This window comes from Pongo pygmaeus, chromosome 11 (genome assembly GCF_028885625.2).
Source record: "Pongo pygmaeus isolate AG05252 chromosome 11, NHGRI_mPonPyg2-v2.0_pri, whole genome shotgun sequence".
Classification (NCBI taxonomy): domain Eukaryota; kingdom Metazoa; phylum Chordata; class Mammalia; order Primates; family Hominidae; genus Pongo; species Pongo pygmaeus.
In genome coordinates, this window is record NC_072384.2 from 110343949 (window position 1) to 110632306 (window position 288358).

A 288358-nucleotide genomic window follows, 5' to 3' on the forward strand; every position below is an offset into this window, starting at 1 on the left:
GAGGCGCCGAGAACGAGCAAGGGCTGCGAGGGCTGCCAGCACGCTGTCACCTCTCAGTCCAAGTCACCACTTCGGTCTTTTATACAGAGTACAAAGTGCTGTATTCTGACCCCTTAAGGATTGCTCTTGCTAAGTCCATTTTTCCCCGCCATGTGGTTTTACTTCTGTCTCTTTTCCTGACCCTAGGCACATTTAGCATCAGGATACTCTTATACATTTCTGAACTGTGTGTGAACAGCACACAATCCTGTCACAACTTGTGAATGAGCATTGGAGAGGTGTAGGGGCCAAGGGAAAACTTTCCCTTCACCCTCCAAAGGTTTGCTGAAAATCACTGACAAAAAGAAGATTAACAGGAGAAAAGGCATAAAAACTTATTTGATTATAGTTTGACCTGACACAGGAGCCTTCAGAATGAAGACCCAAAGGTACAGGGGTGATTACCCATTTTTTTACTTAGGTTCAACAAAGTATAGACAGCCATGTAGAAATATGATTGGACAAAATAGGCGATCTAATGCTAATAGACTGACCTGGCCTTGGCCAGTCTAGTTTAGATTTCTGGCCTTTCTGTGCAGCATTCCCTCCTCCTGGATATGGGATAAAACCTTCTCTAGAAGAGGAGTTTTATAACCTACAGTTGAGGTGGATCAAATAATTTATGGCCAGTTTTTACACAGAAAGGTGGAGGAAAGTTAGAGTAATGCTTTTGGGTTTTATGTCTGGCTTCAGGGAAAGGGGGTTCTGGTTTCAATTACTCTTCTTAGGGAAGACAGGCTCTAGTTTCTATGACCTGCCTCCTGGAATGAGACTGAGAAGAGAGCAGGGCAGGAAGTCAGAGAAACACTGTTGCGTCTGAGGCCTTCACTTTGGGCTATCATTTTCTGAGCCTCAACAGAGGGAAAAACAAAAAAGAAGGAGGAAGTGCAGAGGCAGAAAAAGAGGGTAATATAATAATAACTACCATTTTGTACTGAGCACCAGGCATCCCGCTGGACGCATTACCTGGCTTCACTCATTTAATACAACCCTAAGCTGGGCACTGTCTTTACAGATGAGAAAACCGAAGTAAGAAGTGACTTGCCAGGTCACCCAGCTAGTATCTGGCAGAGCCATGGTTCCTCCAGCTCAAAAGAGCTCTAGGAGAAATACGAGGGAGAAAGGTTTTTAATTGTTGTTTTAAAGGGCCAGCATAGGCGCTGGAGAGGAAAGAAACGCATATGCAAAGGGTGGAGAAACAAAAAGTGATGTGAAGTCAAGAGCCGAGGAGAGGGAACTGCAGGGGAAGCAAAGTGAAAAGAGGTTAAGAAACGCCTTGAGTACTGCGAGGACTTTAAGGTCCAAACAGCACAAGAAGCAAAGTCAAAATGTGGAGGAGGAGGCCCACGTGCCCCGCCCCGCCCCAGGCGGACGGCTGACAGCGCCCCACCCCAGGAGGAGGCGGGACTTCCTTACCGCGGAGTCGCTGCTTCCGGTAGAATCCGGAAGCCTGTACGGCGAAGGGGCGGGGCCAAAACTGCGCGCCCAATCGGGGTGACGCTCTAGTCTTGCCGGGGACTCGGGTAACTTGCTCTAGGGAGCCAGCGGTATGGCGTCGGGCTGCAAGATTGGCCCGTCCATCCTCAACAGCGACCTGGCCAATTTAGGGGCCGAGTGCCTCCGGATGCTAGACTCTGGGGCCGATTATCTGCACCTGGATGTAATGGACGGGTAACTCTTCCGGGCTCCAGTCGGGCTTGCCGCGCGGCGGGGCGGATCAGCGCAGCTTTATTGAGTGCTTGTTGGATGTACCGCGTCCCTGTACCACCGAGCGCCTCACTCTGAACGCGATGCTAGAAGGGGTGTGGGGTAGGAGCCCTGGAGGCTCTAGCAGGAGCAGAACCGACGCGGCATCCTGGGTTGCGGCCGGGTCCCAAACCTCAGTTCCTCCCCTCCCCCCACGTAACGTGTGGTCTTCCATCACTTAGGACCCGGAAGCGACCTAAATCTTTAGGACGTTTCTTCACTTTCAGCTAGAGAAACTGAGGCCCAAGGGGAGAAGCATGACTTGCCCAAGCTCATATAGCTAGTTAGTGGCAAAGCTGGGGAGACAGACTTCTCTAACGATTTAAGTTGGCACCTGCAGTGAGGTTCCCGAGTTCTGCCACTTGCTGGGTTACCTTGGACAAGCCACTAACCTCATTGAGCTTCAGTTTCATAATTTGAAAAATTGAACTACTAATAGAACCTACCGCTTAGGCATCTTGGAAGATGAAATGAGCGAGTACATGTGAAGTTTACAGTGCCTGGCGTATATTAAGTTCTCTATAATTGTTGGTTACATCATTATTAAAATTCTGATTTTCCTGTCTATTTTCTCTTCAGGCACCCTGCTCTTCAGGGAGGTCAGTTTTTTGTAAGTAATTTTTAAGCACTGTAGTTACAGCACATCGTATTGTTTGGAATCAGGATATTAGTTTCTGAAGTTGGTTATAGAATGAGGAAACAACCCCAGAGAAAGTAATAAGACTCCCTCAAGATTACAGAAGATTGTGACAGACTTGCAACTTGGCTCTTCCTGGGTTTGCCAAGTAGTTCTCTGAGCCCCACTGTTAACTGACTGTAAAGATCATAAATACCGTTATCTTGAGTGGGGATGGAAAAATAAATTTATTTTAAATAGGTAAAAACCCTGTGTTCCCTCATTCAATTTGCAAATTGGTGTTATTTTCAAAAGGTGATGATTTCCTTTTCTTTTTAATGTTAGTCTGACTTTGAAGAGTTTTATCTTCCATTGCTCTAGGTGGTTAAATGTATTGTTTCTCTTTTGCATTTTACGCAGTTACCTTAGGAGTCCACCCAACTGATAATGACAAAACTTTGACCATAGAGTACTAAAAATAATAGGCCAAATGTGTAAAAAGTTTAGTAAATATTACCTCTCACAAAGGTTGGCTTTTAATTGGCCATTATATGTAATTATACTTATATACTTTATTTTTGACATCTTTGCTTGAAAGCCCTAAATTGTCACAGGTAATAATACCCTGAGTGTCTACCTCAAAGATAAGTAGCTGCATTTTTGTGCCTGAGAAAATACCTAGAGGGTCACAGGATGGAACAGCTATATGTATATTTGTGAGTCTGTTTGAGCAATTTGGTTTTAATTAAACTATGTTTGAGTAAGTTAATGGTTGGGGAAAGTAATTGTTTCCGTTCACCAGTCAGGATTATTGATGATAACCATAGTAGCAATGTTTATGAGCACTTGACTGTTTCTATTCTGGCGTTTTTTTGTGAATTAACTCAAACAACCGTTTGAAATTGGTGTTGTTATTACCACCAGCATTTGACAGCGAGGAACTGGGCACAGAGAGGTTAAGTCATCTGCCAGTGGTCTCATAACTAGAAAATGGTGGAGCCAGGGTTGGAAGCAATGCAACAGCTTGTGTTGTCTCAAATGAAATGCTTTCTGTGGTTCCTAGGCTTACAGGGAATGACTAAGACATTCTTTGGCCTCAAAAAAGCAACTAATAATTTGTATATTTATTTTTGTTAACTGTATACTTATTTTTGTTAACTTATTTCGTGTCTCTCCTGCTAACCTATAAGCTTCCTGAAAGCCAAGTTTATCTTCTTTTTGCTTACCTGTATATTCTTTGCTGGAAAAACACCATAAGGAGCTTAGTTATTGTTGGCTGAATGAATGAATGGCTTAATCATAATAGGAGAAGTCTCTCAGAAGTCACTTTTGTCCCCTTGCAGCTCTATGACAGACTGAGCTCAATAAGATAAAGTATTTACCGTGGATCAGAGTTTTGGGAACAAAAAAATAAAAAGATAAAGTATTTGTTTTTTATTGATTCCTCTTCCCCTTTGCCAGGAGATACTTTGGTTTGGAAAAACTGAATTCTGCATATACAATTTTAAAATTATTTCCCTTTTAATCTTCTCTATTTTCTGAGTTAAGAGCTGTTTCTATTCCCCTTTTGCAAAGCAGGAAACCAGTGTAGGGAGATTCAGTTTCTTCCCTGATGTCTCACCAGATTCAGCAGAGGCTGGCAGAGCTGGTGCCAGTGCCCCTACGTGATGTGCTGTGGTGTCTACTAGGCTAGGGCTATGAAAGTGGGCTGTGGACTCCCTTTCGAAATGTGGCCAGCCACAGTGTCCCTTCCCTCCCAGGACTGCCTTCGTGTTTTTTTTTTTTCCTGGCCCCTTTCAAAAATCTCATCCAACATTACACTTTGGATGTGCTTGTTGTTTTCTAGTCTCCTCTCCACTAAGACCTCCAATTTCTCCCCTGATTACAACTGAATTTCTTCATTTAGAAAGTCAGAAACCAGTTTGGGGAATACTGTGGAAGGTGGAGCACTAGCATGATTGGATATGTGAAACAAAGGACAAGTGGATTCTGTGGGGAAAAAAAACCCTAGAAAACACATAAATGCATCATGACAGGACAGTGACTAGAATGTGTTCATCCTAACCATGGGAACAGAGCAAAGAATTAATTTCTAAATTAGCTACCAGGATTTAAAACTGGGACGCTTTCACATTAATACTGCATTTCTGACTTTTGGGGGGAAAAAAAAAAAAACCAATTCAAAGACTTGCTGGCACTGGGCTCTCAGTCTTACCAGGTGACATGCGCTGGAGCTGACAGGGGCAGCCTCACCTTTAGTCATTCGGGACGTACTTCATTTGGCCCCTTTCCCTAACTGCTCTGTTTTGCTCTTTGATGTTATCTAACTCTCAGCAGCATTTGAGTTCGTGATTCCTGATTCACAGGAAGATTGTGTTCTAGTTACAGTCCTGTACCTTTTATAGCGACTCTAATCCTCCTCTTACCATCTTTGCCTTGTTGGGAGATAGGGCAAATGGCTTGATCTGTCTGCAGTAGATTGTGTTAGAATTACATAAGTAAAGTTTAGGAGTGATGATGGAACATGAGAGGGAAGATTGTATCCTTGTATTACAAAAAATTATAGTGTAATTCCAGTAAGTCCCTGGGAGAAAGGGATACCTTTTTATTGTATTTTATTTCTTTCACACTTAACTCCAGAAAATAACTTAAAGGAAAAAGAGGCAAAATAAGATAATGATGAAGCAGACTTTTTAATGAAGTTTCTCTCTGTTAAAGTGAAATAATTAAGTGTTGTCCAAGCTGGTCTGTTAACTCGCTCTGGCATTTGTTCAAAATTCAGATTCCTGGTCCTCTTTGGAGTCAATAGGCTGAGGTAGAGACTGTCAATACATTAGAACTGCTCTCATGGTTACTGTTTGGCAAATTTGGGACACCCTGACTTCGTGCTTAGGATTGTAGCCCTTTTTTGTTATGGCTTAGCGTAGCCTTTGGGTTTTTTTTGAGATAACTGATGCATTTTTGTTCTTCCAATATACTTCGTGAACCTAGTGCATTGAATTGATTTTCAAAAGCACAAATTAAGCCACATAACTTTGGGGTTAGTACTTTTATACATTTTGTTTAGATTTTCCCAAAAAAGTAAAAGTGTATTTTTTTTGGTTCTCGTGTTTACTCAGGAGGTGGTTATTATACTTTTATTTTCATAATAAATGAAACCTACTGTTAAGACAACGAAACTATTTCCCAGACTACACAGCAAATTAAAAGAACAGTATGTGAAATTCAAATCTTTAATTCCAGAATTGTAAAACATTCAATAGGCTTTACTGCCTGCTTCTGTGACCCTTATTTCAAGTTTTAAGTAAACACATGCATCTTATCCACAGCCCTGACAATCATTGCTCAGGCAAATGTTAGAATTACTTTTTTAATGATAGAAATTAAACCTCCAAAGACCAGGGTGTTATTGAGTGAAAGTGTCTGTACCCATCCACCTTACGTGTCCCTCTCAGATGTGTCCTGAATCCTTACCTCTCTCTCTTGAATCTCTTCTCCACTAGACTTTTTCCCCGTTTGTTTCGTTAGTTGTCATTATAGGGACAGATGAGCATAGTAGTTAAGAGTCTGGACTTTGTAGCCATAGTGCCTATGTTTAATTCCTGCCTTCAGCACTTACTGGTTGTGTGACCTTGGGCCTCTGTTCCTCATCTGTAAAATACAGTTAATAAAAGTACCTACCTCATAGGGTTGTTGTGAGGTTTTAATGATTTAATATATAGGAAGTCTTTAGAACTGCGTGTGGCCCACATATAAGTTTGGTTTTTATTAGCACTCATTCTACCTGTCATCTAACTGTGAGACCTTAAACATAGTTTGTATTTTAACTCCCCTCCCACACACCTAAGATCCAATCAGTTTTGCCTGTCTTGTCATTCTTAGTGTTCCTTGCCACTTACCAAGTGGCAATTGCAATTACCTACCCTCTTGTAATTTATTTCCCATCCTATCTTATTTATTAATATTTCTCGCTTTAAGATCTTGCTTCATATTTACAGCAGGACAAAAGTCCAGACATTGAGCTTGGCATTTGACACCTTTAATGTGATACTGCCAACCTCCCATCTTTTTTTTTACACTAGCCAAAGTTGATCAATACCACTCTCTACGTCTTTGACTGTAACTTGCTTATTTCTGCTTTTGCTTCATTTTCAGCCTTTGTTTCTTTTCCCATCTTTATAAATCCTATTTTGTAAATCTCATGAACTTCTTTCTTAATGTTCTCTAATACTTGTTCTTATTTTATGTATGTTTTATCTATAATCACATGTTATCTGCCTGTTATTGTATAGCTTTTCTTGTAATCCTCATATAGGATAATACCTGCTGCTTTAACAAAGCCCAGATTTCAGTAGCTTAGCATTCTGGCTTCTCATTCATGTAAGAGTTCAGTGTGAGTGTTCTTCCATTCTGTAAGGGCTTTGTTGGCAGAAGGGTAAAGTGGAATAGGAAAGGAATTCTCCTTAACCTTCTGAGCTCTGCAGTGACTCACATTACTTGCACTCACAGTCTGGTGGTGAGAGTTAGTCACATGAGCCACTTGGATGTAAAGGAAACTGGGAACTGGGATGTAAAGTCACATGGGCCACTTGAATGTAAAGGGAACTGGGAATGAAAAGGTTTGACTGAGTTGACATCCCACGACAACTATATGATAGCAGTAGGGTTGTGAATTCTTGTGAGTCATTCGTTAGCTGTCAGTCTCTGTCATAGGAACTGTAGCATATTTCCTTTACAAAACAGTATTCTGAAGCACCTAGTATGGTACTTGGATATAGGAGATTTTTTTTTTTTTTTTTTTTGAGGCAGAGTCTTGCTCTGTTGCCCAGGCTGGAGTGCAGTGGCGTGATCTCGGCTCACTGCAATCTCCACCTCCTGGGTACAAGCGATTTTCCTGCCTCAGCCTCTTGAGTATCTGGGATTACAGATGCATGCCACCACGCCCAGTTAATTTTTGTATTTTTAGTAGAGATGGAGTTTCACCATGTTGGCCAGGCTGGTCTTGAACACCTGCCCTTGTGATCCGCCCACCTCGTTCTCCCAAAGTGCTGGGATTACATTTGTGAGCCACCATGCCCGGCCCCGGTTTTGTTAAAGATTTAAGTGAACTAGTGATAGAACAAAAAGATTAACTGGAGTAGGGTAAAGGATAAGTACTGTGGGTCTGGTAGACTTGATTTGTTTTTGTTTTTGTTTTTGAGATAAGTCTCGCTTTGTTGCCCAGGCTGGAATACAGTGGCACAATCTTGGCTCACTGCACCCTCCACCTCCCGGATTCAAACGATTCTCCTGCCTCAGCCTGCCTAGTAGCTGGGATTACAGGTGCATGCCACCACTCCCAGCTAATTTTTGTATTTTTAGTAGAGACAGGGTTTCACTATGTTCGCCAGGCTGGTCTTGAACTCCTGACCTCAAGTGATCTGCCCGCCTCAGCCTCCCAAAGTATTGGGGTTACAGGCGTGAGCCACTGTGCCTGGCTGGTAGACTTAATTTGAATCCACTTCCACAAATTATTAACTGAGTTACTTAAGGATTTTATTTATCTTGTGCTCTTCAAAGGGGATAATAATAGCATCTACTTTATAAGGCTGTCGTGAAGATGAAATGAAGTAAATTACAATGCTTGGCATGTAGTAAACCCTCAGTGAAAGGTGGTCATTACTAATAAACACATCACATTTCTTTATTAGTCATCTTTATGAAAGTTTAAAGAAACTGTCATTTAGTGCCCTGTGATAGAAGTGATTAGAAGTAGCCACAGGCCTCCTGAGATAGATTAGGATTCAGGAGATCAATATTAGAGTCCAGAACTTACTAACTAGTGTGTGACTTGGGCAAGTCATAAAGCCTGAGGGTTTCTGATTTTATCATCTCTCCATTTCTACTTGTCATGGGTCGTGAATTACAGAGTCAAATCATTATGAAAATATATGTGACATGATTTGTTGAAATGTCAAGGAGACATTGCCTAGTAAAACCAAAATGACCCAGTATTTTTAGTATTATTTAATACTGATGATTAAGTATTAAATTGAAAAACATTGCAGACAGTCCCCTCAACCTGTGTCAGAATTCATATTGAGAGAGAGATACAGAAACTGAATTGAAAACATTTTCAGAGTAGATTTTGTTTGTCTTGTAGGCATTTTGTTCCCAACATCACCTTTGGTCACCCTGTGGTAGAAAGCCTTCGAAAGCAGCTAGGCCAGGACCCTTTCTTTGGTAAGTGGGTGTTACGCCATCTGAAGCTGGATGTGTTGCTCAAGTAAAGGAAAACTGGATGGTTGATTTTTTTTAACTTCCAAGTTCATCTGGCACCCTTTCCCCAACTTCCGTATCCTGGGTCTTCATTGGCCTGACTCGGTAACAAGCGGTAACAAGCCAAACATCTTCCTGCCTCTGGGCCTTGGCTAATCTGCATGGAAAGGTAGTAGTTTGGCTGGCTGCCTCATCTTTGGGCCTCAAGTCGTTCGTCATTTCCTCAGAGAGGCCTTTTTGAGCGCCCTCTCCCAAATTAACCTTTATCCAATTATCTTATCACCTGTTGATTTTCCTCTGAGAACTTCCTTTGATCTGCAATTACTTTTATTAGACTATAAACTCTCTGAGGGCAGGGATTGAATCCAGTTTGTTTACTATGGTTTTCCTAAAGCTAAGCATAGACACGATCAGGGCTCAGTGTAATTGTTAAGTGAATTTATGAATCAGTTGATTTATGGTCCGGAAGCCATTTATTTTATGCAAATTGGAGCTTTTTACAAGTGGTGCCTAAATATTCACTCCAATGTCATAGTACAATGTAAATTAAGATTTTTAAGATTACTTAGTGGCCTACAAGTGATTTATATTAACAGTGTCTCACCTGCCAGATCTCTTAAACATGAGAAATTTTACATGTTTTTATAAATAGTGTTATTTATTTTTTTCTTTTTTTAAAAATAGAGACTGAGTTTCGCCATGTTGCCCAGGCTAGTCTCAAACTCCTGGGCTCAAGCAATCCACCTGCCTTGGCCTCCCAAAATGCTAGGATTACAGGCTTGAGCCACCAGCCTAGCCATAAATAGTTTTTTTTAATGTAACTTACAATTTAGTAGAACTTAGATTCTTTTTAATCAGCATATCGTTGACCAGTTTTATGAAGGACTCTGTGCTGTTTACTATGGTAGTCATAAGCCACATGTAGCTATTAAAATTAAATAAACTTAAGTTCATGACCAGAATGGCCAACATGGTGAAACCCCGTCTCTACTAAAAATTCAAAAATTAATCGGGCATGGTGGCACATGCCTATAATCCCAGCTACTCAGGAGGCTGAGGCATGAGAATCACTTGAACCTGGGAGGTGGAGATTGTAGTGCGCTGAGATCGTTCACTGCACTCCGGCCTGAGTGACAGTGTGAGACTCCATGTCAAAAAAAAAAAAAATTTTTTTAAATTAAATAACATAAACTTAAAAATTCAGTTTGTTATTCACGTTAATCACATTGCAAGTCTTCAGTAGTCACATATTGTACAGTGCAGCTATGGGACATTTCCAATATCACAGAAAATTCTGTTGGATATAGTCTCCAGCCTCTGTGTAGGATCCATCTACTTTGAGTTCACCAAAGAAAATGTACATTATTACCTCATTTATGTGGCATGAGGAAACAATGTTGCACCAATATGTTCACCATTTTGAAATTTCCATATAATGGGATATAGTCCTCTGATTATCTAAACTTTTTTTTAAGCCATGATTAGCTTATATAGCAGATACCATGACTTTTCCTATTAATTACGGTTGTTCTCATGACCATGAGAGGTGGATGAAATAAATAGCACTGTTTTCTCCCACTGTACGATCAATGGCCAGAATCCTCGCTTCTGGCTTGCTTGTGTGAATTTTTTTAATGCTTGCTTTTTTTCCCCTTTTCGCTCCCTTTTATTTAGGCTCCCATTGTCACACCATACTATTGTCTATATCCCTTCCTGTCAGTGCCTTTCCTTTTAGCAATCCTGTGTTGCTGCCACCACACACAATCTGCTTTTTCTTCTTGTTTTCATTTGTTGATAAACTTGCTAATTAATCTTTCTAGAATTTGGTCTAAAAGATAAATGAACTCCATTCACTTTAACGTTTGGTTTTTGTGACCCTTGTTTTTTGGTTTTTCGCTTTTTGTTGTTGTTGTTGCTTTAAGAGACAGACTCCGTCTATTACCCAGACAGGAGTACAGTGGTACAATCATAGCTCACTGCATCCTTGAACTCCTGGGCTCAAGCAATCCTCCCGCCACAGCTATAGCTAAGACTACAGGTGTGTGCCACCACACCCGGCTATTTTTTTTTTTTTTTTTTTTTTTACTTTTTGTAGAGATGGGATCTCTCTGTATTGCCCAGGCTAATCTTGAAGGCTTGGGCTCAAGCCATCTTCCTGCTTTGGCTTCCCAAAGTGTTGTGATTGTAGGTGTAAGTCACTGAGCCCGACTACCTTTGTTTTTTATATTAAGAAACATTTGTTTAATTCTTGGATTTTGGTTGTTGGATAATTGCTGCATGAATGTATTCTAGGACCTAGATTACATGTTGTGTTGTATATGTAACGCTAACATTCTTAACTGTTCAGTTTTCATATTGAGTAGAAATAAACGTTTAAGAAATACAGTGATGGGAAAAGTCTGTTCCTGTTATTGTCTAAATCAGTGATCCTCAAGTATGTTGTATAAGGACCCACACGAATCCTTGAGACCCTTTCAGGTCATCTATGAGAGTATGTCAAAACTATTTTCATGATCCTAGGAAATTATTTGCCATTATTTCTACTGATGGTACAAAAACATTGATGAGTTAGTTTGCTGGTGCCTTAACCAGCTCAAGGCAGGGACTGTATCAGGAGTTATTATATTCTTCATCATCATGCATTTGCAATAAATATCCTTGATGAAGCAGTACAAATTAATAAATCTTGGTCCTTTAATGCATGCCTTTTTAATATTTTGTGTGGCAAAGTAGGAAGTGCATATAAAGCGCTTGTGCTGCATTGCTGCATACTGGAACATAATGGTTTTCTCAAGGAAAACCACTTGCACCATAGAGGTATGATGTGAACTAGCTGCTTTCCTCCGGAACACTATGTTTATTTGAAAGAACAACTGACAGATCAACTGTGGTTTTTCAGACCTGGCTATTTTAATGACATTTAAAAAATATTAACTAAATGAGGCTGTCTCTTCAAGGAAAGATACCTTGTCAGTTTTTGTTCCCAAAATTAGAATTTTGAAAAACTTGTGTATCTTACCACTCTGGGTTTGATAGCGTCCCAACAGTTAACAGGCTTTTCTGATGAGATCTGTAGTTATTTTAACAAATGTGATTTTGGGGTACTATGGAATGAAATCTGTCACTGTTTCTAAGATGTGTGTAACTCAGCAAATCAGTACTTAAAAGACCCATTCAAAATACAAGACAAACACTGGGTTTTAATGTAACAAAGAATGAAAAGCTCATTGATAGGGTTTACAGAGTGCACACTGTACCTAACCTTTGTAAGATTACCACTCAGCACATTTAAGATAGGCTAGGCTAAGCTATGATGTTTGGTGTGTTAGGTATATTAAATGCAGTTAGACATAACAGTATTTTCAATTTAGGATGAGTTAATTGGGATGTAACCCCATTGTAAATTATAGAACATCTGTATTACAACAGATTGGATACAGAACAGATGTGAGAATATAGGTGTCTTCTGTTAAGCCAGACACTGAAGACTTGCAAAAATGTACAACAAACAATACCACTCTTAATTAATAGGTAATAGAGTTATCCTTTTTTTTTTTTTTTTTTTTTTTGAGACAGTCTTGCTCTGTCACCCAGGCTAGAGTGCAGTGGTGGCCTTCATACCTCACTGAAGCCTCAGTCTTCCTGGGCTCCAGCAGTCCTCCCACCTCACCCCTCCCCTCCAGTAGCTGGGACTGCAGGGGCACACTACCATGCCTAGCTAATTATTCTGTTGTTGTTGAGAAGGAGTCTTACTACGTTGCCCAGGATGGTCTCAAACTGGGCTCAAGCCATCCTCCCTCCTTAGCCTCCTAAGATTATAGGTGTGAGCCACCATACCCGCCAAAAATTACATGCTTTAAAATGTCTTAGTTTGAATTTCTCATATATTAAATATCTATAAATATAATCCATATCAACAGGAGTTTCTTGGGGTCTTTAATAATTTTTAAGAGTGTGAACTCCTGGGCTCAAGCAGTCCACTTGCCTTGGCCTCCCAAAGTGCTAGGATTACAGGCTTGAGCCACCGCATCTAGCCATATATAGTGTTTTTTTAATGTAACTTAGAATTTAATAGAACTTAGATTGTTTTTAATCAGCATATTGTTGACCAATTTGATGAATAATAGATTATGATGATAATAGAATTGCTGATCTAATGTTAACTATACACAGATTTGCTGAACCATTGACTCCCTGAACACTATAGAACTTCTCCATTGAGGGTTGCTAGTGGTTACTGGATGCTAGAGGTTGAGTAAGGATGACATAGCTAGCAGTCTGGTAACTTAAGGAATGAATAGAGTAGGTTTTTTTTGTTTTTTGTTTTTTGTGTTTTTTTTTTGAGATGGAGTCTCGCTCTGTCACCCAGGCTAGAGTGCAGTGGCGCAATCTCGGCTCACTGCAAGCTCCACCTCCTGGATTTAAGCTATTCTGCCTCAGCCTCTCGAGTAGCTGGGACTACAGGCGCCCGCCACCACGCCCAGCTAATTTTTTTGTATTTTTAGTAGAGATGGGGTTTCACCGTGTTAGCCGGGATGGTCTTGATCTTCTGACCTTGTGATCCACCCACCTTGGCCTCCCAAAGTGCTGGGGTTACAGGTGTGAGCCACCATGCCCGACCTGGAGTAGGTATTTTAAACCGGCTTGAATTTTCCTTGTTTATAATACAAAGAATAAGAAACACCAGATGTAATACATTTTTTTAAGAATAAAGTTTTACCTATTAAAATATGTTCTAATTTAGGCCGGGTGTGGTGGCCCATGCCTATAATCCCTGCACTTCGGGAAGCCAACGAGAGAGGATCACTTGTGGCCAGAAGTTCGAGACCAGCCTGGGAAACAGTGAGACCTCATCTCTATTTTAAAAAAAAAAAAAAAAAAGTTCTCATACAATTACTTTTGCTGGATTAGAAATACAAACGTTAATCTTGACTTTATTAGTCAAGCTTTTTCTTTTTCTGACTTTTTTTTCAAGGCTTTATTGTATTTCATAATTGTTTTGAAATGTTAGAATTTTTTTCTTAAATATAGCTTGGCTGTTTCAGAAATGTGCTTCCTCTAGCAAAATAAAAAACTGAAAACCTCTCCTCACTATCATCTATCAAACACATGATTCTTCACAGTGTTATTTCTTGGTTTAGCTTGTTTTAAGCTGCCCTCTCCTTCTTATGAAATGCTATTATGTTTTAAGTCAAGATCTTTAAGAAGGCCGTGCCCATTTTCACCTTACGTGTTTATATGAATCAAGCTTTAGAATTAGGATGAATATCAGGTTTCTTGCAGTCAACATGTCCTTCCCCCTAAATTTGTTCTTGCAGTCTTTTGCCTCTCAATTAATGGCAGTTCCGTTCTTCTAGTTGATAAGGCCAAAATCCTTGATGCCATCCTTATTTCCCTCTCATCTATCTACCCATGGAGGATCCTCTTATCCTCCACATCTCATCCATCCTCAGCTCTCTTTGCTCTTATTTAAGAACATATCCATCCTGAATTGCTGCCGTCATTTTTCACCTGAGTTATTGCTATCGTAGCTTCCTCAGTCGATAGTATCTTATCACTTCACTGTGGTGGTTTTCCCGGTGGCCTGCAGAATGCTGTAGGGTTTCTCCTCACCACATGCTTCCCTGACCTCTGACTGGTGTGTCTCCTTCCGCAGGCACACCAGCCATATTAACTGCCAACCTAGTGTGCATTTTACCTACTTATTTTGTTTATTGTTTGACTCTCCCATTAAGAATGTAATCCCTATGACAGGAGAGTTTCATGTTTTTGCTCTAACCCTAGGACGTAGAATAATTAATGGCGCAGCAATAGCTCAATAAATTGAAAGAATAAATGAAAAGGATCACTTAATTTTTCCTAGAGGAAACTAGTCTGCACAGATAATATGACATATTCTTTAAGTTTTTTAGAGTGGCATTTCCTGGACCTGGACCTAGATTTCCTGATTTTTAGATGTTAACTTTTTATATACAGCACTGTATGCTTTTTGTGGGAAAATAGTGTTTTTTTGTAAATGAATTTAAATAAATCCTTGTCTTCAAAATAAGAGGAAACTACCTATACTGAATTAGAACTATTTAAACAATGATTTGTGTGATGCCCAAAGAGTTCATATCAGAAGTGGCAAAAACTACATACAGGTTGGCTTCCATAACATGAGCCAGGTATCTTTCAGTAATATTTTGAAGTGTCTTTTCTTTCTAGACATGCACATGATGGTGTCCAAGCCAGAACAGTGGGTAAAGCCAATGGCTGTAGCAGGAGCCAATCAGTACACCTTTCATCTCGAGGCTACTGAGAACCCAGGGGCTTTGATTAAAGACATTCGGGAGAATGGGATGAAGGTAAGAAATCAGTGATGAGAGTGTTTTGTAACATTCACTCTGAGTTGGGAAGATTTGCTGGAAACAGGAAATTTTCTTTTTCTTTTTTTGAGACAGTCTTGCTCTGTCGCCCAGGCTGAAGTGCAGTGGCACAGTCAGGGCCTATTGCAGGTAAAGAATACCTTATTTAAGCAGCTGTTCTTCAGCTATAATGCCAGGATTTAACTTCTTTGTCAAATAGCATTTATATATTCCACTAAAGTTTTCTGAAAGCTACTGCTTGTTGGAAATACTTACATTTAATAGTCTTGTTAACTTTTAAAAAATAAGAACAGATATTTCTACTGGGCCTGCTATGCCACAATAATATAATACAGAAGTAATTGTAAATGTGATACAGCATATTTGTGTCTATTACAGGTTGGCCTTGCCATCAAACCAGGAACCTCAGTTGAGTATTTGGCACCATGGGCTAATCAAATAGATATGGCCTTGGTTATGACAGTGGAACCGGGGTTTGGAGGGCAGAAATTCATGGAAGATATGATGCCAAAGGTAAAAGAAAGTATTTGATTTTGGGGTGAGGCTTTTACTGTGTGTTCATTCAGTAAGCATTTATTGAAAGGCTTGTATATTTAGGCATAACCTGTTCTGAAGGTGAGGAGATGTCGGGATGCTTACAGATCATTCTAATACAGTATAATAAATGCTGTAATAGATTTCTGATTTGGAAATCAGAAAAGTAATTACATCTTTATCTTGAAATTTTCTCTTTTTTTGAGACAAAGTCTTGCTCTGTCACCTGGGTTGGAATGCAGTGATGCAATTAGGGTTCATTGCAGCCTCGACCTCCTGGACTCTAAGAGATCCTCCTGCCTCAGCTCCCTGAGTAGCTAGGACTACAGGTGCACACCACCATGCCCGGCTAATTCTTACACATTTTAATAGAGAGGAGGTCTCACTACGTACCCAGGCTGGTCTTGAACTCCTGGGCTTAAGCTATCCTCCCGCCTTGGTCTGCCAAAGTGCTGGGATTACAGGTGTCAGCCACCACGCCTGGCAGTCTTGAAATTTCCTTTTGAAACTATTATCTCTGTAACTTTTAGATCTCTTGGAAGTTGTCATTGACTATTGAGGATTTGTCTGTCTTGTTTCCATGACATACAGTCTCTGCAAAGACATTACAGATTGCTGTTTGCCAAATAGAACAAAGCTTGCTATTAAAAACCAAGTGTTCCCCAGTAATATGTTGTATTGGTATAGTTATTGTGTGAGACAATTGGAGTTTTAATTGCTAATATTGGCTGTTGGATTTTTTTGTTTGGTTGTCCCCCACCCCCACCAACATACCCACTTTAGGAGTTACTTATTTCCTCATGTATATATCTAGGTTCACTGGTTGAGGACCCAGTTCCCATCTTTGGATATAGAGGTCGATGGTGGAGTAGGTCCTGACACTGTCCATAAGTGTGCAGAGGTGAGATTGCTCTTCAACTATGACTAGACCAATTTCCCATCAAATATGTCTCCAGGACATTGTCTCACGGGCCAGCGATTCCCTCTGTGGTTCCTAAGTTGACTTTCTTTCTTGGAAAAGTATTTTTTGTTCACATGTACAACTAGGAAAATAAATAGCCATAAGTGGATATTCTTTTTTTTTTTTTTTTTCTTTTTCTGAGACAGTCTCTCTTTGTGGCCCAGGTTGGAGTGCAGTGGCGTGATCTCTGCTCACTGCAATCTCTGCCTCCTGGGTTCAAGCAATTCTCCTGCCTAAGCCTCCTGAGTAGCTGGGATTACAGCTACCTGCCACCATGCCTGGCTAATTTTTTTTATTTTTAGTAGAGACAGGGTTTCACTATGTTGGCTAGGCTGGTCTCAAACTCCTGACCTCAAGTGATCTGCCTGCCTCGGCCTCCCAAAGTGTTGGAATTACAGATGTGAGCCACTGTGTCCGGCCCATTAAGTGGATATTCTAAAATCACATAAATTGTTAAAATTGTAAATCCTGGTTGTCTCAGGAAGGCTGAAGAAAGTTCTTTTTTAAAAAAGAATATGTTGAATTTCAGCCCTTTGGAAGATCATTAAGTTTCATGGCCTTGGAAGTGAGAAATTTTTCCAAAATATGGAATTAAAAGATACCTCCTTACCAAGGGGGGAAAAAGTAGATAAATCTAATTGACCTAATTATTACATTATTCTTTAGAACCTATATATTACTTAATTGTTCCTTGTAAGAACTTGCTAGAACCATTTTTGATGAAAATCTAGGCCTGATACCTCTTTGGGTATCTGTATAGAAGTAAAAACTCTTTTTTACTTTTTTTTTTTTTTTTTCAGATAGCTAGTCTAGCATAGTCAGGCTCCTGAGGATGCCAGCCCTTCTGGTAGCACTGCAAGTGATTAAAGCTCACATGACCTGCTTTTCTTCCACAGTGTGGTGTATCTACTTCCAGGTTCTTGTATAACTGCCACACTTTTCTGCTTGATATATACCTATGAAAAGCTTGACGGTAGTAAATACTTATGCAGGAGGGGCTGGCCAGATGATGAGTGAGCTCATATCCTTTTGACCGCTTGTGGAATTGCTTTGTACTAAACTGTGCTTTGCCAGTATACTATTCCTGCTTTTATGCCAGAGGTAGCAAATTTTTTGTGTGAAAAATCAGACCTTGGCGTTGACCTTAAACAGCAGGATATGAAGAACTCCCACAAGCTTAGCGTTCCAATAATGGAACACTAGGCATAAATGGGTTAACTGAAGAGAATATTTGCAGTGTTAACCCTATAAAACTCACCTTTATAATTTCTGTGAGGAATACTGTTAGAAATGCTGTCATACATAAAGTGACACTATCTGTCTGGAAAAATTTTCCTCAACCTGTGGTTCTCCCACTTCTCCCTCTTTGTTCTAGCAATGAATCACAAAACAGATTGGGTTTCCATCCTTGAATCAAATCCTAGGAAGCTCAGAGTTAAATTTAGACCCAATTTTTTAGCTTTTCTGTTTCAATTTCTTTGCTTCCATATTTAAATGTATCTTAAAAACTTTTTTAAAGCCACTTCAAAACCATTCTGAAATGCAATGGAGTATAAAGAGACATTCTATTTTTTGACACAAAAACGAGAACTCACTTAATTTTGCCATAGTTTATGGAGAATTTTACATTTTTAGCAATAATTGTCCTTTCACACTCACAAATTCATATAAATATAATTCAAAGAATGAAAGTGTTTTTTTTAGTAACTATAGAGGCATTGGTGCATATTGGGAAAATCCTTAGTGGACTTGAGGAGTAAAGGCTTTTAAACCTTATATAAAGAGTCGCAAAGATACCATGTAGATTATTAAGAGTTGGTTTACCAGAAAGGTCAGTGATTTCTTAGACACAGTTAAAAATAGTCTCACATCCTCATCTGTGAACATTTTAAATTTTTCTTATTGAACTAGATTGCTTAAGTCTGCTTAATCTCAAAGTGGCTCTCATATGATTGAAATGTTGACAGATGCAAGGGTAGACACTCTAGTCCAGGAATTCTGTTTTAGGTTTTTCTACATTTTCCTTTGAGGCATAACCTAACTGTTTACTTCTTCCAGGCAGGAGCTAACATGATTGTGTCTGGCAGTGCTATTATGAGGAGTGAAGACCCCAGATCTGTGATCAACCTATTAAGAAATGTTTGCTCAGAAGCTGCTCAGAAACGTTCTCTTGATCGATGAAACCATAAGGAGCCCAGTGTTTCTGTTCATGAAATCTCCCTTTTACTGGAAAACAGGAATATTGACTACCAAATCATAATGCAATTGAAGCCGTACTGCTTTTTTGAGCAGTTATTCATTCCAGTGATTAAAACTGATTGTGCAGAATATTCTAAGAGGTCAGAAATTGGTGTGTATAACTACATTTTTAGTGATGCAATTTAATGATTAGTGAGTAAGATACTGTTTTTATTGAGAGATTTGATTTTTATAAAGAGTAAAAATACGGCTGCTTTAAGGTTACAAACAGAAAAGTGTCTTAATGTCTAAGGAGGGCATATTAGTTACACTACAAAAACAAATTTTGTCTGTACTTCTGAAAAGAATTTTGTTGTTTCTCAGCTGTTTTCCAAAAGCAAAGGAAGTCTTTATGGTTTTTTTCTGTTTCATGTTATTTGTGATTTGTCTGTAAGTTTGGGTGGGGTGGCATACCATATTCTTGGTTCTTAAAATCTATCACTTTTCACCTTACACTTGATGTGTAAAAACTACAAAAACAATGTGTGAAACCCAGGGGTTCTAAAATACAAGCATAGATTTTATCAGGGTGTTTTGTCAAAGCAGGTTATTCAGTGATTCCTCCCCACCATTCTTAAGAATGTTAAATAATGCTGTTGTATAAGCTCTGAGTAGAAAGGAAAAAGTGAAACGTCTATTTGGAAGTAATACTGGGTTGAATTCTGACTGCCCCTTTCTAGCTGGACCTTTAACAAATCACCCAATCTTTCGTGTGTTTCTCTGAAGTCATTTATACATTAAATGTAATTATAACAACTGTGGGGTTCTGTTGAGAATTAAGAGGTAACACTATATATGTAAAGTTTCCGGTACTAGTCCCAGAATTTAGAATATGCTCAATACAAAGTAGCATTGTATAAGTTTATATTTTTGTGAGTTATAAAGTACTTTGATATATTCTCATTAAATCTGTAAATCACCTCTATAAGTAAGTGGTAATAATAAAGCAGATATTTTTGTCCCCATTTAAAAAATGAAGAAATTACTGCTCGATAGGGTGGTACCTGGAAAGGATCTGGGAGGTGGTAGAATTTCTGGTCTGTACTTTTACAAATGGAGCCCTTGGGAGGTGGGTTAGGTAAAAGAAGCTTTTTACTTAACATTGTCTTATTTCCAGTCTAATTTTACACTGTAGCAGAACCAGATGGCTGAGAATATTCTGGAACTATGGATCTTGACCCCAAGGATATATTATTTTATTCCAAGAAAGATCAGGTAGGCAAAAAGATGACAGGATGCAGAGTCAATCCATAAACTAAATATTTATAACTGTTCTGAATTATACAGAGTCTAAAAATATGTGTCAGCTACTTCATTCCTGTAAATACTCTTGCTGTGTTATAAATATGGCAAGAAATAATCAGGACCAATATCAGACTTCTTGAGGCTACTATAAGTTTTGAGAAATAAGGTTCAAAAAATAAGAATGCTAACACTTAAGCACAGACTAGAGCTTGTTTGGGTTTCTTCCTGCATTACAAGGTAAAAATTTGTTAATGTTTGTTTTTATTCAGCTTGGGAAAGCTTTGTGCCATGAATAGGTCGCATTTAGTAACAAGCAACACAAGGCATATAGAAATAACTTTAATTAAAAAACTTACATAGAAGATTATAATATCAGACGTGACAAAGATTTGAGTTTATTTGCCTGGACAACTTGGGTTTGTCTGGCTTTTGTTTTCTTTTTCTTTAAAAATAAATGTACAGTAAAACTCCAAGCAAAAGTTTGTCAGTACTGAATTTGAATTTTTTACCCCTTAAAAGGACTAGTATAATTTCCAGTCTCTAACAAAAAACTTAGCGTCAAATCTCACAGATAAGGCCAAATGGCCAATATTTTCAGTTATGTGGGTAGTACAACATGAGTAACCTTTTTTACATGACAAAAAGTGATTTATATAAATTGTCCTCAACTTTCACATAGAAAAAAATGGTTTAATAGCTTCAAAAGGAATTTTCTTTCATGTATACTCTTCAGTATCCAATATTGAAGCTTTGTTCTTTGAAAAATTTTAATTTCCAATCTAGGATGCAAGCAAGAATATATGTTTATTTGAATAGAGTAAGCTATGGCAAAGAATGACCAAATTAGCTAGAAATAGAAATCAGCCAGAATTAACTAATTTCTAATTTCTTGCTAATCTAGAAATACAATCATCTTTTTTTTTTTTTTTTCAAATTTTATACTGATCGGACTCTACTGTTTGTGGCTCATTTTAAATTGGTGTCTTCTCTTCATGAGACACATTAATTGGTAAAACTCAAATTAGAAGTTTTCAAAGATGTGATAGTATTAAAGTGCACCAATACTTAACTCAAATTCGATTGCTTTATTTTGTTAGGAGTAAACAGAAAGTAGCCTGTGTTTAGTCCCAAAGATAGCAGTGATTTTGAATAAAGGAGTTTTGTGTTGCCTGGTATATGAATTTCTGTAAATAACTTCTACTGTTGGTTAAACATGTTAAAAAAACAACAACAACAACAAAAAACTTCCGTCTCTATATTCAAGACGTTCAGATGTCTTTTATTAGTGGAAACCTGTGTTTTATCTGTTCTGCAGCTTACATTTCATAGGGTAGTTCATACATGCATTTCCAAGGGGAGTGGGTCATTGCCAGTGTTTTAAAAACTACATAGGGGTGTGTGTGTGTGTATGTTTATTTTATACACACATATTTGTATATTCTAATATATTACTAAGGCAATTTTAATGAATTACCATGTATATAAAAAAAAAGCTGTCACTTGGCACACAGGTTTGTATGTATGTATACATATATGTATGTATGTATGTATGTATGTATGGTATGGTGTGGGTACATAGTCTTTAAAAAATTACCCAGTAATGTGATTTGACATAAAGTTGCAGCAATTAATATCTATACATATATGTATGTATGTATGTATGTATGTATGGTATGGTGTGGGTACATAGTCTTTAAAAAATTACCCAGTAATGTGATTTGACATAAAGTTGCAGCAATTAATATCTTGGTGTTTGTAAGTTGCATGATAAACACAAATGACTACCACTTGTCTGTAGATGAAAATCTGGTTACCCTTGTGGTTCCAGAAGAAAAAACAGACTTATCTTGCCTGTTTCATAAACAGCATAAAAGATTAATACATGCAGAACATGCTCTTATTCTGGAGGGGATGGGGGATCCAGAACAGGCTTTATTTCCTCCCATCTTTCCTACATTTACATAGTTTTCTTAACCTGTTCCCTGTCACCTATTTTTTTTAACATTAGTAAGTCCTAGACCAAAGGTTTTGTATTCTTCCATTCCATCTGACTGCTTTTTTGGATGGTGGCCATTCTCTGGTACACTGGTACCGAAGATTTCACCATGGAAAGCTGTGCTTGACCTTTCAACCTGATCCTTTTTTTCATCTTGACATAATGCTGCCATGTCTTCACCCTTCAGTGGAAAAGCCCGTCGTTCCCACCACAAAGACTGAAAGGGGAAAAATTTTCAGTTAAGTTTCAACTAACTTGTTTTGTTTAAATTTATCTAACAAGTAATCTGTACATGTCTATATTGTAATAATTGTTCTGTTCTTTAGCACATAAATGTACAATTTTTCATTTCAACTTAAATAGCAACTCAAAATGGAATATACTGAGAATTGTTGAGTGACTTTTGGGATTTATTTCTTTACTTTGCCTCTGCCAAGAAGACGAAATGCTGCCCTAGGCAGTGGTCTTCATTTCCGACCTAAGAGTACTTTGGGGAAGTGTTCTTAGGTTTGATATACTTCTACAATATCTTCATTTTCATTATTAAAGGTACCTATTAACTTTTTCTTTCCTGAGCTTTCTGCAACTTGCCTATTAATTCTATAATCTCCATTCCATTCTAGATCTGGTTCTTTTTCAGTATCTATTTAGGAAGAAAGGTGTAAGAACTTTATGGATGCAGTGTTAGAAAGCAGTCCCTTTAAGGTAGGAACTGGGTCTGTGGTGAGTCATGTAAAAATCTTAAGATAAGAGGAGAAAGAAATAGCAGCTAACTTTGGCCATGTAGCAGGTGCTGTTCTTCATTAATCAGGTTTGTTTTGTAATGAAACTTTGATAGTACTTCTACTCTCTAATAGATAAATAAGTACTTGGAAGTTCATATTGACTTGTTATACAAGGTGATTATAGTTAGTGGACACAAAATGCTGGAATACAGATCTTCTATTCCTTACTTATTGAATTTGTTATGTAATGATGTAATAAACTTAATTTTTTTCAAGTAGTTTCTACAAACAAGTAGTTAAAAAGCAAGGAATGGGAAGTTTAATCATACATACACTTACCTTGGTTTCTTGACTTTGATTTAAAGAAGGTAAGCCATATGCACACAGATCCTGGTTCTCTGAAGGAAGCTCAGGAGGACTTGCAGCAGCACATTGCTGACTGCTACTAAAGTTATTAGGGTATTCTTTCAAAAGCAAGTCCTGTCCTTCAACATTTTTACTGTAAGCTCTAGCAAGAAAATCAGGAAAGCACAATTATTTGTTATTTTTTGAGGTCTTGAAAATTTATGAACAACCCAAGGTATCACTGAGTCAAGTTAACTTGGTAACTTTAAACAGTTTTGCCCAAAGATTTTTAAAAATTCCCCTGGTGCTATTTATTATTTTCATACTCAGAGGATGAAATAGTACTTTATGAAATATTTTACCGAATTATAACAGTTGTGGGGGGAGGGTTATTCTTGTTTTTTATTTGGTTTGCTTTTGTCTTTTGTCTGACTAATTAAATGAAAGATGCTCCTTAACTAAAGTGACTACCAGACTTCACATAATCTTGCTTTTTGAGTTTTGGCTATTTTAAAAATGATCAAATGTATAATAAATATAAAATAGGGATTTTCTCATATATATAATAATTATGTCTGATTTATTTCCCCTTCCCTCAAAGCTCATTTGTGTTTCTAAAAATATTTAGACTTTTTGCATTTTAGATTAAACAGGTTTCTTGAGAAATTTTTTATTTTTTTAAAGAAAAACATATTTTAGAAGTAGTGATGTTAAAATGGATTACCTAAACTCCAGTCCCCAGTGTGAGGTCCATTATTAAAGTAGATTGAAATGACCTACTTTATATATACAGAGAATTTTCACATTATTTGTTAGTTAAATCTATTCCTGAGGCTGACAACATAAGAGAGGAAAATACAGAAACTAATTTCTTCTTGTTTTTTTTTTTAATTCTAATATTCTATCACACAAATCAAGTAATACCAAGTAAATGCCATTACTATACATATATTTTTGGAACACAATTACATGTGATTTTTTTAAAAAGCTAATGAACTATGCATTATGTGCTTTCACCCACTAACAGACATTCCCCCTGTTACTTTGCACTGTTCTCTATTATAAATTGGGGAAAAACCATTATATTATATATTAGCTTCAGAATAACTAGGTTCAAGTCATGGAAAACAATTTTGCACAAACAATTTTAGGCAACACTGCTTTGAAAACTGTAATCTGAATTAAAGCTGAAGCCACAGAAACCAAATATTTACTGAACGTTCCTTTTTAAGAAAAACAAGATGGGCCAGGCACGGTGGCTCACGCCTGCAATCCCAGCACCTTGGGAGGCCGAGGTGGGCGGATCACGAGGTCAGGAGATCGAGACCGTCCTGGCCAACACGGAGAAACCCCGTCTCTACTAATTTCATCATTATATAATTAGCTCAAATATATTTTGAATACAAGCTCATTCTATGTAGTATTTTACTTCTGGTGCACAAATAGCTGATGTTACAACAGCATGTTTTCCTTTTTAGTGGTCTCACCCAAAATTCATGCAGAGGTTTTGTTCATTTCGCGTGCATTCTATGGTTTGGGGTTTAAATTTGTAACCTGCCTGCTGTTTCTTCTGTGCCACTTGCTTTGCTCCCATAGTGACCACCTGGCTTGCTCTCTCTCTTCATATTTTTTGTGCCTTAGGGAGAAGACGTCATCAGAAAGATCTTCTATCTGGAATTAGAAATAAATATTTTTGCTTTAATCAGAAACATTTTGAAATATAAGAGCAGGCTGGGCACAGTGGCTCACGCCTGTAATCCCAACACTTTGGGAGGCTGAGGTGGGTGGATCACGAGGTCAGGAGTTCAAGACCAGCCTGGCCAAGATGGTGAAATCCCGTCTCTAATAAAAATACAAAAATTAGCTGGGCATGGTGGCAGGCGCCTGTAATCACAGCTACTTGGGAGGCTGAGGCAGAGAATTGCCTGAACATGGGAGGCGGAGGTTGCAGTGAGCCAAGATTGTGCCACTGCACTCCAGCCTGGGTGACAGGGTGAGACTCTGTCTCAAAAAAAGAAAGAAAAGATCAGGTTTCAAAGAGTTTCTCATGTAGAAAACAGTAGGAAGCAAACTAAAATAAATGCTATCTGTGTAAGTTGAGAGAACAAATGTTATGAGATGAACTCCAAATTCTTGTAAAAGGGGAGTCAAAATTTTTTAAAAATTATTTTATTATTGTTATTTTTAGACACAGGTCTCTGTTGCCCAGGCTGTAGTGAGTGCAGTGGTGCAGTCATAGCTCACTGCAGCCTTGAACTTCTGGGCTCAAGCAATCCTCCCACCTCAAAAAACTTAAAAATACTTGTTTCCTATTCGTTCATATTTGAAGACTTCGGTAGACTACAAATGAGTTCGTAATACTTTCCATTTACCATAGCTTAGTACCAGTAGTCTTAATGTTTTATTCATTCAGGAGTTTTTGTGGATTGCCCATTGTGGAGTACATACTATTCTAAGGAGATGTTAATATCAGAGAAAAGTAAAACTAATAATCTTAGACAAGTCAGCATTAATTTAATGAATGACTTATCTAGGTTTTGAACCTGGAATACTACCTTAGTTATGGTGTTTAAGAATTTGGGTTTCTTGGCTAGGATCGTTCAGAAGTAAGGAAGAATACATTAGAAGAGGAAAGGGCATTAGAAGGTAAATTTTGGTAGTTGAAAAACATGACCACTGGACATAGAAAGATTGTAACTTGACAGAAACCAAGTGTCTTCAACAGTGTGGTCTTCTGGAGACCATCACCTTGGAATTAGTTTGGTTATACAGTTTTTTTCCCTATAATCTTACCTTGATATAATTTTATCCATACCTATTCACAACCCCTTACCTGCAATTCCAAAATCCAAAAATCTGCAAAAACAAACTTTTCATAATTCATTTGGTGACATAGCCTGATTTGAAATGATGTGAGGCTATTTTTAGTGTTTATCCAACTCAACTATGAATATTTCACTACAGAAACATTAATGTCTGATTACTTTTACGCCCTAGACTCTACAGGTATTACATGACATATATACCACATTACTTTTTTAAAGTCCAAAATTTTCTAAACTGAAGAGCAAATTGGCCCTAAGATTCTGAAAATGGCATTTAAACTTAAATAATGAGTGAGACTAATCTCATGCAGAAAAATATAATACTGACAATGAATGTGGATATTCACGTAAATTCAGTATCTCAAAAACTCATAAACAAATGCTACATTTTCCTTTGGCTTTTCTTTTTTTTTTTTTTTTTTTTTGAAACGGAGTCTTGCTCTGTTTCCTAGGCTGGAGTGCAGTGGTGCGATCTCGGCTCATTGCAAGCTCCGCCTCCCAGGTTCACGCCATTCTCCTGCCTCAGCCTCCCAAGTAGCTGGGACTACAGGTGCCCACCACCACGCCCGGCTAATTCTTTTGTATTTTTAGTAGAGACGGGGTTTCACCGTGTTAGCCAGGATGGTCTCAATCTCCTGACCTCGTGATCTGCCCGTCTTGGCCTCCCAAAGTGCTGGGATTACAGGCATGAGCCACCGCGCCCGGCCTTGGCTTTTTAAATTATTGTGTATTTGTATATTATGCTGGTAGTCAAATTTGTACAAAACATTTTTCGAATATTCTTTTAAAAGAACTTCCTTTTCATAAGTGAAAAGAAAAAAATCAGTGTAAGTTAAAGGGTTTATATATTCCTTTAGTTCCCTGAATGTCAAAGTAAGCAGGTTTCATAATACATAATGTGTAATTATCCCATTAAATGAAAGGCAGCTTACCTCTTCTTTGCCTAAATTATATTCATCCAAAGGCTGAAGACCAACCATCCTCCAGCTGTTGAAGATAAAAGACCAATTTTAAACAGCTTTTATTTATCTAAATGTGGCAATTTTATACTCAGCACAGCTAAATGTATTAGTGTTTTCTTTCTTTGGCACTTCCATGGTTCAAATTGTTGTATTTTAATACTTAATTTTTTAAAAGAAAAACATTTGTATTATGAGAAAAGGACAAAAGAGAAAATGAGACTTTATTTTTGGCCTTATGGTGAATAGTCTGTTCTGTATAGCTGCATTTTATACATAATAATTATGTACTGACTGAAGTCAGTGGTATGCTGATAAACTGGCCTGGCCAAAAAGTAACAGAGAAGGAAAAAAACCCTGGTTTGTATGTTTGCCAGTTTCTTTGGTGTGAAAATACCTACCGTAGCCCCTTTTGAGCCATCAGTAGTTTAATAACTGGCTCACAGAAGTCTTCTATATTTAAGTATCTGGTCAGCCAGCTAGCTCCAGCCTACCATTGCAAGTTGAAATATATTTTTCCTATAGAACATCATAGCCACAAATGTTATTACTTATGCAACAAGTATCCACAGATTATGAGTTATCATAGAACTCTTCTAGAATATTAGAGTTCTCTTAATACCTCAAAGTAATTATGAAGTAAAAGAAATTATGAAATTAGAATAGAGATATATAGCAGTTAACTGAAATTGTCACCCACCTGTCTCCGTTTGCAGCCTTTTCTGTCTGTACTTCCTGGTGTCATTTATATTCTTAAGAAGCTGCATTCATGATTTCTAAAAAGTTTGGCTAACGTTACTGCTAGTAGGGAGCAGATCTGTGTGTGGCATTCAGGGACCTCCACAATCTGGACCTAACTTTGTTTCTAGCCTTCCATTATCAACCTGCACAAAACAGTATCTGGCTAAGCCTTACACACTTGTCCTGTGCCTTTGTTGTGGTATCCCTATGTAAATACCCTCTCCACCTTCCCGTTCCTTCATGGATGACTTCCCAGACCTTCCCACTCATCTTTTGAATGTGTTTATTGCTGACTTGGCAATACATCAAAATCTTTTTTTTTTTTGTCACAGGTATTACTGTCTTACAGTGTGAATACCCCATGAAAACGTAGAACTCTTTGCAACTTATGTCACACCTGTATCTTTAAGGGCAAGGATTATTTGTTGCTATAGTTTTTATGTCACTAAAGTACCTTTTAGTGTCATATACATAGATAACTAAATGACACTGAAGAATAATAATAATAAAAAAGACTAAGAATGCTAAAGTAGTCTAGGAATTCCCAAATCTTAATAAGAACTGAGAAATAAAGTTGTGATACTATGTAACACTTAAGGCACAAGTAATTTTTTTTTCACCGTTTCCCCTCCATGGCTATGAAGGAACTGGGAGAAGGATCCTCCTTTCATTAATTAAAATTCTAACTTCACGTTGAAAATTTAAGTTTATTAAGGAAGGAAGGAAGAAAAATATGAAGATGTAAGTATACATACCTTGGAGTAAGTATTTCCTTATATTGGAGTTTCTCTAATTTAGCTGGGGCTACTAATGACATGGGAATCACAATGTTATCTATGTCATAAGAGCTCTCACTTCTCAATCTCCGTCGTGCAGTATTCTGCAAAACAGGATTACAGTAGTTTTACAGTACTGTCTAGTTACTTGTAATGATACCCTCCTTTCATCAGTTATATAAATATGGCAGTACATGTTACATAATTTTTGTAAATACATTGTTATAAAATCTGACTAAAAAATGTTAAGAAAACCAAATAAGGAAACATTTTTCTGTCTTTTGTAAATCAGAACAATCTCTTGGTAGATGTGTAATGGGTATTTATGTGTGCAAGCATACAAGCTTATTTTTAAGACCATAAAAAATATGTCTTAAATGCAAAACTCTTTATCAGAAAAGACTAATGTACATCACCCTAAATGTCAATGAAATGATCAGTAACCACTTTTTATTAGGAAAGGCAGTGAAACATTTTTGGTCAGCCCTTTAGTATACTCGTCATTTATGCATTCCTGGTTCCTGAGTTTCAGACTGTTCATTTCTAAACCCTCCCACCTTTTGACCTCTCTATTCCCTGGCCAGATAACAAAAAAACAAACAGAAAAAAACAGGATAAGAATAAGACAAGTCCTGAATTCTCATTAGTAAGACTTTATTTAGCTTCATATGTTACGGAATAGAGATGATCATGATAATGTTTAAATTTTTAACACATAAAAAGAAGCTATAACCAAATATTAATGAACTTTTAGCTTCATAGTTACAAATAAGTTGTATGAATCAAATTTATTGTTTTCTAACAAGATAGTTATAAATGTCTGTTAATATGTGCTAGTAAATAAGGCTGTTATAGATTAGCAAAATATAAATTATTTTCAAAATCAGGTGTTTTTATTTTTAAAGCAATTTTAGAGTTCAACATACAGAAAAACCTACTCGTGATGATGAATTCTGGATTCTTGATAAAACGTTGACATTGGAAACAGCAGTAAAATTGCTATGGGATCCTGATTCTGTGTGTTGAAAATCAGATTCTTCAAGTTTAGTTCTTTCTCCTGCCATGGAAAGAACCATTGAATGTTACACATTAAACATGACTAATAGGTATCATTAGAATTACTTTCCTAATTAGATGACAGGTGATTGATTCCTTGTTTTGTGTGTGTGTGTGTATGTGTGTGTGTTTTAAATTCATGTATTAGAAAACAAAAAAGGAAATGAAAAAAGAGGAGCCTTACTCACAGTCATGCCACAAGTTATCTCCATTTTCTGGGGCTTTGGCAGTTTTTATCGAATATATTTCTTATTGTTTCCTGTGACTCCTATTCATAGTTGAACCACCAGAACTATCTTAATTTTCTTATCTAGTCTCATTTTTCATATCTGACTTTTTATCTTAATTTCTGTGAGGTGTCTGTCCTTGGTCTTCTGAACATTCTTAATTTTTTGAAAAAATTCTGCTATTATAAGTGCATATTTCCAAAAGTACTTGTTCTCTGGTACTCTTTTTTTAAAACAGCATCCTGTTCTTGTTGCATAGATGAAATTTCTCATATCTCTCAGGATATTGATTAGAAGTTTACTTCTATTAGTATTTTCTGTATTTCTTCCAAGTTCTTTTTTTTTTTTCCTGTTTTGGTTCACAGTTTGTGTGTGTGTGTGTGTGTGTGTGTGTGTGTAGTAAATATATATATGTATGCGTTTACTGCCCTTATTTTAGTACAAGTGTTTTAAAATGAGAATATTTCCTGCATAATATAAAATCTAATACCTAGTCCATATTTAAATTTCTCCATTTGTTAAAAAAAGTCCTTTATAGCTAGTTTCTTCAGATAAGGATCTATATATAAAAATTGGCCATTGTCTCCTAGGTTTCTTATAGTCTAGAATAAATCATTTTTCATTACATTGACTTTTGACAGGCTGGACCAGATGTCCTACCCTTTTGGAATTGTCTAGTTATTTATTTGTAGTATGACATTTCTTTGTTTTATTCCTGTATGTACATCAAACTTGAAGTTAGATCTAAAGTGTCAGTCAATTTAAGTGAAACATTTTATATCTTAGGTAATGTATACTTCATGTTGCATCTTATTAGATGTTTTTAAAGCTTTATATACATATAAGTTGAATCTTGTTGACTTTCTCAAAATCCTGAGGAATCTGCAGTACATCAACATCTCCACAGTAGGTACCATAAATGGTTAACAGTTTCTGTAAGGCAACTTTGCACTAGCCTATTTTGAGCATAGGACACAACTTTGAAGATTAAATCCCAACCAGGGAGTGATTGGTAGAAGACAACTAGTCAGGGAACATAGGAGGGAAATACTTAATTGCCATAATGTGGGTAGATACCAGTCCACAAATAATTCTAAATTAACTATGAATATGCTGCTTCATGTTTGTAGACTCATAGATGTTTTGTGTTATTAGTGGCTGTTCTGGATTATAAACTCCCATGAGACAGGTTAAAATCAGAATTTTTTATTTTTAATATTTATCACTACTGCTTATATCCTCACTTTAACCTACCTAATGCTGTTTCACTCAAATGTCTTTTCTTTCTTCCCTGTAACAGTTGTGCAGAAGATTCTGACCTTATTTGAGGCTTACATATAGGTGAATATCCATTTCTCCATTGATTCAGAGAAGTACTATGTACTAAAACAAATGAAAAGGAAATATTAAGTTTTAGTTCCTTAACACAGACAGTGAACATGTTAATTTGTTTTTATTTGTAACTGCAGAATTTTAAGATACCAGTTCAAAATTAGAGATAAACATAACCTTAAATACCAAGACAGACAACTCCAACTAAAAACATCCCCAGGAATTTCCAGTTTCTTATATTTTCTCCATTTTTTTGAGGGGGATGAAAAGGGTAGATGATCTGTTCTCAAAATCTTCCAAATTACAGAAACTTGATAGAGTGAGGATTGGCTCAGATATATAAATCTTGGCGATGATCAGAATCTTTTAAGTTCTTGCTTACCTTTAAATCTGGAAATAAGTTGGGACCAAGTAAGATTCAACATGGTCAGACTAGACGTGCGAGCAAGAACCAGAATCATTTAATATCTCTGATGCCTTAGTTGCATCTGTAAAATAGGGATAATAGCAGCGACCCTGGATAATGATTACATGAGTTTATTCCTGTAGTAGTAAGTAAAAGTGTCTGATGTGATAAGTGTGCAGTAAATGTTAGCGTTATCATGATTGTATATCTGAACCCCCTTATTTCCAGCCTTGGTCTAATAACCAAATTGGCTTCCTTTTTTGAAAGGTTTGGAGATGTGGAAAGGAGTGGAAAAAGACATACGTAAGCTGAAGTGCCAAACTCACACTGAAATAAAGGGCATGGCCTACCAGCTGACAAGGAGTGTCTGGTTTCAGGATGGCAAATGACCCTAAACATGATAGACAAATATTTTTTACATAGGTACATGCACAGATAGGCACATAGAAATCCACATTTGCAAGCAAAAAGTGGAACTTGTAAAGCAGAATTTCTGAGGAATCTCTAAAAGACTAATACTATATGGAATTTGAAGAGGAAACTCAGAGCAGAAGCACATAGTGAAGTACTGCCACAAAGATGTGTGATGCCACTAAAGGTGCTCTAGACCCACAAGAAAGGAAAACTGGGAGCAGGACAACTATCTGGATATTGACTGCACATGCCAATATCTCAGTCAGACTAACAGAATCAGAGCTTTAGGCAGAGAAATGAATGGTTGGAGAGAGAAGGCAATGCCCAGATGCCCCGCTTTGAAATGTCCCGCCCATCCCCAAATTAGTCTGAAAATTTCAAATGTAGTATAAATTCCCTTCCCATCAAAAGTGTCCCATAAACAGCAGTGGTAGAACAGTTTTAATTGAGTATCACAGCTTCAATGATGAGTATAGAAAACTCCAAAAATCTCAATACCAACACTAAATCAAAAAAGAGGTACAAACTGCAAGTGGAAGAACCATCTCAAGAAATAATGAAGCATTCATGGAATACAGATTAGCAACTCTTTAAAACAGTTAGTATTGCCAAGAGAAACAGGTAAGAGGCCCTCTGGAGAAATGTCAGAAATAGAAAATATAATTGTTCAAATGTTAAAATCATCACTAGGCTAAGACACAGAATGGACATAGCTGAAAATCAAAATCAGGGTCTGGAAGAGGAATTCCATAACTTGATGGAACAGAGTGATAGAAAATATGGAGGGAAAAAGACCAGAATGGGGTAACAAGATGAGACTAGAAAGAATGAAAAGGAGGGAATAGTTGAAGAAATGATAGCTGAAGGGTTTTCCAGAATCAATATTAAACCCTAAGATTTCAACGATGCACTTGAATGTCAAACAGCAAATGAAAATTAAATCATAAATGCATCACAGATGATGATATTCTGAAAATTATTAATACAAGAAAACAGCATGGCAGGAGTAATCTAAACGTGCTAAAATGGTAACTAGAATTGTGAGAGGTGGATTTTAAAATGTATGTGTGTGTGAAAACGTATGTAGGTGTTAAAAGTGTCCATTCTTTTAATAAGATTTTGCTGTATCATTTAAGCAAATCATAGACAACGTTTCTCTTATTTTCTACAAGCAATTCTCCACTCTTCTGAAAACATCAAATTTTGTGAAGGAATCTTAACTTTCACAAAAGTTGATTTTTTTTTTTTTTTTTTTTTTTTTTTTTGAGACGGAGTCTCGCTCTATCTCCCAGGCTGGAGTGCAGTGGCGCGATCTTGGCTCACTGCAAACTCCCGGGTTCACGCCATTCTCCTGCCTCAGCCTCCCAAGTAGCTGGGATTACAGGCGGCTGCCACCACGCCCGGCTATTTTTTTTGTATTTTTAGTAGAGACGGGGTTTCATCGTGTTATCCAGGATGGTCTCGATCTCCTGACCTCGTGAGGAGATCCCAAAGTGCCCGCCTCGGCCTCCCAAAGTGCTGGGATTACAGGCGTGAGCCACCGCGCCCGGCCAAAAGTTGATTTTTAAATTAAATTTTATTCAAATGTTTTCTTCACATTTATTTTCCTTCTAATTCGTTACTGTCTTGTAAGGTTTTCATGGACCCCTGAAATAGTAGGAAATGTGTGACAATTCTACACATCCTCTTCACCTGTTCTATTGATAAACCTCCCAGCCTTTCAGTTCTTGCTCTCCCAATCCTCTTCTAGAGTTCATCCTAAGATCACACTTTGATAGCATTTCTCATATATCCTGTCTTTACTTCCTTCCCTTTTATTAATCCAACAACTTTACAGAGAACCAATTACATGGCAAGCATTATTCTAAACCCTAGGTAAGCAAAACTAGGATTTGTAGCAGCCCTTGTCATTTACAGGTGTTAAGGAATGCAATTGTAATGTGATAGGAAAATATTCATTTCAGTTGTGAAACTACATGATGTTACTGAGAATGTATAAGATTGCTACTAAGAGCTCTAGGAAAGGCTTCCCCAGATGAAGTGACAAACTCCAAATATGAACAGAAATAGCTAATAGCTAGGGGAAGGAGGAGAATAGCATGTACAATGGCCCAAGGGAACAGGACAAATTTGGGAACTGAACAGCTATGTAGTGTAGAGTAAGGAAGCATGGTGAGAAAGAATCATGAGGGAGGAGCCAGCCTATGTAGATAGGGCTTTAAGGTGTTAAGAATATTCCTTCTCGAATGTTTTAAAGCGATGGGGTGGGGAGCAGGTGTGACATTAGATTTGCATTTTGAGGAGGTCACTGCCTACAGTGATTAAAGGGAAAAATGGATTAAAAGTCTATTTCAGCAGTATAGATAAGAGATCATGTTGGACTGTGAGAGTAGTCGAAGGCACAAAAGGAACTGAAACACAAGATCATACTGACAACTTGGCAATTGGTTTAGACCAAGTTGGAGGAAGTGTGGGTGACAAAGACTGAGCTCTATGTTTCTGGCTTGCTTGTGTGGGTTATGGTGCTATTGTTCCTCCTCTTCCAGCTATCTGAGACCTAATTTCAGAATTACAGAAAACTTGAAATAGAACAAAAAATTTCTGTATACCCTTTTCTGAAATCCCCCAAATGTTAACATCATATCACATTTGCTTTACCTCCTTCTTTCAGACCACAAATGAAATTTAGTTGCTGACATGATGCCCCTTTAGCCCTAAATACATCAATGTGTATTTCTCAAAACAAAGGACATTCTCTTATGTAGCCATGCAGTTCAGTACCATTAGCTAATCTATAGACCTTATTCAGATTTCACTAATATCTCTATAATGTTATTTACAGATAATTTCAACTATTCATTGCAGATAGCATTGCAGTTGTCAGATCTTATATCTGAAACAGTTCCACTGTCTTCCATAACTTTCATAACTTTGAATATTTTGGTAAGTATAAACCCTTAAATTGGTTTTGTCTGGTATTCCTCATGATTAAACGAGTCATCCATTCACTTTTCAACCCACTACAGTTTGGCTTTTCTCTGCTTGTTGCCTGAAATCAGCAATGCCATTGTAAACTGCCAAATCTAATGGACCATACAGGATAAATCCAAGCAAAGATCTGTCTACTGCCTTCACACAACTTACCCTACAAGAATGCCAAGTTATTTATAGATATTTGTTGTTGTTGTTTGTTTTGAGATGAAGTCTCGCTCTGTTACCCAGGCTGGAGTGCATTGGCGCCATTTTGGCTCACTGCACGTCCACCTCCTGGGTTCAAGTGATTCTTGTGCCTCAGCCTTCTGAGTAGCTGGGACCACAGGTGTGCACCACCCCCCTGGGTTAGTCTTTGTATTTTTAGTACAGATGGGGTTTCACCATGTTGCCGAGGCTGGTCTTAAACTCCTGACCTCAGGTGATCCACCTGCCTCAGCCTCCTAAAGTGGTAGGATTACAGGCATGAGCCACTGCGCCTGGCCTTATTTATAGATATTTGAATATATCATACTGTGTCATGTCTCCATGACAAGACATATGTTTGTTTTTGTTATTTAAAGACTTGTTACTTAGTATGGGCCAACAGCATCTGAATCACCTGGGACCTTGTTAGAAATGCAGAATTTCAGGTCCCATTCCAGACTTATTAAATCAGACTCTGCATTCTAACAATATCCCCGAAGTAACTTACTTACATTTTAAAGTTTGAGAAGCATTAATCTGGAATGCTTCACCCTTCTTTCTCTGTAAATTCCAATTAAGTAGTCGAAGCTGCACCTGGCATCACCATCTTTCTGGAGTTCCTCTCCTTGCCCATTTCTCATCTCCCTTAACCTCTCTTTTTCTGCCTTCTAAGCAGTTACATACTCCTTATTTATATCTTCTTTATATAATTTCTTTTTAAGATCGAGTCTCACTCTGTCACCCAAGCTGGAGTGCAGTGATGCAATCATTGCTCATTGCAGCCTCAAGCTCCTGGGCTCAAGCAATCCTCCTGCTTCAGCCTCCTAAGTCCCTGGGACTACAGGCATGCACCACCATGCCTGCCTAATTTTTATATTTTTTGTAGAGACAGGGTTTTACCATGTTGCCCAGGCTGGTCTTGAACTCCTGGGCTCAAGCGATCCCCTACCTCAGCCTCCCAAAGTGCTGGGATTACAAGCATGAGCCACCACACTCAGCCTTCAAATGTATTTATCATCTATGTCCATTATACTATATAATAGTTATTTGTGTCTTCTTCCATTACATTATAATTTTGACTTCCTGTAATTCACCTTTGATTCTTCAGCACTTAATAGTCTGCCTGGCACTAAGTGCTCAATAAATTCTGAACTCAAATCACTAACAGCAAAAGAAAAATTAATGACCAGCTATTTAAGACAGATATATAGGATGAAATTTCTCATTACATTATTTATGCATTCCCCTTAATTGTGTGCCTAACACGTTTAACTGCCTTATTATTTTTTTTTTTTAGAAACAGGGTCTCACTTTGTCACCCACCCTGAGGTGCAGTGCTGTAATTATGGCTCACTGCAGCCTCAACCTCCCAGGCTCGAATGATCCTCCTGCCTCAGCCTCCAAAGTAGTTAGGACCACAGGTGTACGCCACCATGCCCAGCTAATTTTTGTATTTTTTGTAGAGATGGGGTTTCACTATATTTCCCAGGCTGGTCTTGAACTCTGGGCTCAAGCGATCCTCCTGCCTCAGCCTCCCTAAATGCTGGGATTACAGGTGTGGGCCACCACGCCCGACCTGCCTTATTTTTTTAAATCAAATAGTAGAACAACATTAAAAGAAATATAATTATCTAATCTCTAATAGCATATATTTTTGTATTTGCATACTCTCTCAGTCAATAATGTTTTATATTTCATATGTATGTATTTCAAATATGAAATCGTAATTTTAATTAAATGTATACTTATATTTTTACCACATAACTCTATTACTTTTTCAGATGGTTATATAACATTCCGTGATTAGAAACAATGTTCTTTAGCTATTTCCTAGCTGTTGGCCATGATACTTATCATCATAATGATAATGCTATTAGAGACATTCTTAAAATAATCATCTTCATGGATATATTTTTTTCCCCTTTTGAAAACAATCTAGTCTCGGGACAAATTCCAACAAGTGAAATCGCATCATTTAAAGGTAACTGCACATAATATTTATATTTTTCTGTATTTCTTTAGGCTTTTCCCCCTCAGCATAGATAACTGTTCTTCATCCTTGGTGCCTTCATCTTTTTTCTCTTTAATTTTTACTGTGGAAAATTTTCAAATAAACACAAAGGAGACTAGAATAATGAACTCCCGTATACCTATCCTTCAGTCTCAGCAGTGAACAACTTATAACCAATCTTGTTTCATCTCTCCCACCAACATTTTTGCTAGAGTATTTGAAAGCAAATCCCAGACATAACTTTTCATCTACATATATGTTAGTGTGAATCTCTAACAAACTGAAAAAGTACGTCTGGGTTTATGTAACCACAATGCATTATTACAAGTAGCAAAATTAACAATAATTCTAATATCTAACAGCTAGACCGTGTTCAAATTTCTATGTTTCAAAAATTATGTGTGTGTGTATAAACAGCAGGTTTATTCAAATCAATCTCAACAAGGTCCACACATTGCATTTGGTTGATATAACAATAAATATTTCTACATGGCTATAATTGTACCAGACATAGAAGTAAAATATTTTTATCCTTTTATATCACAACATTCTTTGATAAGTATGTTTCCATCCTTATATGAACTTTTAAGATATTTTTTAAGGCTGTATATTCCACTGTAGTGTATTTAACCATATCCCTATTATGCTTTTCAAGTTGTTGCTAATTTTTCATTATCACAAAAATATGTTACGATGAATATAGTTGTGAAAAAAGGTTTTATATTTAGGATTAGACTAGATTCTTGGAAATGGAATAATTGGGTCAGAATGCAGGGTTAACAGTCCAGTAAACATTTATTGGGAATAGGTACAAAAGTAAACAAGGGAGTTTTTAAGCCACACTGAACTTATAAAAAAATACATAGTTTAAACGCCTTGTAATGCATTTTGCAGAGCTCCCCAAAAGGCTTCTATCAATTCTTAATATCCAAGATATTTGAGGGTGCTATTTTTACTATAGTTGTGCCAAAATTGATGATTATAGTGTTTAAAATCATTAACGTTACAGGCAAAAGTAGTAAATATTTGCATAGTGTCTGACTATAAGCTCAGTTAGTATTATTTTCATTATTATCATCAAGTACACTTTTTCTTGTTATTCTTTTAAGACATTCATTTTTAACATTTAACTTTTTAATCCAACTGAAATGTATTTTAATGTTCATCCACCTTAAATTTGTTTTAAAGTGCTTTATGAGTTAGTGATCTCAGTTTTTAATTCTTCCAAAGAGTCGTTATTTAATGCCTTTGATTACAACGGAAACTTAGTTATATAGAGCATGGCTCCAAGCCAGACTGCTTGGGTTTGAATTCTGGCTCTTCTGTTACTCAACTGTAATTTGGGGAAGATTAGTCAAGGAGAATACTAATACCTACCTTACAGAATTATACAGACTTAAATAATTAAGTAATATAAAGCCCTTCAACCAGTGCTGACATATAAATGATGCTTCATAAGAATTTGTTGTTGTTGTCATTATTATTTATTGACTAAGCCATTTTTTCAACATGGTAGGAAATACCACCTTCTGTCTCTAGGCTTTTTTTAAGCTCCCTTGATCTGCCTTCTATCAGAACCACCATGTTTTAGTGATTATAACTTCATAGTCCTGCTATTAATCTTCTAAAAATGTAATTGGCTATTCTTCAACATTTTCTGTTTGAGATAAACTTCCAGAATAACTTCGTTCCAATAATACCTCTGATTCTGATTAGGATTATATTCTACTTGTAAATTAATTTGGGGAAAATTGACAACTTTAGTTATGATACTGTCTTCTGACAGGAACAGGATATTTATCTCCATATAGGAATGTCCTCATGTTTCTCACTGAACTTTTGAAGTAGTCCTCATGTAGGTACTTGTTAAGTTTGATTAAAAATACTTTATATTTTCATTGTCAATATGTCTAACAATTTATTCCTTTACATAGGCTATCTAGTTACTACTGGTACTTATAAAAGCTGCTGATTTTTATAAATTTATTTTATAATAAGACCCCAGTTCTAACAGGTATTCATTTGACTCGAGTTTTTGAGGTAGATTATTTCATGTAGAAATAATTTATCTTAAATTTATATGACTTTTCTGATGTTTAGATTTTAACTTTGTAGATAATCAAAATATGTTGTTTTCTTTCTTCTTCTAATTGCTTCCAAGCATAGAACTCACCCACATTTACAGAACTCATAAACATTTCATTATAATTTCCTCAAGTTTTATTTTGTAGTTTTAATGTTTTATGTACAATTCTTGGAATTAACTAGAACTTATTCTGATTCATAGCATTAAATGAATATGTAAAAGAATTTTACTGGGAAAGACTCTCTCCATGAGAACCAATGGTTCTCCACTTTCCCACTGATATACAATTCTTCCCTGATATATAATCAACTATAGAGTTTACTTCATTGATCTATTTTCTTAAATATAAACAAAATAGAATCTACATTATTATAGATTTTTGTCATGTTTCCATATGTGCTTGGGCTAGATTTTCTCTAAACTTTTAATAATAATTCCTTTTATATTTTCCCCTGTTTAGTCTTCCCATTGTGCTGTAGAATTATTTTAAGTTAAACAAATTCTATGAGAACTTCAGGTTACATTACATTAATCATATGAACTATTAGGAAGAATTTATATTTTTATTGATCTTACCATACAGAAATGCTGTTTCTCCACATTTATTTAAATTTTTATTATATTTATCAGTAATAGTTCATAATTACAATTTAATAGGTATTGCGCATTTCATGTTAAGATTCTTCTTGTATTTTATGTGTACGTGATTTGTAAAAAGTGAGTATTAAAAATTAAGGATTTTCATTTATTCTTTTCTTAAATTTTATTTCCTTAGAATGCAAAAATAGTAACTATAAAGACATAAACAGGCATATAGAGTACAAGAACTGTAAATGTGACATACCAGGTGATGGAGATATGATATATTCATCTACAAATTTATTTTCAGCAAGACTGCCTTTTATTTCAGTCTTTTTTAACAGTGCTTCAAAGTGAAAATGAAGAGGCACATCTGGAAAAATAAAGTAAAAAAGGTATTTTCAAATACCACTCTTTGTAATACTAGGATTACAGATTGTAACATTAAAATTGCTTTCTTTCTATAAATAGCACATAAGCTTAAGAAAATAAGCAAAAGTTTGAAATGGAACAACTATCGGAAGTGACAAAATACTCTTTCCAAGCATGTTGGGTAGCAGTATTTTAGAAATTACTGGTTAGGTGCACTTAATCAACAAATTAAAAAGCTAACAGAGAAACAACTTCATGAACTTCCTAAAATAGTACATAAGATGAACAGTAATTATAAGTATTAATAAATACTATTCACAGATGAATGGAAACAAATATACCCAAGAAGTCTTTAAGAAAACCTTCACCCAAATCTGGCTGACTCTAAATGCATTCCATCCCATCCCTACAAACTTTGCATTTGAAATAATGAAGTTTCCAAAAAATTACATGCTTTTAACTTCTTGGGAGAAAACCACTGTAAGTCAGATGCAACCTTTTATGAAAACATCAAAGTTCACATTCCCTTAATTTACCATATTATGTATCACAATGAATATACTTTTATAAAGATTAAAACCTATTGACAAGCTAGTTTTGTTTTTAAATAGAGGCTTGGAGACTTTCAATTCACTATGTTTATATTCTGTACTCTTACAACCAAAGAGGAGTTAAGCAATGAAGTAGTTATGCTTCACATTTACTAAAGGTTTTTTCTTTCAGCCAAGAATGAAAAAACAAAATCATCTGAAAAAGCATTTATTAAGAGACACCTCACTTTTCCTTGAGAACATATTTTATAAAGCAGTTGATAATAATGAAAATTTGGCTATTGAAAGAAGGTACTTCAAGGAAACTCATTTGAATACATAAATGAGGATAGACCCAGGAAGTGCCTGGATTTTATTTTTTATTTGTTTTTATTCTTGAGACAGGGACTGGCTCTGTTGCCCAGGCTGGAGTGCAGTATCATGATTCTGGCCCACTGCATTCTCAATCTCCTGCGCTCAAGCAGTCCTCCCACCTCAGCCTCTCAAGTAGCTGAGACTATAGGTGCACACCTCCATGCCTGGCTAATTAGAAAATTTTTTTCTTTAGAGACAAAGTCTTATTATGTTCCCAGGCTGGTCTTGAACTCTTGAGCTCAAGCAGTCCTCCCACCTCAGCCTCCCAAAGTGTTGGGATTACAGGCATGAGCCACTGTGCCCACCCGGCTGGGTCTGGATTTTAAACAGAAAAAAAATGATCTCTTCTTCAAATGATGTATCTTAGTGGCAGATCCACACTCAAGTGTGGAAAAATACGCAAAACAAAAATTAGTGCATGAGTATCATCATGGAGTTTGTACCAAAGGACAGAGGTAAGATGAGTTTGAATGTTGGTATTATGATCATATGAAAATTAGGTGACAAAATGAAAATGGGAATAAAAATGAAATATTCTCCTTTAAAATGCTCCTTAAACTATAAATCATGCTGCTATAAAGACACATGCACACGTATGTTTATTGCGGCATTATTCACAATAGCAAAGACTTGGAACCAACCCAAATGTCCAACAATGATAGACTGGATTAAGAAAATGTGGCACATATACACCATGGAATACTATGCAGCCATAAAAAATGATGAGTTCACGTCCTTTGTAGGGACATGGATGAAATTGGAAATCATCATTCTCAGTAAACTATCGCAAGAACAAAAAACCAAACACCGCATATTCTCACTCATAGGTGGGAATTGAACAATGAGAACAGATGGACACAGGAAGGGGAACATCACACTCTGGGGACTGTTGTGGGGTGGGGGGAGGGGGGAGGGATAGCATTGGGAGATATACCTAATGCTAGATGACGAGTTGGTGGGTGCAGCGCACCAGCATGGCACATGTATACATATGTAACTTACCTGCACATTGCACACATGTACCATAAAACCTAAAGTATAATAATAATAATAATAATAATAATAAAAGAAAAAAAAAAAGAAAAAAAAAAAAAATAAAATGCTCCTTAAACATTTCAGGATTCTGATATTTTCCAATTACCTAAACATAAGTTTGTTGCATTTGTTTCTCCAAAGCAATATTATACTTATAAGGAGAGTATCACCAGTTCTACCACTGTTCTTTGCGATTTGTGGGAAAACATGATCTCACAAGAAAAGGTCCTTGTTCGGTCTATATGCCTTTCTTAATACCCGCACGTGACCTGTCAGCTTTTGTAAAAATATTTCATTGCTTTGAAACATTACCTTTCAGTTGTTTTAAACTAGAATGCAAGTACCTTGAGGGATTTATTTGTATTTATACTCCTAGCATTTATTTAGTACTTACATATAGTAGGTATTGAGATTTTTATTGAATGTAAGAAGGAATGGATATCATGAAATAGTAGATAAACAATCTAATCTCATTTATTAGAGGGGGCATAAGAGTCTTAGGATAAAGAGTATTTATACCAGCTCTCAGGGTTATGTCATCAGAGAAATATATTTGCTAATAAGAAAACAGGCAGTAAAGTAATGGTGAGTAGTTTGGTTCTGGAGAATGACTACCTCAAATCCTGGCTCATCATTTATTAGCCGAGTAATCTTGGATGAGTAGTATCACGAAGCTTAGTTTTCTCATATGTAAGATGAACAGAACAAAGATATCTATTCTCATGGAGTTGTGGGAATTAAACAAGAAAATGTAATGTGCTTAATATATACAGAGCTCAGTATATGCTAAGACTAAATGTTAGCTACATTATTATTGTTATATGGATTATTATTTTGTCATATTATTAAGGTTTCCTCAAATATAGAATAAAATAGTTCTTGTTAAAAACTTAAATCAGGGTAATGGTGTAGCTAAGAAACCACTCTACTACTGATAAAAACTAAATTGAGACTCAGGGCAGGGGGACAGGTTCAAAACATAGCGCTTTACAAATAGATCAGTCCCTTGATTTTGAGAATTTAAAAGACCATCAGAACCATAAGCAGAAAATGGAACAAAAGCTAAGTTGAGATATCCCCCAGTAAAGAGAAGAACTGGAGATAACCAATGTGAGGGATGTTTTCTTTCTCCCCTAAATATTTACTTTAAGATTCCACAAAAATCAAGAACCGAAAATTTAAAACCACCTAGAGTAATCCTAGCATTTTTGGGAGATTGAGGTGGGAGGATCACTTGAGGCTAGAAGTTCAAGACCAGCCTGGGCATAGTGAGACCCCACCTCTACAAAAAAATTTAAAAATTAGCTGGGTGTGGTGTCATGCACCCAAGTAGTTCCAGCTACTTGGGAGGCTGAGGTGGGAGGATTACTTGAGCCCAAGAGGTCAAGGCTGCAGTGAGCTATGTTCACGCCACTATACTCCAGCCTGTGCAACAGTGCAAGACCCTATCTCAAAAAAAAAAAAAAATACTTTAGAGATGTGAGGATGTATAAGCCTCATTTACTCAGTTATAGAGTACCGATACTCTTGAGGTTGACTATACTTATAGGTACGCAGTTTTCTTCCCTCTGCATTGAGAAATTCAATGCAGATTATAAATGGAGAAATATTTTATGACAGGGAAACTTCCATGTATAACAGCACATTAGAAAAAGAACACTGAATTACCGTTATTCAGTAACATTTCAACAGCACAGCCATGTTACCAATAAAATGCTCAAAATTTAACAAGATAAAAACCTAGTAATTTCCCAAAGTAAATCAAGTTGGTTTAGAAGGAATTAAAGAATCAACTTACACAGATAGAACATTAACCGTGCATGTGACTAGATTAATTCCTCTACAACAAATTTAAATCTCAAGGCATTGCTTAGTTCTAATATCTACTGGAAAAAAAAAAACAATTGATAAAATAAGATTTTATTAGAGTCTCTGTATTTAGAGGATTAGATTTCAGTATAGAAAATATCATTACTTAGAAATTGTTACAAGGAGGCTTACCTGATGGCAATGATAGAACAGGATGGAAAGAGGAATCTAACTCTGATACATGTTCTCTTAATAGGTAAGACTCCGAATTGTGTTCATAGCTACTCCAAGTTGAAGCTGATTCCAGGCAAGGCATTTGTGTAGTGTTTAAAAATGTTGTTTCTTTTGAAGGCAAAGTCTGCAAGGAAAAACCGTATTAGAATATCACAGCCAAAGCATCCATAAATGGCTATCTCTATATTTATTTAGGTTATCTTTAAATAAAATTTTCCAATTCTACAAAAGTTTTACAAATATTTTTCTAGATGTTTTCCCAATTAACTTTAGTATTTATTAATTCAATCATAAAAGGGATGTAAAAATATAATTAACTTTTATATATTGAATGTATTCTACAACTTTGCTATAAACTTTCTTTTTCTAATAATATATAGCTTCTTCTAGTCTTTGATTATCTAAACATACTAGCTGGGAATGATAACTGTAATTTTTTTCTTTCAATCCTACTGGTTTTTTTTTAGGGAGTTCCAACCATGCTGGATGGGTTCACCAATTCAATAATGAATAAAAATGATCAAAGGAGACATTTGTGTTTTGTTCCTGATTGTAATGGGAATGCTTTTAATTTATCAGAATAAGAATGATATGGATTGCAGCGTTTTTTTTTTTTGGGGGGGGGGTATGGTTCTTTATCAGAATATATTCCTAGCTTGCCAAAAGAACTTGAAAAAAATATATTAATGTTGAATTTAATCACATGCTTTTTTTGAACCTAATAAAATGATTACATGACTTTTCTTCTGTACTCTATTAAACTGACAAATTGCATTAACAGATTTTATTTTTTTGAGACAGTCTCGCTCTGTTGCTCAGACTAGAGTGCAGTGGCAGGATCTCGGCTCACTGCAACTTCTGCCTCCCGGGTTCAAGCGATTCTCCTGCCTCAGCCTCCTGAGTAGCTGGGATTACAGGCACGTGCCACTGTGCCCAGCTACTTTTTGTATTTTTAGTGGAGACAGGGCTTCACCAGTTGACCAGGCTGGTCTCGAACTCCTGACCTCAAGTGATCCAGCCTGCCTCCATCTCCCAAAGTGCTGGGATTACAGGCGTGAGTCACTGCACCTGGCTGCATTAACCGATTTTTAACATGTCAAACCAAGCTAAGGTTATTCTTGAGAATCCTGCTAGGAGTTTATCAAGTTTATTAACCTCTTCAAGGAGCCAGTAACTGGACTTGTTCACTTTCTATATTGTATGCATGTTTTATATTTCATTGATTCCCACTTTGCTTTAAGATTAATGAAATATTTTCTTAAATTTTTCCCATCTCTTAATTTTAATTTATTCATTCTTTTACTTTCTTTTAGTGGTTTCCATAGAGATTACAATGTGCATCCTTAGCCAGCTGGCTTTTACAGTATAATACAAAGTATTCCTTTTACCATTTCCCTGGAAATACTAGGACATTAGAACTCCATTTACTCTCCTGTTTTTGCATCACCATTGTTAGGCATTTTAATTCTACATATATTTATGACCCCACGATATATTGGTATTATTGTTTGTATCATCAACATTCATGAATACCACCCATATATTTATCTCGTCTCATTGCTCATAGCTCTTTCCTACAATTCCCTACTTCCATGTGGGATCATATTACTTCTCCCTTTGCTACTATCATAGTGTAGGTTTGCTTTCTCCGAATTCTCTCAGTTTTTACTTGTTTGAAACATTTGCATCTTACCATTTTTAATGATATTTTTATGAATACAGAATTCTGGGTTGGCTTTTTTTTTTTTTTTTATTACTTTAAGGATACTTTCACTCTTCTGGTTCTCATTTCTGGTGATTAGTTAGCTATAGGTTTTATTATTGCCCCCACTTGAAAGTAATGTGCCCTTTTTGCTCTGGCTGCTTTTAATATTTTCTCTGTGTCTTTACTTTTTTAGCAGGCTTACCATAAGATTCTGTCTTGGTCCATTCAGACTGCTATAACAAAATACCATAGACTAGGTAAATAATAGAAATTTACTTCTCACAGTTCTGGGGACTAAAAAGTACTAGATCAAAGTGCTGGCAGATTTAATGTTGACAAAGGTCTACTTTCTCACTGATAAGATGGCTGTAACCTCACATGATGGAAGGAAGAGCTTTCTGGGGTTCCTATTATAAGGGCACTAATTCCATTAATGACCTCATGACCTAATAACTTCCCAAAGGCCCTATCCAAATAACATCACATTGGGAATCAGGTTTCTACATATGAGTTTTGGGGGAGACTCAGTCTATAGCATTGCACCCAAGCCCCCCAAAATACATGTCCTTCTCACATGCAAAATATTTCATTCCATTCCAGCAGCCCAAAAATCTTAACTCATTCCAGCATCAACTAAAAAATTCCAAAGTCCAAAATCTCATCTAAATATCATTTAAATCAGATATGGGTGAGACTCAAGGTATACAATTCATCCTGAGGCAAATTGCTTTCCAACTGTGAACCTCTAAAACCAACATGTTATGTGCTTCCAAAATACTATGGTGGGAGAGGCATAAGATAGATATTCCTATTCCAAAATAAAGGAATAGGAAAGAAGAAAGAAATGACAGGTTCTGAGCAAACCAACCCAACAGGGCAAATTCCATTAAACCTAAAGGCTCCAGGATAACCTTCTGCTTGATGCTTTGCCTTCCAGACCCAGTAGGCTATGGTCCCATCTCCACAGCTATTGGCTGGAGTCCCAAGCTTGTGGCTCTTCCAGGTGGTTATTCTGCCTCTGCCATTCAAGGTGACTTGGGGTCAAGGGCCTGTGGCTCTCCTAGGCTAGAATCATGCACCAGTGGCTTTGTCATGCATAGCCTAAGCCATGGTTCCCTAAGTGTTGGCAGAGACTGTGTAGACACCACCAAAATCTACCACCTGTGCTGCCTACAGGGTTGGCCATCACAGCCTAAACTATATCAGGCCCACCAGAGCCACACTTTAGAGAAGCCAGTGGTGGGGAGCAGAACCCATAATGTAAGGTTCTATTGGGCAGTGCATGCTGAGAGGTCTCACAGGCTCAGGTGGCTCCATATTTGAAACTTCTTTGCCCGAAGGGACTTTGCACTCTGGGCCTATGCTGGGAGGGGCAGCCTCCATTATCTCTAAATTGCCTTCAGGGCCATTCTTCTATTGTCTTCTATTGTCTTGGAGAATATCTCCTGGCTTCTGTAGAGAGGGCTGATCCACACTAATCTCTATCAAAAGGCTCCTCGGCCATACCCTCAGTGTTTTCTCCAAAGCAGGCTTTCTCTTTCTTTACAGTATGAATAGGCTAAGACTTTTCCAAATCTTTAAGTTCTGCTTTCTTTTTGATTCACAGTTCCTCTTGTAGTCATTTCTTCTGGCATTCTATCATAAGCAGTCAGAAGGAGGAACCAGGTTGGTCCTTCAGCAATTTTCTAAGAGATTTTCTCAGCCAAATAACCAATTTCATTGCTTGCAATTTCTACCTTCCACAAGACACTAGAACATGAATACAATTTCGCCAAGCTCTTTGCCACTTTATAACAAGGATTACTTTTCCTCTAGTTTCCAATAATATGTTCCTCATTTCTATCTGAGGTTTTATCTGAATGGCCTTAACGTCCATATATCTACCAACATTCTGTTCAGGATTATGTAGGCATTCTCTAAGAAGATGGAGGCTTTCTCCAAAGTGCTCCTCTTTTCTTTCTGAGCCCTCATTAGAATCACTTTTAAAGATCCAGTCACAACAATGTAGGTGTTTTCTAGCATGCACCTCAAAACTCTTCCAGCCCCTATCCATTACCCAGTTCCAAAGCTACTTCCACATTTTCAGGCATTCATTACAGCAGCACTCCCATTTCTCAGTACCAAAATCTGTGTTAGTCATGACTTTCCAGAAAAACAGAACTAGAGAAAGAGAAAAAAATTTATTGTAGGAATTGGCTCATGCAATTATGTAGGTCAAGAAATCCCATCATCTGCTTTCTGCAGGAAAACTTACAGTGTAACTCAGAATTGAAAGGCCTGAGAATCAGGGGAGCTAATGGTGTAAATCCCAGTCTGAGTTCAGACGCCTGAAAATCAGGAGGCCAATGGTGTAAGTCCAAGTCCAAAGGCCTGAGAACCAGGAGTGCCAATGTCCAAGTGCGGGAGAATATATGCCAGCTCAAACAGAGATGGCAAATTCAGCCTTTCGCCACCTTTTTGTTCTAGTCATCCCCTCAAGAGATTGAATCATGGTCACTTGCATTGGTGAAGATAATCTTTATTTAGCCTAAAAATTCAAATGCTAATAGCCTCTGGAAACACCCTCACCCTATCTGATCATCCCTTATCCCAGTCAAATTGACACATAAAATTAACCATCACATATGCCTTGATGTAATTTCCATGTATTTGTTCTCTTGGAGGTTCACAGAATTTCTTGAGTCTATGGGTTGATGACCTTTATTAGTTTGAGGGATATTATTATTATTTTTCAAATGTTACTTCTGCCTTATTCTTTCTCCTTTTTTCTAGGCTCCAATAACATATATAGATTTTTTTTTCATCTAATCATACATTTCTCTATTTTTCTGTATTTTTTCTTTATCTCTGTGCTTCCATTTTAGTGTTTTCTATTAATTAGTCTTTCAGTACACTAATTTTATCTTCTGCTCCACCTAATTTGTAGTTAAATTTATCTGGTGAGGCATTAATTCCTCATGTTGTATTTTCAGTTTGAGAATGTTTATATAATTCTTTTTTAAAAAAGGATTCTAATTATCTGATGAAATCGTGTGTTTTCTTCTACCTGTTCTCTATTTTTTTTTTAAATATATGAATTATATGAACACAATTTAGCCAAGCTCTTTGCCACTTTATAACAAGGATCACTTTTCCTCTCGTTTCCAATAACATGTTCCTCATTTCCACCTGAGGTTTTGTCAGAATGGCTTTAATGTCCGTATTTCTACTAACACTCTATTCAGGATTATTTAGGCATTCTCTAAATAAAATGCATTTAAAGGCATTCCTTTTAAATAATTATTTAATAGTTTTTCCCATCTAAATCCAGTATCAGAATCACTTGAGTATCTGTCTCTATTGTCTGTTTTTTCTCTTGAATTTTGGTCATGTCCTTTTCACCATGCCTACTAATCTTTGATTCAATGACAGATGCTATGTTTTAAAAACCACATAGGTTCCAAAGGATGTGATCTTTCTCTAGTGGGGGTTCTCTCTCCCCACTACTAGCTAGATAAAATACTCTCCTTAATCTGAGAGTATGAGCAGTTAAATCTGGGTTGCAGCCCTAGTATGATTCATACATATGATTTGCCCCTCAAGGTTTTCAACCAAATATTTGATTTATTTTGTAGAATTATCCCCAGTCATCCAGACCTCTAATCTTAAGAGTATACTGAACAATGCCACCCTGCTTATAAGGGACTTTTGCCATTTATGTGTTAAGCATCCTGCTCTGTGCAGCCTCAGTATTCAGCAAATGTTCTGAGGAAAACATTGGTCAAAAATGCTCAGAAGTGAAAACTGGCCATGTGCTTCATGCCTCCTGAAACATCACCAAAAGCATCCCCATAACTATCATTACTGGCATTTGCATCAAATTTAAAAATTCCTGCCAGAGCTTCAGGGTAATAGTGGTTGCAGAAGCCAGCTTCTGGAGACCTAAGTTAGACTTTGTCCTCTAATCTTTATTTTTATTAATTCTTTTTTCATATTTTCCATTTATTATTTCTCTCTGTGCTGTCTTTTGTGTAATTTTATTGAGCTTGATCTTTCAACGCAATTCTGTCTTTAGCTCTGTCTATACACTTTTTAATCATATTAGCAATTTTCTGATGTATTTTCCTTAAAAAAATTAAACTTACTTATTTTTACATTTTGTATGGATAATTCTAATATTTGAAGTTATTTTGTAGGAATATGTGTGCATATATATACACACACACATACATATACACATTTTAGAGAGATTTATTTTGTATATTCATACATATGCATGCATATATTAATACATACGTGTATGGTTTTGTCTTTGTTTGTTCATTTTTACTGACTCTCATCATGTGGCCTTAGTGTTGTGTGTTCTGTAATTTTTTTTTTTCTTATTGAGAATTCATTTTTGTTGAAACTTTGTTCATGGGATATTTGGAAGCTTCTGTTGAGAGTTTATTCCCCTAGAAAGGATGTCTATTTGTCTGAGCTAGCCATCTAGAACTACTGTTCTAACCTATTTTAAAACCCAATTCTTATCTTCATAACAAAAACAAAAACACTTCAGTAGCATCATTTCAAACTTCAAAAATAAAAGAGGCCTGACTTATTATAAATTCTATGCAGGAACTCTATTTTCCCTTTTCAACCAGAGCCCAAGGCTAAGAAAGGCAAGTTCTCTGCATCTCTGTACAGTAGATCTGAGTTCTAGTTCACCCGTTCACAAAGTCTATAGCCTGCCATTGAAGACTCTTGGCTTTATGCAGGATTTCTAAAATGACTCCTCACATCTTCCAGGTTTTTGCCTCCAGTCACTCTCAGGAATATCAAATAAAAACTTCTATGGAGTTTAATTGGAAAATATTCATAAGAAAGCTTCAGAATTCAATGGGTCACTCCTTTCTCTGGATTCTTAGTATGTTTCTCTTCTGCCCCCCCGGCCCCGCACCAACCACACTTCTCTTTCCTCTCCGTTTCTCTTATTCTGAGGATTTTTTTTTTAACCAGATGATTTATGTATTGTACAAAATATTCTTTATATTTTACATTCTATTTTGTGGTACCTGGAGGTTTTTCTATGGTAACGTTCCTACCATACCACTGGAGTCAGAAGTGCAGAATTGGACCTAGCAACTGAAAGGTCACTCTGACCTTTAAAAAACTGTTTCAGGGAGGCTGAGGTGGGAGGATCACTAGAGCTCAGGAGTTTGAGTCCAAAGTGGGCAACATAGTGACACCCTATCTTTAAAAGAAAAATTTCCTTTCAATAAAGTGATTTTGTTGGCTGCCGTTCTATAGTAGGAAATTAGAAGCTAAAATAAGAAACTAGACATTATAGTGTTTCTCAAGGAATGCAATGTGTGACAGATGATCACAGACACTTTCAAACTCGTTGTGAGAAAAGATATTAAGCAATAGCTACAATTGGAGTTGCTATTAAAAAATCAGTTTTGGTAGTAGAAAAGGCATTTTCATTTCTGCCCATGAAGGAGAACAACTATAGGACTGATGTCAAACAACTGTTTTCAGAACTTGGACAATAGGCAGCACATGAGTGTTATCTCTGGGAAATGAACAACAAATGAGGTGATCCTCTAAATCTACCAGTTTGTTGCATGGTGGTATATTCCCAGACTTTGGCACAAAGAAGGTGGCTCAAGTAGGGAGTAGCAGTCTAGCTGACTGGCAGAGACAGATGTTTGAGTTGGGGAAGGACAAGGCAGCTGTCATTTGCAGAATAGAATGCCAGAAAAGTTAAGCAGAGAAAGGCTCCAGAAATCCTCACAAGGTATCTTTCAATCTTTTGCTAAATAATAATCTATGTATGCATAGAGTGAAACAACACCAGGCAAATTTAAAAACAATTAATTCCAGGGGGCAGAAAAAAGGCATAAGAAAAGAACAAAAAACTTGGGAAAAATAAAAAGCAAATGGCAAGATGGTCAATTTAAACCTAACCCTATCAAAATTACATCAAGTATAAATGGTCTAAGCACTTCTAATTAAAAGGCAGAAACTTCAGATTGGATAAAAAAGCCACACCCAAATATATAACATCCACAAGAAAACCACTTTAAATATAAAGTAATAGGTAAAAGCAAAAGTACAGAGCAGACATACCACTCAAGCGCTAGCCATTAGATTGCTGAAGCAGCTATATAAATATAGTAGTCTCCCTTATCTGCAGGGGATACAGTGGATGCCTAAAACTTTGAAGAATGGCAGGTGCAGTGGTTCACACCTATAATCCCAGCATTTTGAGAGGCCACGGCAGGAGGATAGCTTGAGCCCAAGGAGTTCAAGACCAGCCTGGGGCAACATAGTGAGACCGTCTCTACAGAAAACAAAACAAAACAAAAAAATTAGCTGGGCACAGTGGCACACACCTATAGTCCCAGGTACTTGGGAGGCAGAGGTGCAGGATCACTTGAGCCCAGGAGGTTGAGGCTGCAGAGAACTGTGATTGTACCACACTCCACTCCAGGGCTCAAGTGATCCTCCCACCTCAGCCTCCCAAGTAGCTGGGACTACAGGTGCACACCACCACACTCAGCTAATTTTTGTATTTTTTTGTAGAGACAGGGTTTCCCCATGTTTCCCAGGCTGGTCTCAAACTCCTGCGACCAGCCCAAAGTGCTGGGATTACAAGAATGAGCCACCATATCCAGCCCATACACTCTTCTCAAGTGTGCATGGAATGTACATGATGAACATGCCATGGCAGGAGGATCACTTGAGCCTTTAACATATCTTAATATTTAAATCTACATAAATACTATTGCTATGGAGAACTCATTCTGGGCCCATTTGTTTATACTTGAGCTAGTTCCCACATACTTTATTACTGTTAAGTCAGTATCTGGTAGTCCTGTTTACCCTCCTCCCCTTCTCTTCATGGACCTTTATTTGTCCATATTCACTTTTGAATGTTAAGTTTCCAAAATAGACAGCTGGTATTTTGACTAAGATTACCTTAAATTCAGGAAACTGAATGTCTCCCACTTTTAAGTCTTTATATCTTATATAAAAGCTTTAAATTTGTTTCCATAGTAGTCATATATATATAGTCAATTCTTAGAAAATTGACAGTATGCTTTTGGGAATGTACCTTGTTTTTTAATATGTTTTTAATTGGTTATTACTAATGTGGAACAATAGTATTAGTTCTAATAATTTATTGATTCTCTTGGATTTTCTATGAAATTACTTCATGTGAAAATAATGACAGTTTTATTTCACCCCTACAATCAAAAAAATTTTCCTTCAGAACTTTGGAGACATTATTCTATTTTCATCTGGAGTCACTAATGAGAATTTCAATGGCAGTTTCATTCTTACCCATTATAGGTCATAGTTTGCTTTTGTTAGCTGTTTCCCCTTCGAAGCTTTAACATCTTATCTTCTAGATATTCAGAAATTTCATGAGAATCTGTTTAGGAGTGGGCTGTTTATTTAATTCACAATGCTCAAAAGTTTGTGGGCCTTATCAAACTGAAGACATCATGTCTTCTTTTTGGCTGTGGAAATAGTCATGTATAATTTCTCTTTGTGTTCTGGGAGATTTATTTGACTCTATTTTCTAGTTCTTATACTAAAAAATTTTAATTCTAGCGATTTTATTTTAAATTTTCTTTCTTTCTTCCTTCCTTTTTTTTTTTTTTTTTTTTGAGACAAGGTATTGCTCTGTCACCCAGGGTGGAGAGTGGTGGCACGATCTATCAAGACTCACTGCAGCCTCCACTGCCTGGCTCAAGCAATCCTCCCACCTTATCCTCTAGAGTAGCTGGGACTAGAGGTGGACACCACCATACCTGGATCATTTTTAAATTTTCTGTAGAGACAGTATCTCACTATGTTGCCTAGGCTGCTTTTAACTCCTGGGCTTAAGGGATCCTCCTACTTCAGCCTCCCAAAGTGCTGGGGTTACAGGCCTGAGCCACCACACCAGGACTTATTTTTAATTTCTAAAGGCACTTTTTGTTTGTTTTTTTCATGATTGTTTCTTTAGTACAACAGGCTGCCCTGGAAGTTATTTTCTGTTCTTTGAATTATTAATTTCTACCAAGGTCAGCTATATTCTCCTTCTTGCTGATGGCTTTTCCTCAATATGTTTAATGACTCAGAAATACTGGAAATGCTTTAACTCTAAATCTCTGTGTGGTTTGTTCTCTCCTCACTTCAATCAAGTCTCTAATCAAACGTCAGTTATTCCAGAAAGGACTTCTGACTCTCTTATCTAAAATAAACTTCTTTCTCCTAGAATTCTCTGTCTCCTTACTTTAGTTCTATTTTTTTCCCCAAAGCACAGCATTAGTTAACATTTGCACTTTTTCTCTCAATTAAATATAAGCTCTATGAAGGTAGGAACCCTTTCTATCATGTTCACCATGGTATCTCCAATGCCTAGGCACTGTGTGGCACACGGTAGGTACTTAATATTTCTTTACTAGAAGATAGGAGGAGGGAAGGAAGAAAAGAAAGAAGGAAAGACATAATAAGTAGGTTATTCTAAATAGTTGTATATGCCTCTGCTATTGTACATGAGGCTCTATTTCCTCAATAGGAGTCCTTCCTAAATGGAAAGACAATAAATTTTGCATACATTGGCTTTGCACATATGAACTGGACTTGTCAACTTGGCAGGCTTAACCTGGTGGAATTCTGCATCTCTCAAGTCTCATTCATGTTAAGCAGATGCTAACTAACCTTATGCTCATGAATATGAAAGGGAAGCATGAATGACAGCATACTAAGAACGATAGCCATTTAAATGCAATGTGTATAATGCTTTTATCAGGTAACTTCAAGTTTATTTAAAGGCCTGAAGGGAAGATAATGGTCCATTTTTTTGGTCATAGGTGAAGTATCATTTGGATTACAATGGACTGTTTTGTCCTTTCAAACTTCTCCTGAACAAGTAATATTGGGCAATAAAATAATCCCTATTGAAAACAAACAGGCCAGATGTGGTGGCTCATGCCTGTAATCCCAGCACTTTAGGAGGCTGAGGTGGCCAGATCATTTGAGATCAGGAGTTCGAGACCAGCCTGGCCAACATGGTGAGACCTCGTCTCTACTGAAAATACAAAAATAAGCTAGACATTGTGGCAGGCACCTGTAATCTCAGCTACTTGAGGGGCTGAGGCAGGAGAACTGCTTGTACCTGGGAGGCGAAGGCTACAGTGAGCTGAGATCACATCACTGCACTCCAGCGTGGGAAACAAACCGAGATTCATGTCAACACAAACAGAAAAAAAATACAAGATAATTATATTGTAACTCAAAATAAGAAAAATTTTGAATTCTGACTCAAAACCCAAGAAGTATAATGAAAAGGTTGATAAATTCAATCACATTAAAAAACAAATAACTTCTGCATAGAAAGAAAACATTAAAGAGAAAAGACAAACTGTGAAAAAAAGTCATAAAAAACAAAGGGCAAATTTCCTTAATATATATGTATATAACAAAAAAATGTAATAAAATATAATTTTCCTAATATAAAGAGCTCCTACAAATCAATATGAAAAAGGCAACAAATCCTCAACAGAAAAATGGGTAAAGGATATAATCAGTCAGTTTACAGAAAGAAAATATAATGGCTTTTAGACATATGCAAAGATGGTCCAGATCTAACTCATATTAAAATAAATGTAAATTGAAACTAGACGGCCGGGCACGGTGGCTCACACCTGTAATCCCAGCACTTTGGGAGGCCGAGGCCGGTGGATCACAAGGTCAGGAGATCGAGACCATCCTGGCTAACACGGTGAAACCCCATCTCTAATAAAAAAAAAAAATACAAAAAATTAGCTGGGCGTGGTGGCGGGTGCCTGTAGTCCCAGCTACTCGGGAGGCTCAGGCAAGAGAATGGCGTGAACTCAGGAGGCGGAGCTTGCAGTGAGCCAAGATCACACCACTGTACTCCAGCCTGGGCGACAGAGCGAGACTCCGTCTCAAAAAAAAAAAAAACAAAAAAATGGTAACTAGACTATAACACCATTTTTTACCTACTGTATTGGCAAAAAATCCCCAAATTTTAATAATTTACTGTGTTATAAAGATGTTGGCAAACAGGCAACCTCATGCATTGCTGGTGGGAATGTAATTTGGTTCAATTCTATTGAGGGCAATTTGGCAAAAAAAATTAAAATTTATAAATGTACAAACGCTTTGTCCCAGCAATTCAACTTCTGGGATTCTAAGAGATATACTCACAAACATGTGGACTGAACTTCCTCAACATGATAAAGCGCATGAATAACTCACAGTTTATATCATACTCAGTGATGAAGACTAAACGCTCTCCAAGATCTGGTACTGATATTCAACATTGCACTAGAAGTTCTAGCCACAGCAATTAGGCAAGAAAAAGAAATAAAAAGAAAGGGAAGAAGGAAGGGTAGGAAAGGGAAAAAAGAGGGGAAAGGGAAAGGAAGGGAAGGGGGAAAGGAAGGGAAATGGGAAAGGGAAAGACAAAAAGGAGAAAGAAAAAGAAGAAAGAAAGAAAATACTCCCTATTTGTAGACAACATGTTCCTAGATATAGAAAACCCCGAAGAACAAAGTTACTACAACTATTAAATGAATTCAGAAAAATTGCAGAGTACAAAATCAGTAGTACATAAAAATCAGTTGTGTTTCTATGTATCAGTGATATGGTTTGGCTGTGTCCCCACCCAAATCTCATCTTGAATTGTAGTTCCCATAATCCCCATGTGTCATGGGAGGGACCCAGTGGGAGGTAACTGAATCATAGGGGTAGTTACCCCCATGCTGCTGTTCTTGTGAATTCTCATGAGATGGTTTAATAAGGGGCCTTTTCCCCTTTGCTTGGTATTTCTTCTTGCTGCCACGTGAAGAAGTACGTGTTTGCTTCCCCTTCTTCCATGATTGTAAGTTTCCTGAAGCCTCCCCAGCCATGCTGAACTGTGAGTCAAACCTCTTTCCTTTATAAAAGACCCAGTCTTGGATATGTCCTTACAGCAGTGTGAGAACGGACTAACACAGTAAATTGGTACTGCAAAGAATGAGGTGCTGCTATCAGGATACCAGAAAATGTGGAAGTGACTTTGGAACTGGGTAACAGGAAGAGACTGAAACAGTTTAGAGGTCCCAGAATAGAAGAGAAAAATATGGGTAAGTTTGGAACTTCCTAGAGGCTTGGAGGCTCACAAGACAGGTAGATGTGGGAAAGTTTGGAACTTCCCAGAGAATTGCTGAATGGCTTTCATGAAAATGCTGATAGAGATATGGACAATGAAGTCCAAGCTGAGGTGATCTCAGACGGAGATGAGGAACTTGTTGAGAACTGGAATAAAGGTGATTCTTACCCTGTGTTAGAAAAGAGACTGGCAACATTTTATCCCTGTCCTAGAGATCTGTGGAACTTTGAACTTGAGAAAGATGACTTAGAGTATCTGGTGGAAGAAATTTCTAAGTGGCAAAGCATTCAAGAGGAAGCAGAGCATAAAAGTTTGGAAAATTTGCAGCCTGACAATGCAGTAGAAAAGAAAAACCCATTTACCAGAGAGAAATTCAAGCCTGCTGCAGAAATTTGCATAAGTAACAAGGAGCAGAATGTTAATCACTAAGACAATGGGGAAAATGTTTCCACTGCATGTCAGCAACATTCACGGCAGCCCCTCCCATCACAGGCCTGGAGACCTAGGAGGAAAAATGGTTTCATGGGCTGGGCCCAGGGCCCCCCTGCTCTGTGCAGCCTTGGGGTGTGGTGCCTGCATCCCAGCTGCTTCAGTTCCAGCCATGGCTAAAACGGGCCAAGGTACAGCTCAGGCCATTACTTCAGAGGGTGCAAGCCCCAAGCCTTGGCAGCTTACATGTGGTGTTGAGCATGTGTTGTTGAGCCTGTGTAGAAGTCAAGAACTGAGGTTTGGGAACCTTCGCCTAGCCATCACGCACAGCCTCTCTTAGCTAATTTCTGTTCCTCCATTCTCTCCCCACTGCAAATTGTACTGTCCAAGGAACCAAATTAATCTTTCAAAAGTAATACTTTTATCATTTCACTCCTCCAAACCAAAACATCCCTGATGTTGTGCTAATCACTGAATCATTATCATCATCAACATCATTCATATTTGATGAGGATTTATATGCCAGGCACTGAGCTAAATATCTTTTGTTTTTTCGAGACAGAGTCTCGCTCTGTCATCCAAGCTGGAGTGCAGTGGTGCGATCTCAGTTCACTGCAGCCTCTGCCTCCCTGGTTCAAGCAATTCTTGTGCCTCAGCCTCCCAAGTAGCTGGGGTTACAGGCATGCACCACCATGTCCAGCTAATTTTTATATTTTTAGTAGAGACAGAGTTTCACCATGTTGGCCAGGCTGCTCTCAAACTCCTGACCTCAAGTGATCTGCCTGCTTTAGCCTCCCAAAGCTTGGATTACAGGCATGAGCCATCATGCCAGGCCTGAGCTAAGTATCTTTCAAATGTATTTTCTTATTTAATATCAACACATCTCTAGAAGGTAGCCTTTTTCTTCTTTTCTTCATTGCTGATTCAGCTAATGTCTTAATTTAGAGTTGTCCTTGTGTCCCAAAGCAGACGCCAAGGCAAAGATTGTTTAATATCAATGGTCACAAATTTCTTCCATCCCTGTGTGTATGCCCCTTTGCTGAAATTTCCCCTTTGCTGTAAATTCCATCCCTGTGTGTATGCCCCTATTTCTCCATCCCTTTGAATTTGGGCTGACCAAGTCACTTGCTTTGTCCAGTAGAATGCAGTGGAAATTATGTTGTTTAAGATCTGGTGTGCTGGGTGTGGTATTTCACACCTGTAATCCCAGCACTTTGTGAGGCCAAGGTGGGCAGATCCCTTGAGGCCAGGAATTCGAGACCAGCCTGGCCAACATGGTGAAATCCCGTCTCTACTAAAAATACAAAAATTAGCTGGGCATGGTGGCACCCGCCTGCAATCCCAGCTACTCAAGAGGCTGAGGCATGAGAATCACTTGAACCCTGGAGGCAGAGGTTGCAGTGAGCCGAGATCATTGACACTGCACTCCAGCCTGGGAGAGAAAGTGAGAGTCTTTCTCAAAAAAACAAACAACAGGGTCGGGTGCAGTGGCTCACGCCTGTAATCCCAGTACTTTGGGAGGCCGAGAAAGGCAGATCATGAGGTCAGGAGACTGAGACCATCCTGGGTAACACGGTGAAACCCCGTCTCTACTAAAAATACAAAAAATTAGCCGGGTGTGGTGGCAGGCACCTGTAGTCCCATCTACTCGGGAGGCTGAGGCAGGAAAATGGCATGAACCTGGGTGTTGCGGGAAGCCAGGAACCCCGAATGGAGGGACCGGCTGAAGCCATGGCAGAAGAACGTGGATTGTGAAGATTTCATGGACATTTATTAGTTCCCCAAATTAATACTTTTATAATTTATTATGCCTGTCTTTACCGCAATCTCTGAACATAAATTGTGAAGATTTCATGGACGCTTATCACTTCCCCAATCAATACCCTTGTGATTTCCTATGTCTGTCTTTACTTTAATCTCTTAATCCCATCATCTTCATAAACTGAGGAGGATGTACGTCGCCTCAGGACCCTGTGATGACTGTGTTAACTGCACAAATTGTTTGTAGAGCATGGGTGTTTGAACAATATGAAATCTGGGCACCTTGAAAAAAGAACAGGATAACAGCAATGTTCAGGGAACAAGAGAGATAACCTTAAACTCTGACTGCCGGTGAGCCAGGCGGAACAGAGCCATATTTCTCTTCTTTCAAAAGCAAATGGGAGAAATATCGCTGAATTCTTTTTCTCAGCAAGGAACATCCCTGAGAAAGAGAATGCATCCCTGAGGGTAGGCCTCTGAAATGGCCGCTTCGGGGGGCAGCTGTCTTTTGTGGTCGAAGCTGTAGGGATGAAATAAGCCCCAGTCTCCTGTAGCGCTCCCAGGCTTTTTAGGACAAGGAAATTCCCGCCTAATAAATTTTGGTCCGACTGGTTGTCTGCTCTCAAACCTTGTCTCCTGATAAGATGATATCAATGACAATGCATGCCCAAAACTTCATTAGCAATTTTAATTTCGCCCGGGTCCTGTGGTCCTGTGATCTCGCCCTGCCTCCATTTGCCTTGTGATATTCTATTACCTTGTGAAGCATGTGATCTCTGTGACCCACACCCTATTCGTACACTCCCCTCTCCTTTTGAAAATCACTAATAAAAACTTGCTGGTTTTGGCCAGGCACAGTGGCTCACGCCTGTAATCCCAGCACTTTGAGAGGCTGAAGCAGGTGGATCACAGGGTCAGGAGATCAAGACCATCCTGGCTAACACGGTGAAACCCCGTCTCTACTAAAAATATAAAAAAAAAATTAGCTGGGCATGGTGGCAGGCGCCTGTAGTCCCAGCTACTCAGGAGGTTGAGGCAGGAGAATGGCATGAACCTAGGAGGAGCAATTTGCAGTGAGCCGACATCGTGCCACTGCACTCCAGCCTGGGAGACAGAGTGAGACTCCGTCTCAAAACAAAAAAAAAAAGAAAGAAAAAACCTTGCTGGTTTTACGGCTCAGGGGGCATCACGAAACCTGCCAACATGTAGTATCTCCCCCGGACACCCAGCTTTAAAATTTCTCTCTTTTGTACTCTTTCCCTTTATTTCTCAGACCAGCCGACACTTAGGGAAAACAGAAAAGAACCTACATGAAATATCGGGGGTGAATTTCCCCCATACCCAGGAGGTGGAGCTTGCAGTGAGCTGAGACCACGCCATTGCACTCCAGCCTGGATGACAGAGCGAGACTCTGTCTCAAAAAAAAAAAAAAAAAAAAAAAAAAGATCTGGAGCCTAGGCTTCAAGAGGCATGTAACTTCCTCCTTGTCATATTGGAGCACTGTCCTGAGGTGTCATGGAAGGAAGCCATTCTAGCTAATGCAGCATGAGAGGCCACAGTGAGAACTGAGTTGCCCCAACCAACAGCCAGCACCACCTGCCAGAAGAGCAAGTGAGTCCCACTTCCGCCAGCACAGCTGGCCCTCCAGCTGAATGTAGCCATATGATGGTAGCCCTATTTCTATGGATGAGGAAAACAAAGTAGTAATTTGCACAGTACTGCACACTATTAAGAAGTAGAACAAGGATTACAATCCAGTATGAAACCACTAAAATGTGCTGCTTCCCTACAAAAAATAACTTTTAGACTCTTTAATTTGGTAGCTTCCAAATTTATCTGCAATTATATAAAGCATATTTTCTCACAGGAATATGTTATACATGCTATAAATTTATCTCTCCAAGTCAACCTATAGAAGTCCCTGGAGTACAGAATTGTTACAGCAAGGTAATGAAATCCTCAACTAAGATAATTTCCATTGTCTAAAGCAGATGCTCCAGTAGGTGTGACATGGAAGAAAGAGTTGGCTTCCCAGCAGCATAAAAATACTACTTAAGTAACTTTTTTTTTTTTTTTGAGATAGCGCAATGGCATGATCTCAGCTGACTGCAACCTCCACCTCCCGGGTTCAAGTGATTCTCCTGCTTCAGCCTCCCAAATAGCTGGGATTACAGGCATGTGTCACCACACCTGGCTAATTTTTTGTATTTTTAGTAGAAATGGGGTTTCACCAAATTAGCCAGGTTGGTCTCGAATTCCTGACCTCAGGTGATCCACCCACCTTGGCCTCCCAAAGTGCTAGGATTACAGGTGTGAGCTATCATGCCCAGCTTCCAGTAAGAATTTAAATTTCTATGAGATGATATCTTTATTTTTCTTTAAAATCTTCTAATATTTGTTCAAAAAAGTGGCCTGCATTCACATAAAGTTTACATACCTAATCATTTACATTTTAAAAAGGAAATGAAAACTTTCAAATGAAATTATTATATGTCCTTTAACTCGTACCACTGGATTATTTTATTAAACCACTCAGCATTATGATTTGAGAATCTATGAAATAACAATGATGATACAGACTACAAACACTACTTTTGCAAATCTGCCATAGGAGACAGATAAAAGATCACAGATGAACAAATTAAAATAGGAATAGTTCTGCCTTATTTCATAAAGGTTATAATATTCATTATTCATTATTAATTTTACTTCAATTTATACATGTTAGGTCACTACAGCTGTTTTCATAAATATGAAATGGCTTGTGGATTACATGCTAAAATTCATAAAAAATGAAAAAATTATTCTGCTCAAAATAGTTTCCCATCCAACATTCCATAATCTTAATAATGTGACCATTTTGAATTTAATTTACTACTCCTGCAAGACCAGCGTCTTGATATGCAAATAGCATTCTTCAGAGTAACAGTATCATTGGTAAACAGCTTACCAGAGATTAGCAGGTCAACTAGTGACAAAACAGGCCAGTTATATTTGTACAGAAATAAGAAGAGGAAAAGAAAAGAGCTGGGTAATTTGAAGAATACCATGAGCAAACAGGAAGCATACATAAATCACTGGATACCAGAGGGGTGGGAACCACCATGATGGGGATGATAAAAGATAAGTGAGTGTCCTGCAAATAAAGTTTCATTTATTTAAAACTTCTGCCCACTTCATGTTTCTGATATTTATATCACATCGATTTATTTATTATTGCTCAAGGGCTGCAACTATTAATAGAGAAGAAGTAATCACCACTGCTACTCCCCACCCCCAATATGGAGGAAGGTGATTGGGAGCATGACCAAATAAAACTCTGGGCTTTTCCCTACCTTCAACCAACCATTTCTACTTTTATTAATTTCATATAAAATAACCTCTGATCTAAGTGACTGAATACACTTCTTGACTTATTCTTGCTCAAACATTTAGGTTTATTAACTAAAATCTTATAATACAATAAGTAGACTGCCCTAACTCAAAATATAATTATTGTAACTATTAGCTTCCTATATAAACAATTTGTATGTCCAGTTACCTACAACCTGCTTCTATAGAAACTGTATTAGGAATTCTAACCTTGGATGCCAGAGGCCTCTGTTGACCTTTCCCAGTGGGAAAGAGAACTTCCTTTGCCAGGAGTTAATCAGGGTGGCTTCTGCTGTCTAAGGCTGAGACATCAATAGTATAGGGCCTAAGGATGCACAGTAACTGGGTATAAAGACTATCAAGAAGGAGCTGAAGAAGCATATTATGATCAGATAAACATTTTTAAATTATTAATTGCAAGTGAAATTTTAAAGAATGCTATTAGCTACATTTATATTTTAAGAATTATACTAGAGTATTATTCTGAAAAACATTTTCACATCTAGCTATGCCTACCAGTGTATTTTCTGGATCTAAAGATACATCTATATTCTAGGTAGATAAAGCAACATTATCAAGCACAAAGAAGCATAGATTCTCCAAGCATAAACTAAAGTGTACCAGTAATGAATAAAGTGGCTTAGACAGCAAAAGATGTGATTCTTTTGGAATAAGAGAGCCAAACATTCTTAAACAGCCTTAGAAACTATGTGAAGTTTCAACAATTGTTTATATGGGCTAGTCATAGAAAGAAACAGTCTGAAAAACTCATAAAAGATTCAAATCAGATGTAGAAATCAAGCTTATGAAAGAAGTAGTGTTAAGATTCAGCATTAACATTTAAGAGAAAACTACCAAATTTGTATTTATATTCATTTAAATAGTGCTAAATATGTGTATCTTCTCATTCCACTTTGTACTTCAGTTTCTCTAAGTAAAATGGGGTATGAATATCAAATTAAAGATATATTTAAAGCATTTAGAAGTTGATATGGTTTAGTTGTGTCCCCACCCAAATGTCATCTTGAGTTCCCATGCGTTGTGGGAGGGACTGGGGAGAGGTAATTGAATCATGGGGGTGGGTCTTTCCTGTGCTGTTCTTGTGATAGTGAATAAGTCTCATGAGATCTGATGGTTTTAAAAAGAGAAGATACCCTGTACAAGCTGTCTTCTCTTGTCTGCCGCCACGTGAGACGTGCCTTTCACCTTGTGCCGTGATTGTGAGGCATCACCAGCCACGTGGAACCGTAAGTCTATTAAATCTCTTTTTCCTCCCAGTCTCAGGTATGTCTTTATCAGCAGTGTGAAAATGGATTAATACAGTAAATTGGTATCAATAGAGTGGAGCGCTGCTGAGAAGATACCCTAAAATGTGGAAGCGACTTTGGAACTGGGAGGTTGGAACAGCTTGGAAGGCTCAGAAAACAGAAAAGTGTGGGAAAGTTTGGAACTCCCTAGACATTTGTTGAATGGCTTTGACCAAAATACTGATAATGATATGGACAATGAAATCCAGGCTAAGCTAGTCTCAGATGGAGATAAGGAACTTGTTGGGAACAGGAGCAAAGGTGACTCATTATGTTTTAGCAAAGAGACTGGTGGCATTTTGTCCCTGCCCTAGAGATCTGTAGAACCTTGAACTTGAGAGAGATGATTTAGGGTATCTGGTAGAAGAAATTTCTAAGCAGCAAAGTATTCAAGAGGTGACTTGGGTGCTGTTAAAGGCGTTCAGTTTTAAAAGGGAAACAGCATAAAATTTGGAAACTTTGCAGCCTGACAATGCAATAGAAAAATCCTGTTTTCTGAGAAGAAATACAAGCTGGCTGCAGAAAGTTGCATAAGTAATAAGGGGCCAAATGTTAATCCCCAAGACAATGGAGAAAATGTCTCCACTGCATGTCAGAGGTCTTCATAGCAGCCCCTCCCATCACAGGCCCAGAGGCCTAGGAAGAAAAAGTGATTTTGTGGGCTGGGCCCAGGGTCGCTGTACGTGTGCAGCCTAGGAACTTGGTGCCCTGTGTCCCAGCTGCTCCAGTCATGGCTGAAAGGGGTCAATGTAGAGCTCAGGCTGTGGCTTCAGAGGGTGCAAGCCCCAAACCTTGGCAGTTTCCACATGGTGTTGAGCCTGCAAGTGCACAGAAGTCAAGAGGTTTGGGACCTCTGTCTAGATTTCAGAAGATGTATGGAAACATCTGGATGTCCAGGCAGAAATTTGCTGCAGGGGTGGAGTGCTCATGGAGAACCTCTGCTAGGGGAGTGCAGAAGGGAAATGTTGGGTCAGAGCCCCCACAAACAGCCCCTACTGGGGCACCACCTAGTGGAGCTGTGAGAAGAGGGCCATTGTCCTTCAGACTCCAGAATGGTAGATCTGCAGACAGCTTGCACTATGTGCCCAGAAAAGCTGCAGACACTCAACGCCAGACTGTGAAAGCAGCCAGGAAGGGGGCTATACTCTGCAAAGCCACAGGAGCCCAAGGCCATGGGAGCCCACCTCTTGCATCAGTGTGGCCTGGGTGTGAGACATAGAGTCAAAGAGATCATTCTGGAGCTTTAATATTTGACTGCCCTGCTGGATTTTGGACTTGTATGGGGCCTGTAGCCCCCTTTTTTTTTGGCCAATTTTTCCCATTTGGAATGGCCATATTTACCCAATGACTGTACCCTCATTGTATCTATGAAGTAACCAACCTGCTTTTGATTTTACAGGCTCATAGGTGAAAGGAATTGCCTTATTTTGAATGAGACTTTGGACTGTGGACTTCTGAGTTAATGCTGAAATGAGTTAAGACTTTGAGGACTGCTGGGAAGGCATGATTGGTTTTGAAATGTGAGGACATGAGATTTGGGAGGGGTCGGGGTGGAATGATATGGTTTGGCTGTGTCCTCACTCAAATCTCATCTTGAATTCCCACATGTTGTGGGAGGGATCGGTGGGAGGTAATTGAAACGGGGGCAAGTCTTGCTGTTCTTGTGATAGTGAATAAGTCTCACAAGATCTGATGGTTTTAAAAAGAAGAGTTCCCCTGCACAAGTTCTCTCTCTCTTTGCCTACTGCCATCTACGTTAAGACATGACTTGCTCCTCCTTGCCTTCCACCATGATTGCAAGGTGTCCCCAGCCATGTAGAACTGTAAGTCCATTAAATCCTTTTTCCTGTATAAATTACCCACTTTCAGGTATGTCTTTATCAGCAGCATGAATATGGACTAATACAGAAATTAAAATGATGCCTGACACATAATTGCTTAATAAATATTAGCTATTATTATTTGACATTATCATTAGTGTTGTAAAATGAGCAAAGTCAAGTAAAAATGCATAACAATTTATGCTTTTTATTAATCCTGTCTAGCAAAGGAATCATAACCTCTGCAAATAATTATTCTAAATAATTATTCCTATCAGTTTACCTCTATCTCTTCCATCTATTGCTCTAGTAGAAAAATTAGGCGAGGGCAGTGGCTTATGCCTGTAATCCTGGCACTTTGGAAGGCTAATGCAGGAAGGTCATTTTTTGAGCCCAGGAGTTCAAGACAAGCCTAGGCAACATAGAAAGACCCTGTCTCTATAAAAAATTAAAAATTAGCTGGGTGTGGCAGTACATGCTTGTACCAGCTACTTGGGAGGCTGAGGTGGGAGGACTGCTTGAGCCTGGGAGGTCGAGGCTGCAGTGAGCTATGATCGTACCACCACACTCCAGGCTGGGTGACACAGTGTGACCTCATCCCTCCCCCACCAAAAAAAAAAAAAAAACAGAAAAATTAGTGTAACACTTCCTTACAAAAAGGTGTAATATAGAAGGAGTACATTATGAACTCATAGAGCTAGCTAAGGTTTCTAGGCAGAATGTGCAAAGGGCCAAATGGTTTCATTTAATTGCCTATGATAAAGTATGGATGGTGTAGGATGATCTTAAAAAGAAGCTGTTAGGCCAAGCATGGTGGCTTACGTCTGTAATCCCAGCACTTTGGGTAGGTGGATCACCTGAGGTTAGGAGTTCAAGACCAGCATGGCCAACATGGTGAAACCCCAACTCTACTAAAAATACAAAAATTAGCCCGGCGTGGTGGTGGTGCCTGTAATCCTAGCTACTGGGGAGGCTGAGGCAGGAAAATCACTTGACCTGGGAGGCAGAGGTTGCAGTGAGCTGAGATCGCACCACTGCACTCCAGCCTGGATGACAGAGCACGACTCTGTCTCAAAAAAAAAAAAAAAAAAAAAAAAGAATCTGTTACATTTTCAAGCAGAAGTTAGAGAAAACAGAGCCAGTACTTTCTGGTTCAAAAATAAGACTGTTTCTCATTTCCAGCTACTCCACACACCAAAAAATTCTCACAGTTAGACATGGTATCAGTAAAAGATCAAATCCAGGGAACTGCCAGTAAAACCGTGGCCTCAGTGTCAAGATCTAAGGATGAGACTGTAAGACCCTTCATTAACACCTCAGAAAGGTTTGTCTACCTCTCAGTTGAGGTGCCTGGACATGATTCTTTTTTTTTTTTTTTTTTTTTTTTGATACAGAGTTTTGCTCTGCCATCCAGGCTAGAGTGCAGTGGCGCAATCTCGGCTCACTGCAACCTCCGCCTCCCAGATTCAAGGGATTCTCCAGCCTCAGCCTCCCAAGTAGCTGGGATTATAGGCGTGCACCACCACACTGGGCTAATATTTGTATTTTTAGAAGAGTAGGGGTTTCACCATGTTGGCCAGGCTGGTCTCAAACTCCTGACCTCAGGTGATCCACCCTCCTCAGCCTCCCAAAGTGCTGGGATAACAGGCATTTGAGCCACTGCGCCCAGCCATGGACATAATTCTTGATGATGAGTTCCAAGACTTCAAGCCTGAGCCTAATGCCATAATGGGTTGAGACATCAGGGGTCTTGGAAGGAAGGTGTTAAATGGTTTTTACATATGAAAGAGGGAACCAGAGGATGGACTGTAGTAGTTTTCAATTACAGCCCCAATGAACCATGACTCCCAGTATTCTTGCCCTTGTATAGTCCCTCCTAAATTAAATCCCACACTGTGTCACTTTAATAAATTAAGCAGAAAAACACTGTGCTAGTTCTAGGATTAAGTCTTAAGAAGAACTGCTAGCTTCTATATTTGCATTTTTGAGAGGCACAGAGAGTGAAGGAAGCCTAGCTATTCCAGCCCATCCAAGCATCCAGATGGCTAACCCCAGTCACAATCTTACTACAACTGTAGGAGAGACCTTAGGCAAGGCTGAAGAATAACTACTTAGGTAATCCACAGAATCATGAAAGATAATAGAAAATGGTTTTAAATCACTACATTTGGGGATAGTTTGTTATGCAACAATAGATGGCCAAAACAACGGGGATAGGCTACTCTGAATGTGCAGCATGCGGCACATGCCCATTTCTATGGCAAAGATATACAGCATAATGAATTTTTACATAGGTATATGCCCTGGTAACCACCACCAAGGGTATGACACATTTCCAACTCAAAAACCTAGATTGTGCCCTTTCCTGGTCAACTTCTACACTCTCCCCTACGCTCCACTGAAGTAACTACAGTTCTCATTTCTATCATCACTGTAAGTTTTATTTGTATTTATCAGAGTACTTTTTTTTTTTTTTTTTTTTTTGAGACAGGGTCTGACTCTGTCACCCAGACTGGAGTGCAGTGGCACAGATACGGTTCACTGCAGCCTCAACTTCCTTTAAGCAAGCCTCCTGCCTCAGCCTCCTGTGTGGCTGGGACCACAGGTCCTCACCACCACACCTGGCTAATTTTTTTTTTTTTTTTTTGTAGAGACAGGGTGTCACTTTGTTGCCTAGGGTGGTCTTGAACTCCTGGGCTCAAGTGATCCTCCCCCATCAGCCTTCCCAAAGTGTTGGGATTAAAGGCATTGGCCACCACACCAAGCCTGTTCTCTCTTCTTTCACTCAACATATTGTCTGGGAGATACATCTTTGTTGTTTTATCAGTAGTCCATCCTTTTTATTGCTGTATAATTATACAACAATTCTGCTGGTGGGCATTTAGATTACTTTGTGTTTGGGGCTTTGATGAGTAAAGCTGTTATGAGCCCTGTGATGGTTAATTTTATGTGTCAGGTTGGCTAGGTGAATGGATGCCCAGAAAGCTGGTAAAACATTATTTCTAGGTGTGTCTGTGAGGGTGTTTTCAAAACAGATTAACATTTGAATCAGTAGAGTGAGTAGAGAAGATCACCCTCCCTAATCTGATGATAGCACAAATAAAACAAAAAGGCAGAGGAAGGGCAAATTCCCTTTCTTCTTAAGCTGGGACATTCATCTTCTGTGGCCTTCAGTCAGACATCAGTGTTCCTGGATCTCTGGCCTTTAGACTCCAGGACTTAATACCAAGGCATCCTCCTCCCCCTGGTTCTAGGGCTCCGGACTTGGACTGAATTACACCACTGGTTTTCCTAGTTCTCCAGCTGGCAGACAGCATATTATGAAACTTCTTGGTCTCCATAATGATGTGAGCCAATTCCCATAATAAATCTTCTCTTATATATCTATATATATTCTATTGCTCTCTTTCTCTGGAGAGCCTTTGTGTGTATATGTATTCATTATTCCTGGATGAGTTCTTAAGAGTGGAATTGCTGGATTATAAGAATAGATGTATGTTAGTCTGGGTGCAGTGGTACACGCCTGTAATCCCAGCACTTTGAGAGGCCAAGGTGGGCAGATACTTGAGCTCAGAAGTTCGAGACCAGCCTGGGCAATATGACGAAACCCCATCTCTGCAAAAAATATAAAGGAAAAATTGGCCAGGCGTGGTGGCATGTGCCAGTCATCTCAGCTACTCCAGAGGCTGAGGTGGGAGGATTGTTTGAGAGCTTGAGCCCTGGAGGTTGAGGCTGCAGTGAGCTGAGATCACTTCACTGCACTGCACTCCAGCCTGGGTGACAGAGTGAGACCCTGTCTCCAAAAAAAAAAAAATTGATGTAGCATTAATTGCATTTCCTTGATAAGCAATGATTTTAAACACATTTCATATGTTTATTGGCCATTTGGATATCCTCTTTTACAAAAGATCTGTTCAAGTATTATGCATATTTTTATTTTATTTTATTTTTATTTATTTATTTATTTAGAGATGGAGTCTTGCTCTGCTGCCCAGGCTGGAGTGCAGTGGTACAATCTCAGCTCACTGCAACCTCCGCCTCCCGGATTCAAGCAATTTTCCTGCCTCAGCCTCCCAAGTAGCTGGAATTACAGGCGCCCGCCACCACACCCGGCTAATTTTTGTATTTTTAGTAGAGATGGGGTTTCACCATGTTGGCCACGCTGGTCTCAAACTCCTGACCTCGTGATCCACCCGCCTCAGACTCCCAAAGTGCTGGGATTACAGGCGTGAGCCACCGCGCCCGGCTACATATTTTTTATTTAAAAAATTTTTTATTGTGGTAAAATACATATAACAAAAGTTACCACTTTACTATTTTAAAGTATGTAACTGTATTTATGCCTATTTTTAATTAGGTTATCTCTTTTTTCTTGTTTAGCCATTTAAAAATATATACATATATTCAGGATATAAAATCTTTGTTGAATATATATACACCCACACACACAGAGAATGCAAATGTCTTCACTCAGTGTATACTCTATTGTCTTAATGCTGTCTTTGATGAAAATTAGTTCATAATTAACAAAGCCCAAATTAGCAATATTTTCTGATTAGTGATATTTGTATTCTGTTTAAGAAGTCAGTCACCCCGAGGACATGAAGACATTCTCCTGTGTTTTCTTCTAGAAGTTTACTGTTTTCCTTTCACATTTAGGTCTGATTTACCTTCCTTTTTATTGGCAGGTAGTAAGTGTTTGCAGCTGAGTTGTTCTATCAGTGCATTTCCTGCCTGTAAAATTTTGGGGGTCTGACAACCTTTTTCATTTTGTCTCATCTTTGCCCCTTTTGGTTTAAGCTGGTAGTGTTGCTTCAGGTATAAAATTCTCAAAATCTTTGTGGGATTCTCACATATGTCAAGGGAATCCATGTCATTAAGACAGGAGTGTTCTCTCAAAATTCTTTCTGGATAACTCTATCTCTGTTCCTGGCTTCTGCTTAGATGATTGATTGGATCCATGAGTTATATACCTAATCTTCCCAGCAGAAGTTTGTCTCTTCTCTGGGTAATCCCCAGAGCAAGCTATATCACTTTTTGTAATAGCCTGAGAATTTTCCAAATCATCAAGCTCTGGTTGCTTTTAACCTAACAGCTCCTTACTCACTTTATCTCTTTCCTCTCATATTCTACTACAAGCAAGGAGAAACCAGATAACAAATCCCACACTTTACTTGGAAATTTCCTCAGCTAAATATCCAAGTTCATTGCTTAAAAGTTCTATTTTCCACCTCACAGTAGAATATAATTCAGCCAAGTTTTCTGCCACTTTATAACAAGGATGGCCTTCCCTCCAGTTTCTAATAACGTGTCCCCCATTTTCTTCTGAAACTTCACCAAAGGCACCTTTAACATTCATGTTTCTAGCAAATTCTGTTCATGATGATATACATATTCTCTAAGATAACAGCAGCTTTGTCTTTCATTTTCCTCATTTCCTTCTGATCTCTCACAAAACCTAGGCTTTTTCCTATCATGCACCTTAAAATTCTTCCAGCCTTTGCTCATTACCCAGTTCCAAAGCCACTTCCACCATTAAGTATTTGTTACATCAGCACCTTACTTCCTGGCATCAAACTCTGTATAAGTTTCCTAGGGCTGCCATAATAAATTACCATAAGACGAGTGATTTAAAGCAACAGAAATTAATTCTCTCATAGTTGTGAAGGACAAATCTGAAATTGATGTGTTGGCAGGGCTACACTCCCTCTGATGGCTCTAGGGGAGAATCCTTCCTTGACTCATTCAGTTTCTGTGGCTCCTGGCATTCTTTTTTTAAAATTAAATTAAATTTAAATTTTACTTTTTCTGCCAACACCTTGATTTTAATTTAATTTTATTTATTTATTGATTGCCCCTGACATTCTTTTTTTTTTTTTTTTTTTTTTTTTTTTTGAGACAGAGTCTCACTCTGTCACCCAGGCTGGAGTGCAGTGGTAGGATCCCTGCTCACGGTAACCTCTGCTTTCCGGGTTCAAGTAATTCTCCTGTCTCAGCCAGCCTCCCGAGTAGCTGGGATTACAGGCACCTGCCACCACACCCGGCTAACTTTTGTATTTTTAGTAGAGACAGGGTTTCACCACGTTGGTCAGGCTGGTTTGGAACTCCTGACCTCAAATGATCTGCCTGCCTCAGCCTCCCAAAGTGCTGAGATTACAGGCGTGAGCCACTGTGCCTGCTTGGCCCCTGACGTTCTTTAACTTGTGGAAGCATAACTCATATCTCTGCCTTCATCTTCATATAGCCTTCTCTGTGTCTCAAATCTCTTTCTCCGTTCTCTTTTTTTGGAGATGGAGTCTCAACCTGTCACCCAGGCTGAAGTGCAGTGGCGCGATCTCCGCTCACTGCAAGCTCCGCCTCCCGGGTTCACACCATTCTCCTGCCTCAGCCCCACCACCCAGTAGCTGGGACTACAGGCGCCCGCCACAACGCCCGGCTAATTTTTTGTATTTTTTAGTAGAGATGGGATTTCACCGTGTTAGCCAGGATGGTCTCAATCTTCTGACCTCGTGATCCGCCCGCCTCGGCCTCCCAAAGTGCTGGGATTACAGGCGTGAGCCACTGCACCCGGCCCTCTCCTTTCTCTTATAAGGACACCAACCACTAGATTTAGGACCCATTCTAAATTCAAAATGATCTCATCTCAAGATCCTTAATTGCAACTACAAAGACCTTACTAACAAAAATGTCCACTTATTAGTTTGCTAGGTGTGTCATAACAAAATGCCACAACTGAGTGGCTGAAATAACAGTTCTGGAGGCTAGAAGTCAAATCAAGATGTCAGCAGGATTGGTTTCTTTTGAGGACTAAGAGGAAGACTCTGTTAGGCCTATCCTCTATCTTCTGGTGTTTGCTCTGTTATATGTATATGTTATATGTATTTTACCACAATAAAATTTTTTTTAAATAAAAAATATGTAGCCGGGCGCAGTGGCTCATGCCTGTAATCCCAGCACTTTGGGAGGCCGAGGCGGGTGGATCACGAGGTCAGGAGTTTGAGTCCAGCCTGGCCAACATGGTGAAACCCCATCTCTACTAAAAATACAAAAATTAGCCGGGTGTGGTGGCGGGCACCTGTAATCCTAGCTACTTGGGAGGCTGAGGCAGGAAAATTGCTTGAACCCGGGAGGTGGAGGTTGCAGTGAGCTGAGATTGTGCCACTGCACTCCAGCCTGGGCAACAGAGTAACACCAATCTTTGGTGTTCCTCGGCTTGTAGAAGTGTCATTCTGACCTCAACTTTTATGTTTATGTGGCATTCACCCTGTATGCATGCATCTGTGTCTAAATTCCCCCTTTTCATTTTTATTTTTTTAATTATTTATTTATTTAGAGACAGAGTCTCACTCTGTCACCCAGGCTGGAATGCAGTGGCATGATCTCAGCTTGCTGCAACCCCCGCCTCTCAGGTTCAAGCGATTCTCATGCTTCAGCCTCCCAAGTAGCTGGGACTACAGGCACGAACCATGATGCCTGGCTAATTTTTGTATTTTTTAGTAGAGATGGGATTTCGTCATGTTGGCCAGGCTGGTCTCAAACTCCTGACCTCAGGTGATCCACCCGCCTCGGCCTCCCAAAGTGTTGGGATTACAGCATGAGCTGCCATGCCCGACCAAAATTACCCCTTTTTATAAGGACATCAGTCATATTGGATTAGGGACCACCCTTATTACTTCATCTTAACTAATTACATCTTTAACGACCCAATTTCCAAATTAGGTCATATTCTGAGGTGCTAGCTGTTAGAACTTCAATATAAGAGTTCTTAGGGACACAGTTCAACCCATAACAGTTACATTCCTAGGAACCAGGGGTTAGGACATAGACATATCTTTCAGGGTGGTGGCGGGGAGACACAATTCTGCCCACTACAGCATTTGTTTTTGCTTTTCAATATTTTAAATATTTCACTCCCCTCTCTTTTTGGTTGCACATGGCTGGTACCATTCCAGAAGGGAAGTTTATTTATTATATACAATGGATGCCTTAGCCACTTTACCCTTAATATTTCAATGTGTATTTCATAGAATAAGGATATTTTCTTACATAACTGCAAAAACAATAATATTCAGGGAATTCAACATTAATAAAATATTTTGTCTAATCTACTATCAATAGTCTAGTTTCCTCAATTGTCCCAATAATTTTTTTCCCTTGAAAAGAATGCTGCTCTAGATCATATATTCATTTAGTTGTCATGTATCTTTTTAGCGTCTCTTTCAATCTAGAACAAGTCCTTAGCCTTTCTTGGCTTTCATGACATTGACATTTTTAAAAGAATACTGGCCAGTTGTTTTTTAACACTATATGTCTGATTTTGGCTTTGTCTGATATTTACTCATGATTAAATTCAGGTTATACATTTCTAGTCAGAATACTACACCGTGTTATCCTCCCTCACAGGTGACAGTAGTTTTGATCACTCAGGCAAAGTATTGTTTGTTTCTCTCTATATAGTTACTATATGCCCCCTGGCAACTGGCAGGAGGCACTTTAAGACAGCAGTCCCCAACTTTTTTGGCAACAGGGACCAGTTTCATGTAAAGCAATTTTTCCACAGACAGGAGATTGGGGGTGTAGGAGATGGGGAGATGGTTTCAGGATGAAACTGTTCTACTTCAAATCATCAGGCTTTAGATTCTCATAAGGAGCACACAACTTACATCCCTCAGATGCACAGTTCACAATAGGGTTTGAGTTCCCATGAGTTCCCGTCACTGATCTGACAGGAGGCAGAGCTCAGGCGGTAATGCTCGCTCAGCTGCTGCTCACCTCCTGCTGTGTGACCTATTTCTAACATGCCATGGTCCAGTACTGGTCTGTGACCAGAGGACTGGGGACCCCTGCTTTAAGATCATGAAAATATCTTGTTCCTCATCAAACCTCTCCTCAATCCTGACCCCAGATTTATACCCATTAATGATTTTTGTCCAGTCAATCTTTACTATGACGATTGCAAAATGATTCTCTAATTTGACTGTTTATTCCACATTTGTTAATCAGCATCCTAGCATATGGAAAAGTTTTCCTTTTCACCAATTTATCTATCATCAGTATGGACTTATGAGTTCCTATTTTTTCAATGGTTCAATATTGTCCTTATTTATTTTGATGCCAAATAGTCCTAGATTTGGCCAGTAGGGGCCTCTTCAAGCTAGCTTCTGTGTTCTTTCAACATGCCTTTATCATTTTTTTAAACACTTCCTTGCTTTCTGTTAACATTATGATGTTCCAGGATAATCATACCTTTTCTTCCCCAGCCCTGGAGACCAGCCATTTCTCCAGAAATCCCCGATTCCTTTTAGTAGGAAATGGTATTAGAAAACAAAATATGAGTTCCAGACATACTGATTACTTATCAGGATAAGTCTGAGTCTACATCTGTGCTGTCCAATTTGGTAGCCATTACCCACATGTGGCTACTTAAATTAAAATTAATAAAAACAAAATAAATTAAATATTCAGTATGGGCACAGTAGCTCACATCTGTAATCCCAGCACTTTGGGAGGCTAAGGCAGGAGGATCACTTGAGCTCAGGAGTTTAAGACCAGCTTGGGCAACACAGCGAGACTTCTAAAAAAAAATGAAAAAAAAAAAACCACTAGGTTCCTCAATTACATAAGCCATGTTTCGTGTGCTCAATAGCTACACGTGTCTAGGAGCTACCATATTGGACAGTATAGATTTATAGAGCATTTGAATCATTACAGAAAGTTCTATGGTTCTCAAGACTTTCCATAAAGAAAAAAAAGAAAGTTCTATGGGATATGGAATATCACTATTCTAGACCACAGCAGTAGGCAAATCTAGGAAACACACACACACACACACACACACACACACACACAGTTCCAATTCTCTATTGCCTTTTAAATATTTTCCTATGTTCCACTTCATTAATTCTTTAACACATTAAACAATTATTTATTGAGCACATTCTATCAGACAGGTACTCTTCAAGGCCCTGTAGATCTGGAAATAAAAAGATACAGCCCCTATTCTCTGAAAACATACCATATTTTTTTCTGAAAAGTCAGAAAAGAAATGATTATAAAATAATATAATAAATTCCAACTTAGCAAGGTTAAAACAGGGTGCTATAACAATATATATACCATTCTGGGCATGTCAAGGCAGGCTTCCTGAGAGAAATGACATTGAAATTAAGTTTAGAAAGGTAAATAATTATTGGGCTGACAATACGGGAGATAAGCTGAGGGTAACAGAATTTGCTATTCTCCATCACCTTTTTCATCTTTGTTCCAATTATTCACTTAAAACCCTTTTTTTCTCTTCACCATAACCTTCAAAACTCTGCTTATCTTTCAAAACCCATCTTTTCTATATATTTCCTAATACCTCTAACCTTACAAACCCTGAAATATACTGTCTTTACTGATTTCAGGCCCACAAAAGGTTTGGTTTATTTTTGTTGCTATAAATGTTTATAAAAAGAACATGGGCTTTGGAATCAGATTTACTGCCTCAGCCTCCCTAGTGGATGGGATTACAGGCACCTGCCACCACGCTGGGCAAATTTTTGTATTTCTCACGCTGGGCTAATTTTTGTATTTTTAGTACAGATGGGGTTTTGCCATGTTGGCCAGGCCAGTCTCGAACTCTTGACCTCAAGTGATCCCTCTGCCTTGGCCTCCCAAAGTACTGGGATTACAGGCATAAGCCACCACGCCTAGCAGGAAAAGTCTTTTAATGAAAGCTAATTTCTCAGAATCCACATTCTTATTTATAATTGGACCCTGATAAAAGAGCTTAAAATTGGTTCCTAATAAAACAAAGCATCTTTATTTTAATAAACATATTTAAATAGATAACGTAATGATAATCAGAAACAATATTAAATAGTAGTATCAATAATTTCTTTCCTTTGATATATTAAGAAATCTAACATAATTGTCAGGGGGAAGCATATCCAGCAAGAACTAGAGATAACTTATTTTGCTTTTCATCACAGCTGGTTTAGAAGTACACTAAAAGAAGTATACCCATTATTTTGTTCACACATGAAAAATATGTTTTACAAAATGAATGTTTCTAATGAAGTATACTTAATTTGTAAAAATTGTAAGCATGAGCATCTAAAATTGTATTGCTTATGTTCTAGAAGAAAAAGGAGCACTCAACAAGATTAATAAATATCAAACCTAAAAAGGAAAGTTACTTCTTCCAAAATAACTGACAGCTGTGCAGATTTTCTTCTTCTGAGCAAATATTTATGAGACAAATATGTAGTACATTTGTGTTTACCCTCTTATCTTTGCCAGTACATTTTAAAAATCATCTTGACATTTCATTTTCTCTCAGATTAGTTTAGGCATAATAGATTTTTTTAAAAAAACTGGGGATGTGAGAAGTTTCAGAGTACACTGCTTGCAATGTTTAAAAAATTGCTAAAGCCCACTGTAATATTATTAATATCTACTATATCATTTATAAACTATATTTGTAAGTTTTCTACATGTAATTATTCAAAATAAGTGTTATTCTAAATAACAATCTACATCTTCTCATACATGAAATATGCTGATGGTGAATCTTTGTTCATGTTTTCTTCCCAAAGGCAGCCTTACCTGTGGAGTCCAATAAAAAGCAGGGCTCAATCTGTAGAGTTTTCGTTTGTGGAAACTCTGAAGTGGCCTTGTTCGGGCTGATGTACTCATTAAAGTCAAGGATGAAGATTTCAATCTTGTCCTGTCTTTTCTCTTTTTCTTACTGTGCTTCTGGTTAAGTAACCAGCTACTGGAGGAAGACAGCTCATCTAAATTCTCTGATGCACTGAAATGCCATGAAATAATTAGGGGGTGGGAAGGAAATAAAACAAAACAAAACAAACAAAAAAGACAAAGAAAACTAAATGTAAATTGCCTTGATCTATTATGACAGAAGAGTATTAATTTTAACCAATTTTGTGGTAACAATTGGTAAAATATTTTGTATTAATGGGAAATTACATATTCAAGTTGTGAAAACCATCTTTACATCTATTTTCTCCTGCAAAACAAATATACCATAAGTTAGAAAATGCTCATGAGTTTACTAGTGTAATGTAATTGCTCATTGTAAAATAATTCATGTCAATTACAGTATTTTAACTATTTACACAAAATTCTTTTTGTGTATGATGAAAATACACAGATTACAGGTTTTTAAAAGAGCTAAAGTCATCACTCCATTATTAATTTCTGATTTTGTTTTTTTTTTGAGATGGAGTCTCACTCAGCCACCCAGGCTGGAGTGCAGTGGTGCAGTCTCGGCTCACTGCAACCACCGTCTCCCAGTTTTAAGTGATTCTCCTGTCTCAGCCTCCCAAGTATCTAGGATCACAGGCACCTGCCATCATGCCTGCTACCTGCTAGTTTTTGTATTTTAGTAGAGATGGGGTTTCACCATGTTGGCCAGGCTGGTCTTGAACTCCTGACCTCAGGTGATCTGCCCATCTTGGCCTCCCAAAGTGCTGGGATTACAAGCATGAGCCACTGCACCTGGCTATTAGTTGCTCTTATATAAGCACTACATATTAATAACATTACAGTGAATTTTGAAACAGAGCTGTAACCCTACTATATTTTAGGATTTTTTTAAAATTTCCAATGCTACAGAAACAACAACTATAAAATAATGAAATAGGTCACCTAAGCTACACATGAAAAGAGCATAATTTTATATTTATTCTTTATATTATTTTTTAAAAATTATATTTAAATATTTCAAATATTTTACAATATCAGAACACCAGGAGGATGATAACCCTCGTTGCCACATAAATTTAACTTCATTTACACCATTATATTATATATACAATAATTAAGCTTTTCAGGCCCTACAAGGTACCAATTTTAACCTTAGTTATATAGACAAAAGTTAGTCAATTTAGTATTCTAATATTAACAAATGAATCTGCTATTATGTGATACTGCTGTTCAATATATAAGTTCTAAATATGCTATTTGGTTCAAGTAGAATTGGTGTTTACCAGTAAATATAAAATATGGTTTTTCTATAGTAGTATTGTTTTTGAATCATATTTATGGCTACTATAAAATATTATATTAGCTTGTAGATAAAGTAAATAATTCAAGAATGCTTTACATAGTAATAAGAAACCAGAAATAAAGGTGTCTGAATGGCTTGTGTTGGTAAAACTAAATAGAATAATTAAATATGGCATTTGGTAACTATCATACATTCAACAAATACATAATTGGTTATGCACTACTGGCCAGACCAGTATAGAAAAAAAGAGTTGATGACAACTACCTCACTTTTAAAATATTAAGTCTCCAGAGAGCTCTAGCAAGAATGCTTTAAGTCTCGGTAAATAAAAGGTTCTAAAAATCTTTCATCATGTTGATGGCTAAGAAAGATTTAGGGTATAATGCTTCTCTCAAATTAACAGGTCCAATCTCACAGCTAGATTTTATTTTCTGTCACATCAAGGGGGAGCAGAAGGCATACAGGAGAGCCAATATGAGGTTAGGCACTGAACAGGCTAAGTGGCTAGCATAGAAGTGAGTCGAGGTCAAGAAGAAGACAGGTTTCAGTAGGTAGCTGGCATTAGAGGCAGTTAAGTCAGGAGACGCAGGATCCAGGAAGTTAGGAGTAGATCCAGCATCAAAAGAGGTTATTTGTCCAGCAAGTCAGAAGGACCTTTAGGCAGAACTTACACCGGCTCTTAAAAGACATTTCTCAAGGACGTGTCTAGGGAAAATTAAAAGCTTATTCCAGAGCCTGAGACCTACTTAACTAACTTTTACCACTATTTACAACTCCAGTTGTTAACGAGATGTTAACTTTCCCCTCCCCACAGAAGGCTTAGCCCAAAGAAGATGAGCCCTCATCTTATGAAATGAAAGGACACAACTTCTGAACTGGCTAGAGGCTCATAGGCTGGCTTAAAGATAATTGGAAAGCTTATCATTTGTGTCACTAAATGTTATACAGTCATGTGTCACTTAACGATGGGGATACTTTTGGAGAAATGCATCATTAGGTGATTTTTTATTTGTGTGAACACCATTGAGTGTACATACACATACCTAGATGGTAAAGCCTACTACACACCTAGGCTATATGGTATAGCCTCTTGCTCCTAGGCTACAAATCTGTAAAACATGTTACCATACTGAATGCTGTAGGCAACTGTAACATGATAGACATGGTAAGTATTAGTGTATCTAAACATAGAAAAAGTAATGCATTGCTCTACAACATTATAATAGTTACAATGTCACTAGATAATAGAAATTTTTCAGCTTCATTATAATCTTATGGGATCACTGTTGTATATGTGGTCCTTCATTGACTAGAAACATCATTATGTGGTGCATTACAGTATATAATTTTTAAATTTCTAAGGGGGCTAACATATTACCAGAGGAAAAAAAGTTCAGTTTTATTCTTTCTCTTATGTTCCCAACTGCAGAAAATTTATCCTTAGATTCTAACACTTTCTAATTAATAAGAATTCTTGCAAAGTATCATCAACATCCATCCTCAAATAAATGAAGGAATGCATGGAAATTTAAAGATGTGAAATATGTTTATTTCACTACTAATCAATGTGCAAACTGCATATTCTCATCAAAGCTATTGTAGTACAAAATCATTTCCATAAATAATGGATGAAGGTTATTGTAAATGGTTATTGTAAACCATTGATAAATTCACTTATTTCGCACATTAACAATAATGAGACGGCCCAATCAATGAACCTCATTGAAAGCAAAACATGATAAAAATCCTGAGAAAATTTTGAGGAAGACAACACAAGCCTGATCCTGTGCCTCTGTAATCTCATGCTTTTTCCCCAGGAGATGATGATTCAGGTAATTAAGTGTTGACTAAAATAGGAACTTAATGATATCTGTAAGACAAGGATATCATTAATAAATCAATATAAGACACCATCATCACATGACATTCTTTTTTTAAAAAAAAAATAAGGTTTATCTCTTTTTAAAAATCTTTCTTTCTTTCTTTCTTTGTTTCTTTTTTACAGACAGGGTTTCCTTCTGTTGCCCAGGCTAGAAGGCAGTAGTACAATTGTAGCTCACTGCAGCCTCAAACTCCTGGGCTCAAGGGATCCTCCTGCCTCAGCTTTCTGAGTAGCTAGGACTACAGGTGTGCGCCACAACGCCTGGCTAGATGACAGTCCTTAAAAAAATTTTTTAAAGTCATAATAAGAAGAGGAGAAGGTCCAGAAGAAAAAGAATATTTCAATAAATGATAAAGCTTAGTGTTCCCACTGAGATTAAAGTGTACCTATGAAACCCCAGAAACTGAAGATGCAATAGGCCACCATCAAATATTGTTGTAGAATAATCATCAAAATATAATTATCGGCTAGGCGCAGTGGCTCACACCTGTAATCCCAGCACTTTGGGAGGCCAAGGCGGGCGGATCACTTGAGGTCAGGAGTTCGAGACCAGCCTGGCCAACATAATTAAACCCCGTCTCTACTAAAAATACAAAAATTAGCCAGACCTGGTGGCCCATACCTATAATCCTAGCTACTCTGGAGGGTGAGGCAGGAGAATTGCTTGAACCTGGGAGGCAGAGGTTGCAGTGAGCTGAGATTGAGCCCCTGTAGCCTGGGCAACAGAGTGAGACTCTGTCTCAAACAACAACAACAACAACAAAAAAAATATATATATAGTTATCATTGTACTTCTAAAAAAGCAAGCTTACAAGTGGGAGAGAACCAGTTGAAGAAATACATTACTTTTTTTTTTTTTTTTTAGATTTCTAACTGGAAGCTGGAGAATAATAAAAATCTTCCAAATGATATAGTTTAGATCCTTTGGGTTGCAGGCATATAACATAACTTGTTCTAAAAAGGAATTAAATAATTGAGGATGGGGAAGTAGTGAGAGTGGGTTTCAGGCTTATACCTTTCTATATTTCCCTGGTCTCCTCCCTAATCCAAGCTATCTTGTACCAGGGTTACTCAATAGCCTTGAAACTGGTCTCCCTCATCCACATTTTCCCCTCTAGTCCCGTCTATACCAATTATTTGGAAAGAACAATCTGATTCTGTCATACCTGCCCTGCCACCCTACAACACACACACACACACACACACACACACACACACACACACACACACTGCTTAAAATCTTCCAACATCCTCCCATTGCTCTTGAAAGACTTAAATCATTAATCTTTTAAAAGGCCCTGATAGGTCTGGCCTCTGCCATAGTTCTCTTGCCTCATCTTGCATGATGCTTTCCCTTGTCTCATCTTGCATGATGCTTTCCCTTCTTCTCTGTGTTCTGAGAAAGAAAACACATTTTTAATCTGAGAAATGCAAGTCCCTTTAAATTATCAGGCCCAGAGAAGCATTAAAATGTGACGTGGCATCCCTATAGTTCTGGCTACTCAGCAGGCTGAGGCAGGAGGATCTTTTGAGCCTAGGAGTCTGAATCCAGCCTGGGCAACAAAGCGAGACCGTCTCTACAAAAATAAAAAATAAACAAACAAAAATGTGACAGCAGTCATGTCTTGCTCCTCGCTTGAGCTAAATACTTAACTCTTGAAGCCACTTGCTATGTGGGCTATTGACTAACTGACACCAAGTAGCCAAAACATACCATACACTAGACACCTTAACAAACTATAGTTCAACAACATATAGCCAATCAGTAATCAATGTTAATTTTGTAAACCAGTAAGAACTCATGTCAAACATAAATTTGTATCAGCCCCTTTTGTGGGCTTAGACAAAGTCCCTTGTCCCTTTTTGACTTTAAAAATCTGCTTGTGGCTGGGCATGGTGGCTCATGCTTGTAATCCCAGCACTTTGGGAGGCTGAAGCAGGTGGATCACTTGAGGCCAGGAGTTTGAGACCAGCCTGGCCAACATGGTGAAACCCTGTCTGTACCAAAAATACAAAAATCAGCCAGGTGTGGTGGTGCACACCTGTAGTCCCAGCTACTCGGGAGCCTGAGGCATGAGAATCGCGTGAACCAGGGAGGTGAAGGTTGCAGTGAGCCAAGACTGTGCCACTGCACTCCAGTCTGGGCAACAGAGTAAGACTCTGTCTCAAAACAAAACAAAACAAAACAAACAAACAAAAAAAAAACCTGCTTGTAACAAAGGCCAAATGGAGCACTTCCCAATGTTTCCCAGGCTGCAGTCCTCAACTTTGACCCAAATAAAGTCTCTATATTAATTATGCTTCATTTTCTTTCCTTAGGTTGACATTTCCAACCATACTGCTTCCTTTCTTTATAAATAATTCACACTTCATACTGTACAAGATCTACATGTTATTTTTGCTTCCTACAATCTTCACACATCCTCTTCACTACATAATTTCCAATAATCATCTAACTCTCAGATCCAAAGTCAGTTCCTTGGGGAAGTTTTCTAGCTCCTGCATGATCTCCCTCCAAAGACTAGGTCAAATTCCCTGAGCTCTGAAAGGTGAGCACTCACTGTTCACCTCTCCTTCCTAGCATTTTCATACTGATAATTTTATATTTATTTGCATGATTATCTGATTAATCTGTCTTCCTCTCTAGACTGTCAGTAGTGCAGAGACTGTGTCTATTTTGTTTATCCTTGCATCAGAAATTCCTGATATCATGCCTTACATATAGCAGATACACAATGATTATTTGTTGAGGGAATGGAGAAATAGTGTACATATACATATGTTGTCAGGTTTATCATTCCAGCCCTGGGTTTAGTACAGCATATGCATAACACGCACTACACCTAAATAACTAGTTTGGTGAATGAATAAATGTTGAACATTTTGGTTTAAGAGCCAAAGCAGCTCTAAATAGAAGGCTACAAGACAACTTTAAAAAAATATATATTTTCACTGCCTTGAAGTTTCCTTCTAAATCCGACTCTTTGGTTTACAAAGTTAGGGTTTTTTGTTTTTCAGACAGAATCTCATTCTGTCTCCCAGGCTGGTGTGCATCTGGTATGAACACAGCTCACTGCAGTGTCAACCTCCTTGGCTCAAGTGATGCTCCTTCCTCAGGCCTCTGAGTAGCTGGGACTACAGGTGCATGCCACCATGCCTGGCTAATTTTTTATGTTCCATACAGACAGAGTCTCGTCAAATTTCTTGGATGGTTTGGAACTCCTGGGCTCAAGCGATCCTTCCATCTCGGCCTCCCAAAGTGCATATTCCATTTTTGATGAAATACTATAATGCTGATAATTTGTAAGGATGCATTTACCATCCAATCAGAAAGATTACAACATGATAGATGACCGCTTTGGAAAATGCTGCTACTTAATGATATGTGATAAAAATGCTTTTAGACATTTGGAATCTAAGACGTGTACTAAACTACATTTAGCACTCGATGTCAAGCACAGGAAAATTCAAAGATCTTCAGCATAGGAGTGTGAAAGATCCATATCCTTAAGATATCCTCAAAAGCCAGGAATTACTCACAGTAAGAAGGCATAATTAAAGATTTCCCTTGTATACCAGGACAATGATTAACTGAAGAGCTATACTTTATGGAGAAATAGACCAATACCAGCACATGCTAATAAACTAATGGCCTCCAACTTTTCATATTACCACTTCATGGTGCATATGTCCTGCCCTTTGTTTTAAAATACACTACGGAGCCAAGGAAACTAAGTTCCAGGAATAGCAGCAAATAAGGACTTATTCAACATATAATTTAAAACTATTGTTTAAGTCAGTGGTTTCTAACGTTTCCCTGACATTCACACCATTCTCAAATTAAACTACTTAAGTAAAAGTAGAAATAAACTCTGAAGAAAAGAATTAGAATGTGCATTCTCACAGAGATTATGATAGTTTCCTAGGTGTCCCCCTCCACCCATACACCTATACACAAATACCCACACCCACTATACTGGGTTGAATAGTGTCTCCTCAAAGTTCATGTCTACCCAGAACCTCAGAATGTAACATTATTTGGAAATACTTGGCAAATGTGATTAGTTAAGATGAGGACACACTGGATGAGGATGAGCCCTAAATCAAATCAGTGATTTCCTTATAAGAAGAGACACACAAAGAAAGAATGCCATTTAAAGATAGAGGCAGAGTTTGGAGTGATGTGTGTATGTCCTACAAGGAAAGTCAAGGAACTGCAGGCAACCACCAGAAGCTAGGAAGCGGCAAAGAAGGATTCCCTGGAACTTTCACAGGAAGTATGATCTTGACACCTTAATTTTGAACTTCTAGCCTCCAGAACTGTGTAATAAGAAACACCTGTTATTTTAAGCTGCACAATTAGTGGCTTAAAATACAGCGGCCCTAGGAAACTAATATATCCATAAACATATGCACTTAAGAATCATAGTTATTGCATGACTTGGAATCTCTATTTCAAGTTGCTCCTTTTCCAGTTGGAAGTCCTTTGATGAATTCAACCTATTGTAACTAAGGTAGGCAGAAACCTTTTCCATACTTTCCCTGCTACACAAAGTCCTGCCAATATCTGAATTTATTACCTCCTTTATCCTTGATAGTACTGGGAGATACGAATGCATCACATATTCAGATAACCCAATGGCATTTAGGATGGCAGTAATCAAATTCGGGCAGATCATGAGGTTAGGAGATCGAGACTATCCTGGCTAACACTGTGAAACCCCGTCTCTACTAAACATACAAAAAAATTAGCTGGGCGAGGTGGCGGGCATCTGTAGTCCCAGCTACTCAGGAGGCTGAGGCAGGAGAATGGCATGAACCTGGGAGGCGGAGCTTGCAGTGAGCCGAGATCATGCCACTGCACTCCAGCCTGGGCGACAGAGAGAGACTCCAGCTCAAAAAAAAAGAGTAATAAACTAATAAAAAATAAAACTTAAACTTAATAGGAGGATTACTTATCCTCCAATTGGCAAAAGTAAATACCTCTCTCAAATGATCAAACAGATCAAGATCTGGCATTGCCTGGTATAGAGAAAACAGTTCCTAGACCATTTCTCTTACTCTGGGTAATAAGTAGAGAAACTACACCTCTTGTTCAAAAATGGAAGTCTCTTCAACTCTAACAATAAGAAAATGTGTTGTGGTACACTGTAAAATGACATTCTTTATAAATAAGATGTGGTATCTAAAAAAATTAAGGCTGGGCGCAGTGGCTCATGCCTGTAATCCCAGCACTTTGGGAGGCCGACACGAGCAGATCGCCTGAGGTCAGGAGTTCGAGACCAGCCTGGCCAGCATGGTGAAACCCCATCTCTACTAAAAATACAAAAATTTGCCAGGTGTGATGGCAGGCATCTGTAATCCTAGCTGTTCAGGAGGCTGAAGCAGGAAAATCGCTTGAACCCAGGAGATGGAGGTTGCAGTGAGCCAAGATCACACCACTGCACTCCAGTCTGGGCAACAAGAGCGAGACTCCATCTTAAAAAGAAAAATTAAGATCCATCTTATTGTAGGTACTGAAGTGGGAAATAACTATTTTAAGTATAAAAAGCTTCAGATATAATATTAACTGAAAAAGATATAAAATTACTTCTAATAGATCTCAACTATGAAAAGACTATATTAAAAAGATGGCAAGAAAATATACTCTGAGCAATATAGTGTTTTCTTTTCTTTTTTTCTCTTTTTTGAGACAGTCTCACTTTGTCGCCAGGCTGGAGTGGCACGATCTCGGCTCACTGCAACCTCTGCCTCCCAGGATCAAGCAATTCTCCTGCCTCAGCCTCCCAAGTAGCTGGGCCTACAGGTATGTGTCACCACGCCCAGGTAATTTTTGTATTTTTTAGTAGAGACGGGGTTTCACCATGTTGGCCAGGATGGTCTCGATCTCTTGACCTCATGATCCACCCGCCTCGGCCTCCCAAAGTGCTGGGATTACAGGCGTAAGCCACCATGCCCAGCCTTTTTTTTTTGCTTCTATTAGGATGTCTAATACATTTTGAAATGGCTATTGAAAATAAAAGAGACTTAGGAGACATAATAACCAAATGTAATTTATGGACTTTGGATACAGGTTTTAACAAATTAATCATAAAATGATAATTTTGAGACAACTGCAGAAATTTGAATATGGATAGAGAATTTCAAGACTAACAAATTATGGTTAACAGTATTAAATGTGATAATAAAGTGGTAGGTATGTTAAAAGTCTTATCAATGAAATATAAAAAACTATTTACAGTTAAAATAACAATATTAGAAACTGCTTTACAAATGCCTAGAAAAAGAAAGTGTGTCAGGAAAAGGAATAACAAAAGAATTAGCAAAATTTTGAAAACTGTTAAAGCTGAGAATATGTGGGTTTACTTTACTATGCTTTCTATATGTCTGAAGTTTTCCACAATAAAAGTAGATGGGGGAAAAGACCAATTATTATAGAACTATCTGTCATTCTTATCTCTGGCTCTTAACTTGAAGTGGGACTTTTTAACACATAAAGGCAAAGAGACGAGGAAACCAATATGATAGCCATACTTTTCTACCTGATAATTGAGACATAAAGTTTGTCAAATATTTGTCTGATCTGAGACACTTACAGATAATTTCTATTTTATATTTTAAGGAAAACAAAAATACAAAACAACTTGAATAAAAGCTGAAATATTTTTCAAAATCCCATCTTTTCAACAGAAATATAGTTTTCATTTATACCCTTCACATCTTTTTTCTATAAAATCATACTGTACTATAATTGTAGTGTCCTCATTTTTCCACTTAATATTTCAATATAAGCATGTTTCCATACGATTATATATTTTCTACATATATAATTTTGTATAGTTACATGATATTAGATCTAGTGGTTATACCACAATTTATTAATATATTCACTTATATAATATTAGGTTTTAGGCTTATATTAGAGTTATAAAGGAAAAAGCAAACTATGTATATAATATTTATTTTAATTAAATATTTATTAATAATTATTATATATAATATTGTCATTCACAGGAATCCAAAATTATACTGAAAACATCAACTTAGAATATGCTTCTAACAAACAATGTTTTCTCATAATTGAGAAGTGACTATTGAAAATATTGAGGGTAAAAAATTTACTTTTTATGTGATTACTTTGCCAGCCTAACTGCAGTTTTTCAATTATGATATCCAATTAAGAAAGGATAGTTGCACGTCACATGAGATAATTATCATTAGTAGAAATAAACAGCATGGCAATAATTCATTGGAATTTAATTTCATGTCATATTCTGGGACTGGGACTCATTAAAGCAAAAACAAAACAAACAATGACAAAAATCTAGACACTTTCAAGTAGGAATTCACTTTCTGAAAGATAATACCCCGTGGGATAAACAAGGATTAATTTATAACATTTTATCTTCATTTTAGAGCATGAGATCTGAAAACCAAAAACTATCCCTATGATAATAAAATGTAATGCTTCATTTGTTTGAAGACTCAATCTTCTTAGTTGCACAGTTCCTGGTGAGTCATCTGAGACCATACTGCCAAGATTAATAAAGCTAAAAAAAAAAAAACCCTGACACTTTTCTAGGAGATATTGTAATTAAATAAAAGATAGGAGTTAGTAATCAATAAGTAGCAAGTGTACAAACATGCCCTGGGAAATAATTAACCAGGTAAGTTTACTTTAAATGCACTGTGAGGACAGATCATTACAATTAACACTTAAAATTATGAAGAATTCATATTTAAGTATGAGTTAATACTTAAATACTTAAGAGAATTATATCAAACAAAAAGTTCTATATGATCCACAAAAATTAGTGTACAAACAGAATGAGGCTAACTTTTAAAAATTAAAAATTTAAATTTCTTCTACCCTAATTATATACAAAAATTATGATATAATGTGATATAAAGCTATAATAAGCATGCTTTATTAGAAGAACTGTAACATTTCATTTATGAGGTTCCTTATCTGGCAACATCAACTATATATATAGAATGTAGCTGAAATGTTTAAAAGGCCTTTAAATAACAAAAAGAGATCTCAGTAAGTTTATGCATGAAAGTTCACTCCTTTCCCTTTTTTTTTTTTTTTTTTTTTGAGACAGGGTCTTGCTCTGTCACCTAGGCTGGAGTGCAGTGGCACGGTCACGGCTCACTGCAGCCCTGATCTCCTGGGACCAAGCAATCCTCCCACCTCAGCGTCCCAAGCAGCTGAGACCGCATGCATCAACATATCTGGCTCACTTTTTTTATTTTTGTAGAGATGGAGTCTTCCTATGTTGCCCAAGCTGGATTTGAACTGCTGGTGATCCTCCTGCATCAGCCTCTCAAATTATTGGAATTAACAGGCACGAGCCACCATGCCTGGCCATCCTCCTGTTACTTTTAAGAGAGGCCTTCTCTCTTATAGATTTTTTTAAATATCTCTTATTACAGAGACATCTATGTCATCTATCACATTGGTTATCTGATTTTCTAGTCCAGAGTCAAATTACGAAGAGAAGCAGAACTGCAGGAGACAGCCACGAAAGCAATAAATAGAATATCAATCTGACTAAAGGGAAGAAAAAATATGTTAAGTACAAAATATTCCTTATGAATACTGAGTATGGGCAAGAAATCATGAACAACATTTCATTCATTCAACAAATATTAATTCATGCCCATGATGTGACTCTCTGATCCAAGTACTAAGGAAAACAACAGTTCAGTAAGATAGACCAAAAAATTCTTACTCTCCTGAAGCTTATGTTCAAGTCCAGGAAGACAGATAATAAGCACGTAAAAAATTACCTAAATAACATCACATTTGTTATCTCATTTGATCTTCACAAAACAACCCAGAAAACAGGCTGTTCTCATTCTATCTGATTCAGATTGCTGTGCAGGATCACAATACTACAAATTGGCCAATTTGGGATTGAACTGTGATCTAATTCCAAAGTAATATTCTTAACAATGAAAATTTTCCTTATAGCACTTGATCAAGGTTTAAAATTACACATTTATGTGATCATTTAGGTGGTGTCATTTTTTTTCACAACTAGACTTTATATCACAAAGATAGAAATTCCATCTGGTTTTGTTCATTATCATATACCTGGTATCCAATCCAAATGCCTGGCACACAGAAGTCACTCAGTAGGTACTAATTAATTATTCAGTGAATTGTTTTATAGATATACAGCTATTTATCTCAGTAACCCCTGAGAATGTGATCATGGTGATGAACCTGAATTATCAAAAAAATTAAGTTCAGCTCTTTCCCATCTTACAAGATGGCAGGTGAAAAAGTTGAGAAGCTGGATACTAAGGAGAAGAAGCCTGAAGGCAAGAAGGCTGACGCTAGTGGCAAGGTGAAAAGGGGTAACTTCAAGGCTAAAAATCCAAAGGCCGAAATCCTGTCATTGTCAGAAGAATTGGCAGATATTCCCGATCTGCTATGTATTCTAGGAAAGACAAGCATAAAAGGAAATACTCACCCAATGAATCCAAGATTGAAAACAGAAAGAAGGTTCTTGAAGCCATTAGAAAATCAGTTGCTGGTGACAAGAACAGTGGTACCCAGGTGGTTAAACTTCACAAATTGCCTTGATATTATCTTAGGGAAGATGTGCCTTGAAAGCTGTTGAGCCACAGCAAATAACTGCAAGCCAGTTAGCGTGTGAGAAAACTGCAAGCCAGCTCCCAGAAGCATTCTGATCATCCTCACTGGCCACCACAGACGCAAGAAGGTGATTTTCCTGGGCATTAGCTTGTTACTTGTAACTGGATCTCTGGTCCTCAATCGAGTTCCTCTACGAGGAACACACCAGAAATTTGCCATCGCCACCTCCACAAAAATTGCTCTCAGCAATATGAAATCCTCAAACATCATACTGATGCTTACTTTAAGCAGCAGCAGCTGTGGAAGCCCAGACATCAGGAAGGTGGGGTTTTCAACACCAAAAAAGAGACATATGAAATTACAGAGTAGTGTAAGGCTGATCAGGAAGCTGTGGACTTGTAAATGTTACCAAAAATCAAAGCTATTCCTCAGTTCCAGGGCTACCAGCAATCTGTGTTTGCCCCGATGAATGGAATTTACCCTCACAAATGGGTGTCCTAAATTTCTTAAGCAGAATCTCCTTAAATGACTGATACATTTTGGGGAGAAAATTAAGTTCAGTACCACCCAAAAAAGGCAATGTGTAATACATTTTATTTAAACAATTCTTCCCAGTTTAATTGAAAAAGTTTTTGGAACTTAAGTGGAATCCACAATCCTCTTACTGTCATGGATACCTCTTTCCATATAGTTTCTAGGGTAGGGTTTAAAGTCACTAAGACACACTGAGTACAGTAATTTCTCTCTATTTACCAATTCTCTTGATTTAGGCTAACATAAAATTATTACATCCAAAAGAGCAAAACAGTGATGTTATAACGATACACATATTAGGTTGGATTGGAACCTTTTATGTTTTTACTGTGTATTTATTTGAAAAAATAAAATTCCTTAAAATAAATATTTAAAATGGAAGAATATTAACACTAGTAACTACTTTAGAAAATATGTTCCATTAAATTTAAAATAAAGAAGTGAGGTGTAAAGAGATTAACACACCTGCCCAAGTCACAAAATGTCTAAAGCAAACAAAATATATAAAAGCTGTGTATTTCTCATAACTACTTTGCCCTCAAGCCACTAAATTATAAAAACACTACAATTGATTAAAAATAAAAAGTTAAAATCTTTCTGGCGGGAGGGGTGCAGGGGAGATTAAATGTCCCAAGATGGTCTTTTGAGGAGATAGATTTTTATATGAGAATAAAACCCAAAGGTGTGTTTATGCTGATTTTTAGAGTGCTTGATTTAGTTACAGAGTCCCAAAGGCAAGTAGACCAAAGGGAAGAAAGAAAACAACTTCCCAAGAGATGATGGAAAAATAGTGCCTCATTGACTCCTAGTAACTGTATAATGAATGTCTTTAGTAACAGCTGGCCTACTGTGCCATCTACACAGTTGTGTGCAAAGGGATACCTACAAATGCCCTCAAATCCTTATCCTAATTCAGGCCACATTGAAGCACTTTTTATAAAGAGTAAGAATAGCTGAATCAATGACTAGTATACTATCTAAGATAAGAAATAAATAAGACTATATCTAAAAGTTTAATATACTTTATGTCCTCACATTACAATATCAATGGCTAACATTATTAGGCTGTTTCTTATGTGACAGGTTTTGTTCTGAGTTTTTATAAATGCTATTTCATTTACTTCTCACACAACCATATACTGTCTCCCAATATCTGGTATGTTTACTGTAAGACATACATTTGAACTCTTGGTCAGTGATCTGTTGAGTAGCATACTACATTTTAACAGGCCCAACATTTACCCTTTAAGATAATATCATTGTAGAACTTGGATTAGAGGGGACACTGAGTGATTGTCAAATGTGGGTTAAGACTATAAATTTTTTGGAACAGAGAATATAAATATTTAGGCACCATAATAATTTTTAAAATCATGTAAAACAAAGTACATATTATCACAGTAAATTACCAAATGTCCTGCTTTGTTGTTTTTTGGGGGTTTTTGAGACAGGGTCTCACTCTGTCACCAAGGCTGGAGTGCAAGTGGCATGATCATGGCTCACTGCAGCCTCAACTGTCCTGGCTCAAGAGATCCTCCCACCTCAGCTTCCTGAATAGCTGGGACTACAGGTGTGTACCACCATGCCCAGCTAATTTTAAAAAAATTTTGTAGAGATGGGGTCTCACTATATTGTCCAGGCTGGTCTCAAACTCCTGGGCTCAAGCCATTCTCCTGCCTTAGCCTCCCAAAGTCTTGGGATTACAGGCATGAGCCACCATGCCCAGCCATGTTATTTTTAAATATATCTTTTTACCTATATCTATAAACATTCTGCAACTTCCTATTATTATATTGCTACTATAATAGCTAATGTTTGTATTAATTTACACATTTCAGCTCAGTGTATACCTCAAAATTCACAACTAAATTTAAGAGTGCTTTTCAGGTCACAGAGGACAATTAACTGTAGCTATTGGTCCTTTCCTTTAGACATTTTTCATTGCCTTCTAAAAGTATGTAAGATGACTTTTATCAGGAAAGACAGAACAGACATCTGAGATTGACAGATTTGACAGGTAAAGGGTAAGGATTATAAACTCAACAACTAGATCAGTCCCCATCACCAAATTTTAACATAACATGAAATAAGATTTAATTCTTTTTGTTTCCATACCAACAAACTAAATATCACATTCCTGTGGGACTAGTCAAATTTTGTTCATAGGTTTAGGATGAATAATGTCATTTAAGTATTTTTTCAAAACTATGAAGGCAAATGTGACTTCCTATGTGACTATTTTCTATCTATCCTTTTTGTAGTATATAGTTTATATCCTATTTTTCTTAACCTTTTAAAAATATGAAATATAAGATACATATGCATAAGTACTTAAAGCATTTATCTCATGTTTAGCTTGTAAATATGAAGCAATAACTCCCCTTACTCTTCCACTTTCCCATAACCACCACTCACAGGTCAAGAAACAGAGCATTATTAGCACTCAGGAAATGCCCCCTCTTATGTGAAGCTCTTCTATTATACTTAATTTAGGAATAATGAAAGCTAAATCAGTACTTTTTTACTGAGATCCTGAATAATTCAAGCACCTCAGTACAATCTGAATCGATTTCCTCCTTCTGACCTCTATGTTATTGCTGTTGTAGACGTTTTTAGCCCCACTAAACATATTTTACTACTGTTCACTTACACATGCCCATATGGTTACTTACCATTTTATTTGTTCTTGAACCCTTCTTCATCTCAAATTTTCCATCCAGATAATATACTACTGCCCAAAGTATATCCTTTATGTTTAGAGTCTACTAGTCTACTCTCCCAGCCTTGGTTTGTCTCAAAATGTTTGTCCTTCACACTCAGACTTGAAAGATGATTTCTCTGTGTATAGAGTTTCTAGGTAAACAGTTATTTTCTTTCAACATACTAATGGTACCATTCCACTGTACTCTGGCTCCTGTTATTACTATTGAGAAGTCAGCTATCAGTCTAACTATGTTTCAATTAAGATTGTCTTTCTCCCACTTCTGGCTGCTTTTGGACATTCCATTTATCTTTGTTTTTTCACATTTCCTCTATGTCCAGAGGTAGATTTCTTTTTAGTTGTCCTGATCCAAAATCTGTTTGGCTTCCTGAATGTGGTGTCTTTCATCAGTTCAAGTAATTTTTCAGTCACTCTCTCTTCAAATATTGCTTCTATTTCATTCTATAGTGCTTCTTCCACATCTCCAACTAAGTGTCATATTAGACCTTCGCACTATATTCTCTACATTTTAAAATGACTCTTCTGTATTTTCCATTGTTTCATATCTTTTGCTACATTTTGGAACTTTTCTTCTAATACTTCTATGTCACACATTCTCTCTTCAACTGTGTCCAGTTTGCTGCAGAAACCACTTACTTAGTTATTATATTCAGTATTTTTCAGAAGTCTTATTTAGCCTTTTTCCAAATGTGCTTATGTAACTTGATATAGTTTGTTCCCTGCTGGCATTTTAAGCCTATCTTTTATTTCTATAATCAGGCTACCATTTTAAAGCGATCAGTGTTTGGTAATTCTAATATCTGAAAACTTTATGATCTTTTTTTGCTGTCTGTTGTGCACTCCTTATTCTTACTCTTCTTGCTCTGTCTCCTTATATGTTTGATTATATTTGACTGTTTGTTAATCCCTGCCCTTGGCAAATTATTCATGAGGATTTCCCAAGGCTAAAAAAAGGTGCCTTCCTCCAGAGGAAACCTGCATTTGCCTCTGCCATTCCAGAACCACTTAAAACTAGGGATCTCTTGGATCACTCATTGATGCAAATTTGGATTGAAAATCCATGTAAAAACTCTCCACCATGATCAGAACATCTCAAAGATAGGTTTTTTTTTTTTTTTTTTTTTTTAATCTTCTGCTCTGCTTAGCCCCAAGGCAAATCTCCCTATGGTCCCTAGTGGTGGGGAAAGGGAAACAGTTTTACTTCTAATTTACCTTTACTGTAATGGCATAGGCCCTGAAAAAGAATGGTCCCTACTAAATACAAGGATTTTATTTCATCTTCCTGCCATGGGCAGAGCCAAGGGCTTTGACCTATGTTTATTTATTTATTTATTTTTTTGAGACAGAGTCTCACTCTGTCACCCAGGCTGAAGGGCAGTGGCACAATCTTGGCTCACTGCAACCTCAGCCTCCTGGATTCAGGAGATTCTCGTGCCTCAGCCTCCCGAGTAGCTGGGACTACAGGCATGCACCACCACATCCAGCTAATTTTTGTATTTTTAGTAGAGGCGGGTTTTTGCCATGTTGGCCAGGCTGGTCTTGAACTTCTGGCCTCAAGCCATTTGCCCATCTCGGCCTCCCAAATTGCTGGGATTACAGGCATGAGCCATCTCAACTGGCCTGATTTATCTTCTTATCATTCCACAATCTATTAAAACTTCAGCTTGATTTTGCTGGATTTGGTTTTAGTTTCTCTCCTCCCTTCCCCCAAAAGATATCAAAACTTCAATTTAATTTTGTCTAAATTTAGCCTCAAAAAAAGCAGACTGCTGTGCTTTGCTTACTTTTTGAGCTCTGGCTTTCTCTCAGCTTTTGGCTTGGCAATTAACATTTGCTATTTCTCATTTTTGAAATAAACAAAATTTAAAAATAGAATTATCACATAATCCAGCAATTTCACTTCTAGAATACCCAAAACAATTAAAAGCAGGGACTCAAACAGGTATTTGTTCATCCATGTTAATAGCAGCCTTATTCACAATAGCCAAGAGACAGAAGCAATCAAATATCTATCCACAGATCAAATGTTGTCTACATAAAAATAGAATAGTATTCAGCCTTAAAAAGGGAATTTTGACACACAGGCTACAACACAGATAAATTTTGATATTATGCTAAGTACAATAAGTTTGTCACAAAAGGACAAACACTATGTGATCCCACATAAGGTACCTAGAGTAGTCAAATTCATATAGAATTTGACTCTCTATATGAGTCTCAGCCAGGAGCTGAGAGCAAGGAAGAATGGGAAGTATTGTTTAGTGGGTATAGAGTTTCAGTTTGAGAAGATAAAAAAAGTTCTGAAGATGGATGGTGATGATGATTACACGACATTTTGATTGTATTTAATGCCACTAAACTTACATTTAAAAATAGTTAAAATGGTAAATTTTTGTTATGTATGTTTTATAATTTTGAAAAATACTTATGAGTTTTTTTCCCATTTATTATAAATACATAAATACATTAATTGTATTTATATGCTTCTGAGAAGTATTTATATGCTTAACAAGGACATCTTCAGAAAGTGCCTTGTGGTTTAAGTGTCAAGTCTGAAATGCCATTAGATAGACTAAGCCCTTACTCCTAAAAACCTTTGAATCTGAAAGATGTTTTCTTCATATACAACTATGTGAAGGAAAAATAACAAAGGTTTGGAAAATAGCAAGACATAAGAAATAAAATTAGGCCTCATTTGATATCTACTCCCAGTGTCAAAAGGCTCATAGAGATCCATTTCACATTACTTCAATCCAGATATCTTTGAATCAAAGCTATTTCATATAATGCTATAATATAAAATTGTATCTCCAATTAATTAAAAAAATCTATAGTAATATTCTCAAACATGAGTAACATTAAAAAACTTAAATTTATAGACTTTCACTACTATGTATTTATTTTATAGAAAGTTCAATTAGAGAATATTTTAAAAGTTGAATTCTTAACTAGTTTTATAAGCATCAATTAAGTACTTTTCATTATAAACATATTTATAGTTAAGGGATTAAAAAAAAAAAACTTCTTAGAAACCACTAACACCCTTTCCTAGGGGTGGATTACTCAGGCTCCAAAAATAAAGGGGAGAGGAGAGGAGGGGAGGGAAAATGAGAAGGAAGAAGGGAAAAGGAAAAATGTTTTACTTGTCAAAGCTCCTCAGGCTCCCTTAACTAGTCTTAACTAGTCTATAATCACCTCAGATTAATTAGTCTATAATCTTAACTAGTCTATAATCACCTCAGAAACAAGTGCATCCACACATATCTTAATCTATTTCATGCTACTCTTAAGGAACAGGCATATTTTATCCTGTAATAAGATCCCTCCATAACTTTGTGATAAGGTGTTTCTACATTTCTCACCTGTAGCTCCTTCCTTTCCCTTTATTTTAATAAAGATGCTTAAATTTCCTCCATCTTAAAAACAAAAATATTTTCTGTGACTTTGTATGTCCCTTTTATCATAGCCTTTAAAATCAGTGGGCTTGAAGGGTAATCTTGACTCCCTCTCTCTACTTCTTCTCCAGTTCTCTTACTAATTTACTCTTACCTCTTTCTCCATCATGCTCTTGTCAAAGTCTCTCTTGCCAAAGTCTCAACACATGACTGACAAAACCAACGGATATTCTCAGTACTCTCTTTGGCATACAAAACAATAGACCACGTTTCCTCAAAATTTGCTACTTTTCCTTCAGTGTTATTATTCTTCTTATCTGCAATATAGTCTGGTTTCTATGTTTCTGGTTAAATAGATTTATAGATTTTTTTATACATATTATCACAAATTGTGGAATCTTTACAAAACATTTTAATGAAATCACGAGTCAGAAGTATCCCCCAAAATCTTTTGTTTTACATGGTAGTTTGCTGGTTATCTGGTAACAAAGCACTTATAAAGAGCTATTAAACTTAAAGATAAATTATGCATTTTAGATAACTATCAACTGTTCTAAATTTGATCACTTTCTCTTTGATAAAAAGTAGATAAAGTATTACATTATCTAGCAAATGTTAGAAAATAAATACCTTTCCTTCAAGGAAAATATGATATTTTGACAACAAATGGGAAAATAAACGCTTTTTGAAACACACATTATGTACCAACTATTTTAAAAAGAGTTCATTGTTGCCAAAAATGTAATTAATTAAAACACATATCAGCACACTTCAAAAAACGTGAACAAAATTTTTATCTGCTTTTAAATCTATCAAAACATTTTCATAGGTTTTGAACTGGTTAAAAACTTTCAAAAGCAAACCTTTTCAATTAGGTTGTAGCAACAACTAATTGACATGAGGAAAGACAGTATTCAGTAGCTGATTTCAACAAAAACCTTTGAACTACTAGTAGACAGAATTAAAAAATGTAATTTAGTAAGCATGGCCAATTTTCCATTTCTTTCATTTGGATCTACATATCTTTATGAGGTATCTTTTTCAAGCGTAACAGTTATTAAAAGCCAGTATTCAAACAACTACACACAATTCCATTTTTATTACATAATATTTTATTAAGTAGTTACATGTTTCACCAACCAGACTGTGAGTTATTCACAAGTGAAGACTTCTGTCTGCATATTTGTGTCCCTAGGACTTGACTATGTGGCATACAATAAATAATTATGCAATCAATGCTTTGCAAATGAATGACCAGAAATACAGGCAAGTATATGAAAATGAAAATTCACAAACACATGAACACACACATGTAACTATGTGTGCAACTGTGTAGTACTTGATTAGGTAAACAAAGTATTATCTAAACTGGGATTAGCTCCAAATCACAATGCTTATACACCAATTTGATGTGTTTTATGGGCCAGCTTAAAATACATTCACCTACATTATGACTTTCCTAATTAGGATACGTTCTCGTAAATGAAAATATCATAGTTATCCGATACAATATGTAAGAATCTTTACTTTCAATGTGTTTTATCACTGATATGAGGAATGAATATAAAGTCAAGAAAAAATAAAGCAAAACCAATAGAACTGTTCCCACAATAGAACAATGGATACATAACTCAACATAAATAAAACAGTAAAAGTATTAAAGATTAGATGTTCAAAATAACCAATTAGAAATAAAAATCAAATGTCAGCTTTTTATTTTTTATTATTTATTTATTTATTTTTTTGGAGACAGAGTCTTGCTCTGTTGCCCAGGCTGGAGTGCAGTGGTGCGATCTTGGCTCACTGCAACCTCCATCTCCCAGGTTCAAGTGATTCTTGTGCCTCAGGCTCTTGAGTAGCTGGTACTACAGGAGCACACCACCACGCCCGGCTAATTTTTTTGTATTTTTAGTAGAGACGGGGTTTCTCCATGTTGGCCAGGCTGATCTCGAACTCCTGAGCTCATGCAATCTGCCCACCTCAGCTTTTTATTTTAAGACATTGTTTACATCCACTAATTTCACAAAGAATTTGATGGCTACTTAGCATAATTTTCACCATGGTATAAATTTTCATTTTATGCTATATTAGAAAGTTATTAAAATAATAAATTATATAATTTTTAATACAAATATTTCCCAAAATTACACTTAGTTCTCTCTATGGTAATTAAAGCAAAGAAGGCAACATTCCAATTTTATCTGAAAAAAATTAGACAATGCACACATAAAATGATATTCTATTAGTATGTCTTCTAATTTTATCTTCAAAACGAAAAGTTCTAAGGGAAAAGGAAACAAAGCACAACAAATGCTTTTCCCAAAAAAGGATTAGGATTCATAGTATATATATTTTTGCTAATATAGATAAATTGTTAATGATTATAGGAGTTATTAATTATAGTCAGAAAAAAATTTACCTTATATAAAGCTAAAATACAAAATGATTAAAACTTAAGCTGAATCTAATGGGTGATAGCTACCAATCTTCTGTGCCTAAACTATATCTAGGGTCTTTTTTCCTCAAAATGCACTGCAATGACAGCATGGAGCTCAAGAATACAAAAGCTACAAAATGGAAGGTATAGTAAATAAGGCAGTACTTCTACAGCAAATGTTATCACCACTATTCTTTTTTTACAAAACTTCCCAGAAATCTCTCTCCCTCATTCCTAGATTTATCATTACCTTAACTGTGTAAATTTAATATTATCAAAAAATGTATCCATGGTATATTGATTGTACTCTAGTAGCCCCAATGTATAAAAAAAGTAGCTATAATACTTAAAATAGCAAAACAAAATCAAAATAAGATAAAATAGGCAAAGTTGAATTTAAAAGCTAAGCTATTCCATTGATACCTACCTCCTGTAAATGCCATTAGCCAGACATTTATGGCTACAGGATTTGGAAGAGAGGGGTGATGAAGTTGGGGACAAGTTGAGAGGGGCAATCAAACTGTTGATGATCTCAGTCAACTGTGCACTCTGCAAGAAAACAGTCAACCTTTTACTACTGCTAAGCAAGAAATGTGAGTTAAAGCTCAGATGTATAGTGCCAATTAATGCTTAACTTCTCATGACACATGTTTTTATTTTAGTAAATATTTTATTTGACAAAGACAATTTATACAACTGATTTTTCCATTTATTACAAATAAATCTATACTTTAAGTACCCATTCTTTTCCATATCCTTTTTTTTTTATCGTTCCTTCATCTACCCATCCCATCATCTAACACATTTGAACCCAGCTAACAGCCTCTATATAATATTTCCCTTGAGGCAGGAAAATTAATAATTAAAAATCACAGATACAATTTATTAAGTGCCTACTATGTGCCAGGCATTATATTAGGCACCACACATAGAATATTTCAATCTTTACAACTAACCAGCAAAGAAGATAATATTAGAGGTACTGACATCACTATTATTAATAACAGTACAGATGAGTAAATTCTAGCAAAGAAAAAAAGATTAAGTAACTTGATCAAGGGCTATAAAGCTGGTATGAAATAGAACTAGGATTCAAATTTAGGCCTAAATCTAACAACACACTGTTTCTCAATATTTTTCCTAATTCAAAAATATCAGGGTTTTTTTTTTTACCACCTAAGATTTCACTGACATTTGTCCCAAACTTAAATATATGTAATAAATATTAAATTATTATAATATGTATAAATATTATTCTCAAAACAATCACAATTATAATAAGCAAAGGCCACATAAAAAGGAATAGTATATTTCTACAAAAGAATGACAACTATTTTCATTACACCTGTAATCCATGTTCATCATAGAAGAATTGGAAAATATAGAGACATTTTAAAAATGAAAATAGTCATCTGTAATCATACTTCAAAGAGAAAACCATAGCTAACATTTAGGTATATATTTCTCCTTCCAGACTAAGTTTTCTGAGTATATGTAAGCATGAGTGTACATTCAACATGCACACATATACTTTTAATTAAGTCATGCTACATCAATTTTCTAAAACCTGGTTTTCCCACTTAATATAGTGTGACTAACTTTTTAAAAAATACAGACGTAGTTCAACATTTTCAATACTGCAAGATACTCTATTGTGAAATAAAGGGGTATATGAAATAATTATTTTAGAATGCTTCATTTGTATGAAACTAATAACATGCTATTAGAAATGAGACTAAATAATAGAATAAAATTAAGCCTAATATTTTATCCCTTCAAAAAGTCTTTCATGAGAAAGACCCTGAAATGTTTTCACCATTTATTTTCAAGATAGTATGCACCTAATGATGTCATTTTAAAAATTATTACTCAGTTTTTAGATTAAAGCTCATTTTTAAGATCACCAATAGAAATGGATTCTTTATCCATTTAGCAAGTAATCGTTAGTCATGCAAATAAATTCTGAAGTATCTCATATCTTCCAGTTGGAAACACTAAAACATTCCTGTCATTGTTCCACCTCCAAAAAACATCATCTAAAATCTTTTAAGCCACTGGAAGTCGCTAATTGGATATATGTGAATAATGGGCCAGGAAGGGGGAAATTACAATCCCTATCTTTACCCTAAGAATCAGCCTATTCTGGCCCAATAAAATCTCGCATACCTGAGTCATATGGGGAATATGGGGAATAGAAAAGTCACAGAGAAAATGTGAATAAGAAAAGTAAAATTAAGAGAAGCATAATTTGAACTCTGAAAACAAAAACTAATCAAAAAAACTAATCAACTGTAAGTTAAAACACTAGCTATTCATAACAAGATTTATAATGTAAATACACCAGTAGCAAATTCATCTTAAATCACCTAAAGCAGAAGTCCCCAACCCCCGGGCTGCTGATGGGTACCTGTCCACGGCCTGTTAGAAACCAGGCTGCACAGCAGGAGGTGGGCAGAGGGCCAGCAAGAATTACCACCTGAGCTCCGCCTCCTGTCAGACCACCCACAGCATTAGATTCTCATAGCGCGCGAACCATACTGTGAAGTGCACGTGCAAGGGATCTAGGTTGCTGCTCCTTATAAGACTCTAATGCCTGATGATCTGAGGTGGGACAGTTTCATCTCAAAACCATCCCCCCATCCCCACGCTGCGGAAAAATTGTCTTCCACAAAACCAGTCCCTCATGCCAAACACGTTGGGAACAGCTGACCTAAAGTACTAAAAACAAGGTATTAATACTTTTCAATTTATGAACTATATATTATCTAACAATGCAAGTACGTATTAATACTGTGAATCAATGTTTTTTTAAATGATAGTCTACAACTCAATAGTGCCTTTATATTTTAACTTCCAACCCTAACAAAACTACTTTAGTCAAGCCAAAAGATTACCAGTGAACAGTTATATATCAGTAGATTATCCTAAGAAAACCATGCATATTAATGGGCTTGCCATACCCACCACTTAACTCACTCCTAGACTATCTTTCTCAACAAGTTTTTTTGTTTGTTTCAGACAGTGTCTCATTCTGTCATCCAGGCTAGAGTGCAGTGGTGCCATCTGGCTCACTGCAATCTCTGCCACCTGGGATCAAGTGATCCTTCCACCTCAGCCTCCTGAGTAGCTGAGACTACAGGTGTGTGCCACCAAGGCCAGCTATTTTTTGTATTTTTTGTAGAGACAGGGTCTCCCTATGTTACCCAGGCTGGTCTCAAACTCCCGGGCTCAAGCAATCTGCCCACCTTGGTCTCCCAAAGTGCTGGGATTACAGGCATGAGCTACCATGCCCGGCCAACAAGTATTTAAAAACAACTTAAGCTTTTAAAGCTTGGCCTATAAAAAGCATTATTACCACATTTCAAGAACAAATGACTTGTTCATAGGCAATTTATTAACAACCTCTACAAGTAATTGCTGCTGCCCTTTCTGCATCTTTTACTTCTGCTCTCCTTACATGGAGCCATTACTGCTCTCACAACTCTTGGTTCCCTATACTATCAAAGGCCCTGACAGTTTCATCAGCAATGAGACCTAAAATGCTACCCAGGACCAGCTTCATGGGCATGCAACCTGTGCACCCGGCTGAGCGCAGATGGAGGCTATGCTTGCTTAGTGCTCTGCTGTCACTGTCTTTAAATTCATAACTGTTTTTAACAAAGGGCTTCACAACTTCATTTTGCACTAGGATCTGCAAATTAGGCAGTTCTGATGTCATCTCAGGTCCAACCTAAAAAAACTGGGGATATCAAGGAGAAAGGAAAAAGTACAAGAAATCTCTTTTAGAAATGAAAATATCTTAGAATTAATTTAATCAGATTACAATTTCCAATGAATAAGTAGTGACCTAAAGATGGTGAAAGTAGATTTGACTGAGTAAGCAAATAAATTACTCTAGAATGTGAAACAACTAGGATCAAACCGAACAAGGGTTGATCCTATTGGATGAGGGGAGGGAAAAGAAAGAGGAAAGTGGGAATATAGAAATATAACAAAAACTAATTTAAATCAAGGCTTATATGGTCAAGTGCATTGTAATTTGACATCAGATGATTACCAAACAGCTTTCTAAATTACAAAATATTCATAAGTGCTTTGATTATGCATTCCAATTAAGAAAAACTCTGGGCAATTATAAATTTAACAAATATAGGGTGGAAGAAATTATACCATATTTTGGTTTACCAGGAATAAGACAGTAACCTGTATTTAGTTATTTCCTTGTATGTCAGAAAAACTCAGGAAAATTAGATGCAAGCAGGCATGAATCTGTATCATTTCCCAGAGGAACAATGTAATGATGCAACTATGGTGAAGAATGGCTCAACTTGAAAGTAAAAAAGTCCTAGATTCAGCTTTCTACGTATGGCTAGCCAGTTTTCCCAGCACCATTTATTAAATAAGGGATCTTTTCCCCATTTCTTGTTTTTGTCAGGTTTGGCAAAGATCAGATGATTGTAGATGTGCGGTATTATTTCTGAGGGTTCTGTTCTGTTCCATTGGACTATATCTCTGTTTTGGTACCCAGTACCATGCTGTTTAGCCTTGTAGTATACTTTGAAGTCAGGTAGCGTAATGCCTCCAGCTTTGTTCTTTTGGCTTAGGACTGTCTTGGCAATGCGGGCTCTTTTGTGGTAACTGGATCCCTTCCTTACACCTTATACAAAAATTAATTCAAGATGGATTAAACACTTAAATGTTAGACCTAAAACCATAAAAACCCTAGAAGAAAACCTAGGCAATACCATTCAGGACATAGGCATGGGCAAGGACTTCACGTCTAAAACACCAAAAGCAATGGCAACAAAAGCCAAAATTGACAAATGGGATCTAATTAAACAAAGAGCTTCTGCACAGCAAAAGAAACTACCATCAGAGTGAACAAGCAACCTACAGAATGGGAGAAAATTTTTGCAATCTACCTATCTGACAAAGGGCTAATATCCAAAATCTACAAAGAACTCAAACAAATTTACGAGAAAAAAACAAACAACCCCATCAACAAGTGGGCGAAGGATATGAACAGACACTTCTCAAAAGAAGACATTTATGCAGCCAAAAGACACATGAAAAAATGCTCATCATCACTGGACATCAGAGAAATGCAAATCAAAACCACAATGAGATACCATCTCACACCACTTAGAATGGTGATCATTAACAAGTCAAGAAACAACAGGTGCTAGAGAGGATGTGGAGAAATAGGAACACTTTTACACTGGTGGTGGTGGGACTGTAAACTAGTTCAACCATTGTGGAAGACAGCGTGGCGATTCCTCAAGGATCTAGAACTAGAAATACCATTTGACTCAGCCATCCCATTACTGAGTATATTACCAAAAGGATTATAAATTATGCTGCTATAAAGACACATGCATACATATGCTTATTGCGGCACTATTCACAGTAGCAAAGACTTGGAACCAACCCAAATGTCCACTAATGATAGACTGGATTAAGAAAATGTGGCACATATACACCATGGAATACTATGCAGCCATAAAAAAGGATGAGTTCATGTCCTTTGTAGGGACATGGATGAAGCTGGAAACCATCATTCTCAGCAAACTATCACAAGGACAAAAAACCAAACACCACATGTTCTCACTCATAGGTGGGAAATGAACAATGAGAACACTTGGACACAGGAAGGGGAACATCACACACCGGGGCCTGTCGTGGGGTGGGGGAAGGGGGGAGGGATAGCATTAGGAGATATACCTAATGTAAATGATGAGTTAATGGGTGCAGCACACCAACATGGCACATGTATACATATGAAATAAACCTGCACGTTGTGCACATGTACCCTAGAACTTAAAGTATAATAATAAAAAAAAAAAGTCCTAGAAACTGAGTTTGTTTAAGAGCCACTAAAGTCTAAATCAAAATAAATTGTTGGATTTCCAAGGACAGATACAGCATAGACTGGCCAGAATAATTAAGCTTGTGGAGTTATCCACAACAGAATTTAGAGACCAAGGAAGGCTTTGGAATCAAAATAATTGTTAGGAGCTTTTTTGACTTCTCATTTACATAATCATTTTTTATGAACAAATCCATATTCCAGTATTATCTTTCACTAAAAATCTTGTTCAACAAATTAGTCAAACAACCATTCAGACACATTAACTGGTACAACTGTTCTCTCTCCTTGCAAAAAATCCAATGATAAACAATTTTGTTAGAAAAAGGATTTTCTAATCCCTGTAAAAATAAATTATCATCCTATAGCCATACCAATTCCATTACTTTACATATTATATTTAAATAATTTTAATTATATTGGTATTATAATGGAGACTGGTCATATGTCAAATATTTTAATTGTATTTAATGCCAAATGGCCTAGTTTAATAACCCATATGCCAGGAAGATACACATATAATGATGTTTATTTGAATATTTTACAAAATCAATGAAAAGTCATTTCATACCACTGATATCCTTACTTTGACTTTACCTGTTTTTCGATGTTTCGAAGAAGTAAAGTAGGGCTGCTTGGTGACATTTCGAAATCTTGTTCCGGTACAGGATCTTGACACTCTTGGGGAACCTGAGGATTCCCTAGAATGTTTAGTGAAGCTGCTTGGTCTGCAAATTGTATTTGTTTTTTCAAAATATCTTTTGGAAGTTGACATTCTTCTAGGACCACTATCCCCTAGACAAAAAACAATGAGAAAGTTGAAATGAAAACAAACTGATTATTAAACCACCTTTAATGCTGCAATGCACTTGAATCTATGCTTCCACTTATCTCTTGGAATTCAGAAATTATAAACTTGATAGTTTAACTCTGTAAATAATTGGCTGGTTTAAAACACGTGTAGCTAAAATAACATGTATGGTTGATAGGCTGGACTTGTAAACTATTTTCTTAACTTAAATACATGCAGTTTTTTTCTAATTGGTTTTAATTATTGACATTAAAAGCATGACATATTAAAATAAAATTAAAGGCATATTATACACAGAACATGGACATTTCAGATTGAAATCCAGAATATTTCCTGATACAATCTCCTGATATTTTGGTCACTAGCATTTCTATTTGTGCTTTACATTTGAGCACTCCCAATTTTATAAATTAAAACACCAAATTTACAAACATCCAAACAACAATCTAACTCTATCCTAACTCCTTTCAGAGCACCCTAAGGAGCCCTGCCCCTGTTGCTGTCAGCCAGCAACCAGGGATAGGACTGTACCACTGAGAAAAAGTACTCTCTAGGCCAATCAAAGTTCCCACTGCTTTCAGGGTAGCTGTGTTAATAATAAAGACACAAGCTTTCAACTTTGATGGGGTATATTCTGAAATGTAAGGAACTGGGGGAATGAATAGAGATCAAGTTGTCTCTGTACTCTCTGCCTCCTACTCACAAACATACTTATTCCTCAACTGGTTTGCTCGGCTTTCTCCTCCACTCCCCAGCTTCCTCACTCCAACTGTTCTCAACTTTAGGTTCCTCAGAGGCAATGGAGACAACAGAGAAAGAGAAAAAAGGAGTGCAAAGGCATGATCTTAATGGTTTCATAATCAGTTCTCACTGTAAAATTTCTTTCCTTCCTATCCATTCTACCACACTTCCTCCTGAAAATACAGTAATATATACCGTATATATATTACACATACACAGATATTATGTTATATATATACTGATATTACATATATTATATACACACACAGGTTTTACATATATAAATACATAATATATATTTGAAAATATATATATATATATTTGAAAAATGCTAATAAATTCCTATAGGCTAGTTGGAAAATTATTACACTCCTAATGTGGTTAAAATACTATATTCTTGTAATAAAAAATAAACTAACATATTAATATTAGTGTGCATTATTTCAAAAATGGAATGAATTAAATGATTGCTGTGGGCCACCTACATCATGTGTAAGTCTTATTTATAAGATGGAAATTGCCTATAGATAATAATGTGTTATATATGAGTTTTAGTTTACACTATATAATTTAGAGAATATATACCTTCAGAATGCACATATTCAGTTATGGTGTTAAATGTATATTTTATTATTTTGTAGTAAAATTTTTGGGAAAAGTAGTAAATGCACTTTTTAAAAAAATCTACATTTTGAATAGTGTTAACATGCTGACTTTTCCAAGAAGAAGGGGAGCCACTTGATCCCAATTACTGTTTTCTTAGAATGAACAAATATGGCCGTCAAGAAATCTGAAGAAACATGCTCAAAAGTTCTTAACTTGTGTTTCTTTTACATGCAGGTACTTGTGGAGAAACCTAGTGAGAGACTTGTAGAAATTTTGAATCGATACTCTCAAGAGCTTTTCAGATTGATGATACCATATCTATTATATCGAATTTAATTTTTAAAATAGGTATTTTAAAATAGGTATTAGGTATTTTAAAACAGGTATTTTAAAAATTAAATTCTATATAATAGATATGGTATCATCAATCTGAAAAGCTCTTGAGAGTATCCATTCAAAATTTCTACAAGTCTCTCACTAAGTTTCTCCACAAGTACCTGCACGTAAAAGAAACACAAGTTTCCACCTTATCAATTTAACTGCAATTGTCTTTGGTTTGATACCAGTTTATAGTATGGGCCAGTCTGTATAGATTAGTCTGATTTCAGTCTGTATAGATTAGTCTGATCTCAGAATCCATATTTATAAATCTGCATCTATGGGAAAACTCTATTCTGAATTTCAAAGTTCTATTTCCAAACCTTTAGAATACTACCTTTCTATAAGTACAAAGCCTGCTATAGTTAGTTTAATAAAGAACTATATTTTTTAAATTAAACCACGGAGGCAGGGCGTGGTGGTTTATGCCTGTAATCCTAGCACTTTGGGAGGCTGAGGCAGGTGGATCAGTTGAGGCCAGGAGTTCAACACCAGCCTGGCCAACATAGCAAAACCCTGTCTCTACTAACAGTACAAAAATTGGCTGGGCATCGTGGCACACGCCTTTGGTCCCAGCTACTTGGGAGGCTGAGGCAAAAGAATTGCTTGAACCCAGGAGAAGGAGGTTGCAGTGAGCCGAGATCACACCACTGCACTCCAGCCTGGGTGACAGAGACTCTGTCAAAAAAAAAAAAAAAAATTAAAATTCAACCAGGGAGACCATCATAGTCAACTTCATAATCTGTTTTTTCCTCCATAAACTACTACCCTGGACAAAACTCTTGGAGTGTGAGGAGAGTGGCCCATTCTGATCCACCACTCTCAAGAATGGAAAGGGTTGAATATTTATATTTAATCCTCTGGGGACACAGCAGAGAGTTTCTGTTCTTAAAAAAATTAGTAAAAGGATATTCTGATATGTAAAACAACACAGATAAGAAAGACATAAAATATTTTTAGAAAAATGAGTTACAACAACTGAAACAAGTGAAAACTCTAGCATAAGATGAAAGCAAATCAACTGTTTCTGAGAAGAGAACTCCTGACAATGCAGGGTCTTCACAGAGAAAACACTGTGTGAAAAAAGAACTGCCTCAGCAACATCTCTATTATTCACATAAGTTCACCAAAGTTAATTTTAAGTAAAACTTTAAATAAAAAATTTAAAACACACAAAAGGTACAATTTAAAATGTGGAAACCCCTACTGCAGGATAACAAAAGAAATCTAAGAGAGAAACCATTTGTTATAGCCAGTATTCTCCCAAGAAAAATATTTCATTTTTTTTCTGAGGGTGAGAAGAATCTGTTGTCTTATTAGAAAGCTTGAAGCAGGGAGAAGAGGAAATATAGGAATCTGTAATATGTTGACAAAGCTGTCGCAAGAACCACCAAAGGATGTTGCTAATAACTGCTTTCTTCTCCTCTAAAAAAAAAAAAATATATATATATATATATATATTTTTTTTTTTTTTTTTTGAGACAGGGTCTTGCTCTATCGCCCAGGCTGGAGTGCAGTGGCACAATCTTGGCTCACTGCAAGCTCTGCCTCCCGGGTTCACGCCATTCTCCTGCCTCAGCCTCCTGAGTAGCTGGGACTACAGGTGCCCGCCACCACGCCCGGCTAATTTTTTTTTTTTAAATATTTTTAGTAGAGATGGGGTTTCACCGTGTTAGCCAGGATGGTCTCAATCTCCTGACCTCGTAATCCGCCTGCCTCGGCCTCCCAAAGTGCTGGGATTACAGGCTTAAGCCACCGTGCCCGGCCTTCTCCTCTAAACATTTAAGCAAAGTTTAGACCATAAGAAGAATGGTAAAGGGGCAAATGATGTGTTTTCTGACTTAAGGCACAAACTAGCACTTATTTAAACAGGATATTTACAAAACAGCATCTCTCAATCTCTTTCGTTTCCCTTTATCTCTAATTTAACTGAGAACAATTTTTTTTACATTTAAAATATATTAAACAGAAAGTTCTGTTTCAAGACAGTACTGGCCATCCTTCTCAATTTTTTTCTTACAATAACTCAAGAAGCTGTAAGAGCAAGGAAAGTGATGTTTTTCTTATATAATAACATCTCAACTAAGTTGCATATAAACAACTAAACACTTTAATTCCTAATAAATGTAATGAGAAACTACTAAAATAACAAAAACATTGTATTCTAATAGCATAATTTTGTGGCATGTTCCATAAAATAAACATAATGATATTCTTAAAGGAACAAAGGGCCAGATACACATTTATCCTGAATTAAGAAAAAGGTAAGGTCATATAAGTTATTACAGGGAAGTTTAGATGTCTTTCCATAAAACAATTTATTCCAGTAGATGTTATATAAACATGCAATCAAGGTTTTAAAAGAGTTTAAACAAGAAGTATACAGTACTGCTTAGAAAATATAGAATATTAAAATATCCTTTCTCAAGTTAAAGGATTATGAATCAGACTGTCTAGATTGAAATATAAATCTTATTCATCAATTTAACTGCAAACCCACTTTCTTTGAAATATCTAAATTGTTTTATACTTGACTCATTCTTAGAACTCTATTTGCTATAAAAAACATGTGTGAAATTATATCCTTTATGGAAAACGATCAAAGAGGAGAGATTATGTGGTGATCTTGAAACGACTGGGAAATTACTAAAACTGAAGGCTCCTGTAAAGATAACAGTGAACAATGAGAAAAAGTAACTAATAAACTTCCATCAGGAAACACTTAGTGAATGTGGTTCCCTCAAATCTCACAGAACTAGTAAGCCTAAGGTTTTATGTCTATCCTTCTTCCTACCTTTCTATAGACACCACCACTAATTGCTACCAGGTATTAAACATACTTCATCACTTCCTAGCTTCTTTTCCTTTTCTTGTATAACACATACTTTCTGCTCCTTTAAATACCATACTACTTTGTCATTCCTGAAAATGATCATGTTGTTTCACACCTTCAAACCTGTAAAAAATGCCTTTTTCTAGTTCCATTGGTTCATCAAAAAATTACTGTTCATCCCCCAAAGTCAAACTGAGATGTCACTTTCTTCTCTTAATGTTTTCTCTGACCCTCTTACCCATAAGTATTCTCTCTATGGCACTTCAAATATCTTATAAAAACATTTATTCTACTTAAAGTATAATTTTTTAAAAAAACAGGTATTACCGAATATATTATATATATTGAAACAATTATAGGTTTTATCTCCCTTACCAGAATATAAACTCATGATAGATAGAGCCTAAAATTTATTAATCTTTGTGGATGTGCCGACCCCTAGGTGAGGCTAGGCAAACTACATGGTTCAAGGACTCTGATCCCTTCCCTTCTCAGCTTTTTCTTTTCAGACCTATCCCTATCAACCTTCAATATTAGATTATCTCCAGGATGTCTACAGTATGACCATATAGAATACTGTTTCCCACAAAAACAAAGTTACAAATAAATATTTAGCAATATTTAGATTGCATAAGAACTCATTTGTATTGTTGATTCTTTGGGAAAATAGACCACGATGAACATTCCCACTTGGAAATGTAAAGAATAAAGAATATATGTCAGCTATTGGTCTATATTAATGCTAACATTCTGCTGGACCAATATTGTGAGAGCTTCTTACCCTAGGGGTATGGCTTAATTAGGCCCTGATTTGTGCTTCCTATTAAAGGGTTCTTTCTAACCACTGTTCTCTATGGCTCCTGAATCAGCCTGCTTCTTTTATATTACCTTCCTTGGTAATATAAATATAAATATAAAGCTTCTTTCTTTTATATTACCTTCCTTGGCAATGTCAGTAATGTTTTTGACTTCTTTAGGAACTGCAAAGCTCTTAACCTGCTTCTTGTTCATAGAAGGTTGGTGTCCTAAGGACTGGTTTAAGTCTTGGCCAGTAAAAGGCTTTTTATAGGCCAAGCTTGTAATTTCTTTGGTAGAACTCACTCAGAAACTCAGAAGGCTTCCCATCTCTCTGTTTTCAGGCAGTTCCATGTACCAACAATCACACCCACAGTTCTCTGATGCATTCTCAAAGGATATTTCTTTCACCCTCTAACCCCTATACCTACCTACATACTCCTTTCTCCTTTTCCTCTTTCTCTGCTTCATTGTGGGGGTTCTCATAAGCTATTAAGTTCTGATGGAAAATCCACATTCTTAATCTTCCTCCACTGCCCTAAGTGTAATTTTATCCAGCTCAAAGGTTTTGCAGAGGATGGTATCCTTAGTCTGATATTTAGTTCCAAATCACTTTGGTCCTTTATTATTCAAAGGTTTTCTCAATCCTATCTCTTATCATATAAAGTGTAGAGAGAGGCAGTTTTGCCAACTTCGTAAGGCCTTGAATTTCTAGAAACCTATTCCTTTTCATTTATGTTTTTAAAAAGGTTTGAAAACGACCTAATTAGAAATTATCAATAAAAAGCATTATTACAAAGTAAAAGCCAATGTAAAAGCCAATATATAGGACAAAGTCTAAGCAGAATATGGCCAAAGACAGAATTAGCAAATTAAGAGACAGTAAAGAATTCCTTGTGGTACAGAGAGACAAATGAGATTAAAAAATTAAAGCGTGGTTAAGAGACATGAAAAATTTGTTTGAACTTCTCAATCTATGAGAATTTCACAAAAATGGAAGAGAAAAAAAGTGACAAACATACAATATTTGGATGATAGTAGCAGAGAATATGCTAGAATTGACTAAACATGGACTCTGGGCTGGGTGCAGTGGCTTATACCTGTAATCTTAACACTTTAAGAGGCTGAGGCTAAGAGGCTGAGGCAGGTGGATAGTTTGAGCCCAGGAGCTCGAGACCAGCCTAGGCAACATGGCGAAACCCCATCCCTACCAAAAATACAAAAATTAGCCAGGTGCGGTGGTGCATTCTTATAGTCCCATCTACCCAAGAAGCTGAGGCGGGAGGATCGCTTGAGCCTGGGAGGTCAAGGCTGCAGTGAGGCGTAATCATGCCACTGCACTCCAGCCTGGCCAACAGAGCAAGGCCCTGTCTCAAAAATATAAGAGAAATTAAAACAAATAAATGTGGACTCTGAAAGAAAAAACATGTCTACACAAAAACTTATACATGAATATATATAGCAGCATTATTCATAATAGCCAAAAACTAAAACAATCTAAATTTCCATGACCTAGGAAACAGATAAACAAATTATAGTACAATCCTACAATGGAATACTGCTCAACAATAAAAAAGAAAAAATTACTTATATATACAGCAACACAGATGAACCTCGAAAGCATTATGCTAAGTGAAAGAGCAAAATAGAGATCAATGTTTTATTATTTGACTTCTATGAAATTCTAGAAAAGGCAAAACTACAGCAATAGAAAACAGATTAGAGGTTGCCAGAGAAAAGAGCCTGAAGGAAAGAGATTGACTGCAAAGAGGAAGGAGTGAAATTTTTGAAGGTTATAGAAATGTCCTACATTATGATCACGGTGATGGTTACAAGAGTAGATATTTGTCAAAATTCAGTGAACTGTACAGTTAAAAATGTGTACTCTGAGTACCAAGCAACATAAAGACAATCCTTTGATACCTGTTAGTAAGAATGTAGAACATCAAATAAACAAGAACATCTTTTTTTTTTAACTTTTTTTTTTAAATTTTATTATTATTATACTTTAAGTTTTAGGGTACATGTGCACAACGTGCAGGTTTGTTACATATATATACATGTGCCATGTTGTTGTGCTGCACCCATTAACTCGTCATTTAGCATTAGGTATTATCTCCTAAAGCTATCCCTCCCCCCTCCCCCCACCCCACAACAGTCCCCGGTGTGTGATGTTCCCCTTCCTGTGTCCATGTGTTCTCATTGTTCAATTCCCACCCATGAGTGAGAACATGCAGTGTTTGGTTTTTTGTCCTTGCGATAGTTTGCTGAGAATGATGGTTTCCAGTTTCATCCATGTCTCTACAAAGGACATGAACTCATCATTTTTCATGGCTGCATAGTATTCCATGGTGTATATGTGCCACATTTTCTTAATCCAGACTATCATTGGACATTTAGGTTGGTTCCAAGTCTTTGCTATTGTGAATAGTGCCGCTATAAACATACGTGTACATGTGTCTTTATAGCAGCAACCTGATGAAAACAAGCAATGGGGAAAGGATTCCCTGTTTAATAAATGGTGCTGGGAAAACTGGCTAGCCATATGTAGAAAGCTGAAACTGGATCCCTTCCTTACACCTCATACAACAAGAACATCTTAAAGGTACCAGATAGGAAAGACAGTACCCAGAAAAGACAAATAATCACATTGACAGTAGACTTCTCCTCAGTATCAAACAAAACAATAAAACACATCTTTAAAGTGCTAAAGGAAAATAACTGTCAAACTAGAATTTAACACCAAACTAAAATACCATTTAAGAGTGAGGGTAAAATGAAGATATTCTGAGATGTACAAAGACACAAAGTTTAAGTGTCCAGAGACCCAAATGTCAAAAACTCCTTTCAGTGCATGTCTCTTATTTCTTTCTACTTTATTTTTTAATTGACAAATAATAATTGTATATATTTATGGTATATATAATGATATTTCAATACACATGATGTATAGTGATCAGATCAGGGTAATTAGCATATCCATCACCACAAATATTTATCACTTCTATGTGTTGGAACAGGAACCACCAGGAATCTGTCACCCCACCTAGACACCACCTGCACTGGCAGAATCTGTCTAATGTCATTACTTCAAAAATCTGGAGTTTACTGAAGACTTGCAAGTTCAAGGGGCAGGCTTGGACAGTAAACGTGCAGTTAATTTTCATCAATTTTAGCTCTTAGCACAATAGCAGCTACCCATCCCCACACCTAGTCCCATGGCAGGCAGCCATTCATACATTCCTGAAGCAATCTACATACAGCCTGCATAAGTTAGGGTAGGGGAAAAGGACCCTGTTCTGCAAATATTAGGGATCTGTGTTCTGATCACTGATGTAACCTTTGATCCCAGAGGTACAGACAAAGAGGCAAACAACCATTGTTGTAGTACCTCCCTCCTTTTATTGCAATTCCCTCCTCCTCTGGCTGAAGGCCTTCCTGGGGATTTAAAGGGCCAGCACCCTTTAAAAAAAATCCTCTCTTCATTTTTCTCTTTCCCCCTTTTGGGAGCCAGACATTAAAAGCAGGACATTTTAAAACAACTGCATCAATGGGGAAAATTAGAAAGCAACTGGGCATTTCCAAGAAAAGGTGCAGGCTCAGAAAAAATAAGATTTTAACTATACACTTCAGGCTTATTCTTGCCACACCGACAACCTACAACAATAGAGAAAAACAAAATAATAAACAAAAATGATTTTAAAAGTCCTGCAGAAAGGGAAAGAATCTGATTTCCATTATTAGAGTCAAATGTCCAGTTTTCAAAAACAACAAAAAAAAACAAAAAGCATACGATGAAACAGGAAAAATGGAGCATTCAAAGGAAAAAAAAAATAAACAGAAACTGTCCCTGAAAACAGGATGGAAGATCTATTAGACAAAGACTTTAAAACAACTGTCTTAAAGATGCTCAAAAGGCTAAAAAAAAGATGTGAAAAAGTCAAGAAAAAGATGTTATGAACAAAATGCAAACATCAATATGGAGATAGAAAACCTGAAAAGAAACCAAACAGAAATTCTAGAGCTGGAAAGTATAATAACCAAAATGAAAAATTCACTAGAGGTATTCAAAGGCAAATGTGAACAGGCAGGAAAAACATCAATGAACTTGAAGCCAGGACAGTAAAAATAATCAAGTGCAAAGCATAAAAAGAAAACAGATTAAAGAAAAGTGAACAAAGTCTAAGGGACATGTGGAACACTAAGTGGCCCAACACATAAATGTGGGAGTTCCAGAAAAAGAAGAGAAAGACAGGCAGAGAGAATATTTGAAGAAATAATGGCTAAAAACTTCCCAAATATGATGAAAGACATGATTACAAATATCAAAAGCCGAATAAGCTCCAAATAAGATGAATCCAAAGAGTACTACAAAGAAACACATTATAATCAAACTACTGAATGACAAAAAGAAAGAATCTTGAAAGCGGCAAGAGAAAAGCACATGCAAGGAAGGGATCCTCCATAATACTATCTGCAGCCTCTTATGAAACTTTGGAGGTCCAAAGGCAGTTAGGTCAACATATTCAAAGCAAAAAACAAACAAAACAAAACAAAACAAAATAACAACAACAACAACAAAAACCCCTGGCCAACCCAAAATCCTATTCTATTCGGGAAAATTGTCCTTCAAAGGTAAAAAAAATTAAGACACTCTCAAGTAAACAAAAGCTGAGGGAGTCATTTACCACTAGACCTACTCTGCAGAAAATACTTAAAGAAGTCGTGCAAGGTGAAATGAAAGACCTAGATAGTAACTTAAAGCTGTATGATGAAAGAAAAATCTCAATTAAGTTAAATACACGCATAATTATAACAGCTAGTATTATTGTAACACTAGTTTGTAACTCCTTGCTTTCTACATGATTTAAATAACTAGTACATTAAAAAAATATATTAGCTCCAAAGCTAGACTTGTGGTAATTTTGGTTTGTAGCTCCACATTTTGTTTTCTACATAATTTAAGAAATTAATATATTTAAAATAATTATTAATGTATGCTTTGGGACACATTAGTATAAGGATGTAATTTTGTGACATCAACAAACGAAAGGGGTGGGAACAAAGCTGTAAAGGAAATGAGTGTTTATATGTTACTAAAGTTAAACTGGAATAAATTCAAATTATAATGTAATAACTTCATGAAGTTAAATGTAATCCCCATGGGCAACCACAAAGAAAATATCTACAGAATATATACAAAAGGAAATGAGAAAGAAATTAAACATTTCAGTGTCAAAAAAGATCAACTAAACATAACAGAAGACAGTAGTGTAGGAAATGAAAAACCAAAAAAGGTATAAGATATATAGAAAATAGCAAAATGACAGAAGTAAGTCTATCCTTCTTAGTAATTATGTTAACTGTAAATGGATTAAACTCCCCAAAACACAGAAATTAGAATGGATAAAAACACAGAATCCAACTCTATACTGTCTACAAGAGATTCAACTTAAGTCCAATGACACAAATAAGTTGAAAGTGGAAGGATTTTTAAAAATTATATACAATATCAGACAAAACAGATTTCAAATTAAAAAATGGTTACAAGAGATAAGGACATTATATATTAATAAGACTCAGTATAATAAGATATAACAATTATAAACATTTATGAAACCATGCCACAAAGAGTTAAGAAAACCGGTCTAAATTCCTATGTTTATAGGATAACAGATAAGAAAAGAAACAACTTGTTGAGATACTGAAACTCAAACTGTAACCCAAGGAGTAAGAAGTCAGTAACTAGCAAAAGTTCTTGAGTTTGTAGGATAGCAGATAATTAAAGACATAACCTACTGAGATGCCAAAACTCTCTAACCTTGTGAGAACAAGAGTAAACTGGCAAAAATCAGTTAAAACCAAAATGGCTGACAGAAGTTTGCACAGATGACCTTACTGACATCACAGCCTAAATTTCCACTGCATGTTTCATATTAACTCCCCCTGAATTTGCACTTGCAATCCATGAGTTAGCACGAAGCAATAACTGCACATGCCCAACAACTTTCCAAAACTTTCCTTGCCTTCTACCAATCACCTATTAATCCCAATATCTACCCCCAAATCTATTCTAATAAAAATGTTGCCATAAAAATAGCATGAGAGAGGGGAGGCAGAACAAGATGGCTGAATAGAAGCCTCCAGCAATTGTACCCCCAATATCTCCCAACATAGGAACACCAGATTGAACACTATCCACATAAAACAGCATCTTTATAAGAGCTAAAAGTCAGGTTGGTTACCAGCTTGGCCACAGTGGGGTAAAGCACTAAGCATTTCTGGACCTACCCTGGTCCAGAGGGGAACCCACTGTCCTGAAGGGAGAGACTCAAGATGGCAGCATTCACCAAAAGCTGACTGAAGAAGCCTTGGGCCTTTAGTAAACATTGGCTGTAGACAGGTAGTACTTGCTGTGGCCCTGGGGCAGTGGTGGCCACGGGAAAGGGACTGCTCTCCTTGAGGAAAGAGGAACGAAGGGTAGGGAGGACTTTGTCTTGTGACTTGGTCAGCTGCAGTAGAATACAGCATCAGGTGGAGTCCCAAGATGGCATCTCTAGACCCACCTGGGGCTGGGGAGAAAACTTGCCACCCTTAAGGGAAGGACACAAGCCTGGGTGGATTTGCCACCTGCTGATGATAGAACCTTTGGGCCTTGAGGAGACACACGATAGCCAGGTAGTGGTCACTGTGGGCCTTAGGTGAGACCAGTGCTGTGCTGTCTTCGGATCTGACCCTGTGCAGTCCCAGTGGTCCTTGTGTCATGCCTCTCCTAGCTCCAAGCAGCTCAGTACAGAGGGTGAGACTATGTTTCCCTGGGGGAAAGTAAGGGAAGAGAACAGGAGTCTGTGACTGGTAATCCAGAGAATGCTTTTGGATCTTACCCGAGACTACTGAGGTAGTACCTCTATGAGTCTACAAAAGATGCAGTGTTACTAAAGTTGGGGATATGACTGCAGTGACCAATGACTTAGATCACAACACCCAAGGTGTTTCAATATCTAGAAAGTATTCTCAAGAATGACTGGTACAAATTAGTGCAGGTGCAAAGACTAAAAAATAACTAACTTTTCAATGTCCAGACACAGATGAACATCTATGAATATAAAGAACACCCAGGAACACATGGCCTCACCAAATGGACTAAATAGGGCACCAAAGACCAATGCCAGAGAGACAGGGATGTGACCTTTCAGACAGAGAACTGAAAATAGCTGTTTTGAGAAAGCTCAATGAAATCTAAGGTAACACAAGAAGGAATTCAGAATCCTATCAGATAAATTTAACAAAAAAACTGAAACAGTTAAAAAGAAACAAGCAGAAATTCTGGAGCTGAAAAATGCAATTGACATTCTGAAGAATGCACTAGATAGAGTCTCTTAACAGCAGGATTAATCAAAAAGAAGAAAATTAGTGAGCTTGAAGACAGGCTATGTGAAAATATACCTCAGAAGAGACAAAGGAAAAAAGAATAAAAAGTAATAAAGAAAATTAGTGAGCTTGAAGACAGGCTATGTGAAAATACACCTCAGAAGAGACAAAGGAAAAAAGAATAAAAAGTAATAAAGCACACCTACCAGATCAAAAAAATAGCCTCAAAAGGGCAAACCTAAGATACTGGCCTTAAAGAGGAGGAAGAGAAAGAGATCAGCGTAGAAAGTATATTCAAATGGATAATAACAGAGAACTTCCCAAATCTAGAGTAAGATGCCAATATTCAAGTACAAGAAGGTTATAGGGCACCAAGAAAATTTAATCCAAAGAAAACTACCTCAGACATTTAATAATCAAACACCCAAAGGGAAGGAATAAAGAAAGGATTCAAAAAGTAGCAAGAGAAAAGAAACAACATACAAAGGAGCTCCAATATGTCTGGTAGCAGACTTCTCAGTGGGAAACCTTACAGGTCAGGAGTGAGTGGCATGACATATTTAAAGTGCTGAAAGAAAAACACTTTTATTGGAGAATAGTATATCCAGCAAATATAACCTTCAAGATGAACTTTTCACTAGACTAAGAAAAAAACAGGGAAGATTCAAATAAAATTGCAAATAAAAAAGGAGACATTACAACTGACACAACAGAAATACAAAGGATTATCAGAGACTATTATGAAAAAGTATAAACCAACAAGTTGAACAATCTAAAATCAATAAACAAATCTCTTGATTCATACAGCCTAGCACGACTGCATTATGAAAAAATAGAAAATTTTGGCCAGGCACGATGGCTCATGCCTGTAATCCCAGCACTTTGGGAGGCCGAGACAGGTGGATCACCTGAGGTTGGGAGTTTGAGACTACCCTGACCAACATGGAGAAACCCTGTCTCTACTAAAAATACAAAAAAATTAGCCAGGTGTGGTGGCGCATGCCTGTAATCCCAGCTACTCAGGAGGCTAAGGCAGGAGAATCACTTGAACGCGGGAGGCAGAGGTTGCAGTGAGGTGAGATCACACCATTGTACTCCAGCCTGGGCAACGAAAGCGAAACTCCATCTCAAAAAAAAAAAAAAAAAGCGGGGGCAGGTGTGGTGGCTTATGCCTGTAATCCCAGCACTTTGGGAGGCCGAGGCGGGTGGATCACTTGAGGTCAGGAGTTCAAGACCAGCCTGACCAACATGGAGAAACCTTGTCTCTACTAAAAATACAAAATTAGCCAGGCATGGTAGTACATGCCAGTAATCCCAGCTACTCAGGAGGCTGAGGCAGGAGAATTGCTTGAACCGGGAGGCGGAGGTCGCACTGTGAGCTCAGATCGCACCATTGCACTCCAGCCTGGGCAACAAGAAACTCCATCTCAAAAAAAACAAAAAACAAACAAACAAACAAAAAACCAGAAGAAAAAATAGAAAATTTTAACAAACCAAAAATGAGTAAGGAGATTAAATCACTAATAAGTCTTCCATTATACCAAGCATGGTGGCTCATACCTGTAATCCCAGCACTTTGGAAGGCCAGGGCAGGCAGACTGCTTGAGCTCAGGAGTTTGAGTCCAGCCTGGGTATATGGCAAAACCCCCATCTCTACAGAAAACACAAAACTTAGCCACATGTGGTGGTGTGTGCCTGTGGTCCCAGTTACTAAGGAGGCTGAGGTGGAAGTATTGCTTGAGCCCAGGAGGTTGAGGCTGCAGTGAGTCGAAATGTGCCACTCCACTTCAGGTTGGGCAACAGAGTAAGACCCTGTCTCAAGAGAAAAAAAAAAAAAAAGTTCTCTATTAAAGAAAAGCCCAGAGCCGGGTGTGGTGGCTCATGCCTGTAATCCCAACACTTAGGGAGGATGAGGCAGGCAGATCACGAGGTCAGGAGATCGAGACCATCCTGGCCAACATGGCGAAACCCTAACATGGCGAAATCCTGTCTCTACTAAAAATACAAAAATTAGCTGGGCATGGTGGCACGCACCTGTAGTCGCAGCTACTCAGGAGGCTGAGGCAGGAGAATCTCTTGAACCTGGGAGGTGGAGGTTGCAGTGAGCCAAGATCCACCACTGCACTCCAGCCTGGTGACAGAGCGAGGCTCCATCTCGAAGAAAAAGAAAAAAAAAAGAAAAGCCCAAGACCCAATGGCTTCACTGCTGAATTTTACGAAACACTTAAAGAAGAAGTAGTATCAATCCTCCTCTAACTAGTCTGAAAAATAGAGGGGAAGGAAATACTTTCAAACTCATTCTACAAGGACAGTATTACTCTGATATTAAAACTAGCCAAAACCACATTTTTAAAAAAGAGAAAACTATAGGCATATATCCCTGATTACATTGATACAGAAGTCCTTAACAAAAAATTAGCAAACCAAGTAACAACATATTAAAAAATCATTTGTCATAATCAAGTAGGATGCATTCCAGGGACACAAAGATGGTTCAACATATGCAAATTAATCAATCTGATAGGTCATATCAACAGAAAGAAGGACAAAATCCATATGGTCATTTCAATTGATGCTGAAAAAGTGTTTAATAAAATTCAACATCCTTCATGATAAAAACTTTCAACAAATTGGGTATAAAGGAACTTACCTCAACACAATAAAAGCCATATATGACAGACCCACAGCTAGTATCTTAATGAATGGGAGAGAAAACTGAAATCTAGAACATAACAAGGATGCCCACTTTTACCACTGTCATTCAATATAATACTGGAAAGTTGTAGGTAGAGCAATTAGACAAGAGAAAGAAATAGAAGGCATCCCTGAATAGCCAAGGCAATCCTAAGCAAAAAGAACAAAGCAGAAGGCATCAGGCTACCCAACTTCAAACTATACTACAGGGATATTGTAACCAAAACAGTATGGTACTCGAACAAGAACAGACACATAGACCAATAGAACAGAAAAGAGAACCCAGAAATGAGACCACACACCTACAACTGTCTAATCTTCAACAAACCTGAAAGAAATAAGCAATGGGGAAAGAATTCCCTATTCAGTAAGTGGTGCTGGCCAGGCACGGTGGCTCACACCTGTAATCCTAGCACCATGGGAGGCTCAGGCAGGTAGACTGCCTCAGCTCAGGAGTTCGAGACCAGACTGGGCAACACAGTGAAACCCCATCTCTACTAAAATACAAAAAAAAATAGCCAGGCATGGTGGCATGCGCCTGTAGTCCCCGCTACTCAGGAGGCTGAGGCAGGAGAATTGCTTGAAGCTGGGAAGCACAGGTTGCAGTGAGCCGAGATCACGCCACTGTACTCCAGCTTGGGTGACAGAGTGACACTCCGTCTCCAAAGAAAAAAACAAAAATAAAAAAGTGCTGGGATAACTGACTAGCCATATGCAAAGATTGAAATTGGACCCCCTCCTTACACCACATACTAAAATTAATTCAAGATGGATTAAAGCCTTAAATGTAAAACCCAAAATTATAAAAATGCTGGAAGACAACCTAAGCAATACCATCCAGGACATAGGCACAGGCAAAGATTTCATGACAAAGATGCCAAAAGCAACTGCGCAACAAAAGCAAAAATTGACAAATGTAAACTAACTAAACCAGAGAGTTTCGCACAGAGAAAGAAACTATCAACAGAATAAACAGACAATCTAAAGAATGGGAGAAAATTTTTGCAAACTATGCATCTGACAAAGGTCTAATATTCAGCATCTAAAAGGAACTTACACAAATTTACAAGAAATAAACAAACAACCCCATAAAAAAGTGGGCACAGGACATGAAAAGACACTTTTCAACAGAAGACATACATGTGGCCAACAATCATATGAAAAAAAGCTCAACATCATTGATCATTAGAGAAATGCAAATCAAAACCACAATGAGATGCCATCTAACTCCAGTCAGATGGCTACTATTAAAAAGTCAAAAAATAACATGTTGGCAAGGTTGTGGAGAAAAAGGAATGCTTTTACACCACTGGTGAGAGTGAAATTAGTTCAGCCATTGTGGAAGACAGTGTGGCAATTCCTCAAAGACCTAAAGACAGATATACCATTTGACCCAGCAATCCCATTACTAAGTATATACCCAAAGGAATATATATCATTCTATTATAAAGATACACACATGTGTATGTTTATTGCAGCACTATGCACAATAGCAAAGGCATAGAATCAACCTGAATGCCCATCAATGGTAGAATGCATAAAGCAAATGTGGTACACATACATCATGGAATACTATGCAGCCATAAAAAACAACGAGATCATGTCCTTTGCAGAGACACAAAAGAAGCTGGAGGCCATTATCCTAGCAAACTAACTCAGGAACAGAAAACCAAATATTGCATATTCTCACTTATAAGTGGGAGCTAAATGATGAGAGAACATGAACACATAGAGGGGAATAACACACACTGGGGCCTTTTGGAGAATGGGGGGTGCGAGGAGGGAGAGGATCAGGAAAAACAACTAACGGGTACTAGGCTTAATACCTGGCTGATGAAATAATCTGAACAACAAACCCCTAAGACACAAGTTTACCCATGTAACACACCTGCACTTGTACCCCTGAACTTAAAATAAAAGTTTAAAAACAAGAAGAAATAAAACTTTTGGGGGGGCAAAGTTTTTAAAAAAGAAAAAGAAATAAAGGGCATCCACATTGGAAAGGAAGAAGTCAAATTATCCTTGTTTGTACGTGATATGATCTTGTTTGGAAAAATCTACGGACTCCACTAAAAAACTATTAAAACTGATAAATAAATTCAGTAAGTTGCAGTATACAAAATCAACATACAAAAATCAGTAGCATTTCTATATGCCAACAGCATACAATCTAGAGAAGAAATCAAGAAAGTAAACTCATTTACAGTAGATACAAATAAAACAGAATACCTAGGAATTAACTTAACCAAAGAATTGAAAGATCTCAACTATGAAACCTATAAAACACTGATGAAAGAAACTGAAGAGGATACACACAAAAAGGAGATATTCCATTTTCATGAATTAGAAGAATTAATATTGTTAAAATATCCATAGTACCCAACAAAATCCACAGATTCAATGCAATGTCTATCAAAGTACCACTGACATTCTTCACATAAATAGAAAAAACAACCCTAAAATTTATACGGAATCACAAAAGACCTAGAATAGCTAAAGCTGTCCTGAGCATAATGAACAAAATTGGAAGAATCACATTAACTGACTTCAAATTATACTACAGAGCTATATTAATCAAAACGGCACAGTACTGGCATAAAAATAGACACACAGAATAAAACAGAACAGAGAACACAGAAACAAATCCATACATATACAGTTAACTCATTTTCAACAAAGTTGCCAAGACCTTGGGGAAAAAAGAGTCTCCAGTAAATGGTGCTGGAAAGACTGTCTATCCATATGCAGAAGAATAAAACTAGACCCCCATTTCTTGCCATATACAAAAATCAAATCAAAATATATTAAAGACTTAAATCTAAGACCTCAAACTATGAAACTACTAAAAGAAAACATTGGAAAAACTCTCCAGGACATTGGACTGGGCAAAGATTTCTTAAGTAATACCCCACAAGCACAGGCAACCAAAGAAAAAAATGGACAAATCAAGTTAATACATGTTAACACATCATGTTAAAAAGCCTCTGCATAGCAAAAGAAATAATCAACAAAGTGAAGACACAACCCACGAAATGGGCAAAAATATTTGCAAACTATCTGTCTGACAAGGGATTAATAACCAGAATACATAAGGAGCTCAAACAACTCAATAGAAAAAAAAATCTAATAATCTGATTGAAAAATAGGCAAAACATATGAATAGACCTTTCTCAAAAGAAGACATACAAATGGAAAACAGGTATATGAAAAGGTGCTCAACATTGTTTATCATCAGAGAAATGCAAATCAAAACTACAATGAGCTATCATCTCACCCCAGTTAAAATAGCTTTTATCCAAAGGTCAGGGAATAAGACATGCTGGCAAAACTGTAGAGAAAAAGGAACCACACTGGTGGTGGGAATGTATATTCCCAACCACTTGAGAGAAAAGCTTGGAGGTTCCTTGAAAAACTAAAACTAGAACTACCCTGTGATCCAATCTTACTCCTAGGCATATACCCAAAGAAAGGATATCAGTATATTGAACAGGTATCTGCACCCTTATGTTTATGGCAGCACTATTCACAATAACCAAGATTTGAAAGCAACCTAAGTGTCCATCAACAGACAAATGGATAAAGAAAATGTTGTACATATACACAATGGAGTACTATTCAGTGATAAAAAAGAATGAGATCCTGTCATTTGAAACAACGTGGATGGAACTGAAAGTCATTATGTTAAGTGAAATAAGCCAGGCACAGAAAGACAAATTGTGCATGTTCTCACTTATTTGTAGGAGCTTAAAAAATTAAAACAATTGAACTCATGGAGATAGTAGAATGATGATTACTAGAGGTTGGGAACGGTGGGGGAGAATGGGGATGGCTAATGGGTACAAAAATATAATTAGAATAAATAAGATCTAGTATTTGATAGCACAACAGGGTGACTACAGTCAACAATAACTTATTGTACATTTAAAAATAATTAAGAGTATAATTGGACAGTTTATAACACAAAGAAAGAATAAGTGTTTGAGGTGATGGATATCCCATTTACTCTGATCTGATTATTATGCATTGTATTCCTGTGTCAGAATATCTCATGTACCCCATAAATATATACATCCACTATGTACCCACAAAAATATTTTTTAAGTTAAAAAAACAGCACAAGGAGACAGTATTGGAGCTTGACCCTCCAGTCTCCTTGTCAGTCAACTTTGCAATATAAAGCTTTTCTTCTTTCAAAAAACTCAGCGTTATAATATTGGTTTCTAACGCATCAGGCAACATTTACACATCTAATAAGAGACAATCAAAACATATGAAGCAAAAACTGATAGAATTGCAAAGAAAAATCAATAATTCTATAATAATAGTTGGATACTTCTATAATTCACTCTTGTTAAGGGACACAACAACTAGATGGAAGATAAGTAAGGAAACAGACAACTTAAACTACACAGTAAACCAACTAGATTTAACAGATATCTAAAGAACATTCTACTCAACAACAATCACATACAAATTTTTCTCAAGTGTACGTGCAGCATTTTCCCAGATGGACCATATGTTAGGCCAAATATTATATCTCAACAGATATAAAAAGAAAGATATAAAAAGTATCTTTTCCAACCACAATGAAATGAAGTGAGAAATCATTAACAGAAAACAGGAAAATGCACAAATTTGTGTAAATTAACACACTTTAAAACAATCAATAGATCAAAGTAGAAATTACAAGAAAAATTAGAAAACAGTTAGAAATAAATGAAAATGAAAACAAAACATACCAAAATTTATGAGATGCAGTGAAGGCAGTGCTAAGGGGGGAGTTTATAGTTATAAATGCTTGACATTTAAAAAAAACAAAAAAGATCTCGAATTAACAACCTAATTTTACAAATTAAGAAACTAGAAAAAGAAGAACAATTTAACCCAAAAGTTAGCAGAAGAAAGGAAATAATAAAGATTAGAGTAGAGCTAAAACAAATATGAGGATAGAAAAACTAGAAAAATTATCAAAACTAAAAGTGGATTCTTTGAAAGCATCAACAAAATCGACAAACCTTTAGCTAGATGAACTAAGAAAACAAAGAAAAAAGACTCAAAACACTAAAATCAGAAATAAAACGGGATGTTATTGCTGAATCTAAAGAAATAAAACGGATGACAAGAGAGTATTAGTAATAATACTATACCAACAAATTAAATAACCTAGATTACATGAACAAATTCCTAGAAACACAACACAACTTAAGAAGACTAAATCCCAAAGAAATAGAAAATTTGGGCTGGGTGTGGTGGCTCACGCCTGTAATCCCAGCACTTAGGGAGGCCAAGGCAAGTGGAACATCTGAGGTCAGGAGTTTGAGACCAGCCTGGACAACATGGTAAAACCCCATCTCTACTAAAAATACAAAAATTAGCTGGATGTGGTGGCGGGTGCCTGTAATTCCAGCTACTCAGGGGGCTGAGGCAGGAGAATCGCTTGAACCCAGGAGGAAGAGGTTGCAGTGAGCCAAGATCACGCCATGGCACTCCAGCCTGGGCAACAAGAGCAAAACTCCAACTCAAAAGAAAAGAAAAGAAAAGAAAATTTGAATAGGCCTATATAACTAGTAAGGAAATTAAATTAGTAATCAAAAATCTCTTGACAAAGTAAAGCCCTGAATCTGATGACTTCAATACTCAATTCTACTAAATTTTTAAAGAAGACCAAATAGCAATCCTTCTCAAACTTTTCCAAAACATCAAAGAGGAAGGAACACTTCTTAATTCATTCTGTGAGGCCAGCATTATCCTGATGCCAAAGCCAGGCAAAGACACTATAAGAAAATACACTACAGTATTTGCAATATCCCTTGCAAATACTGATACAGAAGCGATCAACCAAAAATTAGCAAGCCAAATTCATCACTATATTAACAGGATTACAATCCATGACCGAGTGAGATTTATTCCAAGTGAGATTTATTCTTAGAATGAAAGGATGGTTCAGTATTAAAACTGATCAACGTAATACACAACATTAACAGAATGAAGGAGAAAGAAAACCCTATCATCATTTTAATTGAAGAAAAGGCATTTGAAAAAATTGTACATCTTTTCATGATAAAAACAGTCAGCAAGGTAGGAATCGAAGAAAATTACCTAAACATAATAAAAGCCACATATGAAAACCCCCTGAAAATCACACTCAAGGGTTAAAGACTGAACCATTTCTCTTCTTAAGATCAGGAACAAGGCAAAAATGCTCACTTTCACCACTTCTATTCAACATAGTATTGGAAGTTCTAGACAAAGCAATTAAGCAAGAAGAAGAAATAAATGGCATCCAAATTGTAAAAGAAGTTAAATGATTTGTTTCAAGATGGTATAATCTTATAGGTAGAAAACACTAAAAATTCCTTCAAAAATATGTTCAAATTAATAAATTCAGCAGAGTAGCAAGATCACACAGAAGTCAGGTGTGTTTTTTATATACCAACAATGAACAATCTGCAAAGAAAGTCACAAAAACAATTCCACTTACAACAGCATCAAAAAGAATAAAACACTTCAGAATATAATAGATAGATAACCAAGGAGTTGATAGACTTGTACAAACTACAAAACATTGCTGAAAGAAATTAAAGAAGATATAAATAAATGGAAACAAGTCCCATATTCATGGATTGGAAGACTTAATGTTGTTAAGATATCAAAACTACTCAAAGCAATCTAGAGTTTCAGTGCATCCCTATCTAAATCTCCACAACTCTTTTTATAGACAGAAAAAAGCTTATCCTAAAGGTCATACAAAATCTCATGAGACCTCAAAGCCAACACAATCTCTTAAAAAAAAAAAAAAAAAAAAAAAACCACAAATCTAGAGTTGGGCTCGGTGGCTCACACCTGTAATCCCAGCATTTTGGGAAGCCGAGGCAGGCAGATCACTTTGAGGCCAGGAGTTCAAGACTAACCTGGCCAACATGGCGAAATCCCGTCTCTACTAAAAATACAAAAATATTAGCTGGGCATGGTGGCACATGCCTGTAATCCCAGCTACTCAGGAGGCTGAGGCATGAGAATCACTTGAGCCTGGAAGGTGGAGGTTGCAGTGAGCTGATATCGTGCCATTGCACTCCGGCCTTGGCAACATACTGAGACTCTGTCTCAAAAATATATATAAATAAATAACAAATCTGGAAGACTCACGTCCTGATTTCAAAAATTACTACAAAACTACAGAAATCAAAATAATGTGATACTGGCCAGGCACAGTGGCTCATGCCTATAATTCTAGCACTTTGGGAGGCCGAGGTGAGAGGATGGCTTGAGCCCAGGAATTCAAGACCAGCCTGGTCTTGAATATAGTGAAACTCTGTCTCTTTAAAAAAAAAAAAAAAAGAAGAAATTAAAAAACAAAAACAAAAAAACCCAACGTGGTACTGGCATAAAGACAGACCTATATCCCAATGGGACAGAATAGAGAACCCAGAAATAAACCCTAACATATATGGTCAAATGTTTTTGACAAAGGTTCCAAGGCCATTCAATGGAAAAAGTCTTTTCAACCAGGTAAAACCGAATATCTGAATGAAAACAAATGAAACTGGGCCCTTACCTAACACCATACACAAAAATGAACACAAAACGGATCAAAGCCCTCAATGTAAAATCTAAAACTATAAAACTCTAAGAAGAAATATAGGGTAAGTGCTTCATGACATTAGATTTAGCAATGATTTCTTAGATATGACACCAAAGGCACAGGTAATAAAAGAAAAAGTAGACAAATGGGACTTCAGAAAAATTTTGAAAATTTGGGCAGGAAAAGATAATATCAACAGAGTAAAAATGCAATGAACAAGGCTGAGCACAGGGGCTCACATTTGTCATACCAGCACTTTTTGAGAAGCCGAGGTCAGGGGATCATTTAAGTCTAGGAGTTCGAGACCAGCCTGGGCAATAGAGGGAGATCCTATCTCCACAAAAAAATCAAAAACTTAGCCAGGCATGGTGGCACGAGCCTCTAGTCTCAGCTACTTGGGAGTCTGAGGTGGAAGGATTGCTTAAGCCCGGGAGGTCAAGCTGCAGTGAGCAGTGATCACACTACTGCACTCCAGCCTGGGTGACAGAACAAGACTCTGCCTCAAAAAAAAAAAAAAAAAAAGCAACACATAGAATAGGAAAAAATATTTATAAATCATATATCTGACAAGAAATTAATATCTACAATATATATAGAATTAAAACGCAACAAGAAAAAAACAAGCAAGCAACCCAATTCAAAAATGGGCAAAGGACTTGAATAAGTACTTCTCCAAAGAAGATATCCAAAAGCCAAACCAGTAGCACATGAAATGATGTTCAACATCATTAATCATTAGGCAAATGCAAATCAAAACTAAAATAAGATACCATCTCACACTCATTAGGGTGGTTACTATAAAATAAACAGAAAATAAATGTTAGTGAGAATCTGGAGAAATCTGAACCTTGTGTACTGCTGGTGGGAATGTTAACTGGTATAGCCACTGTGAAAAACAGTATGGTAGATCCACAAAAAAATTAAAAATAAAGTTCCCATATGATCCAGCAATTCCACTTGTGGGTGTTTACCCCAAAGAATTGAAAACAGGGTCTCAAAGACATATTTTTACATCCATGTTCATAGCATACTCACAATAGCTAAAAACTGGAAGCAACCCAAGCATCCATCAACAGATGAATGAATAAGCAAAATGTGGTATATACATACAATAAATTATTAGTCTTAAAAAGGAAAGAAATTCTAATATATGCTACAATATTTATGAAACTTGAGAACATTATGCTAGTGAAATAAGCTAGCCACAAAAAGACAAAAACTTATGATTCTGCTCATATGAGGTACTTAAAATAGTCAAAATCATAAGAGACAGACACAGTTGCCAGGGGCTGAGGAGAGAGGAAAGTGGACAGTTATTATTTAATGGGTTTAGAGCTTCAGTTCTAAAAGGTAAAAAGAGTTATGGAGATGGATAGTGACAGATGCATAACATTACAAATGTATTTAATAACACAACTATACATTCAAAAATGGTTAAGGTGGTAAGGTTTTTGTTATATGTATTTTATGATTTAGAAATTTGAAAACACGTTTATCACTTATATTAACCAGATTCCAATAAGGAAGTTCTGAATTGCTCAAAAAGTATGATAAAATGATCTTAAATACAAAAAGGCATTACAAAGATAGCTTCAATTTATAATAACTAATATATCAAAAATTTTAACATAAACTGGCTACATTTTTATAAAACCTTGTAACAATTATTTTTGTGATGAAATGAGAAGGAATGAAAACATTAACAATTTTTAACAAAAGTAGAAGAACACAGACAGACAATACCTTGGAGGCACGAATTTGCCTGTGAATGTCTGTTAGTTGTTGGATTTTGCATTCTAGGTCTGAAATCTGGGCTTGAAGCCAAGTCCATCGGCTGCCAACTCGTGCTCTGTCTACAAGCCACTTCCATTCAGTACTACAGTTACTGTGAACAAAACAAACACCGTTACTCAAAGCACAAAGGCAATCAAGTTTCAGAGACACTGATTAATAACTTCCTTAACTCCCATCATAAAAGCAAATTTCCTTTCTACAACATGTAATTACAGGAAGAGAGAATGGCAGATTGACTTCTTATCAAAGAAAAAGATATAATTTTCCTACCTTTCCACCCCACAAATACCTGTTTTCATTAAATATTACATACCCTGTAGTAGGATAATTCCTCTGCTATTCAATTCTTTATCAGTGCAGAAGGTCTTTAACAGGGATAAACCAGCAAAGAAAAGGAAACATGAATGACAATGCAAACACCATGTAAAAACTGCTCCATAAAACTTTTATACGTAAGTAGATGTCAAGTACCAGACAATCCATTTGAATGGTGCTAAATCTAAATCCATGTAATAAACTGTAGCATATTCAATTTTACTATAAGTAATTTTTATTTGCTAAAATAGGCATCGTTATTAGCTAATTACTTAAATCATTTTTTAAAAACTATCAAAAATTATAAAAAATATAAATGCTCTGCTACATTTCAAATAAGCATACCAAATATATAGACCTTAAAATATTTAAGATAAACAGTTCCTTAAAAACCTGATTCCTAGGATTCACAACCTAGAGATCACAAAGAATTTATATAAAGCCTTTCTTTCATGCATATTTAAAAATAAGGGTTGATTCCTAGCTCCTCCTAGTACCTCTTGTCATCTGGCAAGAGCACTACAGCTAGAGAAAAATTATTGGGGATTATGGGTGGTATATGTGTGTGATACTTAATTAGGAGATGCAGATTGCAAAAAAAAAAACCTGACAGAAACCGAAGATATAACTGTAGGGCAACAATGACTTAATGACAACATATAAACTTTATAAAAAACTTACCTAAAAATTCATTTATTGTCAAAACCCACTGACTGTAGAACGCCAAGAGTGAACCCTAATGTAAATGATGATCTCTGGGTGACAATGACGTGTTAATGTAGGTTCATCAGTTGTAACAAATACACCACTCTGTTGTGGGATATTAACGGTGGGAAAGGTTATGCATTTGTAGCATGTGGTAACAGGGGATATGTGGTAACTCTTTGTACTTTCCATTCAGTTTTGCTGTGAACCTAAAACTGCTCTAAAAAATAGTTTATTAATTTTTTAAAATGCACTGGACCATAATGGAATATCTTTCAAATAATCTTTAATCAGAGAAAATATTTATTCTAAGAGATCATTTGCTGTCAGATAAACAGAACACAATTATTACGGCTTTGCTATATACAATTTATTCATTATAACAGGATTTTACATTATATCAATGTTTCTGAAAGGCTACTGTTTTTAAGGATTCTAACTGCATACAATGTGATTAAAGATACCATACGATTTAGGATTTCTCTTGGTATTATTATTTATTGTTTATAGTCATTACTGTGGTTTCATAAATTTGACACTTAAAAATCACATTTTCCTAACTGTGGACAAAATAAAATACCTGCTCAAAATATACTATTCATAGATAACAGTTAGCAACACTAAATGCCAATCATGAAATTAGAGAAGGCAAGCGTGCTAGCGGGTAGCATTTTGCACAGGTGAGGATAACATGTTTGGATTTTAAAACAAAGTGGAAACTACTGGCAAGGTGGTAACAATTTTTTTTTTCCCAAGAACTTTGGCTAATAGGTGGAGAAAGCACTGTAGTAGGAAATGAAAAAAAGTCAGGAAAACAACTAAGATGTTATCTATAATAATCTGGGTGTGGTACAGATCATTGTGATCTCTAAATATTTCACATACTACCCTACACTTCCCAGGCTTATGCATTTATGTTGGAGCCATTTGACTAGTTCTGAGCAAATGAGCTGTAAGCAAAAGTGACATTGTCATTTCCAGTTCACCTGAGGATCTTCAAAACCACTAGTGCAGAGAGTATAGCTACAAGATGGAGGAAGAGAGTAGCCCAGATCACGCTGGACTTTATGTAAACCGCAGTACACCTCTGCTGTGTGAAACCATTGAGATTAGGATGCTAATTTGTAACTCTAAATATAGCCTATTCTGACTAAAACACTGAATATAAAAATGGCTTTGACTGGGAAGGGGAGGGGAGACAAAGATATGCAGATAAAATAATGGATTCAAGCTTCATTTTAAAGTTGATAGGACTTGCAGAAGTATGGCATAGAAGTGAGCTTAGGGCAATCAAAGATGATCTTAAACATTCTTTAAGTTTTGCTCCAGTTGGAAAATTCCCCTATAATATGCAATTTGGTTTGGCTATAATATTGATGATTAGTGAATAATGAAATATAACAGAAAAAAAAGTCATAGAACTCATATTATTGTACATCTGGTAAAGATATTCTGATATTTAGGATTACAAAAATCATTATGTTCATATACTACACTAAATTATACTAATATAGAAAAATAGCAATACCAGATTAAATTTAAGTAAACCAAATCTCATCGGACGCTTTGTGATATATGAAACAAGTTTTTTTTTTTGAGTTTTGCTCTGTCGTCCAGGCTGGAGTGCAGCGGTGCGATCTCTCCTCATTGCAACCTCCACCTCCCAGGTTCAAGCGATTCTTGTCCCTCAGCCTCCTGAGTAGCTGGGATTACAGGCACGTACCACCACACCCAGCTAATTGTTTGTATTTTTAGTAGACATGGGGTTTCACTACGTTGGCTAAGCTGGGCTTCAACACCTTTCCTCAAGTGATCTACCTGCCTCGGCCTCCCAAAGTGCTGGGATTACAGGCATAAGCCAGAAAGCCCGGCCTGAAGTAAATTTTCTGTAGAGGGTAACTTATCCTACATTTTAATAGGAGTGAATAAAACATGTTTGCTATGCTTATAAGTGGTAAACAAAAATGTTTGCTTCCTAGAAAACATGTTTTTCTAAAAAAAATAAGATTGTCAATAATTAAGATGTTACAGATAAATATATGGCTAACTTGCTCAAACAGATCAACATGTTATACCCCAAAGTCAAACATTTTATGTAAACAACTTATATAATCAATGTTAATGGTTTACATAACTTACAGTGTAACCAATTAGCATATAACTAATGCACCAGCATACTCAGAGTGTCCCAACTCCCCAGTTAGCATATAAGCCTGGTCTGCCATTGACTCCCTAAATCTTTCTAGTGTGCAAAACTGATCACAGACCACCACATGCTGACCATATGTGGGTTCCCTATCTCTAGTAAAGATCAAAGACATTGGTGAGTGGAGACCACCTAGACAGTGAAAGAGATCACTCATTCCCCAGAAAGGTAGCATTATGACTTCAATTCCCATCCTTGCTTGCTTGCTTGCAGCCACCACTTCACCTTGCTAAAAGAAATGAGTACAAGCTGTTTAAACTTAAGTGGTTTTGAATGAAATTTCTCTTGGTACTAACTACTTATGAGCATCACAAACTTACATCTTTGTTTTGACCTCCTGGTATGAACTCATTTGGTCATGATGAATTTTTACAGTTTGCTAGACCCTATTTGTTATTTCATTTAGGATTTTTCTTTGCATCTATAGTCAAAGAAGATATGGATCTGCTGTTTTCTTGTCATATTTGGTTTTGGAATCAAGCTAATACTACCCTCATAAAACAAGAAGTGTTCTCTCCTCCTTGATTTTCTGAAGGAATTTATGTAGGACTGGAATGGTTTATTCCTTGAATTTCAATGAAATTAATCAGTGAAGCCATCTGAGCCACAAGTTTTCTATGTGGGAAAGTTTATAATTATTAATTTTTCTTTTTAATGTAAGGTTTTTCAGGTTTTCTATTTCTCATTGTGTCAGTTTGGTCATTTGTGTCTTTTAAGCGATTAGCCTATTTAGCTTAAATTGTTGAATTTATTGACATGTAGTTGTTCATAATACAGTCATCCCTTAGTATAAAGATTGGTTCCAGGACCCCCTGAGGATACCAAAATCTGCGGAAATGGTCAAGTCCCTTATATAAAATGATGTACATGTGCATATAAGCACACTACATGTGTACTTTAATTTCTAATACTACATTGTATACTTTAATTTCTAGATTGCTTACAGTATCTAATACAATGTAAATATTGCTTATAATACCTAATAGAAATAGTTGTTATACTCTTTTTAATTCATATTTTTTATTATTGCATTATTTTATATTTTTCTTGACTATTTCCATTTATAGTTAGTTGATACACAGATACAGAACCTGGGAATACAGAGAATGGTTTGTATTCCCCAATTATTCCATAATGCTGGAACATCTATAGTGATATTTTTCCTTCTTCCTGCTATTAGTATTCTTCTAAATAATCTTGCTAGTTTATAATTCTCTCCATTGTTTTCATGTTCTATATTCCGTGAATATCCACTCTTTATCATCACCTTTTCCTTCTACTTGCTTTGGGTTTAATTTAGTATTATTTTTATTGCTTTTTAAGTAGGAGACTTAGACCACAGACTACACTATTCTCCTTTCCTAATATAAACATGTATAGCCATACAGCACTGCTTCAGAAATTTAGTAGCTGCATCCCTCAAATTCTGATATGTCATGTTTCTAATATTATTCAGTTCAAAACATTTTATAGTTTCTCTTGTGACTTCTTCATCCACGAGTTATTTGGAAATGTGTGATTTAATTTCTACATATTTCAGACCCACATATTTACAGTTTCTTAACATTTTTTTTCCTTTACGTAAATCTGTTTTTACCCAGTATGATTTTCCTTCAGCCTGAAGATCATCTTTTAAAATTTCTTTAGTGCATGTATACTGACAACTTCTATTTCTGCTTATCTGGAAATGTCATTTTGTCTCTGTTTTTTAAAATGTTTCACTGGGCAGAGAATTTTAGACTGACTTTTTTTTCCCACCTTTCAGCACTTTAAATATATCATTTCATTTTTCTGGCTTACATACCTTCTAGTGAGAAGTTAGCAGTGATTTTTATTTATTAACCACTTCTTCTGAATGTCTATTCTCTTGTTAGCTGAAGTCGTTTATATTTCAGATATTTTTAGCTTCTGAATGTTCAATAGTTCTTTATATGTTCAATTTCTTTCATTATGTTCACATTTTCCTTTTAAGTCCTTGAGCATATTTACAATAGATATTTTAAGCTCTCTGCCAACTACTTTCATGATCATTGTCATTTCCACATCAGTTTCCATTAAGAATTTTTCTCCGCTTCTTTGCACGCCTAATAGTTGAATACACACATGTGCACATACATACATACATGTCTAGTAGGTTTTATATAAATACATATATTAAGGGTACTATGAATATTATGTGTTGAACGTGTGGATTTTGTGGTCTTCCTTAAAGAGTGATGAATTCTGTTATGACAGGTTATTATATTACTTGCTGTTCAACTTCATAAATTTCAGCTTACTTTAAAGCTTTGTTAGAGCATGTGTAGAGTAGCCATTACACTAAGGCAATTATCAAATTGAGGGAGAGGTGGATAGTCTGAGGAAAATAGTAAATTAATAAATGCGTAGGCTTAACAACTATGACAAAATGAGATCTTTGGCTGTGGTATTTTCACATATAACTGACAGGAAGAAAAGAGAATGGAAACCGACATTTCGGAGGGAACTCGACTAGGAAATACCACCACAAGCCTAACAGAGACTATCCCTGGGAGCCAAATCTGCACCAATAGAAAGCAGGGTGAGAATGCAGTCATGTCCTCAATAAGAGTACACTAACACCCATGTTAGATCAGTCACAAAGAATCATAGACAAAGAATAATTCCCAAAGAGCAAGGTCAGGGACTATGAAGGACAAATGACAAGGGAGCTTATCTCAGAAAGCAAAATTAAGATCCTAGCAAGACCTTACTCCACTGCCAGAGCAAGAAGTCTATTATTGTAAGGAACAGGAACTATCATATATGGCCCATTCTTTTTTTCCCCAGTTGGAGTTTTCCTTGTCCTTATACCATCATACAAGAAGCAAGAGGTCAAGAAAATTAGGAAACTTTTCTCTTAGTTTATTGGTCACCACATCATGATGAACCACATACAAACCCGATATAGAGGACTTTACCCAATGAATGTGACTCTGGGTTATCATCCTTGAGAAGATGGTATGTTTTATGAATGAGAAAGAGGTACATGGACATTTGGGTGGCCAAAGAGGCAAACTGAATAGACTTCTTGTTTTCCCCTAATATCCATCCTCCTATACTTTTTGGATAATAAAGCTCCTTGGGTTTCAGTTGAGCCCTCAGCAGCTCATCTTAGAGACCTTATTTCCCAGCCTTACTTGCAGTTAGGTCTGACTATACAACAAAGTCCTTGAAAATAAAACGTGAGCCAAAATTATGTGCACAACTTCTAGGTCTGGCCGTTATAAATGATTGAGTTTACCATTAAAAATGACTGAATATGGAAATGAAATGAAGTACCAGTGACTCTCAACAATGCAGGCAAGGGCAGCATCCTAAGGAACAGCAAAGCCAAAAGGTCTCTGCTAAACCCTGTAAAGCATATCTAATTCTTGACCGTTAAATGAGAGAAAAATAAATTCTATACATTTATGTTGACTTCTCCTTGTTATAACAGCTTAACCTATACCTTAAATAACATATTCCTCCCTCGAAAATATTTCATGCTATAAGGATCATTTGGGTTAACAAGTTCTCATTTAAAATGTTCATTGTCTTTACGATGAGCCTTACTGACATATAAGTTAATAACTTACATACTCTATCATCAAGTTGTACACACACAATATAGACACATATATGCACACATTCATGAAGTAAACAACAAACAAAAACAAAAAAATAAATATACAGTTGTGACCTCTAGGAATTCTGGCACGAAGATGAACCACATTAAAAAGTGCAGTTTAGGATATCCAAGGACTATCTGAGGTTGGACCTTAAAAAGGATTCCAAAAAGGAAGAATAAATGGAGTAAATACATCTTGAGATCTTATGCAATTCTGCCTAGAACTCTGGCAGAACCTAGTGTCAACTGCCTAAACTGAAAATTTCAGTATTAATTAAAAATAATTCACATATGGGATGGGCAAATTTAGTCTTGCTCTCTTATTATCTATCCTCTCACCCCTCAAAGAAAAAAAAGGAGAGATTGGGAAATATTTATGCATTCTATCGCTACCACGCCTCTTCTCTTGTATGGAAAGAATTTTCAAAGTTATAGCCTGTAAAATAGTCTTAAATATGTTTGTAGAATCTTTGTGTAACATCAAACATTGACAAATAAGGACATACTTTTAAAAAGGAAATGCCGTAAATAAATGTTAAACTAATCAAAACATTTATTTGCTAAAGAAACAATTTCACTGTTCAATGAGCATTGTGTGTATATGTGTGCATGTGTCACTTTTGTTCAGGAAGCCAGGCAACCACGTAATGTTTTCAAACTAAACTGTACAGGGGCCTGGATGAAGGTGCAAGTAAAATCCAGCAAGAGTTCTGTACTCCAAACCCTGCAATTACAAACCTACATCTGCTCAGTGGAAGGAAAATCTTTTCCTAATGCACACAAATGAGCTAGTGATGGGTCTGCCAAACACTATAATGGGCCCTGAAAAGAAATAGGATAAAAATTAAAACTACCTTTATTAATCAAAAAGATGACTACCACTAAGCCAGAATCAAGTACAGGCATTCCTACTCTAACACAATACATGCACTTCTCTATAACCTCATGTTCTGCAAAATAAAAACAGTTAGACTTATTGTGAAGATAGTGCCAGATCACACAATACCTAAGGAACTTTTAAATCTGAGCCCTAACAAAACAATAATGATTATTATAAAAATGGAAAGTTTCCACTGGCATTTGCAGCTAAAATAAAGCAGTCCGCATTTAAAGCTTCATATACTGGGTCTCTTCTTTTTTTGATGCACATCCTTGAAGACATTAGTTCTAATAGAAACCAGTTTAATAAAAATTAAAAATATCTTCTAGAGACAGCATTTTTCATTAGTCAATTTCTTTTTTACACAAGCAAAATATCTTTAAAGCTTAGTCAACACAGAAAAATGTATAGCCAATAAACCAGCAACTTATTGAGCTACAGGAGGATATTTCTATAGGATTTTTAGCATTTTGTTTAGATCTTCAGATACTGCCAAGAATTCCTCTTTAGTTGAGAAAAGCTTGACCTTGATCATTTCAAAACGCTAACATGTTTGAAGTAATCTGGAAACAACCCACACTATGGATACACACACAAAGTGTGTAAAAATCTACATTATATTGACATCATTCCCCTAAATGCCAAATACGCCAGAAATTTACATTTTAAAATGCTGTAACAGAATGAATTACATACATTTTTAAAATATCACTAGACATTAAATGAAAAATATTTCTGACAATCTTAAATATATTATGCAACATGTTATTTTAAATGATCCTGATGCTTATATGCATAAATCTGAAATATTGCATTTCCTCAGTGCTAAAGATGTCATAAATTTTAAATACAATCAATTTCATAACATAATTCCCTGGGGTGGGAAAATAATATAATATTAATTGTATACATCTGGCCAAGCACAGTGGCTCACGCCTGTAATACCAGCACTTTGGTAGGCCGAGGCAGGCAGATCATTTGAGCTGAGGAGTTTGAGACCAGACTAAGCAGCACAGCAAAAACCTGTCTCTACAAAAAATAGAAAAATTAGCCAGGCATGGTGGTGCATACCTGTAGTCCCAGATACTTGGGAGGCTGAGTTAAGAAAATCACTTGAGCCCAGGAGGTTGAGGCTGCAGCGAGCCATGATTGTGCCACTGCACTCCACCCTGGGCAACAAAGCAAGACTCTGACTCAAAAAAAAAAAAACTGTACATATCTTTATAAGGTACATCTCACTATTAGAAACATTAAAATGTGATAAAACTGTGCATTTTGGAATCCAACAAGCATGTTACATCAAAAATACAAATTTTCATGAGCTGTGATTTTTTTTTTACAACTATGAAAATTTATTTTTAAAAACAGTGCTAATCACAGTAACAGAAAACCAAATACTGCATGTTCTCACTTACAAGTGGGGGATAAATATTGGGTAAACATAGACATAAAGATGGCAACAATAGACACTGGGGACTAATGGAGGGGAGATGAAGGGGGGTGGGTAAGGGTTGAAAAGCTAACTGTTGTGTATTATGCTCACTACCTGGACAACGGGATCAATCAGATCCCAAACTTCAGTATCATGGAATATACACATGTAACAAGCCTGCATACGTACACCGTAAATCTAAAATAAAAGATGGGAGTATTAAAAAAAGTTAATGATATCAATTCTATTAAAAAACACTTTTAGAAATAATATTTGTAGTGTTTAGATTTGTCTAAGGAAGCTTAACATTGGGACTTAAACTTTTTAAAAATCTTTTTTAGCTTTATTAAGATTCAAATGACAAAAATATTACATATTTATGGTGTACATATTTATATATTAACACAATGCTGTCCTATACGTACACATTGTATAAGATTAAACCATGCTAATTAACATATCCATCACCTCATATACTTTTTCTATGGTGGGAACATTTAACATTTTTTATGGTAAGAACATTGAAAATATCGTAAGTCGAAATGCATTGAATTGGCCAGGTACAGTGGCTCATGCCTGTATTCCCAGCACTTTGGGAGGCTGGGTCAGATGGATCACTTAAGGTCAGGAGTTCAAGACCAGCCTGGACAACATGGCGAAACCCTGCCTCTACTAAAAATACAAAAACTAGCCAGGTATGGTGGCAGGTGCCTGTAATCCCAGCTACTGGGGAGGCTGAGGCAGGAGAATTGCTTGAACCTGGGAGGTAGAGGTTGCAGGGAGCCAAGACTGCACCACTGCACTCCAGCCTGGGCAACAAAGCAAGACTCCATCTCAAAACAAAACAAAACAAAACAAAAAAGAAACGCATTCAATTACGTCTCAATAAACTCATCTTAAAGTTGAAAAATTGTAAGTTGAGCCATCATAAGTCAGGGACTCAATACAGTATGTTATTATTAATTACAGTCACCATGCTGACAATCTCCAGAACTTATTCCTTCTAACTGACATCCACAGCTACACACATTACATTTTCCTTATCCATTCATCTGTCAATGGTCACAGTTTGATTGCATACTTTGGCCACTGTAAATGAGTATCAACATGAGAGTGCAGGTATCAACTCAACATACTGATTTAATTTCCTTTTGATATATACCCAGAAGTAGGATTATTGGGTCATATAGTAATTCTATTTTAAATTTCCAGAGAAACCTCCTTACTATTTTCTGTAGTATCTGTGCTTATTTACATTCCCACAGTGTACAAGAGTTTCCTTTTATCTGTATCCTCTCCAACATTTGTTATTCTTTGTTTTTCTTGTAATAGCCATTTTAATAGGTGTGAGACGGTATCTCATTATAGTTTTAATTGGTATTTCCCTGATGATTAGTGATGTTGAGCACTTCCTCATCTACGTGTTGGCCATTTGTATATCTTCTTTGGAAAAAAAAATTGACTATTCAGGTCCTTTGCCCATTTCCTTTTTTTTTTTTGAGACAGAGTCTCACTCTAGGCTGGAGTGCAGAGGCACAATCTTGGTTCACTGCAACCTCAACCTCCTGGGCTCAAGTGATCTTCCCATCTCAGTCTCCTGAGTAGCTGGAACTGCAGGTGCACACCACCATACCTGGCTAACTTTTGTATTTTTTTGTAAAGACAGGGTTTTGACATGTTACCCAAGCTGGTCTCAAATTCCTGAGCTCCAGCGATCCACCGGGCTACACCTCCTTGGCCACTTTGCCCATTTTTTAATCAAGTTATTTGTTTTCTTACTATTGAGTTATTTAACTTCCATATGTACTTTGGAAATCCTCCCTTTTCAGATGTATAGTTTACAAATATTCTCTCCCATTTCATAGGTTGTCTCTTCACTCTGCTATTTCTTTTGCTGTGTCACACCTTTTTAGTTTGATTTAATTTCATTTGTCTATTTTTGCTTTTGTTACCTGTGCTTTGGAGTGCATATCCAACAAATATTTGCCAACATCAACGTCGAGAAGCTTTTTCTCTGTTTTATTCAGGTCTTATGTTGAAGTCTTTAATCACCTCAAGTTGATGTGGGAATACAGAGTAAGATAAGGGTCCAATTTCATCCTTTGATATGTAGGTAACCAATTTTCCCAACACTGTTGAGAAGACTATCCCTTCCTCATTGTGTGCTCATGGCATCTTTGTTAAAGAATAATTGGCCATAAATGCATGGATTTATTTCTAGGCTCTCTATTCTTTTTCATAGGCATATGTGTGTTTTTAATTCCAGTGGCATGCTGTTTTGATTATTACAGTTTTCTTAATGTATTTTGAAGTCAGGTAATGTGGTGCCTCCAGCTTTGTTCTTTTTGCTCAAGAATGCTTTGGCTCACGGGGTCTTGCTTGGTTTTACGTAAATTTTAGAATTTTTTTCCCATTTCTATGGAAAATGCCAGTGGAATTTTGATAATAATTATATGAAATTTGTAGATTGCTTTGGGTTGTATGGACATTTTAACAATTCTTCCAATCCATGAACACAGGATGTTTTTCCATTTGTTTCTTTTTCCATTTTTTCATTAATGTTTAGTTGTTGGTGTACATATCTTTCACCACCATGGTTAAATTTATTCCTAAGTATGTTACCATTTTAAGTAGGATGGTTTTCTTTTGGACAGCTTAATATTAGTGTATAGAAATAATACAGATCTTTGTAGACTGATTTTATATCCTGAAACTCTAATTAATTTATTTCTAACATTGTTTTGATGGGGTCTTTACAGTTTTCTTACCTCTAAGATGTCATCAGCAAAGAAAATTTAACTTCTTCCTTTCCCTGATTTGGATACTTTTTTTTTTTTAATTTCTTTTCTTTCCTCTCTGTTCCCCTCCCTCCTTCCTTCCTCCCTTCCCTTCCTCCCTCTTCTTTCTTTCCTTTCTTTCTTCTTTTTCTTTCTCTCCCTTTCTCTTTCTTTCTTTTTTCTTTTCTTTCCTTTTTCTATTTATTTGTATGCCTAATGAACCTGGCTAGCAATTCCAGTATATGTTGAATAGATTGGTCAGAGTAGGTGGTATGATCTGAACACTGTGTCCTCAAAATTCATGTTAAAACATAATTCCCAATGTGGTGGCCTTAAGAGGGTGGGCCTTTGGAGATGATTAGGTGATTAGGCTCCACCTTTATCATGATGTTAATACTCTTATAAAAGAGGCCTGAGGAAGCTTGTTCTCCCTATCCACCATGTGAGAACAGAGGTAGAAGATGCCAATATGAAGGAAAGAACAAGCCCTCACCTAACACTGAATCCGCTGACAACTTGGCCTTGGACTTCCCAGCCTCCAGACTGTAAAATAATTTCTGTTGTTAATAAGTTACTGAGTCTAAGGTATTTTCTTACAATAGCCCAAGCAGACTGAAATGGTCGAGGAAAAGGTATCAAGTTTTTGCCACTAAATTGGATGTTAACTGTGAGCTTATCATATATGGCCTTTATTGGTAGAGGTACAGTCCTTCGATACCTAATCTGTTGGAGAGTCTGAATTCTGTCAAATCCTTTTTCTGCAAATGTATTATGTTTTTTGTCCTTCATTCTGTTAATGTGATGTATCCTATCTATTGATTTGTATATGTGGAACCATCCTTGCATCCCAGGGATAAATTCCACTTGACTGTGGTGAATAATCCTTTTAATGTGTAGTTAAATTCAGCTTGTTAGTATTTTGGCAAGGATAGTGACAAAGGACATTGGCCTATAATCTTTTTTTTTTCTTTTTTTTCTTTTATAGTGTCCTTTTCTGGCTTTGGTATCAGAGTAATGCTGGTCTCATAAAATGAGTTTGAAAGTATTCCCTCCTCCTCTTCAATTTTTTTTTTTTAAGAGTTTGAGTACTGTGAAGTCATCAGGTGCTGGGCTTTCCTTTGATAGGGGACTTTATTACTGTTTTAATCTCTTTACTTGCTATTGGTTAGTTCCAATTTTCTATTTCTTCATGATTCATGTCAGATTCTATGTGTCTAGGAATTTATGCATTTATAGGTTATCCAATTTGTTGGCATAGAGATGTTGCATAATAGTCTCTTATGATCCATTATATTTCTGTGGTATCAGCTGTAATGTCTCCTTTTTCATTTCTGATGTCATATATTTGGGTCTTTTTTCATTTCTTACTCTAGCTAAGGTTTGTCAATTCTGCTTATCTTTTCAAAAAACCAACTCTTGGTTTCATCGATCTTTTCTATTGTTTGTCTAATATCTTCTGCTTTGATCTTCATTATTTCCTTCCTTGTACTAATTTTGGGAGGAGTTTGTTCTTCTTTTTCCACTTCCTTGAAGTATAATGTTGTTTGAGATGACTTTTTTAATGTAGGTGTTTATTGTTACAAAATTTCCTTATTAGAACTCCTTTTGTTGCATCCCGTAGTTTTGTAAACTGTGTTTCCATTTTCATTTCTCTCAAGATATTTTAAAATTTCTCTTTAAATTTACTCATTAATCCATTGGCTTTTCTTAATTTCCACATATTTGTGAATTTTCCAAAATTCCTCCTGTTACTGATTTCTAATTTCATATGATTTTGGTTGGAAAAAATACTTGATATGATTTCAATCACGTTGGTTAAGATTTGTCATGTGGCCTAACATATGATCAATCCTGAAGAACGTTCCTTTACACTTGAAAACAATGTGTATTATGATGTTGGATGGAATGTTCTATATATCTCTGTTAGGTCCATTTGGCCTAAACTATAGTTCCAGCCCAATGCTGCCTTTTGATTTTCTGTCTGGATGATTTATCCATTATTGAAAGTGGGGTATTAAAGTCCCCTACTATTACTGTATTGCAGTCTATTTTTTCCTTCACATCTATTAATATTTGCTTTATACATTTAGATTCTCTGATATTGGTTACATATGTTTATAATGTTGTATCCTCTTAATAAACTGGCCTCTTTATCAATTATATACTTACCTTTTTGTCTCTTTTTACATGTTTTGGCCTAAAGTGCATTTTTTTTCTGATATACATGTAGCTACCCCTGCTCTCTTTTGGTTTCCATTTACATGGAATACCATATTTTATTCCTTCACTTTTAGTCTATGTGTGTCCTTATACTTGAAGTGAGTCTCTCACAGGGCACATACAGCTAGCTGGGTCTTAAAAAAAATCCATTCACTGAGTATATATGTTTTTAAATTGGATAACTTAATCCATTTATATCTAAGGCAATTGTTGATAGGTGAAGGTTTATTATTGCCTTTGTGTTCACTGTTTTCTGTTTTTGTTTTGTTTTTAATGCAGATCCTTTGTTCCTTTCTTCCTCTCTTGCTGTCTTCCTTTGTGATCTGGTGATTTTCTGTAATTATATGCCTGGATTCCTTTCTCTTCATCTTTTGTATATCTACTGTAGGTTTTTGCTTTGTGGTTACCATGAGGCTTAAGAAAGAACAATTCATAGTTATTAGGAGTCTATTTCAAGCTGATAATAACTTCAATCTCATATACAAAATCTCTATACTTTTATTCCTCCTATTCTATGCTTTTGATATCACAATTTACATCTTTTCTTACTGTACATCCTATGACAAATTATTGTAGCTATTATTTTAATAGCTTTGTCTTTTAATTATAATAAAAACAAGTGATTTATACACCACCATTACATTATTAGAGTATTCTGAATTGACTATTTCCTTACTATTACCAGTGAGTTTTACACTTTCACATGTTTTCATGTTCCTAATCAGTATTCTTTTTCTTTTCAGCCTGAAGAATTCCCTTTACCATTTCTTGTAAGGCAGATCTAGTGATGATGAACTTTCTCAGATTTTGTTTGTCTGGGAAAGTCTTCTCTCTCCCTTTCTGAAGGACAGTTTTGCTGGGTAAAGTATTCTTTGGTTGGCAGGTTTCTTTTTTATTTTCAGCACTTTGAATATATCATCCCACACTTTCCTGGCCTACAAAGTTTCTGCTTAGAAATGTGCAGATAACTTCCTGAGGGTTCCCTTGTATGTGAAGATTTTCTCTTGCTGTTTTCAATAGTCTCTCTGTGATTTTTGACAGTTTGACTATAATATGCTGTAGTGTGGTCTTTGGTTTGAAAACGACTGGAGAACTTCGACTCTCCTTTACCTCGATGTGACTCTCTCTCCCCAGATTTGTGACGTTTTCAATCATTATTTCTTTAAAAATATTTTCTACCCCTTCTCTCTTCTCCTTCCTTAATTGCTATAATGTGAACATTAGCTCTCTTGAGGATATCCCATAAATCACACAGGCTTTCTTCACTCCTTTTCATTATTTTTCCTTCTCTGACTGAATATTTTCAAATAACCTGTATTTGAGTTCATAGATTCTTTCTTCTGCTTGATCAATTCTGCTCTGATGCTCTCTATTGCCATTTTTCACTTTGTTCAGTTTATATTCAGCTCCAGAATTTCTGCCTAGTTACCTTTTTTAAAAATAATTTCAATTATTCTGTTAAACTTCTCATTTTACTTGTGTACTGTTTTCCCGATTTTGTTGAATTGCCCCTCTGTGTTCTCTGGTAGTTTACTGAGCCACCTTAAAAGAATCATTTTGAATTATTTGCCAAGATATTCATAGATCTTCTATTTCTTTAGGATTAGTTCCTGGAAAATTGTCATGTTCTTTGGTGGTGTTATGCTTCTTTGGCTTTTCATGTTGCTTGTTACTTTGCATTAATGTCTGCATAGTTGATGAAGCAGTTACCTCCTTCTGACTTCATATACTGGTTTCAGTGGAGAAAAAAACTTCTCCTTCTCCTTCAGGTGAGTGTGAGGACACCAGCTGGGTGCAGTGTGACAGTTCTGACTCCAGTAAGGGTATAGCAGCATAATCTCTGTACAGCTCTATCAACTGATGTTAGCACTGTCAAAGGTTACAAGGATCCTCAGCAGCCACTGTCCACAGCAGCAGGAAGGGTTATTGGGTGCTCTAGTCATGAAGACTGGTGGGGTCGGTCCTCCTCATCTCTTTTTCTCCTACCAGGACAGTTGTGGCCAATGGAATCTCTCTTGGCACTGGGTCTGACTTGCAGGTGCATTTGCAGTGGTGGCAGCAATGGTATCTCATATGAGACATCCATGAAACAGCCAACAATTTGGGTTCTGAAGCATGGGCATGTGTAGTAACCATGGCTCCAGGGTCTAGGGCTGAGGTGGCACCCATATCCAGAGTGCAGGTTCTGCCATTCCCATGTTAGTAACAATGTGCAAGATGTGACTGCTTTTGGAGCCGCCAGGGGGCTGAGATCCAAAGCAGCAGCACACACAGAGCTACAGTGTTTCTGGGGTCTGAGGCATGGACTCACTCACCGTGGTAGAAGTAGTTTCATAGACAAAGAAACCACAGCTCCAGGGCCCAGGATACAGATTATTCCATAAAGGTAATGGTTCTTGTTTCTGAGGCATGGGCACACAGGGAATTACAAAGGTTCTGGGGTCCAAGGAGTGGTCTAGTACATTGTGAAGATGTCAGATGTCAGATATCAGAGGCACAGATGTTGAAAGAGTGGCAATGGAGCCAATGTTCATAGCAAAGCAACCTGGGCTCCACGGCTTGGGTTGAGGCTAGTCCACAGCCATGATGGTTCTTGTGTTTGAGGTGAGAGTGTGCATAGTGGGACAGAGTCTGCAATGTGGATATGTGACCATGGAGCCAAGGCCTGGTGTGTGGACATGCATGGGGCAGTAGAAGCTCTGGAGTCTGGGGCTCATGTCAGGATTGGGAGGGTGGTGGTCCCAATCCTGGAAAGGCAGCTCCTTCTTGGTGGTGGTGGTGGGGGTAGAAGGTGCAACCACATCCTCCTCTTTGGGGATCCACAGTGGTGATGACTGTTGATCACCTCAATGGCAAAAGATACTGATGTTGTGGTCAATGGTGACTATGGTAGCACCCACCATGTGCCTGATACTGATAGCCCCCACCCTTCTTTGTTTCTAGCCATCTCCAGATGTTTCTAGCCATCTCCAGATGTCTCAGGTATGCCAGTCTCCCCAGCTATCCTTTCTGTGCAGTTATCCTTTCTGTGCAGTTATCCTTTCTGTGCAGTTATCCTTTGGATTTTTGTTTGTTCACTCCACTATGTTGCTGCAGATTCGTACTTAAACATTTGAGCCCTCCCAAGGCTACTTTCATTCACGGAAAGATATCTAGTTCTTGTTTTTTGTTGGGGAGTGAAGACTGGTATCTCCTACTTGACTATCTTGCTTATATCACTCAGCTGAGCTGTGCTTTCTTGTCAAAATTAGGAAAACAAAGGTGATCATTTCCGATGATAAATACAATTAACACTTGCATAACTTCTGCAAAGGGGCTTTACTATTCTGGTTTCTCCATATAGGACATAAATGCCATTTTGTTTCATCTATGAAGGTGGTTTATTTTTAAATAAAGGTATATAGAACTTTTAAGTGACACATATTATATAGAAGTCTCAAAGAAAATTATGTTATGATCACCTGTAGACTTTTCTAAGCAATATGGTCCAAGAGGATGAGTTTCTCCACCTCTCCTGATCCTGTGAGAATCAAGGCAATCAAACAGTTACTTGATCATCCTCAGATGTGTTGGGGTGAAGAAGAGAGGATTGTGATTCACTGATTTATAGCAAGATTTAAAGAAATTCATACATATACAAGCAATCTGATGCTTTTTTCATTAAAAACTTCAACTTTATAATAATATCTTAATTTTTCCTTTGAAAACAAAACAGCTTTTTTTTCTTTTCGTTACGTGGATGCTGAAAATGACTCAGTCAATTTAACTTTGGCCTAAGCCAGCTAAAGTCTGTAGATATAGAAGTACAGCTTAAATGGGAGTTAAAGGATCTGGGCTAAAATCCCAGCTTTGTCATTAACTAACTAACAACACTAAGAGAAAATCTAGCAAACACATAGTCTTTTAAACATCACGTTGCTCAAAAAAAAAAGAAAAAAAAAAGCCTTTTTAAAAACAAATGAGCTTATTTTAATTGAAGTACTACTTCCCTCAAAGACGTCCACATGCCACAGTAGACAATACTTCTTGCTTGGGCATAGTAGCTCATGCTGTGATACCAGCAATTTCGGAGGCCAAGGCAGGAAGATAGCTTAAGGCCAGGAATTCAAGACCATCCTGGGCAACATAGCTAAACCTTGTCTCTACAAAAAAATTTTAATATTTAGCCAGACATGATGGCACATATCTGTAGTCCTAGCTACTCAGGCAGGAAGGATCCCTTGAGCTGAAGAGTTCAGACTGCAGTGAGCTATGACTATGCCACTGTACTCCAGCCTGGGCAACAGAGTGAGACCTTTTCCCTAAAAATAAAAATAAATAAAATATTTCTTTATCATTTTTATCTACTAGTCCATTCACAATTACACTTTTGAATTTCTGTCCTTTACTTCCCTTCCACTTCTCCCACAGAAAGGAAAAGGTTCTTCATTTAAGTATAATTTGCAAATTCCCTAGAATTCACTCAACTTTTTGTTTTCCTTATAAACAAAATAAAATTTAACTTCTCCCATCTATGTCAGACATGCAGGGAATAAAAAAGATAATAAATACAAAAACAACCTGCAAACTCCACATTATACAAATATTAAGTTACTCTTGTTTGCAATTAATAATGAAATGTTATCAGTCTCTTTGCCCTTTGAATCTTGGCACTGAGTTTCTACTCCTATTTATCCAATTCCTCAAAGGGAAATACTGGATCACCCTGCTTTTCAGTTCTTTTCCCTTCCATTGGCAAAGCAGGAAAGCAAGAACAAAACCGTGAGTATTCATTTCTATGGGTCTGCAAAAAATTAATTATTTTCTATTTTTTAATCTGGAAAGAGTCACCCAACAGCACTTACTAAACATCAACAATTCCCCTTTCCTCTTTGGTGAATGCCTAAATTTGTTGAAAAGAATTCCCTTAATCAAGTCTGCTTATTTACATAACTAAGTAAAAACTTAAAGAAAATTTGAATATATGGTGACCAATTTAGGGAAATAGTGGGATTTTTTTTTTCCGCAACATTTGAAACAATTGTGTGATCTGAAGATAGTGGTAGGTTTCCTGGAATAAGACAAGCAGCATTATTTCTTCCTTTTCCACAACCCTTGGAGAATTAAAACATGCCTTTGTCAAAATCTGTGTTTCCCCAAAATACAGCCTGTAAAAATGTAACTGATCATCATTCCCCAGGGAAAAGAAGAAAAGAAATGCTAGAATTCTATGGCTCTACCACCAGATGAGAAATAACGTAATTGTAGCCAACTTTTGTCAGTGACTCACCCACATCCCCTCACATTTAACCAGTTCAGTGCTCATGGACCTGACTGGGCTCCTTCACCAAATGAAAAGAACATTGGAGGCAAAAATCCATTCATCTTACAGTGGAAGGACTATATCTTAAATCTACAAAAAACATAAAGTCCCTCTATTATGCTTTCCAAAGGAAAAGTGACTTTCTTTTACTTCAAATGCATACTGGCCTCTGAACCGAAAGTTATTATTAAAGTCAATTAGTAATACCATTATGAATTAAAGTCCATTAGTAATATCGTTATGAATTAAAGTCAATTAGTAATATCATTATGAACTAATTTATTGCCTACTACATTTCTGGAGGAAAAGTAACAAAGTCAAGTGAAATATATATTTAAAACAAGAATGGTAATTGTAATGACTAATGTGAATACTTTCCAATTTTCTACAACAATTATATTCCTTCACAGCTAACTTCCTGATCAATTTTTCCTATCAGGGCTACTAACTCAAAGAAAAATAGAAGGCATATAATATTAATATAATCTAAAATTTTAAGGTAAATATAATGCATTTTACTTATCAACTTTAAAAATTACAAACACTGAAAATTATAATAAGATCATTACTTTTAAATGTCCATATTTTGCTATATTTCATTTATTCAGTCATTGAACATTCATGGCCGGGGGGGGGGTCTATGACGTACAAGATACATCTTGTGGCCAGCTTAATATTAGAAACAAAGGAAGGAATGGAAAAAACATCAAGTAAACACAATGCAACTCCAAAATGAAATTTTTAAAAACCATATATAGAAGAGAGAAATTTCAGATTGCCAGCCTCAATGTTTATGTCTTTACAACTATATATACAAATACAGAAATAGTCATTCATTCACTCAACAAATACCAAGCAATCATTAAACAGAAGACAATACTAGCCTATACGATAAAAGAGTAGTACTAACACTCATGTTGCTTAAAATTAAGTTGAAGTCAACTTTAGTATTTACCACTCTGGACTTATAATTTAAGGTAAGAAATCAACATATTCAATAAAGACAATGAAAATTTGTGTTAGCACTTATTTAAAAATTTAGAACCACAAAATGCATCTGTTTATTTGGTATTTTATGTTTAAAGTTTCACTCTAAACTTTATATATTAAAAATACTCATCTAGATTTGAAAAATCTTTTCACAAACATAGAGAAGAAAATAACAAAAATAAACTTAAAATAAACTTATAAGGATATTTTAAATTTAAAAATGTATTTAATGACCTAAGATAGAACTGATTAATTCCAATTTTAAAAAACAGAAACTGTTTTTATATTCACACCAAGAGATACAAATAAAGTTATGTCATTTGCTCTCAATATTTAGTCAACTTCAAAATTAATATAATGTTGAGTACAGTCTTTCCCACAAGAAATCTATTAGTGTTAGCAAAAATATTCAAAACAACATTTTGTATTTAATGTATGGGAAGATACATGAAATCAAGAAATGTTGAATAGATTTCAAGTATTAAAGAAAACCCAAAAAACAAAAACAAAACAATTATCAAATAATTCAGTGAAATAAAAAATATAAAAAGCTGTTACATAAATTTAGTATTATTGATTTGTATAGATCAGATGAGTTTAACCTTAAAACAAAGTTTATGTGACCTCTAAAATTCAGGTGGGGCTTTAATAACCAAGGCATTAATCATAATATTAAGAGGCCAATAATGCAAGAGGCCAGAAGCCTACTTTAATGAACTGATATTAAATTTCTTAGATTCATTATTTTCTTAAAATTTATGTCTAGAGTCTCTGAATCCCCTCTAGCTGATTATGGGAAAAAGAAAGACAGTAGGAGAAGTAAACTTTTCACACCAGAACCCAATTTTTTCCAGGTTACTTTCCTTCAGTTTACCTCAATAAACTGGCAGAGTTGGTGAAAAATAGGAGGTACGTTATTTTGTTAAAAAAAATTTTTTTTCTATCATTTGAATTTTACCATTTCTGTATATGTTTTACACAAATGTCTAAACTTAGTGTTTCCTCACTAAATTCAAGAAATAAATGTAAATCTTAAAATGCTTTGAAAAATCAAAATTTACATGCCTTTGATAAGAAATTATCAAAGTTGGCTGGGTGCAGTGGCTCATGCCTGTAATCCCAGCACTTTGGGAGGCCAAGGTCAGCGGATTACCTGAGGTCAAGAGCTTGAGACCAGCCTGACCAACATGGAGAAACCCTATCTCTACTAAAACTACAAAATTAGCTGGGCGTGGTGGTGCATGCCTGTAATCCCAGCTACTTGGGAGGCTGAAGCAGGAGAATCGCTTGAACCCAGGAGGTGGAGGTTGCAGTGAGCCGAGATCACGTCATTGCACTCCAGCCTGGGCAACAAGAGCAAAACTCCATCTCAAAAAAAAAAAAAAAAAAAGAAAAGAAAAGAAAAAAGAAATTATCAGAAAGTACAAAGTGTGGTATCTACCCTTAATAGGGGTTGGTTGGTTAAGACTAACAGATATATTAGCAAACTGTATAGGACAAAACACAATTTAATGACAAACTGTATGGCAGACTAAGCACTATAGGAAATCAATGAAGAGACTACTAATGAAAATAAAATAGTTCAAAACAGTCTGAAAGGACAAAATTTTCTTTCTTTTTTTGATATGAGTTTTACTCCCGTCACACAGACTGGAGTGCAAGGGGGTGATATGGGCTCACTGCAACCTCCACCTCCTGGGTTCAAGCAATTCTCCTGTCTCAGCCTCCCAGGTAGCTGGGACTACAGGTGCACACCACCATGCCGGGCTAATTTTTGTATTATATTTTCTGTATAGATGAGGTTTTGCCATGTTGCCCAGGCTGGTCTCGAACTTCGGGGCTCAAGCAATCTGGCTACCTGGGCCTCCCAAAGTGCTGGGATTACAGGCGTGAGCCACCACGCCCTGCCCAAAAGTTTCTTATTCTTGTTTCTAGCTTAAAAAAGACAAATCTTTCCATTAGCTCTTCTCAGCAACAAAAAACTTAACTTACTGAATGTGCCCACTAAGTTTTATTTAAATACTTCACAGGTATTGTATATACAAAAATTGGTAAATTTTCAGACTTCTTTCAGAACACATGTACCTAATAATTCTTGTAGCTCTAAGTATCAATGATGCAATGTTGAGAAAACAACATATTACAAGAGAATAAGTATGTGTTTAGAGTCATACATATGAGCAAAATCCTGTTTCTGCCCCTTACTTGGCTTTTTAACCATGGGTAAGTTACTTAACCCATGCTGAGTCTGTTTCTTCTTAAGTGAAATAAGGATAACAACTACCTGCTAGGGTTGTTGAAAGAATTAAATTAGATATCATATGTTAAATAACTAGCACGATGCCAGCCAGAAAAATAATCTGCGCTTATTAACTACTATAAATTCCACATGCAAACAAATTTCAATTACAGTGATATCAGAACACTAGAAGACCAGAATGCTCACTTTGCTTTATATTTTATTTCTCACTATAAAAACTAATATACTGATCTTCTATTTCATAGTAAACATCAATGTGTTTGGCTTCTAATTCTGTAATTCTCATTTGTTTTTGAGAACTTGAAAAAGTTTATTTTTAACTTTTATTTTAAGTTCAGGGGTACAAGTGCAGGTTTGTTACATAGATAAATCTGTGTCATGCAGGTTTATTATACAGATTATTTCATCACCCAGGTTTTAAGCCTAGTGCCCATTAGTTACTTTTCCTGATCCTCTCCCTCCTCCCACCCTGCACCCTTTAAAAAGCCCCAGTGAGTGTTGTGCCCCTGTATGTATCCATGTGTGATAGACTTCTTTCCCCCAAAATGCTATATATATGAACAATAATTCACATCAATTTGGGGACAGTAATAGATTCCCTGAAAACTAAATTAAAAATTATGCTTTATCTGACCATTTCAACTAAAATTTAGTCAATTAAATAGAATTAAAAACTCATTTCCTTAGTATCACTGGCCAAATCTTAAGTGTTTAATATTCACATAAGTCTAGTGCCTATTGGACAGCATAGACATAAAAGATTTCCAACATCTCAGAAGTTTCTACTGGACAGAGTTGGTCTGTAGTGTTATCACGGTGTGATAACTGAAACTATTTTTCTCTGCTTTTTATTATTTAATATCGAGATACCTCTCTCTCAAGTACATGCCCCAAAAGGCAGAGGTTGTGAATATGCTGCTCACAACTGAATCTTAGTGTCTAGCACATAATAAGCATTCAATAGATACCTTACAGCTGACGTTATGGTTTTGTTTTAGTTATACTAAGCTAGCAAAAACTAACTGAGTTGTTAAAGGCCAGTTCTGAAAGCTATGAGTACAACGAATAGAGAGTTAAGGAAAAAAAGTAGTAAGTCAACTTACATGTACTCTCAACTGATACACTCCCAAAGACAATGAGGGCTCTCTATGTGCAGACTAAAGTTTTTTAGTTAGATACACATATTAACTAGATCACTTAAACAAAGATTAGGCCTTGTCCACAGCCTATTTAAGAACAGAAAAAATGCTTATTTATAGCTCAATAATTTCATTATTCCTGTATGGGTTTTTCCTAGATAGAAAAGTTGTGTAAATTTATTTTTAAATAGTATGTATCTACTCACACACAATAATTTAACAAACAAAACATTTAAAAAATTCACCAAAAGTTTTATAACATAAAAGATTATGGTGGCTGGGTGTGGTGGCTCACGCCTGTAATCCCAGCACTTTGGGAGGCCGAGGCGGGTGGATCACAAAGTCAGGAGTTCGAGACCAGCCTGACCAACATGGTGAAACCTTGCCTCTACTAAAAATACAAAAATTAGCTGGGTGTGGTGCCACACACCTGTAATCCCAGCTACTCAGGAAGCTAAAGCAGGAGAATTGTTTGAACCCGGAGGCAGAGGTTGCAGTGAGCCAAGATTGCGCCACTACACTCCAGCCTGGGTGACAGAGCGAGACTCTGTCTCAAAAATAAAAATTAAAAAAAAAAAGATTATAGCATTAAGATTTTAGAAAATCTATTTCTTGTCAACATACCTGGAAACTAAGATAATTGCTGCTATATATGGAACAGAAAATAGTCTAATAATAATTTTGCACTTACACTGCCACATTTTTTCTAAGGGTATATTCATCCAAATCGTCATCAGAGCTGCTATCAGTTGCATCGGAATCCAAACCCTCTTCAACATGAGACAACAGCCCTGTAGCAGAAAATGCAAATCTTTGGATTTCCGCAGCTGTACACTGTGCAAAGCCATTTTTTGCATCATCCCACAATTTATTCTCTGCAGTCAATGTGTTAACTTCTGGGTTAATTTCAGTGCATTTAGGTAAACTGTTACCCAAAATTGTGGTAGGTTCATGAAATGTCTTCATTTTGGGGAGTTGATGTTTCATAGACAATTTCATCTGCTGACCATAGTGCTTAACAACATGCTTTGCCAGGAGCATCTGCAAATGTTTCTGAGTTCTTCTAGCCTGGCTAAGTAAAATTTTCTGTTTGCTTACACAATGAAGTAAACGAGCATTTACTTCCTCCTCCTTTTCAGCAGCTGAAGAACTAATAGGCACATTTGAGTGGCCAGGTACAATTTTCTTTTGAGTACAGTGCAATAAACCCTTTTTAATCTCAGCATCAGTAACTTTATCCAAAAGTGCATTCTCTTGATACCATTTACAGTTTTGTAGCTGTACTTTATCTACATTAGTGTCTTTGGTTATATTTGAATCCAAAATAATTTGTACATCTTTCATGCACTGGCTCGTGGTATCTGATAGAGGTTCCTTTTTGATGAACTCTTCAGAATGAGAAAGACAGATTTTACTGAGCTGAATGTTGCTGCCATTATACAGTATGTTTTTCAGCTTATTGCAACTGGGCTCCCCTAATTTCTTTTGTTTATAATTCTCATTGTGTTTATTTAATGTAGAATTAGATCTCATTAAAAAAACAGTCTGGTAATGTTTTGAAGACTGAGGGGAGCCAAAATGTTTTAAATTCACAAAATTAGTATTAAGAGTAGGTTCGGGAGTTGGAAATCCAAGCATCTGAGAAAAGGTGTCTCCCTTTAGCTTTTCATCTACAGTTCTTGGACTTTCCACGTAGAGCATCTTGTCAGACTCCATGGTACTTGGCAAAGATAAAAAGCTGATACCCTTTGCTGTTGCCTCCCTCAGAGCTGGGGTCATGGCGATTCCTGTAGATAAGTATTGGAAACCTAAAATAATGTAAAAATAAATGGTCAAGTATCTAGAAAAAAATTTTATGCTTATACTTTTTTCTAAGGGCAACATGTTCGATGTTTCTGATTAAAACATGAAGGAACAAAACTCCTCCTTCATCTCCCAACTCCCAACATTATTTCAACAAAGATTAAGCTAGTCTTCCCTCTGACTGGGGGCCTAATAGCTAAAACCCCAATTAAAGCTACATATTGCTAGCACACAATAGGTGTTCAACAAATATCTGTGGATGTAATTACATCTCAGAATTCCATTTTTTGACACCATTTAATTACAGTCAAAAGAAAAAAAATCCAGCCTAGATTCTATTGTATATTCTATAACAATAGAAAATGTGACTCAATTGTGTACTTTCAGCCAAAAATAAGAATTACTTATCTTTATAAAATATAATAAATTGATCTAAACTTCTGTTCCTGAAATTAATCATCACACCCTGAACGGTATTAATAACAAGAACTAAAATATAATAAATAATGTGTAAGAAGACGTAAGTGAGGCCGGACGTGGTGGCTCACACCTGTAATCCCAGTACTTTGGGGTGCCGAGGTAGGCGGATCACCTGAGAGCAGAAGTTCGGGATCAGCATGGCCAACATGGTGAAACTCTGTCTCTACTAAAAATATAAAAATTAGCCGGGCATGGTGGTGGGCAACTGTAATCCCAGCTACTTAGGAGGCTGAGGCAAGAGAATCACTTCAACCCAGAAGGCAGAGGTTGCAGTGAGCAGAGATCACGCCAATGCACTCCAGCCTGCGTGACAGAGTGAGACTCTGTCTCAAATAAAAAAAAAAGATGACCTAAGTGAACAGAACTAAAAACATATAACTTCACAGCTGTTAAAAATATGTGATAGTAAAAACTTGCCCAATGCAATGTCTCCTCTAAACACATCTGCAATTTTACCCTTTTTACAAATGAATATGCATCAGAAGGCATTACTCCTGCCTAGAAAATAGCGGAGACAGTGTCAGATAACTGCTAAAGATTTATCCCATCATTAAACAAATTTCATTGCACATTATCAAAAGTATAAATCCATATATTGATTCACAGAAAAAGGCAACCCAGTACCATTAAACATTATGAAGCCTGAATAGTTAGTAAAATAATTTTACGTCATTAACAATTATAACCTTTTAAAGATAGTGTTTTGTAACCTGATATGCCAAAATTTTTGTTTCAACACATAATAGTTGATAGTCATTTAAATGGACACACTTTCATAGTGTATGTCCCCAGGTGCTAGTTATAACTCTACTTCCTTTATTCCTACTTAAAAACACAAAACCAAAAGCTGATTCTTTACAAAGTCCAACAAAAATGATCAAGAAGAAAATAAAAGCACAACAATTTCTATGTAATTAAAAAAAGGGTTACTAGCAAAATGACAGACTAGGAGAAAATATTTGCAACATATATATCAGACAAACATTAGTTACCTAGACTATAGGAGGAATTCCTACAAATGAGCAAAAGATAGAGTAGTCAGGGACTTCACAAATGATGACATCCAAATGGTCATTAAACACAGACTTAATCATACTAGTAATGAGGCGAATATAGATTAACAAAACAAGAGCCCAGTTTTCCAATCACCAAACTGAAAAAATGTTTTTTTTTTTTTTTCTGAAAACATCACATACATATCATGAGATGTGAGTAAGACTTCTCATATCTATTGGGATCATAAATTGGTTCAGTAATTTGACCACAATGTAGAAAATGTGTTTGTCAAACACATTTTTACCAAAGAGTAATGTTCGTAATGGCAAAACATCCTTTCAAAACAATCTAGATGTCTAACAGTAACAAAACAGATAATAAAATGTGATGGAATACTATATTACCATTAAAAAGGAATGACTTAAAGTATCAATATGGAAAGACCTTAAAAACAGTATCAAGTTAAAAATAAAAAAGAACACTGTAAAATATATATAGTATAGTACCATATAAATATAACACAAACACAAAACCATACCATATATACGTATACATTTGTGTCTGTTTGCAAGAATAAAAAGTGAACCAGAAAAATACCTACCAAACTTGTACCAGTAGTTGCATCAAGTTAAGTTCCATGAAACAGAACTAAAAGTGATAGTTTAAGGGGATTTGCATTTTAACTACAAAATCTTATTACTTGAGGGGAAAAGACTAAATGCAAAATGAATAAATGTTAATGGTTGTTAATACTGAGTGAAAAAAATTATAGATGTTTGCCTTTTTATGTATACACTTTATTGTATAATGTCTCAAAACGTAATTTCTATATGAGTTTCTGTATGTCTCAAAATTTATACACTTTTACATAATACCTCAAAAATAAGCAAATAGATTCCCATTTATCCTAAATGCAAAAAAAAAGAAAAAAAAAAGATGGTTTTTTTCAGTTTATACTCTTATTTTATGGAAATAGAAAAACAATTCTAAAACAAGCTAGCATTAGGAAATTTCTTCCAAGATTCAAGTTGATACTTGACCAACTCAAAGACCTATATCTTCTAATCAATAAACACCCACAATAGTATTTAGTGTCTACATTGTTCTCTGAGGGAAACTGCTTTAATCACAGTTCTTGTTGATGTTACAGCAATATTCAAAAGATACTAAACTTTATCTCCCACACCACACACCTGTCCCTCTCAAAAATCTGAACAGCGTACTGTGAATATAACCAAACTAGCGAGCAGCAGAGACAGAAGGTGAAATATCACAAGGCAGGAAAATTCATCTTAGTCCCTGGATAAAGATAGGGAAAAGCTAAATACAACAAGTAGAGAAAAGAGGCTGGGTGCACTGGCTCATGCCTGTAATACGAGCACTTTGGGAAGTCAAGGTGAAGGACTGCTTGAGCCCAGGAGTTCGAGACCAGCCTGGGCAACATAAGGAGACTTCTTCTCTACAAATACTAAAAAATGTCCTAGGTGTGGTAACATGTGCCAGTGGTCCCAGCTACTTGAGAGGCTAAGGCAGGAAGATCACTTGAGCCTGGACGTTGAAGCTGCAGTGAGCTGTGATTGCACCACTGCCCTCCAGCCTGAGCAACAGAGCAAAACAATGTCTCAGAGAAAAAAAAAAAAAAGAGACACATGGCTGGGCACAGTGGCTCATGCCTATAATCCCAGCACTTTGGGAGGCCTAAGAGGTGGATCGTTTGAGCCCAGGACTTCCAGACCAGCCTGGGCAACATGGTGAAATCCAGGCTCTGCAAAAAAAATGATAGTGCCACTGCACTCCAGCTTGAGTGACAGAGCAAGACCCTGTCAAAAAAAAAAAAAAAAAAAAAAAAAAGCAGATTGGTATTTAAGAAATACAATTTGTTGCAAAAAGAGAAAGGGAAAAAATGCAAAGATTAAAAGTGGCTAACGCCCATTTACAGTAGAGAACTAGAATAAAACATATATACAAAATCTCTGGTGAGATCTCTAGGGCTTACTGGTAGGATAGGTAGCTTCCAAAATGACCTTAATAATCCCCACCCTCTTAGTATTCATGCCCTTGTTTAATCCTCTCGTAGAATAAGGACTGGATTTAGTAACTCACTTTTAATGAAAATGTAGCAGAGGTGATGAGATGACTTCTGAGATTAGGTAACAAAGAGACTGTGGCTTCCATCTGGCCACGCTCTCTTATTCAGGGAAGCCAGCTGCCATGTTATGAGCTAGAAAGACCCACGAGGTATAGAAATGATGTCTCCAACCAACATACAGCAAAGACTCTGAGGCCTGCTAACAGCCATGTGAGTAATCTGAGAAACAGATCCTTCCCAGTAATGCCTTTAGATGACTGTTGCTCTAGCCAACACCTTGATTAACAACAGCCTTATGAGAGACCTTGAGCCAGAGGCACCCAGCTAAGCTTACATGCCTATATTCTTGACCCATAGCAATTATGAAATAACACGTAATTTAAGCCACTAAATTTGGGGGTAATATATTACACAGTAATAAATAATGAATACACTTGGATATGAAGACTTTTAAGCTCTAGTCTATGAAAGGCCGGGACATATCATAGCTTCTTATTCAGGGATTTCCATTAAGTCCTTCTGTATTCTATTCTCAAGTGTATCCTTATTAAAAAAAAAAAAAACAAAAAAAACCTAGCCTAAATAAGTCTCTCTACTTTGCAACCAAAAGAAACTAATGAAAATAGCTGTTTCCTATAAATAAAAAAGATTAAATTATGTTCAGTATAGTTTTAGCATAAAATATAAGTACATTTCTTCCAATTATTTAAATTATCTAGATATATAATCATTTTATATAACAATCTTTCCCAACTGAATATTCTAAACTACCACTTCTGACGACCTCCATATTATATAAACAACTACACTTATCACTAACACTTCTAAGCTCTACAAAGGCTTGGATTTTTGAACAGTTTTGTTAACTACTGTATCCTCAACATGCAAATCTATCTGACATACAGAAGATGCGCAACAAATAACCTGGTGAGAAAATGAGTGGTTGCCAGTATATTTAAAATCCAAAGTTGTCCTTACTATAGCCTACAAAATTGATATCAGGTTCCTGACTACTTTGCCTTCTACAACTCTTTCCATGTATTACTGCACTCCAGAAACACTGGCCTCTATGCTGTATTTGAAACACACCAAGCAAGTCTCTTGACACAGTGACTTTGTGTTTGCTATTCTCTCAGCCTGAAACAATTTTTTACAAATAAGATGGCTGGCTCCCTCACTTCATTTGTTTCTGCTCTAAAGTCACCTCATCAGAGTCCTTCCCCGACCAATGTATTTTAAATAGCTTCAGCCTCTGGGTTCATGACTCTCCATTCCCTTACACTGCTTTATTGCTCTTCATAGCACTATTGCTACCTGACATTATATTACATTCTAGGAAAGAATGTAGTTTAAGCGCAAGAACTCAATGTTCTAATCTCCAGCACTAGAATAATGCCTGGCACACAGTAATTATCATGTATTTGTTGACTAAATTCATAAATGAATTGATCATGATATTTAAAGGCATTTCAGGATTTTGGTACTCACAAGTAGTAACAACACTTATTTCAATTACTATTTTTTAAATGTACAAAACAACAATATATAGAAAGGATACTATGTTCAAGTATGGCTTATTTCATGAATACAAGACTGGTTCCACATTAAAGAAAACAACAGGCCCGTCGCGATGGCTCACGCCTGTAATCCCAGCACTCTGGGAGGCCGAGGCGGGCAGATCACAAGGTCAGGAAATCGAGACCATCCTGGCTAAAATGGTGAAACCCTGTCTCTACTAAAAATACAAAAAAATAGCTGAGTGTGGTGGTGGGCGCCTGTAGTCCCAGCTACTCAGGAGGGTGAGGCAGGAGCATGGTGAGAACCCGGGAGGTGGAACTCGCAGTGAGCCGAGATCGCACCACTGCACTCCAGCCTGGGCGACTGAGCAAGACTCCATCTCAAAAAAAAAGAAAACAATAACTAAAATTCACCATATCAACAGACTAAAGAGAAACCATATGATGTCAATAAATGGAGAAAAAGCATTTGACAAAATTCAATATCCATTCATGAGAAAAACTCAGCAAATTAGGAAGGAGAGGGAATGTCTTTAATCTGATAAAAAGCATCTACACAAATGCCTATAGCTCACATCATAATTAATGGTGAAAGACTGAATGTTTCTGCCCTAAGACTGGGAATGAGGCAAGGTAGACATTTCTCACCACTCATATTCAATGTTGTACTGGAGGACCTAGTTAGTGCTGTAGAGCAAGAAAAAAAAAATAAAAAGCAGAGATTAGAAAGTAAGTAAAACCGTCTCTATTCACAGATGACATGATTTTCTACATAGAAAACCCCAAGGGATCGAACTCCTTGACTAATGAATTTAATAAGGCAGCAAACACAAGGTCAACATACAAAACTCATTTATATTTCTGTATGCTAGAAATGAAAAACTAGAAATAGAAATTTTTAAACAATAATAATTCCAACACCTGCAAAAATGCTTTGGTATAAATCTAAACAAAAGATGATGCACATGATCTTTATACTGAAAAATACAAAACACCCATAAAAATATCAAGACCTAAATAGTGCATTACACTATGTTCACAGATAAAACTATTCAATATTGTTATGATGCTAATTCTCCTCAAACTGATTTACAAGTTTAGACACAAAATCTTGGCAGGACATTTTGCTGATATCTACAAGCTAATTCAAAGATTTATATGAAAGTTAAAGGAACCAGAATAGCCAAAACAATTTGGAAAAGAACAAAGTTGAAGGATTCACACAACTTACCAATTTCTAGTAGACAAGACAGCGTGGCATTAGCAAAAGGATGAACACATAAATGGAAAGACCAGAGCTCAGGAACAGAACCATGCACATACGGCCAATTTTTTTTTTTTTTTTTTTTGAGATGGAGTTTCACTCTGTCGCCCAGGCTGGAGTGCAATGGCATGATCTTGGCTCACCGCAACCTCTGCCTCCCAGGTTCAAGTGATTCTCCCGCCTCAGTCTCCCAAGTAGCTGGGATTACAGGTAGCTGCCATCATGCCCGGCTAATTTTTGTATTTTTGTAGATATGGGGTTTCACCATGTTGGCCAGGCTGGTCTTAAACTCCTGACCTCAGGTGATCCGCCTACCTCGGCCTCCCAAAGGGCTAGGATTACAGGGGTGAGCCACTGCGCCTGGGCTGATTATTTTGACAAAGATACCAAGGCAATTAAATGTAGAAAGCCTTGTTTCTTAAATCATATCACTCTAAACTAACTGGACATCCATAGGGAAAAAAAAATGAAACTGAATACATATTTCATACCTTATATAAAAATGGTCAGACCTATCAGAATGAATCATGAGCCTAAATGTAAAACCTGTAACTATACAACTTCCAGAAAAAAAATTAGAAAAAATGTTTGTGACACTGCTTTAGGCAAAGCTTTTTTTAGATATGACACCAAAAGCATTATTCACAAAAAGCTGCTAAATTGGACTTCCTAAAAATTAAATACTAAATAAACTTTTTAAAATAATTATTTAAAATAGAACTGTTGGGAACCTCTGACATATACATTCAGAAGATAATGTGTTCAAGAGTTCATAGAAATTAGATGTACATATTACTGAAAGTCACTGAGTTTATCATTCAGATTAATGCTGAATAGTGGTTTTGACCATGACATAGCTTTAAGTTTTATTTTTTTTTAGGTATTATTTCATTTATACAGATAGTAGACAATTTGTTCAAGGCAAAATGAGTAAGGAGGAATACTGATTTGAAAAGCATAAAAATTCTTTTAAAAAATTTTTATTTTAATGTTTGTGGGTACAAAGATGGTGTATATATTTATGGGGTAGATGATGGGTATGCATGGTGGCTCATGCCTGTGAACCTAGTATTTTGGGAGGCCAAGGCAGGAGGATCACTTGAGCCCAGGAGTTTGAGACCAGCCTGCGTAATATGGTGAGACCCTGTCTCTATTTAAAAAAAAATATATATATATATATATATACACACATATATTTTTATCCAAGACTAATTAGATGTATCCAACTGATATGAAGAATTGGTCTTCATATCCAAGTGTATTCATTATTTATTACTGTATAATATATTACCCCCAAATTTAGTGGCTCAGGTATATATATATATATATCAATAAAAATTTAAAAATTAAAGAACATGTTTCAAGACAGAGTCAACAACGTTTGACAAAGACTTAACAGGAATTAAGGGAAAGGAAGGAATCAAGGATGACTCCTAGGTTTTTGGCTTGAGCAACTGGGTGGTCAGTGGTGCTATTTTCTGAAAGGGAGCAGACTCGGGGAGAAAGAAAGTTGAAGAAGAAAAAAATAAAAATTTCTGCTTTGGATATGTTACTTTTTAAGTGTCTTTTAAACATTCAAGTGGAATCAACTATAAAAACAAGTCTGGAGTTCAAGCAAGAATTCATAATTAGAGAGATTATTTTACAGAGTCACTAGCATATAAATAGTATTTACCCTAGGGAGTGGGTATAAGCAAAGAGAAAGGAGCCCAGGACAAAACGTGAGGGTTTACTCACATTTACTTGAGCAAACGAAGAGGAGCTATAAAAGAGGAAGGGCCCTAAAAGAAAACTGAAAAGATCATCAGTGAGATAGGAGGAAATCCAGAAGTGTATGAAATCAAGATACCAACGTGTTTAGAAGTGTATAACATGGTCAGTTCTGTCAAATGCTAAAGAGGTCAAGCAAGATGAAGATAGCAAAGTCAATATTACTTTTTAAGGAATGTATTGAGAAGTCTTGCTTTTAAAAGGTTACATGTTAACTAAATATCCAACTCCAGCAGCCTCTAGCCATTCTATCCTCCCTCAGCAGACGAAAAACTGAGAAGCACTAGTGAAGTTCACAGCCCAGGGCACAGGCTCATTGAAAGACAGACCTTATCATTGGAATTTGGAACATCTTTTCTATCCTTACATCTTATTAAAAGCGTATTCACTAGAGTTTCTTTTACTCAGCACATCATGTTCAGCTTTCAAGAGAAAACGACAAGGCACACTAAAGGGCAAACAACATAGTTTGAAGAGACAGCAAGCATCAGAACCAGATTTAGATATGGCAGGAATGTTGGAATTACCAGACCAGGAATTTAAAACAACTATGATTAATATGCTAAGGCCTCTAATGGAAAAAACAGACAACATGCAACAAATGACAGGTAATGTAACAAGAGAGATGGAAATTCTAAAAAGAGAATAAAAATGAAATGCTAGAAATCAAAAACACTGCAACAGAAATGTCTTTGACGGGCTTAGGAGTAGACTGGATGTGGTGGAAAAAAGTAGCACTAAGGTTGAAGATACAGCAATAGAAACCTCCAAAACTAAAAAGGAAAGAGAACAAAGATGGCAGGGGGTTTGAGGAAGAAGAGAATATCCAACCAAGAACTGTGGGACAATTACAAATGGTGCAACATATGCATAATGGGAATACCAGAAGGAGAAGATAAAAAGAAAAGAAAAAATAATTGAAACAATAATGACTAAGAATTTCTCCAAATTAATGTCAGACACCAAACCACATATCCAGGAAGCTCAGAGAAACCAAACTATCACTTAATAAATGAAACACTATATAAAATTATATTACATGAAATTTTATATACAATAGTATACTTACAACAAATGGTCCATTTAAAAATTTTTACTAGAAATTACTTCATCACATACTTTCCCCAAATAGATCAAAAGCTACATGAAGGCAGGTGTTTTGTGTTCACTCATCATGGTATTCTAGAATATTTTATGGCACATAGCAGGCTCATAATAAATATTTCTTGAACAAATACTATCCAAAATGGTAAAATTATTTTAAAATTTCAAGGAAGAAGGTTCATGAGATATATTTTATTGTGAAGGAGTTTCAAGGCAAAAAAATTAGGAAACATTAGTATAGCATGTAACTGTCCAATAGAAATATGAAGTGGCTACATATGTAATTTTAAACTTGCTACTACTAGACATATTTTTAAAAGTAAAGAAACATGAAAAATTAAATTTAATGTCATCTTATATATAAAGTATCATATATCAACATGTAATCAATACATAAACATCTTGATAAGATATTTTCTATTCCTCTGTATGTCTGCCAAGTCTTGTAACCAGGGATCAACTATCGACCACTATATTTCAGTCCTCCAATTTTTTGGCCAAATCTATTGTTTGATATTTTTAGGCACCTATAGTATTCTAGTCTATGCGGAAAGTTTATGGAAAATAAATCCTCAAATAGCTTTCGAAAAAGCACCTGGATCTTCCTATAAATATTCAGTTTCTAATTATTTAGGTTTCCAATTATACACATAATTGGGCAGGAGTATTTGGATCCTTGCTAAATCTAAGAAATGTCTTTACAACTACTAAAATACTTTATTATATTACTCTAGGCACCACCATCATCTCTGATGATTATTTCTTTCATATACACCCAAGATACTTAGGAACAAGAGGTCCCTTTTCTAAAAGAATTTAGTCTAATAATGCAGAACTTCAAAGAACCTAGAAGGAAGAAAACTGGAAAAAAGAATTAAACTTTTTGTCACAACACACAGAAACAAAAATATCAAACTTACAGAATTTAAAAAGCAAAACTAAGTTATGAAAATATATCAGTCCTCTTTCAAAGAAAGCAACTAGATACATAATCTTGATTCTGTCCATAGGAAACAGTTCTAGATAATCCAAAAACCAACTATGTTTCTTGGGTATAAATTTTACTTTTATTTTTTTCTCTTTTTTTTTTTTTTTTTTTTGAGACGGAGTCTCACCCCGCCACCTAGGCTGGAGTGCAATGGCACAATCTCAGCTCACTGCAATTTCCGCCTCCTGGGTTCAAGCAATTCTCCTGCCCCAGCCTCCCAAGTAGCTGGGATTACAGGTGCATGCCACTATGCCCAGCTAATTTTTTGTATCTTTAGTAGAGACAGGGTTTCACTATGTTGGCCAGGCTGGTCTCGAACTCCTGACCTCGTGATCTGCCCACCTTGGCCTCCCAAAGTGCTGGGATACTTTTACGTTTTTACAACACAATTTTCAACTTACATTCCAATTTTACTAAAAAAAACCCAAAAAAACAAAAAAAATTCCTTAGCACATCAGCAGCCCAGAAATGTTATGGATGGCAAAACAAAACAAAACCCAGTCTCTTATAAAACTGCTACAGATAGTCTATCAAGTAAATAATCCTCCAGTAAGCAATTCCAAACTCAGTGTATCTCCAGTTTTTTTAAGAAGTCTTATTAGAAAACACCAGAGAGAATTTCAGTAACACAAGACAAAGCTTATGTCTTTAAATAATAAACATTTTTTAAAACTAGAAAGAATCAATTTTTTTTGTTTTTGGTTATACTAAATTTGTTATAAATAAAATTAATCTAATAAAAACAAGGGGGAATTGTAAAGTTAAATCTACACCATAAATTCTAATTTTTAGACTACAATTTAATCCAAAGAACAATCACTGTGAATGAAGGCATTAGTTGCTATTAGTTGCTCTGAAATTATTATAAATAAAATTAAGTTAATCTGATAAAAACAATAGGTAGACTGTAAAGTTAACTCTATACCATAAATTCTAATTTTGGGTCTGCAATTTAATCCAAAGAATGTTCATTGTGAATTAAGGAAAGCATGAGTTACTATTCGTTGTTCTGAAATTGTGTAACAGTAGTCTCCCCTTCACAGCCGTTTCACTTCCATGGTTCCAGTAACCTGTGGTCAACTGCAGTCCAAAAACAGGTGAATACAGTACGGTAAGATATTTTGAGAGCGAGCAAGAAGAGCCCATTCACATAACTTTTATGTATAGTTATAACTGTTCCACTACTGTTGTTGCTGATCTTTTACTATGCCTAATTTATAAATTCAACTTGATCATATGTATGGTTAGAAAAAAGTAAAGTATATATAGGGTTAAGTACTGTCTGAGATTTCAGGTACCACTGGGGATCTGAAACATATACCCCAAAAATAAAGATGGACTACTGTACTACAAATAAAAGGTCTTGCCCTGTTGTCTCCAGACTTCCCATTAGGAGTTTAATCTATATTTTTTAAGATTTATAAACCATACATATTTATGAATTTAGCATTAATTAAATGCAATCTGATCCCTTGGACATCATGAAAAAAAGTAAAAGCCATCATCCTCAAAAGGTGCATGTACACAGTGAGATAATTACCAAGTCAATAGTTACTGAGTTGGCCTAGACAGTTAATAATCAGACTTTTACAAATTAATACATAGGTCACATATTTCAAATAATTTTTGAAAAACTTTCTAAAGAAAAATAAAAAAATTGCTAATCTAATCTCAACGCTCAGAGTTGAAACTGATAATCTATATAAGAACCACTCTTCCTCCTGAAAATGTGCATTAAAGATTAAAGGCCAAATCTGAATTCCTATCCCCTAAAATACTGCTCCAGATTCTGATTTATATTCTAGAATGCATACATATATTCCATATATGCCATGGAAAATATCCTATCCAAATCTGCCCCTGAACATTAAATTTATTCTTTTAACTGGAATCTGGATAATCCCAGCTCTCTTAAATGCAGAGCAAAGAAACAAACTAGGAAAAAAGTATCAGAAAGACAGCAAATTTATACTTAACGCTAAAATAAAGTGAAAAGACTACCAACAGTATTTTGAGAGAGAGAACCCTGAAGTAGGGTCAAATAATAAATTATTTCCACACTTGTGACCTAAATGTTTCATATAGCTAACCTAGGCTAATTACAGAAAGAAAGAGTAGAAAAAAGACAAATTCTTTTAGCAAAATATGAGAAGTTTTTAAACATTATCACTAGACTATAAGGAGACTAGAGGAGTACAGTCGTGCCACTGCATTTCAGCCTGGGTGACAGAGAGACACTGTCTCTACAAAAATTTAAAAATAAATAAATAAAAAATATATGAGGACTCAAAATTACAGAATTGTAGTAGGGAAAAGTCCAATTAAACAAATAAACAAAAAAAGAATGAGCCCATACTGGTACAGTTTTATTCCTCAAAAATACAGGAATTAATGGAAAGTAGGAATACAAAATACAGTGTTGTTTTCAAGATTTCTTCATGCCATTTTATAGGAATTCTCAATTTACTGCAGTAAACACTGCAGTAATCGGCATGACTAGGATTCAGTCAGCTCAGTACTTTATATTCAATGATGTTTTATAAGCAAGAACTTCTTCCACTTTGAAAACTATGCCTAAAAAGGAATTCTCTTTGAAGACTAAAGGAATTTAATTAAAGATAAAGCCACTTGGGTGGCTACATATCACATCAAACAGATCATACTTCAAGCAGAATTATTACTTTTCACTTGTAAGTGCATGACTCATAGGAATATAAATGAAGTCATTTTTTTCTGTGTATATCGATTTGGATCCAAAAATCTACATGTAGAAATACACTATCACATTTGCTCAGTCTACATACTTTGGCTTCAATTTAACTTCACATGAATAAACACTGATTAATGACCTACTGCTGAATAAAAATTTGTTTAAATAAAAATAACACACTTGAGAATTGTCTTGGACTGGAAACAAAGCCTCAATATTATATAAAATAAACAAAAAGTTTTAAAATATTAACAAAGTCTCAATATTATTAATGAATTTTCACGTCCATATAGAAATGTTTCTAAGAACCTAAAAATAACATCGAGTATTTCAAATTTCCATTATGAATAGTCTTTGGATTTTTATTATAGACTATCTACTGGCAAGTTTAATAGTACCATTTTTATTAACATTTGCTGGGTGTTTATCCCACATGATTAGGGAATAAGAAAGACAATTCAGTGAAAAGTCCCTATAAAACAACATTTAAAAGAAAAAGAAAGGTAGAAATCTCTTGGAAATTATATATCTTCCTTGCCTTTCTAAATGGAACATACTAAAAGTAATGTAAGATTGTATTTATGATTCAGGGTCATCATGATGTAAATTATTCCATTAAAGTACCATAATGCAGTATCAGCTTTAAGGATAGAGATATAAGAGATATGCTTTAAAATTAGTAAATTAGTTGCTAATTGCCCAATAACTGTCACTCCTGTTGCAAGCAGCCCCTTTACTTTGTTTGTATCTTGATGAACCCAATCAGTAAACAACCCTAAGCACAATTCTATACCTGAAGAAAGCAGCTCTCTGCCTCCTTCAACTACCATCTAATACTATATAGACAAAATAAGGGTATGGAAAGATTATCTGAATACATGACAAACATCACGAAAACAAGGATTACGTATTATTTATAAGATTTATGTGGTAGATTAAAGAGCATAAAGGATCCTATAGGCAATAAGAAGTGAGCTACCAAGAACAATCTCAATAATAAAGGAACTTCAGATAGCAGGCATCATTTTTTGTCAAACACAGTAAAAGCTACAAGTGAAACTACATTGATCAGTGAAACCTTTACGTTAATTCCATAGAAGACAGATGAATGAGTAAAAGAAATGAAATCATCTAAGGTATCATGATAAATGGCATCAAAATTGGATGAAGTTCTTGGATAATGCAGCAGTGGGGCTGTGAGAAGTTAATTGACCTTTTGGTAGACAACTGTGATCAGATCACTGAGACCTCACCTGAATGAAAAAGTAGTAGAAGTTATGAATCCAACAATAATAGTATATTACTAACAATGTACTAGTAAACTGAGTAAAACAAAAAGCAAAAGACAATTTCCTGATCTTCCACAGATAAAAAAGATAAATATTAACCCACTGGCAAGTATTTATTGAGCACCCACTAAGTGATCTGCAGCATGTCAAACATGAAATATTATTTCTTTCTCTCAAGCACTTAACAATAAGTTAAAATATAAAACAGATACATCACAGATTAGAGTGAAAAAATTTAAAATGCAAATTAAAGCAAGGTTTTTAGTTTTAAAGCCTAATACTAGGTGATAAACAAAGACATAATGGGAGGCACACACATACCACTAGATCAGTGTAAATCAATACAACATTCTGTAAAGTAATTTGGTGATGACATAAGAGCCTTAAAAAACACACATACAAACAAACAACAAAAACAGACTCTTTGGCCCAGTAATTCCTCTTCTACAAATCCAAGGGGGGGAAATTTCAAAGATTTATGTAAAAGGATATTGTCTGTAGTGAAATATACACTAGCAAAACCAGAAACATCCCACATATGTGACAACAGAAAAAATTTAAAATATGATAGTTACATGGTGAAATGTTAAGCAGCTATTAAAAATATTTTTCAAAGAATATTTAATGATATGGGAATGTCTGAGTTAAATGAAAATACCATCTGATCTCAGTTTTAGGAAAAATACACATATATGCATACAGAAATATTTAAAGTACAAAATATTTATATTTTTCTTATTTGCACTCATCTATTTTCCAATTACTTTATAATAAATAAGATTTAACAAAATAATCAATTGTTATTTGCAAAGGCGCATCATGAAACAAAATTAAAATGTAAATGTTAAAAGTCAATGTGAGAGAATTGGCCTGGATTAAGAAGTTTCACATAAAAAATTACTCCAGACAGTTTGCGGAAGAGAATAATCTATGTAGATTAAAACCATGAGGAAACGGTTGCAGACGCTGACACCGATCTAAGTAGGTGGAAACTGAGGGAGAACCAAAGATAATGGTTACAACAGGTTTTAAAGATACTCAAATATATTCTACTTCATGATTAATTCATTGTTTATATTTCCCCAACATGTGGGCTTTTAAAAAATTCACTTTTGTTATAAAACTAACACTACTTGGCAATTGGTAGAGATTAGGAATCACTTTTCCTAATACAAGGCATTTCTTCTTTCTTACAATCTCTTAAGACAGAGACCATATTATGAAACTTTACAAAAACGAAACAAGTTTGACATCAGAGAGGTGACTAACCCAAAGAAATGGCTAGTTATTAAGAACGGGAAAGGCAGAGACCACTCACTGCTAAGCCTCTTTCTCAATACTGAATTATTTTTAGAGCTATTTTTTCCTAGTCAGAAATTGCCAGTTTTGTCTGCAGTGCTCACAAATATTAAGTGAAATATTTGTGAAGGTTTTGTGGCTAACAAACCTGCCCCATCCAGCAATATTTAAAATTATTACTGACCCAAACTCAGATGAAGTTAATCAACAGGCTAAGACGAACGAAGTTTGTCTCTTAAACCTCGCCAGAACATGACTGTACTGAAGTCTGGGGAATCAAAAACGGAATGTGCTTACCACAGTTCAAACAAACAAACAAAAACGGACTCTCCCAGAGTAAGAAGAAAACATTACAAGAACGTCCATCCAGTGCCTGCCCTCCCGACTGCTAAGCCAGCCTCTTTCCTTTCCTGTGGTTTCTGAAACGGCCAGGATACCGCCTGGTATTTCTTGCTACCAAACACCACGCAGTCTGACTTTTTCCAGCAAGACCGATCCCTTCCTCAGCACACCGAAGTGACACAAACTTGGAAGCACCATCCCTCAAAAATCCCCTAGATTCTGCTCTATCCCATCTAACTCTAAAGCTCAAATCTACGTTTTCCTGAAAAAAGTGTGAAATAAATAAAATAGGGGTCTCATCAAATCCAGCCCGCTCCGCCTCAGAGCCGCCTCAAATGAGCCGTCACCACACCCGCAATGGGTGAGGCTCAGCCGATGAGGCAAGGGGCGGGTCCAGGGAACCACGTGTTCTGCCTTCTGCGCACGCGCCAGCCAAAACAAAAGGGAGGTCTGCCAAACCCCACCCCCCACGTGACCGGCGTCTAGGTCCGCCCCCACCCCTCCCTAGACCCCTTCCCTCCCCAGCTGCCAAGGCTGTTAGGTTTAGCTGTTTAAATTTCGCTGCGGTCAGACCCCTGCCCTAGAGCGCGATCCCGTGCCGAGACCAGAGTCCAGCAGCCCAGAGGATTCGGGGGCGAAGGGGCTGCCGGTCGGTCGCCGGACCCGCAAGTCCACCCGGCAGTCTTCTCCCCTCCCCGCGCTGCCGCCGTCCCCAAGAGGGAAGACCCACCCCCGTCATCCCGCCGCTGAGACGCCGGCCACTCGCCTGCTGGGGCGCCCTGGCTCCCCTCCGCCGCCGCACCTTCGGTCCGGCCGTGGTGGGGGCTGCTGAAGTGATCTCTAGCTGCCCGCCCGCCTCCCCCACCCGGGGCGCCGCAGACTCGTCTCCAGAGCGCGCCCCGCTCCCGCCCCGGCCGCCGCCGCCGCCGCCGCCGCCGCCGCCGCCGCGGTTTAACAGTCCGCCCGCTGCCCGCAGCTCCGTGCGGCTTGGGGGGACAGAACCCTGCCGCGGTCTGGGAGCAGTGGGCGGGGCCCGGCGCTAGCCAATGGCAACGGGGGAGGGGCAGCGCCATGCAAATGAAGCGGGTGGCGGGGAAACCCCGGCAGGGGGCGGGGCCTGCAGAAGCGGCTCGGAGTGTTCTGGAAGTGGCAGGAGCACGACGCCCTTAACTCTGGTGCAGGGGTTACCTCGGCTCCCTCGGGACGGATTCCGTGCAGCTCCCGCTTCCTCCCTTCTCTTTCCCAGTGCCATCCCGGGCGAGAGGGAAAAAAAAAAACACGGCCAGGAGACTTCCCACCCCTGCTTTGCTATTTTTGTACCTCCGTGACAGAAAAAACCCTGAGGAAAAGTCAGGCGACTTCATTCCCTGCCGTGCGCGCCGGGGCCTCGACTACTGGCGTTCGCGGCTTTCGCCCGCCGCTCCACAGGCGAGTTTTAAGAGATTTCGCACAATTGTCAAGTCCGCAGGTCTCCGTACGTTTGCCTTTGTTTGGGCCGTGCGCTCAAATCCACTCATAATTCTTTCTGACCTCAGAGGGGCACTGAAGTAGGTGACAAATTTGACTTGGATCCAACTGGGTGGTTTTATGATTAAAAAAAAAAAAAACAGACAAAGCATTTTTAAGTCTCTACAAATCTGGTTTGAGTGGCGCTGGACTTAACTCCCTTCTGCAGTAGCTGTCAAATAAATAAACGGAGTTTATGTGGAGATAGTTGGCCAGCGACACCCAAAAACACTTCTGAGCGCCTTGCACCTGGCCCCGCGCTCCGCTCACCACAAAACAAACCTGCACCTGGGCACTTCCCCAGCCAAGAACTCGATTTTTTTTAAACTGAACTCTAAATGTAGCTTCTTAGGTGTTGTATCACAGTCTTTCCTAAGCACCTAATTTACACATGAAATGATTTAAGGAACGAAGAGCACTAGGCTTTTTAAGCCAGAAGGATAATAGCCATTATTTTAACCTTATCAATTGGATAAGATCCCGGGGGCGGAAGAGAGGAGAAATCCAAGGAATTGCAGTCATAACAAAGCGTAATCCGTAACATAGATAACTGGAATTGGAAAATTAGCTACTTGTTCCTGGTTCTTCTAGTAGATTGTGATATTACTGAAATAATTTTTATGACCAGCTGCATTTATTGGAGATATATTTTTTTAATTATTGAATAATTGCACCTCGATATGGGGCAAGGGAAGAATTTTAGGAAGTTGATTTACTTTCATTGTAATAAAAATTGTAAGCTAATGATGTGTTGTGAAAAATAATTAAATCAGTAAGTATTTATTGGATATTTACCATATTCAAAGGACTGTCCTAGTCCCTGGGGACAGAAATGCAAAAATGAATAAAGTATTTTTTAAAGTTTTGTTTTTTTAATTAGCAGTTTGAGACGTCTAATAAGCATGTGTTAAGATAGATCAAAGGAAGATTCTGGATTTGAGTTGGACGTTTAAAAGACTTTAGAGAGAGGAGGAAGACATCAATAGTTCAGGAGATAGTGTCTTTGGGTGGTTTGAGGAGATGTTGTGTGAATATTTGGGGGGTAGAAAAGTACATTGTCAACTAGATTGAGTAAATCTTGAATGACAGGAATTCAGATTTTAACCTGAGGGAACTGTAGAGACATCAAATCATTTGATGGTAAAGTTTTCTCCTGTGAAATAATTCTTTGTTACCAAACAAAATATTTATATATTTGCCAAATGTTTATTGAACACATGTTTTGTGATGGCTAATGAAGATATATTTGTAAACAGATTCCCTGTCCTCATGGAGTTTATAGGGGATGACAAAGGGATTAAGCTTTGTAACTACACAAATAGTGATTCATACAGCATTTCTATATATATTATCTAATTTGTTCATCACATAGCCATGGGAGGTAGGCTGTTTCCAATACTCTAGATTAATTTTTTTTTTGAGACGGAGTCTCACACTGTCGCCCAGGCTGGAGTGCAGTGGTGCGATCTCGCCTCACTGCAAACTCCGCCTCCCGGGTTCATGCCATTCTCCTGCCTCAGCCTCCCGAGTAGCTGGGACTACAGGCGCCCACCACCAAGACCAGCTAATTTTTTTTTTTTTGTATTTTTAGTAGAGATGGGGTTTCACTATGTTAGCCAGGATGGTCTAGATCTCCTAACCTGTTGATCCGCCCGCCTCGGCCTCCCAAAGTGCTGGGATTACAGGCCTGAGCCACTGCACCCGGCCGCTCCAGATTAATTCTTTTATCTTCTAGTCAGCCCTGCCGCCTGCTGAATGTTACAGACCTTAAACAAATATTTCAATCTATCAAGCTGTCATACATGTACATTTTCCCTATTCCTTTTATATTCGGGTTAATAGGAATGTGGGGAGATGATTAACAAAATAATACGGGTTTGATATAAAATATATAGGAAAGCACAAAGAAGAAAACCACAATCATATGCAAAGTCTGCTTTATTTTATATGTATGACACTGTGCATACTGGTTTTTTATCCTATCTAGCTACATATTAAGCACACTATCCCTTGACACTGAATATTATTCTAAGGCGTGATTTATTATTTGTAGCATATACATGCCAGTTTTCCAGACACTATAGAATATCAGTTCTCCTTATTACAAAAATTGATATACTGAATCATTTGTCAAATTATTTTCTATATTACTCAGCAACAGCCTGAAAAGTGCATGTAGTTAATGTTTTTTTTAAATCAAGGACATATCATTTAGAAGGTACATTAAAAGCTTTCTGATTTCCAAGAAAAAATATAACAGTGGTAAGAATAGAACACTTTAAAATCCAGCAAGAACAAGGAGAAGTAAAGGGCACCATTCTTGCTGACATACTAATTACCTATCTGGAAGCTTTTAAAAATGTCCAGGTAAGCAGTATTACAATGATTTCATGAGATAAACTTCTCTCTTCAACACTGGTTTTTATTCAGTCATTCCTTTCACTCAAGAAACATTCATGCAACACTTAGTATAGCTGACACTGTGATAAATGCTAGAGATAAAGGAGAAAGATCAATCTTTAATTTCAAGCAACTCACAGCCAAGAAGGGGCTTTTCTATCCCCCTTCATTACTTTGTTTTTCTCCATAGCACTTATCAGCATCTAATGTAACATAGATTTTGATTTTTTTACTTTTGTTGTCTATCGCCCTAAATTAGACCATAAGCTCCATGACGTCAGGCACTTTTGCTGGTTCGTTCATTGCTGTATCCCTAGAGCCTAGGACAGGGCCTGACACGTGGATTCTCAACGCATATTTATTGTCTGGCTAAATTAATTTTCACATCCCACAAAGTGAATGTTATATTCATTTTCCAGGTGAAAAAAAATATGAAGCTCAGTGAGATTAATGTACCTAGATTCTTATGCTAATAAATGGCTCATTTTGAAGACAGACCTGACTGGGTCCAAAGCCAGAGTTGTTTCCTCACTACCTCTCACAGAATAGAAAGCCTATTCTATTCTACTCTACTCTACTCTACTCTACTCTACTCTACTCTACTGGAGGTTGTACTATTTATTTCTCCACATTTCTATGCCCTGAAAAACTGTCCCCCACTGTTATATTTCAGTATATTTAATTCTTCTTTTATGATCAGGTTTAGAGAGGGAAATAGAAGCAGAAGGGCTAAACATGATAATCCCTACTCAGGATAGATTTAGCTTTAACTAACGAGTATCTATAAACAAGCAGACAAAAGGTAGAGGTAGGTAGCAAGACCTATAAGAATCTTCAAACCAGGGCTAAGTATAACAGAGAACAGAACTGGCCCATGAGTACAGGGGAACAAAATGACTCCCTGTGTATATGAATATCCATGGCACGTTTATTCACAACAGCCTCAAACTGGAAACAGCCCTAAGATCCATCACCTTTGAAAGGATAAAGAGCTGGGCACGGTGGCTCACGCCTATAATCCCAACACTTTGGGAGGCCGAGGCGGGCAGATCACCTGAAGTCAGGATTTCCAGATCAGCCTGACCAACATGGTGAAACCCCGTCTCTACTAAAAATACAAAATTACCCGGGCACGGTAGCACATGCCTGTAATCCCAGCTACTTGGGAGGCTGAGGCAGGATAATCACTTGAACCCAGGGGGCAGAGGTTGCAGTGAGTGGAGATCATGCCATTGCACTCCAGCCTGGGCAACAAGAGTGAAACTCCATCTCAAAAAAAAAAAAAAAAAGGATAAAGAAATTATGGTACATTTATATAATAGAATACCACTCAGAAATAAAAAGAAGAAACTACTGATATATAAAACAACAAGGATGAGTCTCAAACAGTATGCTGAGTGAAAGAAGCCAGACACAAAATCATAAATATTGGATGATTCCATTTATATAAAGCTCTAGAGAAAGACAAATCTAACCAATAATGACAGAAAACAGATCAGTGGTTTCTTAGGGTTGGGGTGGGGAGAATTGACTGGGATGGGATTAAAGGGTGACAAAAAAGTTCTATATCTTGACCATGGTGGAAGTCAAATGGGTGCATGCATTTGTCAAAACTCATCAAAATATACTTAAAATGGGAACTCCCTAATGAAAGTGGACTAAGAAACCTCAAGAAGTTCTCAGTCTAAAATTAAAAACTAGGAAAATAGGCTGTGTATAATGTATGAGAAAACTCAAAATAAGGATAGCTTTAAAACAGAAGGGTTAATCCTTTAACATATTTTATTGATTCTAAGACACCTTTTTTTCCACACTTTAACATTTCAGAGATCGGAATAACTTCACAGTTAATGCAGTAAGAAAGTATTGTATGAGTTTGATTGGCACTGTTTTTTTTTAATGATACATAAATAGTGCATCTTAAGAATCAATGAAATACAGTAAAATTAGTCTACAGGTTAATTATTCCAGAACTGTTATAACAGCTCCACAAAGTCACCAGAGACCCAGGCTCCTTTCTATTATTTTATCTTCTCCATTCTCAGCCCTGGCTTCCATTTTCAAAGCAATCTCATGGTCCCAGATGGCTGGTGGAACCCCAATCATAACTATCCATTTCCCAGGCAGCAGGCAGAAAGAAGAGCAGGAAAGCAAACAGGGCCTTTAAGGTGACTTTCCTGAGTCCCTCTCAACAATTCTACAACTTCATCATGTGGGTAAGTTAATATTTTATTTTACTTGTAGCTATTGTAAATGGTTTTACTTTCTTGATTTCTTCTCTAGATTGTATGCTGTTGGCATATAGAAATGCTACTGATTTTTGTATGTTGATTTTGTATCCTGCAACTTACTGAATTTATCAGTTTTAATAGTTTTTTTGGTGGAGTCTCTAGGTTTTTCCAAACATAAGATCATGTCATGTACAAACAAGGATAATTTGACTTCTTCCTTTCCAATGTGGATGCCCTTTATTTATTTTGCTATTTTTACAAATTTGCCCTGAAAAAGTTTTATTTCTTCTTGTTTTTAAACATTTTAAGTTCAGGGGTACAAGTACAGGTGTGTTACATAGGTAAACTTGTATCATGGGGGTTTGTGTTCAGATTGTTTCATCAGCCAGGTATTAAGCCTAGTATCGATTAGTTGTTTTTCCTGATCCTCTCCCTCCTCCCACCCTCCATCCTCCAAAAGGCCCCAGTGTGTGTTGTTCCCCTCTATGTATTCATGTTTTCTCATCATTTAGCTCCCACTTATAAGTGAGAACATGCGGTATTTGGTTTTCTGTTCCTGAGTTAGTCTGCTAAGGATAATAGCCTCCAGCTCCATCCATGTCCCTCCAATGGACATGCAATGGACATCTCGTTTTTTTTTATGGCTGCATAGTATTCCATGGTGTATATGTACCACATTTTCTTTATCCAGTCTGAAAAGATACTCTTTTCAATAAGTAGTGTTGGAACAGTTAGATATTTAGGTGCAAAAAAAGTAAGCCTTAACATGAAACTTCATGCTTTATAAAAAAATTACTAAAGGGAATATAGATCTACGTGAACAATATAAAATATAACCTTCTTAGAAGAAAACATAGAAAGAAAACCTTATGATTTGGGTTTGGGTAAAGAGTTCTTAGACATGACACCAAATGCATGACCCACAAAATAAAAAAATGGTAAACTGAAATTCATCAAAATTAAAAACTTTTGTTCTGAGAAATCAACTGTTAAGAGAATGAACTAGCTACAGTGAGAAAATATTTGCAAACCACATATCTAACAATGGACTTGTATCTATAACGGAACAGCTCTGCAGCGGCTGACAACCTTGCATAGGCCACATAGGCAAGGCTTGAATGGCAGCTGAATCTTGGCAGAATGCTTTGTGAACCGCCTGGAATAGGAAAGCATGGGGGCTTGTGAGGTACTGCTACATGCCATTGCTTACTGGCTTCCCTCTATACCAACGAGGCTGCCAAAGACCCTTTGTCATTATCTCATGGTTTCTGATGAGGTACAAGGCTTCCTGTCTTGCTACCCTTAAGGCACAAATGCGGCTGTAAAAAAAACTGCTTAGCAATATCATGGAAATGGGCTCCTCAGCAACAGGGTATCCTATCATTCTTGCTGTGGTCATCTGGCTTCTTTTGTTTCACTGTCTCCCTATACAAAGGTAACGAAGAGCTGGCTCCTTTAGCTACTCTTCTTTTTACTCTCTATGTAAGCAATAAACTGAGTCTGAAAAGGTCTTGTATTTTTGCAGCTGAATCTGTTAGCCTAGCTTTGCCTTGTACTTGACAGTATCCAGAATATATAAAGAATTTTCAAAACTTGACATAAAGAAAACAAACAACACAATTAAAAAATGGGCAAAAGAAAGGTAATATGTGAAAGGCAAGTAAGCCCATGATATATTGTTCTGCATGATTAGACATAAAGGAAATTCAAATTAAAACCATGGTGACATACTACTACATACCTATTAGAATGGAAAAAATTAAAAAAACAAAGTGCTGGAGAAGATTCAAAGTAAATGGAACTCTTACATTGCTGGTTGGTCAGCAAAGTGGTACAGGCACTTTGGAAAAAACAGTTTGGCAGTTTCTTGTAAGTTTAAACACACACTTACCATGTGGCACAACAAGTCCTCTCCTGGATATTTAACCTTAACAAGATGTTAAGATTTAATCTTAACCAATGTGTCTTTAAACAGGTGAATGAATAAACTGTGGTACATGCCTACAGTTAGCACCAGAAAAGGAAGAAGCTATTGACTTATGCAACGTGGATGGATCATAAATATATTTTGCTAAGAGAAAGAAATTATTCTCGAAAGATAACATACTATATGATTCCATTTATATGACAATCTCAAAATGACAAAACTGTAAAGACAGAGATTAGATCAGTGAGTGCCACCAGTATTAGGTGTGGAGAGGGTGTGAGTATAAAGGGCAGAATTTTTTGAGGTGAAAAGACTATTGAGGGAGTTTTTTGGGGGTGATAAGACTGTTCTGTATATCCTAATTGTGGTGGTGATCACATCAATCTATAAGTGCTAAAACTCTGAGAACCAAAAAAGGCAATTTTACTGTTACGTATGAATACCAAAAAAGGGAAAATATGCTATATGTTAACTTTTAAAATGAAATTTATAATGAGAAAGGAAAAAGAGAAAAGGGAGAACTGCTATTTAAAAAGGGAGAGAGACAGAGAGAGAGAGACCAAATACAATTTGTGGACCTTGTTCAGATCCTTATTTGAATAAACTAACTACAAAAGGCATTTTTGATGCAGTCAAGGAAAATCTAATGTGAACTTGGAATTATATATTAAATTTAAGTTTTTTTAAGTATGATAATAACCTTGTGGCTATGTAAAAATATCTTCACCAGTTAGATACATATTCTGAAATACATTTGTGTTTGTGAAGTAGCATTAAATCTGGGATTTGCCCTATAATATGTGAGGAAAAAAGTGGAGGAGATTGGCAAATGTTGAAGCTGGAGGTTCATTATATTGTACTCTATTTTTTAGTAAGTTTGAAGTTTTCCATAAGTTTTTTCTTAAAAATGACATTTTAGAAATTATAGTAGAATTTCTTTTCCTCATTTATTGTAAAGCAGCATACGTAGACCTACAGTTGGTTTCAATCTCAGTGTCAAATCTTTCCAATGACTCCAAATAAATAAATGCTGTGTGTGCCAAAAATAATACTGACATGAGCAAAACAGTCTGCTAGAAATCTTATACTTTGAGTAATAAACTACTAGAATTACTAGATTAGTAAAAATTTGAAGAGTTAGATTTTAAAATAGCAAATCAAAACAGTTTTCGATGACACCATCAAAGAAACAAAGGGCAAGATTAATTTTAAATCAATCATGATCCTAAAACTCTTAGCCAAAAAACAAAATTACTCAGGCTTTTAAACTCTCATTTATATTTACACAATGTTTCTTTCTTGCTGTGTTGGTCCAGCCTGTTCTTTTAAGCATTATTATTATTTATCATTTCTTGAGCACTCAGCACTGCATGAGATACAGATGATAAGTTCCCTCCCTAGGAGACAACAATGAAAGCCACACAAGCAAAACATAAAGATAAGCTGTTTAAGAAATGAAAACCAAATGAAAGATTAAGAAGCACATTGTGAATTCCCTTTTTTTGTTTGTTTCACCTTTAAGCCCATGATACAAAACATGCTTCTTTTGAGTGTATAAAACAAGACTGTAGTTGTTAAGATAAAGAAAGCCACTGGCTTAGAATAGAAAATATACCAGAGATCATTGTAAGAAAACATCCTACCTTAGAAATCTTTTCACTTTCTGCTATACATAAATTACTAGAACCTATTCCTAGCTCTAGAGGACTGTAATCACTATGTATGTGTGCACATGTGTGTGTGAGAAAGCGGAAGAGAAGGAGAGAGATTTAGGTCTGCCCAGCAGCCTTTTTTGTTCCCTTTCTTTTGATAATAGCACACTGCTTCAGAGACTGCTTCTCCCAGTCCACATATTCCTGATGGAACTGTCAATCATAGTCCATTTCTTCCCTACCTTATAATGACAGATGCAGGCCAGAAGCAGCACAAGGTCATTTTTACAGGGCTCATAATGAAGGTCTTCTACAGGGTTCATTAGGCCAATTTGCAAAGAAAAGTAGAAATAAGTGGATATAGCATAAATACTGGCAGTTCTAAGCTCCAGAATCAGGCCCTTGAAACTCCAGTTCCTACAGGTCTTTATATGAGCTGCTCTGCAATACTTTTAAGCAACTAAACTTAAGTTCTTGCCTAGGGTGGTTTCAATTGGGTTTCTTTTGTCATTTGCACCTGACAAAATCCTGGGAAGGTAAACAACATACCCAAGGTTGAGTGGCTCCTAAATGGCAGTCATTCAAACCTAACTCTGTCCATCTCTACACAACAGACTTTTCCTACTGTGCTAATTTACTTTTTAAACCTACAGATGTTTTATTCCTAAAATCTAGTTTTCTTCAAGATTGGGAATGGAAGGAAAAGAGGCTGCAGTGAAGTGGGGCAGTGTGGAAGGGGTCCGTCTAGTCCTCTATCACTTTCTGGTAGTAGGAGAAAAGTGAAAGCCACAAATATGGTAAAATCTAATAAAAAATTATATTAATCCACTTTGCATATGACAAAGATCCTAAGCTGGCAACTATACAAACTTCTGCCTAAGAGCAAATCAAAGCTGTATAGTTCTAAAAAAGAATGGTATAGGTATAGGGTGATTTCTGCATTTCCAACTGAGGTACCCAACTCATCTCACTGGGACTCGTTAGACAGTGGGTGCAGCCCACGGAGGGCGAGCCAAAACAGGGTGGGGTGTTGCCTCACCCAGGAAGTGCAAGGGGTCAGGGAACTCCCTCCCCTAGCCAAGGGAAGCCATGAGAGACTGTACTGTGAGAAACTGTACATTCTGGCCCAGATACTACATTTTTCCCATGGTCTTTGCAACCTGCAGACCAGGAGATTCCCTTGGATGCCTACACCACCAGGGCCCTGGGTTTCAAGCACAAAACTGGGCAGCCATTTGGGCAGACACTGAGCTATCTGCAGTTTTTGTTGTTTTTTTTTTTCACACCCCAGTGGTGCCTGAAACACCAGCAGGACAGAACCGTTCACTGCCCCGGAAAAGAGGCTGAAGCCAGGAAGCCAAGTGGTCTAGCTCAGCAGATCCCACCCCCACAGAGCCCAGCAAGCTAAGATCCACTGGCTTGAAATTCTCACTCCCAGCACAGCAGTCTGAAGTCAACCTGGATGCTCCAGCTTGGTCGGGGGAGGGGCATTCGCCATTACTGAGGCTTGAGTAGGCAGTTTCCCCCTCACAGTGTAAACAAAGCCACCTGGAAGTTTGAACTAGGCAGAGCGGACCGCAGCTCCGCAAAGCTGCTGTAGCCAGACTGTCTCTCTAGATTCCTCCTGTCTGGGCAGGCCATCTCTGAAAGAAAGGCAGCAGCCCCAGTCGGGTTTATAGATAAAACTCCCATCTCACTGGGACACAGCACCTGGAAGAAGGGGTGGCTGTGGGCGCAGCGTCAACAGACTTAAACATTCCTGCCTGCTGGCTCTGAAAAGAGTAGTGAATCTCCCAGCACAGCGCTCCAGCTCTGCTGAGGGACAGACTGCCTCCTCAAGTGGGTACCTGACGCCTCTGTCTCCTGACTGGGAGACACCCCCCAGCAGGGGTCGACAAACACCTCATACAGGAGAGCTCTGGCTAGCATCTGGCAGGTGCCCCTCTGGGACAAAGCTTCCACAGGAAGGAACAGGCAGCAATCTTTGCTATGCTGCAGCCTTCGATGGTGATACCCAGGCAAACAGGGTCTGGAGTGGACCTCCAGCAAACTCCAGAAGACCTGCAGCAGAAGGGTCAGAAGGAAAACTAACAAACAGAAAGGAATAGCATCAACATCAACAAAAAGGACGTCCACACAGAAACCCCATCCAAAGTTCAACAACATCAAAGACCAAAGGTAGATAAATCCATGAAGATGAGGAAAAACCAGCACAAAAAGGCTGAAAATTCCAAACACCAGAATGTCAATTCTCCTCCAAAGGATCACAACTCCTCACCAGCAAGGGAATAAAACTGGACAGAGAATGGGTTTGACGAATTGACAGAAGTAGGCTTCAGAAGGTGGGTAATAACAAATTTCTCCAAGCTAAAGGAGCACGTTCTAACCCAATGCAAGGAAGCTAAGAATCTTGAAAAAAAGGTTAGAGGCATTGCTAACTAGAATAACCAGTTTAGAGAAGAACATAAATAGCCTGATGGAGCTGAAAAACACAGCACGAGAACTTAGTGAAGCATACACAAGTATCAGTAGCCGAATCAATCAAGCAGAAGAAAGGATATCAGAGATTAAATATCAACTTAATGAAATAAAGCATGAAGACAAGATTAGAGAAAAAAGAATGAAAAGGAATGAATAAAACCTCCAAGAGATATGGGACTATGTGAAAGGACCAAATCTACATTTGATTGGTGTACCTGAAAGTGATGGGGAGAATGGAACCAAGTTGGAAAATACTCTTCAGGGTATTATCCAGGAGAACTTCCCCAACCTAGCAAGATAGGTCAACATTCAAATTCAGAAAATACAGAGAACACCACAAAGATACTCCTCAAGAAGAGCAACCCCAAGACATATAATCATCAGAATCACCAAGGTTGAAATGAATGAAAAAATGTTAAGGGCAGCCAGAGAGAAAGGTCAGTTTACCCACAAAGGGAAGCCCATCAGATTAACAGCAGATCTCTCTGCAGAAACCCTATAAGCCAGAAGAGAAAGAGAATGGGGGCCAATATTCAACATTCTTAAAGAAAAGAATTTTCAACCCGGAATTTCATATCCAGTCAAACTAAGCTTCATAAGCAAAGGAGAAATAAAATCCTTTACAGACAAGCAAATGCTGAGAGATTTTGTCACCACCAGGCCTGCATTACAAGAGCTCCTGAAGGAAGCACTAAATATGGAAAGGAACAACCAGTACCAGCCACTGCAAAGATGTACTAAATTGTAAAGGCCATTGACACTATGAAGAATATGCATAAACTGAAGGGCAAAATAACCAGCTAGCCTCATAATGACGGGATCAAATTCAGACATAACAATATTAACCTTAAATGTAAATGGGCTAAATGCCCCAATTAAAACACACAGACTGGCAAATTGGATAAAGAGTCAAGACCCATTGGTGTGCTATATTCAGGAGACCCATCTCATGTGCAAAACACACATAGGCTCAAAATAAAGGGATGGAAGAATATCTACCAAGCAAATGAAGAGCCAAAAAAAAAGCAGGGGTTTCAATCCTAGTCTCTCTAAAACAGACTTTAAACCAACAAAGATCAAAAAAGACAAAGAAGGGCATTACAGGGATCAATGCAACAAGAAACGCTAACTATCCTAAATATATATGCACCCAATACAGGAGCACCCAGATTCATAAAGAAAGTTCTTAGAGGCCTACAAAGAGAATTAGACTCCCACACAATAATAGTGGGAGACTTTAATACCCCACTGTCAATATTAGATCAATGAGACAGAAAATTAAGAAGATATTCAGGATTTGAACTCAGCTCTGGACCAAGTGAGCCTAGTAGACATCTACAGAACTCTCCACCCCAAATCAACAGAATATACATTCTTCTCAGCACCACATTGCACTTATTCTAAAATTGACCACATAATTGGAAGTAAAACACTCCTCAGCAAACGCAAAAGAACGGAAACCACAACAAACAGTCTGTCAGACCACAGTACAATCAAATTAGAACTTAGGATTAAGAAACTCATTCAGAACTGCACAACTACATGGAAACTGAACACCACCTGCTCCTGAATGACTACTGGCTAAATAATGAAATTAAGGCAGAAATCAAGAAGTTCTTTGAAATGAATGAGAACAAAGAGACAATGTACCAGAATCTCTGGGACTCAGCTAAAGCAGTATTTAGAGGGAAATTAATAGCACTAAAATGCCCACAGGAGAAAGCAGGAAAGATCTAAAATCAGCACCCTAACATCACAATTATAATAACTAGAACAGCAAGAGCAAACAAATTCAAAAGCTAGCAGAAGAGAAGAAATATCTAAGATCAGAGCAGAACTGAAGGAGTTAGAAACATGAAAAAGCCTTCAAAAAACCAATGAATCCAGAGGCTGGTTTTTTGAAAACATTAACAAAATAGATAGACTGATAGCCAGACTAATAAAGAAGAAATGAGAGAAGAATCAAATAGACACAATAAAAAACTGATAAAGTGGATATCACCACTGATCCCACAAAAATACAAACTACGACCAGAGAATACTATAAACACCTCTACGCAAATAAACTAGAAAATCTGGAAGAAATGTATAAATTCCTGGACAAATACACCCTCCCAAGACTAAACAAGGAAGAGGTCCAATCCCTGAACAGACCAATAACAGGCTCTGAAATTGAGGCAGGAATTAATAGCCTACCAACCAAAAAAAGCCCAGGACCAGACAGATTCACAGCCATCTTCTGTTGGAGGTACAAAGAGGAGCTGGTACCATTCCTTCTGAAACTATTCCAAACAATAAAAAAAGAGGGAATTCCTCTCTAACTCATTTCATGAGGCCAGCATCATCCTGATACCAAAACCTGGCAGAGACACAACAAAAAATAAAAATAAAAATTCAGGCCAATATCCCTGGTGAACATCAATGCAAAAATCCTCAATAAAATCCTGGCAAAGCATATCCAGCAGTACATCGAAAAGCTTATCCAACATGATCAAGTTGGCTTCATCCCTGGAATGCAAGGCTGGTTCAACATACACAAATGAATAAACTTAATCCATCACATAAACAGAACCAATGACAAAAACCACAAGCTTATCTCAATAGATGCAGAAAAGGCCTCCAATAAAAATCAACACCCCTTCATGGTAAAAACTCTCAATAAACTACGTATTGATGGAATGTATCTCAAAATAATAAGAACTATTTATGACAAGCCCACAGCCAATATCATACTGAATGGGCAAAAACTGGAAGCACTCCCTTTGAAAACTGGCACAAGATAAGGATGCCCTCTCTCACCACTCCTATTCCACATAGTATTGGAAGTTCTGGCCCGGGCAGTCAGGCAAGAGAAAGAAATAAAGGTATTCAAATAGGAAGAGAGGAAGTCAAATTGTCTCTGTTTGCAGATGACATGGTTGTGTATTTAGAAAACCCCATCATCTCAGCCAAAAATCTCCTTAAGCTGATAAGTAACTTCAGCAAAGTCTGAGGATACAAAATCAATGTGCAAAAACTACAAGCATTCTTAAACACCAATAATAGACAAACAGCCAAATCATGAATGAACTCCTGTTCACAATTGCTACAAAGAGAATAAAATACCTAGGAGTCCAACTCACAAGGGATGTGAAAGACCTCTTCAAGGAAAACTATAAACTGCTGCTCAAGGAAATCAGAAAGGACACAAACAAATGGAAAAACATTCCATGCTCATGGATAGGAAGAATCAATATTGTGAAAATGGCCATAATGCCCAAAGTAATTTATAGATTCAATGCTATCCCCATCAAGCTACCATTGACTTTCTCACAGAATTAGAAAAAAATACTTTAAATTTCATATGGAACCACAAAAGAGACAATATAGTCAATTAAATCTTAAGCTAAAAGAACAAAGCTAGAGGCATCATGCTACCTGACTTCAAAGTATACTACAAGGCTACAGTAACCAAAACAGCATGGTACTGGTACCAAAACAGATACATAGACCAATGGAACACAACAGAAATTACGCCACACATCTACAACCATCTGATCTTTGACAAACCTGACAAAAACAAGCAATGGGGAAATGATTTAATAAATAGTGTCGGGAAAACTGGCTAGCCATATGCAGAAAATTGAAACTGCACCCCTTTCTTATACCTTAGACAAAAATTAACTCAAGATGGATTAAAGATGTAAATGTAAGATCTAAAAACCATAAAAACCCTAGAAGAAAACCTAGGCAATACCATTCAGGACATAGGCATGGGCCAAGACTTCATGACTAAAACACCAAAAGCAACTGCAACAAAGCCAAAATTGACAAATGGGATCTAATTAACCTAAAGAGCTTCTGCATATCAAAAGAAACTATCATCAGAGTGAACAGGCAACCAACAGAATGGGAGAATATTTTTGCAATCTATCCGTCTGACAAAGGGCTAATATCCAGAGTATACAAGGAACTTAAACAAATTTAGAAGAAAAAAACAAACAACTCCAACAAAAAGTGGGTGAAGGAGATGAACAGATACTTCTCAAAAGAAGACATTTATGTGGCCAACAAACATATGAGAAAAAGCTCATCATCACTGGTCATTAGAGAAATGCAAATCTAAACCACAATAAGATACCATCTCACTCCAGTTAGAATGCCAATCATTAAAAAGTCAGAAAACAACAGATGATGGAGAAGATGTTGAGAAATACGAACGCTTTTACACTGTTGGTGGGGGTGTAAGTTAGTTCAACCATTGTGGAAGACAGTGTGGCGATTCCTCAAGGATCTAGAACCAGAAATACCATTTGACCCAGCAATCTCATTACTGGGTATATACCCAAAGGATTATAAATCACTCTACTATAAAGACACATGCACATGTATTATTGCAGCACTGTTCACAATAGCAAAGACTTGGAACCAACACAAATGCCCATCAATGATTGACTGGATAAAGAAAATGTGGCACATATACACCATGGAATACTAGCAGCCATAAAAAGGATGCGTTTATGTCCTTTGTAGGGATATGGATGAAGCTGGAAACCATCATTCTCAGCAAACTAACACAGGAACAGAAAACCAAACACCGCATGTTCTCATTCATAAGTGGGAGTTGAAAAATGAGAATACATGGATACAGGGATGGGAACATCACACACCAGGGCCTGTGGATGGTAGGGGGGTAGGGGAGGGATAGCATTAGGAGAAATACCCAATGTAGATGACGGGTTGATGGGTGCAGCAAACCACCATGGCATGTGTATACCTGTGTAACAAACCTGCATGTTCTGCACATATATGCCACAGCTTAAAGTACAATAAAAAGGCCGGGTGCAGTGGCTCACACCTGTAATCACAGCACTTTGGGAAGCCGAGGTGGGCAGAACACGAGGCCAAGAGTTCGAGACCAGCCTGACCAACCTGGTGAAACCCCATCTCTACTAAAAATACAAAAATTAGCTGGGTGTGGTGGTGCATGCCTGTAATCCCAGCTACTCAGGAGGCTGAGACAGGAGAATCGCTTGAACCTGGGAGGCGGAGGTTGCTGTGAGCAGAGATCACGCCATTGCATTCCAGCCTGGATGACAGAGCGAGACTCCATCTTAAAAAATAAAGTACAATTAAAAAATTTTTAAAAAGAATGGTATCAAAATATTTTTTCTTCCCTCTCCTCTCTCCAGTTGTAATGGTTGCATTAAAAAACAATGTTTAATATCAACAATACCAAATAAAATGTTTGTGTTCTAAGTTGAGTAAGAATACATCTATTTCCATGTTAAAACTACTTTAAATTAATGGTTTATTTTTTGTAATTACTTTTAAGTCTCAAATCAAATGTCATTTCCTCACTTTTGAATTTTAAATGCTTACTTTATTATTTACATTGCACTTATGCTTGAAATTATCTCTTTTACATATTTACTTCTTACCTTATTTTACTACTTATTTGTTTATTCACTTATTTTTTAGTGATCTTGCCAGTTTTTTTTGTCATCATTGTATTAACAGCCTGGTTTATAGAAGACATAAAGTAATCATTAAGTTAATACATACATTAACTGTTGCAAAAGAAAAGCCATTGCTTTGATACCTATAAAATGTACCAATATCTTGAAATTAAAGAATGATGGATTATTCTGTGTTCTCAGGTGTCAGCAATTGACAGAACCAAGGCATTCCCTGGTCAGGGTTAGGCAAATACTTAGCTGAGTCCTAGGGATTTCAAGGCAGTGAGGTATGATGGCTTCCAGCTTCAATGAAAGCAGTTCTCGCTCAGCAGCGTTTCACAGAGATGTTCTGCATAAGCTTTTGTTTGAAGAAAGAGTTCCATTGCTTAAAAACAGGGGGTTAAAACAAAAAAAGGCAGGGGTTGCAATCCTAGTCTCTGATAAAACAGACTTTAAACCAACAAAGATCAAAAGAGACAAAGAAGGCCATTACATAATGGTAAAGGGATTAATTCAACAAGAAGAGCTAACTATCCTAAATATATATGCACCCAATACAGGAGCACCCAGATTCATAAAGCAAGTCCTGAGTGACCTACAAAGAGACTTAGACTCCCACACATTAATAATGGGAGAATTTAACACCCCACTGTCAACATTAGACAGATCAACAAAACAGAAAATCAACAAGGATACCCAGGAATTGAACTCAGCTCTGCACCAAGCAGACCTAATAGACATCTACAGAACTCTCCACCCCAAATCAACAGAATATACATTTTTTTCAGCACCACACCACACCTATTCCAAAATTGACCATATACTTGGAAGTAAAGCTCTCCTCAATAAATGTAAAAGAACAGAAATTATAACAAACTATCTCTCAGATCACAGTGCAATCAAGCTAGAACTCAGGATTAAGAATCTCACTCAGAACCGCTCAACTACGTGGAAACTGAACAACCTGCTCCTGAATGACTACTGGGTACATAACGAAATGAAGGCAGAAATAAAGATGTTCTTTGAAACCAACGAGAACCAAGACACAACATACCAGAATCTCTGGGATGCATTCAAAGCAGTGTGTAGAGGGAAATTTATAGCACTAAATGCCCACAAGAGAAAGCAGGAAAGATCCAAAATTGACGCCCTAACATCACAATTAAAAGAACTAGAAAAGCAAGAGCAAACACATTCAAAAGCTAGCAGAAGGCAAGAAATAACTAAAATCAGAGCAGAACTGAAGGAAATAGAGACACAAAAAACCCTTCAAAAAATCAATGAGCTCTCCCTCTCCCTCTCCCTCTCCCTCTCCCTCTCCTTTCTTCGGTCTCCCTCTCCTTCTTTTTTCGGTCTCCCGCTGTTATCGAAGCTGGACTGTACTGCCATGATCTCGGCTCGCTGCAACCTCCCTGCCTCGGGCTCCTGTGACTCTCCTGCCTCGGCCTGCCGAGTGCCTGGGATTGCAGGCGCGCGCCGCCACGCCTGAATGGTTTTTGTATTTTTGGTGGAGACGGGGTTTCACCGTGTTGACCGGGCTGGTCTCCAGCTCCTGGCCTCGAGTGATCTGCCTGCCTCGGCCTCCCGAGGTGCTGGGATTGCAGACGGAGTCTCGCTAACTCAATGCTCAGTGGTGCTCAGGCTGGAGTGCAGTGGTGTGATCTCGGCTCGCTGCAACCTCCACCTACCAGCCTCCTGCCTTGGCCTCTTAAAATGCTAAGATTACAGCCTCTGCCCCGCCGCCACCCCGTCTAGGAAGTGAGGAGCATCTCTGCCTGGCCGCCCATCGTCTGGGATGTGAGGAGCCCCTCTGCCCGGCCGCCCTATCTGGGAAGTGAGGAGCGCCTCTGCCCGGCCGCCCATCCTCTGGGATGTGAGGAGCGCCTCTGCCTGGCTGCCACCCCGTCTGGGAGGAAGTGAGGAGCGCCTCTGCCCGGCTGCCCCGTCTGGGAGATGAGGAGCACCTCTGCCCGGCCGCCTCGTCTGGGAGGTGAGGAGCGCCTCTGCCTGGCCGCCACCCCGTCTGGGAGGAAGTGAGGAGCACCTCTGCCCGGTTGCCCCATCTGGGAAGTGAGGAGCACCTCTGCCTGGCCGCCACCCCGTCTGGGAAGTGAGGAGCGCCTCTGCCTGGCTGCCACCCCATATGGGAAGTGAGGAGCGCCTCTGCCCAGTCGCCCCTTCTGGGAGGTGAGGAGCGCCTCTGCCCAGCTGCCCCGTCTGGGAGGTAAGGAGTGCCTCTGCCCGGCCGCCCCATCTGGGAGGTGAGGAGCGCCTCTGCCTGGCCGCCACCCTGTCTGGGAGGAAGTGAGGAGCACCTCTGCCCAGCTGCCCCATCTGGAAAGTGAGGAGCGCCTCTACCCGGCTGCCACCCCCTATGGGAAGTGAGGAGCGCCTCTGCCCGGCCGCCCACTCTGGGAAGTGAGGAGCGCCTCTGCCTGGCCACCCACTCTGGGAGGTGAGGAGCGCCTCTGCCTGGCCACTCCGTCTGGGAAGGGAGGAGTGCCTCTGCCCGGCCACCCCGTCTGGGAGGTGAGGAGCGCCTCTGCCCGGCCACCACCCCGTCTGGGAGGAAGTGAGGAGCACCTCTGCCCGGCCACCCCGTCTGGGAGGTGAGGAGCGCCTCTGCCCGGCCGCCACCCCGTCTGGGAGGAAGTGAGGAGCGCCTCTGCCCGGCTGCCCCATCTGGGAAGTGAGGAGCGCCTCTGCCCGGCTGCCACCCCGTATGGGAAGTGAGGAGCGCCTCTGCCCGGCCGCCCCGTCTGGGAGGTGAGGAGTGCCTCTGCCTGGCCACCCCATCTGGGAAGTGAGGAGCGCCTCTGCCCGGCCGCCACCCCGTATGGGAAGTGAGGAGCGCCTGTGCCCGGCCGCCCCGTCTGGGAGGTGAGGAGTGCCTCTGCCCGGCTGCCACCCCGTCTGGGAGGAAGTGAGGAGCACCTATGCCCGGCTGCCCCATCTGGGAGATGAGGAGCACCTCTGCCCGGCCACCCCATCTGGGAGGTGAGGAGCGCCTCTGCCTGGCCGCCACCCCGTCTGGGAGGAAGTGAGGAGCGCCTCTGCCTGGCTGCCCCATCTGGGAAGGGAGGAGCGCCTCTGCCCAGCCGCCACACCATCTGGGAAGTGAGGAGCACCTCTGCCTGGCCACCCCGTCTAGGAGGTGAGGAGCACCTCTGCCCGGCCGCCCAGTCTGGGAAGTGAGGAGCACCTCTGCCCAGCCGCCCAGTCTGGGAAGTGAGGAGCGCCTCTGCCCGGCCGCCCCCTCTGGGAGGTGAGGAGCGCCTCTGCCCGGCCGCCACCCCATATGGGAAGTGAGGAGCGTCTCTGCCCGGCCGCCCCGTCTGGGAAGTGAGGAGCGCCTCTGCCCGGCCGCCCGGTCTGGGAAGTGAGGAGCGCCTCTGCCCGGCCGCCCCCTCTGGGAAGTGAGGAGCGCCTCTGCTCGGCCGCCCCGTCTGGGAAGTGAGGAGTGCCTCTGCCCGGCCGCCCCGTCTGGGAGGTGAGGAGCACCTCTGCCCGGCTGCCACCCGGTCTGGGAGGAAGTGAGGAGCGCCTCTGCCTGGGCAGCCCCATCTGGGAAGTGAGGAGCGCCTCTGCCCGGGCGGCCCCATCTGGGAAGCGAGGAGCACCTCTGCCCGGGCGGCCCCGTCTGGGAAGCGAGGAGCGCCTCTGCCCGGCCGCCCTGTCTGGGAGGTGAGGAGCGCCTCTGCCCGGCGGCCCTGTCTGGGAGGTGTACCCAACAGCTCCGAAGAGACAGCGACCATCGGGAGCGGGCCATGAGGACGATGGCGGTTTTGTTGAAAGGAAGGGGGGGGAAGTGTGGGGAAAGGAAGGAGAGATCAGATTGTTGCTGTGTCTGTGTAGAAAGAGGTGGGCATAGGAGAATCCATTTTGTTCTGACTAGGAGAAATTCTTCTGCCTTGGGATGCTGTTGATCTATGGCCTTTCCCCCAGCCCCATGCTCTCTGAAACATGTGCTGTGTCAACTCAGGGTTAAATGGATTAAGGGCGGTGCAAGATGTGCTTTGTTAAACAGATGCTTGAAGGCAGCATGCTCTTTAAGAGTCATCACCACTCCCTAATCTCAAGTACCCAGGGGCACAAACACTGCAGAAGGCTGCAGGGACCTCTGCCTAGGAAAACCAGAGACCTTTGTTCATGTGTTTATCTCCTGACCTTCTCTCCACTATTATCCTATGACCCTGCCACATCCCCCTCTCTGAGAAACAGCCAAGAATCATCAATAAATACTTCATAAATTAAAAAAAAAAAACACCATATATATAATATATTTAATATAATATAGGTTATATATATGTTTGTATATGTTACTTGTATTCATTATAGTATACTTATGTTATACTTGAAATTCATATATATAGGTTATACATATGTTACTTATATATAACAGATATATATACCTCAGATTATATGTTACAATACAATTTTTACATATCCATATGTTATATGTATATACATATGTATGTATGTATAACACATACACAGTCTAAACTTTGTGACTTAACACATGATTTTGTAAAATCTAGTAATTTTTGGAACATACATTCTCAAATACATTGTTTCCGTTGTTAAAAAAAAAAAAAAAATCAATGAATCCAGGAGCTGGTTTTTTGAAAGGATCAACAAAATTGATAGACTGCTAGCAAGATTAATAAAGAAAAAAAGAGAGAAGAATCAAATAGATGCAATAAAAAATGATAAAGGGGATATCACCACCGATCCCACAGAAATACAAACTACCATCAGAGAATATTACAAACACCTCTACGCAAATAAACTAGAAAATCTAGAAGAAATGGATAAATTCCTCAACACATACACCCTCCCAAGACTAAACCAGGAAGAAGTTGAATCTCTGAATAGACCAATAACAGGAGCTGAAATTGTGGCAATAATCAATAGCTTACCAACCAAAAAAAGTCCAGGACCAGATGGGTTCACAGCCGAATTCTACCAGAGGTACAAGGAGGAGCTGGTACCATTCCTTCTGAAACTATTCCAATCAATAGAAAAAGAGGGAATCCTCCCTAACTCATTTTATGAGGCCAGCATCATCCTGATACCAAAGCCTGGCAGAGACACAACAAAAAAAGAGAATTTTAGACCAATATCCTTGATGAACATTGATGCAAAAATCCTCAATAAAATACTGGCAAACAGAATCCAGCAGCACATCAAAAAGCTTATCCACCATGATCAAGTGGGCTTCATCCCTGGGATGCAAGGCTGGTTCAATATACGCAAACCAATAAATGTAATCCAGCATATAAACAGAACCAAAGTCAAACACCACATGATTATCTCAATAGATGCAGAAAAGGCCTTTGACAAAATTCAACAACCCTTCATGCTAAAAACTCTCAATAAATTAGGTATTGATGGGTCGTATCTCAAAATAATAAGAGTATTTATGACAAACCCACAGCCAATATCATACTGAATGGGCAAAAACTGGAAGCATTCCCTTTGAAAACTGGCACAAGACAGGGATGCCCTCTCTCACCACTTCTATTCAACATAGTGTTGGAAGTTCTGGCCAGGGCAATTAGGCAAGAGAAGGAAATCAAGGGTATTCAATTAGGAAAAGAGGAAGTCAAATTGTCCCTGTTTGCAGATGACATGATAGTATATCTAGAAAACCCCATTGTCTCAGCCCAAAATCTCCTTAAGCTGATAAGCAACTTCAGCAAAGTCTCAGGATACAAAATCAATGTACAAAAATCACAAGCATTCTTATACATCAATAACAGACAAACAGAGAGCCAAATCATGAGTGAACTCCCATTCACAATTGCTTCAAAGAGAATAAAATACCTAGGAATCCAACTTACAAGGGATGTGAAGGACCTCTTCAAGGAGAACTACAAACCACTGCTCAAGGAAATAAAAGAGGATACAAACAAATGGAAGAACATTCCATGCTCATGGGTAGGAAGAATCAATATCATGAAAATGGCCATCCTTCCCAAGGTAATTTACAGATTCAATGCCATCCCCATCAAGTTACCAATGACTTTCTTCACAGAATTGGAAAAAACTACTTTAAAGTTCATATGGAACCAAAAAAGAGCCCGCATCACCAAGTCAATCCTAAGCCAAAAGAACAAAGCTGGAGGCATCACGCTACCTGACTTCAAACTATACTACAAGGCTACAGTAACCAAAACAGCATGGTACTGGTACCAAAACAGAGATATAGATCAATGGAACAGAACAGAGCCGTCAGAAATAATGCCACATATCTACAACTATCTGATCTTTGATAAACCTGAGAAAAACAAGAAATGAGGAAAGGATTCCCTATTTAATAAATGGTGCTGGGAAAACTGGCTAGCCATATGTAGAAAGCTGAAACTGGATCCCTTCCTTACACCTTATACAAAAATCAATTCAAGATGGATTAAAGACTTAAATGTTAGACCTAAAACCATAAAAACCCTAGAAGAAAACCTAGGCAATACCATTCAGGACATAGGCATGGGCAAGGACTTCATGTCTAAAACACCAAAAGCAATGGCAACAAAAGCCAAAATTGACAAATGGGATCTCATTAAACTAAAGAGCTTCTGCACAGCAAAGGAAACTACCATCAGAGTGAACAGGCAACCTACAAAATGGGAGAAAATTTTCACAACCTACTCATCTGATAAAGGGCTAATATCCAGAATCTACAATGAACTCCAACAAATTTACAAGAAAAAAACAAACAACCCCATCAAAAAGTGGGCAAAGGACATGAACAGACACTTCTCAAAAGAAGACATTTATGCAGCCAAAAGACACATGAAAAAATGCTCACCATCACTGGCCATCAGAGAAATGCAAATCAAAACCACAATGAGATACCATCTCACACCAGTTAGAATGGCAATCATTAAAAAGTCAGGAAACAACAGGTGCTGGAGAGGATGTGGAGAAATAGGAACACTTTTACACTGTTGGTGGGACTGTAAACTAGTTCAACCCTTGTGGAAGTCAGTGTGGCGATTCCTCAAGGATCTAGAACTAGAAATTCCATTTGACCCAGCCATCCCATTACTGGGTATATACCCAAAGGACTATAAATCATGCTGCTATAAAGACACATGCACACGTATGTTTATTGCGGCATTATTCACAATAGCAAAGACTTGGAACCAACCCAAATGTCCAACAATGATAGACTGGATTAAGAAAATGTGGCACATATACACCATGGAATACTATGCAGCCATAAAAAATGATGAGTTCACGTCCTTTGTAGGGACATGGATGAAATTGGAAATCATCATTCTCAGTAAACTATCGCAAGAACAAAAAACCAAACACCGCATATTCTCACTCATAGGTGGGAATTGAACAATGAGAACACATGGACACAGGAAGGGGAACATCACACTTCGGGGACTGTTGTGGGGTGGGGGAAGGGGGGAGGGATAGCATTGGGAGATATACCTAATGCTAGATGACGAGTTGGTGGGTGCAGCGCACCAGCATGGCACATGTGTACATACGTAACTTACCTGCACATTGTGCACATGTACCATAGAGCCTAAAGTATAATAATAATAATAATAATAATAATAATAATAAAAAGAAAAAAAAATTTGGGGGAAAAAAAAAGAATATCTTTTCACCTCAAAAAGAAACACTGCATGATTTATTCATAAGCCCTATAATTTCCAATACACACCCCCAGCTCTAGACAAACTAATCCACTTTCTGTCTCTGGTGATTTGCTTATTCTACATTTTACATAAATAAAACCATTCAGTATGTGCTCCTAAAAAAAAAAATAAATAAAAAAATAAAAATAAAAACAGGGGGTTGGAGTACAGTGGTAAAAACCACTGTTCTAGGGAATTTGAAGCAAATGGTAGCCGAAATGAGTTTACATTCTAAGTTATATTTACTTTTCCCTTTAAAAGTCAATGTGCTATCTTATTAATGTTTTTATACTATAATGACATAAAATTATTTCTGCCTTGGTTTGAAGATTTGAACAATTTATGCTTTTTAGAATTTTAGAGATAAATGAAACACCTAGGCATCTAGATTCAGAAAACCTTTTACCTTTGGCTACATAAAAAACTGTAAGTTAAACCTTATATTGGAAAACTAGAATTTTGGCTTCAAAGATTTGTCCTTCCACTATGTTAATCTTATATTTATATTTTATTTCCTTCTCTATAGAGAGAGCAGGTAAAAACATGTTTAGTGTTTCCTCGCTTTCCAAGTTACATTTTATCTTGAGCAGATTTAAAACCAGATTAGCTGTAATAGGATTCCAGGATGTGGGCAGATGTCTACTTGTCAAAGACAATCTCTCTTGCAATCAGCTCCTTCATTATTTCATTTGTACCACCATAGATTGGCTGAACTCTGGCATCCACATAAGCTCTGGATAAATCAGAAGATGATTGAATGAATAAATAAAATATATTAGAAACTGTAAATTTTGTCTTACCAGGTAACTCTTAAACTATTCATTTAATGAAGTACAAACAATAAAAGTCCTTCATAAATTACTTATTGTTTCAATATGGCATTCATCCTAAATTGGAATAATAGTAAAAAAACTATTAAGATGTTAATAATCTGTATAGCTTTGTATTAATTTGATTAAAGAGATTACAAATTCAAAATAAAAATAATAAGTATGTTTCATCTGATTTAATTTTGTAAAATTCAGCACATATGATAACACTCTTAAAAAGTCTGTTTTAGATTAGGAAATGCACAGGATGTCTTAGTTTCTTTTTATCTTTAATGTTTCGTAAAAAGTTGAAATCCACTGGTTTTATAGAAAACAAAAGAAAAAAGATACATATTTTCTAGCATTCCCACAAGCACTGTCACTATCAGGAATATAAACTAATGCTTTAGCAAATATTATTTCCCAGAAAGTCAACAAGTAACTTGTTTTTTGGAAATGGTTAATAGTCATTTCAGCGATGTGTGGAGTTAAAATACTAAGTGGCTGAGTCCATTGCCATACCCACACCAAAGAAAAAAAAACCCAAATATCATAAGTTCACTTTTGATAGTCATGATAACAACCATGCCACTGTACAGTTGTTTTTATCTTTTCTCATCTCATTTTATCCTCTCAGCTCTGGGATTGAGGAGGGATAAATGTTAATACTGTTTTCCTGGTAAAGGAACTAAAGTAGAGAGAAGTTAATATATTTCCTAATTAATGGTTGCTATTTAATGGTCACTAACAACACATCATTGGCAGACTGGAATGAGGATGTAGGTATTCTGCCTCTTTTTCAAATATCTTTTTTGTATATTGTAACACTTTCATTGGCCAAAGCACTTAGAGCTAGTTATTGAACTTTGGACTTTCCTGGTAGACACACTCAAAGGCTTTTCTTTTTTTTTTTTTTCTGAAGTATAATCTTGGTGTTTTGTTTTGCTTAAATTTGATTTTTAAGACAAATTAAATGTGCCAGCTCTCTAGGAACATACCATTTTTGGACTTATTCTTCTCTATATTCATCAGGGTTCCTTACAAAGAAATGGACACTCAGTAAATATTTACTGATATGATTTACTGTTTTAACAAGGAAATTTAGAATCTCAGAACTTTCTGCTGAAAGCTTTAAAAGCTTGAGATATTTATGTTTTCAAATATTTTTTTCTGAACAGATTTTGCTATTCTCTACAAAATCTAGCACCTGCATTTTGAGGACTTACCTACTGTAAGCCTACTTCAGCAGTCCCAATGTGTTTAGATATATATATATTTTTAAATGGGCTAGGCTTCTTTTCACATTAAAGAAGTTCCAATGGAGTAGATAAAGCAGAGATTAGTAGACCTTTTATATGTTACTAATTAAATTTAGTCATCAACTAAAATTAACAGTGAAAGGCAGCAGCAGAAATGTTTAACCACACTGCAATGAAGTTCTACATCTAAGGCAGCTCTTCCCAGCATGGCAGAGAAATCTTCAAATGGCAAGGCTTAAATCTCAGTCCTCACAGGCTCGAGCCTAATGAGTAAGACTTAAACCCACATACTGAAGACCAGTTATTAAAGAAGACAAAAACAAAAAAAGAAATAAAAAAGCAGAGAAAGCACCTCTTATCTATGAAACCAACCCTCAGCAACATATATATAAACATGTAGTTTAGTTTGGGGGAATATAAGAAACACAATTAGAAGGTTTTTTTTTTAAATCAAATCAAAGTCTATACATTACATCCACATATTGCCAATGTGTCTACGTGGCTTTTTTTTGTTGCTGTTGTTGTTGTTTGTTTTTTTGAGACAGTCTCACTCTGTCGCCCAGGCTGGAGTGCAGTGGCGCGATCTCGACTCACTGCAACCTCTGCCTCCCGGGTTCAAGTGATTCTCGTGCCTCCGGAGTAGCTGGGACTACAGGCACCTGCAACCACGCCTAGCTAATTTTTTTGTATTTTTAGTAGAAATGGTGTTTTGCCATTTTGCCCATGCTGGTCTTGAACTCTTGACCTCAGGTGATCCACCCACCTTGGCCTCCCAAAGTGCTGGGATTACAGGAGTGAGCCACTGCACCTGGCCTAAGTGGCTTTTTTGATATTAGGCGATATGTGGAAAGAGAAATAGCAGTCTAGTTTAAAAATTGATACAATCTTTGAACTAACAAACTGGCCAAGAAAGGTGATTGTTGTTTCTTCAAGGGAATGTAAGTCTCTGAAACTGAAACCAGAGATTTCAAATAAGCCATCAATCTACAACGTTTGCTTGGTACCAACTTGAAGGAGTTGACTCTGAGAAAACAGAGACCAAGGCTTATGTCACACTCTAATCTTAAGCCATTTAGATGGTTGCCTTTTCCCCACCTAATAGGCCTTTCTTAAGTGTGAACTAAACCACACAAACATTGAGCCACCACATAGCTTCTGCTCTTAATGTAATTTTAGTAAAATATTTTTTCTAAGGACTATAAGCATATTAAATGTTTCCAATTATACTTACCAAAAAGATAAATTTGAAATCATTAGGCTGCCAGTTTGAATGTGGGTTTCATAATTTTTCCCTTTAGATACTTTATATTAAGATAACAGTCGTAAAACATTTTTAGAAGCCTATAGCATTCTTACTCTCAGATTCAGAACAAATTGAACTTTTCTGTATAAATCAAAAATTTCCTTGGGAAAATTTTCTAAACCAAAATCATTGCTAAATAATAAGAAAAATATATTTTCTAGGGTGATGAGGAAAAAAGCTATGGGGAGACTTCTGAGGCAAAAGACTATGTTAAGAGAAAAGGAAATTCTGGAGATTGAGGAAGAAATATGAATGGGGACACTGCCTATTTACAAATTAGTACTGCTTCAAACTGATAAGAATATTCATATATGATAAAAAGATATATTTGATTTCTTTCAATTTGAAGGAAATAAATCTATTTAGAAAAAAGATTTTAAATTTATTTTTTAGAACAAAACAAACAATCAGATATCTAAGATATGTGACAACTTAGATCCTTTTCATATGCCAGTTAATTTTTCTGTATTGCTTTTTTTTTTTTTCCTTTGGTTTTAAAAAAAAAAGTAGTATTTGGCCGGACGTAGTGGCTCACGCCTGTAATCCCAGAATTTTGGGAGGCCAAGGCAGGCAGATCACTTGAGGCCAGGGGTTTGAGACCAGCCTGGCCAACATGGCAAAACCACACCTCTACTAAAAATACAAAAAAATTAGCCAGGTGTCGTGGCATGTACCTGTTAATTCCAGCTACTCTGGAGACTGAGGCACAAGAATTATTTGAACCTGGAAGGCGGAGGTTGCAGTGAACCTAGATCATGCCACTGTACTCCAACCTGGGTGACAGCAAGACTGTCTCAAAATAAAATTAAAAAATTAAAAAAATTTTGAAAATACTATTTGTCCTTCTACATAAGGATTCAAATAAAGCCAAGGATCAAGCTTTTGTATATTGGTCTCTTTACTTTATTTAAGAAAAATAAAATCCTAGTAGGGAGTTGATAAAAAAAAAAAGCTGTTTCCATTTGCTTGAATACATTTTGTCTGTATTCAGCTGAAAAATTCAAAAGATTGCACACCTCCGTTCCCTCTACATTTGATGTACAAAGTAAAGAAATTTTCCTTTTTCTTCACATCATAAAGAAGAGTGTATCAGAAAACTATACTTACTTTGCAATTGGGTACTCCCACATGTATCCCCAACCTCCATGGAGCTGTACACAGTCATAGGCTACACTATTTTGTAACTCAGATGCCCTAAATGACCAAAATAAAAGGCAGAAAAGAAATATTGGAAATGGATTTTCATGAGGTGCTTCAAAACCAGAAAACTAATTATTTACAATTGTTTAAATGTGCACATTTATTAAGCGATTAGAATGGCATATTAGCTAAGCAAAGAGGATAAAAATTACATATGAAATCAATTTCAAGATAATTTTCATATAAGAGTACTTTTTTCATCAATTATATTTCTTGCTAGGTTTTTGTTAGGCTAGAAACAAAAGGTAGAAAACTCAGATGATTAGATTTTGGCTATTTCAGGCTAGAAAAACATGCAGTAAAGACTTGAATATGTTCTAATTTATTTGGATTCTCTATATGATCTAAATTACTCAGCCACCTAGTTCTTTTTGCCCTTGTAATATGCATTTTTCTCCAATGATGTCACTTTCTACTTGAAGATCAAGATGCTGAATTTCAGTATAAAAAAGCAATTTTTTGTCAGAAGAGTAGGTTGCGAAAATTTTCTCCCATTTTGTAGGTTGCCTGTTCACTCTGATGGTAGTTTCCTTTGCTGTGCAGAAGCTCTTGAGTTTAATTAGATCCCATTTGTCAATTTTGGCTTTTGTTGCCATTGCTTTTGGTGTTTTAGACATGAAGTCCTTGCCCATGCCTATGTCCTGAATGGTAATGCCTAGGTTTTCTTCTAGGGTTTTTATGGTTTTAGGTCTAACATTTAAGTCTTTAATCCATCTTGAATTGATTTTTGTATAAGGTGTAAGGAAGGGATCCAGTTTCAGCTTTCTACATATGGCTAGCCAGTTTTCCCAGCACCATTTATTAAATAGGGAATCCTTTCCCCATTTCTTGTTTTTGTCAGGTTTGTCAAAGATCAGATAGTTGTAGATATGTGGCATTATTTCTGATGGCTCTGTTCTGTTCCATTGATCTATATCTCTGTTTTGGTACCAGTGCCATGCTGTTTTGGTTACTGTAGCCTTGTAGTATAGTTTGAAGTCAGGTAGTGTGATGCCTCCAGCTTTGTTCTTTTGGCTTAGGATTGACTTGGCGATGCGGGCTCTTTTTTGGTTCCATATGAACTTTAAAGTAGTTTTTTCCAATTCTGTGAAGAAAGTCATTGGTAACTTGATGGGGATGGCATTGAATCTGTAAATTACCTTGGGAAGGATGGCCATTTTCATGATATTGATTCTTCCTACCCATGAGCATGGAATGTTCTTCCATTTGTTTGTATCCTCTTTTATTTCCTTGAGCAGTGGTTTGTAGTTCTCCTTGAAGAGGTCCTTCACATCCCTTGTAAGTTGGATTCCTAGGTATTTTATTCTCTTTGAAGCAATTGTGAATGGGAGTTCACTCATGATTTGGCTCTCTGTTTGTCTGTTATTGATGTATAAGAATGCTTGTGATTTTTGCACATTGATTTTGTATCCTGAGACTTTGCTGAAGTTGCTTATCAGCTTAAGGAGATTTTGGGCTGAGACAATGGGGTTTTCTAGATATACTATCATGTCATCTGCAAACAGGGACAATTTGACTTCCTCTTTTCCTACTTGAATACCCTTGATTTCCTTCTCCTGCCTAATTGCCCTGGCCAGAACTTCCAACACTATGTTGAATAGAAGTGGTGAGAGAGGGCATCCCTGTCTTGTGCCAGTTTTCAAAGAGAATGCTTCCAGTTTTTGCCCATTCAGTATGATATTGGCTGTGGGTTTGTCATAAATAGCTCTTATTATTTTGAGATACATCCCATCAATACCTAATTTATTGAGAGTTTTCCAGAATCTACAATGAACTCCAACAAATTTACAAGAAAAAAACCAACAACCCCATCAAAAAGTGGGCGAAGGACATGAACAGACACTTCTCAAAAGAAGACATTTATGCAGCCAAAAAACACATGAAAAAATGCTCAACATCACTGGCCATCAGAGAAATGCAAATCAAAACCACAATGAGATACCATCTCACACCAGTTAGAATGGCAATCATTAAAAAGTCAGGAAACAACAGGTGCTGGAGAGGATGTGGAGAAATAGGAACACTTTTACACTGTTGGTGGGACTGTAAACTAGTTCAACCCTTGTGGAAGTCAGTGTGGCGATTCCTCAGGGATCTAGAACTAGAAATTCCATTTGACCCAGCCATCCCATTACTGGGTATATACCCAAAGGACGATAAATCATGCTGCTATAAAGACACATGCACACGTATGTTTATTGCAGCATTATTCACAATAGCAAAGACTTGGAACCAACCCAAATGTCCAACAATGATAGAGTGGATTAAGAAAATGTGGCACATATACACCATGGAATACTATGCAGCCATAAAAAATGATGAGTTCGTGTCCTTTGTAGGGACATGGATGAAATTGGAAATCATCATTCTCAGTAAACTATCGCAAGAACAAAAAACCAAACACCGCATATTCTCACTCATAGGTGGGAACTGAACAATGAAAACACATGGACACAGGAAGGGGAACATCAGACTTCAGGGACTGTTGTGGGGTGGGGGGAGGGGGGAGGGATAGCATTGGGAGATATACCTAATGCTAGATGACGAGTTGGTGGGTGCAGCGCACCAGCATGGCACATGTATACATATGTAACTTACCTGCACGTTGCGCACATGTACCATAGAGCCTAAAGTATAATAATAATAAGAAGAAGAAAAAATAAAAAATAAAATAAAAAAATAAAAAAATAAAATAAATTAAAAAAAAAAGAAACCAAAAAAAAAAAAAAGAAACTTAAAAAAAAAAAAAAAAGAATCACTTCAGCAAACTTCCTCCAAGAAGCCTTTTCTAATCCCATAGTCCAAAGTGTGAGGTGGGAAACTTCTTCATTGTTCATATACTGCATGTGTAGTTCTACCACAGTGGTTATATTATTTTATTTTATAAGTAATTATAGTTATATTATTTTATAAGCACCTATTCTTGTTTCTTTCGATACAGGAAAACATTTAATTTTGCATTTCCAGTAAAATGCAAAATTAAATGTTTGTTGAACAGGGACAAGGTAAATATTGAATAAACTAGCAGAACTAAACCAAAAAACAGAAAAAAAAAAAAAAAAAGCAATTTTTTAGGGTTCTGACTTTTCAGAAATAAATTGAAGATAAAAGTGAAAACCTAACAGGGCAGACTAACAAAGTATTTGCTATCATATAGGAAACATTAGAAAATTTTATAGAGATTATTATTCCTGAAGTGTGTGTATTAGTATTATATATAATGTTTGTATACATGAACATGTAGTGCTTGAGAAAAATTCTTTTCTGATAATATCACAATTCTATCATTAAAATTCATGATAGAGATTTTATTCACCTTAACCTAAAAATATGTTAGTTCAAAATTCTTTTTTACTTATTTTTCTTTTCTTTCTTTCTTTCTTTCTTTCTTTCTTTCTTTCCTTTCTTTCTTTCTTTCTTCCTTCCTTCCTTCCTTCCTTTCCTTCCTTCCTTCCTTTCCTTCCTTCCTTCCTTCCTTCCTTCCTTCCTTCTTTCTTTCTTTCTTTCTTTCTCTTTCCTTCTTTCTTTCTTTCTTTCTTTCCTTTCTTTCTTGTTTGTGTGTTTGTTTCAGTGATGGAGTCTCACCCACTCTATGGCCTAGGTTGGGGTACAGCGGCATAATCATAGCTCATTACAGTCTTGAACTCCTGGGCTCAAAGTATCCTCTCACCTCAGCTTCTTGAGTAGGAGTTACTACAGTGGCAAGCTACAGCACCCCACTACTTATTTTTCGATAGTGGGAAGCATAAAGCAAAAATAAGGATAGATACTTCTTTTTATTTAAAATAATTTTAAACTCAAACCATACGACAGGTGAGGATATTTCTAAGCAATATATTAACAATATAATTATTAATAGACAAGACTTTGGGGACAATAATATTTGGAATTTGATAATTTTTTATATTTGGCAAGTATTTTAGTGAAATATTTACTGGGCTATAACTGGTTGCCTCCTGTGTTTCAATGTGAAATACGAGCATGTGTATAAACCTGAGGTTTTCAAATAACAAGGTCAGTGGCTATCCAAACTTCTCTTTTTCCAAAAATATGTAAATTTTTTTTACACTTTTTGCCACTAGTCAAAGAACTTATTGTAAATGTAAATATAAAAAGTCTCCTCAAAAGTGCAAGTTTTTGAAAAGTAATTCCATATTATTTTTCAACCTGGCAATTTTGTTATTATGGGATCATTACATAAAGCACAAAATATTTCCCCTGTTCTACCTGTGACTGAACTGAACACAAGTTAATGAATAATGACAGGAATTTATTCTAGGTTAGTCTTGGGCTAATGATATGGGAGAATGTTTGTTTTTAAAAAGAGGAAACCAAATCTACTTCCAGAATCTGATTTAGACTGTATATTCTAAAATCTTAAAATATACAAAAGTCTGACATACAGGGATGTTTTTTCATTCAACTCATCTTTAACACCATTGCTAATAATCTTTAATTCAAATCGAAGTCTTTCTAAACTTAATAGGATTTTTATTCTCCTTTCACTTAATAGAGCCTGTGAAACTTTGATTGGACAGTCAGTTCTTCCTGAATTTTTTCTTACATTTGGAAAGCACCTTAAATAGAAAAATCCTGTCCAACTTAGTCATTTCACAGATAACAGAAACATTTTCCTGGATGGAATTAAGTTTAATTATAGTTATTTAATAAAAGAATTGGGACTCTATCTCAAGACTCCCAAGTTTTACTGTTCCCTTTCAGCCTCACTGTACTGCCACTCTTCAGATAATTTGAAATTAAACTATTACTTGAATGAATGAATCAGTCATCCTATCAATATCACTCTTCATTATCCCACTCTTAATATTTTATTTTCAATAGCAAGTTAAGAATTAAATACAAAACTTTGCTTGCCTATTAAGATAAAAAAATTAAATACCAACTTGAAAAATTTTTAGCACATTATACATATGCTTAATGGAACTTTTTAGCATTTTTTTTAAAAGTTGAGTCTCACTTTTATTTTTCATTTCACAGATTTCTTCCTTTAAGACCCTCAAGGCTGAGCTTAAAATTGGCAGAATTCCATATCAGTGTGAGCACACACCACACTCTAATTACTGTAGCATGCATACCAATATTTCGCCATGCAAGCAGTGGCGGAGTCCAAACGTTTCGCTTCATGCAGCTGGAGACAGTTGTCCACAAATGCTCGGGTTACACATATATATGTTTTTAATTCTGCTAATTTATGTTGCACTGTCTTGAATTTAAAGGAAATAAAAAAGTGAGCATGGTAGAAATATAAACTTCAACCCACTTAACATACCAGAAATTATACAATAAAAGATCTTTAGGGCAAACAAAAGTGGAATTGTTGGTTTTTTCCTCCATAAAAATGGCATTTGTTACCAAATCAGCTTAAATTTAAAACTCACTATATTTCAGTGCTAAGGAAATTTGTGCTAAAAGATGCAAAAATAGTTTAAAACATAAATAATATCTTGTTTCGGATTGTAAAATTTAGACGAGGCAAACTTCTTGAAAAACAGCACATGACTTTAATGTGTGAGCACCATCTTGTGGTACAGTTATTTAGGTACAGCTGTTGAAAACACCTATTGTATTTTCCTCCAGAGATTAAATCCTTGAAGATTTTTTTCTTTATTAATGAAATTAAGTATACAGATTTTGCTACTCTGCTTCTAACATCTGGAGGGACAGGGGGTTTCTATATATGTTCATAAACACATCAAAATATTTATAAGGTATTATTTAATATTGCACAGTATTTAATCTAGATCTGTAGAAAGCAATAGAATAAAATCAGGGTACTAAAGAGATCAAAGTCCAGTACCCTCATCCTCTTTCATCCCTTCACATTATCCCTTCTGATATGGTTTGGCTCTGTCCCCACCCAAATCTTATCTTGAATTGTAGCTCCCATAATCCCCATATGTTGTGGGAGGGACGTGGTGGGAGATAATTGAATCATGGGGGTGGGTTTGTCCCATGATGTTCTTGTGATAGTGAGTAAGTCTCATGAGATCTGATGGTTTTATAAAGAGCGGTTCCCTTGCACACACTGTTTTGCCTGCTACCATGTAAGATGTGCTGTTGTTCCTCCTTCACCTTCCGCCATGATTATGAGGCCTCCCCAGCCATGTGGAACTGTGAGTCCATTAAACCTTGTTTTTTTTTTTAATAAATTACCCAGTCTCAGGTATTTCTTCATAGCAGTACGAAAATGGATGAATACACCTCCCACACTTCTCAATAGCTTGTTTAGCAGTCTCTAGCTTGGACTGAATGGTCTGGGATTATCAATGTTAATATAGCTATGTACCTACCTCCTCCTGCTGGCCATGGACAATGCATTAGCGTTTTTGGAAATCATTCTATTTAGACCATTCTCAATTGTTCCTGACTGTCCTTGCTTCAATCAAGCTTTATTTCATTCCTGACTCTAGGCTCTCACACTCTGAACTTGGAGTTTATATCTGTTCTCTTTGGCACTGACTCTTGAGCCTCCCTCAGGAAATTGGCTTGAACTTGAAACACTGGGTTCCCACTTTGGGTAGCTCCAAAAGTATACTCCATTCTAGTTGATTTCTTAGGTCCAAGGCCCAGATATGGTCAGCTGGCCTATCTTCTTTGTGAAAATTCAGATAGAAACAGAGTTCTGGTTATTCTGCTGTGAAATGAGTAAGAACTTCACTGTGGCTAATAGAAAGCATACACATGGAAAATTACAGGCAAAGGTGGTGCCGTGAAACTCAAACTAGAAATTAAACACATCCCATCTAGGTACTGCCAAGTCCAAAGCCACAGCTGTGTTCTCAAAGGAGGGTGGTGGGCCACATTCTTAGAAGATACAGGGTCTGCTTTTAATGCTGGCTACAGCAATTCTCAAGTTATAAAACTGATTCTTTCACTGTCATTGTTGGTTGGGACAGTTTTGATACTTACTATTTCTGGAAAAGAGTAGAATGGGAGTGTAAAAAGACCCAGGACCAAGCAAGACCAGGTGTATCAGGTGGAGTAAAGCTCTGAGGGGCAGATTCCTTACAGGTATATCAACATAACTACCGTGCTGATGAAAACTCCAACTGACTGTCTTTCCCCGATTTTATTTCACCCTGTTCTAGAAACAGAGAATGTAACTGGCATCGAATGATTCCAAAACTAAGCAATGAGAAGGTTGGCACCCCACTCCTTCCATCTCTGTATTCTGGCCTCTAATTCTGAACATGCTGGGTCACATCAAAACTTTCTTCCCCGCTTATTGTTTCCCTTAATTTTTTCTATCTCCATTTCTATTCATCATATATTTAATTAGGTCAAATATCTACCCTTTAATCAGCACAAAGTTTCCCACTCCCAACCCACACATTCAAGTTTACTCATAGACAATATAAAGATGGAACAAAAAAAGAAAAAAATAGGCAAATAATCTATATATCGAAAACAGATGAGTATTCCATGAAAATCCCTGAAGATGGTTTCTAAGCCTACTCCTAGTTTAGTTCAATGACACTATGTATGACACTTTATTTGGAAAATAAGGGTGGATCCAACAAGTCTCAAGATATTTTCTTGCCTACGTGATGCCACATTTGGGAATTTATGCACTGTCTTTACAATATGAAAGAGTAAAGATATCTAAGCCTGATTCTCTCATACAAGTGTCGTTCCTTTGTAAATGCTGGAAACTTCTAGAAGCTGAAGTAAAACTTCAAACCAGAATGGAATGATTTAGAATTCTTGCATCAGTGCATTCAGTGAAGTCCAGAGGTCTGAGAGAATAATGTCTCCAAGAGTACATAATTTACTCTCTGAGGATAAAAAGATTAAATATTTACGTATTCTTGCCATTGGGTTGAGCGTTACTAAACAGATTTGGTCTTTGCTTTTCACTGCAGATACTGCATTATGCTTTCTGAAATCATCCTCTAATCAAAGGCAACTAGAAATTAGACCACACATTACTAGCCAAGTGCTCTTTGTGAATGATCGACAAGGTCATAGCAGTATTTTTAAGTCATTTATATTTGTTAATAAATAATACTGCAACTAGCATTAAAAAATTATTCTGAAGTTACTAAGTGGGCTGGATGGAGTCTTTTTCAGAGTTCTGAATGACAGAATTCTTAGAATCATAGAATTATGGAAATGGAAAACACCTTGGAGAGGTTATCTAGCCCAGTATTCATTTAAACAACAGCATCAGTTGCTGTCATATATTATGGTTAAAATTTAAAACACACTAGGTTTGCTATTTGATAGTTAATTAATCCCATGCTCAAGGTCTTAAGAACTGGATATTCCTGTTTTAGACACATGTCAAGAAGAAGTATTATTTTTTTTTTCCTCTCTATTCCTTTCCCTAATTCTTTATGCCCTTAGAATTAAGAACACATACCACACAGGAAATGACTAACCAAGAGCTCTCATTAGATTAGAAAAAACATTCCATTTTCACTTCATTGCCCACTGAGTGAAGGAAATAGGAAAAGAAAAAAGGCCCATCTGCTTTGCACTTCTGGGCAGTAATAACCGTATATAGGTAAAGAGTGTAGATTCTGGAATTAGAATATATGTGTAATTTGGGGCAAGTTACTTAACCTCTCTATACCTTAATTTCCTTAACTGTAAAATAAAAATAATTAAAATACTTATATAGATTTGCGAAGAAAAAGAATGAGACAATTCACTTAGCAGTGTCTGGCAGATAGGGAGAAGTCAAGCAATAATATCCATTATTATTATTTAACATCTGGATTTTACTGTTTTATTGTCTATTCCGTGAATCCCAATAATTATTGCTACATCCATACAGTAGGTTTCTATTCTAAAAAGAAAATAAATTTTGTGACATGCATTTCAACTGGTCAGAAAGCCCCAAAATGTTCAAAATTCAAGGATACCAAAAGAATGGAAACTGAGTAGTTATATAGTTATAAAATGACATGTGACCAAGTATATTGTAACATTTAAAGCTCTTCTATTTCAATTGAATAACTAGAACCATAGTGTACCCAGCTCTCGAATACAAGGTATAGGTATGTACAGTATTGGTTATTCATCGTCTCTGAATATACTCCTAGCTTGAAATATGAAAATATTATTCAAATATATTTATGTAGATAAAATAAGAATATCAGAAGACATCGCAGAAATCTCAGAACATATACTTGGAAAACAATACTACTAGCTATCAATAATGTGACCTGTGGAAGTAGAATGCTACTGCCACCTACTGAAAGTTTAGGGAACTAACTTTGAAAGAAGGCAATAAAATGATACTTCTTTAAAAAGGAATGATTAAAATTATTTATTTTTTGCTATTAAAATACAATAAATATATATCTTAAAAGAATATTTTTCCCCTATGAGAAAACAATATGGATTACTTTCCTATTTCCTTCATGGTTAAATGTCAAATTACATGCTTTCTGAGCCATTCAGGCAATCTGGGTAATATTATAGTCATCCTTGTTGTAATCTAGTATTAAGTTCATAAACACAGGAAATGTAGATTTCCAAAGGAATGGAAACATGTCTTTTCATTCAACTGTTATACCTTTAGCCAAAATAAGGCTAAAGGTATATTTTTGTTTTTGTATTCATTTTTGTGGGGAGCAGGGAGACAGGGTCTTACTATGTCACTCAGGCTAGAGTACAATAGTGAGATCTCAGCTCACTGCAACATCTGCCTCCAGGGCTCAAGTGATTCTCCCACCTTAGCCTCTTGAGTAGCTGGGACTACAGGCGCACACCACCACACCTGGCTAATTTTTGTATTTTTTGTAGAGATGAGGTTTTGCCACGTTGCCCAGGTTGGTCTCAAAATCCTGGGCTCAAGCAATCTGCCTGCCTAGGCCTCCCAATGTGCTGGGATTATAGGTGTGAGCCACTATGCCTGGCCTTGGTATAAGTGTTTTAGTAAACATTTTTGATGTTTAAGTGGTGGTGGTTGGATTTCAGAAGCAAATGATACTCATTCCACTTTGGGTACAGTTGAGAAAATCAGAGTGATATCAAGTGGTAACACTTTCTTCATATTGCCAGGAGCATAGTATGTGTTTCTACAGTTACACCCATCAAATTACAGTTGAACACCCTTAGGAGGCAATCAATATATATTTGTTCAGTGAAGCAAAAAGGAAAAAATCATATACGTCAGTGTTTCTCAATGGGAAATTATTGATATTTTGAGTGACACAATTAGTTGTAATCCAAATGTGAATTACAGGACATTTAACAACACTGTCCTCCAGGGCACTATACAAGTTATACCTCCAGTCAACTGTGCACACCCACCTCCACCCCATTCCTGACATTTCTAAACACCTGGGTGAAAGGGCATTCACTGTGAACCATTGATACGTGTAAATCAGTGATCCATAAATGAAAGAGAATATAAAGTATAACATCCTTGCTCTTAAGGAAATCAGAATTTAGTCAAGTCAAGTCATATTGTTTTGTTAAATGTTTTCTTGATTGAGTGTACCTCATTTTTAGAGATTCAGAACAACTGTTTTAGGTTTGTTATGTCAATAAGAAAAGTTAGGATGTAAAGACTTTTTTCAGGATGGAAAAAGTTAATTTCATGACAATACAGGTAGCAAACAGTTCCCAAAATGACAAAAAGAGGGTCTAGATCAAGAGCAAGAGGAAGTAGATGATAAAAAGGTCTCCCATATTGAAACAAAATGGAGCAAGGCATTATGTAAGGAATAAAATAAGGATAACAGCTAATTTTAATGTAGGCTTACTTTGCCAGGCAATATTCCAAGCACTTTATGTATATTACCCCATCTAATTGATAGAGACAGGAGACAGCTGAGGGTCTCTGGTGAAACCCTGCCTTCAAGCCTAAACAGCCTAAAGGCTGAAAAACCCCACTGCTGGTCCCAGATGAAGCCTGCCCTGTCCCATCTGATCCTTTGTGAATAATGCCCACCTATGCACTGGGAGGACGGGGTGGAGCCTCGGGAAGTTTGCAGAGGAGAGGAGCCTAGCCTCTCCTGTTCCTGTGTGATGACCTAGGATTCAATCTGTGAGGCAGGAGAACTGCTAGCAGGACTTTCTTTCACTTTGCTGAGAGTTCCTTTTTCCTTTTCATTTAATAAACCCTGCCCTACTCAATCTACAATGTGTCTGTGTGCCTAAATTATCCCGGTCATGTGACAAGAACCCAGTTTTTTCTACAACATAATCCTCACAACAACGCCATGCGGCAGTCTCTGATATTCACAAATAGGAAAATATTTTATAAATATTTACAAACGTTTAAATTTTAAAGATTTATAGTCATAAAATTTTACAATTTTGCAAATCAAATACATTTTATATATTTACAAATAGGAAACTATTTTTGAGAGAGAGAACACGCCTAGACTACAGAGATTCAAGTAGCTGTGTTAGGACATAAACCACACTTGAACATAATTTCTAGAATACTGGTTCTGAAAAGCCACAAGTTGTTTCATTTCTACCTTTCCCTTCACAAAGCCTTTCAGCCAGTCATTTTACTTAAAAATTTTTAAGTCAAATCCCAACTCCAGGTTTTTTGCTGGTGAGATGTTTTGCCAATTTGATGACCACATGAAGGAATTATAAACTATTCCTTCATTTAAAAAGAAACTATAGGGTCTAAAATTTAATTAGCATATTTAGTGACTGCAGCCACTGAGTTCTTTTGCAAAAACCCTCAAGTTCCTGGGAAAACTCAATCCTAGGTAAACACAATCATCTGTCTTTTCTCTATGTTTGTACCTGGGAAGCTAAACTCTTATCATAAAGCTGATTGATACACACGAAGCAGAAAGTAGTTCAGTTTCTCATTCTGAAGAAGCTATTTTATACCTCCTTCACCCTTCTGCAACACCTCCATGCCTCCTTCACTCACCTGTCTTTCAAGGACTAACTTTCCCTATTGTTGTTTATTTATTTATTTATTTTTGAGATGGAGTCTTGCTCTGTAGCCCAGGCTGGATGGAGTTCAGTGGTGCGATCTTGGCTCACTGCAACCTCTACCTCCTGGGTTCAAGTGATTCTCCTGCCTCAGCCTCCCGAGTAGCTGGGATTAGAGGTGTGCACCACCATGCCCGGCTAATTTTTGTATTTTTAGTAGAGACACGGTTTCACCATGTTGGCCAGGCTGGTCTCGAACTCCTGACCTCAAGTGATCTGCCTGCCTCAGCTTCCCAAAGTGCTGAGATTACAGGCGTGATCTCAGTGTGCCTGGCCAGTTATTTAAAGTGGCCAGTGTGCCTGGCCACGTTATTTAAAGAAATAGAAGTCTTCTATAAAGAACTTTTGTAGTTTTCTACCAACAGAGTGATGTATCTGTCTGAACTCATAGACGTCCTTTGTTCCTTTCTTCCTGTGCAAATGAAGGAATCCCTCTCTTGTTGATGGGAAGGCCTATCTTTCCATGTGTCAGCATCCACAAACTCACCCTTTCTCAAAGACCTTACGCAGTTGATTATTTCCTTCCTATCTACAACCTTTCCCTCTTTATTAAATCCTTTCTTTATATATAGGTATTAAAATATGCACCCACATTCCCATCCTAACAATAACGACAAAAAATTAATAACTCCCAAATATCTCCCTTGACTCTCAAATCTCCTTCCCCTCCCCTCTTCCCTTACCACCCTTTCTCTCAACTACCATTCACAGCCAAACTCAGGAAAGAGTTGCCTACCATCAGTATTGTTTTACGTCCTCATTTCTGTCTACTCACTCGGGTGTGTCACCCTCCGCCTCCATTAATGGCTCTTACTAAATAATCTCCATATCATTGTATTCAATGAACACTCTTTGCCCTTCATCTTATTTTCCCCCTAAGCAGCAATTGATCCCACTCCCTACTCCATGAAGCCCTCTTTCCTTCCAGCTTCTGTGACAAAGCTCTCCTGATTTGCTTTCTCCTTTCTGTTTATTCATTCTCAGTCATCTTACAGGCTCCTCCTTTTCAGACAATATGAATTCCAAATATGAATTCTACCTTTAAATCTTGTAGTCTTCCTCAAGGACTGTGTCCTAAGACCACTTCCTGTCTTACTCTCTACTATCTCTCCTTAGTGATCTCATCCACTTCCATGGTTTCTAATATCACCTTACATGAAAATAACCCAAACTTCTGTTTACCCCAGGCCATTTCAGATGAGTAAACTGGTATCATCTAATACTAAACCACAGTGACAAGCTTACCTGTAGGTGAGCAACTGTTTTGCCAAAAGCTTTTCTTTGTTTAACATAGTTCCTGGTTTCTTCAAACATGAATTCACTAGCTGAAATTGCCACATCAGCAATTAACAGCCTTTCCTATAACACAAAAATTAGGTCTTAAACATTATTCTAATTATGCAAGTGATTTTCACACAATTTCAATTACGATAAATCCTATAAATTATCTTTATAATGAACTCATAAAGATTAATTTATATCTTAACTCCTTATAAGAAAACAGATTTATGAGATTCTTTTGACATATCTCTAATCACTTTCTAAAGCAAATCCTTTATTTTTATGAATGACTGCCTTTATTTTTTTATAATCTTTTTAAATTTTTAAGAGACGAAGTCTCACTCTGTTGTCAAAAATGGAGTAGAGTTGCACAATCATAGTTCACTACATCCTGGAATTCCAGGGCTCAAGTGATCCTCCCACCTCAGCCTCCCGAGTAGCTGGGACAACAGTCACATAACACCATGCCCATGAATGACTGTCTTCATTATATATATGCAATTTAATTTTTCTTCTCTTTACTCACATGTGAGTTAAAAACAATCCCTAGTTGCTTATTTCAATTTATTAATCTCTGCACACTGTATGACTCAATATATCTGTGGAAATAAACATCTTAAGGCACATAAGTTAAATTCTACCTATTAATGTAAAAGTAGCCTTAGTCAGTTTAATTCCATCATGCTGGTGATTTTCATGGCAGTCACTAGGCAGGAGTACCCCCTTACACTGGCATCTGAGGCTCAATAATCACTTGTCAACCATACTTTAAAACCATAGCTGTTTAGGGACCAACCCTATGTGGCTACAACTTTTCAGTCTGAATTTTATACTTTTCCCTTTGATTCACAGTTATTATTTAAAAACTGGCAAACTATCAAATGTTTTGCCTGACATTTCCTTACAAAGAGCTAAAAGTTTATGAATTGGAGTTAAGAAGCTAAAATCATTCTAAGAAGGAATCACAGAACTGAAATATCTGTTTTTCCTACTCACTTTGTAAGCTTTGATTGGATATTACTGAGTTCAGTTATTTACTTAACTACCTTATAAGACTCATACTTTTATTACAACTTTAATACTCAAATGATTAGCTATTTCACAAGTTTTGCATGTCTAAATTTGCATGCATAATATAGAAATAACATGTTTCTATATTATTCTATTCCAATTCATTATTCAGTCAAAAGATGGAATCTTTAAACACTTCTGACCTGTGGAAGCTCTTTCATGATGTAATAGAAGCCTTTATTCTCTTCTCCAAGTAGGGCACTAGCTGGCAACCGTACCTTCAAATAGTTCTGCGGTATCTTAAAAGACTGTACAAAAAATGTAGAGAATGATCTCATTTAAATCTTCCAATAACCCAGTGAATATTGAAGTGAATATTATTTTTTCCAAAAAAACAAAACACAAATTGGAAGCCAAGTTGGAGTAGTTAATGAACATAACTAGTAAGTGGTAAACCAGGGATTTGAACCCACAGCCATCTGATTCTAAACCTTGTGGCTTTCCTACTGCAATACACTATCATTCCAGCTCTAATACTGTCCAGTTCTCAAGGTACTTGGAACTTAGGATTTCTAATACATATTAAGCAAAACATGTATTTTTGGTAATGTATAGAAAGAACATTTTCTGGGTTTTTTTTTGTTTGTTTGTTTTATTTTTTTTGAGACAGAGTCTCACTCTGTTGCCCAGGCTGGAGTGCAGTGGTGTGATCTTGGCTCACTGCAACCTCTGCCTCCTGGGTTCAAGTGATTCTCCTGCCTCAGCCTCCTGAGTAGCTGGGACTACAGGTGCCTGCCACCACACCCGGCTAATTTTTTATTATTAGTAGAGATGGGGTTTCACCATGTTGACCAGGCTGGTCTCAAACTCCTGACCTCAGGTGATCCACTGGCCTCAGCCTCCCAAAGTGCTGGGATTACAGGTGTGAGCCACCATGCCTGGCCACACTTTGTTTTTACTTCATATTTTTCTTTAATACATTTTACAAATAGATGGCTTGTTACCATGTAGTTAATTTTGCCATTTCTAAAACAGATATTCAGAATACCTTGATTCATTTCTATTGCTGACCATCAGAAAGATAGAGTGGTATAAATGAGGATAAATCTCATTACCACATCAGAAAAGCATATTTTAGGAATTCAGCATAGGAAATAAAATTGTGCCACATGTAATCCTCTATGTAAGTCTCCTATCTGATTAACAGTAAACTCAATTAGTATCTGAATATGATTTACATTATCACTCACCTGGGCTTTTAATCCCATTTTATGTAGCTTTCGTCCCTAGATAAATCCTTTCATTCCATTTTCCACCAGAAAAAGGCTAATACCATGGGCAGGGGAGGGAGCTTCATGATTTGTGACTGCAGCTACAATCACAATGTCACTTAATGACCCATTACTGATGAACACCTGCAAAACTCCAAATACATTATTAATGCACCATGATAATTCAAGTCTATGTGCAAGTTATGATTGGGAGAAAGTATATTACAGAAAACTAAAACAGACAAGACATGCTTGATACCTCTCTCTGTACGCTACCCAAATATCTGCAGAGTTGATTATTCACACATGATGTTATCAAGGATCAGGGGAAAAATTACTTAATGCTTCAAAGAATGAAACCTATAGATTTTCTTTTCACTATTAATATTATACATAATAATAATAAACAGAGATTATTATGTTCTTTAAAAATGAAACCAAATTGTCTATTATGATGATAAATTGTATTTTAGAAGGAAGCCACTGATAAGAAAAGAAGATCTGGCTGGGCCCGGTGGCTCACACCTGTAACCCCAGCACTTTGGGAAGCCGAGGCAAGAGGATCATTTGAGCTCAGGAGTTCAAGACTAGCCCTGCCAAAATAGTAGAGACAAAAAAATTAAAAATTAGCTGATGTGGTAGTGTGCACCTATATATAGTCCAAGCTACACAGGAAGCTGAGGCAGGAGGATCGCTTGAGCCCAGGAGTTTGAGGTTGCAGTGAGTTATGATTGTACCACTGCACTCCAACCTGGGTGACACAGTGAGACCCTGTCTCTAGAAAAAAATAAAATAAAATAAAATAAAAATAAAAATAAAGAAAATCTGCTGTAAATGGCACTATATTATTTATTCTCAGATTTATCAGTTTTTGAAAAGGACTATTTTTGATTTTTGTAATTGATATTCTGCTTCCTTTAAAATGGTCTAAACAGGAAACTATGACTAAGGAGGGAAAAATGACAAGCCAAATGAGAGGGATTATCAGATGATATTGATTCAGAAAACAAAGTATACTCAGAGCAAATATTAATAATTATCTTCTCATTCTGCATCTTTCCTGGTTCATCTCAATCATTTTCATGGCTTGAGTCACCCTCTACATGCTGATGTCTCCAAATCTTTATCTAAGCCATGTTTCTTTTCTTTTTTTTAGAGACAGGGTCTCTCTTACCCAGGCTGGAGTGCAGTGGTGTGACCATAGCTCATTGCAGCCTCAAACTCCTGGTAAGCCACATTTCCTGATAGGACCTGGACCTGAATATGTACTTGCTTCTGGATAGTTCCACCTGATGACTCATGGGCAGGACATATTCCTTCCCACCCCTACTCCTATCCAATCCTGATTGTCAACCTATTTCCCTATCTCAATGAATGCTTCAATAAATTACGTTATCATCCTGCTTCATATTCAATTCAGCATCTAGTTTTTTCTAACCCATCTTAATACTTTTGGAATTTATTCACTTCCTTTCAAGTCTATTGTAATTACCTTATTTCCAGCCCTCATCATTTCTTAAGTTCCTAAAACATCTCTCTACAGCTGTATCATTCATCATGATGTCAAAGAGATTTTTCTAAATGCAATCTGATCCTATTACCTTCACACTTAAAAATTTTTGAATAGCTCCGAATAGGCTTCAGGATAAATTCAAAACCCTTAGCAGGAAATAGAAAACTTATCACAAACTGGCACTAGCTTACCTCTCCTTACCTGGCTTACTGCTTGTCCCACTTTCCCCAATTTCCTGTCCTTCAGTCAGCTCTACTAAACTACTTGCTTTCCATCACATTGCGAGGTCTTCCTGACCTATGAGTCTTTGAAAATCTTGTTTCTGCTACTTGGGAAAGGCCCTTTTCCAACTCTGCTGCAATGAATTGTACTCATCCTGGATGGTTTAGACATCAGATTGGCCAAAAGTCTCAAATTCTCCAATTTGGGTTAAGCGCTCCTACAACACCTCAAATTTACCAAAATGATCTGTTTTTATCTCTCTCCCTTTGAAATAGTAGGGGTATAAAATGATGTTGGTTACTCCCATCACCTAAAATGCATAGCACTGAAACATACAAATAATGAAAAATGGGCAAATAATGTTAGTGTCGTCTACACAACAGCAAATGAAGATAGTGATGTCAGTATGGTTATAGGTGACACAATAATAAAAGATCATCAACGTGCCTCCTTACTAGGAGCTCCTAGCCATTTCCTATTCATATATCTATCTTAAGTGCTTAGAATTCTTTTTGGCACAGAGGAGGCCAAAGGATGTTTTAAAAATATATTTTGAAAAAGATGTTCCTCAAAAAAAATTCTATACATCTTGGCAAAAATATTTTTTCAACAGTATTGCTCCATTACACCACTCCCTTGCTCAAAAACCTTATAAGTCTACCAAGCTCCTACCTTTCTGTGTAGCCCCTAACATCTGTATAGCTGCCACAGTTGAAATGCTATGAGTGCTTTTTTGTTTGTTTTGCATCACACAGCATCCAGGAATTAGTATCTACAGTATGCTCTAAAATGGTCTCATACATGTTTTAACTACAGATAATAAATAAACAATGGAATGGAAAGGAAGGGAGGAGCAATTCATTGGGCAAAAACTATTCATTTTAATACGCTGAGCTCAATTTGGTAAATCAAGTGGAGTTCTCCAGAAGTTCTTATTGGAAGTAATTATAGCAAAGGATTAATAAAATCTGAACCATTTCTACAATAGTGCGACCTAATGTGAGTTTTAACACCATGGTGGATCCCCCTTTCTAATACAGTTATATGAGAATTTTCCTTGCAAGTGGACTTTCTCAGTTTGTTTCCTAATTATGACACTCCAAAGTTTGAATAGGGCTGAAATTATCCCTAATGAGGGCCAACATTTTTGGGTGGTAGGAGGATATTAAATGCTTATAAAATAACAGAAAATCATTGCAGATATTATATAGAGAATGTAAAGTTCTAAAGAAAAAGGAAAATATAATTCTCCGTAAGTACATAGTAATACAACTATCATTGATAATTTCCTTTCTCATATTTTTAAATTTTAATATAGTAAAAATGTTTCTATACTTGCATTCTACATCCTGTTTTTTCACTTAATGTATAATTATTTCCTGTACTGTTAAAAACTTTGTGTTGCTAGTGTTAATGGCTGCACATTTGTTCAGATGCATTGTATTTGCTTACCCATTCCTTTACTTTTACTTGCTTTCAATTTGTTGCTATTTCTAATAGAGTTTTTGAAACAGAGTCAGTGGTACTTTTCCTGTGTGGTTCCCACAAAACCCTATGGCTGAGCAGACGAGGTCTGCTTAGAGAGCTAGAGGCATAAGAGAATGTGGTTCCCATTTCACTTCTGACCAAATATCCCACTCCCCTTTCAAAACAAGCCTTCTGTATGCGAGGAGTTAACTGATTATATGTTGGAGCTATCATCCGTTTAATTGTAATTCTTAGGAGAAATTATTTAAGCAAATATTTATTAAAGTATATTTGAAGAACAACAGTGATTCAATTTTGTAAATACAGAGATAATAGCCCACACTTATAAAAACTAATTCTTCAACAGACTTTGGCACGTATTTTCAGAAAGATTGTTTTAGAACAGTAAATAAAATGAACATCTTTCCTTCATGTAACACTCAGTCAACAACAAATATTTACTGAGTATATACCAGATACTATTTTAGGTGGGCAATATCACTTGCCCTCAGTGATATCAAATGCATTTGCCCTCATTGATATTAGAGATCCTGAGCCCATTTGTAACCTTAATTGGAAGCGCTCTCCAATTCTACCAGTGAGTTGATTGATTTAGTAGAACTGAATGGTTCTCAAATGGCTCTCAAATTCTATCACTGTATCACTGATATCTTTTTCTCCTAGGATCTTTTTTTTTTTTTTTCTTTGAGAGGGGGTCTTACTCTGTCTCAACCTCCTTGGCTCAAGTGATTCTCCCTCTTCAGCCTCCTGAGTGAGTAGCTGGGACCAAAGGGCACACCACCATGCCCAGCTAATTTTTTTAATTTTTACTTTTGTAGAGACAGGGTCTCACTTTGTTGCCTAGGTTGGTCTCAACTTCTGGGCTCAAGCAATCTCTTGCTTCAGCCTCCCAAAGTGCTGCGATTACAGGTGTGAGCCACTGTACCTGGCCTTCTCCTAGAATCTTTTGAAATTCTTCTTGATCTATATGAGAAAGCTTTTTCCCCAATCTTTTATCAACATAAAGTTTAAGTATTATTAATATTTGTCCCACATTTGGGCAATGTGAGCCTCACCTTGTCTTTTTCTGGTTTGATAAGGGTTGTTTGGAAGCTAAAACAACCTTTGCCATATTAGTGAGGGGACATGCAAAATGAAATATAGAAGAAGCTACCACAGATCTTAAGTAATATATGTTGTAAATTTACTGTATCCAAAACAACTTAGGTAAATTCAATTCCTGCCTGAGTCCCTAGATTTAATAGAATTGATGAGTTGTCTTTGAGACATTGTTACCCATGGCATGACTCTGAAAAGAAGGGCTATAGAAGTCCCTTTTTACACACCTTACTTCCATTGAGAATCCAGTCACTTCCATCCTTTTTAGCATTTGTTTTTATTCCTTGTAAGTCACTGTAATTGAAAGAAAAGATAAAAAATTCATCAAATGATAAAAATTAATTTATACAAATGATATAAGTATGTATGTAAATTACACTATTCAAACTGGCTACACCATTATAAAATTGCTGAGTATTAAGAATGTTCGCACAATTGCACTGAAAAACCATGCTCATCTATTATATTCTAAAGCACGTACACAAATGAATATATGATTAAGATTTATTATATAAATTAGCCAGATTTTATACAGTAGTATAACAAAGCCCAACTAACATTCGAGACCCCATTGGGACTCACATGACATTTCAAACCTCACTGTATCCCTGAGATTACGTGTCACCATGTAATTTGCTGCCTTTAAACACCTTGGTTCCTTCCCCTGTCTCTGTTGATCAAAAATTTAGCTATTAGGCAAGGCATGGTGGCTCATGCCTGTAATCCCAGCACCTTGGGATACTGAGGTGGGAGGACTGCTTGATCCCAGGAGTTTGAGACCAGCCTGGGCAACAAAGCTAGACTCTATCTCTACAAAAAGTTAAAAAATTAGTTGGGTGTGGTGGCAGACGCCTGTGGTCTCAGCTACTTCGGAGGCTGAAGTGAGAGGATCAGTTGGGCCTGGGAGGTTGAAGCTGCAGTGAGGCATGATCATGCCACTGCACTCTAGTCTGGGTAACACAGTGAGAATTTGTCTAAAAAAAAAAGAGTACATCTCAAATGCCATTTTTTTTCTAACAAACCTGCTCTAAGTGTAGAATAGATTATTTTTCTAAATATAAAAGAAATACATATTAGTAAATAAAATATTAAGAATACAGACAGCATTCCAAAGGAGAAAAATAATTTTAAAAATAATTTATCTCCTGGAATGAACATTTTAAAAGTATATCTTTCCAATATTTTTCTATGGACATAACTATACATATATACGCTTTTTTATAAAACTGGAACCATATAATATGATTTTCATCTGTTAACAATATCTAATGACTTCTTATTAGCTGAACAGAGCATCATCATGGATTTACCATAATTTAAAAAAAAATCCACTATTGTTAAAACACTTAGGTCCCAATTTTTATTAATATCCTATAATAAACAGCAGAGTGTGTAAATAGTCCACATTACTTGTGTAATTTTTCCAATTCGTTCTCTTTATATGGGTGATATGGTTTGGCTCTGTGTCCCTACCCAAATCTCATGTTCAATTATGATCTTCAGTGTTGGAGGAGGGGGCCTGGTGGGCTGATTGGATCATGGGGATGGACTTTCCCCTTGCTGTTCTTGTAACAGTGAGTTACTTATCATGAGATTTGGTTGTTTAAAGTGTAGCACATCTCCCTTCTCTCTCTTCCTGCTTCTCTGGCCATGTAGGACATGACTGCTTCCCCTCTGCCTTCTGCCATGATTGTAAGTTTCCTGAGGCCTCCCCAGCCATGCTTCCTATACAGCCAGTGGAACTGTGAGCCACTTAAACCTCTTTTCTTTATAAATTACCCAGTTTCAGGTATTTTTTATAGCAATGCAAAAACAGAGTAATAAATACAGTGGTGTTTATATTTTATGCCTCTCAGCATTTTTTTTTTTTTTTTTTTTTTTTTTTGAGACTGAGTTTCACTCTTGTTGCCCAGGCTAGAGTGCAATGGCACAATCTCGGTTCGTTGCAACCTCTGCCTCCCCAGTTCAAGTGATTCTCCTGCCTCAGCCTCCCCAGTATCTGGGATTACAGGCGTATGACACCATGCCTGGCTAATTTTTTTGTATTATTAGTAGAGACGTGGTTTCACCATGTTGGCCAGGCTGGTCTTGAACTCCTGACCTCAGGTGATCTGCACCCCTTGGCCTCTGAAAGTGTTGGGATTACAGGCATGAGCCACCGCACCTGGTTGCATTTTTTTTTTTAAATCACTCTCTGTATTAGGCTGAATAATGACCCTAAAGATATCAGGTCCTATACCCTAGAGGCTGTTCTACCTTACATGGAAAAAGAGTATTGCAGATGTGACTAATTTAATGATGTTGTGATAGAGAGATTATCATGAATTATCTGGATGAGCCCTAAATGCAAACACGAATGTCCTTATAAAAGAGAGGTAAAGAGAGATTTCATAGACAGAAGAGAAGGCAATGTGACCACAAAGGCAAAGACTGCAGTGATGAGGCAACAAGGCAAGGAACGCCAACAGCCGCCAAGAAATAGAAGAGGAAAGGAGTGGATCCTCCCCTATAACCTCTGGAGGAAGTGTGGCCCTCCTGATACCTTGATTTGGGCCCAACAATACTGATTCTGGACTTTTAGGCTTCAGAACTGTAAGAGAATAAATTTCTGTTGTCTTAAGCCACCAAGTCTCTGACAATTTGCCACAGATGCCATAAGGCAACAAATATACTCTCTTAGAGCCATTTATTTTGAATTTCAATTATAATAAAAAGGAATTATCTTTCCCACCTACTGCACTTATCTGACTCAAGTTTTTTGAGAACATGTGGTTTATCAAGATCATATTCATATGCTCGGTGCCTAGCATGCTGCTTTGTACATAACAGGCACTCAATAAACATTTGTTAAATTATATTATTAAAATGCCAAGTATACAGAAAAGAATTAATATAGCAGGCCTGAGACTGCTATCCTTAGAAAGGCCTGTTACAACGTTGTCCATGGCTAGCATCTGAGAATCTGGATTTCAGGAGAGTTCCCACCATTCCCAGTACTCATAAGAGTGGCTTACTGTCTGAACTGTTTGAGCAAACAATTTGGCTTATGCTGAATACCTGCTTTCGTTTTAGGGATCTGAACTTTTGGTACATGCCAGGCAGAGGGTGCCTATATGACCGACCTCCACTATAAACAAGAGACTGTGCCTGGCCTGAATGCTATTGTATTCTAACATCATATTTTTCATCATAAGTATGTATAAAGTATCAGTAACTAACATCTGTACATAGTTTATTAAAACAATTCTTCTATGGCTGGGCATGGTGGCTCACGCCTGTAATCCCAGCACTTTGGGAGGCCAAGGCAGGCAGATCACCTGAGGTCAGGAGTTCAAGACCAGCCTGGCCAACCTGGTGAATCCCTGTCTCTACTACAAATACAAAAATTAGCTGGGCGTGGTGGCGGGCGCCTGTAATCCCAGTTACTTGGGAGGCTGAGGCAGGAGAATAGCTTGAGCCTAGGAGATGGAGGTTGCAGTGAGCCGAGATCGCGCCATTGCACTCCAGCCTGGGTGACAAGAGCGAGACTGTTTCAAAAAAAAAAAATTCTTCTATACAGGGACATATCAAAGGAAGTACAGGTAATGACATAGCTCAGTTTGTAAATTTTTGCTAAATTTTTTAATGTTATATATGAAATATTAAAAATGAAAAAGTATACTACTTAGTAAAGCCAACAAGTTAGACCGTCACAATAATCCTCTTAAGTATCATTTTCTCAATTTCATTGATAAGAGACATTGAAGCTCAGAGATTTTTACCCAAGATCACATAGCTGGTGTCAGAACACTCTGGCTCCAATGCTGTCAACAATTTGCTCTACGAACTTGGTCAAAATACTTCATTTATTATTTTATGTTTCCTTCTTATATAGAAATCATATCTCTATATTCCATATATCTTATTATAATAGCCATATAATATAATCAACATGAGATCAGGTGCAGTGGCTCACACCTATAATCTTAGCACTTAGAGGCTGAGGCAGAAGGAATGCTTGAGTCCAGGAGTTTGAGACCAGCCTGGGAAATATAGCAAGACCCCATCTCTATTTCTTTAAAAAATAATAAAATAAACATGAAAGCATTTATAAAATGCTAAAGTAATACACCATACAAAGATACATAATTATATATAATGAAGCTTTCCTCCATGGAAGGGGAAAGGGCCAGTGAAACTCTGGATATTTTTCAGCAATTGCAACATTTTTTTCTGTGGAGGCCAAATCAAACCAAAAATACAGACAGTGCTCAATCCATCTCTGAGGGCAGGCAAAATGAACCATATTCCATCTTCTATCTTCTTTTCTTCCCATGTGTTTTTCCCTATTTCATGCCAATTTCATGCCATAATTCCATAATTCCTCAACACTCTATTACTCTTCTTCATCTGTGGCTTTTCTCTGTTCTTATATTCTCTTACCCACATGGGCTCTTTGCTCATCTCTCTAAATACCTGACTTATTTACTATCCTCTCATGACTTTCAATGACCTTCCAAAAAAGAAAGAAAGAAAGAAAGAAAGAAATCTGCTTATTTTCTCCATCTTTATTCTCAGGTTTCCTTCTTAATTATATACACTTAACCACAGATAAGGCCAGAGACTTTAAACAAAAATCACATGAAACTTTGTTTGCATGTCTAAATTAGAGATAAATCAAGATTTCATTTATTCTATAGCCTCTTTTTGAGAGCTAATATGCAATGAGCTGGAAGTGGAACATGCTAACCACAGAGCTAATACAACTCAATCTGAATATTGGCAGTCAGCTAGGTAGTTATCTTAGAGAATGAAATTAAAAGCAAATTTTAAGGAAGAAGGTTAAATTTCTACTTGTTTAGATCACACTTGTAGGCAACAGAAGTGAACAGAAACTTTTAATCTTTGACAAAATTGTTAGTATTGACCTATAATTAGGGATTTATATCTTAAAAAGATAAATACAGTGTAAACATATTGCAAGTCACGCTATAGAATATTAAGAGATTTAAAAATAAATAACACTGTCAGAAAAGAAAATCTTACAATAAAAAAGGAGGGCCTGACCTCCGCAAAAACAATTCCTGGATTTTCACTTACCACTTCTTTGGCATCTTTAAGTTCTTCCTTTGAACTATTTGCTTTCTGTTGACCCACAAGTTGCTGCTGTCTTTAACATAAATAATTTCCCTTACCAGTTAGCCTCAAACCACTGCCCCCTCTCTACATTTCCTTTTACCACTCAGCTCTGAGAAAGATTACTTTGTGTTCTCTGCCTCTGTTTCCTCAACAACCACCTCACTCCCATAAAAAGTAACTTCTGCCCCTCCACCCCACTGAAATCACAAAGGATCATCAGGCCTGCCAGAACCTCTTCTCCATTCTCAACATCACGGTGGCCTTGACATTACTAACTTCCTTCTCCTTTCCTACAGCCTTTCCAACTGACTTCTCTTCCTACTCATGTCTAGATTTCTTTAAAACTCTCAATCCTTCTGTCTCTCTTGCTCCGTCTTCTTTTGTACAGTTCCAAATGAAACATAATGCCCAGATTTTCCTCCTTGGTCGCTTGTTTTGTGTTTCATTTTTCCTCTTGAGGATCAGGTCCCACTCTGTGGAAGCTCTTTCTCCCATTCTTATAAAACTGGTTCCTTCTCATTTGTCAAATCTCAGTTTAAATACAACTACTTTTTATAGGCCTTTGTTAGCATTCACATCTAAATTTGTTTTTCCCTATCCCACCAAACACAAACATACCATTAGTCTACAGCACAGTACTTCGTTTCCTTCACAGTACTGATCATAATTTATAATTACAAATATATATACTTGTTTATTTCTTGCTGTTCTCCTCAATAAGCACAGAGGCCACAGGCCACATCTGTTTTGTTCACTACTGTATACCTGGCACACTGAAGACACTTACGAAATAACCAGCAAATAACTGAATATGTGATCTTATTTATTCCTACTGTATCAACTCTTAATAAATGAAAGACTTTTAAAACCTATTGCTATTCTATCCTTGTCTCCAGAATTCCAAATATACCTTTGTAACGAACTGCTTGGCATTTACATGTGAATCTCATCCTACACCTCAAATTCATTATGGTGAAAATTCAACTTACACACTACCATTTTCTTTGCATAAAACTATGTTAATATCTCAAACATAGCATACATTATAATCCGCTTTATTGTTATTTTCTGACTTGAGGTCATGAATTATCCCGTGTTCATCTTTGCCTTCCTCCTAGCATATAGCTCAGTCTATGTATTAACCAAGTACTAAGAAAATGTTAAGGCACTGCTTCCACTCCAAAGCCAACTAAATATTAACTTACCTTCCAGCTCCAGGCTCTGTCATTGCTGTTGCACCAATACATTTGCCTGCAGTCATCTGGGGAATAAAGTGCTTAATCTGTTCTTCTGAGCCATGGTTTGTAATATAGGACATGACAATACCTGAATGAATACTAAAACCTGGGCCTGAACAATTTGAATAAGCTCTTAGAATGAAAAAAGAAGAAAAATTAGAGCATAAAATAGCAATTAAAAAATGACTATTATAACAACAATGTATTAAAGGTCCTATCAAATTGTTTGGTAGTAGCCTATCTCATCACAAACCTATGACTTTCCTGAGTGTTTTCTCTTTTTGTTTTTACTAATTTTAAAATTTCTGATTCCAACACAATAACAGTGGTCTACCAGAGTTCAATGAATACTTATTTAATTGAGAGACAAAATATTTTAAAATATGGATCACCTGCAGTTGTATTCCTCTAACAGTGGAATAATAACTATTCCTCTAATTACCTTTGCCATGAGGATATATTCTAATAAGATGGAGTCTTGGTAAAACAAAGAAACAAAAGAACAAAAATAAAAAATAAAAAAGCAAAAAATAGAAAAAAAGAAAAAAAGGACCAAAAAACAAAACAAAACAAAACATGGAGTCATAGAGTGAATTTTGTACTTTGCTATTTTCTTTTAAAATTATGGCACACATACACACACACAAATAAAAATTTAAAATTTAAAAATAAATTATATGACACAACAAAATCCTATTTTTTTACATATATTTTAATCTTAAATAGCTGCAAAATATTCCAAGTTGTTTATGTACCGTAATTTACTTATCCATTCTCCCACTGCTGGACATTTAGATTGCTTCAACATTTGGAGAATTGTGACCTAAGATGACAATGATTTCTGAACACAGCATCTATTTTTCCTATTAAATTATTTCCTTAGGATAAATTCCCCAAAGTGGCATTCTATGTCATAGAGCAGGAACATATTTTTTTAAATATGTTTTCACCTTTTTAATCCCCCCAAAATTTATTGTTCTAATTTATAGTGCCACCAATAGTGTATGTCACTTGCACTGCAATCTTGTCAGCACTGAGTATTAGGATTTTTCATTTTCACTAATTTTATAGATACTCAAAATGATAGTTCCAGATCAGTTTAATTTGCATTTGATTGTTACCAAGGATGAACTTTTCTCATTTAAAAAAACCTATTTGCCTATCTTTTTTGATGGATTATTGCTTCAAATTCTTTGCCCATTTTTCAACTGCAATCTTTATTTGTTCTTGTATATTAAAATTCTAGTATATTTGATGGAAATATATTTCTACTCTGCTGTTCTCTTTCAAATATCTTTTCTAAGGGGGAAAAGTAACCATAAGCATTGACAGGAAAAAAAAACTATCTTTTTAATTTTCAATAGCACCTATTTCAGCAACTTAAAAGGATTTTCTTATTATCCCACATTCAAAAAATGTGCAAGAGTGCATGAGTGGTATAATCTTTTACATTTTAAACTGAATTTTCAATCTTCCAAGATTAGAAAACGTTTGTTTGTTTGTTTGGTCATTTCAGAAAGGTGAGTGGTGTGTTTACAAAACAAGACTCAACCTTAAAGGTCTCCATACTTACTGCTTCTCCCAGACAATAGCTGCGGAGTACAAATCCCCTCCAATTCCACCAAGATGCTCTGCAATATTGACACCAAGCAGTCCTTGTTTTCCAGCTTTTTCCCAAACCTCCCTACTTACTTCTCCAGCTTTCTCCCATCTGCAAATAACAAATATTTTAAACTCAGAGAATTTTTAAATATTATTTAAATGGCCACAACTTTGAACTTAGGAATGATTTTGTGCAGAAATGCATTCTTAATTTAAGGTAATTGTTTACATTAGCTATATGCTTCTATTTGCCTCTGACTCTTTTATCACTTCTCTTCCTCCTTTTTTCTGCTTTTTTTTTTTTTTTTTTGAGACAGGGCTGTCACCCAAGCTGGTGTGCAGTGGCACAATCATGGATCACTGCAGCCTCAAAATCCTGGGTTCAAGCAATCCTCCCACCTCAGCCTCTTGAGCAGCTAAGACTTCAGGCACCTGCCACAAGGCCAGGCTAATTTAAAAAATTTTTTTTTTTTTGTAAAGACGGGGTCTTATTATGCTGCCCAGGCTGGTCGTGAACTCTTGGCCTCAAGCAGTCCTCAAACCTTAGCCTCCCAAAGCGCTAGGATTACAGGTATGAGCCACTGCACCCAGCCCTCTCCTCTTATTTATATTTGCCATTGTCTTTCCCCATCCTGACTATTTATTGGACTTGAAAATTATACCCACTGATATTCATTGATGTAGTTTTGCTCAGCTGGTTCTCTTACATGCAAGCTTAGTTATGGCATGTTGTCATGGGAATTTGCCTAACATGTATTGTAAAAGGCAATTCTCCTTGGCATATTTCCTTAAAGTGCTGAACTTATGGGGCAAGTATACAAAAGCTGACAAAGTAGGGAACCTCATTACAGTTTAAATAGGAAGAACAGGAGAGCAGAAGCACCTTGCACCATAGCTCTATATCAAATTAACTTCTGAAAACATTAGACATTTGTGTAAGGTAGGCAACCTCAGCTTTTCTTCTTAAAAATGAGAATGGCAGAATGAGGAAACAGATGGCCAATTGGAGATAGTGAAAAAATATCTGAGAATTTTTGTATTTTTAAGTGGATTATAGTTAGTGAGATATGGGGTATTTGAAGATACTGACACTATAAAAATTTTTAAGACTTGGATTATCATGTGTGTTTTGAATACAGTTTTTGCTTAAAGTAGCTTTGGAAATATTTTTATTATTGACTTAAAATTTGTCAGCTCCTATTATTTCATTTCAAAGCCTTCTTAACATTTTTTCCGGAACAAAATTTAAAAGCAGCAAAGAAATAAACAAAAGAGATCCTACCAGAGAAAAGTGTACTATGTCTCTCTTGTCTTTAAGAAGCTAGTTGAAGCCCAATGTGGTGGTTCACACCTGTAATCCCAGCACTTTGGGAGGCTAAGGCAGGAGGATCGCTTGAGCCCAGAAGTTCAAGGCTGCAGTGAGCTATGATCATGCCCCTGCACTCCAGCCTTGGCAACAGAGTGAGACCATGTCTTAAAAAACACACAAACACACAAACAAACAAACAAACCCTCAAAAAACAGAAGCTAGTTGCTTTTCACCAAAGATTAGTCATGGCTTCTGGCTTCTGAGTTTAGCTTATTTTGGTCATTCTTACCAAGAAGGTATTAGTAAAAACCTAATGGAAGTTACTTTTAATGCTATTGAAAAACCATTCTAAATGTTGTAAAGTACAGATGTCTCTGTACTTTATGACAGTTCAACTTACAATTTTTTTACTTATGATGGTGCAAAAGCAATACACATTCAGTCGAAAACATGCTTACTTCAAGTATCCATATAACCATTTTGTTTTTCACTTTCATTAGAATATTTAATATATTACATGAGTTATTTAATACTTTACTACAAAGTAGACATTGTGTTAGATGATTTTGCCTAACTGTAGGCTTATGTAATTGTTTTGAGCATGTTTAATGTAGGCTGGCCTAAACTATGGCGTTTAGTAGGCCAGGTGTGTAAACCCTCACAAACCTATGATGTTCCTGAACCATTCCTCTCTTCATTTTTACTAATCTTCTAATTTCTGCTTCTAACATAACGGTGCCAAGAATTTTTTTTGTTTTTATAATAACATAATAACAGTGTTAACATAATAACAATGCATTTTTGACTTATGATATTTTCAGCTTGTAACCCCATACTAAATTGAGGAGCATCTGTACTAGCATTGAGTGAATTTTGGAAATGAAGCAAAATCTTATTGTAATAGAAATGATATGTTTCTGGTCAATAAAATAATAGTAATTAGTTAATCAAGAACTATCCAGAGGTAACCAATTGCTTACCAAGGTTTGCATTGTGCTGACTTTTTGGGTTTTTACAGTTTAATTAATTCATGAAGCAGAAAAAGAAAGACTATGAAATTGACTAGTATTTTGTTACTACTTACCCATGGTTTTCAAAAATACTACTCTTAGACTAAGTTGCAAATTTTCAAATTTTCTTATTTGTGTATAGTACATTTTAAAATTCATTTAAAAAGCTCTAAGAATCCTGGGATCTTATAGTGTTATGGTGAAGAGCAGTAAAAATGTTAATAAAGCCCTGAACATACTATGTTTTCTGTATAGCAATATATGGCATTCTAGGAAATGGTCCTATCATACCCCTAGTATACATTACATTAGAGGAAAATGTGCCACTTACTCTGAGTGATGAGGAATCACTTCTTCTTGGAAAAACTTCCTTACACTTTTCCAGAAAATGTCATGCTCTGGAGAAAAGATTCTTCGAATTCCTATATCTGTTAATTTTTTAGCAGAAGGAGTTTCTAGACGTTCTTCCCCTCCGTAATGAGAACATCTTAAAAATATATACATGCAATAGGAAAAGTAAGTGAATTGTTACTCTTCATATCCAAATTAGTGCCACTGAACAACTCACAGAGAAACTTGAGAAGCAAGTAGAAAGAGTTTGAATTATGACAAAGCTGGATTCAAATTTGAGCGCCACCACTTTTGATGGGATCTACCTCATGTAGCTGGAATTAAGAAGTACCTTATCATTATTCAACTCAGTCCCCATCTCCAAATCTTAAAGAAGACGATGCCTAGAACTAAACACAGGTCTGACTTGAGGTGAAATGCAGTATTGTCAGGTGACATATGGATTACATTATGTAAAATTCAAATAGTACAATAGGTAATACTGATAAATTTTCATATCATGTACAGTGTTTAAAATAATGCAAAGCCTCCAAAATTAGTATTTTAACCAGAATCACACAATTTCAAATTGCAGATGTATAAGATGCAAACCATGTTGATGTAATCGCCACATTACAAAGCCAATCTGGGTGGAGATAAAAATACCCATCAATCTCTGATAAAGATTCTGTAAAATGGAATTATTTAAGACCTACTCCCATCCCTCCCACACCAAGCTTCAAATGAGACTGTTTTGTAGTTCCTTTAGTTCAGTGGTCTTCAGCCTTTTTTACCCTTGAAGTACCCTTGAAAGAAATTTTGAAAATCTATGCATCATTTTGTACATTTTCAAGTTCACATCTAAAAAACTTATCATATATTCAAATCTTGCAAAAGGATGCTTTTTCTATTTTGCGTTAAATTCCAATTTAGTGTATTTCTTCCTTAGTTGGACCCTGCCTTTTCTTTTCTAGTCCTTATCCAGAAAATATCTATGTCATGTAATTAATCAAAGTAGACTTAAAGGGTTTTTTAAAAAATAACTTTTTACTATTACATGTTTCTTTCCATTTTTTTTTGTTTTTGTTTTTGTTTGAGATGGAGTCTGGGTCTGTCGCCCAGGCTGGAATGCAGTGGTGCAATCTTGGCTCACTGCAACCTTCGCCTTCCCGGTTCAAGCCATTCTTCTGCCTCAGCCTCTGTAGTAGCTGAGATGGCAGGCGCCTGCCACACATACCCAGCTAAGTTTTGTATTTTTGCTAGAGACGGAGTTTCACCATGTTGACCAGGTTGGTTTTGAACTCCTGACCTCAAGTGATACACCCATCTCGGCCTCCAAAGGGCTGGGACTACAGGCATGAGCTATTGCACCCAGTCGCTATTACAACCTATTTCTAAGGTTTCCCTAAGTATCATTTTTTTTTGTGGCTTATTCATTCATTTAGTTAGCAAATATTTACTGTGTACCAATTCTGTGCCAGGCACTGTTCTAGTAACTTGGGATACAATAATGAACAAAGGACTAAGATGAGGACAAAGATCTTGGCTTTTAAGCTTACATTCCAACAAAGGGAGACTGAATAAACAATAAACTATAAATATGCAAATTATATAATACCTTAGAAGGTGGTATTATGGATAAAGAAAAGTAGAGAAGGGATCAGGAGTATGTGCCTGGGGGAAGGCAGAGACAGAGGTTGCCGTATGAAATAATGTTACGTAGGCGGGGCTTGGTGGCTCACACCTGTAATCCCAACACTTTGGGAGGCCGAGGCATGAGGATTGCTTGAGTTGAGGAGTTTGAAACCAGTCTGGGCAACATAGTGAGCCCTGTCACTAAAAACAAACAAAAAAAAAAAGAAAAAGAAAAAGAAAAAAAAATACTGCAGTCAGGGTAGGTTAAACCAGAAAGGTGAGATTTGAGCAAATCCTTGAAGGTGATAGAGTTAGCCAGGCATACCTCTAGAATAAAAGAATTTTAGGACAAAAGAACAACTAGAGCAAAGGCTGTATGTCTGAATGGTGTCTGATGTGTTCTAGAAAGAGCAAGGAGGCAAGTGTAGCCAGAGTGGGCTGAGAAGAGTAAATGAGGCCAGAGATTCTAGGAAGAAGAGATAACAAGGGACCAGGACATGCAGGGGACCTTGACCATTGTCCTGTTGCATCAAATAAACTAACATCTACTTTATCCCTATAATGGAAATGATCGGCTCCTTTTTCTTGCTAGTAGAGATAAAACTATAAAGCACATATTTGTCCATATAGATTTTCCATACTTGAGAATTTCCCTCAGGAAAAAAATATGCTGAGATTAGGAAACTGGGGCTGTAAGACACCGAATCATTTGTCAACATAATGAGTAAATAATAGAGCCAGAATTTAAAATCAAGTCTTACTGGATCTTAAAATTGAATAGCCTATACTGTGTTAAGGAAATCTCTGCAATATTTTTAAGTAAAATACATAAAGACACAGGAAAGCAAAAGAAATGCCAAAAGAATAAACACTTTCAGGTCAGTCAAAGGTGGTCAAGAGAGAATATGCAGAGGGAAGAAAATCAAAACACTTGGCAGCAAGTTTATTGCAACATGTATTTCTCAGTCTAAAGATGAAGAAATCTGTAATGGAAAAATTGGCATTTTTTTCTCTAAGGCAATAAACTGCAACTAATCTTATTGGCTAGGCTATTATTATTTTTTTTTAAGTCTCCTACATTTGAAAAGGGAGACAATCTCCACCAGCACCCTCCACACACCTGGATGCTGGTTATAAATACACAATCTCAGGCCCCATCCCAGACCCGCTGAATCAGAAGCTGTAGTTTAACAAGATTCCCAGGTGATTCCTTTGCACGTTAAAGGTCAAAAAGCTGTTACAACAAAATTGTAGCCCCCCAGCCCATTCAGAGGGTCTCTCAGGTCTGCCTTTTTCCAGTGTTCTCTATTTGAGGGTAGATTTTCTTGCCATGCATCAATCAAACTAACTTACGCCAATGGATAATACAGAAGCAGATATAGTTATCTGGTTATCTTCTATTATGCCAGACATTAAGGGAGTTGTAAAAATGTAAAACTATGTCACTCTTTTCACTTTTTTTCTGTTTGTTTAGGAAAAGTTATTTTTCATAAAAACTGTTATTTATGTTAACATGTAATGAGCTTCTTATTGTAACTTTTAAATAAACTAAATATTTGTGAAGTTTCTCAGTTATGTAGATACCTTTTGAAAACGACAGACAGATAGATATAACCTACATAAACAAAAGTCCTCTGAGGTCCTATAAGTTTAAGAGTATAAGGGAGTCCTGTTATCAAAAAGTTTGAGGCAGCACTTTGGGAGGCCGAGGCGGGCAGATCACGAGGTCAGGAGTTCGAGCCCAGCCTGGTCAATATGGTGAAACCCCCGTCTCTACTAAAAAGATCAGCCAGGTGTGGTGGCGCGTGCCTGTAGTCCCAAGCTACTCAGGAAAGCTGAGGCAGGAGAATTGCTTGAACACGGGAGGCGGAGGTTGCAGCAGTGAGCCAAGATCGTGCCACTGCACTCCAGCCTGGGCCACAGAGGGAGACTCCGTCTCAAAAAAAAAAAAAAAAAAAAAAGTTTGAGGATCACTGTCTTATAATGTTCCAAGGAAGAGTTAAGTATGTATCCTAAAGAAAAGTCACCTTCTCAGTGACGTCTTCCCAAATCTCCCCAGGAAAAGTAGGCATTTTGTTTCACAGCTCTCAAAGAAAATTAGAGTACCTTACACCAATGCTGTCATTCGCAAATTTGCCAGTTCCTTCACCCTTATTAAATAATGAATTCTCCATGCTTCCAATTTGTTTACCCAGTGAATAGATTTTATGCATCAGTCAGTATCTGAAACTTTTGATCATATGATAAACACCACCTTAGTAGTCACTGAACTACTTAGACTCTCTCTTCATTAATCCTCTGTATGTAGTTAGATTTGTTGATAAATCTAAAGCTAATTTCCTTGTTTGATGGAACCCTCGCCAGGTCATTTCTAGCCCAGCTTGTCCTGGACACTTCTGGTCCGCGCTGCAGCCCGGGCACTGAGTCCGGGTCCCAAGTTCACTACCGCGCGGCGAGTCTAAGCCGTGGGGAACGCCGGGTTCACAGCTCAAACTGGGACATAGATCGCAGCCCGCGCTCCTGCAGCCGGGCCCAGGGGGTGACCACCACCTTCCAAAACGCAGGCTCCCGGGTCCCACTGCAGGCCGCTGAACTAGACGGGTTGGACTGGGGCTCCAGAATGAGCTTCTGGAGAAATCTTTCGGCTTTCCCCGACGTGGGCTCGGCGGTCTGTTCTCGGGGCGGCACGGCTGACACCCCTTTTTCCTCCGCCCCGAAGCTGGTTGCACCCAGTCCGCGGGATCCAGGAAAAGAGGCCAGCTCTAGCCCCGCGCCGGAGTGTGGGAGCACTCCCAGCCGCGCGCGCACCGCCCCGCTTCAAGCCAGCGACAGGAGTCACTCGCTACCCCACCCCACAGCCTCCGAGCCTGCAGCCGCGGAAGTCCCGGCTGGCACTCACCGCGCGGCGGGCAGCGGGCGCGGCACACAGTGGCCGCCCAGGACGCGTAGGGACCCTCGGAAAAGGCGCGCGGCCATGTCCGAAACACTAGGGGCCGCGGGGCGACGGAGGCGACTCTGCGGCTACTCGGCGATTCGAGGCATGGTCCCCGAGAGGGAGGACGATCAGCTGAGGCGTCCACCTGTGGTGTCCTCCCAAAAAAGCGCTTGCACACTCCCTGATAAAGGCGCCGCGCGCGCCCTTCCGGAGCCCCAACGACGCCACAGGCTGGTCGCGAGGGAATACGCCCCTCTGGGCTGTCAGCAACAGGATTTTACAGCCAAACTGCTGCCTTTGCTTGCGGCATTCTGTCTTGTTTACCGAAGCAGCTCTGAGCCTTTTTAGGGTCCTGAAGCGCTTTGAGTAACGGATGAAAGCTATGGAACTCCCAAATACGCGCAAATACCTAACCATAAAAATGTACATGAAGTTTATTTTGTAACGTTGGAAATTGATTTACTTAAAGTAGGCTGAATAGTTTGAGTAAACCCTTGAAGGTGATAGAGTTAGCCAGGCATAGCTCTGGGAGCCCATGCTATTTATTGGTAATAGCAAGTAGAACGAATTAATCCGATACAGGATTTAGTAGAGACAGGATTTCACCGTGTTAGCCAGGATGGTCTCGATCTCCTGACCTCGTGATCCTCCTGCCTCGGCCTCCCAAAGTGATGGGATTACAGGCGTGAGTCACTAAGCCCAGCCCGTTCTGTTAATTTTTAAAGGTCCAAGTTCAAGTACATCTGTTGAACAATTACTGTCGCCCTCATTGACATTTCAACTAATAAAAGCATGCCCTGTAGAACTCTCAGGTAAAAGATGTGAAATATCCCTCAAGGGAAACATAAATGGCTCAAAGGGTTCATGAAATCCTGGGTAATTTGCCTAAACTATCTGGGTACTTTGCTTGAGTTTTCATTTAATTTTAGCACAGCTAACTCTACATTCATAAACATATTTGTTCTTATTTCACAGAAAGAAACATAGTAGAAAAAAACTGATAAACATTATGCTAACCAAATGTGATTCAAATTAACTTCACCAAGAATGGAACAAACTAGCATCAGAGACTCCTGTATTGAAAGGAGCACCACATTATTTATATACCGTTGGGAAAAAAGGCTGAGGATTGGGAAGAAAGCTGAGACAGGGCTTGCATGACTGTCATAATGTCCTCTGGAATGTGTCTAGACTTGCTGGCTCCTTGCTTCTAGCCCTCCTAGGCTCCTATTCCCATTATCTCAAGTAGCAGAACATGTTCCATACAAATGTAAACCTCCATTTACTCACCTGTAAATGAAGAATAACAATATCTATGTCATAGGGTTGTTGGGAAGATTTTTCAGATAAGGGAGGTCAGGTGGTTGGCACAAAGACAGGAATACAATAAACATTCGATAAATGGTAATTATTGTTGTCATCATTGAGAAATACTCATATTTTGTAGTAGACAAAACAAAGAGCAAATCCTTAAAAAAAAAAACCCCTCTACTTTGTGTATTCCAATGCCTGTTCAATTAGAAGGCAAATGTTCAAGAAAAGGAACTGCTTATGCTTTTCCTCTGATACCTGGTAGTAAATGTCATGGACTACATGGTCCTTTCTAAACCCCATGAAAATGCCAGCTTCTTTAACCCAAATAACTGCCTGTGTCTGTATCTGTATCTGTATCTGTACCTGCCTGTGTCTGTATCTGCCTGTTTATAAATGTATAAAAAGTGAGTGATTAGAAATTATATATATATTTTTATATTTGGCTTGAAGAATACCTTGATGACATATTGAGAAACTGAAATTGGCATCTGTTTTGTTAAATGTGTCTGAAATATTTTCTTTTCCCTTATAGAGGACAATGGTCTCAAAACTAGTTACTGTTTATGTTTTGGAACATTTTCTTTAAAAAAATAAATAGCAATTTAAGTATCTCTAACCAACAATTTTGACAGTAAACTTTATTGTCAGTATTAAGAATGGATTTGTTTAAACTTCAAACTTCAAACCCTAATCTGCTTCTAAATTGCTTCTCTGTGAGCCATACCTATAACATAATATGACCAAAATACTAGTCATACACATTTATAAGGAAAAACTGCTCAAAGTAAAAAAAAGTTATAAAATTTATCTTCTAGGGCTCTCCTTTTTTTTTATAGTCATTGTATACAGAGCTCATTAGAAAAAGTATTTATTTATTTCCTCTGGTGCAAAGCAAAACTTATCTAATCAAGTATAGAAGTGTTGCATAAGTTTTAGTGCATTACAGTCTTAGACTAAAGAAATCTAAGCATCTGTAATTCTGTAATATAGATCTTGGACAATGTCAGAAGGATGATTGCTAAACCATTTTGCTTGCATAATACAGAATTATTCCTCTTCATAGCTGATTTGTATTTAAGGTAAGATAAGCCTTCATGGGAAGATTTTGCTGGCAATACATGTCCTTTGCCATAGTAACTCCACCTGGTCTCCATTTAACAACCTTTTAAGGCCAGACACGGTGGCTCACTCCTGTAATCCCAATACTTTGAGAGGCCAAGGCAGATGGATTGCTTGAGTCCAGAAGTTCTCGACCAGGCTCTGGGAAACATGGCAAAACCCTGTATCTACAAAAAATTAGCCAGGCTTGGTGGCCTATGCTTGTAGTCCCCGCTACTCAGGAGGCTGAGGCGTAAAGATCACCTGAGCCCAGGACGTCAAGGCTGCTGTGAGCCAAGATTGCGCCATTGCAGTCCAGCCTGGGTGACAGAGTGATACCCTGTCTCAGAAACAAACAAACAGAAAAAACCAAAACACCACACTTTTAGCTTTATTTGAGTACATAGGTTTAACATTATTTCCATAGAAACCTGAATGTATTTGCTTAAATTCCACATGAAACTGGAAGTTATTACTTCTGTAAAGTACATTCCTTGGGTGATAGGTGTCTTTATCAAAGGGAAAATATTTAGTCAAATTAATCTATAATTTAATGTTAATATTGTTGAGTGTCAGCTTACAAACTAAAACTGTGTGGGCCATGAATCACATTTTTAATTCAAGAGCTTTATTTATTTTCTTTCAAAACTAGCCATCCTGTGCTTATCCGAATTTGCTGCAAACTCCTTCAACTTCCCATCTCCTCTCTCAAATATATCTACATGCCCATCCTTCCTTTCTTTCAATCAAGAGAAAGAAGCATCTGCTCTGTTCAAACAATTATCACCCTTGCTCTTACATCTGTACTTAACAGCTGACTCCCTTCTTATCCCAGGTGCACATAAACATATACCACATTTCCAACAGCAGAGTGCAATACTACAGTGTTAATTGACAAAGAACTGTAGTGGTTTGTGGAAGTAGTTAGGAATTCTACCATCTGTGACCACCAAAAATTTCTCCCATAGTCATAGAATTTTTATAAAATATTTTTATATGTAAATTTTTGATCTCTCTGAAACTTATTTTGGCATACTGATACTTTTTTTCCCCTGATAATTAACCATTTTTCCCAGCACCATTTATTAAATAATTGTCTTAATTGTTTCGGGCTGCTATAACAAAATACCATAGACTGGGTGGCTTATAAGCAACTGAAATGTATTTTTCACAGTTCTGGAAGCCAGGAAGTCCGAGATCAAGGTGCCAGAAGATTGATGTCTAGTGAGGGGCCACTTTCTCATAGAAAGCAGTCTTCTCACTGTAACATTACTTGACTGAAGGGAAGAGGGATCTCTTTGGGGGTCTCTTTTATAAGAACACTAATCCCAATCATGAAGGCTCTACTTTCATGACCTAATTACCTCCCAAGGACTCCACCTTTTTTTTTTTTTTTTTTTTTGAGATAGCGTTTCACTCTTGTTGCCCAGGCTGGAGTGCAATGGCGAGACCTCGGCTTACCGCAAACTTCACCTCCTGAGTTCAAGAGATTCTTCTGCCACAACCCCCAGCGTAGCTGGGATTACAGACATGCGCCACCACGTCCAGCTAATTTTGTATTTTTAGTAGACACTGGGTTTCTCCATGTTGGTCAGGCTGGTCTCGAACTCCCGACCTCAGGTGATCTGCCCACCTAGGTCTCCCAAAGTGCTGGGATTACTGGCATGAGCCACTGTGCCCAGCCAACTCCACCTTTTAATAACCTTGGTGAGACGGGATAGTGCTCTTGACCCCCTTTGCAGGCAGGAACTGGAGTGGCTCATTTCATTCAACCCATCGCTGGCCACTCCTTGTGGGAGAGAGTATGCAAGCAACCAAGTGTGGAAACTTGAGTGAACTGAATGCTGGAATCCGCTGGGCGTTCCTCTCTGGTGGGAGCAGGCTCCGTGCGAACCCTGTAGTGGTGTTCAAGCATATTCAACCAATGCTCTTTCAGTTCTGCATCCAGGATGGCCAAGTGCCAACCAGCTCAGTGGAGGGTCAGGGTGGCAGCCCCTGCTCTCTCGGCACCTGGGTTCTTGCCCAGCATCCAGGAAGAATCAGGTCACATGAACTGTTTGAAAGGTAATGAATGCAGAAGACTTTATCGAGCAGTGCTGGCTCTCAGTGGAAAGGGAAACTGGAAAGGGGATGGGAAGGTGATCACTCCCTGAAGCCCAGCCGTCTTCACCTGGGCCCCTCTCTGAAGCCACAAGGTCTGAAGTTAGTCATGTCTACCTGTAGTCTCTGACACTCAGTTGTTTCTCTATTTGCCCCTCAGCCACTTGTATGATTGACGCCCAGCCACTTGTATCACTGATGCTCAGCCGCTTGTGTTGCCGTGCCAGCCGAAGTCTTTCATGGGCATAAGATAGAGGCAGGGGCAGGCCAAAAAGGCAACATTTGGGCAGTAAAACAGAGTCAGTTGTTTTCACTTAGGGCTGAGGTTTCAAGCTTAAGGGTGGGGTTTACCCAGGAGTCCAGCCCTTCTGTATCATTGGGAGTTAGGATTTCTCAACATATGAATTTTCAGGGGGACGTAAACATTCAGTTCATTGCAATAATCCATGTTTTCTACAGATTTAAAATATGACCTCTATCGTTTGCATTCCCTTATGTATTTAGGTCTATTTGTAGACTTTTCTATTTCACTCATCTGCTTGTCCATTAATTCATTCAACAAGTATTTATTGAAAGCCTTATACATGCGTACATGCTAGGCGATCTTCCAGATATTATAAACAGAAATGAACAAAGACCCTTTTTTTTTTTAGAAGGAGTTTCGCTCTTTCGCCCAGGCTGGAGTGAAGTGGCACCATCTTGGCTCGCTGCAACCACCACCCTCCGGGTTCAAGCGATTCTCCATTGCCTCAGCCTCTCAAGTAGCTGGGATTGTAGGTGCCTGCCACCACACCTGGCTAATTTTTGTATTTTTTTAAGTAGAGACGGAGTTTCACCATGTTGGCCAGGCTGGTCTCAAACACAGCATATGTTTTAAACCTGTGGAACTTGTCTGTGGAGACAGACAAAAGCAAATAAATATAAATCAGGTGCTTAGAGTGCAATGGAGCTAAGCCTGTATCTATTCACAAGCTAATTACCCACTGTTTTCATTATTTTGAACTTTGATCTAGAAAATGAGAGTTGGAAACATGGAGGAAAAGACAGAGAGAGAGTGAGGAAGGGAATTTTGGGGTGGAGGTGGAGAAGGGGGAGAATAAATGGGCTCAATCAACCAGATAATATTAGTATAATCCTGAACAAGTTGCTTATCTCAGATCTCAGATTTCTCAACTGAGAAATGGAGATACCCCACAAGATTGTTGTAAGGATAAAAGAAATGTTTGTAAAACACCCCACTCATAACAAACACTATTATCCTTAATATTTTTTTTCCTTCTTATATTTTAGGTGGATAAAACCTCGTATGCATCAACTACCTCTCTTTCAAGATGGAATTTTCAGAACACATGGTCTGGGATTGGAGCTGGAGCTTGGAAATATTGAGTGGGTGAGAAAGACTTCATTGTTTTGTGACAGATTGTTGGGAAAACAGCCCACTTCTGCCTGAAGATCCAAGCCCAAGGCCTTCCTGGCCCCAGGGATTTTGGGATTCTTAAGAGCAAAAGAAGGAAAGAAAACATGAGAGACTTTGGTACTGGGTACCAGCATGAAAAGAGAAGGATTGGTAAAAAACATCTCTTGGGAGCTTCTGCTGTGATGCGAGAGGTAAGTCCTGCCATCCCAGGGCACACTTCATAAAAGAGGGCAGATCCAAAGATTGCAGAAGCCAGAAGAGACACTGCATCCTTCCTGGTTAGGCCTGGTTATGCCAGCTTCCTGGACTCTGCTGGCTGGTTGCCTCAGTCCATGCCTCAGATTGGGTGGAGTCTACAGATTGAGGGCAAATCCCACCTCCTCCCAACCCCCACCACTAGGCCTATCTGCAAGACAGAAAAGAGCAGCAAGAAATCTCAGGGATTTTCTTTGATTACTCAGAGGGAAATAGTTTCCATACTCAGAGACTGATAGGCTGTCAATAACATTTGCTTTGTGAATTTTCACCCAGCTACTTCTGGATGAGATAATCACCTTTGCAGCTAAAGAAAATCTTAGCTCATTTTCTTCTTGGGGTGATGGTATAAGAGTCGATAAACAATTTATAAGTATTTATCATATGGCATATTTAACAAAATATCTTTGTGATCCATAAAGCAAGGCATAAATTACATTTGAAAGTGCATTCCATTAAACAAGAACATTAGAGGGAAAGAGAGAGAGAGACACTTTGGACCTTGATCTGTTCCAATGACATAGAAACTTGCTTTACAGATTGGCTTTCTCCTAGTGCACTATTGCAAAATTAGAGCTATACTAGAAACACCCTTAGAGTTTGATAATTGAATTACAGTGGGGAAAAATAAGGTTTCTATTTCTTAACTATACCTTTGAATTTCTTACTATTACAGAGGATAATTTTCCTGGTCCCTGGGGATAGTGGTGAAAAACTCATTGTTTTATTAAATTCATGCCTCATTCTTGTGACCCTAGATTTTCGAATTTAAATAGGAATGCAGTCAAGAGGTGAATTCTGACATCTTCATTCTTTACTTAGCTCTTAAAAGCCAAGATAATTTATACTACTTGTTTATACTAATCTTTGATCACAATATATTTACATTGCTGGCAAGTAAAGTCTCTTAATAAGATAGCAGCAAATATTAGCTCTTCATCCAAAATTGTTATTATTCGGGAGTACTATACATGGTCTCTTACGTTAGGATTTATGAAAGTAGGAATTAATTAAGTTTATTTAATTCAAACAAATGTTTTTCTCAAAGTAATGAGTGTTGTGAAGGGAGCTTATTTGACCACATACAACCCTGAGATTCTTATCTTTTTGGCAAATAGCACTAACTGCGGAAAAGCTTAAGATCAGTGGGGTTGTCTGTTTCCCCACACGTTGAGTTGATGATAGGTTATAATAAAAATATCAGACCAAATTCTGCCACTTAAATAGGCATGTATTAACCCAGCTCTCTGTCCTCTTTAGTGCTCTAATGACTTCAAGCTGGCTCAACAATATTCCAGAGGCAAGATTTTATTACTTTTATAGTTAGCATCAGAAATCCAATGGATGGACACTGGATTCTTTGAGGATCAAGCTTGAGGTGCCAAGCATGGGATGAATTTCTGAAATATTTGAGTTTAATCGTATATCTTGAATACCACTTATTATTCCAGTGAGATCTGATTGATGATTAACTTATTGAACAAGTCACTAATTTTACCAATGAAAATATATTTCTGATATTTACTTTGCTAATTAGCAAGACATCTGAGTTTGATATACACATTTGGTGAGAGATGAAGGGCAGAAATTGAGGCACAGAAACAATAAGTGGTTTCCCTTAAGATCAGATAGCTAGTAAGTGTCTCAGCTTGTTTGTGCATCCCACAGTGAGGAGCCTGTGTTTTTTTAAATCTCTGGATTAGTTGTGCTGGTAAGTTCTCTAGAAGCAACTTGACTCCACTGTTTTGAGGGCAGAAATAAAAAGAACAGGCTATAATTGAGGTTGTAGAAGAGATCAAAGAAAATCTGTGATGCAAGAAACTGCTCAGAGTCCTGTCTGTGAAATGCAGAAGGCTGTCCATAACTAAAGGCATCTATCTTTAGAAAGGCAGTATCAGATTGTCACTTGTCTTGATGGTCATGAGATAGGGATGTTCTGGTTAACAACATATCCTAGTTAATAGAGATTCTCAGGAGACTCTATACTCTAATTTCTCATTTAAAAGAAATTGGACTCTTACAAAATAAACATGACATGAACCCAGAATTTAAGTTACTATTTTCTTACTGTTATCTCAAAGACATTACATGATATTGAACACTTTGAGGTCATTATGGTACTGGGGGAGCATAATTGTTCCTATTAATAGAAACAAAATACTAAGGATTTTTCTAGAAACTCTCCTTTCAAGAGCCGTTTACCTGGCTAAGGATTTTTCTAGAAACTCTCCTTTCAAGAGCCATTTACCTGGAATAAAAGTGATGTGTATGATAAACAGTTGGCTATACAGACCCAAGATGAAATTCAAAATATAACTTCTGAAAATTCTGAATTCAAAATCAAGTTTTTGATACTTTGGGATCAGCTAGATGATCATCATCAATTTGTCTCCTTTGCACTTCAATTCGCTTTTCATCTTCACCAATCTACACTATATTCAAGCCAAACTTACCATTTCTCTTACTCCATTTTCCCTGCAACTTCCCTAAGCTGTTAGTGTTATTGTACTACTCTTCTCTATGCCACTTAGGCTTGAATTCTTGGCCTAGTTTCTCTCACTTCTGCATGAAATCACCAAATGCCAGTGATTCTGCTTCTAACATATTTCAGACATCATTTCTGTCCATTCCCACTACCAGAAAGAAACTCTGTATTAGTTTTTCTTTTACCTTTATTGACCTTTTTTAATAGCATTTATAGTGTGTTGAATTGTGGCCCCCCAAAAATATGTCCAAGTCTTAACCCTGGTGCCTATAAATGTGACCTTATTTGGGAAAAGAGTCTCATAGATGAAATTAAGTTAAAGATCTTACCCTGGATTAACCAGGTAGATGCTAAATTGAATAAAAATTGTCTGTACAGGAAGAGAAGAGGAGAAACACAGAGAAGAAAGCCATGTGAAGATGGTAACAGACACTGGAGTCTGTAACCCCAAGTGTAATGTGACGGGTTCTCCACCAGGTTACTTAAGGGTGCATGTCCAATGCTTGAACCCTGAAGACTGGGTGGTGAGCCAAGGTCATGGTGCTCAGCCAAGGAACACCATGTGTTGTGTTTCCTGAGAACACAAACATTTGGGAGAGTATCTGGGGACATACCAAGAAAAACACTCATCACACACAGAGAAGAAAAGCCAGAAAATTAGCTTAAAAGCAGCTTGAAGATGGGTGGGGTAAGGGTGGCATGTGGGGCAAATCTCCAGAGTTGTCCTGCTACTACCTAGGAATGCCCTATATGTTAAGTCCTAATAAACTCACCTACTCATCAAGGTGGACTTGCCCAAGTCATTCTATAGCCTCTAGGCTCCTTCCCAGTTTGGGGGGTTGCATTAGTCCATTTTCACACTGCTATAAAAAATATCTGAGACTAGGTAATTTATAAAGGAAAGAGGTTTAATTGACTCACTGTTCCACATGGCTGGGGAGGCCTCAGAAAACTTACAATAATGGTGGAACGTGAAGGGGAAGCAAGGCACGTCTTACATGGCAGCAGGAGGGAGAGAAGTAAGAGTGCAGGAAAAACTGCCACTTTTAAAACCATCAGATCTCGTGAGAACTTCCTTCTATCACGAGGACAGCATGGGGGAAACCACCCTCAATGATCCAATCATCTCCACCAGGTCCCTCCCTCAACATGTGGGGATTACAATTTGAGATAAGATTTTGGTGGGGACACAAAGCCGAACCATACTGGGTGGTGGGGGACATTATATTTCCAAGCTTTTCTTTCGATACCCAAGCCAAGGAGCGCCTGGGGCCACCAGAAGCTAGAAGAGGCAAAATGTGGAGGAATCGTTGCCCTGTTGACACTTTGATTTCAGATTTCTGGCCTCTCAACCTGTGACAGAATAAATTTCTATTGTTTTAAGCCACCTAGTTTATGGTAATTTGTTATAATCAGAAGCTGAAAGAGGCAAAATGTGGAGGAATCATTGCCTTGTTGACATTTTGATTTCAGATTTCTGGCCTCTCAACCTGCGACCGAATACATTTCTATTGTTTTAAGCCACCCCCAGTTTATGGTAATTTGTTATAGTAGCTCTGAGAAAGTAATATAGCATCTATTTTCAGATACCCTGCTTTTCCCTGAAGTCTGTCAGTCAGAAGTGGCCATCTGTTGCCTTACTAAACAGAGCCTATTTCCACTTTTTCTATTAACTGCAGCCACTTTTTCCTTGGAGAAACATTCCCTTCCCACTCTACCCATGGATGTGATTGACTGCATCAACAGTTCCAGTTCTTTACCCTTCTCTGTGCCACACTCTTTAGTATATACCTTCAGAGTTCCTCCCATAAAGTTGGAATTTATTTCTCCAACACATTTGATTTTCTTTGGCCAATAGAGTTAGGCGAAAGTGAACCAAGGCTTCAAGAAGCTTTGCATATTACTGATTATTCTTTTGTGTTCCTGCCATACCGTGAGAAGGCAGTGAGAAGAACCAGAGCCTTCCTAGCAAAATCCCAGCAGACTTAGCATGTGAGCAATAAATGCTTATCACCATAGGCCATTGAACTTCTGTGATTTTGGGTTATGCAGGCTGCAGCAAAAGGTAACGGATATAATGGGGCTGCTATATTCTTCCAGCTGAAAGTTTGCAACTTGCACACTGTGATTATTTTAGAGCTGTACATGTTAATCATGTCCTCTGAAAATAAACTCAATTCTGAGGCTGGAAAGAGAATCTCTTCCCCTGGACTTGATGCCAAGAAAGCAAGAGTGAGCAGATCTAAAATCTAAAGGGAGACTTTAGTGGCCAGGCCTGGAAGTGGCCCATGCTCTTTTCACGTGTGTGCCATAGGCTATAACTCATCATGTGATCACACGTGGACTCCCTTGGCTCCATCTGGATGTGAGGGGTCTAAAAAATATTGTCTTCCTTTATGCTCAGGAGGAGAAAGAAATGCTTGGTGACCATGTGGCCTTGACCGTGCGATATCTGTCATCTGCATCTTGTAAAATCCTCTGAATATAATGTGACTTTTTTCATATTATCATCTTAAAAATTTGATTTGCAGAGTGAATTTTTTTTGTGTTTACCTTATTCCCCATCCAGGTTGATTCAGTCAATCAGTCAAATGTGTGCACACACAGAAGCACACATTTATCGAGTTCTATAGATACAAAGATGAATATGATCTGGTTTTTGCCCTCAAGAGCTTGCCGTCTTGGGAGAGAAATAGGCATAGACATTATAAGCTGATGTAAAAGGCACAGTTATAGAGTTATTTACACATTGCTAATGAAGCACAGATGAAATAGTTTCTTGATGGTAGGGACTATCTCTTATTTGTCTGTGTATCCCCACAAGTACAAAGGATGTGCAAGGGGAGTCTTATGTGTGCTAAATACTCAAAAATATTTGATGAGTGGATACAAACGGGTAAGTGAGCCATTACGGAAATGACAGATGATTCCTAAGGATTTTGAGATATACAAAATTACAGTGTAGAGGGACCTATACAGATGGAGATTTTGTTTTTCTTAATTAAATATCAAACAAAAAACATGCAAAAAAGATTTGGTGACAGTTTTAGGCATGTACAGAAGGTAAAATACTGAAAAGTCTTAAAGAATATTGGCAAAGTGCCTCTATCTGTAATTTATGAAGTGGTAAGTTTGTGAGAAGGTAAAAACCTATTCACAAAATTGTACTTTTGTGAGTAAAAAATTGTACTTTTGACAATTATGACTTTGTACCCAACCTATTTAGTTACAGTGTTTGAGTTAGTTGGGGGATTTAATAACTTGAGAAAATTATAAATACTTACCAGGATGTAATGAAATGCAGTTTTTGCTTACAAGGCCTATTTCTTGCATGAAATTTTGAATTCTGATCTCTCATTTACCTACTGAAAGCTTTCATTCAACTGTGAGTGAATATTGGATTCACCTGAGGAACATTTTTTAAGTACCTGCTCCCACATCTGATTTTGTGAATCAGTGACTGGAAGGCAGAGTCCTAGTTGGGAATTGCTAGTTTACTGCATTCGCCTCTTAAGAATTCTGTCTTCCTGTATCGACTTCCTATTGCTGCTGTAACAAATTGCCACATATTTGATGTCTTAAAAGAACACTAATTTATTATCTTACAGTTCTGGAGGTCAGGAGCCTGAAAAAGGAACCTATTCCATTAGGGCATCAACTAAAAATATGAAGAAAAATTATAACCTGGTACTTTCTAGAGGATTATTGTAGCCAAGAAATAGTGATTTAATCTGTACTCAAAAAGTAAAGACTGAAATCTAGTATTAAGTGTTACACTTTACCCTAGAAACAATTTTTTTAGCCGCCTTTTTTTATTAAAGAGAAAATGATAGCAGGGCCAACTTGTGTACAAGGGAAGTTTTAGGCTTATTATGCTTGCCTGATTGTCTGCATAAAATGCAGCAAGAATTGATTGGCTATATAGACTCCTTTTGAGTTGGTTTTGCTGCAACTCTACCTAAAAAGAGGCTATTTTAGTTTCAGCCTTGGTAAAATAAGTAATGTCTCCAATTGTTTTTAAAAAACCCATTATTGAACTTATGCAGACAACTCTGTCGTCTGAAATCACTTCCATTGGGCTAAAATCAAAGTGTTCCTTTTGGATCCTCTAGGGAAGTATCCATTTCCCTGTCTTTTTCTTTTCTAGAACTTGCTCGCATTTCTTGGCTCCTGGCCCCTTTCTTGACTCTTATTTGGAAAGAGTGTTGTTCAGATGCAATCAGTTAAGAATAGAGTAGACTCATAATCCACTATGACAGGTGTCCTTATAAGAAGGGAAAATTTGGAGACAGACATATATAGAAGGAAGATGATGTGAAGTGACAGAGAAAAAAATGGCCAACTACAGGCCAAGGAGGAAGGCTTGGAACAGATTCTTCCCTCATATTCCTCAGAAGGAACCAACCCTGTCAACACTATTTCAGACTTCTGGGCTCCAGAACTGTGAGACAATAAATTTCTCTTATTTAGCTACTCAATTTGTGATACTTTGTTACAGTATCCCTAGAAAATTAATGCACCCACTACAACAGCTCTTATATCATAGGCCAAGATACAAATGTGAGAGTTCTGAAAAATTCCATGTATGTCTGTTTCCATTGTACATTTAGGGAATGACCAGTGGTGTGTCCATGGACCTAGTGGATCCACTGTGAAGCAAATCTGGGCTAGGACTCCACTTATTTTCTGGATTCCATATATTACCACACTGTCATGGGTTCCATGATAATACTTTGGGTTTCTAGTATATATGTTAACAGTTCTCAGTCATCTGAGTGAATGGCCGTAGGTCCTTTTGGGAAGAAGAGGGAACTATCATTGTGTACTTTTGCTGTGGTGTTTCAGGATTGTTTCTCCAGTTTCTCTTCAGTCTGAAGAGGGTTCTGGGTCTGAAAAGTAGCTCATGTCTGAAAATTGAGCAGGAGGTCACTGTGACTTTATTTTGTAGCAACTGCCCTCAAGCTCCTGATCATCCTGTCTTGGTTTGTTTAGATTTTATAGACTGAGCAATACCTTACTGGCTACCCATCTGTTTTGCTCCTAGTTATGCTGTTCTATTAATTATCTCCATAGGTCTCTCTCTTTTCAGGTCAAGTCTCTCTGGTTAATCCTTCAACCTTACTGGTTATTACAACATTTGTGCTCATCTTGCTTCTCATCGGTAAGTACCCCCATCTGGCCTCTATTAATCTAGGAGCCTACGATCTCAATTCTTGTGAAAGAGCTCAGCTCTGTAATAGCTGTCAACCCTGGCCTCTGGGAGATAGAAAGCAATGAATTTAATGATGCTGATGCCTCTCTTAGAACTCCTTATTTATTATTTTTGTAGACAGAGTGTCGTTCAACATACTCCTCTATTGGGTTTTTCAGACTTACATAATATGTCCATTTTAGCATGCCAGCTTCTAAGGGTCTTTTGATCCCTTTTCCTGCTGTCTGCCATGTCAGTTCTAGTATTTCTATTTCACTTCTGTGGACAAATGCTTTCTCCACGCTGTGTGAAAATATCCTTGCAGCATAATATTACCATTTACAGAAGTCCTTTATAGGGTGTTAAATATTATATCATTGGAGAGTGCTCCCATATTGTCAACCTCTCCTTATTTATTATTTTTTTGAGACAGAGCCTCGCTCTGTGAGCAGGCCGAAATGCATGCTCTTGGCTCACTGCAACCTCTGCCTCCTGGGTTCAAACAATTCCCTTGCTTCATCCTCCTGAGGAGGCTGGGATTACAGGTGTGTACTGCCACGCCCGGCTAATTTTTGTAATTTTAGTAGAGACAGGCTTTTGCCATGTTGGCCAGGCTGGTCTTGAACTTCTGGCCTCAAGTAATCTGCTCACCTTGGCCTCCCAAAGTGCTGGGATTATAGGTATGAGCCACCACACCTGGCCTACCTCTCTTTATTTAACTTTATTTTCAATTCTTCTTGGTCCATCAATGTAAAGATCCAATCTCATACATACTCTCATCCCTCCTGCCCGTACATGTTGGCTAGTTCCCGAAGCTCATTTGAGATAGAATTCTATCCCTATATTAGTAGGCTCAGCACTTCCTCTACCAGACTATATTGTGACAACCTGAGTTATTGTTCTTGTGGCCAGAAGAGAGGGAATGAGAATAGATCTTGAAGGATGTATGTATTGCTTTTCAAGACACAGCCTCTTCACCTGAGAGTCATTAGAGAGTAATAGTCTTTAACAGGGAGGAGTGGGCCACCTCTGTGGACCCTGAGGATTTAGGAGGACCTGAGATTCGAGATTCTTGATTGTCTCAAACCAAAGTCCTCATCCTATGTTTTAAGCTCTCAGTACTTTCCAATTAGTGAACCCTCAAACTTGCCAAGATTGAGAATTCAATTTTCTCTGGAGCCCCGATGTCTTTGAAATCAAATCCTGGGCATGATCCTCAGCCATTCCTCCACCTGAAATGAGAGAGATGAGAATCTCTTTACATGTTTTCAAGAATGTCCGAGTTTATACATCTATGCTTTAATTGAGAATTAAATTAAATTTAATTTGCCTCTATCCTCTCATTTTTCCCTAACACATCTCCCCCTCACCTCTATTATGAGTTGAATTGTGTTCCCCAAAATTCATGTCTTCTTTCTCTCCCTTCCTTCCTCTCTTTTTCTCTTTTCTTTCTTTCCTTTCTTTCTTTCTTTCTCTTTCTTTCTTTCTTTCTTTCCTCTTTCTTTCTTTCTTTCTTTCTTTCTTTCTTTCTTTCTTTCTTTCTTTCTTTCTTTCTTTCTTTCTTCCTTCCTTCCTTCCTTCCTTCCTTCCTCTCTCTCTCTTTTCTTTTCCTTTCTTTCTTTCCTTCTTTCTTTCTCTTTCTCTCTCTCTCTCTCTCCCTCCCTCCCTCCCTTCCTTCTTTCCTTTCTTTTTTTTTTTCTTTTTTTGATGTAGTCTCACTCCGTTGCCCAGGCTGGAGTGCAATGGCATGATCTCAGCTCACTGCAAACTCTGCCTCCCAGGTTCAAGTGATTCTCCAGCCTCAACCTCCCGAGTAGCTGGGATTACAGGCATGCACCACTATCCCGGCTAATTTTTGTATTTTTAGTAGAGACAGGGTTTCACCATGTTGGCCAGGCTGATCTCGAACTCCTGACCTCATGATCCGCCTGCCTCAGCCTCCTAAAGTGCTGGGATTACAGGCGTGAACCACCGTGCCCAACCAATATGTTGGTAATAAGGTAATTGCATATGTAATCACCTAAGTTAAGATAAGGTTATTGGTGTTTGACCTAATTCAATATGGTTTATATTCTTATAAGAAAGGAGAAATTTGGACATGAAGGGAGCATGCCAAGTGAAGGCAGAGATGAAGGTGGTGCTTCTGCAAGCCAAGAAACACCAAACATTGCTGCAAAACCACCAGAGGCTAGGTGAGAGCCGTAGGACGGGTTCTCTCTCATAGTTTTTAGATGGAAACAACCCTGCTGAAATTTTGATCTCAGACTTCTAGTCTTCAGAGCTAAGACAGTAAATTATTGTTGTTTGTGCTACTTTGAGAAGCGATTCTAGCAAACTAATATATCCCCCGAGGTCATCTAATACCATAGGCCTAATATTTACTTCTTCCTCTGAATTTCTCAAATGCCTCAGATTTGGTTCATTTCAGTGCACTGACTTTGATCTACATCTCATCTGAGCTTACTACTAGTGAAAGTCTTAACAATCGCATTGGTACAGCTTGCTCGGGTATATTCATGTTCTTTCTGCCTCCAGTGATGGAATCCTCATTGCCAGTGATGACATGTGATCCAGCTCCAAAAGTCTTATTTTAGAATTTGCCTCGAGTCCACACATCGAACCAGTGGTCTTAGGCTGTGTCCCTAGAAAAGACTTTGAGATGGAAATGTGCCTGTAGAAAGTTTATTGAGGAGTGGTCTTAGATCAATATCTGTGAAGAGAAAAGAAAATAGGATTAGTCAGGAGTAGGAATTAAACCGTAATGTTGTAGCAACAAGGGCCTCAGCCAATCTCACAGGGATCTCTAAAGATAGGATAACGCTTCAGAGTTGTGAATTGAGACAAGAGTGCCAGGCCTTTATAGACCAGCATCAACCTGGTGAATGTGGGCTGCCACTGGAGGTTGGGCTGAAAGCTGTCAGTCCACCACACTCCCAGAGCTGGGGATGAGGGCCACCTTTCTGAAGTGGAGAATATGGCCAGTGCATAGCATCTATTGCTCTTTCCATTATGAAACATGTAGACATACTAGATAAAGTATAATAAATGACCTCTGCATCCATAGGAGGCTTTTGGTATGTACCTGACTACCTGAGCCAACATCTTTCTCTTTCTACTCATAAAAATTATTTAAAAAGCAACTCTAACAACTTACAGACAATAACAACTTATAAACTCCTTTTGTAACAACTTACAAGCTCAATATTCTCCTGAATTAGGAGATGACAATATTTTACAGAGTTTAACATAAATACAGTCTTCACAAAGCACCCATGAACTGATAAAAACCTCAAAAGAAGTGAAAAAAAAGTACATAGAACAATGAGAGGGCCCAGTATTGATGGATGTAAGAAACTGCTTGCAGAAAAGTCTCTCCTGAAATGCAAAAGACATAACCCTCCTTTGTAACCACCAAGCGCAGGATGCTACTGGGCAAAAGCCACAAAAATATGCTTCATGAAAGTAAGGAACTCGCCCTTAAGTATAAAAAGTTTCTCCTGCGTTTGCAAAAATATGTGGGAAATGATGTGAGTAGGGCTGAAATTGAGCAGAAGCCTACAGGAAAAAGTGAAAAGAAGCACAGAGGATGGTTAAAGCACCAGTGGCAGCAGTTTTCAGAAGGTCCAGGAAAAATATACTTTCTAAAGGTGAGGGGCTCACTCTGAATTGCAAAAGCAATATTTATTTATAAAAAAATGGGTTGGCAGTCCAGACATGGTGGCGCACGCCTGTAATCCCAGCACTTTGGGAGGCCAAGGCGGGCGGATCACCTGAGGTCAGGAGTTCGAGACCAGCCTGGCCAACATGGTGAAACCCCATCTCTACTAATAATACAAAAATTAGCTGGGTGTGGTGGCAGGTGTCTGTAATCCCAGCTCCTGGGGAGGCTGAGGCAGGAGAATCACTTGAACCTGGGAGGTGGAGGTTGCAATGAGCTGAGATCATACCATTGCACTCCAGCTTGGGCAACAGAGCAAAACTCCATCTCAAAATAAAAACATAAAAAATAAAAAATGGGTTGGCAGCTGAACTGTTGGCAGAAGGCCTGCATACAGTGTGATTTGTTTTTGTATCTTTAAAATAGACTTTATTTTTTAGAGCAGCTTTAGGTTCATAGCAAAATTGAACAGAAAGTACAGAGAATTCCCATATATTCCCTGCCCTGCTCAGGTATACCTCCCCACTATCAATATCAGTGCACCAGAGTGGTACAGTTGTTAAGATGATGAACCTACATTGACACATCATTATCACCCAAAGTCCATAGTTTACATTAGAGCCAACTGTTGGTGTTTGTACATTCTATGGGTTTTGAAAAATGTATAATAATATGTGTCTACCATTATAGTATTATACCTAACAAAAATAATTAAATAATAGAATAAAAATCCTCTGTGCTCTCCCTACTCATTCCCTCCTCCTTGCTCATCCCTAAGCAACTATTGATCTTTTCACTGTCTCTATGGTTTTGCCTTTTCCAGAATGTCATGTAGTTGGACTTATACAGCATGTAGCCTTTTCACTTAGTGGTTTGTATTTAAGGTCCCCCCCGTGTCTTTTTCTGGCTTGATTGTCTATTTCTTTTTAGTGCTGAGTAATATTTCATTGTTTGGTTGTACAACTGTTTATTTATCTGTTTGCCTACTAAAGGATATCTTGGTTGCTTCCAAGTTTCAACAATTATGAATAAAGCCTGTATAAACATGCAGGTATAGGTTTTTTAAGACATAAGTTTTCAATTCACTGGGGATAACTACTGAGGAATGTGAATGCTGATCATATGGTAAGAGCATGTTTAGTTTTGTAAGAAACCAGCAAGCTGTCTTCCAAAGTAGCTGTATCTTTTTACTTTCCCATCAGAAAAGAGAGTTCCTGTTGCTCTGCATTCTTGTCAGCATTTGGTGTTGTCAGAGTTTTGGATTTTGTTCATTCAAAAACATTCCCAGTGGCTAGTAGTATCTCATTGTTGTTTTAATTTACATTTCCCTGATAACATATGTGGAGCGTCTTTTCATATGCTTATTTCCATCTGCATGTCTTCTTTTGTGAGGGGTCTGTTAAAGTCTTTGGCCTATTTTTAAATCAGGTTTTAAAACTGCTTTCTCCTTACTGAGCTTTAAGAATTGTTTGTATATTTTAGATAACAGTTCCTTATCAGATACACCTTTTGCAAATATTTTTCTCAGTCTGTGCCTTTTGCAGAGCAGAAGTTTTAAATTTTAATGAAGTCCAGCTTATCAGTTGTTTCTTTCATGGATTGTGCCTTTGGCGTTATGTCTAAAAAGTCATTGTGATAACCAAGGTTATCTGGGTTTTCTCCTATGTCATCTTCTAGCAGTTTTGTTCCTTTCCATTTTCTGTTTCTGTCTATGATCTATTTTGAATTTTTGTAAAAGGTGTAAAGTCTGTTTCTAGATTCATGTTTTAAAATGTGGATGTGTAGTTGTTGTAATGCCACTGATTGAGAATCTTTGCTTCATTGCATTGCCTTTGATCCTTTGTCAAATATTAGTTGACTCTGTTTTTATGGGTCTGAATTCTCTGTTCTATTTCATTGATCTGTTTGTCTATTCTTTTACTGCCTTGATTACTGTAGTTTAATAGTAAGTCTTAAAGTCAGGTAGTGTCAAACTTCTGACTTTGTTCTTCTCCTTCAATACAGTGTTGGCTATTCTGGGTCTTTTGCTTTTCCATGTAGATTTTAGAGTCCAATTTGTTGATATCTGCAAAATAACTTACTGAGAATTTGATTGGGATTGCACTGAATCTATTGATCAAATTGGGAAATCCTGACATTTTGACAATGTCACAGTCTTCCTGTCAATGAACATGGAATATCTCTCCATTTATTTAGTTCTTTGATAAAAAGAAATCAGAGTTTTGTACTTTTCCTCATATAGATCTTGCACATATTTTTTTAGATTTATACATATGTGTTTCATTTCTTGGGTGCTAATATAAATGGTATTATGTTTTAAATTCCAAATTCCACTTATGCATTGCTCATATATAGGGAAATAATTTACTATATAGGAAAATAATTTACTTTTGTATGTTAACCTTGTATCCTATAATCTTGCTATAATCAGTTTTTAGTTTCAGGACATTTTGTCGATTCTTCTGGATTTTATACATTAACCACATCATCTGTGAACAAAGACAGCTTTATTTCTTCCTTCTGATTTACATACTTTTTATTTTTTTCTTGTCTTATTGCATTAACTAGGACTTCCAATAAATGTTGACAAGGAGTGGTGAGAAGGGACATCCTTACTTTCTTCCTGACCTTAGTAAGAAAGCTTTCAGATTATCAAAGTAAGTGTAATGTTAGCTGTAGGTTTTTTTTTTTTGTAGGTGTTCTTTATCAAGTTGAGAAAATTCTCTTTTTCTCGTAAGTTTGCTGGGAATTCTTATCATGAATGAGTATTGGACTGCATGCAGTTTTGATTAGGGAATCATGTTTAATAGTACAAAGGAAAACAACTAGAAGAATAATATTATTCACCAAAAATGAATGGTGAAATAGAAAGGTTAAGGGACAGTTAATGAAACAGACTAATTTTATCATTGTTCATAGGAGAGAGTTAATAGAGGATCAATGGGTTTTACATTAAGACATCATTCTAAAATTGTCACTAGAACAAAAGTGTAAAATTTCTTAGGTAACAAAACAATGATATAGAAAAATTGCTTCTACATAGTGAAAAGGTTTAGAAAAAAATAAGAAAAATATCAAAATATGACAAAAGACCAAATATATAAAAATATTTTTAGATTAAAGCGCGAAATTAACTCTTTGTGTTGTAATGAATATATTATTTGAATGTTTGTGATCTACTGAATTAGAAAAGCTGGGGGTGGGACTCCCCCATCTTTGTTTTAACCAGCCCTCCATGTGATTCTGAAACACACTAATGTTTGAAACCACCAGTCTAGAAAAAAAACACATCTGCCCACAAAAGGACATCCATAAGTGTATCGCAGAATTATTTGTAATCACACACAAATTAGAAGTATCCTAAGTGTTTATTAGTAGGCAGAATATATAAATAAATTCTGTCATAGTCTACAGTAGAATACTATATTGGAGTTAAAATGGTAATATGGATAAATCTAAAAAATATAACACTAAATTGGCTGGGCATGATGGCTCATGCCTCTAATCCCAGCACTTTGGGAGGCCAAGGTGGGTGGATCACTTGAGGTCAGGAGTTCGAGAGCAGCCTGGCCAACATGGTGAAACCCTGTCTCTACTAAAAATACAAAAATTAGCTAGGTGTGGTGGTGGGTGCCTGTAATCCCAGCTACTGGGGAGGCTGAGGCAGGAGAATTGCTTGAACCTGGGAGGCAGAGTTTGCAGTGAGCTGAGATCATGCCACTGCACTCCAGCCTGGGTGACAGAGCAAGACCCAGCCTCAAAACAAAAAGCAAAAACAAAAAAACAAAATATAACACTAAGTTAGAAAACCAGAGCACAGACTTTTTTTTTTTTTTGAGATGGAGTCTAGCTCTGTCGCCCAGGCTGGAGTGCAGTGGCATGATCTCAGCTCACTGCAAGCTCCGCCTCCCAGGTTCATGCCATTCTCCTGCCTCAGCCTCCCAAGTAGCTGGGAGTACCGGTGCCCACCACCACACCCAGCTAATTTTTTCTATTTTTCAGTAGAGACGGGGTTTAACCGTGTTAGCCAGGATGGTCTCGATCTCCTGACCTCGTGATCCACCCACCTCAGCCTCCCTAAGTGCTAGGATTACAGGCGTGAGCCACTGCACCTGGCCCAGACTTTCTATAGTACGATACTTTTTATATGTATTAATCTGTTCTCATGCTGCTAATAAAGATATACCTGAGACTGGGTAATTTATAAAGGAAAGATGTTTAATTGACTTACAGTTCCACATGGCTGGGGAGGCCTCACAATCATGGCAGAAGGCAAAGGAGGAGTAAAGTCACATCTTACATGGTGGCAGGCAAAAGAGTGTGTGCAGGGAAACTGCCCTTTATAAAACCATTAGAGCTCATGAGACTTATTCACTATCAGTACAACAGCACAGGGAAGACCTACCCCCATGATTCAGTTAACTCCCACCAGGTCCCTCCCATGACACATGGGAATTATGGGAGCTACAATTCAAGATGAGATGGGTGGGGACACACCCAAAGCGTATCATTATAAAAAGTTTAAAAAATAGTATACTGAGTTTATGAATATTTACATTTGTCATCAAAGTATAAAATATGCATGTGAATAATAATATTGGGGGAACCAGCCCCCAATATTTCAACGTAGGTTCTTTTCTATTTTCCCTAAGTGTTGGCCAGTCTGAAAAATAAAGAGAAAGAGTACAAAGAGAGAAATTTTACAGCTGGGCCTCTGGGGGTGACATCACATATTGGCAGGTTCCATGATGCCCACCTGAGCTGCAAAACCAGCAAGTTTTTATTAGGGATTTTAAAAGGGGAGGGGTGTATGAATAGGGAGTGGGTCGCAGAGATTACATGCTTCAAAGGGCAATAAAAGATCACAAGGGCAGAGCAACATCACAAGGCAAGGGCGAAATTGGAATTACTGATGAGGGTCCATGTCCCGCTGGGCATGCATTGTCTTGATAAACATCTTAACAGGAAACAGGGTTCAAGAGCAGACAACCTGTCTGATTATAATTCACCAGGCTGGAATTTTCCAGTCTTAGTAAGCCTGAGGGCACTGCAGGAGACCAGGGCATATTTCATCCCTTCTCTCAACTGTATAAGACAGACACTCTCAGAGTGGTCGTCTATAGGCCTACCCCTGGGAATGCATTCCTTCCCTAGGGTTATTCCTTGCTGGGAAAAGAATTCAGCGATATTTCTCCTATTTGCTTTCTGCAAGAAGAAAAATACAACTCTGTTCTGCCCGGCCCCGCAGGCAGTCAGACCTTATGGTTAACTTCCCTTGTTCCCTGAAGATCGTTGTTATTCTGTTCTTTTTTCAGGGTGCACTGATTTCATATTGTTCAAACACCCATGTTTTACAATCAGATTTCATATTGTTCAAACACACATGCTTTACAAACAATTTGTACAGTTAACGCAATCATCACAGGGTCCTGAGGTGACATATATCCTCAGTTTATGAGGATAACAGGATTAAGAGATTAAAGACAGGCATAAGAAATTATAAGAGTATTGATTTTGGGAACTAATAAATGTCCATGAAATCTTCACAATTTATGTTCTTCTGCCACAGCTTCAACTGGTCCCTCCATTTGGGGTCCCTGACTTCCTGCAACATAATAAGAACTAAATCAGAATAGCGGTTACTTCATGATGGGGAGGGCAGGAATGGGATCACGGGAGAGTTTTACAAAAGACTTCATTTCTATTTGTAAACTTATATTTGAAAACCTTTGTGGTGAGTACTCAGGTGGTTGTTATATTATTGTATAATATTTTTATGCTTGAAATATTCTATTAAAGACGGAATAATTTTACATACAAAAATAGATTATACAGGGATATCTAGTGGGGACTAAGGCAAACTGAGAATCCATGCCCCATCCAAAGAGGACAAAGTCTACTCAGTGCCAGCCCATTTGTTACCATTTAGCAGTGCTCATCCAGTTGCAGATCTTTCTATTTTTCAAGCATAATAAAAAACTAGGATTGTTATATAAATATCCTAATATTTGAAAGTTTGTAAGTAATTGAAAAGAAATCCACAATGCAGATTGAACAAAGTGGGATTTAGCTAGCTTCAGTTAGTGGGTTACCAGTTTGCTGCTTCCTCTTTTATAGATATGTCAACTCTAAGGCATTAAAAGTTCAGGATAATTTCATCTGATTTCGTATTTGTCCTGTTCTACAGATACATTTGGGTTTATTAAATTGTATCAATGCTATAGTGTTTTAATGAACAATATTCTCCAACTTGTGTGCAGCTGACTACAAAGTTTCAATAATGCTGAACATTAAATTCAAAGGGAACAATGGCAGGGCATAAGAGTAGAAGGGTGTAGACAAGGGCTGGATATTGTATTCTTGTATTACTTCACATGACTTTTCAAAGAGTCATATATTCTGAAAGAATTAAGTGCTTCATATAACTTTAAGGAATATATATATATACACACACACATATATATATATATTTATTTGCGTAATGATAAACTCTGGCTGCCATGTGTCTGTGGAACATCTGGATGACTTTGAATAAATGTTTTACTTTCCTTAAGGCTCTAGGTTTTCCCTATAGAATGAGCCATATATTGGCTGTCCTCCCACAGGCACTCAGCTCAATCCTAGTTTCATTCATGTTTGTTTAATTAATACATGAATTAACAAATGAGTAAATTATATATAAAGCAAAGAGCTTAGTCCAAAGGTATGCAAAGTTCACATTCTGTGATACATAATGCTATGAAAATATTTCTTCCCTATCTGTACAACCAGAACATTTATAAATTGCATTTTATAATAAAACCAGAAGATGGCAATAGAGTAACATAAATCTAAACACTACAGGCACTTCATATAGTTTTATACAGCCTTTGTCCTTCAATATACTTGTATTGACTACTCCAACCCTTTGTCTCCAATTCCTATAAATACCTTACTATGCAAGTGGGCTGAAACATATACTTTCCTTAAAAAAAAAATCAATAACAAAAACCCACATAGTATAAGCATTCTCTTGCTGTGTGCAAAAGAATAGCAGGAGCCTTTCTCACACAGGTATGTTCTCAATTTAAGAAGTTTGTGAGAACACAAAAAGAAGACCATCCAGAGAAATTGCGACACCCCAGATTAATTAAGGTACATATAATTGCTTTCAGCTCTAATTTCTGATATATAATATAACACAGTGGTTAAATACTTGAGCTTATGCTGAAAGATTTGTTTATTTATTTGAGACAGCGTTTCACACTTGTTGCCCAGGCTGGAGTGCAATGGCATGATCTCGTCTCCCTGCAACCTCTGCCTCCCGGGTTCAGGCGATTCTCCTGCCTCCACCTCCCAAGTAGCTGGGATTACATACATATGCCACCATATATATGTTTTTTTTCTTTTCTTTTCTTTTTTTTTTTTTTGAGACTGATCTCGCTCTGTCGCCCAGGCTGGAGTGCAGTGGCATGATCTCGGCTCACTGCAAGCTCCACCTCCTGGGTTCACGCCATTCTCCTGCCTCAGCCTCCCGAGCAGCTGGGATTACAGGCACCTGACACCACACCCGGCAATTTTTTTGTATTTTTAGTAGAGACAGGGTTTCACCTTGTTAGCCAGGATGGTCTTGATCTCCTGACCTTGTGATCCACCTGCCTCAGGCTCCCAAAGTGCTGGGATTATAGGTGTGAGCCACCATACCCGGCCTAATTTTGTATTTTTAGTAGTGATGGGGTTTCACCATGTCCGTCAGGCTGGTCTCAAACTCCTGACCTCAGGTGTTCCACCACCTTGGGCTCCCAAAGTGCTGGGATTACAGGCATGAGCCACTGTGCCCAGCGTTTGCTGAAAGATTTGGGTTTAATTCTGGTTTTTCCATTTACAGGCTGTGACCGTGGGCAAGGTTTTCTGACACTTAATTTCTTCTTCTGTAAACTAGGATAATAATAATAGCTGTTATCTTGTGGTGACATGATAAGGATTAATTGAAATGACACATTTAGCTCAGTGTCTGACAAGTAATAGGAAGCTAAAAAATGTTAGCTATTATTCTTGAGACTAAATTTGGATGAAAGAAACTTGTTTTGTATTAATTTCGAAAGAAGACTAAACATTGAGTGGTTTCAGAATAATTTTTGATGTTTGTAAAGTAAATAATTGAAGCAAAGTAAAAGAGAACAATTTCCGGGAGCAGGTTGCAAGTTTCTATTTACTGTGGATGTTAACCAACTACTACTTTTATATAAGAGCTAAGCAGACTGGTGTTTCATTTAGTTTCCCTTTGCCAAAGATTATTATTATCCTTAACACTCTGCATTCAATCTCCTCTAATCAGTTTATTAAGTAAATACAGGCCCACTTCCATTTATTGATGATGTGGTTAGAGACTTAGCAGAACTATGTGAAGTGATCTTATTTGTGACTGCGATGGTGTTAAAATTATCAATAAACTGAGATCTTTCTATTGCTCCACCTGAGATATCTGGTATTCAATAGTAACATGGTTGTTATGCTTATGAAGTTTTGCATTTTAACTTGCATAAAATAAAAACTGCATTCAGATGAGTAAAGGAGTTCCAATCTCTAACCTGAGAGAGAGAAATGTCATTAAGGATAACTTACCTTCTCAGAAGTCTGTGAGCTTGTAGAGAAAAACCAGCACCATAATTGACAACTTCTTTTATATCAGCTGAAGCAGAGATGAGAGTCAGTGAAGTATAATACATAGAATGATCACATTCACTGCCTTAGTAGACGTGACATTTCCTGGTCTACTGTCATTTTCTTCTCTTTGAAATCTAGACAGTATGAGTAATTGATGCTAAGTACTTGCATTTGAATACTAAAGTTCTACCAAGCCAGCAATTCTTATCTCTGGCTGCTTATTAGTAACACCCAAGAGTTTTACAAATGTCAAAGCTAAGGGTCTCATTCCAGAGCTCTTAAATCAGAATTTCTGGAGGAAGGAACATAAATTATTTTTAAAAAATGTTTCCTAGGTATAGGCTGGGCACAGTGGCTCATGACTCTAATCCCAGAACTTTGGAAAGCTGAGATGGGCAGATCACTTGAGGTCAGGAGTTTGAGACCAGCCAGCCTGGCCAACATGGCAAAACCCTGTCTCTACTTAAAAAAAAAAAGAAGAAAATTAGCTGGGCATGGTGGCACATGCCTGTAATCCCAGCTACTTGGGAGAATGAGGCAGGAGAATCGCTTGAACTGGGGAGGCAGACATTGCAGTGAGCTGAGATCGTGCTACTGCACTCCAGCCTGGACCATAGAGAGAGACTCCATCACAAAAAGAAAAGTTTCCTAGGTGATTTTAATATTCTCCTCAGCTTCCCTTCCACACCTTTCAGAAGACAACCCTCCACTTTAGCAAATCAACTTCATCTAATGGGATTGCCTTAGTTTTCTACCGCTGTTTTTCCTAATGAGCCTCTACTTTACAGAGCCAGTTCTCTCTCCTTGTCTCAAAGGCTGAAATGTCTTCACCACCACCCTCCCCTACACAAGGCTTTCTCCTCCACCTTAAACATACCTACCTCTTTCAGGATCGTGTTCCTTCAATTAACCTCTCTCATTTTGAGTTTTCAGTTCAGGCTCAACAAACTATTGAACACCTCATAAGCGCCAGATGCGAGGACTACAAAGGAGAATGAGATAGTCAAGGAAGAGTCAAGAAAGGGAAACAGAAATACAGACTTAATTATACTGTGGTATGATTTGGGCAACAAAGGAAACATGTAAAGAACATAGAAGTAGCAAAAAGGAAGGTGATTGCGAAATCTTTCTGTACCTAATTCCTTTTATACTGGAAAAAAAATTAGTTTTGTATCCCAAATTGCGATAACCTTCCTTTGATTCTTAAATTAATTGTCCTATTTCCCATTTTTGCATTCATTTCCAAATTTCTTCAAAGGGTGACTTATATTTCATGCCTTCAGTTTCCCACAGATTTCTTAACCTTCTCCATTCTGACATCTGTTTGTTCTGCTAATATTTTCCGGCTCACCTTTTTTGAAAATCTCATCAAATTATCACTCTCATCTAGAAAAGCAATCTAAGTATGGATTTAGTATCTTGAAAGTGAAAACAATATCTTATTTTTTAAAAAAATCCCCCGTGCTAAGTATGTTTTTAAAACCTCTAATGTTAGATTGATGCTTCTAATACGCTTAGATGTTAGATCACTTCAGTTTAACAATCTCCTAACTTTCAGTCTGTATTTCTAGTGGTCTGCTGATTATCTCTTTATGCTCTCAAAAATTTATTTTGTCCTAAACTATTTTTTCATTTATTCTCCTGAATTAATCCATTCATGTTTTCAACAAATATTGGCCGAATGACCACCAGCCACCAGGCACCACGCTAGTCACTAGGAATTCATTGGCAAATAAAGATGACGTGGTCCCATTTTTCATAAAGATTACCCTCTAAGGAGGTTCTTGATTTATTATAATATCACTACGTTTTAGATATTTAGGCCTAAAATTTTAAAATAATAACTGACTTCTCATTCATTCAACAAATCCTTTATATTTTATCTTCTCAATGGCTCAATACAGCTGAATCATTGTGATATTCTTCCAGAGCTCTTAAATCAGAATTTCTGGAGGAAGGAACATAAATTATTTTTAAAAAATGTTTCCTAGGTGTAGGCTGGGCACAGTGGCTCAATTCAGTTCCTCTTCAATTTCTTAATTTTCTAAAAATATTCTTAGAGCCTCACTTTGAGCTCTTTACTTTTCTGTTCAAATAACTTCAGTGGTTTCCTTTCGCTTCTCTGCTTAAACACTTTCAATGGGTTCAAAACCCATAGGCTGAAACGCAGGGTCCTTTACAATCAGGCCCTACCACTTTTGTCTGAAGTCTCTGTGCTGTTCTCTTACATGTACATTTCCACTCTGACCATACTAGTCTCCTTGTGGCTCCCTGAGCACATATTTCACATTCTTGTCTCTGGGTCTTTCTCTTGGCCTGGTTCTTAAGATAGCCCCCTCCTCTCCTTTTCTTATTCATTGGAACCCAAGCCACCCTTATCAGTTCAGCTCAAATTCTTCCTCCATTTTTCACCCCCCTTTCTCCTCACTCTGCATGCTCTCCTTTACCTGGGAATTGCTATAAGGATTTGTTGTTGCATTGGCTTGTTTGTTTGTTTTATTCCTAAAAGCTTTGTGATAATCTATTGCCTCTATCACTGTATGGTAGACTTACGTGACAGCAATCTCTTAATTAAGCATACCCTGAGAATGACGCTGTATAACAGACACACCTGAAAGCAATAACTTAACTGAAGAAATAAGTGTTGCCACGTGGAAGTTGCTGGCTGGTGGGGGCGGTTGCTAACCGAAAGTGCTGTATAAACTACATGCTTTTTTTGCAAGCAGTGACCGGTTCTCCTGTTCAGACTGCTACAACTGGACTGCCCTGGTATGTGAGTTCTCTCAAATGAAACCCCATGTCTTATATGCTGTATGTGGGTCTCTTCTTCGGCCTTTTAAACCTGGTGCCATCCCTGCTGAGGTTAATAGGGGTCCAGCATGACAATCACATACAATCTGCATTCATTTTTCTGGTAGAAATATTACTAATACACAAGACCAGTAGCTCCAATTCAAGCTACTTTTTCTATAGGACGTGTCATTTTTTTGGTCCAAGCTCACCAAGTTATACTACTAGGTGTTTCTATGCTCTTTTATGAGAGGAATAAAGAACATACTCATTAAGCAACTAAGAACTTAGTATATGCGTTATCTTAATCTTAACACAATCAGAAAGAATTGTATTGTGGGCTTATATTTTATGTTCATCAGCTAATGGTATTTAGATTACTTATTCCCATTTGAAATTAGTAGATATTAAGAAATCAGTATTACATCGAAATATTCAGGAATAAAAGGGCATGATGTCTGCAACTTACTCCCTTGTATAAGCGTGTGTTTTGGGCTGGTAGGGATTCCAAAGAAAGAAGCACTAAATGCCAGGGTGATCAGGCCAAAGCATTTATTAGGGGAAGTTACTTACAGAGTGCTGCAGCAATCCTCATGACAGAGAAAAGAGGTGTTCTCGCTAAGTATGTCGCCAGTGTGGGGGTCAGGGTATGAAGTTTGTTTAAGATTTTAAGGAATTTGGCTCAGGGCAGGGACAGTTTGCTTCAGTGTTTTGGGCAATGTCTTAGATACCTGTGAATATTTAGGCCCCAGTTTTGGTTCAAGCCTCCTGGGAAAGGCCTGCAGCTGGCTGGGTCACAAAGTGGTCAAGGCACTTCATGATTTTTGGTCAGAATACAGAAAGACAGTTGGGGGAGAACCGGGGACCCTACAACATGAGAGAGGACAATAGAACAAATGTGGAAACATCGTACTTGTCTTGTATCATATAAAAGTGGTTGTGAATCTAGTGAAAGATACATGGAAGTTCTTTGTACTACTTAGCAATTTTTCTGTGAGCCAGAAATTGTTTCATAAAAATATTGTTTTAAAAATCTGAGATGTAAATATCTTTACTTCTGTTTGGGCTGAGGGTAATGCCAAAATAAGTTTCCTTGAATATCAATAAATGTAATTTTAAAGGTTTTAAGGGCTCAAAATTAAACTATTTAAAACTCTTTCCATTAAAAACCTAATTCAAAAGAACAACAAAACATCTGTTTTCATTTTTAAAGATAATTAGTATAACTATATTTTGTATCAGAAATATTTTCCAAGAATTCTTCTGAGTACCTACTTTGTGCGAGGCACTGTTCAAGGTGCTGTATACAAAGACTCTGCTCTTATGCAGCTTATATTCTGCTGGTGGTGGTAGTAGTGGTGAAAATATTAAATAAACAAATAAGGCATATCTGAAAGCGATAAAGTCTAAAAAGATATAAATGAAGCAGAATGAGATGAATAGCTGGTTAGGGTCAATGATAAGTTACATCTGAGTAGAGATTCAGGAAGTGAGGGAGGGAGCCAAGAGGGTAACTTGGAGGAGCTATCCAGGCAGGAAAATAACAGGGTTAAAGGCCTTGTGTACTCACCATGTTCAAGAAGCAGCGAGACTAGAGTAGCAAGAAGAGAATGTAAAAGAGGAAGAATAATGGATGAAATGAGAGATGTAGTGAGAGCTAGATAATGTAAGACCTTGTAGAACATTATAGGGGCTTTGGCTTTTACCCTTAGTGAGCAGAAAATGCACTGAGGGTTTTGATCAGGGGAGCGAGATAATCTGATTTAATTTTAAAAGGATAATTGTGGCTGTATTGTGGAGGACGGACTGTAAGACAGATGATGATAGAAGTAGGAAGATGAATCTAAAGGCTGTTGCTGTAATCCAATTGAGTTATGGTAGCTTGAGAACCAGAGTGCCGGGAGTAGAGGAAGATGCAGAATGGTGTAAACTTGCACCTCTTCTGCAGCTAGAGTTGAAGGATTTGTTAATAGATTGGATGTGAGGAGTGAGAGAAATTGATGAATCAGGAATTATTTCAAGGTTTTTCACTAAGAGGAGAAAAACTATATGAAGAGGAGGCTTTGGAAGGGCAAACTGGCATTTCATTTTTGGATATCTCATGCTTGAGATAACTATGAAACATCCAAAAGAAGAGGTTGACCAGACACTATGTTGTATGAGTCTAGAGTTCAGGGAGATAGCTAGGCTACAGAATTAGTTTGAGAGTTATCAGCATATAAATGGTACCTGAAGTTATGAGACTGAATGGGATCCCCTAGGAAGTGAGTGAAGAGAAAACCAGATAGTTGAAGTCAGGAAAACAAAAGAACTTTCAGGAGACAGGACAACCAGGAGAGCATAGGGATCTGAAGACAGTACTTCAAGGAGGAAGGATTGATCAATTTTGTCAAATGCAACTGACAGGTCAATTAAGTTTAGGTCTGAGAATTCAATTAAAAAATGGGAGTACATTATTGCTTTGATCAGAGCGGTTTTGGTGGAGTGGTGGGCATAAAACCTTAGGAGATTCAAAAAGAGGAATTGAAGACAATAAGTAGAGATCTTTTCAAGGAGTGGTACTGTAAGGGAGAGCAGAGAATAGGGGTAAGAGATAGAGGGGAAAGTGGAATTAAGGTTTCTTAAAACATGGGAGATATTACAAGTATGTATATTGATGGAAATGATTGAATAGAGGGACAAGTAACAATTCCTTGGAGGTATGAGGGGGACAGAATTGCAGAAGTTATGTTCTTGAGAAAGCAGAAGCTGGACAAGTGAATTGGGTGGTCACAGTCAGCTATTCCATAGTAACTGGAGGAAATGCAGACTGGGTAGAGATGCATGCAGGTGGGTAGAGAGGTGGAGAGAGTTTATGGCGGCTATTCTAGTTTCTTCTGTCAGTAAAATAGGAAGCAAGACATTTTCACTTGCAGAGAAAACAGTTCTCAGGGAAAGGCCATATTTTAGTTAAAGTAAGAAGATGAAGTGAACTTAAGAAACTGAGAGTGCACTTTTATTTCTTCTCTCTGCCTTTAACTATTCAGGGCATTTTCCTTTAAGAGATTAACAATTGTCTATTCTGCCATAAACTAATTTAAGAATATTGCTGCCCATCATGGCTACATTAACTGGAGATGAAATGCTTATAAAGTAATTTCTATTTTCCTTATGAAGTATATTTTTGGTAATAATTTTATTAGAATGCTCTAATGAAGTATAATGTAAGATATATTGGACCAATTAATCTAGAAGAATGATAGAAGAACAAGATCTTTTTTTTGTGGTTAGTCATATGTTCTGAACATAATTACCTGATCAAAGAAACAGTATTAAGACAGGAATAGTTTCTTTTGCTGTTCAGAAGCTCTTTAGTTTAATTAGATCCTGTTTTGTCAATTTTGGCTTTTGTTGCCATTGCTTTTGGTGTTTTAGACATGAAATCCTTGCCCATGCCTATGTCCTGAATGGTATTGCCTAGGTTTTCTTCTAGGATTTTTATGGTTTTAGGTCTAACATTTAAGTCTTTAATCCATCTTGAATTGATTTTTGTATAAGGTGTAAGGAAGGGATCCAGTTTCAGCTTTCTACATATGGCTAGCCAGTTTTCCCAACATCATTTATTAAATAGGGAATCCTTTCCCCATTTCTTGTTTTTGTCAGGTTTGTCAAAGATCAGATAGTTGTAGATATGCGGCATTATTTCTGAGGGCTCTGTTCTGTTCCATTTGTCTATATCTCTGTTTTGGTACCAGTACCATGCTGTTTTGGTTACTGTAGCCTTGTAGTACAGTTTGAAGTCAGGTAGCATGATGCCTCCAGCTTTGTTCTTTTGGCTTGGATTGTCTTGGCAATGCGGGCTCTTTTTTGGTTCCATATGAGCTTTAAAGTAGTTTTTTCCAATTCTGTGAAGAAAGTCATTGGTAGCTTGATGGGGATGGCACTGAATCTATAAATTACCTTGGGCAGTATGGCCATTTTCACAATATTGATTCTTCTTACCCATGAGCATGGAATGTTCTTCCATTTGTTTGTATCCTCTTTTATTTCATTGAGCAGTGGTTTGTAGTTCTCCTTGAAGAGGTCTTTCACATCCCTTGTAAGTTGGATTCCTAGGTATTTTATTCTCTTTCAAGCAATTGTGAATGGGAGTTCACTCATGATTTGGCTTTCTCATCTGACAAAGTAGATGCAATCTACTCATCTGACAAAGGGCTAATATCCAGAATCTACAATGAACTCAAACAAATATACAAGAAAAAAACAACCCCATCAACAAGTGGGTGAAGGATATGAACAGACACTTCTCAAAAGAAGACATTTATGCAGCCAAAAGACACATGAAAAAATGCTCATCATCACTGGCCATCAGAGAAATGCAAATCAAAACCACAATGAGATACCATCTCACACCAGTTAGAATGGCGATCATTAAAAAGTCAGGAAACAACAGGTGCTGGAGAGGATATGGAGAAATAGGAACACTTTTACACTGTTGGTGGGACTGTAAACTAGTTCAACCATTGTGGAAGTCAGTGTGGCAATTCCTCAGGGATCTAGAACTAGAAATACCATTTGACCGAGCCATCCCATTACTGGGTATATACCCAAAGGATTATAAATCATGCTGCTATAAAGACACATGCACACGTATGTTTATTGTGGCACTGTTTACAATAGCAAAGACTTGGAACCAAACCAAATGTTCAACAATGATAGACTAGATTAAGACAATGTGGCACATATACACCATGGAATACTATGCAGCCATAAAAAAGGATGAGTTCATGTCCTTTGTAGGGATATGGATGAAGCTGGAAACTATCATTCTCAGCAAACTATTGCAAGGACAAGAAACCAAACACCACATGTTCTCACTCATAGGTGGGAATTGAACAATGAGAACACATGGACACAGGAAGGGGAACATCACACACCGGGGCCTGTTGTGGGGTGGGAGGAGTGGGGAGGGATAGCATTAGGAGATATACCTAATGTTAAATGATGAGTTAATGGGTGCAGCACACCAACATGGCACATGTATACATATGTAACAAATCTGCACGTTGTGCACATGTACCCTAAAACTTAAAGTATAATAACAATTGAAAAAAGATGGGAATAGTAGGAGGTCCTACTGAAAATACTTGCCTCACTTAAAAGTAAATCAGTTTTTCTTTCACACCAAATGAGGATGAATATTTAGTTTCATGGATTGACTTTCAAGTGAGACATGTGAAGAATGATGACTTCTTTTAGATTTTAACAACCCAGTTTGATAAATACAACTTGAATGGACCTTGAGCGAATTATTCTGAATGCAAAAAAAGCCAATCATGAATGATTGTTTTTATGAAATTCTTTTTTTAACATTTAAATTTTTATTGATATATAACATGCATACAAGAAACGCATGTGCAAGGTATTCATGTAAAGGTAAATGAATTATGACATTCTTGAAATAACACAATTATAGAGATAGAGAACAAATTAAGGGTTAGGGATTTGGGAGGAAGGGTGCGGCTGTAAAAAGGTAGAAAGAGGGAGCCTTGGGGTTATGCAATATTTCTGTATCTTCATTGTGGTGGCAATTGCATAAAGCTACACATGTGATAAAATTTCATAGGACTACAAACATATACACACATGTACAAATGAGTGTATGTGTAACTAGTGACATCTGAATAGGCTCTGTGGATTAATACTGATGTCAAATTCCTGCTTTTGTTATTGTACAATAGTTATGCAAGACGTCCATATTGGGGGAGGTAGGATGAAAGATTCATGGGACTTCCTATATGTTTTCTTTTAACTTGTGAATTTATAAAAATAAAGTTTCAAAAAGTCCTACTAGATACCCTAAGAAATAAAGAAAACAAAAATCACAGGAATCAATGTGTGCATCATTTTAAAATGCCATGGTCAATTGTGGAAGAAAAATAGTATGAAATTTAAAAGTGATGCAAACCTCTCCTGTTTTTATGCTTTGACACCATTGACTGGTACTCCAATTGACCTTCCGACAGTTAACAGACTAGGAAATTACTTTTAATACTGTTCACATATTTGTCTTAACCCATTAGCTTTTTTAAAAGCTACATTCTGGACTTAGTTTCCCTTAGAAATGGGTTCCATAAACTAAATATGTCTACGCAGTCGAATTGTTAATACTTCCTTTTAGAAAACAGTGATGGTAATGTAGTCCATTGTTTTCATTTTTGCTTTGACTCTTTGAAAGTTCAGAGCTAATAATCAGAAAAATACAAAAAGATTTACACACAAGCAAAAGGAATTACTTTCATATGTGAATAGATAAGTGGGACAAAGATTTTTAAAATGTAGATGTGAAAGAGGAGTATTCTCTCACTTAGCCTGTTTGTAGTTCTTCTGTGGCCCTCTCTGTTTCAGTTTTTCAGTAATGAACCCAACGTGATTACCACATCTAATGCCCATTTAACTTCAGTCAGCTTATTTGTTTCTCAGAGCGGCCTGCTTATGCTCTGCCTTCTTCCAACTACCAAAGCATCTCTGTTCCAGAACAATTTCTATCTCTTTAGTTTCACTAACCAGCTATAGCAGATACTAGGAAATAACCTAGGTTTTCTTAAGGGAATGTAGTGTTCTATCTGTGGGCAAGACTGTGTCCCAATAGTTAAATTTTTCTGTTTATTTAAATTCTTAAAATCATAGGATCCAGAAGGAAATACTTGAAGAGACACAGCCTGCTCAAATTCAACAGCCAGTAAGAAATGTGTGCAGGGCTCCACATTCCCTGTCCAGTGCTCCTTCCACATATATCCTGAGGTTGGGGGAGGAGGTATGCATATAAATGATTGATGACATTAGCAAGTTAAATGATAATTTTTAATAAAAGGAATAATTATACTTTGAAATTTAATTGGCAGTGAAAGCACTTGAAAAATGTGATAAAATAAAGGGGAGAAATATATTTTCTATTTATGTGTTTTTAAAATATAACATTTAAATAGGCATCATTATATAAAAAGTTTTTAATTATAAAAACATTTCTAGGTCTTTGTGGCTAGCAGGTGATAGTGATGACGTACATTTGTCCAGTGCTTTTATAATTCCTCAATTCTTTTCATTTGATACTCATAACAATCATGTAAAATAAGTGGAATTGGTTTTGCCATTATTTTACGGCCTAGAAAATTGGACTGTGGCCAGAGCCAGTGGAAATAATAGAATTCACATCTTCTGATGTTAAATTTAGTGCTTGTTTGACTAAATAAAAGTCCTTCTCAAGTCTGCAAATGTCACTTAAAGATCTGTGCAGGAACAAGCTGTATCTCCATGCTTGCTATGATAATTTCATCGAGAACTTGACCATCTTTTTTTTTTTTTTCTTTTTCTTTTTTTTTTTTTTTTTTAGATGGAGTCTCGCTCTGTCACCCAGGCTGGAGTGCAGTGGCAAGATCTCGGCTCACTGCAGGCTCCACCTCCCGGGTTCACGCCATTCTCCTGCCTCAGCCTCCCGAGTAGCTGGGACTACAGTTGTCCACCACCACACCCGGCTCATTTTTTGTAGTTTTAGTAGAGACGGGGTTTCACTGTGTTGGCCAGGATGGTCTTGATCTCGACCTCGTGATCCACCCGCCTCGGCCTCCCACAGTGCTGGGATTACAGGCGTGAGCCACCCTGCCCGGCCGAACTTGCCCATCTTAAGCGCAGGACACTGCAGCCCAAGGTGAATGTGAACCCTGGAAGTATAGTTAATTTTCTTCAGTTTACGGAACAAGGTGTTCCTCAAAATATAAAATATTATGACAGAAAAGATTTCATGAAAAATCACATCAAGCATTCAGACACTGCACAGAACTATTTAATGATAGTAGGAGTCTAGCTTCAGTCTAAGGGATACTATCTATGTTTGATCATATTTGATCAAACATATTTGAGAGAGCTTTTCAGAAGCTCCTTTGCAAGGAGGACCCAGGAGACTTCTGCGAAAATTTGTTGAGGAAACATGAAGATGTGCACAATATATTTGAAGTAAGAAAGCCTTAGTTCCTGGTTCTTGGGGGTGGGTGAATAGAGAGAAGCATGGTTCTAAATACGACATGGTGGCTGTCACTTGGTTTGGGTCCTCACTCCAGCCCCACTAAATGAATGTGTGTGCCCCAGCCTGCTGCCACCCCTTGTAGCACTGTTGTGCAAACCAGAATAAGATGCCCGCTTTGGGCAGATGCAGCCCCAGGAGCACAAGACTCTGGCTCAGCAAGATGATGCATCCTTTGTGGAAACAAAAAGTCTTCTCATCTTTCAAGGAGATATAGCCTCTCACCAATGGCTTACCCAGCAGTACATTGGCTAACAGGCCCTACTCAACTCTTCATCTGGGCACAAATTGTATATCCTTACACAGTGTCCTGTGCATGGTACAAAATCATGCTTTAACTGAAACAAATTTCTTTTAAACTGTAAATATTGATCATAGCAGCAGCATTGTGTAGGGACCCTTTAATAGAATTTACCAGAAGGGTAAAGTGGCATTATCTTTTATTCTAAACAGAAGACTATTATTTTGACATCTTAAGAAGTTTCAGTGGCTCAATAGGGGTAGGAGATAGTTGTGCCCAATGAACATGGCCAAATGCAGCAGATGCACATTGGCAAATTGTGGGTGTCCAACGAATATTCTGGTGACCAATGGATGCCTGTGGAAAATGGCAAGTACCCAGCAGATTTGGTAGTACACAGCAGGTGCCACCAAGCAAAGGCACATGGTGGTTCAGTATGGGTGCTCAGTATGATTGGCAGGAAGGATGTGCATGAGTATCTGGGGATTCTTGGAAACACTGGGAGCAGAGTGACGGGAGTGAGTGTCCTTTGTAAGAGCCTGAATGTCTTGTCTCAATAAATTCGGGGATGAGAAACAGAACATTAGTGAAATTTGGCTTTTTGCTCTTATTGTCAGCCCATCTGTTCCTACAATCTGGGGAAGCCTAGAATAACTCAGGTTACACAAATAAAACATTAGAGATAAACTGCTTAATGTAGCCCATCCGTCGTATTTTGTTTAAGGTCAATTATTAAAAGGATTTTGAGAAAAAAGTGAAATAAAATGTGATTGGCTTTTGCTACTTTTTTTCAGAGTAGCAAATTATCCTATATCCAAATTGTTCTATGATAAATTCTTAATATAAAAAGGATGTTTTTTAATATAAAAAGAAATAATCCTCCATAAATAACTTTAATAAAAGCTGAACAGGTGCAAGTTGACAAGGAGGTGATTGGATGACGGTCATGGCATAGGTAATATACAAATAATGGATTTTAGAATTTAACTGGTCAAAATCAATAAAGAAGAAAATGACATTTTGGGAGTTAAGAAAATCACTTGGAAAAGTTTTTTTTTGTTTTTTTTTTTTTTGAGACAGAGTCTCTCTCTGTCACCCAGACTGGAGTGCAGTGGTGCAATCTCTGCTCACTGCAGCCTCCACCTCCCGGGTTTAAGCAATTCTCGTGCCTCAGCCTCCCAAGTAGTTGGGATTACAGGCATGTGCCGCCACATCTGGCTAATTTTTGTATTTTTAGTAGAGATGGGGTTTCACCATGTTGGCCAGGCTGATCTCAAATTCCTGACCTCAAGTGATCAACCTGCCTCGGCCTCCCAAAACGCTGGGATTTCAGGCGTGAGCCACCACGCCTGGCCAGAAAAGTTCTTTTGATATTTGATTTAATAATTAATTCTGCAGAGGATGGTATGATGCAGTATAAAGACAGTGGTGTAGCTACACAGCCATCATCGCCTTTTTATTTGAAAGAGGCAAGATAAAAAGGAATTGTATTTCAATAATAACTGTGGTTGAGTGGGCTGAACTTGAGGGGGTAGAAGCCAAGAAACAGCTTTATTCAGCGTCACTACTCCCCTTAAGCTTCTCTCTGTTGATATCGTCAAAATCCTCCATCATTTACAGTAAATTTTCTCCTCTTACACCATAAAAAACACTCCTGGGCCCACTGCAGTGGCTCACACCTATAATCCCAGCACTTTGGAGGCCGAGATGGGAGGATTGCTTAAGCCCAGGAATTCAAGTCTAGCCTGGGCAATACGGCAAGACCCTGTCTCTAAAAAAAATTTAAAAAATTAGCTTGGTGTGGTGGCATGCACCTGTGGTCCCAGCTACTTGGGGGGCTGAGGCAAGATGGTCACTTGATCTTAGCAGTTTGAGGTTGCAGTGAGCTATGATCTTGCCTCTGATTTCCAGCCTTAGTGAGAGACTCTGTCTCTAAAAAACAAAACAAAACAAAAAACCAAAACCCATTCCTGTTACTTTCAGTCAAAAGAAAAATTTTATCTTAGTAATTAAAATGTCCAATTCATTGTAACAACTCCAAATCCAGCGCAAAATGTCTCCCTTAGCCTCAACTCACGCCTGGACAGCTGTAGTGAGAAATGGGCTCAGCCTCTCCTATCTTCCTTACTTCCTGCGGACCTTCTTCCTAGCTGCTTTTTCTTAGCCTTGATGGACAGGTCTGGGAAGTGGATTGGGGAGAGGATTCAGATAAAAGGAAAACAACTTTCAGTGGCTGGTGTGGTGTGGTAGAACAGTGGTTTCCCTCTGGCTGTGGGGAATGCACATTTGATGCCTGTGGACGGCCATCTCCTCTGGCTCATCCTGCTGAGTTCTCAACCTCGAACTTCCAAGTCTACCTGACACAGGCACTTTTTGAGTCTCAGAGGCCCTCCAGGAAGTACTCTGGAGTGGGATTCAAAGTGATCCCAGATGACTCCCCCCACAGGTCCACCTGGCCCAAGGCAAAACTCTGCCCTCTTGCCCTGCCCAGGAGGCAGTACAGTTTCCTCCTATGTACCCTTTTTCTCTTCCTATTGCTGCCTTAGATGCATCTCTAGGCAGAGACTTTTAAGTCCCTTCAGACATTTTCAGGAGTCAAGATGGAAGACCTAAAGATTTCCTAACTTCAGGGGCCTGTGCCAATTTCTTTGAGTGGCTCTCTTGCCAGTCCTCTCACTTGGTTTGATGTCAGTGGGTTGAAGGGTACACGCACCCTGACACCTCTCCTCCATTTTCCAACACAGACTCATTTATTTATGTTGGGAGACTGGGGATTATTGCTGCTGGCTGAACTGTTTCATAATGGCATAGCAAGTCCTGCAGAGGATGTGGGATACTCGCCGTGCTGTGCATGAGAAGGGAAGTTTTAGGGAAGTTTCTGTAGTCTCTACTTGTGTTAACAATAGGAGGTCATAATGAAGGTTGAGTTGATGAGGACCATGATGATAAGTTCTCAAGGAAACACTGTTTAGCATTCTATTAAGAAAGTACCCCAGTTAGTTTCTGTGGGCCTCTCTGAATCCATTCTCTGACCTTTCCTACTTTGCTCTGTGGCCAGGGGCTCTAATATTTACAGACTCTAATACCTACACTCCCTTGCCCCTTGGCTTATGGTTGGATTTTGTCAACAGAAGGCACTTGCAGCAGATTGAAATATGGGAAGCAGGAGAAGATGGAGCATTCTCTTTTGGGATCTAAGGTAGTAATGGCTTCCTGTTGTTGCCAGTCCCTGGATACTTTGTTCTCTTGGTGTTTTTTTTTTTTTTTTTTTTTAACTATTTTCTCCTCAATTATTCCTTTTGAGTATCCATCTGAGAACCTATATATAATATATATTTATTTATAAGACATATATAAATGATATTTTATGTATGTCTTATAAAATATTTTTCCATACAAAAGAGCTACAATGTAAAAAATTGAAAACATTTGAGGTGGTTTAGGGGATGAATGCGGGAGTCATCCTGGACCTTCTGTGCATTGCAGCTCTGCTATTTCCCAGTTGTGTAATGCTGAATAAGTTAGTTCAACTCCCTGAGCTGTGACTTTCTTATATTTAAAATGGGAATAATAATACTATGTACTAGTAGCTCATAGGGTGATTTTAATGAGTAAACAACCAAATATATGTAAACTGCTTAGTAAATTAACAATAGCTTTTTCTGTTATTATTTAGAACTATTTTTATTTATTTATTTATTTAATTTTGAGACGGAGTCTCACCCTGTCACCCACGCTGGAGTGCAATGGCATGATCTCGGCTCACTGCAACCTCTGCTTCTTGGGTTCAAATGATTCTTCTGTGTCAGCCTCCCAAGTAGCTGGGATTACAGGCAACTACCACCATGTCCAGCTAATTTTTGTATTTTTAGTAGAGATGGGGTTTCACCATGTTGGCCAGGCTGGTCTTGAACTCCTGACCTTGTGATCTGCCCACCTTGGCCTCCCAAAGTGTTGGGATTACAGACGTGAGCCACTGTGCCCAGCCTAGAACTATTTATTTTTAAAACAGTAGAGGTCAAGCACGATGGCTCACACCTGTAATTCTAGCACTTTGGGAGGCCAAGGCAGGAGGATTGCTTGAGGCCAAAAGTTTGAGACACCCTGGTTGACATGGTAAGACCCCATCTCTTTAAAAGAAAAAAAAAAAAAAAAAGCTGGGTATGTTGGTGAAACCAAGGCCTCATCCAAAATCAAATACTCAAAAAGTTTCTAGGCTGGTCCGAAGGTAGTGAGTTATCTCAGTTGATTGGTCACAGTCAGTTACAGATCCAGTTCCTTGTTCTGCTCTTTCCCCCCTTCTTACTATTGCACTTGACTAGTCTAAAAAAAGAAGAGAAAAAGGTGCTATTGGAGGTTTCTAGACCTGCAAGCCATACAATCTGATTGGCTTCCTTTAGGATAAATAAAAATTAATGGAGGAATATGGAGATGCTTCCAGGTCACAGGGAAGTCTGGAGGACCAGGCTTGAAACAGAATTGTGGTGATTCCCAAACAAAGATGATCCCTAGAATATTTATCCCTGATACATTTTTACCTGACTGCTGCTCTAGAATGAATGTCCTCTAATAATTTGTTCTGTCATGGAATCACTTTGCTGAAGAATTCAGACATTAGAAGAAACTGTCCTGTTGGTATTGAGGTCACATGCTTACCTGTGATAGTTAACTTTATGTGTCAACTAGGCTAGACTATCATAACAGTTGTTTGGTTAAACACTAGTCTAGATGTGGCTGAAGAGGTGTTTTCTAGATGTGATTTACATTTATAATCAGTTGCCTTTAAGTAAAGGAGATTAACCCCTGTATTGTGGGTGAGAATTATCCAATCAGTTGAAGGTCTTAAGAGCAAAAATGAGGATGCTTATGGAGGAAGTAATTCTTCCTTCAGACTGCAACATAGAAATTCTGCCTAAGCTTCCAGCCTTTGGACTCAAAACTGTAGCATCAACTTTTACTCAAATCTCCAGCTTCCTGGCTTGCCCTGTGCATTTCAGACTTGCTAGTCCCCACAATTGCATGAACTAATTCCTTAACTTCTCTCTCTCTCTTTCTCTATCTACCTACCTACCTACCTACCTATCTGTAGAGATAGATAAATGGATGTGTGTATATCTGTCTATCTAGGTATCTATCTATGTAGGTATCTAGGTATCTGTCTCCCATTGGCTCTATTTCTCTGGAGAACTCTGACTGCTACTTCGTGCTTCACATCTTATCTGGACCACAGGATAAAAGCTGTAGAGAGGGACCCAAGTCCCCTTTGGTGGGAGAGGAGAAGGCAACTCTATTTACTGTCTCACCAAGAGTGAATGTAATGGGTGTGGAGGTAATTCCTCAAAGAAAATTAGGATGTGGTTAAGAAGAAGGAATAGATACTGGAAAGTCAAAATCCCCCATATCCTCTACAGACATTATCTCTGCCTTACAAGAATCTATATCTTAGCTAAAATAGCATATTACTAATCTAGTCATGAGATAGAATCTCAAGAACTGTTGCCATATAACAGAGGCAGAAGGATGTGCTGAAGAGAACCCTAAGCAAAGTAAGGATGTTCGAGTTCTGATCCTTATCTTGTCTTTAGCAAACTTGAACAAGTCTTTTAATAATCCCTGCCTTTAATTTCCTGTCTATATAAAATTGCAGGTTCTAGAGAGCTTACATACTCTCTAGCATCTTATAAAAATTGCTTTATCTGGCATTTTTATATAAATAAACAATCATGAGAATTTCCTTTCTAAAATTTATAAGCAAATCTTAGGAAAACTTTTCTGAATTTCTTAAACCACTCAAAACCACAAAACATCCCACAACATCCTGAAACTCAGTTTACCTTGTAATTATTTACGTCTGGGTCTATTTCCCTTTCCAGACTGTGAGCTCCTTAAGAATAAGACCAGTTTTTACTGACCTTGGGATTCAAGACCCAATACTTGACAGATAAGAGATGTCTCGTAAATGTCTGATGGTAGAATAGGGAAAAGGAGATAGAGTAAAAAACAATTCCCACTAATATTTTGACAAAATTTTTCCCCCATGCTGATTATCTATCAGAAAATTAAGTTTATTTTAGTAAATCAGTTCATTCTCTTGATCAAGATTTATTAATCATTACCTTTGGGTTACATTGTCAACTGTTGTTAACTATGTAATATGTGTTCTAAACAGAGCCACAAACTATTGGGGAGGAACAGAAACTAACACACTGTCAATATAAATGCTGTAAAAACACAGAGATGTTTTGGGTCTGGGGAAGGAATAGCTTACAGACATCTTCAATTAAAAGGGCATGAATAACTTGAATATTGAAGGATAAATGGATTTATCCCTATAGAGAAGTGAGAAAAGGGCACACCTGATGGATGAAACAATATGAACAAAGGTATGGAAGTAAAAGTTTGGATCTTCTGTAGTCCTTATAATGATGATAACAATGGCCAATATCTAGTGACAGCTAGACACTATGCTAACTGCCTCATGTGAATCATCTCAAATATCATAACTCTGTTAGGTAGAAATTTTTCTGCTCATTATTATTATTCCTATATTACAGCTGAGGAATCTGGAGTTGAGTTTAAGTTAAGTAACTTGCCCAAGTTCATAGAACTAGTAAGAAGTAGAATTTGGATTTAAACCCAGGCGGACACAATAATCCACTCTTAACTACTACACTCTAATATGGATGTGTTAAAATAGTTTGAGACTTGTATGTGTTATCATTAGGAATAGCGTAGGTCTGTTGCCAGCTCATCTGCCTCTTTCACTATCCTGAAAGAACCCACTTGTAATATGAGGAAGTCATTTAGAAACTTCTGGAGACTTCATAGAGAAAGCAAAAAGAGTCTCTATATTATATGTCCTATAGCAAATAGCTTCATAATCCCCTTCAGATTGACTATCTTTGAAAGCCCTTCTTGCCTATCAACACTCTCCATCAATCTCTGTCACACTCTCTGATGATAGAAGTTATAATAGAACTAATGCAGTTCTATTATGTGGGCCAAATTTGCATGTCATGCTTATCTTTGTGCTCAACAAACACCAAAAATAAAAATCTGAAATTAGTTGGATCTACCTTCCTTAGAAGGCAGTTCAGTAACTTTGGGATTGGACTCCATATTACATCCATCACACTAAAGGATTTCTTTTTTTTTTTTGAGACGGAGTCTCGCTCTGTCGCCCAGGCTGGAGTGCAGTGGTGCGATCTCATCTCACTGCAAGCTCTGCCTCCCGGGTTCACGTCATTCTCCTGCCTCAGCCTCCCGAGTAGCTGGGACTACAGGCGCCCGCCACCACGCCCGGCTAATTTTTTGTATTTTGTTTAGTAGAGACGGGGTTTCACCGTGTTAACCGGGATGGTCTCGATCTCCTGACCTCGTGATCCACCCGCCTCGGCCTCCTAAAGTGCTGGGATTACAGGCGTGAGCCACCGTGCCCAGCCTTAAAGCATTTCTTAAAATCATATACAATACTGTTCCCAAGAACAGTTCTATTCTAATATGTTTCTTTATCTTATTAATCAAGCATGATTGGTAGAATTAAATGAAAAGGGAGATTGGAAATTGTGAAAAATGCTTTCATTTGTTGGCATTGTTTCCTGTCTGATGGAATATGCATTGGATTAGAGGAGTCTTCCTGACAGAGACCATCTCCAGTTATAAATTATTTAATGGTTGTCCTGTACCAAAATAGCACCATTAAAAAAGAACCACCAAAGCATTTGCTTTACATAATTAGAGCTTGCAAGGTGAGATAAGTGTCAGTAATTAAAGTAAATTGAGACTTTTTCTTTGGAGGAGGAGCACTTTTTCCTGGTTTTTGAAACATGTTAATCCCATTCCACTTCCCCCTACTTCAAAGGCTTGGGTCCTTGTAATGACGTTCTCAGCACTGCCTGCTGCTGCTCCAGCAAGCTCAGTGCTCCTTTATTGGCTCTGCCAAAGGGAGTCACTAGAGACTAACTGGCATGCCTCCTATCCTTATGCAGGCGGTTTTTCAGGGCTTTCTAGGTATTTGTGAAGAGACCAATTCTTGTATTTTCCTTTCCAAAATTATTTTATCCATGACAATATAGTATCATATATTTTTAGAATGACAGACAACCAGGTGACTCCCTAATTTTGGGTAAATCATTTACATGAGTCAAAGTAGTAGTTTACTCCCAATTTCTTTTATATTAAATTCTGAAGGGGTCTTTGTGAGAGAATTAACCACAAATATGTAAGTTCTTTTATTTCATTAAAGTTAACCAGAGACATCAGATGTTTTATATAATTATATCTCTATATACATACAGTATATAGATACACACACACACACACACACACACACACACACGAACACACAGTAGCTGAACAAAACTAATATCACCCAGCAGTAAGTTACATATGGTCATCACAGTAGTAGCTAACACTTACAGAATAACTGCTATATATGACAAACGCAGGCTATTTCACCTAATGCACATACCTGGGAAGGTAGTATTATCCCCGTTTTTACAAAAAAGGAAACAAATTCAGTGGGACTAAGTGGCCTGCCTATAATTTCTTATCTAAATCTTTTTGGCTTTCTAGTCTATAACCTTCTATCACAACACTCTACTCAAAGAGCAGAACAAATGCAAGTAACATTCCTCAGTACTTTAAAAAACAGTAACTGAGCTGTCATTTGTTCAATAAACATTTAATTGCAAATTGTATCTTTCTCTTCATTCCAAAAAGGATGAGGAACCTTATCAAAGCATCAAGTAAGCTCAATAGTTCACAAAAGAGAAAAGCAAACTAGATGAATTAAGGGGGATAAAGTTACTATAAAGTGTTTATAAAAGCTGTATTGCAAAGTGAGCCAAAGACGTATACTAAAGAAAATCTTCCTTGACTTTTAATCTCAAGTGTTAGATAATACATTTCCAGTATTTCACATTTTAAAATTGTGTTCTTTTATTTCATAATTGAATATCCAGTCAACCAACACACTGAGTATGGTATTAGGGCTGATTTAATGCTTTATTGTACTTAATTTTTATCTTTCTCACTTTATTTTTCATTAATTGTTTATGGACTATCCACTTCTTATCCATACCATAAGCACCTTTAATTTTCAATTTTGAACTTTTTTATAGGATATATACAAAATTCAATATCACATTAAAATAATTCTGGAAAGACAACAGTAGGGTAAATTCACTGCACAAACCTAGATAATTTTGCTGGCCAAAGATGAACTACTACTTTGTAGGAAATGACACTGAGACAGGTGAAAACAGTCATTTGACTGGAGGTTTAAAAAGGTTAACTTACCATATGAGACATGGCTAAAGGATGTTATTGAATAGTGTTCAAAACAGTAAATTGTACAAAAGTTAAACCTCAAAGACTCATACACAGGAATTCATGTTATAGAGTCTTGCATAGATGCTGGAGATGAGTTGCAACCATCATGGCAAAGAGAAATAATTATTACAAGGTTTACAATATCATGAAATTGGAAATACACCCATTGTTTAGGACAACTTTTTCTGGTTCTGCGAGAGATTTTTTTGAAGGGAAAACATGTAATGTAAATACTTAATTTCTCTTTCTTTAAAAATCAAGAAGTGGCCATTGGGGAAATATGTCTTTAGTGTATGCTTTTGTTTCCTGTTTTCCACAATCTCTCTAATAAAGTTGGGACAGAAATTCATCAAATGACAAGATTGACTTCTAAGCCTGTCCAGGATTCTGGTAGTAAGCTTGTATTATGTACAGATTTTTCTTGGTTTGCATTTAAGTTTAGCATAGTACAAGTGAAAACACACACAAGGCTGTGATGGCACAGTAATCAAGAATGGAATGGGATTTTAATTTCAATTATGGTTAGATACAGGTATTATGAAGGAGTTTTCATATGCAAGTTTGGTCACTGAAGTAAGGAAATCCACAATAAAGAAGTTCATTTTATTATTAGTTCCTTGCAGGTCTTTATATTTTCTATTATGTTATTATAATAGTTCTCAATTTTGACCTTTTTCAGTAGTAACAGAAAAACTATAATTTTGTTGGTTTAGAAAACTTCAGTTAATTCCCTTTTTATCTGGGTTTAGCAAAGTCAGCAAATAATGTGCTAGGCTCAATCTAAAGCCATGTAAATTTCAAGGGAAATTAAATCTATTTCTGATTTAGTTATACATTACTCATTGAAATATTATTTGGTGGAAAATGCTTGATGTTCAGAAACCTTATGATCCATTTTATTATCTTTTTTATTTGATTTTCATGGGTAGTAAATAAAGTTTATATCCAGAAAGATGAAGCCATGTAGTCTAACAATATGCTTATTATAATTTACACCACCAATATTTCCAAAGAGATTTGAGATGACTTACAGTAAAAGAATTTTCAATAGGACAGTTCAAAATAAAGGTAAAAATTGAGATGAAAAGATGTAAAGGAAATAAAAAATAACTATATGCGGAGATTCATAAAATATATTAAATTTGTTCTGAGCTTCCTGACTGCCAAGGCAAAAGGCAAACCAAATGATTTTACTTGGAAGCCAACTCTGCTGCTTTGCTTTACCATCGTCATGGATAGTACACACATCACATTACAAATGCAAAGGCTAAGCAAAGAAATCAGTAAACCAGGAACATTGTCCAGCTATATGTATTAGTCTATTCTCACACTGCTATGAAGATACTACCTGAAACTGGGTAATTTATAAAGGAAAGAGGTTTAATTGACTTACAGTTCTGCATGGCTGGGGAAGCCTCAGGAAACTTACAATCATGGCAGAAGGTGAAAAGGAAGCAAAGCACATCTTACGTGGTGGCAGGAGAGAGAGAGAGAGTGCAGGGGAAAATGCCACTTTTGAACCATCACATCTCCTGAGAACTCCCTCACTATCACTAGAACAGCATAGAGGAAACTGCTCCCATGATCCAATCACCTCTCACCTGGTCCCTCCCTTGACACATGGGAATTACATTTTTTTTTTTTTTTTTTTTTTTTTTTTTGAGACGGAGTCTTGCTCTGTCACGAGGCTGGAGTGCAGTGGCGTCATCTCGGCTCACTGCAACCTCTGCCTCCCGGGTTCAAGCAATTCTCTTGCCTCAGCCTCCTGGGTAGGTGGGACTACAGGCACGTGCCACCATGCCCGGCTAATTTTTGTATTTTTTTTAGTAGAGACGGGGTTTCACCATGTTGGCCAGGATGGTCTCAAACTCCTGACTTCGTGATCTGCCCGCCTCAGCCTCCCAAAGTGCTGGGATTACAGGTGTGAGCCACCGCACCCGGCTGGCAATTACAATTTGAGATGAGATTTGGGTGGAGACACAGAGCCAAACCATGGATCACTATAGTTCCCAAAGTAAATGAAAACTCAAGTCTTCTTGCAAAGTAATTCCTAACAGAAATACCTTCATTCCTGTATTTTGAAATCATGTGAGAAAATTGCTGGGTTTTTTTTTTCCCCACTGTGAACAACTAAATGAAAACTAGATAACTTTGGTAATTGTGTGGAATTTTTCATTAAATATCTATTTAATTTTTATTTTTCATTAAATATCTGTTAATTTTTATTTAATTTGAGGTTTTTTAAGTACCTAAAATTCCTTGCATTCTTTTGTTGTTCTTGTTGTTGCAAGTACTAAAAAAAATTTAAAAAAAACTCAAAACAATAACAATAAAAAAGAAAACAGCCATCACTGAATCTTCCTTTGACCCAGTTCTATTACCATTATGAGTTTTAAAGATTAAATGCAGCTTTTATTTTGTTTTTGTTAACTGCAAAAGTAATACACCCCAAATTTTAAAAAAGCCAAAAATGTCTACATAAAGAAAACATGAAAACAAACAAAAACCTTACAATTTTACATATCTTATAGATAACCATTAATAATAGCAAGGTATATCTCTGAATTTTTGGAGTGTGTGGTTATGTTTTGGAGCATAAAGTTTTATTGTACTTTATTCACCAAAAGTAATGAAACCTGAATTTGGATTATTGAGACAAAAGTCAACTGCAGAAAAGCACTAGTTTTAGTAGATTAAATATTGGTAAGTTTTTTTTTCTATATGATGTTCAGGAACTACAACATAATGAATCTGACAGATATTCTAAACTTATATATTGGTAAGGAAATATACCAATGATCTTGAATTACTTATCTAAGCAGAAAAAACAGTTTTCGGAATTAAGACCATGTGAAAGAAACTGGGTTAACCTATTTCAGTTTTTTTCTCAACTTCTCAACTTGCTCTTCACTGGTCTTTTTTTCCCCCTAGCTGTCCCCTTCTTTTTGCACTCCATATTCTCCCTCCACTACTTTGTATTTTCCTATAGCACTATTATCTGATAATTTCCTATATAACTTATTTAGTTATCTATTTTCCCACCAACAGAATATAAATTGATGAGGGCTGCTGTTTTTTTAATGTTTTATTCATTGATGTGTGTAGATTGAGCAGGAACCAAATGAATACTTTCAAAATGTGGATAAGTTTAATGTTGTCCTTATAATATTTGACATTAATAGACTGATTGAGGAAGAGAATTCCCTAGATTATCAGGAGCAGCAATTTAATGACATGCATGCCCTTAGTTTCTCCCACATCTTATGTCAGATATCACAATATTCACAATTCTTTCAATTCTAATCAACATGCTTTTGTATTGAACTTGGGCACAGTCACATAATCCTGGTTAAAATAGTATTCTACCTATTTTAAGTGGTTTGTCCAGTTAAGTGAGGAAAGGTCAACTGAAGAGATGATACCTACAAGATGTCAAATCATTCTCTGAATAGAAATTTTTATAACAATTTCTTTTTTTATGTGCAAAGAATGCTTTTTTTTAAATGTTCTGGGATACATGTGCAGTGCATGCAGGTTAATTACATGAATAAACATTTGTCCTGGTGGTTTGCTGCACTTATCAACCTGTCATCTATGTTTTAAGCCCCACATGCATTAGGTATTTGTCCTAATGCTTTCCTTCCCCTTGTCCCCCATCCCCCGACAGGGCCCAGTGTGTGATGTTCCCCTCTCTGTGTCCATGTGTTCTCATTGTTCAACTCCTACTTATGAGTGAGAACATGAGGTGTTTGCTTTTCTGTTCCTGTGTTAGTTTGCTGAGGATGATGGCTTCCAGCTTCATCCAAGTCTTGCAAAGGATATGAACTCATTCTTTTTTATGGCTGCATAGTATTCCATAGTGTTATGTGCCACATTTTCTTTATCCAGTCTATCATTGATGGACATTTGGGTTGGTTCCAAGTCGTTGCCATTGTAAATAGTGCTGCAGTAAGCATACATGTGCATGTGTCTTTATAGTAGAATGACTTATAATCCTCTGGGTATATACCCAGTAATGGGATTGCTGAGTCAAATGGTATTTCTGGTTCTAGATCCTTGAGGAATCACCACACTGTCTTCCATAACGGTTGAACTAATTTACACTCCCACCAACAGTGTAAAGGCGTTCCTATTTCTCCACATCCTTGCCAGCATCTGTTGTTTCCTGACTTTTTAATAATTGCCATTCTAACTAGTGTGAGATGGTATCTCATTTTGGTTTTGATTTGCATTTCTCTAATGACCAGTGTGATAAGCTTGTTTTTCTTATGTTTGTTAGCTGCATCAATGTCTTCTTTTGAGAAGTGTCTGTTTGTATCCTTTGCCCACTTTTTGATGGGGTTGTTTTTTTCTTGTACACTGAAGTTCCTTATAGGTTCTGGATATTAGACCTTTGTCAGATGGGTAGATTGCAAAAATGTTCTCCCATTCTGTAGGTTGCCTGCCCACTCTGATGATAGTTTCTTTGCTGTGCAGAAGCTCTTCAGTTTAATTAGATCCCATTTATCAATTTTGGCTTTTGTTGCAATTGTTTTCAGTTTTAGTCATGAAGTCTTTGCCCATGCCTATGTCCTGAATGGTATAGCCTAGGTTTTCTTCTAGGTTTTTATGGTTTTGGGTTTTACATTTAAGTCTTAATCTGTCTTGAGTCAATTTTTTTATAAGGTGTAAAGGAGGGGTCCAGTTTCTGTTTTCTGCATATGGCTAGCCAGTTTTCCCGGCCCCGTTTATTAGAGAATCCTTTCCCCATTGCTTGTTTTTGTCAGATTTGTGGAAGATCAGATGGTTGTAGATGTGT

General features: G+C 37.4%; 3 protein-coding genes and 1 pseudogene across 23 annotated transcripts; 2 read left to right on the forward strand and 2 right to left on the reverse strand.

The window, feature by feature from the left end:
* The first annotated feature begins 1473 nt into the window (after nt 1-1473).
* RPE (ribulose-5-phosphate-3-epimerase) lies at nt 1474-20484 on the forward strand. Of its 7 annotated transcripts, XM_054477233.2 has the most exons (7): nt 1567-1699; nt 2365-2395; nt 8544-8623; nt 14867-15006; nt 15406-15540; nt 16376-16462; nt 18581-20484. In XM_054477233.2, exons 4-7 carry the CDS (start codon nt 14869-14871, stop codon nt 18701-18703), a joined length of 483 nt encoding a protein of 160 aa, XP_054333208.1. In that variant the 5' UTR covers nt 1567-1699; nt 2365-2395; nt 8544-8623; nt 14867-14868; the 3' UTR covers nt 18704-20484. The 7 variants fall into 7 exon arrangements, with proteins under 7 accessions (XP_054333200.1, XP_054333201.1, XP_054333202.1 ...); XM_054477225.2 differs by lacking the exon at nt 2365-2395 and having other exon boundaries at nt 1474-1710; XM_054477226.2 differs by lacking the exon at nt 8544-8623 and having other exon boundaries at nt 1505-1699; nt 18581-19734.
* A 777-nt stretch (nt 20485-21261) lies between these two features.
* Nucleotides 21262-173117, reverse strand: KANSL1L (KAT8 regulatory NSL complex subunit 1 like). Of its 15 annotated transcripts, none has more exons than XM_063647918.1 (15): nt 172974-173117; nt 155149-156265; nt 130553-130694; nt 105596-105793; nt 99560-99681; nt 77133-77337; nt 43974-44139; nt 39926-40033; nt 30910-31038; nt 29311-29429; nt 28352-28476; nt 26829-26883; nt 24630-24742; nt 23066-23234; nt 21262-22218 (listed from the first exon to the last, which is right to left on the reverse strand). In XM_063647918.1, the coding sequence occupies exons 2-15, from the start codon at nt 156234-156236 to the stop codon at nt 21991-21993; spliced, it is 2967 nt and encodes a 988-aa protein (XP_063503988.1). In that variant the 5' UTR covers nt 156237-156265; nt 172974-173117; the 3' UTR covers nt 21262-21990. The 15 variants fall into 15 exon arrangements, with proteins under 15 accessions (XP_063503988.1, XP_063503979.1, XP_054333190.1 ...); XM_063647909.1 differs by having other exon boundaries at nt 29299-29429; XM_054477215.2 differs by having other exon boundaries at nt 172875-173020.
* On the forward strand, nt 89716-90545 carry LOC129031201 (large ribosomal subunit protein eL6-like; annotated as a pseudogene).
* Nucleotides 173118-197997: 24880 nt separating the features above from the next.
* ACADL (acyl-CoA dehydrogenase long chain) lies at nt 197998-237014 on the reverse strand. Its single transcript, XM_054478697.1, is given in 11 exon segments — nt 197998-198134; nt 201880-201966; nt 207069-207196; nt 215158-215271; nt 216408-216503; nt 217443-217619; nt 222024-222090; nt 228120-228284; nt 229726-229863; nt 232405-232560; nt 236938-237014. Coding segments are annotated over 11 exon segments (1299 nt in total). The 3' UTR covers nt 197998-198040.
* Between the last annotated feature and the right edge of the window lie 51344 nt (nt 237015-288358).

Bases quoted from the DNA above. Each gene is read 5' to 3' on its own strand.
- RPE (XM_054477225.2), top strand. From the start codon at position 1,589: ATGGCGTCGGGCTGCAAGATTGGCCCGTCCATCCTCAACAGCGACCTG. The intron at 15,541-16,375 runs GTAAAAGAAAGT...GTATATATCTAG, and splicing joins TGGAAGATATGATGCCAAAG to GTTCACTGGTTGAGGACCCA. The intron at 16,463-18,580 runs GTGAGATTGCTC...TACTTCTTCCAG, and splicing joins CTGTCCATAAGTGTGCAGAG to GCAGGAGCTAACATGATTGT.
- KANSL1L (XM_063647909.1), bottom strand. From the start codon at position 156,236: ATGACCCCAGCTCTGAGGGAGGCAACAGCAAAGGGTATCAGCTTTTTA. The intron at 77,338-99,559 runs GTAGGTATCAAT...ATGGCATTTCAG, and splicing joins GCTAATGGCATTTACAGGAG to TGCATCAGAGAATTTAGATG. The intron at 31,039-39,925 runs GTATGTCACATT...CATTTGTTTTAG, and splicing joins TATCATATCTCCATCACCTG to TACATAGTACTTCTCTGAAT.